The 236,940-nt window shown below is 39.5% G+C and overlaps 10 protein-coding genes across 20 annotated transcripts; 5 read left to right on the top strand and 5 right to left on the bottom strand.

The window, feature by feature from the left end:
• Nucleotides 1-7,393: 7,393 nt before the first annotated feature.
• Nucleotides 7,394-50,764, bottom strand: LOC148373862 (phosphatidylinositol 4-phosphate 5-kinase type-1 alpha-like). 4 transcript variants are annotated; one of them, XM_088329690.1, is made up of 18 exons: nucleotides 50,377-50,762; nucleotides 32,509-32,534; nucleotides 32,322-32,411; nucleotides 32,000-32,130; nucleotides 31,789-31,906; nucleotides 29,426-29,578; nucleotides 28,863-29,162; nucleotides 28,582-28,790; nucleotides 28,434-28,517; nucleotides 23,466-23,514; nucleotides 23,234-23,318; nucleotides 22,974-23,147; nucleotides 19,669-19,825; nucleotides 17,932-17,991; nucleotides 14,508-14,943; nucleotides 11,025-11,099; nucleotides 9,378-9,451; nucleotides 7,394-9,289 (listed from the first exon to the last, which is right to left on the bottom strand). In XM_088329690.1, exons 1-17 carry the CDS (start codon nucleotides 50,462-50,464, stop codon nucleotides 9,392-9,394), a joined length of 2,295 nt encoding a protein of 764 aa, XP_088185816.1. In that variant the 5' UTR covers nucleotides 50,465-50,762; the 3' UTR covers nucleotides 7,394-9,289; nucleotides 9,378-9,391. The 4 variants fall into 4 exon arrangements, with proteins under 4 accessions (XP_088185816.1, XP_088185838.1, XP_088185823.1 ...); XM_088329712.1 differs by lacking the exon at nucleotides 50,377-50,762 and adding an exon at nucleotides 34,224-34,431; XM_088329697.1 differs by lacking the exon at nucleotides 11,025-11,099 and having other exon boundaries at nucleotides 50,377-50,761.
• A 2,724-nt stretch (nucleotides 50,765-53,488) lies between these two features.
• On the bottom strand, nucleotides 53,489-60,030 carry LOC148373861 (phospholipid hydroperoxide glutathione peroxidase-like). 3 transcript variants are annotated; one of them, XM_088329676.1, is made up of 7 exons: nucleotides 59,911-60,030; nucleotides 59,171-59,265; nucleotides 58,519-58,663; nucleotides 56,999-57,150; nucleotides 56,709-56,733; nucleotides 56,556-56,615; nucleotides 53,489-56,476 (listed from the first exon to the last, which is right to left on the bottom strand). In XM_088329676.1, exons 1-7 carry the CDS (start codon nucleotides 59,977-59,979, stop codon nucleotides 56,444-56,446), a joined length of 579 nt encoding a protein of 192 aa, XP_088185802.1. In that variant the 5' UTR covers nucleotides 59,980-60,030; the 3' UTR covers nucleotides 53,489-56,443. The 3 variants fall into 3 exon arrangements, with proteins under 3 accessions (XP_088185802.1, XP_088185796.1, XP_088185807.1); XM_088329670.1 differs by lacking the exon at nucleotides 59,911-60,030 and adding an exon at nucleotides 59,728-59,860; XM_088329681.1 differs by lacking the exon at nucleotides 59,911-60,030 and adding an exon at nucleotides 59,500-59,687.
• Nucleotides 60,031-61,836: 1,806 nt separating this feature from the next.
• Nucleotides 61,837-77,076, top strand: cdc7 (cell division cycle 7 homolog (S. cerevisiae)). 2 transcript variants are annotated; one of them, XM_088329659.1, is made up of 12 exons: nucleotides 61,837-62,299; nucleotides 62,661-62,736; nucleotides 69,903-69,989; nucleotides 70,079-70,214; nucleotides 70,291-70,384; nucleotides 70,471-70,613; nucleotides 71,848-72,142; nucleotides 72,348-72,446; nucleotides 72,549-72,712; nucleotides 75,745-75,827; nucleotides 75,939-76,088; nucleotides 76,163-77,076. In XM_088329659.1, exons 2-12 carry the CDS (start codon nucleotides 62,661-62,663, stop codon nucleotides 76,492-76,494), a joined length of 1,659 nt encoding a protein of 552 aa, XP_088185785.1. In that variant the 5' UTR covers nucleotides 61,837-62,299; the 3' UTR covers nucleotides 76,495-77,076. The 2 variants fall into 2 exon arrangements, with proteins under 2 accessions (XP_088185785.1, XP_088185789.1); XM_088329663.1 differs by having other exon boundaries at nucleotides 61,838-62,299; nucleotides 71,848-71,911.
• On the bottom strand, nucleotides 77,032-97,257 carry glmna (glomulin, FKBP associated protein a). Of its 2 annotated transcripts, none has more exons than XM_088329637.1 (19): nucleotides 97,109-97,257; nucleotides 96,887-96,949; nucleotides 96,551-96,676; nucleotides 92,493-92,606; nucleotides 92,309-92,417; nucleotides 91,495-91,786; nucleotides 91,331-91,430; nucleotides 88,014-88,195; nucleotides 86,376-86,429; nucleotides 85,244-85,274; nucleotides 85,067-85,156; nucleotides 84,926-84,967; nucleotides 83,857-83,930; nucleotides 82,417-82,501; nucleotides 82,225-82,334; nucleotides 81,080-81,143; nucleotides 80,861-80,993; nucleotides 80,723-80,793; nucleotides 77,032-77,340 (listed from the first exon to the last, which is right to left on the bottom strand). In XM_088329637.1, the coding sequence occupies exons 2-19, from the start codon at nucleotides 96,923-96,925 to the stop codon at nucleotides 77,251-77,253; spliced, it is 1,806 nt and encodes a 601-aa protein (XP_088185763.1). In that variant the 5' UTR covers nucleotides 96,926-96,949; nucleotides 97,109-97,257; the 3' UTR covers nucleotides 77,032-77,250. The 2 variants fall into 2 exon arrangements, with proteins under 2 accessions (XP_088185763.1, XP_088185770.1); XM_088329644.1 differs by having other exon boundaries at nucleotides 97,103-97,200.
• Nucleotides 97,258-97,263: 6 nt separating this feature from the next.
• On the top strand, nucleotides 97,264-112,050 carry rpap2 (RNA polymerase II associated protein 2). Its single transcript, XM_088329652.1, has 12 exons — nucleotides 97,264-97,337; nucleotides 97,412-97,457; nucleotides 98,590-98,704; nucleotides 98,843-98,941; nucleotides 99,019-99,084; nucleotides 99,179-99,267; nucleotides 99,417-99,452; nucleotides 101,774-102,659; nucleotides 104,019-104,116; nucleotides 104,251-104,331; nucleotides 105,475-105,543; nucleotides 111,774-112,050. The coding sequence occupies exons 1-12, from the start codon at nucleotides 97,292-97,294 to the stop codon at nucleotides 111,916-111,918; spliced, it is 1,776 nt and encodes a 591-aa protein (XP_088185778.1). The 5' UTR covers nucleotides 97,264-97,291; the 3' UTR covers nucleotides 111,919-112,050.
• Nucleotides 112,051-119,688: 7,638 nt separating this feature from the next.
• Nucleotides 119,689-132,177, bottom strand: gfi1aa (growth factor independent 1A transcription repressor a). The gene is made up of 6 exons (XM_088353983.1): nucleotides 132,066-132,177; nucleotides 131,794-131,946; nucleotides 128,068-128,423; nucleotides 124,398-124,535; nucleotides 121,339-121,504; nucleotides 119,689-119,867 (listed from the first exon to the last, which is right to left on the bottom strand). The coding sequence occupies exons 1-6, from the start codon at nucleotides 132,175-132,177 to the stop codon at nucleotides 119,689-119,691; spliced, it is 1,104 nt and encodes a 367-aa protein (XP_088210109.1).
• An 11,572-nt stretch (nucleotides 132,178-143,749) lies between these two features.
• On the top strand, nucleotides 143,750-150,776 carry rpl5a (ribosomal protein L5a). The gene is made up of 8 exons (XM_088329623.1): nucleotides 143,750-143,903; nucleotides 144,209-144,278; nucleotides 147,231-147,346; nucleotides 147,415-147,549; nucleotides 149,000-149,202; nucleotides 149,435-149,612; nucleotides 150,380-150,471; nucleotides 150,615-150,776. Exons 1-8 carry the CDS (start codon nucleotides 143,901-143,903, stop codon nucleotides 150,715-150,717), a joined length of 900 nt encoding a protein of 299 aa, XP_088185749.1. The 5' UTR covers nucleotides 143,750-143,900; the 3' UTR covers nucleotides 150,718-150,776.
• dipk1aa (divergent protein kinase domain 1Aa) lies at nucleotides 150,472-173,559 on the bottom strand. Of its 2 annotated transcripts, XM_088329621.1 has the most exons (6): nucleotides 173,229-173,559; nucleotides 168,431-168,565; nucleotides 164,443-164,550; nucleotides 159,005-159,181; nucleotides 158,782-158,916; nucleotides 150,472-157,433 (listed from the first exon to the last, which is right to left on the bottom strand). In XM_088329621.1, the coding sequence occupies exons 1-6, from the start codon at nucleotides 173,280-173,282 to the stop codon at nucleotides 156,753-156,755; spliced, it is 1,290 nt and encodes a 429-aa protein (XP_088185747.1). In that variant the 5' UTR covers nucleotides 173,283-173,559; the 3' UTR covers nucleotides 150,472-156,752. The 2 variants fall into 2 exon arrangements, with proteins under 2 accessions (XP_088185747.1, XP_088185748.1); XM_088329622.1 differs by lacking the exon at nucleotides 168,431-168,565.
• A 4,592-nt stretch (nucleotides 173,560-178,151) lies between these two features.
• On the top strand, nucleotides 178,152-193,801 carry mtf2 (metal response element binding transcription factor 2). The gene is made up of 15 exons (XM_088329628.1): nucleotides 178,152-178,377; nucleotides 180,413-180,599; nucleotides 183,750-183,831; nucleotides 185,618-185,728; nucleotides 185,796-185,896; nucleotides 188,474-188,592; nucleotides 188,678-188,773; nucleotides 189,310-189,378; nucleotides 189,686-189,809; nucleotides 190,283-190,350; nucleotides 190,453-190,614; nucleotides 190,811-190,880; nucleotides 191,011-191,069; nucleotides 191,212-191,313; nucleotides 192,206-193,801. The coding sequence occupies exons 1-15, from the start codon at nucleotides 178,373-178,375 to the stop codon at nucleotides 192,579-192,581; spliced, it is 1,731 nt and encodes a 576-aa protein (XP_088185754.1). The 5' UTR covers nucleotides 178,152-178,372; the 3' UTR covers nucleotides 192,582-193,801.
• A 1,477-nt stretch (nucleotides 193,802-195,278) lies between these two features.
• ccdc18 (coiled-coil domain containing 18) lies at nucleotides 195,279-228,287 on the top strand. Of its 3 annotated transcripts, XM_088329619.1 has the most exons (26): nucleotides 195,279-195,645; nucleotides 197,936-198,094; nucleotides 198,546-198,646; nucleotides 198,819-198,947; nucleotides 199,033-199,129; nucleotides 199,526-199,647; nucleotides 199,735-200,023; nucleotides 200,155-200,242; nucleotides 202,431-202,648; nucleotides 202,790-202,900; nucleotides 203,102-203,233; nucleotides 205,764-205,898; nucleotides 205,976-206,053; nucleotides 207,329-207,445; nucleotides 207,776-207,943; nucleotides 211,123-211,253; nucleotides 211,770-211,933; nucleotides 214,725-214,938; nucleotides 215,736-215,835; nucleotides 215,923-216,054; nucleotides 217,765-217,875; nucleotides 217,955-218,092; nucleotides 221,277-221,687; nucleotides 224,421-224,906; nucleotides 224,973-225,041; nucleotides 228,036-228,287. In XM_088329619.1, the coding sequence occupies exons 2-26, from the start codon at nucleotides 197,963-197,965 to the stop codon at nucleotides 228,054-228,056; spliced, it is 3,894 nt and encodes a 1,297-aa protein (XP_088185745.1). In that variant the 5' UTR covers nucleotides 195,279-195,645; nucleotides 197,936-197,962; the 3' UTR covers nucleotides 228,057-228,287. The 3 variants fall into 3 exon arrangements, with proteins under 3 accessions (XP_088185745.1, XP_088185744.1, XP_088185746.1); XM_088329618.1 differs by having other exon boundaries at nucleotides 224,421-225,041; XM_088329620.1 differs by lacking the exons at nucleotides 224,973-225,041; nucleotides 228,036-228,287 and having other exon boundaries at nucleotides 221,277-221,667; nucleotides 224,421-224,621.
• The last annotated feature ends 8,653 nt before the right edge of the window (nucleotides 228,288-236,940 follow it).

Raw genomic sequence — 236,940 nt, 5'->3', positions numbered from 1 at the left:
AGGGTGCCATTGCTTAAACTAACCGAAACACTACTCGAAAGCTATTGTCTGTGAACATGCTGCCATTTCACTTGTTCTTCCGTCGAATGGTTAAAGGAGGAGAAAAAAATAATTGTAGTTCTACTTTGTAGTTCTATTAAACAGAAAGCAATAGAACCTCACCCCACGTCACTAAATTTAACCATTCCGCAATTGATGCTTGAGTCAAGGTCGATGAAGCCCAGGCCTAATCAATTAGCAGGTCACACAAGGTCCACAACAAATCTGCACATCCACTTAAAATAAATCACATTCAAAAGATGCTTGGGCCGTCTTGGTTCTCAAAACTTTAGATATTTGTTCAGTGATTTTACCCTAGGGGGTGTATTTAGACCCGAGGGTCTACTCAGCCCTGATCACAAAAAAGTGGAATGTCGCTCAATAAAGTTAATACCCTAACAAATATTATATGCATCCAAGCCATAAAAGTACTTTGTTCTTGTATCGTGATCCCTATTGCAGACACAGAGACCCCCTGCTACTTCGCACTTCCGCTATTGCTGGTTCACTCCTTCGTGGATTTTTGTCTTTATCCGCATTGATATCAACACAATAGTGAGGCTGCAGGACTGGCCTACCGCTACGGCTTTGCTAAAAATGCTCACATGCTACCCCTGCGGAGCCTGTATTTCAGCAACGGCATATGCATTAATCATGACATGAATTACCTGTAGCTACAATTTGTGGGAAACCCCTACATTTTAATCTTTGCGGAGACTGGGGTCCAATTCAGGACAACCGATGCTAGCGTTCAGCCGCTCTCCAAATTGCTTTCGTACTCTTAAAGGAGAAGGCCGCCAATTTTGTTTTACTTGTGTATGATGTCTATTAAACTATCCATTCAACTGCAATTATGTATTGTGTGTTATTATTTGTACTATTCTACTCTTCCACAAATTCCCCTAATCTTTTTTTCCTCACCTCTCAATCTGACAACACCTCAAAAGACCCACAATTCATTCACAGCAAGTGACCAGACTCTCCAGCTTTAGAGTTGTACATTTTCATTTGTAAACAAAAGATTTATGATTTGCAAAAGTATCATGTTTCATGTCAGATGATTTATTTCATTGTGTTTCAAAAATGAATTTGTGCCTGTTATTAACAATTATTATAACCAACCAATTGGAGAACTTTATTTTGAAAGGAGTCAACGAGAACTGAAGTGGTCACAGGACACGTCTGCCGTGACTGACATCACCTTTCTCTCTTTTTTTCTTCATACGCGCTTGAACAGTCTACATGTGTGTTACTCTCTACATGTGTGTTACTGTCTACATGTGTGTCTTAGCATAGTGTTTTTTTATTTTCTAGGGCTGAGAGAAACACAATTTCAATTACCTGATTATGCTGCAGAATTGACAATTAAGCTGACTTTGCAGGACAGGCCTCACCGGCCTGTGCCCCCTTGGAACAATGGTGACCAAGAACGCTGAAATCTGCAGCCTTGTCTCCTCAGCCAGGAAATATGGCAAAACCTAGCCATATTTCTTCCTTTTCTGTCCATTAGCTTAAAAAGGCACGATGGATTCTGCAAAAGGGATAGAGAAACTTTTCTCAGGAGGGGGCCTCACCCACCACCTTTGTTTCCCCCCCCATGATGCTTTGTCTGACTCAAAGGTAGGCAAAAAAGGATTTCACAACAAACTGTTTTGGTGCTAGGTATAAATATCACTGTGACACGCTATGAAATAATCCCTGATCATTAACATGAGTTGATTAGTTTAAAACCAGGTTTATTGATCAGTACTGCTAACCTGTCAACTGTCCCCCCCTCCCTCCATCCTTGCTAACACTTGTGTCAACAATGTTATTTATTATTTCGTTTGTTATGTAAATAACACATAGTTTGTTAGAATCAAACCATGTTGATTATTTATTTGTGTGTTTATATCATTTACCTTTTGGACGGATCAATCATCATCCATATCAATGAACTGTAAAAGCAATAATTTAAAGCTCAAAATACAATACTGTATGTTCAGACACATAATGAGGCCATTTCAAATTGATACGTGTGGAAAACCGTGAGCACCTAATGCTGGCTGAATCAGTAGCCACTACATTCTGAACCAAATAAATATAATTTAAACCAATGTTCTCTACAGTATATAGTTGTTATTTTGTCATATTCTCCAAGTCGTTAACGACATCACCTCGAAGTAAGTTTACCCCTTTGAAGATTTTTATGAAGGCGCGACGCTACTTTGTGGATATTCACTTTTCGCAGATGATTCTGGTCCCCATTAAATGCAAAAAATTGAACTATCTCTGTAAATTGGCTCCTCATCAAAGCGCTGACCACGCTGTATCTAAGTTAGCGCCCAAAGCACGGGACGTGAACTCAAACCAATCACAGCGAGGCACAGACCACTGAACGCGAGCTCGCGCCATTATCCACAATTACCTTCTATCTGCACAGTTTCACTGCTGTTGTTTTAGGATCAGGTTGTTGAGAAAACTATCTCGAGATTGCGGCCAATCACCACAGGGGTCAGGGGATAATGGCTCATTGCCGCCACTGCCGCTTGCACCTGAAATTTGAATCCCTTCTTTGTGCATGCATTTACAAATAGTTCATCCGTATCATGGATGTTCAATATTTAAGCAACGCGGCTCAGCTGCGTTTGCGAGAGCTCATCAAAATTGCGTTTTCCACTGTAGTGACAAGAAGAGACAAAACGACGAGCCCCTCGCCCTTGTTTTGGGATCGTCCTTCATCAGCCCCCTTCTCCTTTTTTTCCACTTTCCATCTCATTAATGGATGGATAGATGATCAATAGCAGTGAGCCCGAAGAGGGGATTAGGATTAGAAATCGATGGCATTGTTTTCTTCGCCGTGCTAGAAACAAACAGCGCCTTGAGACACTGAAAGACTTTAGGACATTTCATGCTTACGCATGTGTGTGTGAGAGAGAGGTCACATCTCATGGTAGAACACACACATCTGTTTGCAACTTCGAGGGACGGTTTATCCCCCGGAGTGTTTAAGAAGGGGAAAAAGGGAGGGTGATTGTACACATACTTGCAAGATCACATCACAGGGACCTTGGTTGGGGCCAAGTATAAGTGGTCGGCGGCGCCCTCTGTTGGCTGCGGCTGCATCGGCTCGCTACAACGGGTCAGGTGCAATCGACATTTCGTTCTGTGTACATTGTTACACAGAATGACAATACAAGGAAATTATTATTATTATTATTATTATTTGAGAAGCGCTGAAGATGACTTTGGGGGAGCGATCGTACTTCCAAAAAACGTAATGGGCTGCAAAGCATTGTGGGTAGGAGAGCCTCACTCAAACATATTCTGAATTGTCGCCTTGATCTGAGATCGCTCTCGCCTTTTGTCTCCGCTCCCTCTCGCTCAGAAACACTTGCGAGTGTGTGTGTGGAGTGTGCTCGCACCTCCTTTGAGAGAACAGAGGCGTTTATTTGCAGTTCCTGCGAATCAAAGCTCAGCCTTGCGACAGCCCGTTTTCAAAACAGGTGGGCAAGACTGTAGTTTTTGTTTACCGTCTAAAGTCTTTAAAATCAAAAAATGGAGCTAATCAAAACACGAACACAGTACAAATTCTGTTCATTAACACAACAATCTTTTCACTTTAGCCAGTGACATGGAGTCAGAGGCCACAGCCTCACCTGTCACCATGGAAATGTAAAATAAGTAATACAATAATTGGTTAGGGCATTAAGAATAGTGGGATGTTTAGACGCGTTCTAAGGGATGGGCGGGGCACCCGTATGATGTGGCAGGGGTAAACCAGTGAAAACTGTCCCGTGTGACATGGCCGCTTTCTTGTGTCCCGTTTTATCTGGAGGGATAAAGGCATCACCAACTTGGGTGCTGAGGTGCTTAACTTGTTTGGGTGTTTAGGCATTTGGGTTGGCCATGCTCCAAAGATTTTTGTGTGTGTTTTTTGCTACTTTTCCCTTTTTTCTTTTATATATATATATATATATATATATATATATATATATATATATATATATATATATATATATATATATATATATATATATATATATATATAAATGTATTTATTTTTAAAATTTTGTATGTGTTTGTCTTGCTATCGGTCACCCCTCTCGACGGATATGACCACGGTAGATCGATAGAATAGGTTAGGGCATTCCAAATGTCACCAATCCTAGCACCTTAACTACAAATGGTAATAAGATAAAAGTAGCTCCATTTTCAAGGTCGTTACGTTCAATTTTATGGAAGGCAATTGATTTTTTAATGTCTTTTAGACCAACTGATGGCTGTCACTCAACCAGAAAAGGCGGTTTATGTGTTTAAACTTGCAAAAACTGAATCGGTGACTGTTGTCTAATGTGCAATAGGCAGAAAAATTGGAGAGGACCCACCAGAGAGTAAATCCATGGTGAGATGGGATGCTGAATTCATAAAGGATGTTTATGCCAGGCTTAAAGAACCGGACGCCCCTCAATTTCAGAAGAGGTGATTGAACAAGTTCAAACAGCTTTGCAGCAATGCCCCCATAAATCGATCAGAAGAGCCAGCAGGGAACTTTAGTGTCCTACATACAACTGTTGCAAAGGATTGGTCTATGTGCCCCCTATTGCAAGAGACGTGGATAAACTGAAGGCACGGATAACATAATCTGATGCAACCATTGACAATGCAATGGTGGGACGCGTTCGGCAATAATTTGACTATCGGCTGGATGTGTCTCATGTGGCCAATGGTGCACACATTGAACATCTTTGAACATTCCATGTAAATTTTGGGATTACAAGCTTTCTGAATTTACCAGATGTGCCTTTAATATCCTTAAAGGTTTCCGAGCTATTCAACGTCAAAATGTTCCCAAGACTTTTGAAAAACCCTATTTTTTCAATGTTTTTTTCTTATTTATCTTCCCAATATTATTTTTCAAAATATTCACATTATAATAATCAAGTTATTAATACAATTAGTATTTATCATAATACTGTGATGAACATCTCCAGATGAAGGGTTGCTTCATGGGCGAGGGCAATAGTGAGACCAAGGATGATATGATCTGGCGCACACCTCAGCCCCAAACAATAGAAACAGTAATAGTATCAGCAAGCTAACAGCAAGTCTCGAGAAGTCAATATTTTCTAATTGCATTCAGGTTTTTTTCATAATGCAGGATTACCCATCTATTGATACTTTTATTCTTTTGAGCAATTTAGTAAGACAACAAAATCTCACCGAACGTCACTGAATTTAGTCCTGGCCATTCCGCTACTGATGCTTGAGTTGAGCACAAGCCTAATCAATTGTCAGGCCATACAAGGTCCACAACATATCTAAACATCCACTTACATTAAATCATATTCAAAAGATGTGCAGTCTTTGTTTGCAATATTTTAAATATTCACACAATTATCCTAATTGTGAATGCAACAATATTGTCTACTAGCATTGCCAGGCATAGATCTGATATGTGGCTAGCAGCGCTATTAAGAGCGCTAATGATTGGGGTAATAAGAGCGCTAACCCTCAAAATGAATTGACATATGTATATAATAAGCTGAATGTAAATATAAAATACAATACATAAATCAGGGGCTCGGCTTGCGTATAAAACTAATTTATTACAAGGGGGTAACAGACATAGTCACCCAAGCCACCAAATTGCCACGGCCATGCGGTATCTGCATGCCCCTTCCCCTCGCCTCATCCCTTCTTCCTGTTCAGTGAAACAGTGCTGTCCCAATTGTGTTTGAGGGACCACTTTTGGTTTAGTGTGTTTTATTGCCTTTCTTTCCCAGTACAGTAATAATGGTTTTCAAGAAAGTTAGCGATAAAGGAAAAAAAAGACAACATCAATTGATTAGAAGGAAATGTCTGCAAAAAAACGGAGTTCGAGTGCCTTTTGTCGAAGCTCATCTTAAAGGTACAGTACATGGTTTTTATTTTTAACTTTATTACACGTATATTAGGGCAGCACAGCGGCGCAGTGGTTAGCGCGTGTGCAGGCACAGTTCTAAGGTCTTGGGAACCTCCTGTGTGGGTTCAAATCCAGCTACCGGACTTCCTGTGCGGAGTTTGTATGTTCTCCCCGTGCTTGCGTGGGTTTCCTCCGGGCACTCCGGTTTCCTCCCACATTCCAAAGACATGCATTTCAGGTAGATTGGCCGGTACAAATTGTCCCTAGGTGTGAATGAGCGAGCGAGTTGTCTGTCCCTGTGTGCCCTGCGATTGACAGTTCAGGGTGTCCACTGCCCGATGATTGCTGGGATGGGCTTCAGCACCCCCGTGACCCTACTGAGGATAAGCGGTGCAGTTAATGAGATGAGACACGTATACTAATCATTATTTGATCCTAATGTATTTAATCTTATAGTTTGCGGGGGCATCCTACATGTGAGGTAGGCTTATATGCGTGTTTATACAGTACTTAGCGAGTGATATTTCGAAAATTTTAAGGGGATGAAATACTTTCGACAAGACAAAAGTTGATGACAACATGTCACAGTTGCATGGCACCCATTTGGCCCCGCCCGTGTGGCGCCAGCTGCGGCTCATTGACAGATTGGCTTTCCGTCTCTTTAAGCTCAGTGCTCTCATTTTTCCTTTGTCAGTCCATCAACGAATCTCTGCCCCGCAAGAAGTAAGTTTTGACTCGGTCCTGTTTTCCTGTTGGTATTCCCTGTCCGGTATTGTTCCCGTTTATTTTTGGCCGGTTTAATATCGGTATCTAGTTTCGTTCCCATCTATTTTTGTCGTGTTTATTATTCTCTCCAGTTTTCGTTCCCGTCTAGTTTGTCCTGTTGATTTTCAATATCCTGTTTCATTATCTATCCTGTCTGTCCCGTCCTGTCCGGTATCGACCCCATCAGTCCAATATCAACTCGGGCAATTGGTATCGATCTCGTCAGCCTCTGGCTTCCTATCATTTCACGCCAGACTGCTGCCTAAAGTGCATGACTCCCCATTTCCCGTAAAATAAAAGGCTTGTGTGAGTAAAGTCACGTTTGGGTCCTGATCCTGTTTCGGTTCATGACACAATAACAGTTTTTTTCGGATTTATAGTCCAAATATTTTTCCTTACAATTGTTATACAATACCGTGATATTGGTTACCTGTATTATGTATTTTTGGGCTGTTTAACATATCTGGCCCGGCTACCCTACGTCCTTGGAAAAGTGATTAAAAAAAAATTCTTCAAAAAAACAAGTCATTTTAAGAAACCTCAATACACTGCACAATTAAAAAAAATCATGTCTTCTTTTGCATTTATTTTGGGTCATTTTAAGCAATGTCAGTTTTACCGTTCTTTGAACTTGTTTTTCTGACTAACTGACTTTTGAATGAACCTTTTCAGACTTGTTGCTTTTTACAAAGAGAGTCTTTCAAGTCTATTTACATGCTCTTTATTCTTCAAAACGATTCATCTTTTATCATCAGACACGTCCAGTTTGTCAAAAAGTTGACATACTGCTTTTGTGGCTGACGACATTACAAATGCACAACAGTTTGACAAACAAGCAAGAACAAAGAGTACAGCGCAGCACGTGCACATATAGTCATGAGAACTTTATCATGTTTCTATTTTAATTCAGCTCAGTAATGATGTAGTGCTTGACTAAGTCATACAGTATTTACAAAATTGAGAGGCATGCATGGCCTTCGCACGTTAGAAAACACATTTTTTGTATATTCATTCATTTCCCAAACCGCTTCTCCTGGATAGAGTCGCTCGGACGTTGAGCCCAACCCAACTGACGTCAGGCAGTGGGCAGGGGACACGCTGGACTGATTGCCAGTCAATCGCAGGGCAAACAGAGATGCACAACTGTTCACTCATACAGTACACTCATCCCCAGGGACAATTTTGACAGCCAGTTTATCTGCTGTGCATGTTTTTTCGACATGGGAGGACACCGAAGTGCCCAGAAACAACCCACTCGGGGACAGGGAGAATGTGCAAACTCCACACAGGGAGACCTGTAGTTCGAATTGAACCCAGGACCTCAGGACTGTGAAGCAGATGAGCTAACCAATCACCCTAAGATTGAAAATTTCAGCAATTTTAGTGCAATGATTAACCAAAAGATAAGCATCACTGACATATATTGCAAAACATTCAATGGAACGGAAATCAAACCTGAGTATTGGCAGCGAGAGTGCTGACCCTTTACCACTAGACCACCAGTGTTGCAGATGACATACAAGGAATTAGAGCTTATCTCATTATCACACTATTCTTATGGTGCCAGGAACATCGATTAGCATAGTGCATTCTGATAGGATGAACAGTCTCTTCACTTCTTCACCAATGACTGTGAATGGAGAAAACGGAATCTCTTTCAACAAAATACTACCGTATATAAGCTCTTACGTATGAATACGCATTGAACCGAGATGTTATTAACGCACAGGTGAAGAAGTGGAGAGAATATTTAACACTATGCAAATCAGTGTTGCTGGCACCGAGTAAAAATCGTGTGATCATCGGATAAGCTCTGTTGCCATTTCGCATGTCACCCATACAACCGGTGTTCTAGTGGTAAATGTCGGCGCTCTCACCGCCACTACTCGGGTTCGATTAATATTGTATTAATTATTTTGCGATTTTGGTCCATGACACTTGCCGATAAATCAATCATTGCAATGATATAGAGTCAAATGGTTATACACAAATAAATACAGTAGTACTTACTGTAATCTCAAACTCATGCACTTTATAAATCGGTACACCTTAAAAATATGACAAAAGACCAATTTGGGGGGATATTATCTGGTGCACCCTGTGGTACAGAAAATACGGTACTTTTTTTTCTTTCAGTCAATAGGTCATGTTAAACCATGGAATGCTAAACAGTAGACATGACATAAATTCAAAAACAACATATTGAGACTTAAAATATTACTTTTCTTAAAAAAAGTGCATTCATAAAGTGCAATTAATATCTGTTACATCCTGGATGTCCAAATTGCGTCATGCCATTCAAACTTAGAAATGGTCCAACCTATCTGACCATTCTTTTCTTATTTGAATCTTCTTTCCTAGGCTTTCTGTAGATAATTATACATTTTTGCCTCTATGGACAAATATAGCTTGGACTACCTCAATGCTTGTAAAGTGAGCTTATTCTGTCAATCGGCCTCACAGTTGCACAAGTCAATGTTAACATCAGCATCAAAGGAGAGTCCTGTCATCATTGAATCGACATTCGGCCTTGGCGGTTTAATAGACCCACACGGCTTTCCTTCCACGGATGTGTTTTCTTGCTTTCTTTATTCTGAGCCACTGAAAGACAAATGAGATACAGCAAGCCATAAATGAGAAATAACAAGAGAGGTCTAAAAATGGGATACAATACAAATAAAATGCTCACTGTCATCCTGTTCCTCACGAGTGATCCTCAAAACCGGAGTGAGGAGATGGCACGCAGCTTTGATCTTCCTGAGTCTGCCGTTGCCAAGATTAGCCAACAGTGGGCAGCGAAAGGAAAGCGATATAGGAAACGAAAAGAGGAAGAAAATCCATTAAAAACAAAGAAAAAGCTATCAGGCTTACATCTCTAAATAAGCTAAACTAGTCATGACCTATGCAGAAGACAGCTCAAGTTAATGAGTGCATGCTGGCCTTTCAGAAGAACTTTAAAACTTTACAAAGATTTACATTTCAAGAATGGTACCTGTAAATGATGAGCGATACCCTTTCAGAGCATATGATTTAAGATTGAAATGCACGGAACTCAGTTAAAGCAACAGTGTATTATTCAGGGAGTAGAACAGTGAATGGCGAGATATTGTTTGCCAAAGATTATTTGTTATACTGTATAGTCCTCTGTAATCCTGCTTTTTATACCATCAGAATAGATAGAGCATTTTCAGATCAGAAAAAAATCCTAGTAGCATTTATGAGCGCTATATTACTTTGAAAGTAATTCTTAGGCAATGTTATCACTTGACTGCAGAAAACCGAGTAGCGACCATTAATAACTGTAATGTACATATTTGGTATAAATACAACTGTATACTTTTGCTACAGTCAACAGGTTTAGTGGTTACGATGTAAATAGTGATGGACAACTGGTTTCATAAAGCACATGGAATATTGATTAATTCCGTTAGACAGCACTCTTTGTCTAAAGATGCACTGGAAATGTATTGAACTAGCCATTATGTTTAAATCAATAACGAGCTATTGAGAAAAATAAACACTGCTTAATCTATTCTTATTTTTAATTTTGCCATATTGAGCAATGAATGATCAGTCGACAAGTATCGCTGGCCTTATTTGCTCAGCATTGGCTACAACGGGAATGTAAACCCAGATTGCAGTGGTGAGAGTGTCGAATCCTGACCACTAGGCCATTATGATTGTAGAAGACATAGGAAAAGGTGTTTGAATTTATCTCATCATCACACTATTTTTACGCTGCCATGTTGTACAACTTTGTGTTGTGGGAAAGAGTCCAGACAAAAAAACGTTGTAAAACATGGTAACGTGAGTAAGAAATAGTGTGATGATGATATAAAATCAGATGTCCGTTCCTCTGTCATCATTCACATATTTTGCTTTATTTTTATTACAGTGTCTATTTTATGGAGCATTATTTAAATGCTTTTTATTCTACATGTTATTTTAGGTATTTTTGTATTCTATATCTCTTATTTTATTTTTGACATGAGGATGCTGCTGGAAATGTGATCTATCTATCTATCTATCTAGATCCCCAGTGGTCTAGTGACAGTGGACTTGGGCTTATTATTGTTATTAGTACTAATCTTATTATTAGGCAGAACCACGACAATATAGTCGGACATTAAAACGGTTCGTGGTACAGAAAAAGTTACCTAAAAGACTCTTGACTGCAACTTTAGCGTCACTCAATCACAAACACTTTCTGGTACAGTATATTTTATAAGAGCACTTCTGAAGAGCCAAAGGTCAAAGTGAGCCTATAGGAATGTACTGGGTACATATGAATAGTTCAGGAAGTCACATGACTTAAACTGCTATGCTGGTGACTTACAGTGTAACTTGAGCTAGAATTTAGCTTACGACGGCCAAGAACAGGAGAGTACACCCAATATCGCCCATCTGCATACTGACGGTTGGATGGTCGGACAAATAGATGGATGAAGACACGCACATACACACGACACAAAAAAACACACACACAAAAATGAGATGATCAAGGAAAAAAATACATCAACTGAAAACAAATGTATGATAGTGACCGGGAATGCAGGTTAAAAGATTGAAACATCATGCAGCGACGTTTTTTTTTTTGTTTTTTTTTGCTGATGCATTCAAGATGACAAGCACTGTCAGCCTTATGGTTGAGAAACTCCTCCGAGTGCGTGCGTGCATGCCCTCCTTCTCACCATCATAACTCTATCACGCTGTCCTGACTAGGCCACTGCAAGGAGACCCAGCAGAGCAAAGAAAAACAAAGACGGAGTTTCACTCACTTGCTGCAGTAAATGAGCAACTCCAAGTAACAAAACCAGCCAAAAGAATTTTCAAGACCAGCAGTCTCCATTCACAGGATTTCGTTTTTCGCTACTGTAAACCTGCTATAGTGACACGAGCTAGCAAAAAATAGGGGAAAATAAAATTTACGTATTTGGGAATAAAGGATCTAATGATTCGTCGAAAGAAGAAGACCCAACGAGGGTAACGTATCAGTGGACACGTGTTTGTCACTGCAGGTGCTTCTTAATCTTAAGGCTCTCGTGCCAAACGATACAAATGAGTCAAAATAAAGCCTTCAAAACTGCTTTGGCGGACCGGCATTAAAAGATAAGACAGGATTACAATCAAGGCTGAAATTTTTAAGCAGGGGGCAACAGCCTCTTCCCCAATGACAGCTGTTCTTTACCGATTTTGCAAAGGACACGCAAAATCGGTAAAAACAAAATAAAAGAGCAGGTTTGTGGCTAACTCTGGGCGAGGGTAAGTACTCGTACTATGTACCGGTATCAAAACCAGCCATTTTCTAAGGTATTTGTACTCGCAAAAGTTATGGATACCGGCTAACTTCTAAAATAAAAATTATGAATTACCATTGGAAAGATGCAATATTAAGGGAAATTGTTAAGTATTTGTCAGAACCCGAACAGACGTTGGACCCAGACGCTTAACTTTTCACACAAGCTTCATTTTACGGTAATAAGGGAGTCATGCGTGTGAACACAAACGCCAGTGATTCGGTGATCGCTGGGCGGAAAAGTGAGACAGTGAAGTCAGGCACGGGAAAACAGGAAGCCAGAGGCAGACGAGATCGAAACCAGTCAGGACAGACGGGATCAATACTGGATACAGCAGCAAGATACCAGACAGGACGGGATTGATACTAGATACAGGAGCAGGTTACCGGACAGAACAGACGGGATTGATACCGGATACTGGAACAAGATACCGGACAGGACGAGACAGATGGGATCGATATCGAATACTGGAGACTGGAGCAAGATACCGGACAGGACAAGACAGACGGGATTGATACCGGATACTGGAACAAGATACTGGACATAACGAAACAGAGGGAACGATACCGGATACACAAGCAGGATACCGGACAGAGTCAAAATACACGTCTTGCAAGCGCAGAGGTTTGTTGACGGACTGACAGGGAGTGAATGAAAGCACAGAGTTCAAATAGGAGTGAAGCCAACTAGGCAACGAGCAGCAGCTGGCGCCAAACGGGCGGGCCCACGTGAGGGCAATGGGCAACCGTGACAGTATTTCTGTAAAAATATCATTCATTTTACAGAGGAAAGGTTTTCTACTAATTGTATCGGTATCAAAGGCTACTCTAGATTTGAAAATAGAATCAGTCTGAGAAAATGTGGAATCAAACATCCTAAAGGGAAAACCATCTATAACTCTTTGACCCTGATTACAACCAAACAAAACCATATTGTTAAAAAAAGTCTACCCATCTAGATTATTTGAGGCAAACATGCAAGGTTAGATAAAAGAAAGTTATGACACTAATGACCGTTGCCAATTTGACAACCTTAGAGCTTGTGAGTGCCGCAAAAAATACTGCCTTTAGGAAGCAAGATTTTCCACTGGCAATAGATATTGCAATTGGTGCATCTTTTTAAATGACGGAAACAATTAATAAAAGAAAGACAAGCATTTTGCTTTGAATATTCTAAAATTAACTTATCGATAAAACAATAAAATGGTTGAGAACTGCTGATCAAGAAGGTTTCTTCGGTTTCGTGTCTGAGATTAAAAAAAAAACTTTATGAACATGATGTCTTAGGTGCCTGATAAATTTATTCTGTTTTTAACATTGGACACCTGCAAAGGAGACTGCATTGGATGCCTAATTGTTGTTTTGACTATTATTGCGCATTGTTGTTTGTTTGTTTTTTGACAATTATAATCTGTCTACATCATTATCACTATCAGCCTTTCATGTTGCTTTTTTATGTCCACACTCTTGAGTGTGTATCTGCTTTTGTAACCTATAAGGTTTAATAAAAAGAAAGGGCTTAGGAGACGGAACAGGCCTGATGAAAGTAAGATAAAAGCAATGGAAAATAAAGCATAAGGGCTCTTTGAACTTAGTTCGCCATTGTTAACACATGCTTAATAGAGAAAATATTCCACTTTAAACTTTTTAAGGAGACCTCAAACTACACACCCCACTTTTAATGCTCTCTATCATTAATTTGAGTGTAGCTTTGAACGTATCACTGCCCCTGCTAGTACAGTGGTATATATTTTATACGAGCAACTCTAAACACAACAATTATGATGTACAAATTTTATTTGCAACAAAACTCTTGCCGGCTATATAATAGGAAATTCAGGTCACGAGCAGTGTCAGAGGCTACCATAGCAAACTTCCATTATGCTAACTTTGTGGTAAGTGCTCATAATAAACTCCCATTTTAGTTCAATCATATCATCTTATTTATCTTATTACCGTATTGTTTTAGGTATGGTTAATATTTGAATGAGATTTTAATGATTAGGAAGATGTGATTTATACTTCACTTTTTTGGGGAGGACAGGAATGGACTAATCGTTTTAATCTATTTCATGTCGGGAAAATTAATTCGTTACACAAGCAATTCAAACTATAAGCATGATCCTGGAATGAATTAGGCGCAAATGAAGAGCAACTACTGAATTGTACTTATCATTGTGCGTTAAAGAAAGATAAAGCAGAACAATCAACCACTTTTGAACCATCTCCAATGGTGGCCATTTTGTCACAAGAAAGTGACATGACAGATTCTTGACCAAACCCAATGTGTAGTCGAGTCATGATTGGTCATTGCACTCTGATGTCATATTGCAGCAGCATAAGCAAAATGGCTGCCTCAGCCCAATTTTAAAGGCGGAATTTTTGGGGGGACAAACAATACTGCTGCTTTTAGAATATTGGGTGTACACATATGAAATGACTTGAATCCCCTTTTAATGGTATTACAGAATATTTTCGTAACATGAAAAACAAGGGAAGAAAAAAGTAAGGATGAGTACTTACGAAGTAGATATCAGAAACCTGCACTTCCCCGTCTAGTGAGTCGTGGCTGCTAGAGACGGAAAGCGGGTTGCACGCATCCCGCTGCGTCAAGTTGCTCATCGGCTCGCCAGCGGGGAGATTAGTAAAGGAGCCTCGCACATGGGAGGCGGGACGGATGGGGGTGAATGCTGAAGACGGGTGATGTTCAGTAGCGCTTGATGCCAGGGGGTGAGGGAGAGCGCAAGTTCGGGTAGAGGGCGGAAAGGCCAGGGATGAGGAGAGTGTGGAGGAGGACTGGCGAGCTGATTGAGTGTCGGTGGAGGAGGACATGAAGGTGGGAGGAAGAGTAGACGAGTGATGTACAGATGAAGTGGACGGAGGAAGGATCTTGGGCTGATTGTCAGCTGGCGAGGTTGCTTCTGTTCTCTGCGTGAGCTCCGTGCTGGATGGAATTTTACTGGAGGGAACAAGACAAGATACAGTGGCTTGCGAAACTATTTGGCCCCCTTGAACTTTGTAACCTTTTGCCACATTTCAGACTTCAAACATCAAGATATAAAACAGTAATTTCTTGTTAAACATCAACAATAAGTGGGACACAATCATGAAGAGGAACACACTTTATTGGATATTTTAAACTTTTTTAACAAATGAAAAACGAAAAAGTGGGTGTGCAAAATTATTCAGCCCCTTTACTTTCAGTACCGCAAACTCTGTCCAGAAGTTCCGTGAGGATCTCTGAATGATTCAATGTTGATCTAAATGACTAACGATGATAAATGGAATCCACCTGTGTGTAATCAAGTCTCTGTATAGATGCCCCTGCACTGTGATAGTCTCAGAGGTCTGTTTAAAGCACAGAGAGCATTATAAAGAACGAGGAACACACTAGGCAGGTCCGAGATACTGTTGTGGAGAAGTCTAAAGCTGGATTTGGATACAAAAAGATTTCCCAAGCTTTAAACATCCCAAGGAGCACTGTGCAAGTAATAATATTGAAACAGAAGGAGTATCAGACCACTGCAAATCTACCAAGATCGAGCTGTCCCCCTAAACTTTCAGCTCATACAAGGAGAAAACTGATCAGAGATGTAGCCAAGAGGCCCATGATCACTCTGGATGAACTGCAGCGGTCTACAGCTGAGGTGGGAGAATCGGTCCTTTGGACAACAATCAGTCGTCCATCCATCCATCCATCATCTGTACCGCTTATCCTCAGTAGAGTCGCGGGGGTGCTGGAGCCCATACCAGCAATCATCGTGCAGTGGGCAGGGGACACCCTGAACTGGTTGCCAGCCAATCGCAGGGGACACAGGGACAGACAACTCGCTCGCTCATTCACACCTAGGGACAATTTGGACCGGCCAATTCACCTGAAATGCAATGTGAGAGGAAACCGGAGTGCCCGGAGGAAACCCACGCAAGCACGGGGAGAACATACAAACTCCGCACAGGAAGTCCGGTAGCTGGATATGAACCCACGCAGGAGGTTCGATATATGACCTCAGAACTGTGCCGCACACGCACTAACCACGGCGCCGCCGCGCTGCCACAATCAGTCGTATACTGCACAAATATGGCCTTTATGGAAGAGTGGCAAGAAGGAAGCCATTTCTTAAAGATATCCATCTAAAGTATCATTTAAAGTTCGCCACAAGCCACTTGTGAGACCCACCAAACATGTGGAAGAAAGTCCTCTGGTCAGATGAGACCAAAATCGAACTTTTTGGCAACAATGCGAGACGTTATGTTTGGCGTAAAAGCAGCACAGCTCATCACCCTCAACACGCCATCCCCACAGTCAAATATGGTGGTGGCAGCATCATGGTTTGGGCCTGCTTTTTTTCAGCAGGGACAGGGAAGATGGTTAAAATTGATGGGAAGATCGATGGAGTCAAATTCAGGACCATTCTGGAAGAAAACCTGATGGAGTCCGCAAAAGACCTGAGATTGGGACGGAGATTTGTCTTTCAACAAGACAATGATCCAAAACATAAAGCAGAAGCTACAATGGGATGGTTCACCAAAAAAACATATCAAGGTGTTAAAATGCCCAAGTCAAAGTCTAGACCTCAATCCAATTGAGAATCTGTGGAAAGAACTGAAAACTGCTGTTCACAAACGCTTTCCATCCAAACTCACTGAGCGCGAGCTGTTTTGCAAGGAGGAATGGGCTAAAATATCAGTTTCTCAATGTGCAAAACTGATAGAGACATACCCCAAGCGACTTGCAGCTGTAATTGCAGCAAAAGGTGCCACTACAAAGTATTAACTCAATGGGGCTGGATAATTTTGCACACCCACTTTTTTATTTTTTATTTGTTAAAAAAGTTTAAAATATCCAATAAAATGTGTTCCACTTCATGATTGTGTCCCGCTTATTGTTGATGCTTCACAAGAAATTACAGTTTTATATCTTGATGTTTGAAGTCTGAAATGTGGCAAAAGGTCACAAAGTTCAAGGGGGACAAATAGTTTCGAAAGCCACAGTATATATTTTGAATTGTTGTTGCCATAATTTTCTGACTGTAAGGCGCATCTGTAAGGTCGAATACGGTCAATATGGTCATACGTAAAGTAATTATAGGTACAGTATGTGTCATTATCATACGAGATTTTAGGGTTTACTTCCGTATTGGTGCAACGTTTGTGCAATGATTGCTCAATCCCAAAGTATTGTATGCAACAGAATTCGAGCCCGAGTAGTGGCGGTTAGAGTGCCAACACTTTTTCTGCTAGAACAATTTGCAAAGTCATTGCCAGTGGTACACACAACTTTCGAAAAGGCATTAAAGTTTATGTCATTATCAAACAACTTTCTACAGTGCTAGGAACACATATTCGCATAATGCATTCTCATTCTTAACTGTTAAACGGTCCCTTCAATTCTTCACAAACGAATGTTAAAAGAATGGAGAAAAGAGAAAGTCTTTCAAAAAATACTATAAAAGCTCTTTTACATACGTATACATATTAAACCAAATCGGTATTGACGTGCAGGTAAAGAAGTGGAAAGACTGTTTAACCTATGAGAATACAGAACAAAATGCATTATTCAAATCCGTGTTTCGGGCACTACGGTTAAAGATAGTGTGACAATTAAATCATCTCTAATGCCTTTTCGTAAGTTATTTGTATATTTTTTGGTCTAGTGATAAAGTGTCGGCACTCTCACTGATACTGCTTGGGTTCGATCCCTGTTATGTACAATGCTTTGCAATTTCGGTCAGCAACACTTATCGACGAATCATTTTTTGCAATAATATACACACGACTACACACAATAACTATTACTGTAGTCCTAATGTCATGTGTTTTACAGTCTGGTGCACTTTCTGTATGAAAATATATGACAAAAGGCTATTTTTGGAGTGTGGGCCTTATATTCCGGTGCGCCTTACGGTGTAGAAAATATGGTAATAGTTTTCATGTTAAAGGATGCTACCTGAGCTCTACTTCTACTGTTATGGTCTCCTGCTTCTTATCAGCGACTTCTTTGTAAGACCTGAAATGATGCAACGTGGTAAGAACATTTTAAACATTAAAAACTAAAACTAAATAAATCAGGGGTGTCCAAACGTTTTGCAAATAGGGTTAGATGTTGCCATTTTTGTGAGGGGCCAATGATTCAGGTTACAGTACTCTGAATTTCAGATGTTTGGGAAGTTTTTTGAGGAGGATCAAAAACCTTTATTATTACCCCTAAACTAAAACTTTGAGATTTATTTACATAAAATCAATATAACAATTAATTTTGACAGATTTGGATTGAGACGATTATTGTTTAAATATCTCTTTCACTTACCATAGAGGGACGGTAGAAATCATGAACAAACAAGAGTGAATTTTGGCTTCAGATGACAGCCCTAACCCTAACCCTAACTGAATGAGATAGTTGAAAACTGTTTACATTATATTTGATTTCAAATGACTAAGTCACCTGATATTAATAGAGACTTGTGAAACTCAGAAAAACAAGTTATGGGTGTTCAGAAAATTCCTAATTAAACTCTGTACTGAAGTGTACAGAGCTCGCTGCGCCAAGAAAGTTCTAAAAATTGTGAAGGATGAGGATAATTTAAGGGATGGTTCAGTTCTTTGTTTATTTATCATATTTTAAATTATATATTTTTATACTTTTAACTTATTACTTTAAACTCTGGTATTTTATCTTGTAGATAGGATGGCAATTTTTAATTTCGTTGGGCATTTCACTTGTTACTTAACAAAAAAATCTATTCTATTCACTCTCCTCTTGTGTTAGGGTTGCCACTGACCTGTTTAGGATTTTTAATGCATACTAAAAAGCTTATACATTTGTTTATTGAATCTTATTCTTCTTGACTTTGTTAGAAATGTCCATTTCCACAAAATAAAGAGAAAAAAATCATAAATGCATTATAAAATGCTGTAATTTGAATTGTTACGTTTGTATCATTGGGTTCGCGTTTGGAAAAAAAAAAGGATTTTAAACACTAGCTACTGGCAAAACTGAAATCATTCATGGACTAAACATTCTGCAAGGGATATCTATGCAAAAAGACACTAAATTGTTACTTTTTGTGCCATACATGCAACTCAACACATACACATGCAAGTTATTCCACAGAGAGACGTTTACTCTAATTTTATTTGATAGTTCAGGATCAAGTCATCTATCTTGATCATTCTTGGCTGTTTGGTCTTGCAAACTTATATTTCTGTTTTGACCTGTTGTGCTTTTCATTTGTATTGAAGTTCTATTGCTGGGGAAAAAAGGATATTTAACCTTATTCTTGGAGAAAATATTATTATTTAAAGTTCATGTCCTATATATTTATATAGGTTTTATAGTTTTACAATTTTGTTAAAATGAAAATATTTGTTTTTTAATTAAGCAAACGTTTTGTAATACCCCTGTAATGTAATTATTTAGCTGATTTAAGACAGGGGTTGCTAACATGAAGTTATAAGTGAAAGCTAACACACGAGGAGGGTTAAAGGAGTGCTGCTTCTCTCTTGTGGGTAAATGTGAAATTGCATTTAGTGTGTTTGCAATACAACGCTCATCTGGATATTCTTATATTTATGACATGAGATATGGGCAAGATTCTGTTTTATCTTGAGCTATAGATTGGACACCCGTTTTTTTTTTAAGTGTTTTCTTTTTTTTTTTTTTTATTATATTTTTGTTGCTCCTTACTTTGCCACATGGGGTGAGAGCATTAGTTTCCTGGAGCGGGGGTGCTCGGGTGTATCGAAGGGGGTAGTGGGAAGGGAATTGTTGGAAGAGAGCGTGGTGGCAATGGATGCTGTGGTGGCGTCTTCAAAGGAAGGAGGCGTGCAAGGAGGTTCTTGCCCTAATTGGCAAAAAGGAAAAAAACAGAAGCGTTATAATAGGGAGAAGATATGATATCGAACAGCTCTTTCATGCTACTGCTCAGGAGCTTTTGAAAATTACATGATAGCTACTCGATCAAAATATGACGACAGTTTCGCAAAATGAGACAATAGAGGTGCTTTTTTTTCTTTTCTTTATATTTTCCATTTCTTCCCCAGATTGTTAAGAGTGATTGCAGTGTTGCTAAAGACAGCTCATGAGTTCAAGGGAATGTATGCAGACCGGGTGGAACCTCGAAAGGATGCAATGTCCTAATGTGCCAGCCGAGAAAATATTCAGAACTGCAAACTGAGAAGATTGGATTCATCAACCTTTTTACGGTTAGAAACTACACATTGGCTATGTAAAAAGCTAGACCTTGCATATACGTGGAGAACATAACTAATAAGGACACAAGAAAAGGCTAAAGAATGTGCTTCTTGTTTGGGAAAGTTTTGCTCTTACTTTAATTTGCTGGCTTCTGCTGCTGAGCTTTTCTAAAAGAAGATCAATAAGGGTTCGTGTCATCCCATTTAAAAAGAAAATGGAACGCTCAAGTGGAGACGATTTAAGTTAATAGTGTGCCAAAGTTCATGAAGGAACAATGCAAACACAAAACTACAGATGGCTTGATCCAACTATTTTCTATCTGATACTGATACTATGGCCGTGTGGATGTGAATCTCATCAGAATTAGAACGATCAAGAATTATAGTGAATGTGAGGATATATGCCCACCTTTTTTATGGCCAAATTCAAGTACTTTTTAAGGACTTTTACACCCAATTGTCTGATTTCTCCAGTACCATTAAAAGAAGAACTACATTGCGACTCATATATTTTGGAGAGCTACAAGTATATCTTTGATTGACATGAGTGATTTCTAATCTTGCTTGTGTATTTATCAAGACATATGATTTTGTAAACTTAAGTAAATTGTGAATATTTTTCTTTTTGAGACAAATCCCCCCCATGCAGGAAGTTCTTTCCACAACGTTTTACCACTGGGAATTCTTTATAATCAATTAATCATTTAGAAAAGTTTCAGATTACAATTTCTTTAACCCTCTGGCTTTGAGCCTTTTAATAAACATTTACCGATTTTTTTTTTTTCAAGATTGGCCTTCATGATAGAGGACCAATTGGCTTTGCTGAATCAAAACCATGTATTTTGCTGTTATAGGCACCTATCAACCTACAAAATTCTTAAATAGTGGTATGGGTTTTGTTTTTGCAAATTATAGAGTTATTGAGGTCTCTTTAACACATTATTTTGGAGGTAGATTGATTAGCACTTGCTTCTACATGGGAACATTTCTGACATTTATTTTACAATTTTTTTCAACGGTACAGGTCAATTGTTTCATGAATTATTTTACTAACAGTTTTGTAGAATGGTATACTCACCAAATTTGCCATCTTAGAATACAGTAATCCCTTGCTGTATCACCATTTACATATTGCGGTTTCGCTTCTTCGTAGATTTTCATCGTCCATTGTGCTCTGCATAAACAGTTGCCCCACCCATTTCTGCTTGTCTGCCTATGAGTCAATAACGTTGCAGTCTGAGTTGTACACAAAGATAAAACAGCTTGACAAACCTACATTATGTATGCGCAAATCTTTTTCATTTTAAACTTTCTCTAAAAGCAATCATCTCAACTAAGCGCTGGACCCACAAAAATCAGAAGAAGATGCTTTCTATTGCCAAGAAAGTTAGACTTATCGACTGGCTAAACTTGTTTTGGAGCCACATGCGAGTCTGTAGTGCTACCTACTGGCTCCCTGGTGCCTTTTTAAAAATGTTTCATAATGGAAAAGTATATGGTTTTTGTAGGACAAAACAAAAGTTTTCCAATAAATATAAATAGATACGTCATCTGTTTCCTTCCTTATAAGTCTTATATAAGGCTTTTAATTTTTTGCGGCTTCCGACATGTACTTGGGGGTCCAATATGGCTTTTTTTTGGGGGGTCTAATATTGTTTGGGTTGTCGACCGGATGGTAAAGTCAAGTCAGGTAACATTTATTTGTATAGCCCTGTATTACAAAATGTCTAAAAGGTTACAATACACCATTCCCTGATCTTAAACCAACATAAGGGCAAGGAAAAACAAAAAATCTCAAAATGGTAAATGTCATGATTACTGATGCGAGGCACCTGAATCTGCTCCATTGGGGCCAACGGCCTCGGACGCTGATTGGCTGCTCATCTCTTTTCAAACGCCCGTCTTCCTGTCAACGAATGTCAGCCCGTCTGGGAACCTCAGCCTCACGCTAAGCAAGCCCTTTTCGACCCTAACTCAATCCTGTCCTGATTCCCGGCGCCGACCCCTTTTCTGAACTCGATTACGTTTCTGCCCCACCATCCCGGCCATTGACCTGTTCTTCCCCCTGCTCTCAACACTACCTTCGCTCGCCACGGAAGTGCCACTTCCGCGTTCCAAGCGATCTGCTACCCATGACCGACGATCACCAGATCGTGGGTGCAAGTCTTCTCCTCCCTCCAAATAAAGCTGAGTAAAAACGAACGCAAGTGGGTCCTGTCTCTGTTTCTGGTCCCTGACAGGTAAATGCAAGATAAGCAGAGTTTTCCCTGACGTCGACATGATGGCGTTAAATTATCATGTAAAGTGGATCATATCTTTAATACAGTTGTGTAATCAAACACGAAGATTATTTGAAAAAAATAAATTTGACAGTCCAGAAGTTATTTGTAAAAAGAAATGAGTTTATAGATTACTGTACTTTTATTTGTTAAGCAAATACTTTAACCTGTAAATTGGTTTTGCTTTATAGTATTTATTGAATAAGTAAATGTTTCTACTTTGCGGGTTTTGACTATTGTGGCACGTTTTTGGAACGCATCCCCTGTGAAAAACGAGGTGTTACTGTACATCGGTTAAAAATAAAACAACTTTGGGTCTATTTGACTGGTAAAATAGTAATTTGTTGCAGCCTTAATACCAATCCTGTGGATATGATCGGGCCATCCCTATACAAAACAAAAATAACGAAAAAAAGAAAATCCATTTATTGTTTCAGTGATTGTCAAAATTCTCAGGGGTTCCCATTGGATGACCTTCAGATCTATGATGGATTTAAGGCGGTTTTGAATAAATCCCTACCATTGTCCTCCAGTACGAGGAGGCTGTGAGGTCCTCGCAGGCTCTTCAGATTGTCCAGATCATCTTGCTTTTCATCATTTTCCTCAGAATATCGTGCCAGCCCACTTCCACTAACGCCGGATTTCGACATTGAAAGAGTTCCCCGACCTCTTTTGGAAGGCGACGGCCTCAATGCTGTGGAAGCAAAAAGTGTACAGGACTTATACTGCGCTAAGAAATCAAGTTGATAGCTGATTTACGTTTGTGTTTCCAAAACTCACAGCAGCTCTTCCTGAAGACAACGCCGCTGCAAAATTTGTAGAAGCGCTCGGCGTAAAAACCTGGCCTGTGGACGGACACCGTGTCCTGAGAGTCGTTAGGAATATAAATGAGTGACATCAGTGCAGTGGTTTATGTCCACCGCATAAAAAGATGTAGTAAAATAAACGAGGCTGTCGCAGTTTTATCAGCTTGATTTGTTTGAGTGCTACGTGCTAGGAGAAGTGGACTCACCCCATCGTGGATGAGAGATTTCCAGGAGTGCTCCAATTTCTTAATCAAGCTGTAAGATAATTGCAATTTTAAGCTTAACCACTTGACTTATCATTAACCTTGTGAGAACCAATGGATTTATAAGTGCTAAAAAAAGAGTTACCACAGGTCATATAAAACTGGTATAAATCTAGATAGCAGTATAAGTAACATCTTGTGGCATGTCCATTTCATGAAAAACTCAAAGACCAGAAAACCTTTCGGTACCTTCCACTAACAACCTAAGCTAAACATGTGCTTCCTGATTGAATTATTTATAAGCGGTGCAATACATTAAAAAAAAGCATTTTGAAACATTTTTTGCATCTTAAAACTTCACAGAAAACACACAAAAAAGAATAAAATAAACAAATCTTCTAACGTTAACTTAGACCCAGACTAACCGTAAAAAGAAATATTAGCGGCAATATTTTTACTGCACCCTGTTCTAGGCATTGCTTTGGCACTATCGTGCGGCATTTGAAAGCAAAGCAGATTACAAGTTATAAATTAGATCTAAGAACTTAAACCCAAGCCAGAGTCTAAGCCTGATCTGACCAGACTTTTGACCCGAGTCGGGTCTAAAATATCTATCATTACATTCAGGCTGTGCTTCTCTTTCGCTGTATTTTTTGTAATTAACCACTTGTAACTGTTCTTCTTTGTCTGACGGCCTCTCTTTAAAAGTGCTGTGCTAGATTATTAAAGACGTACTGTTGCTGTGGTTTATGGCCCAATTTTCAACCCGTCAAAATTCAAATCAAGTCCTTTTACTCTGACCCCTCTCCAGTCTCCTCAGGTGTGCCCCAAGGCTCTGTCCTGGGCCCTTTACTGCTCACCTTGCACAATATTTGACCATTTCCTTTTTCTGCACTATGATGTCTATGTTTGCACCAATGCATATGCTGACTATTTTTTTGCACCATGATGACTTTGCACCAAATGCAATATTGCACAACCTTTACGATACCAACGGTATCACGATAACACTGTATGTAACATCCCACATGCCGACATTTCTTGTGTAAATACCATGTAAATTATAACTATAGCCTTATCCCCTTTGTTTTATAACCTTATCTTCTCTGTTCCTTTATCTTCTTGGCTCATACCTCACTGTGAATGTGTAAAACTGGAGTGTCATGCCCAATTTCGTTGTCACAATATGTTAACCCATTTTGTAACAATGACAATAAAGGCATATTCTATTCTATTCTATTCCTCTTTATTACCCACCTACTCCCCCTAGGCCATATCCTCCGGAAATTCAATATTTCCTTACACTGCTTTGCGGATAACACCCAAGTTTACCTTTCTTGCAAACCCAACTTGATCCTCACACCACGCAACCTCAACTCTTGCCTTTCTGAAATAAAATCATGGTTCACCGTCAACTTCCTGAAACTAAACATCAATACAAGTCAACTACTATTGATTTGCATCAAATCCACCCTCTCTAAAGTTGACTCCTTCTCTCTTTCCGTTGACAATTCCTCAGTTATTCCCTCCCTTCTGGTCAATAGTCTGGGTGTCATCCTCGAAAGCACACTCTCCTTTAACTCTCATAAAAAAATAATATCACCCAGTCAGCTAACTTTCACCTGCGCTCCATCAACCCTTCCTCTCCCCCAACACCACTGCCATCCTCGTCCATAGCCTTGTCACCTTACGCCTCGAATACTGCAATTCCATCCTCTACGGTTTACCTCAAAAGTCCCTCCATAAACTTCAGCTGGTCCATAACTCTGCAGCACGCATCATCACCAAAAAACCCTCTCGCCATTACATCACCCCTGTCCTTCAGCAACTCCACTGGATCCCAATCAGCCATAGAATAAACTACAAAATCCTCCTCTACACCTAATGGCCATTCATTACCTTGCCCCTTCCTACCTCTCCGACATCCTTCACATTACCACGCCATCCAGCACGCCCAGATCATCCTACTCCCTCTATCTCACTATGCCTGCTGCCCGTCCCAGCTTCATGGGGAGCAGAGCTTTCAGCCGCTCTGCCCCCCAGCTCTGGAACTCATTGCCGCCTGACCTCTGGAATTCTACCACGGTGTCCACCTTCAAATCCGGACTCAGAACTCACCTTTTCAGACTTGCGTTTTCATGATCATCTGCCTCACATACCGCCCCCTTTTAACTCTACTGTGTTTTTATTTGCCATTTATTATTTGCTTGTTTTATTCTTTCCTTATTGTTGTTTGTTACTATATGTACCAGCGACCTTGGAATTCCTGAAAGGCGTTTTGGAGTACAATGTATTATTATTAATAATAATGATAATAATAATAATAATTATAATAATAATAATGATCATAATAATAATAACAAGAAAAAGAAGAAGAAGAAGAAGAAGAATATTGTTATTATTATTAAAATGACCGTCAACTCCTAAAAAAAATCAGTCAATGATGGAAAATTGTCGGTTAATGTAACCTGTGCAGACGCAGAAATAAAATATACGAAAATATTTATACAGTCTTGTTTAACTTAGATTTCATTACAATACGCAGGCTTTAATTTGTTTGCTTTGGGCTTGATCCCCCATGTCAAGTTAATTGGTCGGGCTCAGGCCCTGTCGGTCTTTAATACTAGCGCACCTGTGTTTATCGGACTGGAATTATTTTAGGCCCTTTCTTACCTCTATTATAAATAACCTCTTCAGGTAAAAGTAAATATTATTCAGTTGACAGAAACATATACTTCTTTTAAATGTTATGTTTCTCATTTATGATTAGACATAACAATGGTTTCAGTATAGTATATAACTATATTATACAATTACTTCACAATTGTATCTGACATTTTTTGTGTATAAAGAAAAGTAATACTTAAAGGAACTATACCCGAACTTGGAACTTTTTTTTGCTCGCGGCTGCCATCTCCTGGCTTATGTCATCATTGCGGCCTCTGTCAAGGTCCTCTTGCAAGTAATGCATTTCTTAGACACACTCTAATAAGATCCTTTTTCATCTTTCTTGGGGTTTACGTTGACGTTTGGACTGTACTTGACAGAGGCTTTTCTTTACTTTCACCATTTTTCATGCTACACCAACAATTAGAAACAAAAGACAACCGCGGAGACATACATAAAGGGCCCGCTGCACCAAGGTCGAGTGAGCAGGCTGATCCAGGGAGGGTGCTCTGGAGACCGCGAAGCAAGCGAGGGAAAAGGACAGGGTTCCATGCCCGGCTAGAGTCTGTGCTAGCCGACCACTACTACCCAGCCTCCTACTCGTTAACCTGCGCTCACTGGAAAATAAGCTAGATGAGGTGAGAACCAGGATTTCATCCCAGAGGGAAATAAGAGAATGGATGGCTTCTACTCCACTGCTGACTGTAGGCAGATGTGCAGAGGCTTGCAGCACATCACAAACTACAAGACCACCAGCACAATCAACTCTGCAGACAGCCTGCAAGACGACCTCAATGCATACGACACCTGCTTTGAGGCCACAAACAAACAAACAAACAAACAGTGACACGGGGACACGCACACACACACACACTTGGACCACTAGACCCTCTCACCACCACCAAAAGTCCTGAAGAAAATCAACCCCGATATGGCAGCAGAACCAGACATTCACATCACTGAAGACCTCACATGGACCCTCAACACCACACAGCTAGTCAGGAAAGCTCAACAACTTCCTGAGGAGGAGGAGGAAGTTTCGAATGTCAAGCAAGATCCTCAGTGACTTCTACAGCTGCATCGTGAAGAGCATCCTGACTAGCTGCATCACTGTATGGTACGGCAGAATCACAGCCATGCACGCCTGCAGAGAGTCGTTAAAAACTCTCAGAGGATCACCAGGACTTCAGTGACCTCTCTGCAGAGCATATACTGTACCACCGCAGAGTCCTGTTAGCCTTATTGCCATATGAGAATGTTATTTGACATTGACAAATATATTTACATAATCTGTATATGCCATATTTCGATTCCCATAATGGCTACACATGAACAATACAGTAGTTTATACTTAAATATCAACTAATTCATAGCAAAGCATTACTTAACTCACCAGCAGAAGATTTTTACTTTTAAGGCTTGATATTCCCAAACAGAAAAGCAAATCAGTTCAATAACAGACAAAAAGGAATCCCTCCCGAAGAATGCTGCTCGGGAGGGTGGGATGGCAGAGCTATGCCCTTGCACAATAGTATTGCCCTTTACACGCTGGTTAACTACTGTTAAAAGAAAATAACTCTGAAATTGTTTAATTGATGTTGAAAATGTCAGGAAAAAATGTTAAAACGTCATATCGTCACGTCATATTGTCAGATATAAAAAAATTGTGAATATGCTTGATGGCTGTTGAGATTGTCGTGTTTGTTTTGCTGCTGTTGGTGTCGGTGGATTTGTTCAGACCGAGGACAATCGACTTTGGCCTGGACGGATCTATTGACACTAACAAAGATGTTATATAATGAAATTGTGAATATGCTTGATTGCTAATAAGATTTTCGAGAAGGGTTGTTCAAACCTCACTTTGTGTTTGCTGTTAAAAACGTCATATTGGAATATAATATTGTGAATGTGCTTAATTGCTGTTGAGATTGTCATGATTGTTTTTTGTTATTAGTGTCAATAAATTTGTTCAAACCAAAAATTTTTATCTTTTAAATATTCGTAATATTCTTTTATGTATACATGTATAGTATATTGATACTGAGTTTCCGTTTTTTTATGCGGGGAACTGTGAGTACAGCAAAGTAAGAATTTAATTGTGTGGGAATTGTGGTTCTTCACTTTGCATACAACAATAAACACTTTAAATCTTGTATCTTGTGGAACTTTAGGTTATAAAAGAAAGAGCACAGAAACATTCATTCGAGTAAGTAGCTGATCATTTTGTAATATAATAAATTTTCAACCATGAATCAGTGGTTGTTAACTGTATTCCAAATATGAGAAAACAATACTTTTACTGACCGATAGGACTGCAAAATGTCGATGATACCAATGAACAACAGGAGATGGTCTCCTTTTGCTCCCACAGCTGGAATGCCCCCCATACTGCAAAAAAGGGCAACAGTTACCTTTGTTTTTGTATTCAGATCATCTTCCTTTCAAGACATACGTGTCGTCATGATCCAGGGTTTCTCTGCAGGTAGATCCCCCTTGTATGGACTCAATTGCAGTGGAGTAGAGGGCTTTCTGTGCAGCAGGCCGCAATTCATCTACGCTTCCTGCTGGCGAATCCTGGGACTGACGCTCCCTCTGCGCTTGTGTCTTGTTATGGACCCCAAGGAGCAAACTGTAGTCCATAATCTTGAAACTCTCCAGTACCTGACATGAATCAAACACTCAGAACCATACTATTGGCCTATCCTATGATTTTAAACAGATCTATTCTTTTACCAGACAATCTCTTTGCAGGGTTTTGACAAGAGCATTGAAGGTGTCCTGATCTAGACTGAGACCCTCAGGAACATCACTCAGGAAGTCCAGATCTTTAAAAGTGGGCCTGGTTTTCTCCCGCTCCTTTTTAGAAGCACGTCTCTTGTAAGTGGAGCCCTTCAAGTCAAATTTGAGGTGCATGCGTACAGAACGGGGGAGGATATTGTTCATCACGACCACTCGAATGTTTTTACCACCGCACTGGACACAATAGAGGCCAAAGAACTTTGGCAGCAATGTCCGAGGGTTCTGGTTCAAGTTCTGGGAAAGGACAAGGTAGAGAATAAGAATTTTATGATTTAATTTTGTAAGTACAAAAACAGAAAATTGCAAATTTATAGCTGATTTTTTTCTGCATCTGTTTGACAGCGTAAATAACCCATAAAGACCGAGCTCATACGGTTGAGCGTAAAGCCTGTTAGAAAGTATTTATCTAGGTCTAACAACTTTGCCCTTTCCTTGTTGAAATAGAGGTACAGTAGGCTTATCAGCGGCTAAATTTGGTTGTTTGGATTGGGACTTACCATGTAATAGCCAGGAAGAAGTTTTTGGAGAAACTCGGCCTCCTTATGTTGGACAGTTTTGATGATGAACTCATCATCACGGGTGACATAGAAAATGGAGCCGCTTGCTCCTGGATTGGTCAACTCAATCAATGGCTCGTTACAGACAGAATACTGAAAAACAGCAAGCAGGAGCATGCATGCCATAAAACATAGAAAGCAGATGCTCCTTTTTTTAACAAAAAAATTTGGGGCACTAACAAGCAAAACGCGAGTATTATCGCAGTCTAAAGACTAATGGGTCAAAAACGTTTTGGTGTGGCACTTCACGAGAAACATGTAGTAAATATTTTAAAGAGGAAAATAAGATTATTTTCTCTTTCTTTTGTAAACAATTTGATTAATTAAAAATACATTGTGAAATTTTATGGTAAATACCAGACATGGGGACTTGAGACTTAGTGACTTGGACTCGAGTCGACTCGAGTCGCTGTTTTTATGACTTGTGACTTGACTTGGACTTGGCAATCTAAGACTCGGGACTTGACTTGTGACTTGACTTGCCCAAGAAAAAAATACTTGGGACTTACTTGGGACTTGAAGGTGAAGACTTGAGACTTACTTGAGACTTGCACATGTGTGACTTGGTCCCATGTCTGGTAAATACACTACTGTCTGTATATGTTCATATATATATATATATATATATATATATATATATATATATATATATTTATTTATTTATTTTTTCCAACTCTGTGTATGTAATTTAGTCTGGAACTAAGGTAGGTTATTTTTTGTTTTCATTTTTAATCTCATGATTTAGGTTGGTTATATTGACTGCCAATTGCTTTTGAGCATGTTCTGTTTTCCTTTGTTTTTCTTTATTTTCTTTTTTTCCAGAAACTCTACTTTCCCGCAATACCTGGCTATTCCATCGAAATTGATGTGCCGCATAACTTAATTTATTTTCTGGATTTAACGCTCAAGAATCCAATACATTTTCGTAACGTCTACACTGAAACTAACCGGAAAATGCACATGAAAGATGTTGTGCACTCGCTGTCTGCTAAAAACAGAAGCTTTGTCTGCTAATCTTCCTGTGGCGCAAGAAGCCAGCAGGAGCTTAAACACTGCAGCCAAATGCAACGCGTGTGTGTGAATGTATGCAAAGGCTCGTCCTCCAGTAAATGTGACACTGCACGTGAAAATGCTCTCTCTGCCCGTGCCACTGGAGAAATGTGCATTTAAATTGTGCATGGTTAGGAGTGTTTTATTTGATAACTCAAAAATTATGAGAGGGAATTTCACATAAAGCTTCTCCATTGACCCTTTCCACGTGACGTTACGTTGCCTTCCCTGGCAGAATGAGAGCCATGACGGACAGCAAGAAGTACTTGTGCACACGGCAGTTGAATAGGCACTGGAGTTGAAACAAATACCAATAAACTTGACAGAAGAATAGAACCACCACTTTTTATGATTTATTTCCTTGATTTATTTCCTTTATTTTTGCAGTTTTCAAAGAAAATGCCTACAGTGGCTCTTCAACATATGAGCTACTTCAGTTACAAGAAATTCGAGATATGAAATGTCTTTCGAGCATCATTTTACCCAGCAAACGAGAGAAAATTCAAGTTAAGAAAGTTTGTAGATGCTACCACTAGGGGGCCGAGTGCTTAAAACGGACTGGTATGCTCTCTGTGGTATGGTATGTGGAAGCAGAAAATGCAGTTATTTCTTATGGGGAATATTCATTCGAGATAAGAGAAATTCTAGATACGAAGTTGGTACGGGAACTGATTAATATTGTGTGTAGTGGGGCCGCTGATTTTCCTAATAAGCTATGAACTGGCCTAGCAAACTATGGAAGATTTGTAGTATTTGGTAGCACTGTTGATAGCAGTAGATATTAAAAATCAAGTTTAACTTGGCTAGCTGGATATAAGTAGGTTTTGCTGTTCATGTCCAATCAAGTACATGATAAACTACAAGGGATACTAGTCAAGTGGCAAACTAAAAATAATAAAAACTTTAAAGCCCATTAAGATTGCGAAAATGAATGGGAATAAGAAGTGAAAGCAATTAAAAGCTACCTCTGGTTCGAAGTTCTGTCAAAGTGGGGAAGGACTTCAGACAAAATATTGCTGCAAATTCTGTTCTGCTGTTTTAAAACAAATTCAAAGTTTGGAGTACAAGCTTGGCATATGGATTGTTTTAATAGACACTTGTGTTAAAGCCAATATTTCAATTGGTCTGTGTTTTAATTTGAGACTATAATTAGATAAATAAATTGATAATACTGACTCACTAGGATTCTTGTTTATTTGCAATAAAAAGAGAAAGTTTTAGAAAGTAATTTTAATTTCACGTAAAAACATTACCAGGTAGTCGTCCGGTCGTATTCCGAAGAGTTCCCTGAAGTAGCGGAATGCCACAGGGGCGTAGGTTTTAAACCTGAAATCGGGAAAGTGGTGGGCTGGTGTGAGGTTGCTGCCTTCGCTGTCACCACAAGATAGAGAAAAAGAGAGATGATTAGATGCCGCACATGCTAACATGTTTCCTGCCCATGCACAGACGTTCATGAAGAGATACCTTGGGAAGAAGATACTTTCCACCACATAGAAGTCCTGCATGAGCACATCTCTTTCTGGCTTGGAGCTGAGATTGCCAACAGTATATCCAATGCCAAGTTGGATGGCCCCCTTTAAGGCAGAGGAAGAGGTCTGTGGGAGGAAGATCAAAGAAGAGAGTCACATGATGTGGGAAGCAGAGGGCAGCTGATGAAATCTTGAAGCTAAGCTTGCATTCTGTTACATAAGAATCATGAAAAGAAAAAACAACAGCAAATGTAACACATTTTTTCGCTGAGGCAAAATTACTTAATGCATAATCACAATGATGAGAAAAAGCAGACCTTCTTATATGTTGTTTCTCCTGAGGCATCCACTCTCCTGTGACCGATTTTCTTTTCGTGAGCTTGGCTTGCTCCAAATGGGGATGGCATCTGTATAAAAAGATTAAAATTTTTATATACTGGTAAATATCACTTATTAATACCAACACAGACTTTAGCCCAAATAGAGATGAACGTGAACACTCGCCTCAACTTGACCTTTTTTTGCTGGATCTGCACACAAAGAAGATCAGATTCAAATGAGCAATTTTGCAACAATATATGAAGATCTAATAGGTTCATGCAGCAACCTTTCAATTTAATATTTATGCACCTGATTCACACCTCATTTTTATGTTTTTCAACTCAATCAGGCAATTTATCATAATGAAATTATTTATGAGGCTTGATATTTACTTATTAGCTGTGCCAAATCCTTTAAAAAAGTTTTAAAAAACAAAACAAGAAAAACGTATTAAACGGTATGACATAAATGGGTTAAGTAAAATACATTTTGGTGACAAAAAAGAAATACAGTTGCATGAATAAGTTTGGGCACCCCAGATAATTTTCAAGATATCCTTTATAAATGATTGCTTGTTCGGATCACCAATTTCAGTCTTTCATCTCATTAGCTGCACCGCTTGTCCTCAGTAGGGTCGCGGGGGTGCTGGAGCCCATCCCAGCAATCATCGGGCAGTGGGCAGGGGACACCCTGAACTGGTTGCCAGCCAATCGCAGGGCACACAGAGACAGACAACTCGCTCGCTCATTCACACCTAGGGACAATTTGGACCGGCCAATCCACCTGAAATGCATGTCTTTGGAATGTGGGAGGAAACCGGAGTGCCCGGGGGAAACCCACGCAAGCACGGGGAGAACATACAAACTCCGCACAGGAAGTCCGGTAGCTGGATTTGAACCCACACAGGAGGTTCCCAAGACCTTAGAACTGTGCCGCACACGCGCTAACCACTGCGCCGCCGTGCTGCCCAGCAGTGATATTTGATAAGTGAAATAAAGTTTATAGGATTGACAGAAAGTGTGAAGAAATTACTTTCGTAAAAGTAGGCAGGTGCATACATTTGGGGATTTGTTGAAAATCTGCGGCGTGATCTTAAGCAGGCTGTCCATTCTTAGAAGCCATCACACCTGACTACCGAATTGGGGAATTGTCAAAAATACCTTCAACCGGAATCCAGACCCACATTGGAAGCTATAGGATGCATTTAGAGCAGGTGTGTCAAATGAATTTCAGTTTAGTGTCACCTAGTACAAAAAGGACTCTCATGGGGGTTGAACTAGTAAATTAGTGATACAGTAAAAAATGCATTAGCTGCAGGTCTGAGAATCTTTTGGAGGCTCATAATTATAATAAGGATTCAGGGGAGTAAGTATCTATTAAACATTGATGTAATTTTTTTGTTGGCGTGATCAAAATATGCACCTGCTTTACTTTGTTTAAGTAATAAATGCACACTTTCTGTAAATCCTATTAAATTTGTTCCACTTGTTATAAAGTACTGTGTATGTCTGCTATATAACATATTTAAATGAAATTCCTGATTCGAACAACCAATAATTTTATAAAAGAAAAACTCCAAAATTACCAGGGGTGTCCAAATGTTTTAATCACAGTACAGAAGCTATTTGAAATTCAACTGTGTCAAACAACTTAATAATTGTGGATCCTGGAATTGCACCAATAGAAAACCACTTGGCCTTTTTAACCGGTGTGTTTTTTATTTTATTTTGTCATGACACATATGAGAATGTTATTTGACATTGACAAATATATTTACATAATCTGTATATGCCAATATACTATGCCATATTTCGATTCCCATAATGGCTACACATGAACAATACAGTAGTTTATACTTAAATATCAACTAATTCATAGCAAAGCATTACTTAACTCACCGGCAGAAGATTTTTACTTTTAAGGCTTGATATTCCCAAACAGAAAAGCAAATCAGTTCAATAACAGACAAAAAGGAATCCGAACAGAGCATTTAACACATCTGAGATTTCTATTCCTGCAATGCTAAGGGGTTAAAACTCAATTGGATTGACTTCCTCCTTAATCTGAGTCTCGCCATTGGCTGGAGTCTAGAGAGCACATTGAAACCAAACACATACGCGGATTAGGGGATGACTGTCCAGGCAACAGGAAGCTTGTTAAATTGTTTGCCTTGCATGGCAAGAGAAAGCAAGTGAGCAGCAATAGAAGTCTAAGGCAAACCTAACAGTTTAATTTACTTCCTAAATAAACAAACAGCTTGATTTCCAAGGCAATGCCAACTTATTTAGAATCATTGCCAGGCAGAAGATTAAGTACAAAGTCGGGATAATGAAGTTTTAAGCCATGTTAATGCAAAGCGTTTGCAGCAGATATTGCTTCGTTGTTGAGGTTCGAGAGCAGCTCGACTAAATAATACGATAGAATTCAGACTGGTGTTAGATGTCCACAGATTGCATTTTTTGGGGGGTTGGGGGGCAATCACCATATCAACCTTTCTTGATCTTTTAAAAAGTCAGACCTGCTGATTTTGATTTCTGTCATTCACAATTTTTGAATTAACGTACAACTTGCCTCCTTCACTTTTTCAATCCTGCTTTAAGCGTAAAAACAGTCACAATATCTGTAAAGATATCGAATGATTGCTAAGTTGGTTCACAAAGTAGAAAGTTTTTGAGCTTCTCAGTACGGTTGGGCAATACTGGGATTCTTGTTAGTGATCCGATCTAAGTAAATGGTAGGAAGTCTCAATTGTTAACGATGATACTTTTTGCTTGGAAATCTCATGTTCATTGAATAATTGAACTCCTCACTCCTTGAGTAACTTTATAATTACCATTTTAAAATAGCTTGAAAATGGTGTATTTTATTAAGTAACTAAAAGGCCAAATTAAAAGGTACCGTAGTTAAAAATTTCAAAAATATTTTTATTACAACAGTTTCAGAACAAAAGTCAAGAGAGTCAAACCAAAAAAGCAGCAACATAACCAAAATACGCATGTAACAAAGTCCATCCATTATCTGCACCCCTTATCCTCAGTAGGGTCGCGGGGTGCTGGAGCCCATCCCAGCTCGGGCAGTGGGCAGGGGACACCCTGAAATGGTTGCCAGCCAGTGGCAGGGCACACAGAGACTGACAACTCACTCGCTCATTCACACCTAGGGACAATTTGGACCGGCCAATTAACCTGACGTGCATGTTTTTTGGGAATGTGTGAGGAAACTGGAGTGCCTGGAGCAAACCCGCGCAAGCCACGGAAAGAACATGCAAACTCCACGCAGGAAGGTTCGATCTCATGACCTCAGAACTGTGCCGCACACTCGCTAACCACTGCGCTGCTGTGCTGGTGTAACAAAGTCAACATGACAAATACAATACTTACTATTGCACAATATTTTGAGAACTAAGTCAAAGCGCAAAGAGTGTAAACTGATGTAAAAACCTTTAAAACCACAACAATTGAAATACTTTAACGACAAAAACTGAAACAAAAGTGAAGAGATGTAACAAAAACACAAATACTGTATAACAAAGTCAACTACATAACTAAAATGCCGTACTTTGCGGACAATAGGGCGCCCCCCTAAGAAAACAAATTTGCCAGGGATTCAAAAGTGCGCATTTATAGAGCCGGAAATATTGTAAATAAATTCGACAATGCATAATTATAATGAAATGCTTCTGCATACAGTAACCATGCATGAATGAATCAAATAATTTCAGTTGTGAAACCCATCATTATCTCATCTCATTAGCTGCACCGCTTATCCTCAGTAGGGTCGCGGGGGTGCTGGAGCCCATCCCAGCAATCATCGGGCAGTGGGCAGGGGACACCCTGAATTGGTTGCCAGCCAATCACAGGGCACACAGGGACAGACAACTCGCTCGCCCATTCACGCTCGCCCATTCACACCTAGGGACAATTTGGACCGGCCAATCCACCTGAAATGCATGTCTTTGGAATGTGGGAGGAAACCGGAGTGCCTGGAGGAAACCCACACAAGCACGGGGAGAACAAACAAACTCCGCACAGGAAGTCCGGTAGCTGGATTTAAACCCACACAGGAGGTTCCCAAGACCTTAGAACTGTGCCGCACACGCGCTAACCACTGCGCCGCCGTGCTGCCCGGTTGTGAAACCCGATTCCCTGAAATTCATATCCTATGAAATACAGTACATTTTTATCTCCTGTTTTAATCTCATGCGCCTTATAATTTGATGCCCCATATATATATACATATATTTATTTATATATATATATATATATATATATATATATATATATATATATATATATATATATATATATATATATATATATTTCCACCCCAGTCACCACCTCTTTGACCTGTTGCTCCCTGGTAGGGGCTAGAGGTCCTTCAAATGGCCATCACCACCCTAAACGAATCACAATAAAATTGTTCCAAAAAAAAAAATTTGCAACTTTTTCCTTTTCTCTTTTGTTGTTGTTGCTAAACTAAACTGTGAAATTACATACAGTACTATTGCACGAAACAGTTTTTTTTAATTGTTGCTTCTAAATGCTTTTGCATTTCTTTTCATTGCACTGTTGTTACAATGCATTATTCTCTTTTATTACATTATTATAATTAATATAAATTAATCCACTTTCCTAAGCACTACGTTGTAATAGTTTTAGATCAGGGGGTGGTGTCATAAACGTCTGTGGTTTGCAATAATCTGTGGTCTGTGCAGCCCTTTGAGACTTTTTGTGATTAAGGGCTATACAAATAAACATGACTTGACTTGACTTGTTTTACCCTGGAGTGCCATGTCTAATCTCCTTGCATACAATGATTGACAACATTGATATCAATCACAATGAAGATAATTCAAATAAATATCCAGGTGCACCTTAAAGCCTAAACCTTAAGACAACAATGTTTACCAGATCCAAATACTCGCTCACTCAGTATCGATAATATTCATATTCGGATCGATCTGCCTACCTTTACTTTTCAGACATTTGGGGCCTATAAACCAGTGGACCACTCGTAGTTGAGAAAATATTTGCGGTAGAGGTGGTTCTCTGACCTTATGTTGGAATACTTCAAGTTATAATTACCGGTAATCAATTTCCCTGACCTTGTATACAATTATTCTGATGTCTACAGTACCTGTCAATCAGTCCATTCTAAAATGAAACAACCTAGGAAAGCTTTAGTCAATCTTTTTCTGAACACGTCACTAACTATAAGTGTAACGGGTGTAATAATAACTTTTATTTTATTGAAATTCCTGCTAAAATATGTGTATAGTTTTTGGTAAATGTCCTGCAATGCTGAGTCCAACAGTGCCATCTGCTGGTATGTGGTGGGGTTTGGTTTTGGCTTCTAACATGTGACCAGGAGGCGGGGTTTTGTCAGTTTAACCAGAGTAGTCAAGTCAAGTCAAGTCATTTTTATTTGTATAGCCCTTAATCACAAAGAGTCTCAAAGGGCTTCACAGGTTATTACACGTAAGCAGTTTAGGTTATTCATATGCTATAGAGTAGAAGTGAGTTTTAAGCTTAGATTTAAACATTTCCACTGAGGTTGCAGATCGGATCTCAGGGGAAGAGCATTCCACAATATGAATGTAAACAGTCTTGTATAGAAAGTTTAAGAAAAGTGGTAAAAAAATATGGATTTAAGAGACCTGGCGTAAAGACAATAATAATAGAGAGTAGAACCAAAATAATAATACAAATAGAAATTGCATATTAAAAAGATATCCAAAAAAGTTTTTTTAACATGTAACTAAAGCTAGCATAATTCTCCTTGGGCTGGTTCAGATGTCTTGGATCAACGTGGTACATAATCTCAAAACTACCGTGAATTCCGGACTATAAGCCGCTACTTTTTTCCCAAACTTTAAACCCTGCGGCTTATTCAGTACTACAAAGGTAAGACATATCTTTTGGTGCTCCACAAAATAAGTTAATTTTAAACATTATAACCCCAGCTGACAAATCTCTCACCATGCATAGTAATGTGATTGATATTGTCAAGCTGTTTTGATTTATTTTCGTTTTGTTTCTGTTTTACTAAATATTAATTCCCCTTGTAGAGATCAAAGAGATCAAACCCAGCAGAAAAAGCTAATGTTGTGACTCATCCATTTGCAGGTAAATTGTACCCATTTTTATACTCATTATTGTTTTTATTCCTATTTTTTCATATACATTAAAAAAGGATGATGTTGGTTAAAATTCAGAGTAAAGAAAAACATGTTGAATTCATTGTAAACGTTAAAAATCCACTATACGATCTCTTGTTAAAAGTATCTTGTTAAAATGCAAAGATTTATAAATGTATTGTGATATTCTAAAATGTATTTTCTGTAAAGTGAAAAGACAGCTCTTTGATATGCTTTGTTGTCAGTTTAACCAGAGTACTACAAAGAGATCAAAGAGATCAGACCCAGCAGAAAAAGCTAATGTTGTGACTCATCCATTTGCAGAAACTGTAATAATAAAAACCTCATCATCCAGTCCAGCGTGAATGTGGATCTTTGGTGGGACACGTACAACGCGGTTACATTGGTGCCGTGACCCGTGACGTCTATCAAACTCGCCGAACCGAGGACTGTCCTACCTGCCACATGAGCTCACAGTATTTGAAATTTTAGTTACATGAGCGATATTGTTTAGCTCATTACAGTGCAGTGTCACAGTGATACGAAGGCTGCTGATTTATTTTGTGATTTTGACTTATTTACATTTTTTTCTGTTAATCTTTGAAACATGTTTAATCAGAGCAATGTGTTAGCTCCACAATTTGACACACCTATTCACTTTGGCAGGGGCAGGGGCATGTTTACCCCCATCCCCTCTGATAATAGTTCTACCCCAGGTGGTGCGACACATAGAGTAGAGGCAAGTTCCAGTGTGAGCACCCATAATGCAGCTGACCAACATGCTAGCCTACCTTCACCTCAGGTCAGACCCACATCTACGCCAAATTCCGCGAGTGAAATTTCTGAGGGTTTAGCTGATCACATGACAAATATTATTCAGGAGATAGGACATAAATTGGCTGATAGCATATTCTCAAATATACAGTCACATAATATAGTAGCTCCTAACGCTGCTGCCACACAAGATGAAGCAAACAGATTGAGTCAGGTGGTAACGCAGAGAAAGGTTAAGGAACCGCCGTCATTTATTGGGGATGGCTCAGACTCAATAACAATACATGAGTGGGAAGATCTAATGAGGACATTTATAAAAAGGAGTGATGTGAAACTTGAAGAGCAAGCAGAGGAAATCCTTATACATTTGAGAGGAAAAGCTAAAGATGTAGTTAGGTTTAGCATTAGAAACAGTAATATAGACGTCTATACCCGCCCTGACATGATTTATAGTCTTCTCAGGAAATACTTTAGCTGTACCAAGTACTCTGCTGTCCCTTTAGCTGACTTTTATTCAACTTTGCCCAAAGACCAGGAAGACCCCTATGACTACTGGCTGAGACTAAACAGAGCAGCTGACCTTGCCTCTGAGTGCTTGAGAGAGCAGGGCAAAACATTTGACAACCCTGAAATAGAGGTTACTCGCATATTTATTAGGAACTGCCCATGCAAGGAACTGGCACTCACTTACAGATCAAAAACCATCGAAAAGTGGTCAGCATGTGAGGTACTAGAGGTGCTGAATGAATACCACGCTGAGAAGAGCTACAAAGCAGATTCCCTACAACAACCTGCGAATAGAGCGGAAATTGCCGTACACAAAGCTGAGGTGAACCATGGTCCAACCCTCGTGCACGAGCCACCTCAGACTTCGAGCCCACAGTATGTCTCTCTAACGGACGTTATTAGTATGTTGGAGAAAGTTCTGATACGTGTTACCTCGAACCAGTTTCAAGAGAGAGGGGGAGCTCCAACCAGGCGACCTGGAGCCAGAATAAATGGTTTCACTGCCAAGCCATGTATCATTTGCAAAGAAGTCGAACACAGTGCTCTCTCTCATTGCCGAGACAAAAAACCTTTGCTTTCACTGCCATGCCCCAGGGCATTCTCGACGTGATTGTCCAGTGACGAAAGTTGTCCCGCTGCCTCAGGGAAACTAACTGATCTGCGCTTAGGGGAGAACAGTGCAGATCAACTGAGTATACCTCCCACCACTAATGTGAAGCCTGACATGCAAGACAATAAATCAATTTATGAGTTGTATAGCAACAAGATACCTCCATCGAAGAAGCTGATCTTTTAGGGGTTTCAGAGAATAGCGGAGACTGACGAACTGTTTTACACACCTGTACTTGTGCAAGAAGGCCCCACTTTCAGAGCGCTGTTGGACAGCGGGTCGATGGCTTGTACAGTAAGTGAGGACACAGCTAAGTACCTCCTGCAGCAATTCCCTGATATGATGAGTTACACGGCCGATGATTATGTCATTGTAGGCTGCGGTGGACACCAAGTTTCTCCCAGAGATATGTACGACATTCACGTCACAGTTTACGGGTGCCAAATGATAATACCAGTAATGGTGGTGCCAGGCCAGACAGAACAGATGATCCTTGGCAGCAATGCCATCAAATATATTTTGACTCAATTGAAAAGTACTGATGGCTATTGGAGATTAGTTTCCACTCCTGACAACGGTCTGTCCGATAACCACAGTCAATTCCTGTCAATGCTTTCCAACACAGAGAGATGGAGAGGTGATTGCATTCCAGACAAGGTAGGGACAGTAAAGATCAAGAGTTGCGTGACGCTGAATCCACGGACCGAGTACGTTATTTGGGGCAAGTTACCTGAGTTGGCCGGGGCATCAGCGGGCAGCACAGTGGTCGTTGAGCCAACCCAATCTAAGGCTGCGCCCAGACAAGTCCTTGTCGGACGAGTTGTTACTCCACTCTGGGGAGATGGATGGGTGCCTGTTAAAGTCTTTAATCCCACGGACAGAGTTGTGGTGCTGAGAAGAAACAGGAAAATTGCAGATGTGTCTCCTTGTATCGCAGCGGAAGACCTGCCCAATGCAGAGGAGGTCAAGTGCAACGTGCAGAGTGTACAGAGCAAAGAGGTCCGACCCAGGTCAGAAGAGGACATGATGCGTGCATTGGAAGCTCTGGGACTGCAAGACATTGACCTGAAGTCATGTGAGGTTTCGCTGCAGTGTAAAGACAAGCTCCTTCATATCATCGAACAATTCGAGTCAATCTTTTCTCGCCATAAGATGGACTGTGGAGAGGCCAAAGAGTTTGTACATCGTATCCACCTTGTTGATGATAAGCCGTTCCGTCTACCCTACAGACGTATACCACCAAGTCAGTATGAAAAACTGAGGACGACTCTGAACGAGATGGAAGAGAAAGGAATTATTCAGAAGTCGACTAGCGACTATGCATCTGCGCTTGTTCTCATATGGAAGCGGAATGGAGAACTAAGGGTATGTACTGATTTCAGAAGGCTTAATGCAAGAACCATAAAGGATGCCTACCCACTACCGCATCAAGCTGATGCTTTGGCCGCACTTGGGGGAAATGCCTTTTTCTCCACAATGGATCTGACGTCAGGCTACTACAATGTCCCCTTGCACCCTGACGACAAAAAGTACACGGCATTCTCCTCACCATTCGGCCTTCACGAGTACAACCGGCTCCCTCAGGGACTTTGCAACAGCCCAGCAACATTTATGAGGATGATGATGTCAATATTTGGTGATCAGAATTTCATGAGCCTATTATGTTACCTCGACGATCTGATGGTGTTTGCCCCCACAGAGGAAGTTGCACTCCAACGCCTGCAGATGGTGTTTACTCGCCTTAAGGAACACAACCTCAAGCTCGCACCCAAAAAGTGTTTTTTCCTCAGACGGACTGTGAAATTTCTTGGGCATGTCATCAGTGAGGATGGAATTCGGACTGACCCCGAGAAAGTGAGAGCGATAAATGACGTACAAGTCACTGATCTAATGGAGTCGGATGGCAAGACGCCATGCCCTAGTAAAATCAGATCTTTTCTAGGCATGGTGATGTATTTCCAAAGCTTCATTGAAGCATGTTCTGCGAAGGCAAAACCTCTGTTCAGGCTCACATCTGAATCTGGTGACAAGCATAAGCGCAAGAGAGCCCGCAAGAAAGGTCAAGTGAAGCTGACGCCTGCAGATTGGTCCGATGCATGCCAGAACGCCTTTGAAACACTGAAGCACGACCTCGTGACAGGTGTCACTCTGGCCCACCCAGATTTTGATGCGCCGTTTATTCTGGCTGTCGACGCATCCTTTGATGGGATTGGAGCAGTCCTGTCACAGCTGCCACCTGGTGGAAAAGTAGCCAGACCAGTCGCCTTTGCAAGTAAGACGCTCTCTCGCTCCCAGCTCAACTACCCTGCACACAGGCTCGAATTTCTTGCCTTGAAATGGGCGGTATGTGATAAATTCAGCCATTGGTTGAAAGGAAGACACTTTACCACGTGGACCGACAATAACCCACTTACATACATTTTGACCAAACCAAGACTTGATGCGTGTGAACAGCGGTGGGTAGCGAAGCTAGCTGCATACAATTTTGACCTGAAGTACATTCCCGGACCAAAGAACATCGTAGCCGACGCTCTGAGCCGTGAGCCATTTGTACGGTCATGTGTGGGTCATCGCCTTGTTACCGAGTCCTATACTTCGCTCTTGGACCAAGTCAACAGGGTGAACAACAGTACTGTGCAAGAGGTGTTCAGAGTATCCAACAATTGTCACGCTGTTGTAGACGAGAGTGCTGGGACATCAGACGAGTCAGTAAAAAGGGCAATTCCATCAGGCTCCAATGGTTCTGTGACATCAGAAGAGGTTGCTGCTGTCTTCAGTGCTCAGTCCACTGGTGGCGTGGGTCAAGTGATGGGAACAGACGCCAACTTCAATCTTCTGCAGAAGGGAGATCAGTCAACGGCACTCCCACAGAGTCAGCTTGTTGGTTTACAAGAACAGGACAACACAATAAGCAGGACCATGTACTTTGTGCATAGACACAAGAGACCTACCAGGCGTGAGAGAGCTGTCGAGTCGCCTAGTGTGATGAAACTACTGAAGCATTGGAGCAGACTCACCATACAGAATGGCATGCTCTACAAAATAAGGAAAGATCCTCACATGGCCAAGAAAATCTTCCAGTTTGTGGTGCCTGATTCATTGAAACAGAAAGTCCTTCAAGGTTTACATGACTCAGCAGGTCACCAAGGCCAGAACCGTACTTTGTCTCTGGTGAGGCAACGATTCTTCTGGAATGGCATGGAACGTGATGTTGTGAATTATGTCAAATCCTGTCAGCGCTGTGTAGTAGGGAAAACACCGGAACCACACAACCGTGCACCACTCAAGAACATAGTCACCTCTGAGCCTATGGAGTTGGTCTGTATAGACTTTTGGACTGCTGAGCAAGAGAACAAGTCTGTAGATGTCCTGGTCGTAACTGATCATTTCTCCAAGATGGCGCACGCCTTCCCTTGCAGAAATCAAACCGCCAAACAAGTTGCTCGCCGTCTGTGGCAGGATTTCTTCCTTGTCTATGGTTTCCCACGGCGTATCCACTCTGATCAGGGAGCTAATTTTGAGAGCAAACTGATCAAAGAGCTTCTAGAGATGGCAGGGGTGCAGAAATCCCATACCACTCCGTACCACCCCATGGGAAATGGCATCGCAGAACGATTCAACCGAACATTGGGAGATATGATCAGAACCCTTCCCCCTCAGCCCAAAGCAAAGTGGCCACAAATGCTGCAGCAGCTCACATTCTGCTATAACTGCACAGAGCATGAGACAACAGGGTTTGCACCGTTTTACCTAGTGTTTGGTAGGATCCCTCGTCTCCCTGTCGATGTCATGTTTCAACATGCTAATACCAATGATGCTGTTGTCAGCTACTCTGACTTTGTACGCCATCTGAAGAAAGATCTACATGAAGCTGCTCAAATTGTACAGAGGAATACTCTCAGAGAACAGACTCGTCATGCCAAGCTGTACAACCGTAGGGCCAAAGGATCACCTCTCGTCGTGGGAGACCGGGTGTTGATCGCCAACAGAGGTGTCCCGGGGAAACGCAAAGTTGCAGATAAGTGGGAGTCAACCCCGTATGAAGTCATATCAGTCAAGCCTGATCTCAATGTCTACAGAGTCAAGGATTGTCTGACGGGCAAAGAAAAGGTAGTTCACAGGAATTTGCTGCTCTCTGTTAGCTTCTTGCCCTTAGAGGATGATCTGGCCAGCGAATCTGAACACTCAGAGTCTGACGCTGCTATGCATGGAAGTGATGTATGCCCTGATTTACCTGACGCGGTTGAAGACACTGATGTCCGTACAGTAAACTGGGTGATACAGGCAGGTGAAGAGCAAGTTCATCCAGAGGTAGAGGATAACTCACTAGACAGCAGATCTGATGCCCAGTCCGACTCTCGCAGTGTTGATACATCCAGCCGAGGAAGTCAGCACATCCCCGAACAAGATGTTGACCATACTTCAAGTGACAATACGGAAAGCCCATCACAGTGCTCTGAAAACATGATCCCTTTGGGTATGGGTCTCCCAGACGAGACCCCATTGAACCCTGACCATCCGGACGCAGACTCCCCTGATACTGACTGTTTAGACTTGACTGTCCCAGACCTTCAAGCTCAGGTTAATTGTGCTCAACCTGACCGTTATGGTCTTAGGGTCCGCCAGTCCATCAGGCCTCCTAGTCGTCTAATTTGTCAGATGAATGACCAGTTGGTAGGTGACAATCCTCTGTCTGCAATATCTGCTAGTTCCTAATTTAAGTTCAGTAGAGATACACTTTCAGTTTAAGTAACAAAGCTTGAGTAAGAAACAAGAATTGTGCCTATGTGAGCACTTACAACTACAGGAACAATGTTTGATATTTCAGAGATGTAACAGGCATCTTTGAGTCTGTGCTTAGTTAGGAGTTTGATCGCCTCCTTTCTTTTCACACTCCTTTTTGGGAGAGTTTTAGAACTGACATGCACTTCAGTTTGTTCCTTGTAATACTGTACCAGTTTTCGGGTCCTCTTTTTCATCAGTATATGCCTTTTTGGCATGTGATTTTTTTTCTGTTTAGTGTAGCACTCCCATATTTAGCAGAATTTCAGGGGGGTGTATGTAACGGGTGTAATAATAACTTTTATTTTATTGAAATTCCTGCTAAAATATGTGTATAGTTTTTGGTAAATGTCCTGCAATGCTGAGTCCAACAGTGCCATCTGCTGGTATGTGGTGGGGTTTGGTTTTGGCTTCTAACATGTGACCAGGAGGCGGGGTTTTGTCAGTTTAACCAGAGTACTACAAAGGTAAGACATATCTTTTGGTGCTCCACAAAATAAGTTAATTTTAAACATTATAACCCCAGCTGACAAATCTCTCACCATGCATAGTAATGTGATTGATATTGTCAAGCTGTTTTGATTTATTTTCGTTTTGTTTCTGTTTTACTAAATATTAATTCCCCTTGTAGAGATCAAAGAGATCAAACCCAGCAGAAAAAGCTAATGTTGTGACTCATCCATTTGCAGGTAAATTGTACCCATTTTTATACTCATTATTGTTTTTATTCCTATTTTTTCATATACATTAAAAAAGGATGATGTTGGTTAAAATTCAGAGTAAAGAAAAACATGTTGAATTCATTGTAAACGTTAAAAATCCACTATACGATCTCTTGTTAAAAGTATCTTGTTAAAATGCAAAGATTTATAAATGTATTGTGATATTCTAAAATGTATTTTCTGTAAAGTGAAAAGACAGCTCTTTGATATGCTTTGTTGTCAGTTTAACCAGAGTACTACAAAGAGATCAAAGAGATCAGACCCAGCAGAAAAAGCTAATGTTGTGACTCATCCATTTGCAGAAACTGTAATAATAAAAACCTCATCATCCAGTCCAGCGTGAATGTGGATCTTTGGTGGGACACGTACACCGCGGTTACATAAGAATAATTGTACTTCTTGAAAAGTGTTTGTGTTTTAAGCAAAATTACTTGTAAAGTGAAGCATATTTAGAGATCCAAACTTGCAGATTAATCCTGGTAAACATCTTGTCAAGCATAACAATGAGGATTAAGATTAGGTAATGGCACGCATGGAAGATTAGGGTCAACAAAGAATAGTATTGAAGAGTAACTCGTTTTAAGGGGGCTATTTTGACCCTTAAATTTTAGTCGCCCCTGTCTCTGTAGTTTTTGGATTAAAGTTGGTGGTCTTCGCAAGAAGCATAATCTCGTATATGTGTACTAACTTTATACATCATATAAATACTGCAAATAATATACACTGATGTAACTCTTAATTCATGTTTGCACAAACATCATTATGCTGCCACGAATAGTGTGTCATGCTATGATTTTTGCTTCAATTTCTGCAATGCTTCTTGAAACTGAAACCAACAGGGGATTAGCATGTGTGCTTCACGCTATAATTCCATGTCGCATTACGTAAGGCACTTATCAGATGTGGCATGGAGGATGAAAAAAGACACACGAAGATGAGGCGATTTGTAGAAATTATATCCCGTTGGGTGGTGTCAAGAACAGGTTTTATGTTCGTGTACACAAATGCATTTACTCTGTCTGCATGTTTTACTCTTCGGTGTTTTTTTCTGAGCTTTCGAGTCTTCGGTGACGGCAACCAATAGGGAGAAGCCATTTTGCAACAGAACACCAGCTGAGACTGAACTTATGATACGAGTTTATCTAACAATTGAATATTTTATTTATTCCAACTGCTTCAGTATCTCCAATTGGCATTTTCTCATACACACCTGACATATTAGAAAAATCCACACAGAATTTTAAAATAAACATTTAGAAAGACTATCGGGAACTGTTCACATATTCCTTTCACCCCAATCACAGATCTTACCAAAATGTGGTGAGTCATTTACAGTTTGATATTTGCAGAAAAAAAGGCTCTAATACACTACTGTTAATGATGGTCACATAAGTTAAAAAGCTATTCTGACATAACAGTATAAGTGTGTAAATTTATTGATACAATTTTTCAAATATGATTTTGTATTCTATCTTGGGCATGTCAAACACGCTGATCTGCTAACTAGTTTATAAGATAGAAGCCTGAATGACATTATAGATCATTTTTGCATGGTTATACCATCCACGATACGTTATTTGCACCGCGGCTGGGTGGTTAGCGTGCAGCCCCACAGTGCAGAGGTTCAGGGTTCATGTCCAGCTACCGCAGCCTCCCCGTGTGGAGTTTGCAAGTTCTCCCCGTGTCTGTGTGGGTTTCCTCTGGGCACGCCGGTTCCCTCCCACATTCCAAAAACATGCATGTCAGGAGAATTGGCCGGTCCAAATTGTCCCTAGGTGTAAATGAGTAAGTGAGTTGTCTGTCCCCGTGTGCCCTGTGACTAACTGGCAACCCGAAGATAGCTGGGATGGGCTCCAGCACCCCGCGACCCTACTGAGGATAAGCGGCGCAGAAAATGGATGGATGGATACCTTATTTCAGTGATTTTCAACCACATGTCACTGCAGTCCGTAGTGGAACCACAAATGAGTGCTGCAAAGCACAAGGAAGACTAGGGAGACTCAAAGTGACCAAATTGCACCATTTTTGTTCGCATTCTTTCTCCCAGTCTTTCACAATATTTTTTTGTTTTGGCCTTTTGGGGGTACCCTTAGCAGCAAGAAAATCATGTCAGCTCGCTCTAGGTGAGCCTCACGTTTGCTAAATAATACAGTGAGAGATCGTCAGGTGTGCCGTGAGAAATTATCCAATGTCAATTTTTAAAATTCAAAATTATATAGAACATTTATGAATCATGTTCTGCAAATATTATGTCATTGTCGAGTGTCTGTGCTGTAAAAACTGGGGGTATTATAAATTATACTCAAATTAAATATACTGTTCAGTGTAATTTTATAACATTTTTGGTTAGTGGTGTGCCGCAAAATTTTTCCAATATAAAAAACGTGCCCTGGCTCAAAAAAGATTGGAAAACACTGCCTTATTTGATCAATTGACCAAATGTATATTCAGTTTCCAGGATCAAATAAAAAAATACTTTGTTTTCTCATGCAATATGTGGTTTCTTCCAAGACTTGAAACATTTTTCATGTGTTTAAAATGTCACCTCAGCAATAAAATCAGCGTCTGATCTTAGAGATAGTATTCATGGGTCAGCTTCATATACAGTATTTGCATTCAAAAAGTGCTGAAATCAGCATTCATATCCATGATAACCATTCCAGATTCGTTAAATTCTCCTTTTTGAGGTTTAATGAATGTAACCCAAATCTATGGAAAATAGATCACATTTCATTTTCTCTTTCCAACTGGTACGGTCTATTGTTCTCTTTCAATAGTATCACTTAATCACATATATTCCCAAATGTAATTTAAAAAAAAATAAATAACACCATTTATCATTCTCGCTGATGACATACTGAACTGATGCTGGTACTGGGCAGTTCACAAGGTTGAAATATACCCAGGTATTTACTGGAAGAAAAAATGCACACCACTAATTGAAAACTTGAGCAAATGTCCGAATGTAGTACAGATACTAATAAAATTACAAGAAAAAATGGAAATGGAATTTACTTAATTTTTCATACAAACAAATATAGGATACAACTTACAGGAGTAACATACATAAAAATGTTTCACATTAACAGTGAGGTTAGTTTTAATTTTAAAGAGACACAGAATAATATTTGACAACTACATGTCACTGCAGTCGTTAGTGGAAACACAAATGAGTGCTGCAAAGCACAAGGAAGTATACAAACTAGGGAGACTCAAAGTGCATCATTTTTCTTCACATTCTTTCTCACAGTCTTTCACAATAAATTTTGGTTTTGGCCTTTTGGGGGTACCCTTAAGCAGCAAGAGGGCAGAAAACCATGTCAGCTCGCTCTAGGTGAGCCTCACATTTGCTAAATAATGCAAAATTTCCCTTTTAGTACAATAGCCCTAAAGACATTATACGACACTCAAAAATCCATATGCACATTTTAATAACTAATTTTTAAAAGAGAAACAAAGCCTAAAAGAGCTGTACAGAATTGGAAACTTTTTTTACTCTCTGCCGCCATTTCCATGGTTGTGTCATTGCAGCCTCAGCTCGTTCATCATTTGCATTCAAGTGCGTGCATTTCTTCAACATGCACAAATAAACACGTTATTTTCATTTTTCTTGGAGTTTGGGTTGGTGAAGCAGGCCTTTTCTTACTTTCACCATTTTCATACAACATGAACAAATACAAAGAAAATCACGTCACTATCAAACAACAGCTGTGCTAAAAGTAAAATCAAAGCAAATAGGCGGATGAGGGAAACAAAAAAAAAAGCATAAAGGTTCTTATGTCTCAGTTTGGTATTGTTAAAAGGACATTGTGTCATATTTAGTGCCTCCTTGAGGTAAAAAATAATAATTCTGTAAGAAATAAAACAAAACATTGATTTGAATATTAAGCAAAAGTACATGAACTATCATACCAATGTTAATTTATATAAAATAAATCATAGGTCGAGAAATTTGAATTTTCTCACACAGTAGAATCCCTAATGAGGTCGCTGCCATGTTTGTCCGGCATACTGGCGCCACGCTGTGCTCTGTGACACTGGCCCTCGCTTGCACTAGAAAGCACAGTGTCATCTAGTGGTCCACTGTTACACACTTGGGCTTTAACACATACTTCATTGAGAAAATAAAATGTAACTTTCATGGACAATCCCCAACTCTAATATGGCACTAGAAAACACAGTGCCATCTAGTGGTCCACTGTTACACACTTGGGCTTTAACACATACTTCATCGAGAAAATAAAATGTAACTTTCATGGACAATCCCCAACTCTAACATTGCACTTTTTACAGTGAGCAAACATGCTACTCGGTGTAAAAAAAAGTTTGAGAAAGGGGTTTATTATTGAATGTTGCGATAATAGAAATGCCTACAATCACTTTCATCTCATCAATTCGTGGATTTTTTTTTTCACACCATAACTGGCAACCCGTAAAAAAATCAATACTTTTAAATCGTCCCATGAAATTGGCGAGCACGACGTTTCCAAACACAAGAAACGTTCCATTTCATTTCCCACCTGTGTCGGCAAGTTCCAGATGCAGACCGAGGTCGTCTTCTTCGTCATTTCTGCATCCAGGTTCCGCAGTCACTCGGGCCACTTCCATGACGTCAGACGAGCCCGGAAAAAAAGCGTCTGTCACATCGCCGCAGCCGACACAACTGAGCTAGCTTTTGAAAAGCAGCTCAAAAAATGGGGAGAGTGAGACACAGGAAGAAATGGCGAGCTCACTCATCGATGCCAGCGCGCGTCTCTTCTCTCCACTCGCACCCGTCATGCGTCGTTCCGGACTCAGTTTGGGACGAGTAGAATTGTGACGACATCGTTTCGCACTGACACGACTAACTGCTTCCAAGCCCACCCCGCAAATATAAAGTGATTCGAACAGCTTGGATCTTCTTAAAATAATATGGCGTCCTTTTAGGGAAGGGGTTTCATTTGATTTAAGGGCTGCCGGAGCTGAGGTCTGGGTGAGGTTGGACCAAATTGGGTTTTACACCTAAAGAAAACCCACTGTTCACAATTACCGGTATATGTTTGAAAAAAAAAATGGTGCACAAAATAAGATCTATAAATAACAAAATATCAAGAAATAACGTCACAATAAATAAATCAGTATGAAATGTATCCAGAATTTGTGTATGCTGCACTTTCATCAAAGGCACAGTGTGTGTCATTTGACCACTAAATGTTATTTTTTTTGTGCTGTGCAATTAAAAACATGCGGATTTAATCATGCATGTTTATTTAATAGTTCATATATTTTTGCATGTTTTAAAAGTTATTTATATTTTTCCTAATAATACATATTGACCCTTTGGACTGGAATCTTAAAGCCAGGGCCTCAAACTATCTCCCCGCGGGCCGCAATTGACCCACGGACTGTGAGCTTGAGGCTTCGTACACCTTTTTCATGGCCAAATGCAAGCACTTTTAAGACTTTCAAAGCCACTTTTCATATGTCTCCTGTACCATTAAAATAAATCCAGTGTGAATCGTGCATTTTTTATGCATGTAATTTTTAGTCATGCGTGTGCATTCATCTACTCATGTGATTTTTAAATGTTAAGAAAATCGTGTATATGTTCTTGGATCTGTAACATGAGCGTAACCAGCCTGTAGTCATGCTTATTTGTAAAGCCCTTAATCGCAAAGAGTGTCAAAGGGCTGCACAGACCACCAATCATTACATAGGGCAAGGAAACACTCAAAAACCTTAACATGAGGAAAATGACGAAACCTTGAGAAGGGACCACACATGAGGTAATCCCCCTTCCAGGATGACCAGGCTGCAACGGATGTTGCAATAACAATACTAGTTTGATCACATTACCCCGGTTTTAGCTAACTTGCATTGGCTTCCTGTTAGCTTAAGATGTGATTTTAAGATTCTGTTGGTAGTACAGGTATACAAAATCATGCATGGAGTTGCTCCCTCATATAATTCAGATTTAATTTCCCCCTATGTTCCAGTCCGGAGCCTTCGCTCTGAAAATGCTTGTCTACTAGTGATCCCAAGAGCCAAGAAGAGATCCGCAGGTTCGAGCGCATTCTCCATTCAGGCCCCGGTGCTGTGAAATGCTCTTCCCCCTGAGATTTGATCTGCAACCTCAGTGGAAATGTTTAAATCCAAGCTTAAAACACACACACATTTATTCTATAGCATATGAATAACCTATATTTTATGTTGACAATATATACGGCGGCGCAGTGGTTAGCGCTTGTGCGGCACAGTTCATGTCATGGGAACCAGTCGTGGGTTCAAATCCAGCTCCAGACTTCCTGCACAGTTCTGAGGTCGTGAGATCAAACCTCCTGTGTGGAGTTTTTATGTTCTCCCCGTGCTTGCGTGGGTTTCCTCCGGGCACTCCGGTTTCCTCCCACGTTCCAAAAACATGCATTTCAGGTGAATTGGCCGGTCCAAATTGTCCATAGGTGTGAATGAGTTGTCTGTCCCTGTGTGCCCTGCGATTGGCTGGCAACCAGTTCAGGGTGTCCCCTGCCCACTGCCCGGAGATGGCTGGGATGGGCTCCAGCCCCCCCGCGACCCTAATGAGGATAAGCGGTACGGCTAATGAGATGGGAATATCTGTGTATTATTTGCCCTCATGGAGGTTTTAGATCAGGGAATGGTGTCATAATAGTCTGTGTTTTGCAATAATCTGTTGTCTGTGCAGCCCTTTGAGACTCTTTGTGATTAAGGGCTACACATATAAACATGACTTGGCTTGACTAGTTCCCTTAATAATGGACAGGATTATTGTATTGATATAAAAGACTAGATAAAATATTTTAAAGAGTAACAAAACAAGAATGTGAACAACGCAAAAAATATTATATTTATCGGTCAGAGATCAAGAAAGTCAAAGAAAATGAAAATTAATTTCCGTACTGTTGTTAGTTTATTTATTATCCGGTTATAAGCTCTATCACCCAGATAAGAGGGATGTTTGGGATTAAAGATTGTCACTTGTAAACAAAATTGAAGACACTTTCAAGACCTTTTTTTGCATTTATCAAATTAAGACTCGAGTTCTTAAGACCCAACATGAACCTTGTATCTGAAATCAAAGTTCAACGCCTTCAATGTTGAGCTGTAGTAGTGAAATAGGGCACTGTTGCCCTCCGCTCCAAGTTTGACCCGTCTAACACAGTGGTATCCAAGTTTGTGTCCGCAGGCACCAGGTAGCCCCCTGGAAGCACCTGAGTAGCCTGCGGACTGGTTGTGAAAATAGCTCACCAGTGATTTTCTAGGAAATTTGATTTTTAACTAGCATGACAAATCATTGTCATGATCAGTGTCTTTAAAAGACAATATTTTAGTGCTTATTTTAACCTGCTTACTTCTAAAAATTGGTATCCCTTTGTGCTAATGATTAACTAATGACTGGTCACGTTGATAAAAAAAGGCTACAAATCCCTGGTCTAGCGTATGTAACAGAATCAAAAAAAGGAATCGATTTTTGCAATAAAATTTGCAATCTACTATATAAAACAAGAAATTGAAAAATTCAAATTCAAACAAGCAATTCCAAATGGCCAGCACATTTTGACATAACTTAAAAAATAAATGTCACTGGTCATTGTTACTACTTTTGAAATGCTTGAGACAAATAATAAATGTGCAGACTGTGAGAAAACAAGTACATTTATTCACATTTAATTATCCACCAACTACAATAATGAAGAAAAGCGTCTAGTTTACTTGCACGGACAGATTAATGTAAATACGAATGACGAAGACCCCAAAATTTCCAAAAGCATGTTGATGCAAAGCTGTAGCTCAGTTTACTGTCGTCCTTCTGAGCTATCATGGGCAGATTTGAGGATGGAGACGGTCAGTGGAGTTCAACATCGTTGCTTTTGACAAGCATAGAAAGTGAAGGTGATTAAATGGAAGGAATGGCTGTTTCAGTTACCGTATTTTCCGGACTATTAAATCGCACTTGACTAGGGGGGGGAAAAAAAAAAAACTATTTGGTAGCAGAGAAAAATCAAAATAAAGTACTTGGGATAATTTTACGAGTAAACAGTTTTACATATATATATATATATATACATATACATGCACACATATGGTTTACATTCTCCACAACTGGTCCTTTGGAAGTGTATTTAACCCTTATTTTTGCTGGTTAACTTTACTAAGTGCTTGACCAAAAGTAGATACACTTTCACAAAATTCTAGTTATATTAGTTTAAAGAATGAAAAGTACCAGGTTGAATAGAATACAAATGAAAGCAAATAATGCTACTCAGCACGAAGGAAGTGTTAAATTTAATTAATTTTGATATCTTACGTTTTAGTTCGAATTCAGCCATACATGTTTGCTTTTATGAAATAACATCAATCCCATTCAGCTGTTTTTCAAGCTTTTTTTTTAATGAACAACAAGTTTATTCAAATTGGAAGCAATTTTGTCCATCGAGTTTAACAAAAAACAGCATTTTAGTGAGATTAACCACTGTAGTCTTTGCGGTTACTTGTAAGCTAAATGAACATTTCCATCAGAGAATAATCAAGTTCACAAAACATTATCACCTTTTTGAGAGAGAAAATACAGAAATTGGCAGTATTTTTGTAATGGATGAGAGGATTTTAACAAAATCATACATTTTTTTATGAATTAAAATGTTTATAGATTTGAGTCCAGTCTTGTAAGGAACTACATTTCCATTTTTCATGAGTTCACAACAATGCACTCAGATTGTGGTCGTACTTTGTGTTTATTAGTAGGATTAAGTCTAGTTTTCATAATTTGAAGTGCGGCAAATATATATAATGGTTGACTAAATAAACACCACTTCACAAAGTTAACATTTTGGAAAAGGGACAACTATCAACTAAAACAAGTCTACTCTTACTCAAATACCCATATTTCCCGCTACATAACTAAGTCCAGTACATTATTCTTTCCTCTGAGGCACTTCTACAAAACTGAAAAAAAACTAAAGAGGAATATCAAGGGGGGGTTCCTTTTTGATAAGGCAGTCTATAGCCGCAGAATAATCCGTTTCAGTTCCAATTAGTCCTGCCTTTCTAAATCCTAACAAAATGTTCTCAGTTGTCACCGAATCCCAAGCTATTTTGATCCATTCAAGTATTTTTGGAATAGAAGCATGATGCCGCTTTCCAGTTTCTGTGTTTCTATGTTCATCGCCCATAATCCACTGCACCCACAGGCGGTGCAACGTTACCTTAAAGATTGGGTTCACAGAGAGGTCCAGTGGCTGGAGAGCATTGGTTAAGCCTCCGGGTACAATTACGGGTATGGAATTGTAATCTTCCAGTTTTGCTTTCACCAGGTGTGCCATGTGCACTAGCTTTTTGTCCATCACTAGCAAAGATTTGCGCATTGTAAAGAAGCCATCAGGGCGCATCGGGAAGCAACTTGTGAGCCAAACGTTCATCATTTCCTGATCCATCCACCCCTTCTCATTCACAGCCACCATGATGCCGGATGGGGGTGGGATTTCTGGTGCAGATTTCTCTGCAAAAATTACCAACGGTGGCAATTTTGAGCCGTCGCCGCAACATGCAAGCACCACGGTGAAACGGGATTTATCATAGCCTGGTTTCATTGCATTGGAATTCTTTTCGCCTTTCTCTGTCGCACCCTTACCCGCGGGAATGTAAAAATTTAGGCGGATTTCATCCATGTTGATGATGTGATCCGGCGTCACGCTATGCTCCACTACTTGCTTTTTAACAAAATCAAGAAATTGATCAATCTTCAGTTGGTAATCAGCTGGCGGTTTGGGGGCTGCCCCGGACCGCTGTCTGATTGAGAGCTGATTACGCTGTAAGAAGCGGAAGCACCAAGAAGGTCCTCCTGAAAAGTCAGTGATATTCAACGCATTGGCGATGTCCCGGGCGTGTAGATGTAATTTCACTTTCGACAAGACTCTCCCTGCTGCGCGTTGTTCAAGCACCCATTGGCGAAGTTGCTCCTCCAGCTGTGGCCATTTGGCTTTAAGCCCCCGATTAGCTTTTTTTGTTTTCTTCATCATAGCCAGAGTAGCTTCGGCTTTACGCCAATCCCTAACAAGTTTCTCATTTACTCCAAAGTGTCTCTCTGCAACCCGATTCCCGTTTTCCACTGCATATTTCACAACTTGCAGCTTGTACTCCGCAGAGTAAGATTTTCTTTTGGGAGGCATTGTTGTTCAGTTCCTCTCAGCTGACTTAATAAGACAATATTTACAGTTTAAATTGTTGCTACAATAGTTTATCAAGCCCACTTGTGGGTTAAATTATATATTTCTTATTTATAACTTGCTCTGGAGTATACGTCCCAGGAACAGCAAACTAGTGAAAAAGGCGATTTATAGTCCATAAAATACGGTAATCACGTTAACAAGTCTGTTCTTGCATTAGATCACTGAAGAATCACTTCTCATACGGTCTTATAAAAGGTAGTGTAGCGGGAAGTCTAGAGATTAGTTGCACGCTGAGTCATCAGACCTGTCCACCCCTAATCATAGGGTTAACAGACAGGACGTCATTGATCTAGAGACCCGCACACCAATAACCTTAAGTCCTTATGGGAGATCCACATGTGATCATACACGAAAAACAGTCGCCTTACAGGTAAGATGGCAGATCCTTCTCGACCACCTGCAAGGAAAATACATATAGTTTCACCTTTATTTAAATGCAAAACTGAATTTATAAAGAAAAAGTAAATGTCGCTTACGGAGGGGTCGTCTGTTGGGCCGTAGCGCTTTACCACCTGTCCCTCTTTATTTATTAGAAACTGTCCGGAAAAAGATCATTTTATTCTCAAAGCGGGATAAAAAAAAATTGCAGGACCGAAACAGTACCATTACAGGCATAATAAGCAAGTTACCTTTGTGAAGTTCCATTTGATGTTACTGAAAAAAAAACATGAAACATTTTGTTACTTTTTAAATTCATTTCCAACAATGTCATAAAAGGGTTAAAAAAACAAAAACAAAACAACAATTAGTACTTTGGACATGTTCGGATGAGTGACTCACTACTTTTAAAGAGAAGATTGTTAAAACAGAAAGGTTCGAGACGCAGCTAGTCATCTGTTAGCACTAGAGGAATTCCCAGCAAAAAGAGTTGTAGATTGCACGGATCCAAGTGTTTCTTATGAATTATTGGTAAACGTACTTTCCAAGGAATCCTTTTCCGTTAGGCTGAGCTTTCATCCACTTCCAAAGAGGATGAGCGTTGTTTCCATTCACATCAATTTTACTGAAGAGGTCAAAGTCTGCATTGTAACCTTTGGCGAACTCTTTAATCTCTGCTTCAGATCCAGGCTCCTAGACCAACACCAAACAATTTCAGAGCATGTGTGCCAAGTGATGTAAAAATACTAGTGTGTGTGTGTGTGTGTCACTACAAACACTGAGACTTAAACCAGATATTTTTAAACTGAATTTATCAGAATTTGATCCATTGGTTACACTCCCCCCCACAAATAATTCAGGGGTTTTCTTATTACATATATATAAGGAGGTTTATTCCTGAATATCAAGGACACAATAAAAGTCCCAAATAGTTACTAAGAAGAAGTAACTTTTTTAATTAATGCTTTACAATAGCATATTACAATGAAAAAAACTTTCATAATCAAGTAACACATAGATTCTAATATCATAAAAATCTCTTAATTGCCATGAAATGCAACCAATCAGATTTATTAATCATGAATTTGTTTTTATTTAAAAAGAAACAAATCAAAGCATTTTAAAAGATATTTCATCTTTAGCTAAAAGGAAAAAAAAAACAACCGAGTCATGTGTTCACTACTCAGCTAAAAAAAATTGATTCAGCATTGATTAAAAAAAAATCTTGACCCAGTCCTATTTATACTGCAAAAAATGCAAAAAATATCAATATCTATTAAAAAAAATGCTATTTTTTAGATTTCACACCAATAATATATACCGGAGCCATATCCCTTAGTGGGAGATGGCTAGAGTCAAGAACACATTCTGACTCTTTCTGGGAAATTGATACAGAGGAGGGGATTCCCAACCCCCTCGCTCAACCCAACTGATGTGTTGGGAGTCATTAGGTGACCAAACCTCCCAAATCCAACACCTAATGCCAAGCAGGGAGGCAATGAGTACCAATGTTATAGGTCTTAGGTATGACCCGGCCGAGGCTTGAACCAGCAACCTCCCAGTCTCTAGGCGGGCGCCCTACCTCCAACGCTACCAAGCTTTTAGATTTCACACCAATAAGCGAACAACAATTTGATGGATGAAAAAAGGGCATTGACACATCAAATTTTCTTTAGTAAACCACAAAAAAAGAAGACATTTTTATTTTTGAACGTTATCTGGCACCCAAGTTTGACCCTGGTGCTTTAACATATTAGTGCAAAGTATCTGGCATTTTTTTAAGAAAACGTTAGTGTCAACATAGATGATTGCCGAAATAGAGATTAAATTTGCATATTTACTACATCAGATATTTATAGCCATGCTCCATGGCCCAACTACTCAGTGGTGCTGGGGCCTTAATGTTTGGTGTTAGGTTGGGTAAAGCTAAGGTGAATGGATGTGAAATTGTTCTCGACTCTAGCCACCTCCCCATTAGGGGGATATCGCTTTGGTAGATAGGTAGGTGCTGATAACCCAATGGCAATTTAAATAGAGAAAACCACTACCAGACAAACTTACCTGTCCTCCAAACTGGTTACAGGGAAATCCTAAGATACGTAAACCCTTCTCAGCGAGCGAAACGTGCATTTCCGCAAGCTGAGTATAGTTTACAGCGGTCTTTCCTCATTTGGAAGCCACATTTACAATGATGCACACGTAACCCCTGTTTTATAAACACAAAACATTGTACAAATCTGTTAAGACTTCAGAAGAGCAGTGGATAGTAGTGTCAGTAAGCCAGGTCGCCCATTTACAGTATTAGAGTTAGAGTCATAATATATTAAGTCCCACTGCATTGGAGAATATGACACTGGTTTGTGAAGATATATGAATGCATTTATGGATAAACAAAAATATTGATTCTTCGGGACTTCAAAGCGAAAATATTAATTACAGAGGCAATACTGCTTGACTGCCACTAGTATCAAAAGAGACAATGAGAACGAGACCTCGAATAGTAAATCTTGTAAAAATACAAATTTCTCGACTTATGATATTTTATAAAATTTAACATTGGTATAATAGTTTAGTGATTTTGGCCCAGTATTCAAATCAATTTATTAACTTAAAGGTTTTTGTGCCACTAGGAGGCTTCAATTCGCCATCACTACTAGATAGTACTCCAAGAATGGCACGACGGCTACGTGTGCCATGCAAAATGTCACTTTACCTGTATTTTTCCAGTGACACCTCATTGCCGTCGATATCTTTTGCAGAGAACTCGTAGATGGACTTGGCGCTTTGCCAATCCTTCATTTGCGCACACTGAAAAAGAAAAAAAAATCAGTTAGCACTAAAACATAAACGAGTCGATACCTGCACCAGTTAATGTGCTGATGGGTATTGGAACACATCCCGATCCCACGCCTACACTATCACTTCTGGTTAGCATAACCTTTACTCCCGTCGTGTCACAGAACCACACAATTCCTGTTTGCTAATGTAGCAACCTAAAATAGTTTCGCAATTTAAAAAGTAAGGCTGTTTCAAAATGCATACTCTTTATAACACAAGCTTGATCATATTAATTGCTGTAACTGCCTCGGTTTCTTTCGACGTCTAAGAACGGACTTAAGCTAAGTAAACTGATTTTGCACCACTACCGTTGATAGCATACAACGTTAACAGCGGGAGTTGTGGCGTAAGCATTTCATAACCAGGAGACTTAAGTCAATGTCGTCGCAATTCGGAAGAAAATGCGAATCACGGGAATTGAAAACACCTAACCCGGCCATTGTGGTCCGTCGATTCAAAATATGTAAACCGCACCAACGTCGGACCCGTTTCGCTGTTACACCGCGTATTAAAAATAGTCATTGAAAATGACGTTGCAGGTGGTAGCCAAATGAAACCAATCAATATAATAACTACAAAGTTGGGTAACAGTATCGATAGGATTAAATGTCCTACCATCGTTCTTGTCACACCTCTGCTCCCGATCACTCCTAATAACACGGAAGACGTTCGCAGTAACCACATGGCACCAAGCAATAGCGCCAGCGAACGTTGTTACGTCATGTGTTAAGCACAACCCACCCAATATTTCACGTTTGAATAACGCCCATGTTTAGTAACAAAATAATGAAATTATCAACCGAATGCACTTTGACTTTTTGGGTAAAAATGAAAATCACGTTACATGAAAAAAGTCACATGGTTAAAGAAATGAACGAGACTGGCCTGAATGCAATATATTTTGACAGCTTTATAAATGGTAAATGATCTGCATTTATATAGCGCTTTTCAAGTCAATGTAGACCTCCCAAAGCGCTTTACAGTGTGCTTAACACTTACACATTCGCACACACACTCACACACCAATAGGGAGTCAGTCATGCAAGGCACCTACCTGCTTAATGGGGGCATTGGGGATCCAGTGTATTGCCCAAGGACACTTCGATAAATAACACGGAGGAGCTGGAAATCGAATCTGCGACCTATTGATCCCAAGATGACCGCTCTACCTCCTAATGCCGCCTTATGGGTGTGAAAATACGTTTTTTGTGTACAGCACTTTATCTTCGGCTGGTGCTGTAATAAAGGGCTTTCTAAATGAAATGGAGTTGAGTTGAAACTTTCATAATTTTGTTAAAAAAAACAACTATGTATTCACAGTGATACATTTTATGGCTATTTAATATTTGTTTTTATGTTGATTTTTCTTCAAAAAACAAATGTTTTGGGTGGCATTTGGTCTGAAATGTGTGAAAACCTGGCAAAATTCAACTACCTATCTTCATGTGTCAGGGTTTTAGATCTGGGGATGGTGTAATTTGCAATATTTTGAGGTCTGTGTCGCCTTTTGAGACTCCTTGTGATTAAGGGCTATACAAATAAACATGACTCGAGACTGTCTCCTTTGCACAAACAAATTCTACTTTGCAGAAAATCACTCTGTGTGCATAACTATTCTAATAACAACTACGATTTACATCGGAAAAAATCATATATTTTTTAAGCTTGGTTTGAGAGGAACATATGGTCATTTTTACACCTGACGGATGATAATGGTGGAATATCTATGCATCTATCTACCCTGGTCATATGCCTCGGGACACAAGAAAGCGGCCATGTCACTCGGTTCAGGTTGACAGCTTTCACTGGTTCACCCCTGCCGCATCATACAGGTGCCCTGCCCATCCCTTAGAATGCGTCCAAACATCCCACTATCCTTTCACAGCACCTCTCCACTCATTCCGATCACCAACAAGAGCTCTAACTTCCACTATATTTAGACCTATTTCCTGCAGTGCACTCATAAAACTATCCAACCACGTCAATCGCGGCCTTGGTGGAATATAAAGTTGTGAAAACTTTGCAAATGGGACTTCTACCCAATCAAGACACATTTTAACAAATTGGTGAATGCCGTTCCAAAGCAATTTGTTTCTTAACAGCTGAGATTTTGAAATATTAACATATAAACTCCTACATATCTACCACTCATTTACAGGGAATATCAATTCTGGACACCAAATGTAAAAAAAAACTTCATAAGACAATCATTAATCAAGATCACATTTCCTGAGAAATAAAACAAAAAATGAAATTCATAAAACATTTCATGACACTTTGATAAATAGATTGAGAACCACGTATTAAAAATTACCTACACCCCTCAAAGTGGGGTTTGTAGTTTGTGGCGTGGTGTCCTTAAAAAGTTTAAAGTATAATATTTTCTCTAATGCCCAACTGAATACAAAGACCCCTTCTGCTTTGTTTCCATTGCACCTATCTGCTTTAATCAAGCCTGTTCAGGACTGAACAACACACTTAAGAGATAGAAAAAAAGAAGTCTATTCGAGCGCGTCAATGAAATGCGCATGTGTTAGTTACTCTGCCGATATCTACTTGCTTAAAGTCATGGTTGCAGCCTTAATTTTTCAAATCTCGCCCCCCACCTATAAATAGTTTCATTTGACTTTGCTAAGCCTCGGACAATCTTTCGGAGCGATCAGTTCAAACGTGTCTGTACACAATACTGTATTAAATATTGATTATCCTTTTTTTGTTAAAAAGTAAAATTAGATCAAACTTAACGGATACCGGCGTTTACCTCTCGTTTTCGCGGTGTGTCTGCGTATCGCGAGATTTCGTGGACATGACATCATTTTAGCGGGTAGTTCGTTGGCGGAAAAAGCTTCAGTCTGTCGTCGAAAGTGTAACAGTCTCTCTTTTAAACTGTTCCGCTGGTAACAACCTAAAAACAAAAACCTTACAGTAGGTGTTAATATTTAAAGACCTTTGAATATTCAAGTGGGTATCGTCGTTGGAAACGCTGCACTTCATAACACATGAGGTAATTTCTCTTACCGTTTTGTTAGATTTGTGTGTAAGTAGTGCACCTGTGCTTTAAAATGTAGGGACAATTTTGTTTCAATTCAAATACATTGTAACAATGCTTTCGCCTTATTTATTCAATTAGCCTCAATTCATCACATTGTGTTACTTGCTTTGTTGTACACGTTTTTTTTGTGTGCGCTCTTCATTCATGTATAATATTCACCATGCTAACAGTTAACAACAATACAAAATTAGTGTGACAGCAAATGCTGTTTTAAAAAAATAAAACTCCACTAAAAGTTCACTTGTATGGGTGTGTTGGTCTGTACAAAATTAAAAAACATCAGTTGTTTTCCCTCTGGCTCTCTGAATTTCAGATGGATTCTTCAGTCAGCACTAAAAACGCCCTAACAGACCGCTGTGCCAAGTTCAGAAACAAGAAAAACATATCAAGTAAGTTAATTTTGGTTTTATTTCAACTCGTTGATTCTTAAATGACCTTTATGTTCTCTACAGCAGGCATGCAAAACATAGTCATGCTTATTTGTATGGTTTAAGATCAGGTAATTGTGTCATTGTAATCCTGTGCAGTCCTTTGAGACATTTTTGTGATTAAGGGCTATATAAATAAATTTGACTTGACTTGACTATAGCCCTTAATCACAAAGAGTCTCAAAGGGCTGCACAGACCACAGGTCATTACAAACCACAGACTATTACAACACCATCCCCTGATCTAAAACCTACATGAGGGCAAGGAAAAACTCAACCTTGAGAAGGGACCGCACATGAGGTAATCCCCCTTCCAGGATGACACGGCTGCAATGGAATAATAATGTTGCAATAATAAATAATACACCACTATTGTCAACATAAAATATAGGTTATTCATACGCTATAGAGTAGAAGTGTGCTTTAAGCCTACATTTAAACAGTTCCACTGAGGTTGCAGATTGAATATCAGGACGAAGAGCATTCCACAACATTGAGGCCCAAATGGAGAACGCTCTCGAACCTGCGGATCTCTTCGCTCTTGGGATCACTAGTAGACCAGCATTTTCAGAGCGAAGGCTACGGACCAGAACATAGGGGGGAATTAAATCTGAAAGATATGAGGAAGCAAGTCCATGCATGATTTTGTATTACCAACAGAACCTTAAAAATACATCTTAAGATAACAGGGAGCCATTCAGGTTAGCTAAAATCAGGGTAATGTGATCAAACTTGTTATTGCAACATCCATTGCAGCCTGGTCATCCTGGAAACGGGATTACCACACGTGTGGTCCCTTCTCAAGGTTTCTTAATTTTCCTCATGTTGAGGTTTTTGAGTTTTTCCTTGCCCTCATGTACGTTTTGTCTCAGGGGATGGTCTAATGATAGTCTGTTGTTTGGTTTGAACAAATTTATTGACACTAATAACAGAAAACAATCAATTAAGCACATTCACAATATTATATTTCAATATGACGTTTAACAGCAAACACAATGTGAGGTTTGAACAACCCTTCTCGAAAATCTTAATAGCAATCAAGCATATTCACAATTTCATTATATAACATCTTTGTTAGCGTCGATAGATCCGTCCAGGCCAAAGTTGATTGTTTTTGGTCTGAACAAATCCACCGACACCAACAGCAGCAAAACAAACACGACAATCTCAACAGCCATCAAGCATAGTCACAATTTTGTTATATTGACAATATTACGTGATGATATGACGTTTTAACATTTTTTCCTGACATTTTCAACATCAATTAAACAATTTCAGAGTTAGTATCTTTTAACAGTAGTTAACCAACCTGTAAAGGGCAATACTATTGTGCAAGGGCATAGCTCTGCCATCCCACCCTCCCAAGCAGCATCCTTCCAGTCCTCTGTGTGGGTCCTCTCCCTTCTTTCTTCTACTTTCCACAACCCAGGCCGTTGCTGCCGGGACCCCCACAGTGTAGCTCTGGTTTCCCCCTCAGGGTGGGTGCAGACGATTCTTCTTTATGGCTGCGTCCTAGGCCCGCCGCTCGCAGATTGTATGGTATCTGCAGCCATTTGGAGCGCAGCCACGGGAGGGGATCTGCCTGCACCTCCATACCAGCAGGTTTCTGGAGGTCCAGATGGCGTCCTTGATGGTGGTGAGAGTGAGCCAGTCCCTGGCAAAGTCGTTCCGAGACCTCCTCGACCGACTCACCCCGTAAAGCACGTACTGTGCATCAGGGACCTTCCCTGCTGGCAAGTCCGGGAACTTTCCTAGTTGGTCGGCCATTGTCCACAAGTCCTCTGCAGCGTTGCACTCACAAAAAAAGGTGCCTCACCGACTCCTGGGCGCCACAGCCAGGTCGAGGGCATGTCGAAGTCGCTGACATTCCTCGGTGGTGCATTACGGCTCTGACTGGGAGAACCTCATGAGCCACCATCCATGACAAGTCTCGTAGTCTGTTTGGGAGGGCAGGATGATTCACGTTGCTCCAAACCGTTGTAGGTTCGCCAAACGCAAGCCCCCGCACAGGACTTACTGTTGCTCGCCCTTGCACAATAGCAATAAGGGCCCTGTGGTTTTGTAAAGTGTGACATTCTTGTGTTTCCAAATCAAACTTCTTGAAAAAATCCCGAATAAAGAGATGTGTTGGTGGCAAGTTAAATGAAACTGGAATCAAACGATTGTTTGGTTCAAGCTTTAGCTTCCGCAAATATGAGCCCATCCAAAACCGGGTCATCGCTTGACTTTTCGGGTTGTTGGGTGGGCCCACAGCGTTTTGGAAGTGGAGAGAGACATATTTGCTTCCCAGGAAAAGCTGGAGGTCAGGCACTCCTTTCCCCCCTTTTTCCTTTTTTCTTTTCATTGTATCTCTTTTTATCCTTTCCCACTTTGAGCCCCAGACAAAGTGAAAGATGGCTCGGTCCAGTTGTAACAGCACGTTTCTTTTGGGCATAAAAACTAAACTGATTGACAAAAGCAGTGGGTGGATGATCGCTTTGATGATTAGGACCTTCCCCTCTATTGTCAGTTTTCTTAGTGACCAAAAAACAAGTCTTTGCTTAACTTTCCTTGTCACGTCATCCCAGTTGGTCTCGCCTCCTCCATCCACATTTAATTTTATCCCTAGGATTTTCTGGTCTGTCTTTAACACCGTCAGTGGGAGTCCTGCCTTTTCTGTCTCTTTCCACGGTCCATAAAACTTCAGTTGTGATTTTTCTCTATTTAGCCTTGACCCAGACGCCCTCCCAAACAGGTCAGTCAAGTCAAGGGCTCTTCCAACAGATGCGCGGTCAGTACATGAAATATTAAAATCATCCATGTACAAAACACACTTGGTAATTTGTCCCCCACTTCCTGGGATATTGATCCCTTCGACAAATCTATCTTTTCTTAACATTTGTGCCAAAGGTTCAATGCAAAGAACATAGAGAAGGGGAGACATAGGGCAACCTTGACGTACACCGCAGTTGATCTCGATTGCTTCCGATAAATTCCCGTTAATCATGAATTTGCTGTAGATGTCTCGGTATAGCAGTCCCACCCACTTGATGTATTTTTGGGGAAAACCACATTTTTGCAATACCCTGAAGAGGTATTGGTGCGAGACTCGATCAAAGGCTATCTCAAAGTCTAGGTTTAGGACCGCTAGTCGCATGTTTCTGTCTCTCGCATAACAAATGGTGTCCCGGATCAGCATGAGACTGTCGCTGATCTTCCTTCCCACGATGGCACAGGTTTGGTCCGGATCAACCAAGTCTCCCAAGACTACAGACATTCGTGTTGCTAGAAGCTTGCTGAAAATTTTACAGTCCACGTTTAAAAGCGTTATGGGTCGCCAGTTTTTTAAGTCAGTTTTGTCTCCTTTTTTTTTGCAATAGAGTAACTATCCCTATTCTGAAACTGTCTGGCATGTTGTCTCGACTGGAAAATTCGTTAAAAACAGTAATCAGATCTGGTGCTAAAATATCCCAAAAAGTCCGGTAAAATTCGAGGTTGAGCCCGTCCTCTCTGGGTGATTTGCCTTTTTTCATAGTCTTTATGCAATCATTCAGTTGGTCTTGGGTAAAGTCAGATGTTAAAAAGGGGTCTTGACGCACTGATCTTGAAATATGATCTAATACATGCCCCATTTCATTCTCATGTGTTTCCTTTTTTTCATATAATTTTTTGTAGTAGTCTTCGACTAATTTGGGTATTTCACTACTTTCCTTTGTTATTTGCCCGTTTTCGTTTTGAAGTTTAAAAAGCCCCTTATTTTTGCTCATAATTTTTTTTTAAAAAGTAGCGTTTACATTTTTGCCAAGGCTGAGCCACCTAACGGTGCAGTGATAGCTTATGTCACCATGTTCAGCCTCATTTTCCTCCAACAAACTGTCTGTGATTTAAAGCTCTCGCTCTGATGAAGTTAACTATTTTAGTGACAGAATCAACAACATGTTTCATTTTTAACACTGTCTTACGCAACACTTCCTGATGTATAATACAATGCAAAAATGTCAATTTCTGATCAGGGTTCATTTCTGTCACCATATCCTGCATTCTCTTTAAAAGTCCAACATTTTTCCCGGCCAGATTTGGACAACCATCTGTTGTCACAACTGCAAGCTTGTTCCATTTCAGTCCTAACATGTCCATACATGCGTTTACCTCTCTGAACAAGTCATTACCTGTGGTTGTCCCTTTTATTGACTGCATGGCTGCCAACTTCTCCGTGATTTGAAAGTCTGCGGTTATCCCACGTAAGAAGATGAGCAGCTGGGCGGTGTCACGTACATTGCAGCTCTCATCCAAAGCCAGAGAAAAAAAAGTCAAAGTCGGCCGCTCTTTTCTTCAGCTGAAGCTCTAAATTTCCCGCGATGTCCTCAATCCGCCTCGTTACAGTGCGTCGGGAGAGTGAAACGTTCTCAAACGCGCCCTTTTTTTCTGGGCACATCAGCTCAGCAGAGTCCAATAAACACTCCTTAATAAACTCTCTGTCGGAAAATGCCTTACTTTTTCTGGCAATTTTATGAGAAATTACATAACTTGTCCTGACGGCTGCATCTCTGGAAGTGTGAAGTTTAGTGAAAAATCCTTGTTGGGTTTGTAGTTTTGCAAGCAATGCATCAGACTCCCTTGCACGCTCTTCACCAGACAGGTTTCTGTATTTATCTTCATGCTTGGTCGTGTAGTGGCAATTCAAATTATATTCTTTAAACACAGCAACCTGTGTACCACAGACTAAGCACACTGCTTTACCTTTAATTTCTGTAAAGAAATATTTGGCAGTCCATGTCTTGTTGAAAATACGGCATTCGTTATCAACTTTTCTTTTCTTGGGGTGTGCCGACATCTTGAGGGTACCCTGGCGAACAGTATCACCTTCACTCACTCAGGTGTATACGCGCGTGAAGGCGCTAAGTCTACGACGTGTATATGTAGTCAAAATAAAATTTCAAAATAAAAGTTTAAAAAAACTGTTTAATTTATGGTGTTTATGATTGGTCTTACGCGGGCCGGACAGGGACGTACAAAGGGCCGGATGTGGCCCGCGGGCCGTAATTTGCCCAAGTCTGTGTTAGGATGAAATAGCGTTGGAGTCTTCTTTGTAGTCCCGACATGCATTTCATCTCTTTAAGTTTCTTGTTTTTCCCTGCATTTTTAAAAAAAGGTCTGTGTTTGCAATAATCTGTGGTCTGTGCAGCCCTTTAATACTCTTTGTGATTAAGGGCTTTACAAAAAAACATGACTACAGGCTGGTTACGCTCATGTTACAGATCCAAGAATATATACACTATTCACTCAACATTTAAAAATCTTATGTGTAGATGAATGTACACGCAAAAAATGCATGATTCACACTGGATTCATTTTAATGGTACAGGAGACATATGAAAAGTGGCTTTGAAAGTCCTTAAAAGTGCTTTGCATTTGGCCATGAAAAACGTGTACGAACCCTCAAGCTCACAGTCCGTGGGTCAATTGCGGCCCGCGGGGAGATAGTTTGAGGCCCTGGCTTTAAGATTCCAGTCCAAAGGGTCAATATGTATTATTAGGAAAAATATAAATAACTTTTAAAACATGCAAAAATATATGAACTATTAAATAAACATGCATGATTAAATCCGCATGCCGTGAATTTGCGAGTTTGTCAAAAACAAAAGCAAGTCTCTTGATAATTTACTTTAAAAGTTATGATTTAATTTATAATACAAACCAATATGCTCCTTCCAATATGAGGACAGTAAAAGTGAAAAAGAACTGAGGTCCAGCAAAGGTTCTATCCATGTTTGGGGCTACTTATCTGCTTAAATAGGTTTTTTTCTGTGACGAGCAATAATACAAAAAAAGGCAACGCTCAAGGTTAACTAACAATATTTAAATTACATTGTGAAGTGTGCTGCTACTCAGAATTTGACGTCTAATATTGATGCACTTGTGAATGCCAAGATATGTCAAGTTTCAGGAGCCCGCAGCAAATAGAACTCAGGAGTGCAGGAATAAAGGTGACATAGAACGACATTTGTCTGGATGCATCTTAAAAATGAGATTTATCTGATTTCATGTTGAAGACAATATTGTGCAGTATTTTCTAAGCTTCAGCAAGCTCAACCTGGTAGTTGTACTTGATGTTGTTGCCCGTTCACTGCTAAAACTCTCATTTTGTATTTCTTTATTTATCTTAAAGCAGTATGACAAGTAAGGCAAGCATATTTTTATTCATAGCTCCCACTTGAGTTTGTTTTACTGTGGTGAGTTGGTTCAAATGTAAAACCCCATTTTTTCCCCCACTTTTAATATAAACAATTTGTTAACACATTCAATGCCAAACAGGAAAGTCATGTTTTCCATTGTTTGTAAAGAAATCTGTTGTGCTTAGAAAATATCCCTTTTCATCCGTGATTGTAATTTGTAGCGTAGGGTATATATGTAGATAGCAGTGAAAAAGAGCTAAATATTTGGCATTGACATTTTTTGATTGACCCGGCCCGAGTGAAACTGAGTCTTGTTCGTCTTTGTTTCATGGAAAGTGAAGAACAGTAGAGAACATTCATTCTTCAAGAAAACGTTTCATAACATATGGTTGTATCTTATGATTGAAAATATTTAGAGAACTTTGAATGAAAGAAACCTTTATTTGGAACATTGTAAAATAAAAACAGGACAATAACTCAACTACAAAAATAATGTTAACATGTTCAAAAAGGGGTAGTAAGAAGCAGACACTTATTTTCCCTACCCCCTCATCTTCCTTTTTAATTAAATTTTACAGATAGATCCTCTTTTGTGTCTTAATATAACAAAATCCCACGGATATCCATATTACATAGGTCGGATATCAATAAATATAATAATAATAGCCACATACGTGATACACTAACCATCGTTGTACTTTCTTTTGGGTAGCTAAGTGAATTCGAGAAAAATATGACTGAAATGCATCAGTCTTCCTGGGTTTATTTCCACCTCTCAATCTATGTGGTATTTGGGTGTTCCCCCTGATTGGTGAAGAAAAAAACATCACTCTATGGTCTTAATTTGGTAATCATAGTCTCTCTTTGGTAAAATCATTTGTCTCACAGTCAAGGGGGCCCTTAGTGCTGAAGTTTGACACAGGAACAACAAGACACAGAGTTGGTAATTTTTATTTTGTGTTTTATCTCTAGGGAATGTGGAGTCGGATACCGAATCCCTCTACAAGGCTGTTCCTCAGCTTGCTAAAACGTTTCGCATCCTAGAGAAAATTGGAGAAGGTGCCTTTTTTTGATCATTTGTGTCATGCATGCTGTATTTTTCTTTGCACACTATTGCAGTTTGAGCTGTTTTTTAACTTTTACATTAGGGACATTCAGCTCAGTCTACCTTGGTGAGGCTCAGATGCGGGATGGGAGCAGAACGATGTTTGCTCTTAAACATCTCATTCCAACCAGCCATCCGACTCGTATTGCTGCAGAACTCCAATGTCTCTGTGTTGCAGGGTTTGTTTATTAGTCACCTACTTTTTATTTGGTCCTCTTATTTACACAATGCTTAAATTAAAAATAAATCTTGCAGGGGCAGGGAAAATGTAATAGGTGTTGAATACTGCTTCAGGAAGGAGAATAATGTCGTGATTGTCATGCCTTATATAGAACATCAGGCAATAGTGGTAAGATATATACTAGATGCACTGCCCCTCATATGTTTGACATGTCCTTTTTAATTGATCTAATAAAGGAAAAATGTCACCACTAGGACATCATCAGCTCACTGAGATTTGAAGAGGTCCGTTTGTACATCTATCACTTGCTGAAAGCACTCAAACACATCCATCAGTTTGGCATCATCCATCGGGACATCAAACCTAACAACTTCCTCTACAACAGGAAGGCTAAGACGTGAGTAGAAACCACACAAAACATTTTCTCTACTCAACATTGTTTTATAATTTAACTTTACTACAGTGTATTTATTGTCATAAAACTCAAGCATTTTTCATTTTGAACTTGTCCAGTGCTATGAATCACATGGACTGAACCATTTTGAGGCAGTGGAGTATTTGACGCTACCTTGTTTACATTTTAATTTTGTTCTACTTTTTATGGTTTAATCTAGTGTTTTTCATCATATTTAAACATATCCTGTCCTTTTATTAAGGAAAAGTTTTTTGAATGCTATAATTGTTGGGGATGTTTGGGTTTAATTTGGGGGTGCTTGAGCAAAGAAAGCCACAAGCGAGAACACCAACACGTTTGCTCTATTGTATAGCACTGCTCTAGTAAGCCAAACACTCCTTTTCATAAAATAACAAACTAGAAATCCTTTCAAAAATTGCAAATTGAAGCAAGTGGTAGAGAACGTAAAGAATGGCCTATCAAATGATTAAAAAGGCCACAATCGAAATCCATCAAATTCCCAAATGTCAGCGCAAATAATCGGCCCACATGATAATAGGTCGACCTCTAGTACAGACATGTATTTATCTGGATCTGGCTTATAGTCAGATGTGACTTGTGTATGTACAAAATGTTTTTCTTTAAAAATGTACTAGGTGCGGCTTATAATCACGTGCGCTCTATAGTCCAAAATTTTACGCTATGTTAGTCAGGCACCGGCGTCAGGCTTAACACTTAAGTAGCGATGCCTCACTATGTTGGAAAAATGTGTTTGACGACTATAGACTACAATACAATTACAATTCATTATCGACTATCTCTATTATTGATTTGTTTCAAAAATGCCGATTAATCGTTGGTGCCCTTATTACAATATACTTTGTTTACGGACAATTATTGTCCAAAACAACAACAAAAGAGGATTTGCAATGAGCGTTCGAAAGTTGGCGTCTGAGCTGCTGTCGAGGATTTCTCTCTTGTTTCATTTTAGCAACAACAAATAACATATTGACCACAAGAGGGCACTCAAGGACCACTGCATTTTTCAATGGCAGAACATATACCTTATGCAGAATTATTTAATTTTAACTGCTTTTCCAATTTCATTCAGAAATTTGATTGTATTGAATTTATATACATGTCTGTCCGTGTATATACATATACATATACATCGTATGTAGTGTGTATATATATATATATATATATATATATATGTATAAATGGATGGTGTGCACAGGTTTGCCCTGGTGGACTTCGGCCTGGCTCAGGGAACAGCGGACACTCGGATCGAGCTGCTCAAGGTGGTCAAACAGAAACCTTCACCAGCTAATGCCGGTTGCACCAAGACGAGACCATATAAAGTTCCGCCTAGACCACTCACCACCGCAGCAGCCCCTCCCTCACTGCTGTCCACAATTCACCCACCTTCTTCCTCCATCACTGCCGCAGCCATACGGAAAGTGCTTAGTAAAAAAACACGTTCTGTCACTACCACTGACGGCGCCTCTACTGCTCGCACAAAGCCCATCAAGGTGTCTGCTCTAATTCCTGGTGATTTGGGGTGGGCTGTTTTTACACTCTATAATATGCCGTATAGTTCACTATCTTGTTGTGAAATTAATGTGTGTCTTTTAAATGGATTTGAAGTGAATAGGTAGGGATACATGCTGCCTTTTTTGAAGGTTCTGTGAACTTTTTGTTCCCTTGCATTTAACTAATGAGTTGTTTTTTTGTTAGGAATTGGTATGTGTACGCAAAGCGCAGAGGCCAGTGTTTAGTGAGAAGAACCTTAACAGCTGCGTTTCTTTCTCCACAACAAAACAAACAAGAACACAGGTAAGCTTTTTGTCCTCATCTGTTCAGCCTTTTTCAATTGTGTGAAACTTGGGTTTAACTTGGATGTCTATTGCATTGTAATTTATAACTTCGATCTAATAGTTGGGAAAAGCTACTAAAGTTAGGGAACTCTCAAGTCAAAGGTTCCCCTCCACCCGAGGGGGAACAGCACCTACCCGGACTCCGAGAGCTCTACGAGGCGTTCATCAACCCATCACATGTAACTGTTTCCAGACAGACAGGATCTGCAACGTCTGCCTGTCACGGTAAAGTGCCTGACATTTGCTCTGTTCGTGAACTTTCTCTGTGCCTGTGCATAGGGTACAGTAATCCCTGCATTTCAAAAACGTCTCACAATAGTCAAAACCAGCAAAAATAAACTTTTTTTAAATTTGTTTATTAAATAATCTATTATACATCAAAACCAAAGAACGAACCCGATTTACAGGCTCAAGCAATTGTTCATTGAATATAAATACTGTATTTTATAAACTTTAAAAAAATATATTAGTATTAAATACTTCTGTCATGTCATTATAATTAAAAAAAAATACTTTGCTGCATGTATTGAAATGCTTTTTAGGACACTCCGGTTTTACTACACTCAATACTTTTTCGTCGCCATGTCGACGCTACAGAAAACTCAATTTACCTTCCTTTAACGCAGGGATTGGAACGCATGGTTTGCGAGCCATTTATGGTTTTTCATGCGTACATCTAGCTTAAGACTAAAAAAAGGTGTGATCATAGTAATCTTCTCTCTGACTTTAAAATTCAGTGTATGTGAAGCTAAAGCAACATTTTAGTAACATTTGGGCCAAAAATGTCTATGTTTGTATGTATGTATGTATGTATATATATATATATATATATACTGGACTGTCTCAGAAAATTAGAATATTGTGATAAAGTTCTTTATTTTCTGTAATGCAATTAAAAAAAACAAAAATGTCATACATTCTGGATTCATTACACATCAACTGAACTATTTCAAGCCTTTTATTATTTGAATATTGCTGATTTTGTCTTACAGCTGAAAAAAACTCAAAAATCCTATCTCAAAATATTAGAATACTTCCTCAGACCAAGTAAAAAAAATAATTTTATAACAGCAAAACTAAATCAAACATTTGAAAATGTCCATTGATGCACTCAGTACTTGGTTGGGAATCCTTTTGCACGGATTACTGCATCAATCCGGCGTGGCATGGAGGCAATCAGCCTGTGGCATTGCTGAGGTGTTATTGATGCCCAGGATGCTTCGATAGCGGCCTTCAGCTCATTTGCATTTGTAGGTCTGGTGTCTTTCATCTTCTTCTTAACTATACCCCACAAATTCTCGATGGGGTTCAGGTCAGGGGAATTAGAAGGCCAATCAAGGACAGTGATGCCATGGTCAGTGCACCAGTTACTGGTGGTTTTGGCACTGTGGGCAGGTGCCAGATCATGCTGGAAAATGAAATCCTCATCTCCATAGAGCTTTTCAGCAGATGGAAGCATGTAGTGCTCTAAAATCTCTTGGTACACAGTTGCATTTACTCTGGACTTGATGAAACACAGTGGACCAACACCAGCAGCTGACATGGCTCCCCAAACCATTGCTGACTGTGGGAACTTCACACTGGATTTCAAGCAACTTGGATTTTGCTCCTCTCCAGCCTTTCTCCAGACTCTGGCGCCTTGACTTCCAAATGAAATGCAAAACTTGCTTTCGTCTGAAAAGAGGACTTTGGACCACTCTGCAACTGTCCAGTGCTTCTTCTCCATAGCCCAAGTCAGACGCTTCTTCCGTTGTCTTGAGTTCAGAAGTGGCTAGACCATGGGAATACAGCTATTGTAGCCCATTTCCCGGACACGTCTGTGAACTGTGGCTTTTGATACCTGGACTCCAGCTTCAGCCCACTGTCTTTGAAGCTCCCCCAAATTCTGGAAGCGGCTCTTCTACACAATTTTGTTAAGGCTGCGGTCACCTCTCTTGGTTGTGCAGCGTTTCCGGCCCCTTTTTATCCTTCCAACAGACTTTTTGTGGATATGCTTTGAAACTGCACTCTGTGAACAGCCTGCTCTTTGAGAAATTTCTTTTTGTGTCTTACCCTCCTGATGGAGGGTATCAATGATGGTCCTCTGGACAGCAGTCAGATCAGCAGTGATTTAGTTTACTGAACCAAGCTGAGTGTTTTTAAGGCTCAGGAAACCCTCGCAAGGTGTTTCGAGTTAATTAGATGATTCAGGTGATTAGTTGAATAGCCTACTTGTATACTTTTTCATGATATTCTAATATTTTGAGATAGGATTTTTGAGTTTTCTTAAGCTGTAAGCCAAATTCAGCAATATTAAAATAATAAAAGGCTTGAAATAGTTCAGTTGATGTGTAATGAATCCAGAATGTATGACATTTTTGTTTTTTTAATTGCATTACAGAAAATAAAGAACTTTATCACAATATTCTAATTTTCTGAGACAGTCCAGTATATATATCCATTATCTATACCGCTTATCTTTAGTAGGGTCACGAGGGTGCTGAAGCCCATCCCAGGTATCTTCAGGCAGTGGGCAGGGAACACCCTAAAATGGTTGCCACCCAGTCGCAGGGCACACAGGGACGGACAATTTGCTCGCTCATTCACACCTAGGCACAATTAGGACCAGCCAATTTACCTGACATGCACGTTTTTGAAATGTGGGAAGAAACCGGAGTGCCCCAAGGAAACCCACGCAAGCACTGGGAGAACATGCAAACTCAACACAGGAGGTTCGATCTCCTGACCTGAGAACTATGCCGTGATGGTCACTCGTTCCACCCCCTGTGGCTTGAGTTGCATTTAAAAATATGTGTGTGTATATATATATATATATACACTTCTGGGAAGTGGATTTGTGGTTTTGTTGAATTCTGTCCTAAAATCTATGGTGTGGACCTTTGCCTTCAAAGGTTCCCTACCCCTGCTTTACCGGGTCAAGAAGTCAACTTTGTTGTTGATAGAAGGCATCTCCCTGTGCCTTTTGGCCCCGGTCGCCTGTGTGTTTGGCTATCTGGAGTGTTTAGTTGACATGATGGCTTTATAGCAAATTGAAAAAGATTTACCCGTATGTAATGTAGGTTCGTCGAGCCGTTTTACTTATGGGTACAACTCAGACCGCAATGTTTTTGACGCACATGCAGAAAAGGGGCGGGGTGACTAATCACAATGCAGAACACCACGTACAATGAAAATCTATTAAGTAGCGAAACTGCGATAAGTAAACCATGATACAGGAAGGTATTACTGTACATTACCTGGAGTTCTTTCATCCAAAGGAAGCAGCAGGTGGCCCCCAGAGCAGGGACTCCAGGTTTCCGCGCACCAGAGGTTCTTACCAAGTGTCCGAAACAAGGGACAGGTGGGTCTCATTTATCTTTTACAACAATTAATGATGAAAAGCATAAACCCTAAAATAACTTTAAAGTCATATAACTTTATAATTCAAAATTAGTTTTCTTTAAATGCTCAGCCATAGACTTATGGTCAGCCGGAGTCATCTTCCTCTCCCTGCTGAGTGGACGTTACCCATTCTTCAAAGCCAGTGATGACCTGGTGGCTCTGGCGCAGATCATGACCGTCCGGGGTTCCAGAGAGACCATAAAAGCTGCGAAGACGTTCGGTGAGTCCGCGCATTTGTGAAATGTAATCAGAGGTCTACACACAGCCTCCGTAACGGTCACTCGTTCCATCCAGGCAAGTCGGTGCTCTGTAGTCGTGAGCTTCCCAAGCTCGACCTCAAGGTCCTCTGTGAAACGCTCAGGGGATGCAGAGCAGAAGGAGTCAAGCTTGCCGGTGAAACTCTAGATGAAGTAACTGAAAAGATAGCTTTTGAAAAAGAGACGGAGTTTCCCAAAAGGCAAGATGAAACCCCAAAACCGTCCTCACACTGGGACTATAAAGACTTTGGGTGGGACTCAGTGCCCGACGAGGCTTACGACTTACTAGATCACTTACTGGATCTCAATCCAAGCAGCAGAATCACTGCAGCGCAGGCTCTGGAACACCCACTCTTTAATTTTTTTTGAAAAGAAACACGCGAACGTCAAATACATTATTTGTAAAAGTAGACTTTCAGAATTTAAATGAGGCTCATGAATTAACTAAAAAAAACTTTTAAATGTCTAATTCTTATTACTGAACATGTTATAAATTATCAATTCCATTTGTTGCATTTAGACTGCCGCTTAAATTCTGACATTTTTAGTCATGCATTTATCTTAAAAATTGGTAACAGAACTGCTGTAGCAGTAGAAATTCAAATGACAATGTTTATTAAATACTTCTAACATAATTATGATGCCCCGCCTGAAATTGGGTAAATGTTCCTTTTTGGCATTAATCATAAAAAAAAGTGTTCTATTTGCTGCTAATACAAAATAGGAAAAAACAAAAAAAGGCTTAATAGCTTAAAAAAACCGCATCAACTTTTACAATTGTTTTTGGTTTTTTATTTTTGGAAACTCACATACCTTATAGCCTTTTTTTGGTTCTTTCTATATCTAATTTACTTTATTTTGCATTTTTAAGGAGATTGTTATTTATTTTCTTAAACAAAACCAACCTTTTTGCCTTGGACTTTTAATAAAATGGAAGGTCATCAAACTGTATGGTCTGTTTACTATTTTTCCCCCATTCTAAACCATTTGCATACAATTGCTATTAAAAATGATTCAAATGGCCACAATTAAATACTTAAGAACATCAAAATGAAAAAAATGCATATTGACCTGTTGTATACATGTTTATACAAAATATTGATCAAGTGATGGTGTTGCTGAAGATTAGACGGGGTTTTTCATTTCAGTCAGCTCCTCTGTTCGTACAAGAACGCTCTCCATCATGTCAAAGGTGTGCAGGGCTGAATGAAGGGCCTGGTGGGAGAGCAAAACCATTCATAATTAGTTGTTCACTAAGTCGACAGTCTAGGGTCATCCGGGGAAAAAACCCTGTCATCGAATTAGACTAAAAATTGCTGGTATTGTACTGGTACTATTTTAAGATATCGGGAACAGACCAAATCACCAATATATGCTATATACTTAATTAAATGACATAGTCGTATTAGTGATTTGTTAAATATCAAGTGCTTTTGTGATTGCTGCTATGACTCTATGCCAGTTCTTCAATGGTTTACAGCTCATTGCAGACATGTCCACCTCAGCCAATTTGCTCCCTTTTTAAACCCTTGCCGTGCCCTTCAAATCAGCCTCAAATACCAATCCAAGACGTACCCAAAGTAAATTGAATGATGCTCTTGAATCATAAGAAGAGTATCAACGGTTTTGGGTCTCCTTTGAAAGGTCCAACTCTGAGGTTTTGTCTCAAAGTGAACTGTGAGAGCTACTTACATTGAGTAATCTGATGGAACACACATAAATAGAAGGTTTTTAATTCTTGCCTGATAATGTTTTTTTTTTTTGCCTGCAAAAGAGTGTAGCATGGGCATCTTAGCTGGAAAACAGGTGAGACAATAGGTTGAAGCTTTACCTACTAACTTATCAAATTTGATCGCAATCTGAAAAACAAAACATCGTATTTTACACACTTTTCTAATGATAGGTCTAGGAATTTCCAAAAGTGGCCATTTGGAGACCAATTCACAGCCCTTAAAACTTATATATGTGTATTTTAATATGGCCAGGTGTTTCATATTGTGAAAGTTTAATGTTTGACTTCTCTTTCTAAATGCGTATCCAAGATAGTGCACATTTATGTGTAAAAATGAATTTCAATTGGCTTTGCGCACATTTACCTTCTGCTCTGATTTGAATACACGCGTAATGTGTACATATTTATGTTGGCAATTCTTAGGCAAACCAATGTATCAATTCACATTTGACTCAGTCATTATTGTCTGAAGCCAAATTGGTCATGACTTTGCTTTTTTTTCTCCTTTTTTAAAAACAGGCCCTCGTAGGTTGTTACAGGCTAATGACCGTAAAAATAAGATAGATACTTTATTCATCCCCGCAGAGAAATTCACACACAAAAAATAATCTTGTAATTTGCCAAAGGAGTTGGAAATCACAAGATCACGGGCTTATGGAAATATTGAAAACAACCTGACGAGTCTGTTCGTTTTCAAAGAAGTAATAAAGCTAAACAGACTGATACAATGAAGCTCGTCAAACATAGCAGGAAGGCTTTTCGGTTGATTTCTTTTTTTTTTAACAATTTTACAGTTGCATTTACTGGACTTTCGTGAACATAACACTCAGGGATCAGAATTTTCCGCGGATCCGCAGATTTCCGCTGTTTTTGAACCCCAAAGGTCATTTCCGTAAATTGTCTAAATTCGATGAGAAAATATTTTGGGGGGTGAGGTATGATACGTGACTGTTTCATCACACAACGTGGTTTAGCTAACAAATAGATCGACTCCTACCATTGGTCGCTGATAACCAATCAGCGGAGCTTTTGTTCAGAGCATTGGCTTTCTCAAACATGGCGCTCCTTCCGGTCTTTTCAAACGGTGAAATGAGTGTTTGAAAAAGTAAATATGAAAATACTAAGAAAAGAAGACGAGGCTTTTGTCTCAGAGATTGATAAAGGAAACAAGAATAAAATTAAGTGGTCATGGCTGGAGAAGACTGTCACAGTAAACGTTAAAATCGGCGTAAAGATCGAGGAAGTTACAGAAACTTTGAGCCAGTTCATCGCAAAGTGTGATGTTCCAGGGAAATCAAAGTACCTATACTGTGTCAATCTGATCAATTATGGTACGCAAGGTTGTGTGGCACTGATCGATCATGCTAAAATGAACAAGCACAGAAAAAAATAGCTTGCCGGCGATCAAATTGTGCACTCGGATCCGCATTTAAAATCGGCAGTGAAACTAACAGTAACACCACCGGTTCAACATTATTGGCCATTCCAAATCCTTCCACTTCAAATACTAGCAGCAGTCAACCACTGGTTCCCCTGTGTGACAGAAAATCCCAATCTGAGGTATTTATAAATCTATTTATTTATGAAATGATTTTATCTTTTGTGTTTATACAATATTTAGAACAGGATAAACAACATTTAAAATTTGTTATAAACATGATTAAAATAAATTATTGTGTATCATCATGATCATGTTCAATATTACAAATGCTCTTAATGTCAATACATTATTATTTTTTTAATTTATATATATATATATATATATATATATATATATATATATATATATATAAAATACATGGTTTCTGTTTTGTTGGATTTAATTCATTCTAGTGCAATTTTCACATAGCAAATAAGATAAATGCTGTTGGCTTCAGGGGGGCTTTGCCTCCCTGAGCCCCCCACCGGGCTCGGCCCTGGACCTGGCTGGGCATGCGGCCCCTGGACCCTGGCTATTTCAGCTGAAAATGAAAATCTCCATTCTGATCCCTGAACACTGTATTTGCGGGAAATCCTGTCAAGTGTAGAAGTTTTCAGCGCTTTTAGGTAAGCTATCCCGTTTTTCAGGTATCTGGTTTCAGACTGGGATGTTTCTGTGATGAGTATATTTAGTATTCCAAGAGTTTAAGCTTTCCAAAGATATGTGGCATGACGTATTAGTGATTGGTGACATCATGAAAACACTCCCATCGGAACATTAAGGGGTTAAGTATAGCAATTCCTCCTATTAAACAATAATAAACCTTACAACTCTGCACCTACAATATTTCCATCCATCATCTACACCGCTTATCCTCAGCAGGGTCGCGGGGGTGCAGGAGCCCATCCCAGCTGTCTTCGGGCAGTGGGCAGGAGACACCCTGAACTGGTTGCCAGCCAGTCGCAGGGCACACAGGGACAGACAACTCACTCACTCACACCTAGGGTCAATTTGAACCGGCCAATTAACCTGACAAGCATGTTTTTGGAATGTGGGAGAAAACCCACGCAAGCCCAGGGAGAAGATGCAAACTCCACACGGGGAGGTTGCGGTAGCTGGACTTGAACCTCTGCACCGTGGGGCTGCGCGCTAACCACTCACCCGCCTACCAACCTTCAGTATGTACTCACTCCAAAACAGACCAGTAGAACGAAAAATGATTTAAGTAACCAATACGCTTGAAAAATAAATGCTTCGAGGATGCAATTTTCTAGCGTGATACAGTACACAGAACCTCTGAAAAACAAGCCAAAAAAAGTAAAATGTGTTAAACAAAAAGAAAAGTATAATTTGCCCCAACTGAAAATTGGTATTTAGGAACACAGTACCAAAGCTTTGAGGGACTGATTCAAGGTTCTCCAAATCTCCCAAAATTAGTCGCTCACCTGAATCTGAGACTCCAAAGTCATGTTTGGCAGCTGTTCGTCGTTCACAGACACAGAAATCACGGACGTCTCTGAGAAGGAGCATATGTTATATTTTATGATAATTCCAGTAATTAGTGGATATGTTGTTTGTCTGACCTTTAAAATTTTTCTTGTTTTCTTTGGTGTTGCTGAGCTCCCTCTCATAGTGGGCTTTGGACATATTAATCCCAAAACGCAGGGGCTTCAAGAACACATCCTCTATTTTATGAAGTTCTGTCCAGATTCCCGTCTATGACACCAAGACAGAGAGAGATATCTATAAGCATACAAAGTGAAATATACAAGTCCCAAAATGTTAAAGAAAACGAAGTGCACCTTGTTCTCTGTAACTTTGTCTCTTATGACAAGGTAGCGCAGTAGGTTTAGTGCTTCCATGATTCTGGTCGGAAGAAACCGCAGGGTCAAAACATTTGAATATGAAGCCGCAATTTAGTCTATCGTAAACAGAGATCCAGACATGAAAATAAAAAAATTTCATCGAGCCACGGATAAAAAGCACTCTTGAGGTACTTAAAATAACAGTTCCTTGTTATTTTTACTGGTAAATTACCTTATTTTCAGGACGATAAGCCGCAACTCAAAACCCCAATTTGAAAGTGCACCTTATTACTCAGTGCACCTTAAATACACCTCGGAATGCTGATATTGTTGCACAACTTTATTTGTGCAACAATCAATCAAACATTGCTGACCGAATTCGCACAACGTTGTATGCAACCGTACCCTAACCAAAGTGGTAGCGGTGAGAGCGCCGACACACAACAATTAGACATCCGGTGGTACCGCTAACATCTGATGAGGCATTATAACTTCTCATCATCATACAGATTTTACTTACGGTGCCAGAAATACTGATTTGAATAATGAATTCAGATAGGGTAAACTGCATTTCAACCACTTCTTCACCAATGAATGTTCGAAAAGAGTCAACAAAATACAAGTTTTTTTTTAGATGTACGTATACATATTAAACCCAATGATATGGACACACGGACGAAAGAGTGGGACTGCTCAACCTACTAGAATGCACTGCGAGTTAAAACTGTTGTGATAATGATATTGGTATGTCATCTGTACCACAGGTTGGTCTAGCGGTAAAGTGTCTTTGCGCACACTGCCACTGCTTGGATACAATTTCCATTGCATACAATATTTTGCGATTTCAGCGACGGTAACGGATCAATCTTAGCATTTATATATAAATATATTTATATAATAAATATAAACTGAATAAAATGCCCAATGGGTAGCTTTTACTGTAGTCTCAATTTCCTGCACCTTATGTAAAATATATGACAAAAGACTATCTTTGGGGGGTGATTTATTATCCACTGTGTCTTATAGTGCGGAAAATACGGTACATTACATTCAAAGCTTTTACTCAGTAACAGTATTGGTGCGTCCCTTTGGTTTACGTGTGCGTTATTCTACGACTGAGGTAGCAACATTCATTCTAGTACCTGTCTAGGTACTGCAATAGGTCCGTTTCGGGGCCATCTGGGAGTGTGAAAACCAATCGCAGCAGAGGGAGCAAGTGAAATCCCTCAAACCAAATGTTGCTGTTGCCAGGCTGCATAAAAGCGCACGGTATAAAAGTGTATCAGAGACAACACCACATGGCTCTTGAGTCAAAGTTCAACAAGCCGCCTCACCCGCATGGCCATGTCAATCTGTCTTTTGATGTTTTTAATGATGTAGCCTTCGACTCCGGAGTGATTACTTGAGTTCAGCATGAACCTAAAATGAGCATATAAGACAAAATGTTGGATGGCACTTGGTATGCCCTGCAAAACTCATAGTCACAATTGACAAAATGTATCTTTTTCTGGCTGTGGTCTAAAATGTAGCAGATTTGTTTGTTTTTGATATCCAAGCCCTAATGCACTGTTATACAGTAAAGTCAGTTTATTTCACAGGAAACCAGTTTATTTTCACAGGCAAACAAAATCATGTCATTGTATTTAAAACAAGCACGTAGAACTGCATGAGATGACCTGCTCAGACACTTAATAAGACCAATGCAAAATGCCATTAAAGCACAAGAACAGAGGTAGACAGTAACTACAGTACAATACTCATAGGCAACTACAAATAATGCTATTTTGGCTTACTGAGATGTTTGAAGATTGCCATGCAGAGTATAGGACCGTTTGAGAAATTATGCACATTGTGATAAAGTTCTTTAATTTATGAATTGCAATTAAAAAGGTAATACATTCTGGATTCATCACAAAAAGAAATATTGCAAGTCTATCTTGTTTTAATATTAATGATTGACGTGAAAACTCATATCCCATCTCATATTAAAATATCATGAAAAAAGATACAAGTAATCTAATTGTTGGATTAGTCATTTCATTTTTTGATTACGTGCGCATTGTATACTTATGTGAATGGCAGTTTCCCTCCTGGATATTTTTATTCAGCAAAGCACCGTGGACTAGTATGTAAAGAAATGACACACGCAAACTACAGCGCACACACTAAAAATAACTCATGTGCATTGGTTTATTTCCTGCTGCCAGGAGGAAAATACACTTTTACCCATCCATTTACAGTATAGCTAGCATAAGTCCATGTTTCTGGCTATCCATGTATTAGCACAAATTGTACGCGCCTGTGTCGCAGAAACACCTTTAAGTGAGAGAACAAGCATGCTACTTGATTAATTCTGGTGAATGACATGAACAAACTCGTCCTCCAAAGCGGAAACGATGTCTATTTGCCTAATGTCACTCGCTCTTCAAGATTCAAAGTGTTTATTGTCATATGCACTATAAAGAACCACGATTCCCTGCACAATGAACTTTGCTGTCCACACAGTTGTCAATGTAATAAATCTAAAAAACTATATACATGTATTGTATACATAAAGGAATATTACGAATATTCAAAAGATAAAAAATACAAGATTAGCCCAAGATGACTTAAGGCAATAAACTTTGCTAATCAAATCACTCCCAAATGCAACGTATACAGGGTTGTTTGTAACTTGTCATGTTAAGAATTATTTCTGATTAGTCCAAAAATCCAGATTCTGTTCCCAGTCGGACTACTACCTGCATGTAGATGTAGTGAAAGGTGAAACCTACATGAAAAAATTGTACTTTGCTTCAAGGTTGAACTTGTCAATGCAAAGCTGGAAAACCCTCAAGCCTTCACGTCTCTGTGAATGAACAGAATTGAATGTTACTGCACATGAGCCACTAAATGGCAACATGAAAATGACACGCAAAATAGTCCTTTCAATTGAGTTGTACTGATTAGATGGTAAAAGTGTAAAATACTTACCAGTATCTTTGCTTTTTGGTAATACAGACGCTCCCCTACTTATGAACGTACAACTGTAAGTTGAATTTGTTCGCAAGTTGCTTCAGTTTTTTCTATGGAATGTATGTTTAAGGTTTATATAAGTAACCTGTATTGTTTTGTACTAAAAAAATAAACATTTAATGAAATAATATGCTCTATAAGGATAAAAAAGTGAGGTTTAACATACTTGTGGAAGATGGGCTTCAAGAGTTAGGCTACTTCCTCCTGCGAGGTAGAAAGTGGCCGAAAAAAAGCAATCCAACCATCTTCTCGACCGCATCAAGCTTTCTTATTCCACTTTAATTTCAAATAAAACGGCTCGCCTCTTCTTTACACTTTTAACCAACCATATTGAATGGATGCACGTGATATTTAACAGTTAAAATGTCAAAGTTCTTAGCGCGCTGGAGATACAATACAGTATGTTTACACAAGAACTAGGGCTGTGAAAGGAAGAGGAAGCCAGTGGATGCTGTGTGAGCTCTCATAGCGCCACACGCCGTTAGCGGAGGAAAGAAGCACGACAGTACTGTCCTGTACTCGGAAAAAAAGTGCACACAATACAAAATCTAACTTACAGCAACATCCGGGTATTTTTCGACATCCCAAAAAAAAGGTTTGTATCTAACGTTTTTTTGTAGCTCCAATGTTCGTAAGTAAGGGAGCACCTGGACCTTCAAATATTAGACCCTCTGTAATCAACTGTGCACTGCATACAACATTTTACTCATGTCTAATTTAGTATTTGCATTTTTCATCAAAATGTGATACTTCTCATGTACTCTCTTCAATTGCAGTTGCAAGTGAATTTCTTATGGATGTTTATCATGCAAATTAAAAAGAACTTACCAAATCATGTCTTGGACATAGGATCATGACCTTGGTTAACGTCTAAGAAATATATAAAAAGATACTTTCATTGTACTTTAACCAGAAAAAGTCTCTGTTGCAGATGAAAAAGTACAAAAGTAATGTCTTGAGAAAGTATACCTGAGGCACTGTGAGAAATGTATTAATTTGTAGTAATTCTGGAGGCAGACTGTTATCTTCTACACGCACAAGACTCTCTTCATAAAGCTCCTGTGGTACACAATTACATCAATCCTTTCTTAAAGTGGCTGTATTCCTTTTATTGTGTTTCATAAAAGATTAAGTAAAAATACTAACCAGTCCTTTTTGAATCATGAATTCTTCACTTCTGGAAAAAAGACATTGGAAAGTTGTTTATTACAGAAAATAGCCTCATATTTATACCAATAAAAGCAGATAACTGATTATTTGTTTTGTTTGACTCTCGACTTTTGCTCCGTTACCTATGTTGTACAAATATTTTATTTTTATAGTGTAAAAGGTTTTTAGGTTGTAGTGTTTATACAATTTGCTTTTTATATTTGATTTAGTCACAAAGCGGCCTTATTTTATTTTATTTTACTCTCTTGGCTTTTGTTGTGAAACAGTTGTAAAAGGAATATTTCTGAGATTGTATACGGTAAAAATTGAATTGTAGTTATTGAATAAAAAATGTGCTGTGTTTATCGTAAATATAAACTTACTCAAGGGGGTAAGGTTACCATTAATCAATGATTATGACAGTTTGAAGCAAATATTATCAGTATCGATCGATAATACCATGTATTTATTTGGATTTGATTAATACCAAAATTCCCATTATTGCCTGTCCCTAGCGGACACTTTTACTTGTGCGCCCACCCAGCTATTTGACTGACAGCACACACCAGCCTATCACAGTCGTGCAAACAAACAGCCACACCCACCCAACACACACATGCACACAGAGCCCTCCACGACCAGCCTTTGTGATAGCATTTGCTGCGTGTTGTCTGCTGCACAATATAATGCAGAATGAAAATTCATGAAGTATCACCACAGTTGAAAGTAAACCACAATTCAGCGAGGGATTACTATAATATCAAGGAAATTATCCGCTATCAATTTCTTTTAGTGCTTAAATTTTAGGTGACGTGCTTATAGATCCTTGAGATTGTTTCATGTTTCTTAAATTAGGAGTTGGGATAAGTTTAGGAGCGAGGGGTTGGGCTTTAAAAAGGGTTTTAAACTAGTTTTACAGTTCCAAAACAGGATTGTGGCTAAGGTTAGAAACTAAGGTTTAGGCTACTTATTAGGGTATTGAATTGAATTTAGAGTTCTGAAATAGGGTTGGCATTAGGGTAACACTTAGCATTAGGTGTAATCTAAGGGTTAGGAACAAGTCCAAATTATTTAATTCAAGAGTCTCTGGTTTCTATTGTAAGCAAGTATGGGGTATGTTTTTTTTCACCTGGACAGCAGGACGCTGACATGGTCCATATTACACTGAAGACAGAACACAGGACTGCAAGACAGAGCCACAAGTAATTAATGGATTATACTTAAGTGATGCATAAGAACTCCTTTCTCTTTTTCTACAAGTCAAGACAAATGTATTTGTGTATCCCTTAATCACAAGATGTCTCAAAGGACTGCACAGGATAAATATACACCATCCCTTTATCTTAAACCAACATGTGTTTGGAGCCAAGTTTTGGGTGAGGTTGAGCCAAAACAGGTTTTTCATAGAAAAGGTTTTGAGAAAAACAATGCACTTTTTTTCAAGTACCATTTCTTTTATTCTCTACACAAAATAAGATCTAAAAATTAACCCATTAAGAATTCCTACAAAAAGAAACCCATCAGTAATAAAGTAATTCATAATAAGCTTGGGCTGCACTTAAGAGAACAGTCTCTGTATCTCCTAGTGTTAAAAATGCCATTTAAAAAAATGTTGAGTTAAATAATTAGCAAAAAATACATGAACTGTCATAAAGATGTGCCTTGTCTAAATACTTGTAGGTAGAGAAATGTTATTTTACATAACATGATCCTCAACTAGAGGAAAATGACAATCGGTCGTCTTTGTGCTGCTACAGGTAAATAATGGTGCTGTATGGCCACTTTGAGTCGCCTAAATTGTCATTCTTGTTATTTTTAACATTCGTTTTTACTTGCAGGACAGAATACTAAAACATATTGTGGTCAAATTATACACAGTTTGGGTTGTTTGGGTCTTTAACTTTTGTATTAAGATGGGGCCTCAAACTAAACGTAAGATGCTCGAGTCCAACCCGAATTTTGGACTGGGCTGGGCTTAAAATGTCAATCATTAGGTATAAAGTATACATTAATAAAAATAAAAAAATAAAATTTAAAAGATTTGTGTGTGTATGTGTGTGTGTTTATAAAATGTATAATAAAACAATATGGATACTAAACTAAAAAAGGCCTTTATTGAAAAAATATATTCTAAAAAAGAGAATTTCTTCCAGTCTATATTTACCCCTCATGATTGTTCTTCGTTGTCTCGGTCTATCTCTCTTTCATAAAGTTCCGTGCAAGAGTCTTAAGGACGTACTGCTGCTGTGGTTTATGGCCCAATGTTCAACCTGTAATTGGTAGATGGCCGTAAAATGTTTCTGTTCGGTCTCAAAAAAAAAGCTGTCAATGATGGGAAATTCTAAGTTAATGTAACATCTGCAGATACAGAAATATAAAATATGTAAATGTTTATGCGGTCTTGTTTAACAGATTTCTGAATAAAAGACAGTCTTTAATTTGTTATCATGAATCACCTCTCCTCCGACTGAGTACTCACAAACAAAGTGTGACATTTTTGTTTTGCTTGGGGCTCGGTTCAGCAAATCAAGTCAATTGGTCGGGTTTGGACTGGTTCGAGTTTTAATATTTGCGGGCCTAGTATAGGTTGTGCTGGATTTTTTTTTAGGCCTGATATTACATCTACATCAAACGGTCATCCTAAACGGCCACAAATGGCCCTTGGGCCGCAAGCCTGAGACCCTTGCTTTAACTAGTTCGGTCGAAGATTCCATAATTGGTGTTTCTGCATTCGGAGTAAAAAACCCCGCCAATCTGGTAATCTCACCAAAAGACAGAAGGGAAGGTATCAGCGGCGAGGTGAAGAACAAAGACCAGGTGGGTCAAGCTAGCCAGGGACTCTTTGGGATAGCGCACTTCTTCTTCTAAAAAACCGGACGCCTTTTTCTTCTTGGATAAAGGCTGAAACATGAGCCCTGGTATAGACTCCCCAATAGCATTGAGGCTGTTCTGCAAGAAAATCAAGCAAAGCTGGCTGAAAATGTTATTTGGCCGTTTCTGAAAGCGCTCAGACTTATTTAAGGTATTTCCTACCAGTTTTTCTTCTCAATTAGGTACATGTTGCAAAAATATTTCACGCACCAGGGGATTTGGGAAATTCAATCTTATTTGACCCATTTGGCCTGTTTGCTGTAAAACTGTGACGCCATGGAAGGAACACAACACTTTGTAAATGGTGAATTCCATTAACACAACATGTGAGAAGAGCTCCAAAACAGCGATTGTAGTAAAAAAGGTTTCTCTGGCTCAAATGTTATGGCGAATTAAAACGAAAAAATGTCCCTGACAGATACGTGTAGAGAAAAAAAGTTATAGTACCCGCCTATTTAAGTGCCCTGTAAAAGTAGAATTTAAACCAAGTAAACATTCCGTTATTCATTAAAATAGTGATAAGTAGTTTTTGAGATGAAGCGTTTGAGGAGTATGTTAGTAGTGACAAGATTGGATAGATTGAGAAATGAAATTGTGAGACAGAACTGGAGTAGTAGTGGAACTGAGCAAGCGTGTGGATAAGAGAGTTCTCGGATGGTTTGGACACATGGAGTGGATGGATGAGGAGTGAATGTTGAAGAGGGTCTACAGAGCAGAAGTCAATGGAAGGAGACCAAGAGAAAGGCCGCGATTGACGTGGATGGATGGAGTTATGAGTGCACTGCAGGAAAGAGGTCTGAATATAGTGGAAGCTAGAGCTCTTGTTGGTGATAGGAATGAGTGGAGAGGTGTTGTGAAAGGATAGAGGGATGTTTGGACGCGTTCTAAGGGATGGGCAGGGCACCTGTATGATGCGGCAGGGGTAAACAAGTGAAAGCTGTCGGGCCCTGCTGTTGAACAAAAGAATATGTTGTGTCACCCTGCATGGCCGCTTTCTTGTGTCCTGTTTCATCTGGAGGGACGAAAGCATGACCAACTTGGGTGCCAAGGTGCTTAACTTGTTTGGGTGTTTGGGCATTTGGGTTGGTCATGGTCCAAATTTTTTTGTTACATTTTCCCTTTTTTCATTTTCTTTGTTTTTGTCTGTGTTTGTATTGCTGTCGGTCACCCCTCTTGAGGGATATGACCAGGGTAGATGGATAGAAATATCCATCCATCCATTATCTGTACTGCTTATCCTCAGTAGGGTCGCGGGGGTGCTGGAGGCCATCCCAGCTATCTTCGGGCAGTGGGCAGGGGACACACTTAACTGGTTGCCAGTCAGTCGCAGGGCACACAGGGACAGACAATTCTCTCGCTCATCCACACCTAGGGACAATTTGGACCGGCCAATTAACCTGACATGCATGTTTTTGGAATGTGGGAGGAAACCGGAGTGCCCGGAAGAAACCAACACAAGCACGGGGAGAACATGCAAACTCCACACAGGAGGTTTGATCTCACGACCTCAGAACTGTGCTGCACACGCGCTAACCACTGCGCCGCCATGCTGCCCCAGATAGAAATATAATAAATAAAAATGATAAATAAATATGTTTTCTTTTCACAATTGTGCCTCACGTGTTGTTGATTCTTAGAGAATATTTTCTGTTTTCTAGCCCTAAGTAGAAGAAGAATGTGCCAATTGTCAAAAGGTTCTTGGAGAGCCAATACTTTCCCAGGAGTTTGCAGACATCCAGCTGCATCAATTCAAATGAGTTGTTGAGGCGAGTGATGAGGTAAAACTTGAAATTTGCGACAAAGAGGAGAATAGGAGTGATTGTTTCCTTAACACAGATTGGTAGGTTTTGTTCAAGAGCCTTCATCTGAGGTAGTGTTCGATCTAATCACCAGTTTCTATCCTTTTTCCATAGCGGAAATTTTCCAATTCTTTGTTGAGAAGCACAGTTCTTGTTCATTCCTGAACACTGTTGGAAACGGGTTATATAAAACCGACGATGATTATGTTTAGTATTGTTAAATCTAAATGTTGCACTGCAAATATCAAATAAAACCTGTCTGGTTGTATAGTGTATTCCCTTTTGAACTGCATTCTTCAGTTTTTTGGGTACTTGCGATTAACTTTAGCACAAAACTCTGTTTAGTGACGTAGAGGTGTCGAGTTTTGAAACTGCTAGTGACATCACCCAGTATTGTCACGAGAAGTTTGATTTTCAGTCATTCTGGACAGGAAATGGACGAAAATTGGTGAATAAGGTTCAGCAGGATATTAAAATCAAATCTAGGCACATTTTATGTATACTTGCTTTGCAACATGTTGCTGGTGGTCCACCTGCCTTTAGTATCCCGCCGGGACAACATTTTCGTTTTCTGGCCAGCGAAAAAGAATAACCACTGTGAGGCGTACCATTACTGCATCACCTGTTAGACAACGCCGAAGTGTTCTCCAAAAAAAATTACTGATGAGTGCAAACTTGACATTTTAAACTTTGCTTAACCTCTTCGCCTAAATTACACATAAAACATTACGGCGACTGGCTTGCAAGTGTGCAGGTGTTCCTTCGATGATGTCACAGCTCAGGATGACAAAAACAAGACAGGCTGTCTTCAATATAATTGAAATATAACCAATGATATACGTACATATAGGCATGTCAAATATACTCAGGCTGGATCCAATTTGATCATGTAACCCGACTTGCTTTAAATTTCTGAGTATGTAAAAGAAAGGAGCGAGTCTATAGGTCATTTCTATCAAGGTTTTGATCTTTAAAATAAATGCAAACCAAATGCTTTCCAGCCGCTAGAGGGCAGTTTTGAGTTTGTATAGCAGACCGAGTGGTTCAGGTGTAAAACTGCATTCACTCAACAGTTGAAATAAATCAGTCAACACATTCAATGCCAAACATGAAAATCTTTTCCCCCAATGTTTGCGAGTAAATGTCTTTAGAGAAAATCCCTTCTCATTTGTGATCATAATGTGTAGGGTAGGGTAATGACTAAAAAAATTAAGCTACAAATTTGGAGTTCACATCCTTTTACCGATCCAGGCGGCCTCAAAACCAAATGTCTGGTTTCGGCCCCAGAGTCAAAAGGAGTTTGACATCCCTGATATTGAGACTTAATCATGCAAAAATCGTGTACTATTTCCTTACATTTTGCATATCTAAAAATTTGGGATTAGCTGGAAAATAAGGATAGAGATTGCTTTACCAAAATCTCTGCGGCAAAATCCCTCAGAGGAGACAACTCCAGATCATCTGGGCCATTGAATTGCACCTCTAGAATGGGACGTCTCAAAGAACTCATACAGCTGTGAGACAGAAAAAACAAATAAACTTAAAAGACAAATGGAAAACCTCTATATTGTCACTCACAACTTCAGCAGTTCTGTCGTCATCTCATCTTGTTCTACTGAGGCTCTATCAAGCTTTGCTGTCAAAGAACTTTCGCCTGGCTTAGTGTCTCCCATACAGCGCCTTTGTTTGGCCTCTTGGATGAATGGAGCCACAAAGGCGGTCAGATCAGAGACGCAACGACAGAGTAGGAACATGTCGTCTCCTTTCTGTTCCTTGTTGTTAGGGACAGGCAGTTTGGCAACCTGCTCCAGGGCTGAAGACAAGACCATGCCCAAAGAAGAGGCCTTTCGGCTGTCTAGACGCAGCAGAACTGACAGCATACAGATAAGTGTTAGTAAAAATAATTCAAAATTCACGTGGTTGGTCAGAATATAATTGATTAATCATATATTATAAATCGTTTTTCTTAGAGGGACTAAGGGATAAAGGTAAACAACAATTTGATTTAAAAACTAAACAAAAATAGAAGAAAAAGTAAATACATAAAAAATTCGGCATATAAACGTGCATTTGTAAGTCAAGAAATTTGCATTTATTTTACATAACATGAGATTCACCCAGACCAGGCGTACAACTTGGTTATTTAGACATAGCTTGAGTGCCATCTAGTGACATTTTACATTATTGGAACAGAAAATGCGTCTACGTGAGGTTTTCACAAATCAGGAGCAGACATTTGTAAATGCTTTTGTCAATGTATAGTACTTTTCGACATTTTGTTTCGTGGCGTGCCAAAATAATTTACCAATCTATAAAATCTACCTTGCTGGCCTAAAGTTTGGAAACCCTAAATTTAACCAATAATAACATATGACTGATGACAATGCCTAACCTTCCTGCAAAGGCTTCAACAGCAAATGGAGGCTCTCTGCTATAATGACCGGTTCATCCTGTTCTAAATGCTCCAACAGCCCAATCAGCAACTCTTTAGGTCTGCACGTCTGAAATTATACAAATAGAAAATTAAAAAAACCTGTTCTAAAGCAAAGACACAAAATACTGTTGACAATATTAACCTTGAGTAGGTGATTGAAAATAGCTTCACAGTGAGAAAGGTTCTTATCCTCCTTCTTCAACAGAACCTCAATTAGAGGAGACAGCAGGCTCCATCCCATACATCGGACCATGTCCTGGACAGAAGTAGAAACTGATATAACATTTGGTCTAATAAATTGGAGCACCTCCCAAGTCAGCACTACTTTTGTATGTTTGCAAGCAATTGTGGTCATAGTTTTTTTTTAAAAATTGCACCCAAACTAGTTGCAGTTAGATAGAGAGTATGCCACAACATACTGGGAAGTCTACTGGAACACATGCAGTAAAGTAAAGGAGGAAAAAGAAGGGAAGTCAAGTCATATCATATTTATTTGTGTATCCCTTTTTCATTCTCAAAGGGTTGCACAGAGCACAACAACAACAACAACAAAATACAAAAGTATCTTATCTTTCTATCTAACTACCCTCGTCATATCCCTCGAGAGGGGTGACCGACAGCAAGACAAAGACATACAAAAACAAAGAAAATAAAAAAGGGAAAAAGAAGAAAAAAAACACACACATTTTTTGGATCCTAGCCAACCCAAATGCCCAAACACCCAAACAAGTTAAGCACCTCGGCACCCAAGTTGGTCATGCTTTCGTCCCTCCAGATGAAACGGGACAGAAGAAAGAGGCCATGTCACTCGGGTCTGGGTGACACAACACACTCTTCTGTTCAACAGCAGAGCCCGACAACTTTCACTGGTTTACCCCTGCCGCATCATACGGGTGCCCTGCCCATCCCTTAGAACACGTCTAAACATCCCTCTATCCTGAGAGACTGCTTTGGACGTACGGACTGGGATGTCCTGCTAGGGTCTAGCAGTGGGGACATTGAGGAGATGGCAAACTGCACTACTGACTATATTAACTTCTGCATGGACAATGTTGTTCCTATAAAGACTGTACGCTGCCATGCCAACAACAAGCCCTGGATCACGAGCGACATCAAGTGCCTTCTGAACTAAAAGAAGAGGGCCTTTAAAAATGGTGATCAGCAGGAGCTAAAACGAGTACAGAAGGAGCTCAAAGTCCAGCTCCGGAAAGGGAAGGAGCAGTACAGGAGGAAGTTGGAGAAAAAGCTCATCCTCATCCCTGAGTACTGCAGCTGTCCTTCCCCCTCCCCCTCTGGACACTAGCATTGAAGACATCCCCCCACTAAAAATAACTGCAGCCCAGGTGTGTGGAGAGCTGAGAAGGCTGCGAACCAGCAAGGCAGCTGGTCCAGATGGAGTATCCCCCCGACTGCTGAAAGCCTGTGCGTCTGAGCTGGGAGACCCTCTACAGCACATCTTCAACCTGAGCCTTGAACAGGGGAGGGTCCCTCAGCTGTGGAAAACATCCTGCATCATCCCAGTCCCAAAGAAATCAAGACCTGAGGAACTCAACGACTTCAGGCCGGTCGCCCTGACATCACATGTGATGAAAACCATGGAGCAGTTGCTGCTGCACCACCTGAGGCTACAGGTCCGTCAGGCCATCGACCCACTGCAATTTGCTTACCAGGATAAGGTGGGAGTGGAGGATGCTATAGTATACATGTTACACCGATCCCTCTCTCACCTGGATAGGGCTAAGGGGGCTGTGAGGATTACATTTTTGGACTTCTCCAGTGCCTTCAATACCATACAGCCTCTGCTACTGAGTAGGAAACTGACAGAGATGGGAGTTAGCTCACACCTTATAGAATGGATTACTGACTACCTGACAGGCAGACCCCAGTATGTGTAACAGGGGGGCTGTACATCGGACACTGTGGTTAGCAGCACAGGATCTCCGCAGGGGACCGTGCTCTCTCCGTTCCTATTCACTCTATATATGTAGGACTGTAAGTACAACTCTGAGTCCTGCCATGTGCAAAAGTATGCTGATGACACTACGATCGTGGGATGTATCAGAAATGGGCAGGAGGAGGAGTACAGGAAATTAATTTAGGACTTTGTCCGATGGAGCGACGCAAACCACCTGCACCTGAACATCACCAAGACCAGGGAGATGGTGGTGGACTTCAGGAGAACCAGAACTCATCCGGTTCCTGTAATCATCAAAGGAGAATGTAGAATTTTTCTAGACCTACAAATTCCTGGGTGTGCAGCTGGACAACAAACTGGACTGGACAGAAGCTCTATGTAGGAAAGGGCAAAGCCGACTTTACTTCCTCAGAAGGCTGGCCTCCTTCAAAAACTGCAAAAAGCTCCTGAAAATATTCTATGAGACAGTAGTGGAAAGCGCCCTCTTCTATGCGACAGCGTGTTGGGGAGGCAGCGTCAAGAAGAAGGATGCCTCACATCTCAATAAACTGGCTAGGAAAGCGAGCTCTGTTGTGGGCAAAGAGCTGGACAGCCTAACAACAGTAGCTGAGAGACGGGCACTGGAAAAGCTGCGGTCAATCATGGACAATCCATCGCATCCACTACACAGCATTATCTCCAGACAGAAGAGCAGTTTCAGCGACAGACTGCTGTCACCGTCTTGTACTACGGACAGACTGAAGAGATCTTTTCTTCCTCATGCCATGAGGCTCTTTAACTCTACCCGGCAGAGTAAAATCCCACAGCAAACCACACCACCTACATTGCATATTACCGAATCTTATTGCAATATGTGTTCTGTGTAGCACTATTTAGTTATTCTATATAACACGCTACAGTGGGCATTTGCACGTCACACTGGGTATTTGAATATTGTATTCTTTTTGCTTTATTATTGTATTGTTCTCAGCTCAGGGATGCTGCTGGAAATGTGAATTTCCCTTCGGGGATGAATAAAGTATCTATCTATCTAACACTATCCATCCACGTCAATCGCGGCCTTCATCTTGGTCTCCTTCCATTTACTTTTGCTCTGTAAATCCTCTTCAACATTCGCTGCTCATCCATCCTCTCCATGTGTCCAAACCATCCGAGTACTCTCTTATCCACACGCTTGCTCAGTTCCACTACTACTCCAGTTTCGTCTCTCACCATTTCATTTCTCAATCTATCCAATTTTGTCACTCCTAACATACTCTTCAAACACTTCATCTCAAAAACATTTAATTTCTTTCTCAAATCAAAATCAAATACAAAACTACATGGTTTAATTATTTTGATCGTAGGATAGGCACATAACATCACGATTCACGGATCCCTTAACCGTCAGGGCTGTCGGTGCACCACTGAAAAAGCAAGCCTAGACAGCTTTCTCCGCTGCTGACAATTCCTGGCCTGTTTTTTAGGTCGAGGCAAAGTGGGCACCAGTCCATTCCTTGATGTGGTCAGCCCATTTCTTTTTCAGTCTCTCCTCCTGCCCCCTTGGACTGTGCCCTGGAGAATAATCTTGGCCAGTCCTGATGATCTTGTGATGTGACCATACGACTAAAGTTTTGTCCACGCACAGTTGACAAGTGTTCTTGTGGGGTCCAATGTGCCTTCTGATGGTGTTGTGCACTGTATTGTCACATGGGCTATCTAGCTGATGCCTAGAAGTTTCCTGTGGCATCGCATCTCCCTGGCCTGGAATTTTCTTTCCAGCTTTGCTGTACCTGTCTCCAAGCGTAGAGGGAGATGGAAGTAACCAGCACTTGTATGAGTCTGATTATTGATTTCACTGCTATGCTCTTGTCCCTCCAGATGGTTTTCAGTCTAACAAGTGCGGCTGTGGTTTGAGCTATTCTGGTCATGATTTCTGGTTCTGACCCCTCTTGTGGTTTGAGAGTTCCAATCCATTTATATTTAATGACAGGGTCAAGTTCCAGTTGTTTGATGGTGATGTTTGCAGTGATCATTACTTTTTTTTCTCCTTGCTGATTTCCATCCTATACTCGGTTGATGTTTTTCCAGGTGATTGACCAAATCTCTGAGTTCCTGTTCTTCTCCTGCCAGTGGGGCAATATCTTTAGCAAAACGGAGGTTATTGACGTCGTGTCCCCCAGTGCTGACTGTACCTTTATGGTGGTCCAGGGCCTCAGTCATGATCCTCTCCAGGAAGATGTTAAATGAAGTTGGAAAGAGAACACAGCCCTATATAAGAACACTAAATTGCATGAGTTTTATACCTGATTTGATTCATCCAGGACTAGACTGAGAACTTGGGCACTGTTCCCTTCCTCAATACATGACCGACCAGCTGTCAAAAAGACATCATGATTTTCTGCGGTGTAGCTGTCCACTTGAAGGGCTTGCTAAATGAGAAACACAAGGGAATGGAAAATACCCCACATCAACAATTATTTCATGTTTCCATTTCATATTTTACGTTTAATTATTCATCTATTAAAATCACTGTATATCTGTTGCTCATTTTATGACAGTCTTTCATAGCAATTAACTTGTGCATCGCATTTTGTGTGTCTTCATATGTTGTAACAATAATGTGGGATTTTAGGACTCACACATTTCTGCACCACATCACTGAAGATATCCAGATTCATTCCTTTTATCTACACGCAGCTCACCTGAAGGAAATAACATAATGAACATATTGGAAGGTTTGTTGATTGTTTACGGAGTAATGTCAAAAACAGCCTCGATGCTAGCTTCCATACATGTAAATTAGCTTACTGAGTTGATTTTAAAAAAACATATTTTCTGAGTTAACACACACTTACAATTACCTATTTACGAAACTTTTCTTCAAAGCTGCAGATTTTCCGTTATAATATTAAACTTGGACTTCACAGCATTCAAAAAATAACACTGGGTGGCATGTCTTGTTTGATTTAAGTTTGTCCCTTTTGCCTTACCGTTTCTCTATGACGTCACGGGTCAGAGTTGAACCCTCACCAAACAAGAACAACATGGAGCCAGAGAGGGAAAGAAGTGTTTGGAAAACAGCTAAAAAAGGTGATTTCAATGTATTTTTTTAACATACAAAAGACGTGACTATCAAACCACATTCTATTTATTTCTCACACTAGGTGGAAAACACGCCAAGCTCCTGAGTGTGGAAGAAGAAGCTAAGAGGTTTTTATAGAGCTATATTTGTTTATTTCTTAAACATTTTTGAAGTTATTGTTATTGGCATGTACTTAAAACTACATTTCAAACAGAATATATTTTTTTGCTGCTATTTGTGTAAACTGTCCATAATTAAGTAAATACAATCGAGTCAAGTCATGTTTAATTGTATAGCCCTTAATCACAAGGATTCTCAACGGGCTGCACAGACTATTTCAAACTACAGAGTATTCCATCCCCTGATCTAAAAACTACAAAACAATCTCAATTTAAATAATAAGCACAAATGCATAAACTGTCATACAAACGTACATTTGTCATGTTTGTGTGCGTCGTTTGAGGTGAGTAGAATATTTTCTCAATTAAATACGTGTTAACAATGTCCAACTGAGTTCAAAGAGTCCTTCTAAAAAAGTTTCCACTCCCCTTATCTGCTTTTATCTTTTTACAGAACATGTTAGGTAGGAAAGGAAGGTCGTAGAGTAAATGTAGTTTTTTTGTTTGTGTAGCACGACAATGGTAAAAAAAGGCCCTTTTCAAGTACTATGAAAGAGCTAATATAAACCCCTAAAAAGATTACAAAAGGAGAGATTACTCAAGAGTGATTTAAAAAAAAAATGCACGTACTTGCACGAAAAAAAAATGCACGTACTTGCACGTGCAACATAAGGAGCTTGACAGAGGCTGCAATGATACAATCCCTCCCTAATTACAAGTTACGACCAAAATCAGGGGGGGGATTCCACTTTTAGACTGTATTGAATGGAAAGATTGCACCGTTTAAACAACACATGTTTACATTTTTTTTTTCAAACAAAATGACCAGCAAAACCAAAATGACTTTAACTAATAATTTTCCTTTTAAACCGGCAGTGTGTATCATTCATTGACTCCTAGATGAAAAAAACCTAATTTATTGAAAAAAGAATATTTTAAATAAAAAGCAAAAATACAAGTAATACATATAATACTGCATTCTTGAAAATACGACTGGTAGGTTGGGAATTTTGCATTTATTTGATCTAACATGAGTCTCACATTAATTAATTAACTGTGCATCCATATTTTTTTTATTTATTAAATATTGTCATTATTACTACTATTATTAGATGATAATTATTGTTAATGCAATTGTCAGAAGAGAAACCATCCGGGAAATGCTGAGAGAAAGATTGGAATTGGAGAAAAAAGCCCTGCAAGTAGTGGAGCGTCTCCTGGAGGACAGTGTGTCTGATGACTTTTTACTCGACTGTGTGAGTTTAGTGTCTTTTTTTTTTTTTTTTTTCCTTCGCTATTCCATACATTTTTAAATGTTTTTTCTGTAGCAAATTTACCAAACTTTGAAAAATATTTAGAATCGCTCTGTGTTTCAATTGTATTTCCTCATATAGGCCAAGCTTATCACCACTGCTAATTACAAAGATGCTGTGGAGGAAAGATTCATCACCAAATTGTGCGGTTATCCTTTATGTTCGAATAAACTGGAAAAGGTATATGCAGCCTGTCATTATAGTTTTGTTTCAAATGCACCGTAAAGGTTTCATGCCTGAATTCGTTTACTTAACAGATCCCAAAGCAACGCTACAAAATCTCAACTAAGACCAATAAAGTGTATGACATAACAGAACGCAAGGTGAGTGCTGCTACAAGTGGCAAAATAGAATAATCTTGGAGGTATAAAGTTATAAATAGAGCTCTAATTTTTTTAAATGTACCCTTCTTTGTAGTGTTTTTGCAGTAACTTTTGCTATAAGGCATCCAAAGAATTTGAGCTGCAGATATCAAAAACCCCACTTTGGCTACGGAAGGATGAGAAGTATGTGTGCATTCACGCTAATTTGCAATACTTCCTGACTATATCGTCACCCTTTGAAACGCATTTTTATTATTTTAGAGACCATAATATATCCAGTGTACAATAAATTTGCATAATTGTGACATAAAAATACTTTAATTTTCTTGCAGACCTCCAGAAATCAAGCTAAAGAAGAAAGGAGACACGTACGTGTTTTTTTCTTCAGTGAGAGCTTTCCTTCAAAATGAATCTTGAATTTTATTATTCTTTATTTGTATTTTTTTTTATCATTTTGTTTTTTATTTCTCTTTATCTGAACTTTGGTCACCAGCGATACAAACACAAAAGTATTTCAGTTTGTTCAATAATATTACAGCATTCAAACTGACAATATAAAATAAAAACAAATCAACCTCTAACATTTTTTTGTAAATAATTGTTACTTTTCTAAATAAATTACTGTTTTTGGATTGTTGAGTATACTGTACACCCACTCCAAAAAAGGCTTGTTGGCAGTGCTAATTAGAAATATTTTTTTACAATTTTTCTGCATCTTTTTGAAAAGCTGTAGTAATTGCGGAAAAGCATAATGGAAAAAATATAAATATATATTAAAGGGACTGTATTATTTAACGCCTCTTAGTGGTAAAAAAAACATTATTCATTAAAAAAAAACAATATTGATTTAAATATTAAAGCTCAAGTGTTTGATATTTGACCACTAAAGGGCAGTGTTGTCTAATGCTATGGCGGTGACTTCTAGGTATGCATTCCACTATGTAAAAGAAATACTAATTTCTCGACTTGTGAATTTTTATAAACATTACCATTGGTATGATAGTTTAGGTATTTTTACCCTAGTATTCAAGTCATCGTTTTTATTTACTGAATGAAAGTAAATATTGAAGTATATGATTAGATAAGTACATTAAAAAATACATGAAATTCGCAAAATTATCTGCATCAGAGCAAGAACAAATTGCTTGCTTATTTTGTTGTATATTTTTTTTTATGTTCTGCCTTTTTTAGTGACACAACTGCAGCTATTTATTCATCAATTGCTGACAAAAGTCAGCTTATCCTTATATAGAACAAGTCAAATTTTGAAGCCCTGAGCATTTTTGTTTTCTTTTCAAGACTATAAGGCAAGGGTCAGCAAACTACGGCCCAGGGGCCTGATCAGGCTTGCCACCTGATGGAAATCGGCCTGCAAGACAATGCTGAGACGAGCATTAGAAACAAAAAATGAGCCGTTTCTCGCAAAACAACCACTTGCAGTTTCAAACACGTCCACTGGATGTAGCTCTCCTTTGTAGCATTTTCATTTGACTTACAGCTTCCTGTTGCTCCAACTTTTCACAGTGTTCGTTTTCCGTGAACTTTTTGTAGTCAGCGTTGTTTCATCCGACAGCGCCTCTTGATAATATATGCTTTGAAAACAGCTACAGTCTCTTGGCAAATTAAGCAGAAGTAGTTGGTTTGGATTTTGGTGAAAAATGACTCCACTTTCACAATAAACTTTCTTTTTATTTATTTACAGTTGACATGTTGGAAATGGGGTGGGCTAAAATCCTCACAGAGTGCCAAAGGCAAGCTGGCCAAAGGGCTACTGCTTATTATCTGGGGAAATTGTGATTTATTTATTTATTTAATTTTTTTGGTACGGACTTGTTTTATACTGTAGTCAACATTACTGGCGGGCCACATATTATAAATTCTATGACAGAGGCCGCGAGCCAGTAAAAATGTGATCAAGGACCATAACTGCCCGGGCTGGACTCTCTTTATTAACCAGAAAACATGGGAGGAAACTCCCATCTGGTTGTTGTTGTTTTTTTTAAATACAAGTTGCTGTCTAAAAAAATATGATTGCACTCACTGGATTTCCTTGCCTGTGTTTCTTTGTTTACCCCATGAAAATTATATTTTTCATTGCGCTCTTGTCCAACATTCAAATACAGTAGCTGGCTACATTTTTCTGGACTTGCTTTTTTTTAAATGAATTTTATTTATCGCACCGTTAAATTTCTTGCAATAAAACGTTACTAAAGAATCCCTATTTCATTGACTTTTATCAGGGCTAATCATCAAGTATGTGCTTAAAAAAGGGAGTTATTACTATGATAATACTTTTAAAGTTTTTATATGTACTGCTAAATGAAAATATTTATTTTTGTATTTTGAGTGTTTCAAAACCAATTGGATGAAGTGCTCTCTTTTATAAACAAATGGATAATGAACTGTAAATTGTGCAGGTAATTGCAAACTATAAAAAATATATCCTATATGTATGTCATGTTGTGGTATGTTGAAGTGTTTTTTATTATTATTACTGCAGAGAAATCAGATTTAAGACTATTGGCATATCCAAAAATTAAATACATAAGACATTTTGTTTAACCCAATGCGGCCCAAGACTCTAAATGATTAGCCATCCCTATTATAAAGTTTGAAAAAAAACAGCAAAAGGCTGTCTTTAAAACAAAATTAAGGTATTTAACAATGAATGTCATGAACTGTGTTTTAGGGGGAGTTCTGGTGAGGAGGTGTGTCTAGCGGCGAAGTGCCTCCAAGAGGAGGACATTGAAGAACCTCTAGAAAATGAGGAGTGTCACTTCCACAGCGACAGTAGTGATGAGGAACAGGAGCCAGAGTTTGTTTCTAGCTTGATTTCTCGGGAACAAAAAACCCGGGTCCATTGGGCAGAGCGGTCCAAGCGAAAAGACGAAAGAATTGGGAGGATGAAGAGAGAGAGGAAAGTCTTGAGCAGTCTGCGTCAACAAAAGCAAAAAACAGAAAAGGACAGAAAAATAAAACAGAATGACTCCTCTGCATCTGAGGCAAGTCATGAAGAAATGCGTAAGGAAGTTGAAGAGGTGATCGACCATTTCAATTCATGTAACTTACACACTGTAACGCCTCCAATTGCTTCCAAATCTGAATCAATTCTCTCTGGAGAAAGCACTTCACAAGACGGTCAGCCGAGCCTCAACATCATTCAGCTGGGAATGAGCAAGCAAGGGGCGACAGGGTTATGGGATTTCCTCAAGAATCACACCCCTGAAGCACAAAACAATCTGATTAGACAGAATCTCCTCCGATCTGTAAGCACGACACTCAAGGAATGGCTCACCGATGAGAGCTTAAAATTCCTATACGGCTCTGACTGTCTACTCCACTCTCCATCCACGTATATGAGAGAAGATGAAGAGGAGGAACTGGATGAAGACGATCTTGAAGATGATGATCTAACTGAGGTGATAGAAGAAGAGGAGCCGAGGAGAGCCACAATGGCGGTTCCAGACTATGAGTCACTCAAAAGGGAAACCCAGCAAATGGTGCTTAAAGTCAGAGAATTTTATAAAGGCACCTGGATTGTGCCCGAAGATGCAGAGAAGACGAATGGAAACGAGGTGAGAAACATGAGAGAGCAGAAAGTGACCGCAGGGAGGCGCTGGATAACTACATTGGGTAGAGACGAAATCTGCAACAGAAGATATAATAATAATACATCGTATTTCGAAGGGCCTTTCGTGACACCCAAGGTTGCTGTATATATATACATATATATATATATATATATATATAGTAACAAAAAACAATGAAGCAATAATAAATGAAGCTGGTAATAAATAGCAAATAAAATACTGAAGTTAAAAAAAGGGGGGGGGGGGGGGGCAGTATGTGAGGCAGATTATCAAGAAAAGGCAAGTCTGAAGAGGTATATTTTGAGTCCAGATTTTAATACGTCTCTAAACTCCGTGACAGAAATCAAACAAGTTGTGTCGTTCAATCCCTCTCCATTATAATATTTAAAAGCATCAAGCCACTCATTTTTAGGCCACGAGTGAAAGCTCCTTCTGTCTTTTCACTTATTAGTGACAAAACAAATGTTTTGTATATTTTATCATAGGGATAATAAAAAGCACCTAAAACACAAAACTAAAAACCCCGATACCAGTTGTTCCCTTTTATGAAACCTACAACATGTTCCATACATTTGGCTATAACGTAGAAAAATATGTTTGTTTATTTTTTGTTGTTTTTTTTTCCAACTGATGGCCCAATATAACATTGCACTCATTTGCTTGTTACCTATTTTAAAACAGTCACAAAATGTAATGATACATTCAAACTGGTATTGTACTGTCTTTTTATTTTTAATTATGTCTAAACTAAGAAGTGATCTTTGCGCTCGTGTCTGTTGATTTCTAGTTACTGGTAGTTACATGTAGTGATTGCTGTGTGTTCGTTGATTGCAAACCTTTTAATTTCCATTATTTTGTTTTCACAATTTTTCCACCACACAGAACAAACATTAGAACAAATCAAAACCATTGTAACATTATAGTGAAATGCGGATGTTTTAAAAGTAAGCATGTAGCTTGGAGGAGGCCAACCCGGTCCTCGAGGGCTGCTTGTCTTAGCTTTTGTGATTGCAATTACCAAGATTGCTAACAAGCTCCTGCTAGCTTGCTTACATGCTGATTATTAGTATTAAATGAAGAAGAGAAGCCTTCAAAAACTTGCAAGACACTTGGCCCTTGAGGACCGGGTTGCCCAACTCTGATGTAGCTTGTATTTAAAGTGAATTTCAGGAATACATAAAGATTTTGTATAAATGTATTCCAATTAGGTAACTTCAATCTGATCAAAGTCAGATGAGTTTTCTACTTGAAAGGTTTCTCCTCTATGTCTTACTTCATCTACTCCCCTGTACTTTCATTAGCAACACCTCTTTCCATGGTAGTGTGTATTGTGTCTTTGTTCAGAACCAAAGCCCAAGTGAGTCTCCAGCTCTGCCGTTGGTTGACTCCAAAGCTCAGCACCTCATTCAGAAGAGAATCACTGTCGAGAAGCTTGCCAGTTGGTGAGTGTTGACATATTTTTGTTGCAATTCAACAGCCAATCTGAATATGCTTTTTAATCTTTTGAAACATGATTTATATCACACTTTACGATCCTGTAGCTGTATGACGACATTTTCTCCTTTTTGATATACAGTCTCAGAAACATTGTGGGCTCTATGAGTCTTGCGCTGAGTGACATCACAAGTGACCTCAACAATCTGGTCAGGACATTCAGGTCAGTTACATACACGTACAACACCCGTCCTTCTCTGTAACACAGTTTACCTTTCACGGTTTCGCTACTTTACGGATTTGCATTGTGCGTTGTGTTCAGCATTCTGATAAACCTTTTTTCAATCTGAGAGCTATTTTTGTTACCAATTAGCGCAAACGGCACCCGGTTTGCTATGCATTTTTAAAATAACATGTTATTACGTTGTTATTAATAGGTTAATTTTTGGAAGCAGGGTTAAATAGATGTAGCCAACCCCTAAAAATTAATTTTACTAGAAAATCACAACGACCAAGCACTGGTGAGCTTTTTTCAGAAAAGGTCCTCTGCCATGTGAGCTGTCCTTAGGGGGCACCACATTGGAGACCTCTGGGCTGAATAGCCTCCCCGCTTATTATTTTTTGACGGCACAGTAGTTATCTATGGAATAAATAAATAAACCATACTGACAATTTATTTGTTATGAAAATGTTTGAAAAGGGGTTGTTGTTTGGTTTCATTGTATAATACTTTATTTAAATTGTGTAATAATTATAAAATAAGAAAGCTTTTGCCTATCATGGGTTCTTTTTGGTAATTAACCCTGGTGAAAAACAGGGAATTACTGTACTCATTTTTCACAACCGCAACTGATGTCAACATATTACTCACATTACAAAACGATCTTAAAAATTCAAGGGATTCACATATGATTTTGGATGAATAAGATTCTAAAACAAATCAGTCACTGAATACGTTCTTACTAACAACCCAACAAGAGAGTAGTCCACCTCTCATTCAATCATGTTGGAGAAGCCATTGAGTAAAGATGCTGTGGAAAACACATGGATGTGGTTATAGCTCATGTGTGGGAATTAAAGAAATAAAATCAGCCTGTTAAAACAGGTTACCCAATAAATCACTGTGTCCGTGATTTAAAAGGAATCGGGCTTCCAGGAATTCTTTTTGTCTTGACCTGAGAGGCCCTGCTTGACACTCTTGAACAAAAACTAAAGGATATGCTGTCGCTGCTAGGGAGGCATTCATCATGCCACCTTGTATAGCAAATATGCATGTATGCCACTTGCTCTGACAGTTTTATTTTAAATTCATCTCTCACTATCACATTCACTCCCGCTTACTTTCTTTATTTTCATTCTATTTCAGATTTACCAACACCAACATTGTTCACAAACCTCCAGAGTGGACCCTCATCGCCATTGTGCTTCTTCATCTGTAAGTGTGGCTTGTCCTAAAAATGAAAAGCGCAAATTTCGGACACTAGCTTTAGCTTTGGTCTTGCAAAAATACAGTCGTTTCTAATATATTTTGGTACCATTAGCGACCTGCACTGCAATTAAAGAAACACACCAAACCAAATAGTTATTAAACATTAAAAGCTTTGATATCAAATCGCCACAAAAGTTTACATTCAAAGATGTAGTAATATGCTTTGTATTTTTTGACGTATACCTCACAATTTTTACCTTAAAAAAAATTCAAGCTAGGGTGCGCGTTGCACAACTGGTTTCTACAATAGTATATTACCGTATTTGTGCAATGATTGATCAGTGGAAAAATACCCATTCCCACAGTTGCAGTACATTGGATGTGACAGGAATTGAACTTTCATTGCCACGATAAGAGTGCTAAACCCTAACCACCAGACTTCCAGTGTCATAGATGACATACAAAAACGCGTTTGATTTTATCTCAGTATCACCTCTATATTTATTCACAGTACCAGAGATGAATTTTAGAGAATGGAGAAAACAAAAAGTCGTCCTGAAAGATATAAATAAACCCAATGAATTACGACGAGGGAAACAATTATTTGGTGTACCTGATGATGAATAGGACTTGACATAGACATGAAATAAATATGTTTTATTGTTGTTTTATATAGTTTATGTTGTCAATAAATAATTTTTATCGTGGCCGCACTAATTCAACAATGTTATTCACTTACAATTCTCAGTTTAAGCTGAGAAATTTTTAAATAAAATATGATACACATTACTGTTTCAATCAAAAATTAGGGTTGTGCATTATACACAAGTGTGCGTTACTGAAAAAAGGTAATTTGTTACAGTTACTAGTTCCTTCATTTAAAAAGTAATTCAGTGAACCACTAGATTACTGACATCAAAAGTAGAGTGTTACTCTGAAAGTAGTTATAAATTATCGTGTATATACTCTCATAGAGGCAAACCCCCTAAAACAACTTTAAATTAGACTCATAATAAAATAGAAGAAAAAAATTGTACACCAACCGTGGAAGCAGTGAAGCCTTCATGTTACTTGGCTTGGGCAATCTTGAGAGCTTGTAAAAGAACACTTAGTTGAGACACTCCATATCCATTTTCACTCTAAAATCTTCTCCATTTGTGAGTACTGTTTATATCCCATTTTCGCACGTGTGGCCTTAGGTGTAATTTAGATTGATATCTACTTTTTCCATTGTCTAACATTTTCATCAAAACCAGTTTTACTTGCTGCTTCCAGGTTGCTTGCATTTTCAGTTGTTTTTATCACTTCTAGTTTGAAGTCAGCCATATAGGACAGATGTTTTCCTTTTTCTCCTGGCATGGTGTATTGCAAAAATAATTACAATAAAATACCAAAATTCAGCAATCTGTTACCATAAATTCTCCGCTCACATTTGGTTTCTCATTGGTTTATTGTTTTTGTATATTACACGCCTCCCTCAACCAAGCATTCGCTACATATGTCACAAAACCAAGAATGTGCTTGTAAGCTGACACCCTGATTTCAGTATTTTAGTTTATAGTTGTAGATTTGTCTTAAGTGCAAGTATATACATTAGAGAGAATATCTCCATGGGGAAAAACTCAGTGCTTGAGACGATGCAGCCAAACCATTTTAGTTAAGTTGTACTCTGGTTAAATATAAACATGCCCGCCCCACTGTGCAAATGGTTTGTGGATTAAGGACTGAATGAGAGAACATGAGTGATGCAAAGTAGTCAGCAATCAGGGGACATTCTAATTCATTATTTGCATAGCATAAATGGCTAAAATACGGCTGTAAAAAACTATCTGCAAATAGTTATACAGTGTTTTACAAAATTTGATTATACTTTAGAAGCGTGTGTTAAAACGTTAAAAAACATTGTTTTTGTTTTGTTTTTATAAAAAAATATACAGTATTTTCACGACTATAAGGCGCACCCCCCCCAAAAAATATTTTTTATCATATATTTTCTATACACAAGACGCACTGGTCTATAAGGATCTACAGTGGGAACGTCCAGAAAACAGTCAGATAGTTCAGTCAAACTTTTTAACCCATTAACATTCCGATGGCTCGCAAAGAAGCAAATACGTGTCTCAGACACATACGGCCAGGTGTCTGTACGATGTCACCAATCACTTAAATGCATCATTCCATACATCATTAGGAAGGTTAAAGAAATGCCAACCATTTCTTAGTTTCTATTTTCTTTTTAGCTGGCAACTGTGAGGACAGAAAAGTATGATTTTCATTGTGCAGGGAAACGTGGTTCTTCACTATGCATATGACAATAAACACTTTGAATTGAATTGAATTTAAAAATAGACTCATCACAGAAACATTAAAAGCAGCCTGAAACAAGATACTGGGAAAATATAAAACCGGAGTACCTCACCAAAGTCGTCTTGCAGTTCAATAATAATACGCAACCATGGTCCTCCTACATCCATGAGTTTAGTAAATTCAATTGTGTAAAATATTTACATACTCCAAAACTTGCAAAAATGCTGAAAAAAAAAAAAAAATTGCCGAGATCCATCTGCATCGATGAACATTGCTTGTTGCTAGCTGTCTGTTTAGCCCCATGATTCCTGTTTACAAATACAGACTAGTAAGAAATGTTTTCTTCATGCCGTAGAGCAACCTAACGTTTCATTCACATTCATCTTTTTCGGCCAATTGCAGGCTTTGTTGTGCCCCGCTTTAGCCTATACGAGCCTGTAAATGCTAAAAAAAAAAAAAACACGACTCCTTTACCCATGAACAATGGCAGATTCAAATGATGATTGACACATTGGTTAGAAATTGAAACACCGGTGTATATCCCAGCATTCAGCGCGGACTACTTCGCCTTAGGGAGAAAATGTAGTCGGCGTCTGCTTGCCTTAGTTGCGAGACCTTGCAACTCAATATTTTACCAAATATAAGGTGCACTGCATTATAAGGCGCAGGGTCAGCTTTTGAAAAAAATTACAGGTTTTTTAGTCGTGAAAATACGATATATGTTATAACTGGTTTGCCAAGCTCATCAGTCAGTATCAAGTCTCTTGGAATGATTGCAGTATGAAAATCACCATTAGATGGCATGAGTGGCTTTGATCAGATCTTAGTCCACACATTTAAGAAGCCCCCACTTCCTTGTTTTGCATCCTGTACACTGCGATAGAGAGTCCGTAGGTGCAGAGAGGAATGAAAATTTTGTGCACGTTTGCAGGAATGCGATCCTCATGGTGAGCGAAATCATGTGATCATGTCACTGGAAACTAATGAAAGATGAAGGTTGAAACTTTCTATAGGTACGTCTTTTGCCTGTATGGCTGCAGAGTGAAATTTTCTGTAGGCTTTCAAAAATGACTTCATGGAAAAAATTGGAAGGCAACGCCTCCTCTTACTTGAGAGAATTCTTGACATAGAACGAGTTAATATCACCTAACATTATTCGTTATCAAAAAAGTAATTTTCTTTGTAACGCATTAATCCCATCACTGCTTTTATTGTTTTGTTTTTTTATTTGTTGATGTTCTGCAATTTTTTTTGCAACTATAATACAGAAAAGAAAAAAAAACAACCAAACGCTCACTAAAATCGGCCGAATGGTTACAGCCTACCTATGCAATACGTAAGGACGTGTGATATGGTTTCATCGGGCCATATGGCGTGCGAGGGTGCTCTTGCATGTTGTCATTGCGGCGGCAGTTCACGGACAATTCCGTGCTCCTCCCATTTGAGTACACACTCGCGCTTGGCGGCCTTATCTCACCCAGATTGTCTAACTTCACATCCGTGATACTGGATGGAAACCACACAAGCACCCCTTTTCGCCTCTTGTTAAACACACCCACGTTGACATACGCATTCGCGTTAAAGAGGCACTTGGGAAAAGGTTCACCTGATTTCAAGTGACTCTGATTTTATGAGTAACTTTCGTCGACATCATGCCGACCTACTTAGATACCTTCAGTTATTTCAACTGTTGAAAAATATCTGTCTTTGTAAACTATGTCATATCTAGGTATAGCTGTGCCTTGACTTGGAAGTATTATACTTGTTATGTGGCGTTGCAAAGAGTTCAAAACACTCGAATTTTATATATTATTATTTTTTTAGATGATTAAAGTTAAATACAATTACCGTGATCGCATATACACACACACACACACATATACATTTTTGGATGTTCGATAGAATTTTTTGGATCAAACAATGCCAATACCTTTACTTACGGATTCTATTAACTGGTATCAGGACTTGCCTGCTCCTACTCAAAACATGGAAACTATACACAATGCAACGTACCTTAAGAATTACATGCCCAACAGTAGGAAGATAATTTGATTGAATGTACATTTTTGTTCAGTCACAACCTCTCAAGGTTTAGCATTGATAATGACCTACTTTTTTTTAGTTTATTTTCAAGTAGCTTTTTTTCGCTTTGTATTAAATATAGTCGGCAATAAGACACACAAACTTCCATCCATTCTCCGTCTTCCGCTTATCCGGGGTCAGGTCGAGGGGAGCAGCAAACTCCCCATCCCCAACCACTAAGTACAGCTTATCCGAGGGGATCCCTAGTTGTTCCCAGACCTAGAGAGGTCCTCTCTCCAACTTGTTCTGGGTCATCCTTGAGGTTTACTGCTGAGGGAGGTGTCCAATTGGAATCCTTACTAGATGCCCAGGCCGCCTCAACTCACTCATTTCAATGCAGAGGAGAAGCAACTCTGTCAATTTAACTCTATCTCCCTTGCATATGGCCGAGCTTCTCACCCTATCTATAAGTATACTTTACCCCATACTCCCGAAGCACCACCCATAGTGCTCCCCAAAGTACACAGTCAAAATCTTTCTCCAAGTTCACAGCACTCTTTATACGGAACCCCTTACGCCCCTCCCATGGGTGGTAGGCCCATGGGAAGGGGGACCCACAGAGTCCTTTTGGACTGAGGCCAGCCAGACCCTTTGGGGGTAGGCCTAACAACCAGCCTCTGGCATCCGGAAAGAATTTACAGCGCTTCACTTTTTTTACATTTTGTTATGTTACAGCCTCATTCCAAATTGTATTAATTTAATCTCTTATCTCAAAATTCTACACAAAATACTCCATTATGACAATGTGAAAAAGTTTTTTTTTACTTTTTTTGAATTTATTAAAAATAGAAAACTAAGAAATCACATTTACATAAGTATTCACAGCCTTTGCCATGAAGCTCAAAATTGAGCTCAGGTGCATCTTTTTTCCACTGGACCCTACCTCCAGTTATTGCTCCAGAGGGGGCTTTGTTTTTTCTTTCCCCTCACTTAGGACCTGTCTGTCATGGCTAAACCTAAGAGGGTCATAGCTCCTAGGATCATTGGTACATGCAAACCCCTTCACCCAATCGGCTGACAGCTCACCTAGCTTCCGTAATTTACAATAGACCAACTATTTTCAGTCTTTGTTCTCAGCCTGAAGTAATAAATGAATTGCTTTGACTACCTATTGTACTTTGATTATTCCAAGGCATGATTTAGATGTTGAGCTTTATTTATACCAAAGCAATGCTCTGCCATAATGATGCATGTAGTTGCCAATGAACTTGGTTAAGGTTAGTTGCGGAGCTTTCTTTAGACTACAGTACAATTTTCCCTGCCATCTTGTGGAATTATTTAGAATTGCAGGGAACCTTAGTTGCTAGGACACAAAATATCTGTTTAGCAAATGGCAACTCCTGTATATCAAAGTATCTTCATTTCACTCTTGTGGACTCCTCATTGTTGATGCACTGCTGTCTTTTCTTTCATTTTCCATATGATAGCCCATATGTAGTAACCAGTGCCAGTAGTACCACTTGATTTCATCAGTCCCCATTCAAATCCAAGCTTCTATTTCTCCGCCATGAATAATTTGGCGCGTTACGGTTATCTATCTGCTGCCCAGCAGCTGTGGAGCTCGACTGGCCTCCATTGTTCAAGTCGGTTTCAATAATGGATACCCTTGCTTTGCCACACGGGAACATGAGGAGAACTGCAGATAAAGTGAACCCCACTGAAGAGGACAGGTTGTGTGTATTTGTAGATGTGTTATGCAAAAATGTTGTATTCTCTCTAATTAGCAGCATTGAAATTTAATATAAAAGAGGCCATAAAATGGTGGGTTGTTTTGGTGCTTGTAGTGGTGTAGCATTACATGCAATGAATAAGTTGTTGTAAACTAATTCCAAATTTCCCCCATCCAGATTGTCCAATGTTTCTCCTGTCGTTGCCGAAGCTTTAAAGACACCTTCATCGCTCACATACTTAAGCACCCTGATGAAGGGACTGGGCCTTCAGCAGCAAGACCTTCTCCACCTCCTTCAGTTGTTTACAGTTTTACCCGATTGACATACACACCATTCATTCCCCAGTGAAGTATTCTGTTAAGTATTTGTATCAATAAATCTATTATTTTTTTCAGTTTCTTCAAGTCTTTTGTTTTGTTTTGCAACAAAATCTTGCATATTAATATTTCACCTTTCATTTCTGGGGTAACCTCCCTGCCTGAAAATATATATTTTTAAACAAAACAAAAATGCTGAGTCACTTTTTTTGGAGATCTCACATCCGAGGTAACATACCTGACTGCCTGTAAAAGATAGTTTTGATATTCCATGTTGTTGTGACCTAGGAAAGTGCAATGTCTTTCTGGGGAAAAATGCAAATTCAACAAAACCAAAATCGCCGAGTCTGTTTTTTTCAGTATTTTTCTGGCTGTGAAATAAGGATGGTCATATCCTTGCATGGCTGCATGGCCGCTATTGGTGTGTGAGTGTGTGTGTGAATTTACCATTTACCATAACTCCTTTTTTTAATGATCACACACACACATATATTGTACTGTGTATTCTTGGATCCCAAACGTAAACCTTATCACCACCCTCACTCTGCTCACGAGTGATAATCTATTATACACTGAAACAAAAAAATAAACCGAAGGATTTGTTTAACAAATAAAATTCATGTATGTGTATATATATATATATATATATATATACAGTGCATCCGGAAAGTATTCACAGCGCTTCACTTTTTCTACATTTTGCTATGTTACAGCCTCATTCCAAATTGTATTAATTTAATCTCTTATCTCAAAATTCTACACAAAATACTCCATTATGACAATGTGAAAAAGGTTTTTTTTTTTAACTTTTTTTGAATTTATTAAAAATACAAAACTAAGAAATCACATTTACATAAGTATTCACAGCCTTTGCCATGAAGCTCAAAATTGAGCTCAGGTGCATCTTTTTTCCACTGATCATCCTTGCGATCTTTCTACAGCTTAATTGGAGTCCACCTGCAGTAAATTCAGTTGATTGGATATGATTTGGAAATGCACACACCTGTCTATATAAGGTCCCACAGTTGAGTGTGCATGTCAGAGCACAAACACCAAGCATGAAGTCAAAAGAACTGTCTGTAGACCTGCGAAATAGGATTGTCTTGAGGCACAAATCTGTGGAAGGATACAGAACAATTTCTGCTGCTTTGAAGGTCCCAATGAGCACAGTGGCCTCCATTATTTGTAAATGAAAGACATTTGGACCACCAGGACTCTTCCTAGAGCTGGCCGGCCTTCTAAACTGAGCGATCGGGAAAGAAGGGCCTTAGTCAGGGAGGTGACCAAGAACCCGATGGTCACTCTTTCAGAGCTCCAGCGTTCCTCTGTGGAGAGAGGAGAGCCGTCCAGAAGGACAACCATCTCTGCAGCAATCCACCAATCAGGCCTGTATGGTAGAGTGGCCAGACGAAAGCCACTCCTTAGTAAAAGGAACATGGAAGCCCGTCTGGAATTTGCCAAAAAGCACCTGAATGACTCTCAGACCATGAGAAACAAAATTCTCTGGTCTGATGAGACAAAGTTTGAACTCTTTGGTGTGAATGCCAGGCGCCATGTTTGGAGGAAACCAGGCACCGCTCATCACCAGGCCAATACCATCCCTACAGTGAAGCATGGTGGTGGCAGCATCATGCTGTAGGGATGTTTTTCAGCACCAGGAACTGGCAGACTAGTCAGGATGGAAGGAAAAATGAATGCAGCAATATATAGAGATATCCTGGATGAAAACCTGCTCCAGAGTGCTCTTGACCTCAGGCTGGGGTGAAGGTTCATTTTTCAGCAGGACAACGACCGAAAGCACACAGCCAAGATCTCAAAAGATTGGCTTCAGAACCACTCCGTGAATGTCCTGGAGTGGCCCAGCCAGAGTCCAGACTTGAATCCGATCGAACATCTCTGGAGAGATCTGCAAAAGGCTGTGCACAAACGTCTCCCATCCAACCTGATTGAGCTTGAGACTTATTGCAAAGAAGAATGGGCAAAACTGCCTAAAGATAGGTGTGCTAAACTTGTGGGATCATATTCAAAAAGACTTGAGGCTGTATTTGCTCCCAAAGGTGGATCAACAAAGTATTAAGCAAAGGCTGTGAATACTTATGTAAATGTGATTTCTTAGTTTTCTATTTTTAATAAATTCAAAAAAAGTAAAACGAAAACTTTTTCACATTGTCATAGTGGAGTTTTGTGTGTAGAAATTATCCAGCTTGTTGCACCCTATTTAAAAAAAAACTGTTACTGTTATACGCCAAGGGCCTTTGAAATGAGTAGTTAATGTTTATGTAAAGTAAACTAGTAATACATGTTTTATTGATTAATATATATTTTTTTACTTCGTCCTCACGCACAGAGTGCTGGATCTCATGGACACTGTTTGAGCGTCACAAAATAAAAGGTCAGTGTCCCCCGTATAAAGAACCTTTTGTTAATCTGCATTTCTCCTAGATATAATATGTATCAATAGTATTTCTGTAGATGATCTTCAGAATCAAAATTAATTGTAGGATGTGTGCAAATCACTTTTTAGAGCCTGTGAGATTCCCCAGAAAAACATACGGGACACTGTGGACATGCCGCTTATTGATATTTGGCATTGTCATAAAAGGGACAAATGTCTTTACCTTCACAAGCTGCTTTATGGCACTTGGATTGCATTTCATATATAGGGATAGTATTTGATTTTCACCAGACGGCACTCGCAGCATTTTTTTGTTCTTCAGTAGAAGTAATACAACTTTATTAAGGAGATAGGGGATGTGATTGATAACTTGCATATGTTAACCCAGCGAAGTCTAAAAATCAAATGTTTTATTGCATTTAAAAGCCGGAAATCTGGCAGTTAGAACAACAAGAGCTCTACTTCTGAGTTCTTCTATAGACACAGTTTTTGTCGATCCCTGATAGGGACGATGAGAAGAATTGACTTCTAACAGTGGTGGGCCATCAGGGCCTACAAGGCCTTCTCTTCTGACCTAAGAATATCTGAATCATGTGATGTACTGTAATTATATTTTATCCATGAAATCTTATAAAATAATTCCAAATTTACTTCACCCCTGGTTGTGCTGCTTCCGGATGTTTGCTTTCATATTAAAGCATTTAACCAATTACCAATTAAATCCCATTAGTCAGTAGCTTGTTGCCAGGCTCAGAAATCTGCCCAAGGGTCTGCACAAGCAGATATGCAGGCACTCTTGAAGCATAACAAGGACAATGAAACTATTGAATTTGCCTATCAGATTTAACTTTTTGCAACTTTGAAGCCGTTTTGCAGGCTTAAGGGAACATCAGTTAGAGGCCAGTAATGCACCAAAGTCTAAAATCTATTATTTTACTAAGTTATAGCATTTTTCCCCTCTACAGTGAATTTTTAACTCATTTTAACATTTTTTATACTAAGCAACTCAGATGTCAACTCAGAGTATCTAAAAAGACACAACAAAATGTTGTTTAAAAATATTGTCTTTACAGCACCACAAAGATTAAAACTATGAAATACAAAAATTCATTATGTAAAACACATTCCTGAAAAACACAGGAAACTTATTTGCAGATGTGCAAGAAAGATAAAATACAAAACAATTTAAACCTTATTATATTAAACAAATTTAAAGTCAACAACATAGAATCCCTGGAAAGAAACATGCATATTGACCAATGTTCTTTGTTCCTTTATTTCTTTGTTTCCTTATCCTCACTGTAAATGTGGGACTGGAGTCGTCCAATTCCGTTGTCACAATATATCCCATGTTGTAACAATGACAATAAAGGCATATTCTATTCTATTCTATAACAAGAGAAAAATTCTTCTCCAAGGTTGATTGGTGGAAAGCCATTTCTTGTCGTTCACTTCCAAGAGCCAGTTCATAGAGCCCAGTTTGCTCTGAACGACGCCTAGGTGTAAAATGCACGGTACACCACTGTGTTGTAAGTAGCCAAATCGACAAGCTCTCCTCCGGCAGGTAAGTATTTAGGTGACTTTGAAGGCCTTTTTCTACTTTTCCAGGTCCCGTCAAAAACGTTGTCTGTTAGCTTGTTTCGCCTTTAGCTTGTATAGCTAAATTTTTGTTGACTTGGAAATAAGGATTTTGTTGAGAAAAAAATATATACCATTGCTTTAATAATGGTCGCTTATTCTTTAGGATAAAATAGGCTTGAAACTGAAGTTTAGAAGTATATGTGACTCTAACCCAATGAAGATGAAAGGTAAAGTCTGTACTTTTTGTTCTTCAGTTCAAGTAACTTTTCATGTTGAAAAAATGTTGGGACTAGCGCGTTCCAGAGTAACGAGTACTGTAATGTGTTTTTCAAAAAAATCTTATAACTTAACAGTTGTTTGCTTGTTAGAGAAAATGGCGTCCCCTAATGAATAGAATAGAATAGAATAGAATATGCCTTTATTGTCATTGTTACAACATGGGATATGCTGTGACAACGAAATGGCTAAAAAAAAAGAGTAAAAGGCTCGAAGGTTTAAAAGAAAACTGGGACAATGAGAGAAGGGAAGGAAAAGCAGGGAAAAAAAGATACAAAAGAAGCTTCTATGCTTTAAAATGTGTGAAAATTAGGCTAAGAAGATCACTGTCTCAGGAAATTTTGGAGACCAGCATGCTGATGTTTAGTAAAATTCTCATGTCCCTAGACAATGACATTGTCTTCAACAAAGTTGCAGAGATCAGTGCTTTGCTTAGAACAATTAAAATGTGTGTCGTGAAGCTTTTGGGGAGGCAAATGCAATTTTTATTTCAAATCACTGTACATAGCCTAAACTGTTTTCATTACTATACGGATTTTTATATCATTTTTCTTTTAAAATAAAATGGTTAAGTATCTATTTAAGTAAATCAACATGCATGTGAATTTTTTCCCTATAAAAATGCATCATAAGACCTCGCTGCTGTTCATTCAAATTCCTCCTCCATAGCTATGTGGGCCGGCTTTAGGTAGAAAACTCCTGGCCTGAAAAAGGGGCCCACTCCTGCCCTGCTCGCATCTAAGCCGCGTATCTCCTATAGCGAATGGTAGCGCACAGGGCGAGGCTTATATAGGAACAGCAAAAACAATGGGGTACACTTGAGGACAGACTTTATGGTCAAAGTGTACTTTATTATCTCTTATCATTTTACTGTTTATTTTTGCAATGCACCATGCCTTGAGAAAAAAAACACGGTGTAAAAATATATGTAAAAAAAAAATGACTTCAGTGATAATCTTGGTCATGATCAAATCTTGAAACACCAAAATACACATTAGAAAATTAGCATCAGTAGTTATGGTGATAATAACATTTGTTGGAGTATGATCTGTTTCAGTACTAGCTGTTTCATGTCAGGGATCAAACCCCCCCTAAAAAATGGCCCTAGAGGGATGTACTTGCCCAAGACAAACTACATGAACTGGTACCCCGACGACACAAATTAAAACTGGGTTTTCATGAACGCCTCTCTGTTAATTAGGAGTGTGGGCACATCACATCTCATCTCATCTCATTAGCTGCACCGCTTATCCTCAGTAGGGTCGCGGGGGGTGCTGGAGCCCATCCCAGCAATCATCGGGCAGGGGACTCCCTGAACTGGTTGCCAGCCAATCGCAGGGCACACGGGGACAGACAACTCGCTCGCTCATTCACACCTAGGGACAATTTGGACCGGCCAATCCACCTGAAATGCATGTCTTTGGAATGTGGGAGGAAACCGGAGTGCCTGGAGGAAACCCACGCAAGCACGGGGAGAACATACAAAGTCCGCACAGTAAGTCTGGTAGCTGGATTTGAACCCACACAGGAGGTTCCCAGGACCTTAGAACTGTGCCGCACACGCGCTAACCACTGCGCCGCCGTGCTGCTTGACCAGAGATTCTGATTTTTTTTTTGTAATCTGACCAGAGATTCTGATTTTGTACAAACCTCAGTTCTAAACAATACAATTATATTATTTACAAGTTAACAGCAAGTCAAGCAAGCCAGTAACTATTTTTCTTGCTGCATGTATTTTTTTTTCAAAATAGGAGACTACAGACTTACGGATGCTTTTATTCAAAAGTATCAGTAAATGGATTTCATGTATAAGTAAGGAAATACAATAAAACATTTCTGTCTATGCTACAGTTTATATATTGCGGTCTTGTTTTGTCAATCAATTGAATAAGATGTGGGTTAATTTATCTGTAAATCTGACATGTACCTTACCGCCCATCACTGTTTGGTCTAATTAATACTTTGACGCTGTTTTTCAAGTCATCCTGTTTTTTTTTCGTTCATTCACACCTAGGGACAATTTGGACCGGCCAATCCACCTGAAATGCATGTCTTTGGAATGTGGGAGGAAACCGGAGTGCCCGGAGGAAACCCACGCAAGCACGGGGAGAACATACAAACTCCGCACAGTAAGTCCGGTAGCTGGATTTGAACCCACACAGGAGGTTCCCAAGACCTTAGAACTGTGCCGCACACGCGCTAACCACTACGCCGCCGTGCTGTGTGGGCACATTAGGGAAACAATTTGACCATGACAACGAATCGTTTCTCCGGCGCCGTCACGAATGGCAGCCACTCCAGCAGCTCCCGTGTTATTTTCGATTGTTCTGTTATTTTCGATTGTTCTCAGCTTAGGGATGCTGCTGGAAAAGTGAATTTCCCTTCGGGGATGAATAAAGTATCTATCTATCTATCTATCTATCTATCTATAGAGCACCTATGTCAAAGTCGCGGCGTGTGGGACATATTTGGCCCTGAAAATATTTTCTTTGATCCCTGAGAGGATCTTGATTTATTATTGCATCACACACCTGGGATTATTGAGTATTTGTTTTCACGGTACATTACTTCTCCTTGCAACTTTTTATATTGGAGTTTACTGAATGATTAAAAATTGCAGTTATTTTTTGAAAGTGATTTTAGCTGGCTTTTGCTAAAATGTAAAACATGGGCTACTTATGGGGCCTGAATATTACCGGCCTTTTTCATTTAATCTTCATTGAATGAGGATTTTTATCTATCTATATACCAAAGCCATATTCCTGTAGTGGAACGTAGCTGGAGTCAAGAACACACACAGTCACTAAACATTCATTCCACTTAGCTCTTCCCAACCTGACACCGAACATTAAGCCGACAGCACAACACTGGGAGAGTTGCTGTGATATGTAACCCTTCATTAGCAGACCCCTCCACATCATATAGTTTGATCCCACCTCTGAGGAGGCCACACAGGAGCCCAGGTTAGCCAGTTCAAGCTGTGTCGATACCAGTCCTTTCTAACCTGCCTTTGCCATTCACATCTATCCCTAACACACGCTCTAGCATCCATTAAATTAACCGCCCTCATTTTCAGGGTATATTTCACACCATCGTTTTTAAAATTTTCCTCATTTACATTGTAGCCTAGTTTTTTTACCTGGGCTTCTTTGACACCCCTGATGTAAGGCATTTGGTTGGCGTAGCTGCATTAGAGTGCCCCGTCACATGCCATGAGTGCAAAAAAGCAACTATGAGCAAATGTTTGGCAATTTAATATTTGATGTACTTGTTCACAAAACAAAGTACTTTCTAGTATAACTGGGGGATAAAAATACAGAAACCATGAATTAGCAAAAATTAAACTCGATAATTTATTTAGGGCACACAAGCATAACAATCCTCATCAAGAATAATAGTACCCAATGCTTTCATGCTCAAGCTCAACAATAATAACAATAATATTAATAAATAATCCACAAAACAATGGTGTTATGTGTATGTCGAGGAATAACATCATAGAAAAAATTGCAATGAGGCTTGGTTATTTGAGTCCATGCTGGGTCTCCTTATGCCTCCTTAGGTCCACTTTCCTCTGGAATCCTTTTCCGCAGCGGTCACAGGCGAAGGGTTTGAATCCTGTGTGCTTTCGGCTGTGCGTGATCAGGTTAGAGCTCTGGCTGAAGGCTTTGCCGCACACTTGGCACTTGTGGGGCTTCTCGCCTGCGCCAAAAAACAGAAACGGGTTGTTCGCACGTCTGTTTCTTGTGCATCCGCTCAATTTGCAGTGTTTTATCCCCCTCGATGTTTATGTTAAAGTCTTGCACTTGCAGCCTTAGAGTTTCTTGACATTCTAAAAACTGTTCTTAAAAAGTATCACCAAGGTAAAATCCCAGTAGTCAGTTACTTTCTAAAAAAAAAAAAAAAAAAACTTTGGGATTTTGGGATTTATTTTTCATATTTATTACTTTTTTCAAACCTAGTTTCTTGTTAAAAAACTATTTTTTTAGGTAAATTTGTATCTATTTTAATCCCTAAAACCGGGGTGTCCAACTCATTTCAGCTCAGGCGTCACATGGTAGAAAAGTCAATTCTGACATAGGATAAACCAGAAAATTAATGGCATAAAAAAAAAAATCTGCCTTAGCTGGAGGGTTGGTGGTCTTTTCGGAGGCTCACAGTTAAATTATGATTCAGGAATGTATTATTTCATTCTAAAACGAATACTAAGGGATTTTTTGGTCATTTACCAAAAAAAAGAAAAAACGGCAATGGAATTAATTTCGACTAGTTTATTTAACTTGGGGAAAAACTCGGGCAGAGTAAAAAGTGATGGACTTGAACCCTGAACATCTGAACCGTGGCGCTGTGTGCTAACCGCCCACCTGTGCCGCCCTTGTGAAGAATCCAAAGAGGGTTATTTGGTTATTATTTAGTTCATCAATAGCATTATTCATTTTCAGATTTTGTTTTGTGAAGAAGTTATTTGATAGTGGCTTTCTGGAAAACAATACATCTTTAGATTTAGGCACTCCAGCAATTGACACACTTTTTAAGTTACAAGCTCCTTTATATGGACGTTCATTGAACAATCTATGTTAACTTTATGATGTAAAGCCATAGAACCAACTTTAACCCAAAACAAAAGTTTTACTCAAAATCTCTAGCAAAGCACCTAGAGCGGTAGGAATGGGCTGAGCTATACACAGGGCACGCACACTCTTTCTTCTCGCCCAGCGTCGTCTGCACTGAAGATAAATACCTATATATCCTCATTTGCAGTATTTTGTAACATTTTTACAAAAGAACTCTACTTGCACCTTGTTTTGAAACCATTATTTAGGACAAAAATGGCAGTTAAAATGAGCCTCCACACTATTAAGTAAATGCAGGAGGGAGACGAATTTTAGGTGGTGTATTTATATTTATATTGGACACAGGCTTTGGCATTATCCTTATTTCATAGATTTTATCTACTCATCAAACATCACACGCTGAAACAAAACATGCTGAAGAATTAGCTTTTGTCTGGAGAGCGGGTTTTATTGAAATTTTGTTTTAAATATATGGTCTGGCTATCTCAAGAAAAAAATCTAAATATTTTTGGTTTTATGGCTTTCTTGGTCAAAAAGGTTCCCGACCCCTGCTGTAGGGGAATATGGAGTTAGTGATTTTGGTAAAGCTCCTTTCTCACCTGTGTGAATAAAGGTGTGCTTCTTCATGTCCGACTTCTGATGGAACCTCTTCCCGCAGTACTGACACGGATACGGTCGCGTGTCTGAGTGGATGAGAAGGTGAGTAGACAGAGTGGACGATCGCTTGAAGCTTTTCCCGCAAATTTTGCAGCTGAAGCTCCTTTCCTGTAACCCAAAAACCTTTTTTTTTCTTCATGGACAGTAGAAAAAGAGCAATGTCGGTGTGTTGTTTCCTAGCTTTTGAGCTACTCCACATATTTACGTAAGAAAAGAAACAATGCACAAATTAAAAAAGTCCACAAACACCCCAGTTTAAATTTGTAATACTTTTCGCGGTTTTGACACTGCAGATTTTTACATTGTGAACTGCAACAGACAACACACAGCAAGTGCTTTTACAGGAGCAGGTTGTGGAAGGATGCTTGGGTGTTGGGTAAGCCTGGTTGTCCATGTGCGCAACGGTGATAGGGTGCTTTATGAGCCAATCAAACAGCTGGGCAGGCATTCAAGTCCTTGGGTCAACCACAAACAAACTGCAAAACCCTACGGCAGGTAGCATTTTTGAGGCTCTTAATAATGAAAATAAATTAATCAATCAAATCAGACTCTGAGGAAAGTCAGAAGAGCGCAAAGAAATGCGGATCACCACCAGGTGCTCTGTGGATTGTTATTGGGTTGGGGAATAGACAGAGGCAGGGTCACAAATCCGACCTACTAATGCTGCTCCATGACAACCGACACAAGCCACCCCTGCCGAGCCTGTATCTCACCAACACCAGATCCGTTACCCATGAAAAGGGTGACCTGGAGCTACAACTCATGGGAAACAGTTACACTCCTGACGGTCGTATTTTGATCATCACACCTGACTCAATCCAAGGATCTCCAATGCTAGCGGGCAGCTAGCCGGCCGCTCACTTTCTTACACTTAAAGGAGAAGCCCTCCAATTTCGTACTACTGTACAATGACAATGAAGACGATTCATTCAATTGCAATTCTGTATTCTGTGTTTTGATTAGTAGATCAATATTTGTTACTTTGTCACAGTCATATATACAGTATATTATATTTTACAGATATCTAATAAAAAAATACATGTTTCTACTTCGTGGGTTTTGACTATCGTGGGATATTTTTCGAACGCAAACCGAGTGATACTGTATATTGTAAAAGAATGTGTTATATCAATACAAATGCTGGTGTTTACAAAAATAAAAATATTGACTCTATGTGATAATAAACAATAATGCACTGACAGAATCCATCCATCCATCCATTATCTGCACCGCTTATCCTCAGTAAGGTCGCGGGGGTGCTGGAGCCCATCCCAGCCATCTCCGGGCAGGGGACATCCTGAACTGGTTGCTAGCCAGTCGCAAGGCACACTGGGACAGACAACTCACTCGCTCACTCACACCTAGGGACAATTTGAACCGGCCAATTAACCTCACTTGCATGTTTTTGGAATGTGGGAGGAGACTGGAGTGTCCGAAGGAAACCCACCCAGGCACGGGGACAACATGCAAACTCCGGATTTGAACCCATGACCTCAGAACTGTGCCACGCATGCGCTAACCACGGTTCCGCCGAGCCGCCCCTGACAATACATATCATTTAATATTGTGTTGGTTTTTTTTAATGAATAAAGTTTTTTTTTCACCACTCGGAGGTGATAAATAATGCACAATGTCCCCGAAAGTTTTAATTATTGTGTTGACTAAATTTGCAGAATATAGTGTTTTTTATCGTTTGTGGTCACCATGGCTCAGGAGTTCTCATCTCATCTCATCTCATCGCATCAGCTGCACCGCTTATCCTCAGTAGGGTCGCGGGGGTGCTGGAGCCCATCCCAGCAATCATCGGGCAGTGGGCAGGGGACACCCTGAACTGGTAGCCAGCCAATCGCAGGGCACACGGGAACAGACAACTCACTTGCTCATTCACACCTAGGGAAAATTTGGACCGGCCAATTCTCCTGAGATGCATGTTTTTGGAATGTGGGAGGAAACCGGAGTGCCCGGAGGAAACCCACGCAAGCACGGGGAGAACATACAAACTCCGCACAGGAAGTCTGGAGCTGGATTTGAACCCACGCAGGAGGTACCCATGACTTGAACTGTGCTGCACATGGGCTAACCACTGCGCCGCCGTGCTGCCCGGCTCAGGAGTTAATACAAGTTATTCATTTTATTTAATGATTTAGCCGTAATATTAGATTTTACAAACTGTTTAAGATTTAGCTTTATTTCTAAATCTTGTTTTATGTTAAAAAAATGGACAAAAACTCATAACAGTGGAAACATTTTTCTGACTACGTTGTAATTTTCCCCTATTAAATGTATTTTTTTTAATTTTTAGCATTTTTAGTAAAATAAGAAATCAGCAAGACTTTGACTTGATTTGACTTGTTTTATTATTTTTTACAATGCGTTCTTAAACAAAACAAGCAAAAAATAAGTTATTAAATATACTATGGTACCTCATGAGCAGTTAATTAGTATTAAAAAAAAGAGTAGTAATCTGTTTCTAATGATATGGATGAATGTTACCGATCACTGACATCAGGACTGGCCCAAGCCTTCATGGGGCCGTAAGCAAAATTTGATAGAGGGCCCCTATTACTTGATAATTTGAATACCTGCAAGAACTCATTTCATGTTCTACTCCAGGGGTGGACAACTTTTTGGAGTCACATGTAACATCACATACTTCTATTTAAAAGGATGGGTTTCATCAAATTATTTAGAGCGAAATTGTACATTAGGTCCCTGTTTTAAGCACTTCATTTGTTATTTAGTTTGGAAGTATTACTGTAGTATTTTTTTTTTAGTAATTCTACATTTTTTTGATTTTGCAATGAAAGCAAAATAATGTGGTTGCGGGCCCCCTAAGCAGCTTCTTAGCTCGCTTATGCCTCTGACTCAGATAAAACCAAGATACAGCACCATAGCTTTTTTTTTTTTTTTTTTGCAAAGATAAAATTGGGCAATTTCTTGCGGCACACTAGACAAGGTCCCATGTTGGCACAATTGTGAAAAACTCAGCTCCAGTTCTTACCTGCGAGTGTACGGCTCTGTGTTGGTCCAGGCTGACGGCGTGGCCGAAAGTTTTGCCGCAAATCCCGCATTCGAAGGGACGCGTGCCGCAGTGTGAACGCCTGACGTGGACTTCCAGACCATGTGGGGTGGTAAACACCTTTTGAGATCGAGACACTCATTTTAGAAAAATGTCGCAAAAACAGCTTGTTGGCATCGGTCATCATCCACGGGACATGTAGTAAGAGTGGGCAGATTGATACCAACGTCGTTATTGTCATTACCGAGCAAGTACTTTGATCGGGTTGATATTATTGTCTTAAAATCGATACTTTCTCTCCATTTTAACTACCACTATAACAATGTTGTTAGTGTGTTGTAAGATAATACATACATTATAACTTTCAAATTCCGTTCAATTGTGATTACACTACTGATTTTTTTTTTTTTTTTCAAAATATTGTAATGCCCTTGCGTATGGTCAAGGCATACCTGTCAACCTGTACATTTTTGCCGTACAAAGTACGTTTATTATGCATTTACAAGAAAATCTGTACGGAAAAACGCAAATTTGTCAATTATGGGTACCATCAGGTAAACACCGACTATCACGAAACGGCAAATCAAAGTCAAACGAGTTCGCCGCGGAAGCCTCTATCTCGGTATCGTTTTTTTTCGTTGCAAAGGAAGCGAGCGGTTTGATGCTACTGTGGCATGCGTCTGCTGCCTGGGGATTTCCCATCATGCATCATTCCGAAAAAAAGATATGGTGTACGATTATTTTGTACGGGAAAATACGACAGTTTTTACGGGCATGGAGCTGTGGAGGTTTACAGGTATGTCAAGGACACACGACGTCGTTGCTGGAGCCTAATTGCCAATTTAATGAACAATATAACAAACACATTAAATACATTCAAACAGTAGGCACTGTTAGCTGTCATTTATGCTCAGAAAAAGACTAATTCACAGAGAAGAATCTCCACCCCAGTCGCCTCACCCCTCCCTGACGTTACGTCTCCCATAAAGGGTCCAAATGCAAACATAAACACAAGTAACAAAAGTAACAAACATTAAAATATTGTGCAAATAAAAGGTACCGTATATTACGCACTATAAAAGGCGCCTCATTATAAGACACGGCTTCTAAGACGCACCTGATTATAGGACGCACCTTCAATATACCCCCTTGTGAAAGATTTTTTTTTTTTCATTTATAAGGGGTATCGAAGGATAAGGCACATTGGCTGAAAGCAGAGAATAAAAGAATATTTCATAGAACATAGATATGAAATAAATAGATTGATTCATAAATGGTGACTGCATGTAGAAGCATTTTATTATATTTTTATCAGTTTGACTTTGTTATATTTGTATTTTCGTTACATTGCTGTTTTTTGTTTTGTTTGATCATCTCGACTTTTGTTCTGAAACCGTTGTTATGGAAATATCTATATTTAGTTTTTATACCTTTAAAGTTTGCGTTGTTTTTCTTTAATTTAAAAAAATGTATATTTTAAGGCGGGTTTTGTCACAATTATAAACTAGTTTAAACAGGGAATGGGTTTTAATGATTCAATAATCGGATGAGATTTCCGGGAAAAAAGTATCCATATCGGATCGTTATCAGTCCATATTACTTGGATTGGATTGATACCAAAAATCCACGATGAAAATTGACAATGTTTTTTTCTAATGACTTAAAAGCTTATATTCAAAAATAACAGAGACCTCATTTTCTTTCTAAAAAATTGTCAAGGAAGCCTTTTTTTTTAAATCTCCTTGATTTGAAATTGTTTTTGACTTTTATAATACGGTAATTTTTCTGTAGATGATGGGCGCACGGCATTAAATGGTTTCAAACAAAGTGTGCGAGAGCTCACTTCATTAGAGGGACAGTGTGTATTATCTAGAGCCTCTCAGTGGTCAAAAAGACTTAATTCATTAACAAAAATATAGAATTAAGGAGTGAGAAAAATACTTGAACTGTCATATAAACGTGCATTTTTTTAAAATACTTGTGGGTTGAGGATTTTAAATGAATTTTTCACAACATGAGCATTACTGTATTGAGAGAGAGCTGTGCGCCATATTGTAACGTGTGAAATGCTGGGCAAAAAATTGTGCATATTGGTTACTTTAAGTCTCTCTAGCTTGTATTCCTCCTTATGCCTTTTTACACTCAGTTTTGAGTTTTTCTATGTAATACCGCAACATCTAGTTGTCAAATGATACACAGTGTCCCTTTAAAGGTCAAAGTATCATCAAATTAACTTCAGAGCTATTGTTTCAAGTACTCTTCTTACTCACTGTTGATAGTTACAATAAGCAGAACTCCAGACGATGTTGTAATTGGAAAAAATGGTAATTAGTGTTAAAGGTAAAAAGAAACTGATAAAGTCTACTAGCTAACTACATGTTGCAGTTAGCTAGGTGTGCTAGATAGGTAGCAAGTTGACTGGGGAGCTCAAAAGACAGATAGCTGATGGACAGACAGATGTTTGTAGTCACTATTTGCAGTGCAGTGATGTGAAATCAGGGGAGGCAGGTGAGTCTGTGCCTCAGCTGTCATCATGGAAAAATAATATTGGAAATATACAAAGTGGTATTTATTAAGTGTTAAAGCCAGTTCTCATTTAACTTTACAATTTGGGGATTTTATCTTTCGCTGAATCGCTTATTTTTCACATTGTATGATTAATATTATTAATAATTAGTATGAAACATTTTACTGTGCTGAGAGTCTGCAGATAAAAAGTGAGGCATGCAATTCTCTTGCTTCATGGGAGAGTGCGATAGTGAGACAAAGGATTCTGATTTGCGCTACACCTCAGTTCCAAACAATAGAATAAGTGACAGTATTAGATAGCTAACAAGCAAGACAAGTAATCCAATAACATTTTTTCTTTACATGGACGTTTTTAATAAAGAAAGATTATCTATGCTTTTATTGATAAAAGAGCAGCCCATTGACTTTAATTATAAGTTGAGGTGAGACAATCAAACAGACAAAGTTTTATTTTCCTGATCTACAATTGATATATTGCTTTCTTGCTCTGCCAATCAAATTATGAATCAATTTTTCTATATATTTAATTGTGCTTAACCAGACACAAAACCTCATCGCATGTCACCGATGCAATATCCTCAAAATCTAGTCTTAGTTAATTAATCAATCTCATTTTGGATACATCATGGGCATCATGGACAGATTACACAAGTATAAACAAATAAAGCTCAATTTTTCCTATGATCAGTGCGAAACTAACATCACCTGTGTTTTGTGATTAATTCACGTTTAACGCAGGAGTTTCCAACATGGTGCCCACGGGTACCAGCATGTCCCCTGAAGACAGCTGAGGTGCCTGCGGACCTGTTTTCGAAATAGCTCACCAAAGCTGGGTAAATGTGATTTTTACTTTAGTAAAATGCTTTCTTTTAGTGGTAATAACATAGTAACAACATAGTAATAACATATGTTGTTATTACAGAAAGGCCTATTAAACTGGGTGCGGTTTGTGCTAAAACAAAAAGTTGCTCTCAGCCTGAAAGGTCGGAGACTCCTGGTTTAAAGTGAACACAAAGGTGTATAGTTGACTTTAAGACTCTTTGTGATTAAGGGCTATACAAATAAAAATGACTTGACCTGACTTAACGAATGAAAAAATTAACCCTTAATGAGTTAATGTTACCTTGTAACACTTGATGCACTTATAGGATCCATCAGAGTCAATCTGGTTGACACAAATAAACTCTTCTTCACTTTTCATGATTTGCTTTTCGTTCAGGTCCCCAAACATGTCAGCGGTCCTCAATCCGCACAGCCGTTGAATTTGGATGGATGCCGAGGAGGCTGAGTAGCATCCTTTGGTGCAAGCGTCTGCACGACTTTGCTGCAGGTCCAACGTGTGAAGCCGTCGATGGTAAGCATTTGGCACGGCGTGCCTCAGGTCCGGCGTGCCATAAGAAGACCAACTGTAAGCGGGGAAGAGGGACATGTTGAAGCGGTGGCCGTCCTCCGCTGTGGGGGTGGGACATTCCTCTGAATCTGGATTGTAAGAAATGGCATTCAGACAATTAATTCAACTTTTCTTTATGAGCAGAGATAAAAAATACCAAATTTGTATGGTTGCACTGTATGGTTATATTGTCACTAGTTTTCATGCCTGTCAACTTATACGTTGTTCCAGGATTTTATACTTTAAGATGCTTTTTAAAGGCAGAGTGCATTGTTTGAGGTCTCCTTAAAAAGTTCAAAGTAGAATATTTTATGTGTTAGCAATGCCCAACTAGGTTCAAAAAGCCCTAATAGTATTTTTCCACTGCAACTATCTGCTTTTATCTTACTGTTAGCAAAGCTGTTCAGTGGGAAACCAATTAGGTAGCCGGAATAAGGGCGGGTGATTGGCAAGGGACTCCATGCTTGTCCCTTGTGTTTTATTTTGTTTATATTTGTTAGTCTATTTGTCAGAACCAGAACAAATGGTAGACCCAAACGTGTAACGTTTCACACCGAAGTTTATTGGGATATCAAGGAAACAAATGCCAGCGATCCGGTGCTCGCTGGACAGGTGGAGCAAGCAGCTCACGGGATCGGAGCGTGATCGGAATGCGGAAGTGGATTTGCCGGAGTGGGAGATCGGAGCTTGGTCAAATGGACGAAACGGGTTGATAGCCGGAGCAAGAGATCAGAGCGTGGTTGAAGGCAAAAACGGGTCAATAGCCGGAGACAAACGGGAAATCCGGAACAGACAAGTGGGAAACGGATGAAGACTGGAACAGACGGGAGCCAGAGTCAAAGTGCTAGCCTTGCATATGCGGAGGGTTGCTGACGGACTGACAAGGAGTGACTGGAGTACTGGGTATAAATAGGGGGGGATCAATCAGGCAACTAGCAGCAGCTGGCGCCAAACAAGCGGGCACAGGTGAGTGCAATGAGTAATCACGATACTATCATGAATAAAGTAGACATGACCTGTTTCAAGTACGGTCCAAACTCTAACCCAACCCCAAGAAAGATGAAAAGAAAAGTGTAAATGTGGGCACAACTAGGAAATGCACCTACTTGCACGCACACCATAAGGAGCTTGACAGAGGCTGCAATGATGATACAAGACAGGAGTTAGCAGCATCGATAAAAAAGCTCCAAATTCCATACAGCTCCTTCAGTATTTTTTGCATTTCTGGAAGGATGCGTATACCTAAATAAACCTACTCAGTCTTGGTGTGAAATAGTATGTGAACTGCTTTTGATGTATTCTAAAATATATGTCAAACACACAATAGATGATTTGGTACGATAATTTAATCTGACCCGCTATTAATTAGTAGGTATGTCAAAAAAATAACTAGTCTCTTGGTCATTTCTATCATAAGTTATGATTTTTATACATAAATGCAAACCTAATGCTCTCTCTTGTGGCTAGAGAGCAGTGTGGAGTTTGTATAGGGTGATGAGTTGGTTGAGGTATTAACACACTGTTAAAATAAACACCTCCAATGTGAAACATCAAAATAAATTTTCCCTATTGTTTGTGAATAAATGTGTTGTGTTTTGAAAAGTCGTCCGTGATTATATCGTGTGGGGTAGGTTACTAATCTCGGCTGAATGATAAAGCGTAATACTGAAAACAAAGCTAAAAATTTGGTAACGACATTATTTTACTGATCCTACCTGTCTCAGAGCAGAAAGTCTGGGCATAGCCCCAGAGCCAAACTGAGTTTGACATCCCTTTCCTGTACCATAAACAAGAACTATTGACATTTTAAAAACTAAACGAATATATATGTCATGGTTGCCATGGCGCCCAATTGTCCCCGCCCGTGTGGCGCCAGCTGCAGCTTGTTGACAGATTGTCTCTCTGTCAGTATCTAAACTTGGTCCTGTCAGTCCCTTTTGTCAGTCCGTCTGCAAATCTCTGTTTTTACACGGCAAGCCTTTTTTTGCCCTGTTTTTTGCTCCTGTTTGTCTCCCGGTACGACCTGTTCTGATCTCGACCACGTCTGTTCTCCCATCCTGAATAACGATCCGTTTTTGATCTCGACCACATCTACTCTCCTCTCCTGGCTTTCAACTTGTTTCCAATCCCGACCACGTTTTTGTTCTCTTTTACTGGCTATTGACCTGTTTTTTCCGCTCCCGACACTGCCATCGCTTGCCACGTAAGTGCCACTTCCGCATTTAGAGCGACCTGCTTCCCGCGACCAGCGATCACTGGATTGTGTGTGCAATCCTTTCCCTTCTTCCCAATAAAACTGTGAGAAACGTTATGCGAGTGGGTCCCATTTCCGTTCTGGTCTTGACAATATAATAAATAATATGATGCTTACAGTATGTTTACTTAAATTGAGTTTGAACACTCAAATTTAAACTTAACCTAGCATTAAAGACACAGCTATTCATTTATTTTACATAAAATTAATTCAGGTCCTATAATTTTGATAAAGTTGAATATAAAGTAAAGCTTTCTATTATGTAATATTTTCACTGTTTTAACCATAGCTTTATTTATTTTTTTTAATAACACTTTTTACCATTGAATAACAATCATTACTGTTGTTATTATTTTACTTAGTATACATCTTATTTATTTTTTGAATATTTGAATATTTAATTCTTGTCATGACATAATTCAAATCTAAATCTTCAATATTCTCTAAGTGATGACAGTAACTACGGTATGCCAGAATGAGTTGCTGAAAATGGCTCACCAGTACTGGGTCTTTGTGATTTTCTGGTAAAGTTACTTGTTTTGTGGTTGACTGAGTCTATTTAACCCTTGGGTCAGCAAACTTTTAAGTCACGGGCCGCCGCGGTTTGAAAAATTTGCACAAGGGTCCGGTGAGAGAAAAAGAAATTGCTCATTGATATTTTTTATTTTAGATAGAGAGTCTTACATCCGATTCTTTGGCAATACATGAGGAAATTAAATAATAAAAGCTAATCCATTTTTTATCTTGTTTGCATTCACTTGCACAAGATGTGTTTAATTTTCCATTTTCTATGAAGGGACCATTTCATCCAATTGGTTTTAAAACACGGAAAATATACAAATCGTCATATATTAATTTACAAAAATACTTTAATAAAGAGTAATAGCAGTTTTAAGCACTAATTTGATCATTTGTATTGAGAAAAAAAACATGTGACAGGGCTACTTCGGAAGTGTCTTATTGCAGTGGACATATGAAAATTGCAGGTCGTTGTTTGACTAATTTAATCTGTTAATAACATAGTCATAACATTTTTGTTGTTTCTATTGAAATGCAGATCAAACTTGGTGCCCTTTGTGCTAGTTACAAAGAAAAAGTCACTCTCGTTTTGAAAAAGGTTGGAGAAGCCTGAACTGTGCCAAGTTGCTTGACAGTCCCTGAGAAACTTAAATCAAATTTATAAAATCCCACAAGTGTAGTGTAACCTGGAGAGTAGGACGGGGAGGGAGGACGCCACAGATCACAATCCGAGGCTCCGTAGCTGAGCGGGGAGTTGGACGCCACTGAACCAGGGGACAGCACCAAGGGGCCCGGGGACAATCTGTCTGTGGTTGCAGTACCCACGTAACATTTTGTCTCTAAAGCAGCAACAGGGGACACCAATAATAAATCTTTTCACGTGACATTGTTTAAAAGAAAAAAGTCAATTTGCCTAACGTTTTGGTATTTGATGAGTGCGTAATTACGCATGACCAACCTGCGCTTATGTGAGCCAGAAGCGTGTCCAGGCCGACGTGCACATGATCCAGTTCTCGGGGCTCGTGGTAGCTGTGGGCGCGCTTGCTTTTCACCAGAAAAGATCTCGGCATGTTGCAAATATTGCGAGCAAACTTTTTGTGGACCTAAGTTGACAATCCCTCTCACTTGACTGCTGCGCTTCTTGAGCCATTTGAGTTTGGCATCCTACCTCCCCCCACTCCCCACCTCAGATTATTACGCTTGCGCAGAGTGACTGCAGTGCTTGCCAGGTGTTATGTGGCAGGTGGACAAATCTGCCCCCTCAAAAGAAAGCGTACCTATCAACCTCAGTCACTTCGTCCTCTTATTTATAATTCCAATTTCCCTTATTAACCGATAATAAACATTACAAACACAAAGTCGCAGTGCAACAGACAGACTATGAATAGAATGAAATACAATTTTAAAAAAAACACAGATAATTTGTTTCTTCGGCTTTTTATTCAGTCAAATTCCCCCCAAAAAACATCAATCATTAATAATCAATAAGCAGGTAGGCGCCTTGCATGGCTGACTCCCGATTGGTGTGTGAGTGTGTGTGTGAATGGGTAAGTGTGAAGCACATTGTAAAGCACTGGGAGGTCTTCATTGACTTGAAAAGCGCTATATAAATGCAGACAATTTACCATTAACCATTAATGAACAAAATAAAAAACTAACTTTTTGCACAGAAACAGCAATACAATACAATTATGAAATACATAAACATGTGCCCAAGGAGCAGGCTGGAGCTTTTAAGTACCTGCCTTTATTCCATTTTTCTTTGCAGGGAAGACTTAATCAAAATGAAAACAAGACAACAGCACCATAACACACAAAGGAAAAAAAAAAAAAAAGTATTAAATTTATATTGGAATCACTATTAACTTCTATAACATACGGTATAATGCCCAAATAAACTCAATATATTAATCTTCTTTAGTATATTTATGGAAAATATTTCTATTATATGATTTTTTTTGTATGATGTCAATCAAGTCATTATGTAATTGTTCCATAAATAAATACATTTTCGGGTGGCACAATGGCTTTTTAACAGTTGCGGTCTGTGCATTTCACACCAAGGCCTTAAGTCATGGCCTTTGGTGATGTGTCATTAGTGAATAAACCGGCTCTATGAGCCGACTCTTGGAAGTGCATGTCAGGAGCCAGCTCCCCGCCAATCAAGTCAAGTCAAGTCATGTTTATTTGTAAAGCCCAAATCACAAGGAGTCTCAACGGGCTCCATAGACCACAGACTATTGCAAACTACAGACTGTTGTCACACCATCCCCTGATCTAAAACTTACATGAGGGCAAGGAAAAACTCAAAAACCTCAGCATGAGGAAAATGAAAAAAAAAACTTGAAAAGGGACCACACATGAGGTAATCCCCCTTCCAGGATGACCAGGCTGCAACAAATGTTGCAATAGCAAATAATACACAGATATTGTCAACGTGAAATATAGGTCATTCATAAGCTATGGAATATAAGTGTGTTTTAAGCCTAGTTCCACTGAATTTGCAGATCAAAGTAGGCAGAGCATTCCACAGCACCGGGATCCAAATGGAGAATGCTCTCGAACCTGTGGATCTGTACTAGTAGACCAGCATTTTCAGAGCAAAGGCCCTGGACCGGAACATAGGGTGAAATTAAATCTGAAAGATATGAAGTCCATGCATGATTTTGTGCAATATCAACAGAACGTTAAAATTACATCTTAAGCTGACAGGGAACCAATGCAGGTTAGCCAAAATCGGGGTAATGTGATCAAACTTTCTTTGTCTTACGTAAAAGCCTCGCTGCAGCATTTTGTACCAATCAAGAGCTGGTTACTTTCTAGATGCTTTTTTTCCTCTTAGGATTGATCACTGTGCATGTGTGTTTTTGTGTTTGTACACCTGAAAATATTGAAATGTATGTTTCTTGTGTTCTTCATGGATAACATTTTTTGGACAATAAATGTAAAGTGTATTCTTGTATTTCATAGTTTTTGCAACGTCAGGCGCTGTCAAGCTCCTTGTGTGGCGTGAGCAAATTTGTGCATTTCTTATTCATGCATGAACAAACTCTTTGTTTTTCATCTTTTTGGGGGTTTAGGTTAGCATTTGGACTTTATTTTAAATAGGCATTTTCTTACTTTCACCATAATCATCCTACACTAACAAAAAAACGCAGGACAAGCATGATGTCATTTTCCATTTGCCGCCTCCTCGCCCCCCCCCTTTCCTGCCTTCTAATGTGTTGCGCGTTCTGAACTGCGATGCTAAAAGTATGGTGAAAGCAGATAGGCACGGTTGAAAAAAAGTATAAAGACTCTTTGAACTGAGTCGGACATTGTAAACACATACTTACTAGAGAAATTATTCTACTTTCAACTTTTTAAGGACACCTTAAATGACTCGCCCCACTTCTAAAATGGATGTCCTCATAAGTTAAAAAAACAAAAAGGTTTCTGGCCTTAATGTTTTTTCAAATCTGTAACAATTTTGAACGGATATTTGTATATTTGTATGTATTGCTTAGAAGTCTAAGATAAGCAAATGTCCCTTTCCAGTTTTAAATGGTGAACAAATGCTCACCTGGTTTGTATGGTTTTATTCGACAGTCATGAATAAAATATATTAGGAATAGGGTTCTTTCAATAACAGAGTCCATTTAAAACCACAATCATATAACAAATCTAGTCATGTTAATTTTATTAATTTATTTGCATAGCCCGTAATCACAAAGAGTCTCAAAGAGCTGCACAGACCACAGATTATTGCAAACCACAGACGATTATGACAACATCTCCCGATCTAAAACCTACACGAGGGCAAGGAAAAACTCAAAAACCTCAACATGAGTAAAATGAAGAAACCTTGAGAAGGGACTGCACATGAGGTAATCCCCCTTCCAGAATGACCAGGCTGCATTGGATGTTGTAATAACAAATAATACACAGATATTATCAACATAAAATATAGGTTATTCATATGCTATATAGTAGAAGTGTTTTTAAGCTTAGATTTAAACATTTCCAATTAGGTTGCAGATAAAATCTCAGGGGGAAGAGCATTCCACAGCACCGGGGCCCGAATGGAGAATGCACTCGAACCTGCGGATCTCTTCTTGGCTCTTGGGATCACTAGTAGACCAGCATTTTCAGGGCAAAGGCTCCGGACAGGAACATAGGGGGAAATTAAATCTGAAAGATATGAGGGAGCAACTCCATGCATGATTTTGTATACTACCAACAGAACCTTAAAATCACATCTTAAGCTGACAGGGAAGCAATGCAGGTTAGCTAAAATCAGGGTAATGTGATCAAACTTTGTTGTCTAAATCTTCTCATGTTATGTCTGGTGAGTGCAAAATCGAAAATAAAAAAGTTAAAATTAAAAAAATGTTTTCTGAAAAAATAAAAGCTGACTCGTGTACAAATGAAAAGCGACATCGGTATCAGTCAAACCCAAAATGATCTTGTGCGTGTATTGTGGATGACTGACACAGGTTGCTGGATAGAAGCCTTTTTGTTTGTCTGCTTGTAAACTGATCTAGTTAACGAGCCGGCCGGCAGGCTCGCGCGACAGCCTGCAAGTGGAGAGCTTGAGGTGTAACTTTACAGTTACTGTTCTTCAGTTTGCCATTACGGACTTCAGCCCGATTGTTTTTCACCATTAACCCCTGTCTCCCCTCCTGGCTGCATGTGATTAATAAGCCTTACCGTTTGCAGTGGGATACACATATGAAAGTCAAGTCAAGTCATTTTTATTTGTATAGCCCTTAATCACAAAGAGTCTCAAAGGGATAAAACTGCAAAATCAAATCAGTCTGTTTCAAATATTATCAGAGATTTGGGCCGCAACATCCGAGGTCAAAGTGGTGAGATTTGAATTCCGTGTGGGAACTGAGGTTGTTTGGTGCAGCTGAAGGGATCCTGATATAGGCAGCATGTGGCCCACAACCCACAGCACACTGATACTACAGGAGACTCACAGTCCTCACCTGTCCACATACCAACGTTAAATTTTGCTGTTGAAGGCTTCTTGATTGGTTGCTATAACACAGAAAAATAGTTTGATGCAGTGACGTGGAGTCAGGAAATGCAGGTGAGGCTGTACCTCACATGTAATCATGAAAATATAAAATTCAAAATACCCTATATTAAATGGTTGTACTGTATTTATTCAGTATTAAAGTTTTTTCTCAATTCTCACTGTTTTTGGATATATTTTTCAAAATTGCTCAATTTTCACATTATATTATGGATACTAATACAGCTCCAATGTGACATATACGTCTACAGATGCAGAATGAGGTATGCAGTTCTTTTGCCTCATGGCTGACGGCAATAATGAGGCTAGGGATTCTGATTTAGCGCACACCTCAGCCACAAACAATAGAATTTGTGATACTGTTAGCAAGCTAATAGAAAATTCAACCATCCAGTCATGAATTTTCCCATTGCATTGACTTTTTACCTAATGGAGGATTACTTATGTGTCGATGTTATTCATGCTATTATTCAAATAGAGCAACTCCTGGACTTCATTTGTAAATTAAAGGTGAGATGCATTGTTGAGGTGTTGTTAATTAAGTATGAATTCTCTATTAAGTATGTGTTAACAATGACCATATATATTTTTCCTCATTGTGCCTATCTGCTTTTATCTTACTTTTAACAAAGCTGTTCGGGGCAGAGCACATTAGGAGGAGTGGGGACGGCAAGGAGTGGGGACGGCAAGGAGTGGTACGTCATGCTCGTCCCCACGTTTCATTTTGTTTATGTTAGTGTAGCATAAAAAATGTGAAATTAATAAGTTGCGCCAATTCTAACCCCAAGAAAGTTGAAAAAATGAAAACTTTCTTAAAAACACACATACTTGCACACACATAAAGAAGGAGGTTATTAAAAGGAAACATGCTATTGTGTTCTGTTTGACAATCTAAAAGGTCCCTTTACTGTTATGTGAAACTGATTTTGTAAACACACTCACAATTTATGACCTAAAAGTCTAAACTGTCAAACGTGTTCCCCTTAGTGTTAGTCTGAGTCAGTTTGGGCTGCATCTCAATGCAAACCACAAATCGCTATCTCATCCCCCCACAGGTTCCTTCCATTCCATCAGCTTAACCGCGGAGCGACAACCGCTCCCTCCTCCCCAAACCTACCCTTTGTAAACTATCGCTGCATGATGCCCCATTTTGATTTGAGGCCTTTTCCTGTATTCGTGACACAATCAGCATTCATTTTTTGTCTAGAAACTACCAATACAACACAAAATACACATACAACATACAACATTATACTGTATATTCATCCACTAACACAGTAGTTCTAAACTGGTCTGAATTCAGGAGTCATCATCTCACCCTAATTACAAGTCGCAACCCAGATCAAGAAAAACGAGAATGGCTTTGCGCCATTAGAGCGTCACTTGCGTTGAGACGCAAAAACATTATTGGGTGGCATTTCTCTTTTTGGCTGGGTCGTTTACCATTTGGCTGACCTACCTGATTGCTTGTGGAAGATTGTGACCCTGGCCAAACTTGGGATAATAGAATGTCTTTCTGGGAAAGCTCCTGAGTCAGCACAAACCAAAAAGCCATTTCAGCTTTTTTCATTTTTCACACACGGGGTACGTAATCAACTTGACTGCCTGTAAACGAGTGCCTTGATATTCAACGTCATTCTGGCTTGGGAGAGTGAAATGTCTTATTAGAAGAAATGCTGAGTCAACTAAACCAAAACTGCGGAGTCAGCTTTTTTTTAATATATTTTACATAGTGTGTAACATATATTTTATTTATATATATATATATATATATATATATATATACAGTGGCTCGCGAAACTATTTGGCTCCCTTGAACTTTGTGACCTAGGGCCACATTTCAGACTTCAAACATAAAGATATAAAACTGTAATTTATTGTGAAGCATCAACAATACGTGGGACACAATCATGAAGCGGAACACACTTTATTGGATATTTTAAACTTTTTAACAAATAGAAAACGAAAAAGTGGGGGTGCAAAATTATTCAGCCCCATTGAGTTAATACTTTGTAGCCAGCTTTTGCTGCAATTACAGCTGCCAGTCGCTCAGGGTATGTCTCTATCAGTTTTGCACATCGAGAAACTGATTTTTGCCCATTATTCCTTGCAAAACAGCTGGAGCTCAGTGAGGTTGCATGGACAGTGTTTGTGAACAGCAGTTTTCAGTTCTTTCCACAGATTCTCAATTGAATTGAGGTCTGGACTTTGACTTGACCATTCTAACACCTTGATAAGTTTTTGGTGAACCATTCCATCGTAGATTTTGCTTTATGCTCTGGATCATTGTCTTGTTGGAAGACAAATCTCCATCCCAGTCTCAGGTCTTTTGCAGACTCCGTCAGGTTTTCTTACAGACTGGTGAGAATTCTCCCACCGTGGTCCGCTGCGTGTCGTAAGAGGCGACTAAAGTGGAGGGACGTGATCCTCTCCTCTCTATCTCTACTCCCTAGGAGACAGCAAGGCAAAGAAAGGGTTGGAACCGAAAGGTCTCGCAAACCCTAATGCTAAGGTCACTAAATGTGAGAGGATGTGGAAGTAAAGCGACTGAGTGGAAGAAAGAGGAGATCGGAAGGATGTGGGATGTACCAAGTATTAAATGAGTATCCCTACCTTTAGGATTGTATTAGACAAACATGCATATTAATAAGCAATGATTTGAATCATTCTCTGCAGAGGGTGAAGATTGTATGACATTCAGTAGTATTGTATTGTAAAACAGCTTGCTGTGTAAAAGAATACTCTGCATACCTGTCAAACTAAAATAATTAAAATGTACAAAATTCCAGCAAATACATATTTTGGGGAGGGAGAAGACACATTTTCTTGATTTTTTTGTATTTTTGTATTGTATGATTGTAAAAAGTTGATTTGCATCTTTGCATTGTTGAAAAAATCTTCACATTGAGTATACAATACTTTTTGTGATATAATTTGCTTGAAGAATTATTGCGAATGAGTTTTGCCACCTCTGCCTTGGGTTTATGTAACACAGCGACACTAAAACTAATGTCAGATCCTTAAAAGTGTGAACAAGGGAAGAAAACACTCAGCACCAAACTGGATTGCTAGATTTATGATTCAAAGAGTCCACAAATCACTAAACCCCCCCTTCCCCGTTCCTCCATCACTGTGATCAACAATTCTCCTTGTTTCCAAGGCGCCCGTTTCTGGTTGTAAATCAAATCTGGCTTCAGAACTCATCCAGGGAACATTGGAGTGTGGATGTGAAGAAAGCCGCGTTCTATTTCCTGCTCATTGTGTATCTTGTTGGGGTATTTGGGAGTTCACAGGTCACGTCTGTGGGTTACTAGAATGTCTATACAGGTGTTTGTTTTCACTTGACTTTCAATTTCTTTCAAATATTTTTTTTTATGTTTTTTTTTAATCATTGCATCCCTATTTGAAATGTTTTTTGCTACTGATTAACTGCTATTCACACTCCAATCAAGCTATTCAAATTGGCTTTTCATGATGGTTTTGGTGATTTGTTTTTCTGTGGTTGATTCAAGGATGATTTTTTGGTTGTTGTTTTTTTAACACGCTAAATAGTATCGAGTTTTACATTGGTTTTATCAGAGGTCGGGAACATATGGCTTACGAGTCAGATATGGTTCTTTTCAAGAGTTCATGTGGCTCCAAAATAAAATAAAATTCAAAACGTGCAAACTGATTCCAAAGGATTCCAATTCTGATCATGACAGAGTCAAGTTTGAGGTGTGCATATGAAAGTAAGACCAGTAACCAAAGTGGTTCAGTCTAGCATATAAAGGGAACAATCCCAACTACAGTTAGCGGTCAAAGTTTCACACCAATAGACCCATTATTGGTTGTACGTAACTAAGGAAGCCTTTATATAGAAGCCCATTAAACAATCTAAATCTATTGAGACACTTTATGTCAAGATTGCCCATTGCCCACCCTCACCTGTGCCCGCTCGCTTGGCTCCAGCTGCTGCTTGTTTTCTGATTGGTTCCCCTCCTATAAAAACCCAAAGCTTCCATTTACTCCATGTCAGTGAACCTCCGCACTTGCAATAAAGTTTGTTGTGAAATGTTACGCGTTTGGGTCTACCGTCTTTTCTGGGTCTGAAACTTTATGATGAAAACCCACAGAAAGAACTTTACAGACCCCAAAACAACAGCCAAGCACACAGAGCAATTTGATTGGGTGAGCAGTAGGGCTGGGCGGAGCTATGCACACAGTTCACATACTTCCTTCTGCCCAGTGTGCACTGAATGTAACTACATTGGTTTGCAGTATTTCTGATATTTTTATAAAAGCACTGTGCTTGCACATTGTTTTGAAACCATCATTTATTTAAAAAATGAAGGTCAAAATGAACCTTAATAATCTTAAGTAGATGTGAGAAGGAGACAAGGGTGAGCAGAGCTATGCATACAGTTCACGTACTTCCCTCTGCACAGTCTGCACTGAATATAATCACGTTGGTTTGCAGAATTTCTGACATTTTTACAAAAGCACTCTGCTTGCACCTTGTTTTGAAACCATAATTTATTAAAAAAACGAAGGTCAAAATGAACCTCAATAATCTTAAGTATCCGTGGGAAGGGAACAAGGGCGGGCGGAGCTATGCACACAGTTCACGTGTTTCCCTCTGCCCAGTCTGCACTGAATACAATTACGTTGGTTTGCAGTATTTCTGACATTTTTACAATAGCACTCTGCTTGCACCTTGTTTTGAAACCATCATTAAAAAACCGAAGGTCAAAATGAACCTCAATAATCTTAAGTAACGGTGGGAAGGAGACAAGTTTCAAGTGGTATACAGTACACTATTTGTTGATATGTGACAACAGCTCTGGCATTAGCCTTATTTTATAATTTTGTTTCAATTTGTCCAACATCACACAGTAAAATCAAATACGCTGATAAAAAGAGTTTGTTTGGAGAGCTGGTTTGGGGCTTTTGCTGAATTTTGTCTTAATATATAGGTTTTGGCTCTTTCCAAAATAAACCCAAAATATTTTGGCTTTTATGGCTCTTTGGGCCAAAATGTTTCCCAAACCCTTGGTTAGCTCAAAGCTTTTTGGAATACTACTGCCTTTTTGTTATATATATATATATAAGCTCAAAGCTTTTTGGAATACTACTGCATTTTTGTTGTATATATATATATATATATATATATATATATATATATATATATATATATATATATATATATATATATATATATATATATATATATATATATATATATATATATATATATATATATATATATATATATATATATATATATATATATATATGCAGTAGTATTCCAAAAAGCTTTGAGGGTTTGGGAAACATTTTGGCCCAAAGAGCCATAAAAGCCCAAATATTTTGGGTTTATTTTGGAAAGAGCCAAAACCTATATATTAAGACAAAATTCAGTAAATTTGTTACATTTATTGAAGGCATATTACGAAGGATTTCGGACCACAGCTTCGACCGTAACCAAGAGTTCAGTTCTGCAGGGTCATGAAAATGGCGTCCTGTATGAGTGACTTTGATTTTTCTTATCGCTCTGAGAGACACCATAGAGTGACGCTAAAATATTTTATCTGCTTGGAAGGTTTTGCTTGTGCTTTTGAGATTGATTTTGGTCAAGTCATTGTTCACAGCTTATCATTCGATTATGAAAAGATTGTTTTACAAGGCAGAGGTTGTTTATAACTTTTTGCTGTTCGATTGGTTTTTACATTTGACCTGGCTCTCTATGTGATTAAACAGTTGCTTGGGTAGAGCTCTTTCTGTCATAGAAAAGTCAGTCTACACACTAGAGTTGAGGTGAGAGCTGTGCCTGACACCCCAACAGTTTGAGCGTGATCATCACTTTAGGTCAGGAGTGGGCAAACTACAACCCGCGGTCCACATACAGCCTGTCAAGCTTTTTAATCTGGCCCCCTCAACAAAAATAGTAAAGGTCTAATGACAATGTTCACAAATCCCTTGACTGCCAGGGTATTTTGGGTAGGAGTCTGCTCCCCCAGATTAAACAGATATAACTAATTTCTATGGTTACCAGTAGCAGGAAGAGCCCCTGACTCAGATACAGCTCCGTCATCATCTGGTCACTCTTTCGGTGTAAAGCGTCATCCCGCTCTTTAGAGATGAGCCATACCTTGGCATTGACAGGCAACTGCATTTGATAATACTGAGACTAGATCCTAAATCATTGGGGAGGGAATATATGATGGTTAAAAAGTACTACGAATTAATAATTGTTATTTTAGTGCCACTCTTGTCTCTTGTTTTTTTCTATTTTTGTGTTTTGTAATAATTTTATTTATCAAGCTATCAATCAAATTGCGTGGAAAAAAACTCAAACATTTGCCTTTCAAGTTTGTTTAATGCTGTCAGAACCTGAACAGACGGTGGACCCAAACGCAAACGTTTTCACACCAAGCGTTATTTTACGGAAACTGGGCAGTCATGCGGGGGGAGCACAAACGCCAGCGATTCGGCGATCGGTGGGCAGAAGAAGTGTGACAGAGAAGTCAGGCGCGGGAAACCAGGAAGCCAGGGGCAGACGAGATCGAAATCGGACAGGACAGACGGGATCGATACCAGATACAGGATATACGAGCAGATACCGGACAGGACGGGACAGACCGGATCGATACCGGATACAGGAGTCACGATCAAGATACCGGGTAGGAAGGGACAGATGGGACCAATACAGGATGCACGAGCAAGAGGGGTCAAAATGCTTGCCAAGCAAGTGCAGAGGTTTGTTGACGGACTGACCAGGAGTGAATGAGAGCACTGAGTTTAAATAGGAGGGGAGCCAACAAGGCAAGGAGCAGCAGCTGGCGCCAAACGAGCGGGCACAGGTGAGGGCAATGGGCAATTGTGACAAATGCATATCATCAAATTTTGTTTGAAACAGGGTTATAATAAATCAGTTTTCTTTTAATACCAATTGTATGAAATGAATCGATTTCTTAAAAAAATACCAAATGAAATATAACACTAACATTTAGATGTCTGCTTGTTTAGATGTTTATTAATGCAAATGAGAACTAGTGCATATGCCCACATTGTCATTTTCCCTCATGTATCCTTGAGGTATCAGATTTGGGACTGAGTATCAGGGGATGAAAAGCAATCTAAACATCCATCCATTATCTGCACTGCTTATCTTCAGTAGGGTCGTGGGGGTGGTGGAGCCCATCCCAGCCATCTTCGGGCAATGGGCAGGGGACACCCTGAACTTTTTGCCAGACAGTCGTAGGGAAAAATTGCAAAGACGAGCTAAAAGTCACTCTCCAACCTCCCCGCTGGCCCTCTTTTCCTTCTCCTTATTGTGTTGCAGCGTTGAGTAAAACTAGATAAAAACAGATAGGTGCGTTAGCAAAAAAAATACATAACGTCTAACTCTCAACTTTTCAAATAACCCCAAATAAAGCACCTCGCCTTAAATTGAGGTAGAAAAGACTTTTTTTTCTTGAAAATAAAACATACAAATTCAATATGTCAATCTTTTGACTTTTTCTCTCACTACTCTCGATTTTTGAATGTCTTTATGGGACAATTAATTCGCGATTCTCGCTTGTTAAACGTCCATCAACTTTTATTTTCTGTTGAGATGAGCGAAGTCTATAACCAAAACTCTGCTGCCCTCTGTTGTTGTTTTTGTCTCTCCTCCAATACTGCAGGGGGCGCTAAACCGCTGATACTTACCAAACGACCCTGATTTCCAACTGTCGAGTCCTACCAGTATTTTTGAATCGTGTCGCCTAAAGTGAAATCAAACCCTTTAAAATGGTAAGGGAGCTTTAACATTTAGACGGGTTTGATTCCTTGGATGTGTTTTCCTCAAGTTTTTCGATTTTAAAAGAACGTTTACAGTCTTTTAGTGGTTAGATGGCTTCTGATACATTACCGCGGTGCCCTTCCAGCGTGGTGTTTTTCGCATAAGTACAACTTCTCAAGCTATACTAAAACATGTTGTCGATGTCATGTTTGTTTGTATTCGTGTACATATAAATGCGATATATTTATATATATAAATGACTCGCAGTGTAACTTCGGGGGTGGTTGTAACATTGAATCTCTTGGTTCCTTTTTAGGGCTTTGTGAAAGTGGTGAAGAACAAGTCCTACTTCAAGAGATATCAAGTCAAATTCAGGCGGAGGAGAGGTAAGGACTTATGTAGAAATATACAACATGTGTTTCCTAAAGTGCCCATATAAATAAACCTTTTACAACCTACTGAATTTACCAATGTCGGTAAACCTCATTTGGTTCACTCACAGCTATAGAGTGCTTCGAGGTCCTAAGATTACCCACAATGCATTGCTGGCGGCCATTTTGGAAGTCCACTAAGCTTTTCACTTCATTGTTATTGTTCAGCGAACCAGTTAGATTCTACATTGTAATGCCGAATACGTGCGTTATTGTTGGCTGTTGCCGAGGGGAAAAGGGTGGGAAGGGCTTCTTTAGACTTCCGAAGTGTGTTTACAATCAGGGGATTGAAGCTCAGGAGAAAAGTGAACGGCGAAGACGAATGTGGCTGGCAGCTATCAACCGGTCGAATTTGCCAAAGCTTGACTGTGTTCGTGTTTGTTCTGACCACTTTCTGACAGGTAAATTGAATTATTTATGATGTAGAAATAAATTTTAAAAAGGTTATGGGACATGTGTACTTCATGTACATCTGTCGACACCAATCAAGTATGGCTAGGTTAAATACTGTAGGTGTTGCTTCTTGAGTAACATCTTTGAAAAAATATTCTTAAAAGATCTAGATGTTGAACAAATATATACCAAGAATACATAGTAAATGTGCATTTCATCCACTTTGATGAGATATTTCTTCTCTCTCAGTGGATAATATTATTAAATAACTACTTCACCATACACATGTATCAAACAAACATGAAGTATGCGCTGTTTGCAATTGTATTTATTTTCAATCTTTGTTTAGATGAAAGGCTCATAATTAACACCTTTAATTTACAATGGCTGAGGGGGGCGGGATAGCGTTTTGAGTTTCATTGTAGTATCATCCAATGTTAGCATGTTTTCGCCACATCACAAACCTTGACAAACACAGTAAGAGGATTCCTCAACAAATCTGTCGTAGGCTTCCATACTTAGTTTCAGGAGCGAGCAGCAGCAAGTCAACTGCAGGAGAGAGAGTGGGAAAGGTGAGAGGAGAGAGAGTGGGAAAGGTGAGATGGCACAACATTCATTTGGACAGGTAACTTAAAATTAGTTTTACCTGGTTATATCAGTATCAGAAATTATTTTCCCCCCATTTTATTAACACTCCACTTATTGAAACATGAATATTTTGTTTGTTTGTTTGTTTGTACATGATTCAAATTGAATCTTTTCTTCCGGCGCCGTCACGAATGGCAGCCACTCCAGCAGCTCCCGTGTTATTTTCGATTGTTCTCGATTGTTCTCGATTGTTCTCAGCTCAGGGATGCTGCTGGAAATGTGAATTTCCCTTCGGGGATGAACAAAGTATCTATCTATCTATCTATCTTTTGTAATTTTGAAAATCCTTCAGTTCACAAAAGGGACTTGGGTGGAAAATAAGATAGTTAACAAGTTCGATGTAAGTCACACACGGCAACAAATCGGGACCAGACTTCCAGTCCTTGTTTTTAATTTTGTAGGGATCCAATTTTCCAATAAAATGCAACTTCGCAGCGTACCGCTCGCGTGCTTGCTTGTCTAAACTCTCCACGTAGTTTTCCATAGTGTTGATGGACAAAATCCGTACACAAACGAAGCTAGTTGAGTAAATAGACAAACTGAGTAAATATTTGCTCCTCTCGCTATCACCGCTTGTAATCGACAGACTTCCAAGATGCCGGCACGAAGCCGTGTTACTGTTTTTAGCACAAAGCGTGGAGCCCTCTATATGGAAAAATAAATACTATGAACTATTCATAACACTATTGTGACGACTCGACTGACACATGCAAGGACAACAACGAACAACAAATTGTCTATAGTTAAATTTAACGTGGGGTGTGGGAATTTAAAATTTAAGTCTGCTATAATGAATTAAAGCCAGGAGATGGAAACAAAATGCATGTGAATTTCTTAGTGGCGTTCGAATAAACGATTTTTCATCAAAAGACATCTCAATGTTTAAGTATTTTCTATCATTGTAAGGTTTCCATTCATGTAAAAAAATATTTCCAGCCTTAGTACTGGTGCTTAAAATCCTTTAATGTTTTTATTTAAATGATTTTTTATCAAGGATTAAAAAGAGCATGAACTTTGGGTGAAGCGTTAATAAATGTTTGAAATTGATGCCATGTTTCTCAAGTCTGCTTAAAAATGATGCTGACACTGCACTTTGCCGTCTTCACTTTGCCATTGCATTTTTCCTTCTTGATTAACGGTAGCTGATATAGTCTGTATGGCATTGTCTTATTCAGTGTCATCGCTCCCTACTGGTAGCGCCCAAGGACAGGCATGCTATACCTACAAATATTTTTGCAGAATACTATCCATCCATCCATTATCTGCACCGCTTATCCTCTGTAGAGTCGCTTGGTGATGGAGCTCCTCCCAGCCGTCTTTGGGCAGGGACACCCTGAACTGGTTGCCAGCCAGTCGCAGGGCACACAGAGACAACCCACCAGCTCAATTATACCTAGGGACGATTTGGACCGGTCAATTAACCTGAAATGCATGATTTGAGAATGAGGGTCGAAACTGGAGTGCCCGTAAGAAGCGGACACAAGCACGGGGAGAACATGCAAATGCCACACAGGAAAGCTGGTAGCTGGATTTGATTCCATGACAACAGAACTGTGCCGCAGACGCGCTAACCACTGAGCTGCTGCGCTGCCTGCAAATTCCAAAATATCTAAAATTCATGTATTGATAAATGCACATCATGATTAGAAGGTGCAAATATCGATCGTAGATATATTCGTAGATCTGCAACATACACGATTCACACCGGATTTTCTTTTAATTGTACTGAAGAAATTCAAAAATTGGCTTTGAAAGTCATTAGAAGTACTTAAATTTGGCCATGAAGAAAGTGTGTGAACCCTGTTGATGACTACCTAGCTAATGTAAATATATCTATCATTTAGTTGTGTTCATTTGGTTTTTCAGAGGGAAAAACAGACTTCTTTGCCCGCAAGCGCTTGGTTGTACAGGACAAGAATAAGTACAACACACCCAAATACCGACTGATTGTCCGCTTGTCCAACAGGGATATCTGCTGCCAGGTAAGCTGTGGGAATATTTCAGCGGATCAATTTCAATAATTAAGCTTTTATTTAATGTAATTTGACAGATTGCCTATGCAAAGATTGAGGGGGACCATATTGTGTGTGCCGCTTACTCCCACGAGCTGCTGAAATATGGAATCCCTGTTGGTCTCACAAACTATGCTGCTGCTTACTGTACTGGGCTGCTGCTTGCTCGTCGGGTAAGATCTTAAACAATCGCGTGTATCAATTATCACCCGTAGCATTACCGTATTTTCTGCGCTAAAAGGTGCACCTAAAAACGCCAGATTGGCTTGAAATTTGTAAGTGTGCTTTATAACTCGATGCGCCTTATACACTGCTGAAAACTGGGAATGTTAAAAAAAAAAATAGTATTTACAGGTATTTATGACTACACAAGGTCCTACGGTACACTACTGTATTTAAGCAAAGATCGATCAACAGACGATCATGGCTGACCCAGCTTACAATATATTGTATGCAACAGGATTTGAATCTGGGCTGTGGCAATGAGGGCGCCGACACGTTACCAACCCTTCACTAGTAGTACAAATGATACGAAAAGGGTTAAGAGATTATCTCATTTTGACTATTTTTACTCACAATGCCAAAAACAATGCCTTTCATAGTGCATTTTGTTCTGAAATCTGGTTTAACATACTCTCCATTTCATCTGTGTGTCAAAACATTGCAAAAGACAGGAACAGAAACCTTGTCTTTCAACAAAATACTACTTGACTCTTTTACTTACTATACAGCTTTTTTATGAACGTATACATATTAACCTGCAACGTTATTGATGTACCAATGAAAAAGTGGGGAGCTTTTTAACTTATCAGAATACAGAACAAAATGCACTATACAAATCTGTGTTTCTGGCACTGTAAGTAAAAAGGTTTGATAATGATTGTTATCACCTGTAGTTCTGTACCACGAATGGTCTAGTAGAAAAGTCTGCACCCTTTCCGCCGTGACTAGCAGAACCATTGACACACACTGCTCACTCGATATAGAGTCTCTAGCAGTATCGTGCAGACCCTTCTATGTACCGGGAGAGTTAACTGTGGTCTTTGTGTTTGCTGTTTACTTTCCACCGCTAACCGTTTCACCGGATGCTAACGTTAGCATAGCGCTAAATCTCCTGCCCACTGCTATCAATAAACAGCAGCTTGCACACCCCAACGGAGCTTTATCGTTGAATCGGGCATGTTTATGGACTATACTCCCAAATCCATTCAATTGTGGACTGAGAAATTTGGAAAAACACCGGACTATGTGTAATGTAAGATCAAACTTTTTTTTTTTTTTTTGGGGTCGACTTGGTCTTAAATTTGATTCCATAAAGCATTAAAAAGTTTTTGTAAGTGTTGAATTTAACATTCTCTAGGCTTTAGGAACCTTGACTATTATATGCCTAACCATATGGCTATACACGTTAGCGCTTACTTCAGTCTCAATTTCATGCGCCTTATAGTCCGGTGTACCTTGTGCATGAAAAATGTATGCCAAAAACTATTCTTAGGGGGTGTGCATTATAATCCGTTGCACCTTTTTAATGACGAAAATTCGGTAATTTTAAACATTAAAATTCCTGATTCGTTATTCGGAACCTAGTTTAAAGTTCTGCTAAGGGATGTTTCTTTCGCCTAGCTTTTGCACAAGTTCGGCATGGATCAGGTTTATGAGGGTCAGGTGGAAGTGACGGGCGGCGAGTTCAACGTGGAGAGCGTTGACGGTCAGCCGGGGGCTTTCACCTGCTACCTCGATGCGGGCCTGGCCAGAACCACTACTGGGAACAAAATCTTCGGGGCGCTGAAGGGAGCAGTTGACGGAGGGATAGCCATTCCACACAGGTCAGTTGAGGGTAATTTCTGGACGTCTTTCTAATTGAACGATTCTTTAGGTGGTATACCTGGTTCTCTCAATGATGATCCTGAGGAGCCTGAGCAAAACTTACTTGGTCCTTCGTTTGCACTGTTAGATGTTTTTTCCTTCAAGACGGGTCTGAGAGAAGCTGCAGAACCAGACTACTTCAATGGATGATAATGATTGCCTACTTATGAGCTCGAGTTCTCATGTTTACAGCCTGAAACGCTTCCCCGGTTACGACATGGAGAGCAAAGAATTTAATGCGGAGTTGCATCGGAAGCACATCATGGGTATGAATGTGGCCAGCTACATGTCTTACCTTATGGATGAGGATCAGGATGCTTACAAGAAACAGTTTTCACGCTTCATCAAGAACGGAGTCACACCGGGCAAGGTACGGCTGAGGCGCAACTCGCTCAATTGTGGCTTGTCTGCTGCAACTTACAGTTTGGTCGTCAACATAAATTATTTCTAGGGAACCACATGAGAAACAATATATAGTGGAGGGCCTGACCAAATCACTGACCTCCACTGTGCATTATAATAACTGTTTATTTATAAAAAGCAGCATTGATTTGACAAGCCTGGTAAGAGTAAACTGTTGGTTTAACAGGCATGAAAACATCTCACCTGTAGGAGAAATGTACAGTTTTGGAGTAAAAAAAAAGGTATTCTACGTGAATTGTAAAGATCCGAGGAAAAATCTTTTGAGATGGGGAGTGGCATCCCGTGAGATTTCTCAGGGTGAATTGAGCATTTGTCGTATTTGCACATTGGAATTAAAACCAGTGAAGTTCGTGCAGGCAGGAGTACTTCTAATTTTTTTAACTCATATTATTGATCTTATTCAGTCACTTTGTTGTGCAAAAAATATTAAAGACATGGATTCCGAAGCCTGGCGGGCTGCACGTGCCCTCCGGGCCATAGTTTTCTCAACTCCTCATTGAAATTATTATTTTTTTTTCTTACACGAGCTAATAGTGCTTCTCTGTAATGTTTCAAAACACGCTGAGCAAAACGTTGTTGGTCCTTCGTTTTCTCTCTCTGATTTTTATTGTTCTTTCAAGACGGGACTGAGAGAAGCACAAATACTGCACTGTGAATCTAAGCTATAACATAATGGCAAAAACTCGCCATATTCATTAAATTTTAACCCCACAGGTTGAAGAAATGTACAAAAAGGCGCATACTGCCATCAGAGAAAACCCCGTTCACGAAAAGAAACCCAAGAAAGAGATCACAAACAAGAAAAGGTGAGTGTTTTTGTTTTATTTCCCAAGTACAGGTACTCAAGTGAAAGAAAGACATGCTTCACTAAATTTTGTGACGTTAATGTATCTCCCCAAAAATCTTACTTTCATTTTGACTTTTGGCACTTTTGCTTCTCTTTGGGCAGATGGAACCGCCCCAAGCTGTCCCTGGCACAAAGAAAGGACCGCGTGGCCCAGAAAAAGGCTAGCTTCTTACGAGCGCAACAGCGAGAGGATAGTGACGGTTAGACGTCACGCTCCCACGCATCTGCGTGTCTCATCAACAAATAAATGTTTCCCCAAATTGACTTTGTTGTTGGTCTCCTGATTTTTGTGCAATGATGGCTTCTGATAGGCTAGCAGGATATGGCATGTTTCACTTTGTTGCCATCATATATGGAAACATTATTTTTTAAGTTAAGAGTATTAGGCTTTGATCAAAAAATGCTCTTCAAGGTTTTGTTAGTATCAAGTTAGTTATTGTCATAGTTTTGGATTAAAACTTGTCTGCAAGTACTGAAAATGTGGTTAAAAACAGTCATCACTTGTTGCACCGATACCATTTAACCTGCAAATGTGTCCTGACAGTTATAACAAGTGTGTTAAATGTGTTAGTTTTGCTGTACGATTTGTCTTATGCAGGCAAAATTGACATTAAATTAGCAAATACCTCTGGGATTTGCTTTTTATCATATGAAACTACGCATCCATCCATTATCTGCATCGCTTATCCTCAATAGGGTCACGGGGGTGCTTCCCATATGAAACTAGTACAGTAAAAAAAAATGCTGCACCAATGGCAGTTGGTGTCAAGCAGGGATGTCAAATTCAACTTGGCTTTGGGGCCAGATCCAGACTTTGATCTCAGGCAGGTCGGATTAGTTAAAGACTGTAAACTCAAATTTCCTGTAGTGTTTTATCATCATGGTTTTTCGGTCAGGTTACTTTAGTTGCCTGCCCTCCATATTATAATCATTGATGACAAGAAAACAATATTTTTGTGTTTGGCATTGAATGCGCTTACTGGTCCAGCAGTTGGGTGAATGTAGGTAGACACCTCAACCAACTCACCATGTTAAACAAACTCAAGTGGGAGCAAAAAAAAAATATATATATATGTTTCCCTTAAGTCATACTGGTTTTGAAATCAACACACAAGTTTCTGCAGTGCATGGGCAAAAATATTAGCTTAAATATGATCAAACTACTAGACTAGGCCTTCTAAAACAGTACATTCTGACCTCTAGCAGCCAGAGGGAGCATTTGGTTAGCATTTAAAAAAAAAAACCCGATATGTTCATGGTGGGCTGGGTTAAATCATCCATTGGGCAGGTTCTAACCCGTGGGCTGTATGCTTGACATACCTGGTGTAGAGAAATTCAAATGCATTTTAGTGTTATCCTGAAGTCATACTTGAATAACTATTCTAATGAAGAATCATTCTTGCTCTCCCTTAGTGAGATTAAAAAAAAAAACACTAAATGACAAAAATAAACAAAGCATATGGTAAAAGACAGCAAAATGTGTACTATTCTCTGTGCAAAATGCATGCATTTTCTTGTTCTACATCTTAATCCACACAGCAGCATCGTACACTCCTTCAGCATGACCATTTTTAAAAGGTATCTTCATATTGAGCTTTCAGACCTACTGTATAACCTTCATTTGACATTCATAAAACCATTTCAGCATGGGTTTTGTGGCACTGTAATAGGTGAAACCAAAATAGATGCAGCATAATTGGTCCCTTTTCCCAGAGAAAAAACATGTGGCTAACATTCTTATCTGACTGATGATTAATGATTGACTTCCAAGTAATGCACAACACACACACACACAAATCAAGAGGAAAAACTAGGTAACGCTTGTGCTTTTTTTTTTTCATCCAAGCTTGAGCACTCAGTTGCTTAGCAATGTCAAGATGTTCCACTGAGTCCTCAGGACTTTGTAAATGTGACATCGCATTTCTGCATTCCAAATTTGAACAAAACCTATTAGAAACTCTGCTGCATTCCAGAAAATTGTAAAGTTGGACTAAACTGCTCAGATGGTACCAGATAAAACCATAAAGTGTTACAAGAAAGGTGGGAAGTCACGGTTTTCCGACCAGGAAAATATCATTTGAATGACACTCGAGGTAGGAGGTCCCATCCCTTCTCCTGCTTGGTGGATGGAAAACTAAACTTCCCATTTTTTTTGGAATGCAGCATTAGTGTTTTCATGGTTTATGACGATGCTAAGAATACTGAGTGTCATTTAACAAATGATCACATTTTAACATAAGTATACAACATGTTAAGAACACTCAGCATGCAAATAATCACATTAAATAGGGACCTTCGGTTATTACAAAATATAAACTTAAACTGATCATTCTTAGAAATATCGCACAAAAATGTCATCTTCACTGAGTGGTCAAGTAAATATTCCACATGGAATTAAGTAAATATATTTCTCTTCCGGATTCCCCAGCCCAGGAATTTCTGCAGTATGGGTAAAAGTATTCAGACACAGTACCATTAAACTATTTAGAACATTAAAAAAATATACGCTATTTAAAAACTTAAATGTACACAGCCCCATGGTAATATCAAGGTTGAAGATTCCGCTGGAACTTTAAAGGCTTTGATTAATTAGTGATGCTTTTTATCCGTCTCATGTAGTGTATCATCCAAAGTGTATGAAAGCTATTTTTCTGTTAATAATTAGGGTTGATACTACTATGTTGTTGCAATGTTACTATTATGTTATTACCAGGGTTCCTATAATATGAAGTAGGGTTAGCCTCAGTTAACCACTGAAGTTGGATTGAGAAACAGTTACATTTTCATGGTGCTGTTGAACAACCTTAGTTGTTGAATTTGCCTGTCCTTTAAGTCCTTTAAGAAGACAGGTTGATTAGGTTGTGCAATGGTACTGAAAGGGGCTGAAGAGGCAACCATTTTTTTGGGGGTCGAAATTACATAATACAGTGGGACCTCGCTACTTCGCGGTTCGACGTTCGCGGCTTCAGAGCTTCGCGGTCTGTAATGGTCGGCGGGGGTCACTCCCGGGCCGCGCGACGGAGCGAGTTCGGCGGACGCGGCGTCATACGGCGCGACGCGAGAAAAGACGGCAGGCGTGATCGGGCTAACCCCATACCTGGGGGGAGCCCGCTCGTCCGACGACCCCAGTAGCGCGGCACGACGACAGGCAGCCGTCCGCGCGCGGCGGGGGACGTGCGCGGGACCCCTGGAACTGTGTCGGTGTCGAGCGTATCGCACCCAAAAGTACCCACGCCGCGGGTTAGGGGCTCGCTCGCGGGAGCGACCGAACGGCACCCGCGGTAAAAACCCTGTCGTAAATTTGTCCCCGATCGTCCCGGGCAGACGTAAAATTGCCCAGCTGTACGACTCTTAGCGGTGGATCACTCGGTTCGTGCGTCGATGAAGAACGCAGCTAGCTGCGAGAACTAATGTGATTTGCAACTGCGATTGGCTGGCAACCAGTTCAGGGTGTCCCCTGCCCACTGCCCGGAAATGGCTGGGATGGGCTCCAGCCCCCCAGCAACCCTAATAAGGATAAGCGGTGCAGATAATGAGATGAGATTTATTTATTTATTTTTGAAGTGGCGTCGCTACTTCGCAGATTTTCACTTTTAGCGGGTGGTTTTGCTTCCCATTAACCGTGTCTAAAAAAAATAATAATTAAAAAATATATATATGTATATATATATATATAAATATTTTTTTTTCTTTTTTCTTTTGGAGGTGCGCCGCTACTTCGCGGATTTTCACTTATCACGGGTGGTTTTGGTCCTCATTAACCGCGATAACCAAGGTCTTACTGTAGATGAAATTTCCTTCAAAAGGTTCATTGCAAATCCCCAAATGATAAATCTGAAAGACTGCAATGCAGCATAATTGAGAACAAATGGTGTTGTAAAAAAGTGACCGAAAGTCAATTGAAATAAATTGCATCTAAGGCTTAAATCCAAATACTTTCTCTTTCACCTATCTTCATTGTCTTAGTTATCCTCTCTGCCTTCAATTTATTTAATAGGTGAAAGGGAACTTCCTGTTTCCCACGTCATCACTTTGTTTGAGCTGTGTTTGTTCAGACATATGTTTTCTTTTTTTTGTTCGTTCTTTACTTTCATTCACCTCTTAACAGTTTACACCATTATTTGTTTAACTTGCAGAAGGAGTAATTGTGCCACCTTCACCTGAAAGTAATGGGAATGAGCCTACATTATTCTGTTCTATGCCTGTCCGTTAGTTTAACCATGGCAACCTGATTATAATTCTGTTTATGGAATAAAACTAGACCATCACAATCCACCTTTCTTACCCATTTTATAACGTATCTGTTTAGATACCTGCTGTCTAGTTAAAATTACACAATAATTGCTCAGGCCTGACCAATCACAGCACTGCTTCAGAAACCGTGAGAGATCAATACCTGAGCATTTTAGATATGGGTATAAATAAGGTAGATGTTGCTTCTTAACTCGTTCTACAAAACAAAATATTGTTGGGAGTGTGCTTTAAAAGGTAAATTCATCCTTCATGTTCAAACTAAAGGTCCAAAACTCTTAAGATTTTAAGTGTGTTGTGTTTTGCAACAAATTACCGTAATTTCCGTGCTGCATGCGCAGCCCAATAATAGTCATTTGCCTTTTTTTTCCATACATAAGATGCACCGGACTATGAGACGCATGGTGTTAAAATAACAGTGAGGGTTAGGGGTGGTACAAAAAATAAATAAGTACTGTATTTAGATTGATCAGTCGAAATAAATTGCTGATCACAATTGCAAATTATTGGATGCAATGGGATTCAAACCCAGATTGCGACGGGGGGGTTTGGGGTTTTTAAGGGTTATTGTTCTATCTTCGTTATTCATTATCCATTATCCGTTATCGGTCAGTTCATAATACGCTACAAAGCCTAGGAGCCGGGACACTTACTCTCAGCCAAAAGGCCAAGCTAAGGTCCTAGCCCTAAAACCTTGCTGTGATCATTGCGAATGCACCGTTCCCGGAGGTACTGCAATACCGGGACTCCCATGATTTTATCTGCTAGCACCATATCCTATCCACTTGATCACTAGGGATCTATAGACATGAGAAAATGCTATAGGCCTTATCGCATCATCACACCGTATGTAGTCAAGGTGATTGGCAAAAAGGCCCGAACGCAAACGTAATGATTGACATTTTAAGGCCTACCCGATCCGAATTTTGGGCCTGGCTGGAACTTAAAATCTTACCCCTGGTGTGAGCAGAGGAAAAAAAAGAAAATAAATGATGCAGATTTTAAATCACTTTTTTTTTTTCTCCATTCTCCAACATTTTTAATCTGGCACGTGACTAAAAATAGTGTTTGAATGAGATAAAACCTAATGACTTTTCATACACCATCTACTACATGTCCCTAGTGTCCTAGCGCTTTCACCTAGAAGACTCGTCTGTACCCACCCGGAGGGGGGAGCCGGAGCTACACTGTGGGAGTCCCGGCAGCAACGGCCTGGGTTGTGGAACCCAGAAGGGAGAGGACCCACGCAGAATGGAAAGGACCCACACAGAGGACTGGAAGAATGCTGCTTGGGAGGGTGGGATGGCAGAGCTATGCCCTTGCACAATAGTATTGCCTTTTACACGCTGGTTAACTACTGGTAAAAGAAAATAACTCTGAAATTGTTTAATTGATGTTGAAAATGTCAGGAAAAAATGTTAAAACGTCATATCGTCACGTCATATTGTCAAATATAAAAAAAATGTGAATATGCTTGATGGCTGCTTTTTGCTGCTGTTGGTGTCGGTGGATTTGCTCAGACCGAGGACAATCGACTTTGGCCTGGACGGATCTATTGACACTAACAAAGATGTTATATAATGAAATTGTGAATATGTTTGATTTTCGAGAAGGTTTGTTCAAACCTCACTTTGTGTTTGCTGTTAAAAACGTAATATTGGAATATAATATTGTGAATGTGCTTAATTGCTGTTGAGATTGTCATGATTGTTTTCTGTTTTTAGTGTCAATAAATTTGTTCAAACCCCATCGGAGTTTAATCCCTGTTGCAGCCATGATCATGCAATCATGGTCAGCAATATTTTTCGACTGATCAATAATTGCACATTGCAATTGGTAATCATAAGTGTGCATTTCCTTTATCTAGATTATAAAAGCACAGACTCAAATTTCTGGCCAATTTGCGGCCTTACACCCCAGAAATTACGGTAGATGTGCTCTTGTTGAGAATCTTGTACCACAGCAATAGCAGATTTGACGTTCTACCAGTCACGAATCCTTGGTGTGCGAGATCTGTCTCCACAGTAGAGCCTTCAAATTGTTGAGGAGCAGCGAGTGTTCCATGTTCAGCTGGCTAACGTCGCCCCTAAGGGCCATGCAGGCGTACAGGTGTCTCTCCAATTCCTCACGTAAGGTGGACGGGGCCCCATGAAGCAGGTAATCTTTCAGTGTACTGCACGCTTTGGCCAAATTGGGCAGGACGGGTCCGTCCCTGCAGCGTTTCTCAGTGGCGTCACACGACGTCTGGCAGTCTGTGCCGTAAACGCAGTCGGCGTCTGTTTGGCAGTACCGCGCCCGCATTCCTCGCCGGAACTGGCTCTCCGGCACCACCGCCCGAGCATCAGTGAGCCGCAGCTCGTGGCCGTCGGTGTAGCCGAAGCGAGCCGCTGCCAGGTCGCAGATAAGAAAGCTGCCGTAAGTGCCGTGAAAGACGTCCTCGACCAATTCCAGCAGGCCCATGGAAATCTTGGCTTTACGGGGCCACGAAGGGGCAAACCATTGGTCCATCGTGCGCTGCAGGCCTCTGGGAACCCAGGAAATGAGAGGCCACGGCACGGACAATCCATACAGAGGCCCATGGGGGACCCGCTCGGTCATGTAGAGGTCGCCGCAGTAGCCGAGGAGGCGAGGGGTGTGCCCTCGGTCCTGAAGCAGGAGGCTCACGAGAACCTGTGACAGGAGCAGGTCACAAATGTATTTTCAATTTCGCAAACAGTTTGTTGGATTATTCAAGTAAACTGAACTTTTATCCACAGCGTTCATAAGCATAATGATCTGTACTACTGGCACTGTGAATATACACACACATTTATTATATATCATAAAGGGAGCTATACGGAATTAGGAACTTTGTTACTCTCTGCCTCCATCTTCTGGCCTGTGTAATAATTACAGCCTCAGCTCATTCTAGATACGTGTGCAAGTATGTGCATTTCTTAGACACATTTGAATAAACTTCTTTTTTCATCTTTCTAGGGTTTGGGTTGGCGTTGGACTCTACTTGAATCAGGCCTTTTCTTACTTCCTTAATTTTATTGCTACACTAACAAAAAAAAAGACCTGCAAGGATGGGCATGACGTCACTCTCCAGCAGTCCACCCACTCCTCACTCCTCATACCTAATGTGTTCCGGACATATTAGAAGAAATTTATGTTTATTTTACATAGCATTAGAGGGAGCTGACATCTTTGCCCGCCAACTCGCTGTTATGTCTGCCAACTTGCTGTTACAGTTCACCAAGAACCGAAAAAGTGTGCAAACAAATGAGAAAATAAATTGTGCCATTTGGTCACATTGAGTTTCCGTAGTTAGAATGAATGAGGGCAGCACGGCGGGGCAGCCGTTAGCGCATGTGCGGCACAGTTCTGAGGTCATGAGATAGAACCTCCTGTGTGGTGTTTGCATGTTCTCCCTGTGCTTGCGTAGGTTCCCTTCGGGCACTCTGGTTTCCTCCCACATTCCAAAAAACATGCAAGTCAGGTTAATTGGCTGTCCGAATTGTTCCTAGGAGTGATTGAGCGAGTGAATTGTCTCTGTGTGCCCTGCGGCTGACCGGCAGCCGGTTTAGGATGTCCCCTGCCCATTGCCCGAAGATAGCTGGGATGGGCTCCAGCATCCCCGTGACCCTACTGAGGATAAGCGGTGCAGATAATGGATGGATGAATGGATAAATGAATGAATGAATGAAAATGTTATTTCAAACATGATAAAATAAAAACAGGACAAAAACAATGTTAACTTAAAATGTTTGAAAAGGTAGTTTCCGTAGTTTATATTCTTCCATGTACTGTTTTTAGTTACACTACACAATGCATCAGCATATACGCTCAAATATTATGCAGTGTCTTTTCAAATCTTTGGACGTCTACTACTTGTATGATACTATTTTTTGTGAGTTCTAATATGGAAAAAAAGTCAAATCTAGTCAAAACTATTGCCAAAGCAGTGGCAGTGTACCGACTCACAACACTGCTGTACCCCACCCAATGGAAAAATGAAAACAGGCTATTATTTGACCTCATCAATTTGCAGGAGGGCCCACGTGGAGCGGGCTTCTGGCAGTGACACTTTTCCGTCTTTGTTCCCATCTGCTACAGACAAAATCATGCTCACGAGGCTGCCCAGGTTGGTCTGCTGATCTCCAAGCTTGGACTGCAAACGTACCAAGGCAGAGAATTTCTCCCGGCTGTCCAACATGATATGCAACTTACTTTACCCTTTTCAGATTCTTTCTATTTACCTTAAGGTGATTGAGGACCATCTCTCGGAACTTCTCCACGGACGTGCCGCTGGTGGGAGTATCAAATGCAGGCGTGTCCCTGTGAGGCTCCAGCTCCATGCCCATCTCGTACTGCGTCACTTTGCCCAGATGACAGCGAATGATCCCTTCGTGATCGCCCCAATTTCCTGTGTACACCTCAAAAAAACAGGATGACTTGAAAAACAGCGTCAAAGTATTAATTAGACCAAACAGTAATGGGCGGTAAGGTACATGTCAGATTTACAGATAAATTAACCCACATCTTATTCAATTGATTGACAAAACAAGACCGCAATATATAAACTGTAGCATAGACAGAAATGTTTTATTGTATTTCCTTACTTATACATGAAATCCATTCACTGATACTTTTGAATAAAAGCCGTAAGTCTGTAGTCTCCTATTTTGAAAAAAAAAAATACATGCAGCAAGAAAAAAAGTTACAGGCTTGCTTGACTTGCTGTTAACTTGTAAATATTATAATTGTATTGTTTAGAACTGAGGTTTGTACAAAATCAGAATCTCTGTTCAGATTACAAAAAAAAAATCTGAATCTCTGGTCAGGCAGCACGGCGGCGCAGTGGTTAGTGCGTGTGCGGCACAGTTCTAAGGTCCTGGGAACCTCCTGTGTGGGTTCAAATCCAGCTACCAGACTTAATGTGCGGAGTTTGTATGTTCTCCCCGTGCTTGCGTGGGTTTCCTCCGGGCACTCCGGTTTCCTCCCACATTCCAAAGACATGCATTTCAGGTGGATTGGCCGGTCCAAATTGTCCCTAGGTGTGAATGAGCGAGCGATTGGCTGGCAACCAGTTCAGGGTGTCCCCTGCCCACTGCCTGATGATTTCTGGGATGGGCTCCAGCACCCCCGCGACCCTACTGAGGATAAAGTGGTGCAGCTAATGAGAATCTCTGGTCACGCTATCGCCCTCTGCAAGACAAATGTGTACCTCACTCCTCATCTGCAGGTACTCAGCACAGTAATAGGTTGCATAAAAATAATATGTAAAAATCCTGCAATTTTGAAAATACGATCCCAAAATTGTAAAGTTAAATGAGAAAGAGTGTTTAGGCCATATTTTTGTTGTTGTTGCTGCTAAATGTCATTGCACTTCTTTTCATTACACTATTGTCACAATGCACTGTTCTTTATCCATCCATCCATCCATTGTCTTCCGCTTATCCGAGGTCGGGTCGCGGGGGCAGCAGCGTTAAAAGGGAAGCCCAGACGTCCCTATCCCCAGCCACTTCCTCCAGCTCATCCGACGGGACCCCGAGGCGTTCCCAAGCCAGCCGAGAGACATAGTCTCTCCAACGTGTCCTGGGTCGCCCCCGGGGCCTCCTGCCGGTGGGACATGCCCGGAACACCTCCCGAGGGAGGCGTCCAGGAGGCATCCTTATTAGATGCCCGAGCCACCTCAACTGGCTCCTCTCAACGCGGAGGAGCAGTGGCTCTACTCCGAGTCCCTCCCGGATGACTGAGCTTCTCACCCTATCTCTAAGGGAGAACCCAGCCACCCTGCGGAGGAAACTCATTTCGGCCGCTTGTATCCGGGATCGAGTTCTTTCGGTCATGACCCAAAGTTCATGACCATAGGTGAGGGTAGGAACGTAGATGGACTGGTAGATCGAGAGCTTTGCCTTTCGGCTCAGCTCCCTCTTCACCACGACAGACCGGTACAGGGTCCGAATGACGGCAGATGCTGCACCGACCCGTCTGTCGATCTCCCGTTCCATCCTACCCTCACTCGTGAACAAGACCCCAAGATACTTGAACTCCTCCACTTGGGGCAAGACCTCCTCCCCGACACGGAGGGAGCATACCACCCTTTTCCGACTGAGAACCATGGCCTCGGACTTGGAGGTGCTGATCCCCATCCCGGCCGCTTCACACTCGGTTGCGAATCGCTCCAGCGAGAGCTGAAGATCACGGGCTGAGGAAGCCAACAGCACCACGTCATCTGCAAAAAGCAGTGACGCAATGCTGAGGCCCCCAAACCGGACTCCATCCCCGCCAAGGCTGCGCCTAGAAATTCTGTCCATAAAAGTTATGAACAGAATCGGTGACAAAGGGCAGCCCTGGCGGAGCCCAACCCTCACCGGGAACGAATCCGACTTATTGCCGGCAATGCGGACCAGACTCTGGCACCGGGCATACAGGGACCGCACAGCCCGGATAAGACTGTGCGGTACCCCATACTCCCGAAGCACCCCCCACAGGGCCTCCCGAGGAACACGGTCGAATGCCTTCTCCAAGTCCACAAAACACATGTAGACCGGACAGGCAAATTCCCATGCACCCTCAAAGACCCTGAAGAGTGTATAGAGCTGGTCCAGTGTTCCACGGCCAGGACGAAAACCACACTGTTCCTCCTGAATCCGAGATTCGACTTCCTGGCGGACCCTCCTCTCCAGTACCCCTGAATAGACCTTACCAGGGAGGCTGAGAAGTGTGATTCCCCTGTAGTTGGAACACACTCTCCGGTCCCCCTTCTTAAAGACGGGAACCACCACCCCAGTCTGCCAGTCCAGAGGCACTGTCCCCGATGTCCACGCGATGTTGCAGAGGCGCGTCAACCATGACACGCCCACAACATCCAGAGCCTTAATGAAGTCTGGGCGGATCTCATCGACCCCTGGGGCCCTGCCACCGAGGAGTTTTTTGACAACCTCGGTGACTTCAACCCCAGTGATACGAGAGCCCAACCCAGAGTCCTCAGGCTCTGCTTCCCCAGAGGAAGACGTGCCGGTGGAATTGAGGAGGTCTTCGAAGTACTCCGCCCACCGATTCACAACGTCCCGGGTCGAGGTCAGCAGCGCCCCATCGGCACTATACACAGTGTCGATGGCACACCGCTTCCTCCCCCTAAGACGTCGGATGGTGGACCAGAATTTCCTCGAAGCCGTTCGGAACTCGGCTTCCATGGCCTCGCCAAACTCCTCCCATGCCCGAGTTTTTGCCTCGGCAACCGCCAAAGCCGCATTCCGCTTGGCCAGCCGATACCTGCCAGCTTCTTCCAGAGTCCCACAGGCCAGGAAGGCCCGATAAGACTCCTTCTTCAGCTTGACGGCATCCCTCACCGCCGGTGACCACCAACGGGTCTGAGGGTTGCCACCGCGGCAGGCACCGACTACCTTGCGGCCACAGCTCCGATCAGCCGCCTCGACAATGGAGGCGCGGAACATGGTCCACTCGGACTCAATGTCCCCCGCCTCCCTCGGGACATGGGCGAAGTTCTGCCGGAGGTGTGAATTGAAACTTCTTCTGACAGGAGATTCTGCCAGCCGTTCCCAACAGACCCTCACAACACGCTTGGGTCTGCCGGGTCGGGCCGGCATCTTCCCCCACCATCGAAGCCAACTCACCACCAGGTGGTGATCAGTTGACAGCTCCGCCCCTCTCTTCACCCGAGTGTCCAGAACATGCGGCCGCAGGTCCGACGAAACGATGACAAAGTCGATCATCGAACTACGGCCTAGGGTGTCCTGGTGCCAAGTGCACATATGGACACCCTTATGTCTGAAAATGGTGTTCATTATGGACAGACCATGACGAGCACAGAAGTCCAATAACGAAACACCACTCGGGTTCAGGTCAGGGGGGCCGTTCTTCCCAATCACGCCCTTCCAGGTCTCACTGTCATTGCCCACGTGAGCGTTGAAGTCTCCCAGCAGTACGAGGGAGTCCCCAGGGGGCGCGCTCTCAAGCACACCCTCTAAGGACCCCAAGAAGGTTGGGTACTCCGAACTGCTATTTGGTGCATAAGCACAAACAACAGTCAGGACCCGTCCCCCCACCCGAAGGCGGAGGGAGGCTACCCTCTCGTCTACCGGGGTGAACCCCAACGTACAGGCGCCGAGCCGTGGAGCAATTAATATGCCCACACCGGCTCTGCGCCTCTCACCACGGGCAACTCCAGAGTGGAAGAGAGTCCAACCCCTCTCGAGAGGACTGGTACCAGAGCCCAAGCCGTGCGTAGAGGTGAGTCCGACTATATCTAGTCGGAATTTCTCAACCTCACGCACCAACTCGGGCTCCTTCCCTGCCAGAGAGGTAACGTTCCATGTCCCAAAAGCCAGTTTCTGTAGCCGGGGATCGTCGCGCCAAGGACCCCTCCCTTGGCTGCTACCCAGCTCTCTGCGCACCCGACCCCTTTGGCCCCTCCTACAGGTGGTGAGCCCATGGGAAGAGGGTCCCACGTCGTCCCTTCGGGCTGTGCCCGGCCGGCCCCCGTGGGTAAGGGTCCGGCCACCAGGCGCTCGCCAGCGGACCCCACCTCTTTAGTGTTTCTTAAAACAGGAAGATCCTGAGGGTTCAATTGTTCCCACCAGAATCTCATGAATTTGTATTATTAAAATATAGGATATTATCTTCAGGCCAACCGTAGTGAACGGTGTATACCGCGCACCACAGTTGTTTTCTTAAAAATCGGTTTGAAATTTTGTCTCTCTATTTCTCAGCTAAAACCTTGCTGCTGGGTGTAAAGGGATCAAACTCTGTGGTGAGAGCACACAATCCTAACCACTGAAACGCCAGTGGTAAAGATAACATATGAAAAAAGGCAGTTCATTTTATCTCATCACGCTATTGTTAGTAGCAGTACCAAAGACTAACTTTAATTTTGTTGTGCATTTTGCTTGGTTGGTTGATTGGATCCCTTAATCACTACGGTTATAGAGGCACCATTTTCTGTTGTGTGTCTTGGGCAAGTACAGCCTGGTAGCGCCCATCCCTCTCCATCCCATCATATGTTTCCACCCAGTCTTGATGGAACAATGACAAAAGAATAGAATACAGGAAAAGAAAGGCACACACTTATCATAGATCGAGCTTCTTAATTTCTTCTCATTTCTTCTAAAAAGGCGTCGGATAAATGAGTTTGAAGTTAAAATGTAAAAAAAACAAATATTCCAGGGGTGGGAGGGAAGGCATGCCCCAGGGTTCCTATAGACCACCAAGGACTCACAAAATTCCATGGAAAACACTGTTCTTTTTCATTCACCAGCATTGCACTTTTATTATAATTTAGGCCAGCCTCTAAGCACTATGTTGTGAATATTGTTTCTGCCTTTTATCCTAATTATCTTTTTTTTCTCGTTAAAGTCTTCATTACATGTTTACCCCGGAGGTGCCATGTTAAAACTTGTTGCATACAATATTGATATCAATGACAATAAAGCTAATTTAATACTAGTTGATCTTTTTGACCGCCTGTGAAATAAAGGACCACCGCGACACACGGGCCAAACTTCTAAACGGTCAAATAAGTCCAACATCCACAGACACCAAATGATATTGCAAAATAACTGGTGGAAATAATTGCACGCAGGCTCCTGAAACAAATGTTTAAATTCGAATTTCAGTTGGAGTACCCTCAGTACAGTATTTGGATAGGGTAAGGTTTCTAATAGGTCCCTACCTGGTTGCTTGGGAGTGTTGACAGACATCGGCTCATGTATAAAGTCTCTTTTTCACACAGGCTGCTGCAGGCCGAACCGTCAATGATTCCTCTTCTGTATTTGTCACACTGTAATGGAAAAACGATATATGCGTCTGTCACCATATTTATTCACCAAGAGTTTCCAATCACCACTGAGAGCTCGAGTTGCATTCTGTGGTTCAAAGCTAGAACGTGAAAGGAGACGACTGCTTCTGCAAAAAATAAACGTTTGAATGAGCGTCCTTTATTTTGTCATTGCTTCCTCTCTGGGCCTGAAAAAACTATCATAGAGGTATTTTATTTTAATTATTACATCAGTGAATGGATTGTCATTATTATTATTATTGTTGTTACAAAAAAGCGGTCTTCTTATAGAATAAAGAAATATTTTCTGTTTTTGTTTGTTTTTTTTTTCCCCCCCCAATTTTTTTTTCTTCAGCATTATATGTGCAATTTGAGAAAAAAAAAGGCATATTTAAAAAAGGCGGATTTTGTTGTCCCTTCCTGGCCAACGATATTGTACAGCGCTTCACTTTTTCCACATTTTGTTATGTTACAGCCTCATTCCAAATTGTATTAATTTAATCTCTTATCTCAAAATTCTACACAAAATACTCCATTATGACAATGTGAAAACGTTTTTTTTTATTACTTTTTTTGAATTTATTAAAAATAGAAAACTAAGAAATCACATTTACATAAGTATCCACAGCCTTTGCTTAATACTTTGTTGATCCACCTTTGGCAGCAAATACAGCCTCGAGTCTTTTTGAATATGATCCCACAAGTTTAGCACACCTATCTTTAGGCAGTTTTGCCCATTCTTCTTTGCAATAACTCTCAAGCTTAATCAGGTTGGATGGGAGACGTTTGTGCACAGCCATTTTCAGATCTCTCCAGAGATGTTCGATCGGATTCAAGTCTGGACTCTGGCTGGGCCACTCCAGGACATTCACGGAGTGGTTCTGAAGCCAATCTTTTGAGATCTTGGCTGTGTGCTTTGGGTCGTTGTCCTGCTAAAAAAATGAACCTTCGCCCCAGCCTGAGGTCAAGAGCGCTCTGGAGCAGGTTTTCATCCAGGATATCTCTATATATTGCTGCATTCATTTTTCCTTCCATCCTGACTAATCTGCCAGTTCCTGCTGCTGAAAAACATCCCCACAGCATGATGCTGCCACCACCATGCTTCACTGTAGGGATGGTATTGGCCTGGTGATGAGCGGTGCCTGGTTTCCTCCAAACATGGCGCCTGGCATTCACACCAAAGAGTTCAATCTTTGTCTCATCAGACCAGAGAATTTTGTTTCTCATGGTGTGAGAGTCATTCAGGTGCTTTTTGGCAAATTCCAGACGGGCTTCCATGTTCCTTTTACTAAGGAGTGGCTTTCGTCTGGCCACTCTACCATTCAGGCCTGATTGGTGGATTGCAGAGATGGTTGTCCTTCTGGAAGGCTCTCCTCTCTCCACAGAGGAACGCTGGAGCTCTGACAGAGTGACCATCGGGTTCTTGGTCACCTCCCTGACTAAAGCCCTTCTTCCCCGATCGCTCAGTTTAGAAGGCCGGCCAGCTCTAGGAAGAGTCCTGGTGGTTCCAAATGTCTTCCATTTACGAATAATGGAGGCCAGTTTGCTCATTGGGACCTTCAAAGCAGCAGAAATTGTTCTGTATCCTTCCCCAGATTTGTGCCTCAAGACAATCCTATTTCGCAGGTCTACACACAGTTCTTTTGACTTCGTGCTTGGTGTTTGTGCTCTGACATGCACACTCAACTGTGGGACCTTATATAGACAGGTGTGTGCCTTTCCAAATCATGTCCAATCAACTGAATTTACTGCAGGTGGACTCCAATTAAGCTGTAGAAAGATCGCAAGGATAATCAGTGGAAAAAAGATGCACCTGAGCTCAATTTTGAGCTTCATGGCAAAGGCTGTGAATACTTATATAAATTTGATTTCTTAGTTTTCTATTTTTAATAAATTCAAAAAAGTAAAAAAAAAACTTTTTCACATTGTCATAATGGAGTATTTTGTTTAATTGATTAAATTAATACAATTTGGAATGAGGCTGTAACATAACAAAATGTGGAAAAAGTGAAGCGCTGTGAATACTTTCCCGATGCACTGTATGTCTAAGACATTTTCTCTGTTAAGGCTTTGTTAGTGGAACACACCACAAATAGAATGACCACATTTTTTTAATGGCTGATTTGTGTGCACTTTTTAACTGCAGCGAGACTTTTAACTAAGACAAGAAAGTTTGATCACATTACCCTGATTTTAGCTAACCTGCATTGGCTCCCTGTTAGCTTAAGATGTGATTTTAAGGGTCTGTTGGTAGTATACAAAAATCATGCATGAACTTGCTCCCTCATATCTTTCAGATTCAATTTTCCCCTATGTTCCGGTCTGGAGCCTTCGCTCTGAAAATGCTGGTCTACTAGTGATCCCAAGAGCCAAGAAGTGAACCGCAGGTTCAAAAGCGTTCTCCATTCGGGCCCCGGTGCTGTGGAATACTCTTTCCCCTGAGGTTTGATCTGCAACCTCAGTGGAAGTGTTTAAATCTGAGCTTAAAACACACTTCTATTGTATAGCATATGAATAACCTATATTTTATGTTGACAATATCTGTGTATTTTTTGCCCTCATGTAGGTTAATCAGGTGGTGGTGTCATAATAGTCTGTGGTTTGCAATAATCTGTGGTCTGTGCAGCCCTTCGAGACTCTTTGTGATTAAGGGCTATACAAATAAACATGACTTGATTGACAAACCATTTAATACAATTAAAAAAATCCTTACATGTGCATCAGGCATATGATGTGCTTTGTGAACCTTGACCAGCAGCTGGAAGCTAAAGGGACACTGTGTAATGTTTGACTATATGGTGTCGTGCAACCAAAAACGAGTGCAAAAAAAACACTAAGAAGAATTCAAATTAAGAAAACTGAGTGACCAAACAGCACAATTGTTCTTCTTATTTATTGCCCAGTTCTACAGGGTTTAGAGTTTTTGGGGGTACCCGTAAAAGCAAAAGGCCAGACAGTCATGCGGCCCATTGGATAATTTTGTGCAAACCGAGGTAAATTTCTGTGTATGCAAAAAAGCAAGTCTCCAGCTAATTTTAATCAAAAGTTATGATTTTTTTTAGTTAATACATACCAAATGCTCCTTTCTGCCGCCAGTGGGCAGTTGAGGCATAAAATAAATGATGTCCAGTCTGATTTCAAGTCAACTACAATATTTTGCAGTATTTTCTCAGCTTCAGTTGGCTGGGTCACTGCTAAAACTCTTATTTTGTATTTCTTTTTTATTTGTTTTTCTATTTCAAAGCCGTATGACAATTGCTGGTAGCTTTTTTTAAATTGATAACTTCCACTTGAGTTTGTTTGTCTGTAATGTTTGTGCCCAGTTGGTTTAAATGTAAAGATGCATTCACTCAATCATTAAAATAAACACATTGTAAACATTGAATTTTGTTTTTCCAAAGGTTTGAAAAAAAATGTGTGCACTTAGAAAATATCTCTTTTCATCCATGATTATAATTTGTAGAGTGGGCTACCTGAGAACATAAAGTCTGAATCCAGCCCATAAGCCAAACTGAGTTTGACATGCCTGCTCTAGGTAAGCCACATAAATACAAATTTCCTTGGCGTAGGGGTTCTGAGAAAAATACATTTTCATATGATAGTACATGTATTTTTGCAAATAATTCAAATATTTGATTTTAACAAATGAAGTTTCTTTACCCCTAGGAGGCGCTAAATATTACACAATGTCCCTTTAATACATGACTTAGAGTACAATTACAATTACTACAGAAGGGCAGCACAAAATAGGTGGAACACCAATAAAACAACACAGACCCATACAATCAGCCCACATATAATTCGACAAGCTTTATTAACATTGTGGCATGGTAAAAAAACATCAATGTGGTCCCAACAAGCACAAGCCGATCGCTAAACTTACAATGACATTTTTGCACTGGTGTCCCCTGCACAGCTCCGTGTAGGCTGAATACTGCACGTAGAGAACCCAGCTGCCTACCAGAACCGTCAGCCAGGTGAGGAATAAGTACTTTACCCTCACGAAGGAGATACGTGCCTGGAGAGGGGGACAGTTCAATTCAAATCACTAAATATACAGTCAACATGCCAGTGAAAATTAACTGCAATTTTGTGCCCAAAACTGCTCACATGACGCCCCCCATCACGCGTGAACGGTTGGGTGCAACAGTGGGGGCCCTTCTCCGATTGTTTTGTCAGCCATGCTTGCGGTGTAGTGATACAGTGAGCATTTATCAAGAAAAACCTCTATTTAAAAGCTTAACTCTAAGGAACTACTAACCGTATTTTCCGAGTGTAAGGCGCACCCCCCAAAATAGCATTTTGTCATGTAAAATAAATACAAATTCTTTGACCAATGGATATCTTTAAAACTAATGTTTGTGTAATAGGTCATGTATTTTTGCTTATTATTCAAATCAATATTATATTTTAAAGAATGAAGAGACACAAAATAATACATAATGTATTTTTAAATGACACACTGACTGATTATAATTTGTATCTTCTTTCGCCATAAACCAATTGTTTCAAAAAGTAGGTTTTAATTAAATGTTGTTTGCTATTTATGCTGTTTCTAACATTGCTTTGAAGTAATTTTGTTTGTTTATTTTGTGTACCTTTTATATTGCGGCCAGGGGACTAGCCTAGGAGAAATACCCATCTGCCAAATCTTTTTAACAATGTTTCATTTGTTTTGTCAAAGTTAGGTTGAGTAGCCTGCGATTGGCTGGCAACCAGTTCAGGGTGTCCCCTGCCCACTGCCCGAAGATGGCTGGGATGGGCTCCAGCACCCCGCGACCCTACTGAGGATAGGCGGTGCAGATAATGGATGGATGGAGGTTGAGTAGCTTGAGGTCTCCTTAAAACGTTGATTAACTTTTTCTCGGTGCATTCGCAATGATCGCAGCAAGGCTTTAGGGCTAGGACCTTAGCTTGGCCTTTTGGCTGAGAGTAAGTGTCCCGGCTCCTAGGCTTTGTAGCGTATTATGAACTGACCGATAACGGATAATGGATAATGAATAACGAAGATAGATCAATAACCCTTAAAAACCCCAAAACCCCTAAGTATGTGTTAACAATGCCCAACTGAGTTCAAAGAGACCCTATGCTTTATTATCCATTGGGCCTATCTGTCATTATCTTACTTTTATCAAACCTGTTCGGGGCGGACCAAACCCCCACAAAGATGAAAAAGAAGAGTTTATTCGAGCACCTCTAAAAATTGCACGCAATTTATATGTTAATCTGCCACCAACCTCTGGCTTAAAGTCCTGATTGCAGAATGTTGAAGAAATCAATAAATCAATTCAATATCGTTCCATATGCTTACTTGCATGATGCAATTAAATGTTCAAGATGCTCTTGGGAAATTACTAGGTCATTTCTTAAATGAAATATTCAAAGGCAACACGCTTCTCATCAAGGATGTAGATTTTTGAAGGAAGTGTCTGCCGCTGTGATAAGAAGGCCATTGCTGTGGCCTTGTAAGGACTAATATCGACTATTATTGATGACTAATGTTTTTACAGACGTTTTTTAAATTACAAGTTACCTGTCAACCTCCACAGCTCCATGCCCGTACAAACTGTCGTATTTTCCCTTACAAAATACAAAATAATCTTACACCATATGTTTTTTTTTTTCGGAATGATGCATGATGGGAAATCCCCAGGCGGCAGACGCATGCGCACAGTAGCATCAAACCGCTCGATTCGTTTGTAACGGAAAAAAACGATACCGAGATAGAGGCTTCTGCGGCAAACTCGTTAGACTTGATTGATTTGCCGTTTTGTGATAGTCGGTGTTTACCGGATGGTACCCATAATTGACAAATTTGCGTTTTTCCGTACAGATTTTCTTGTACGTCGTACATGTCTTAAAATGCATAATAAACGTACTTTGTACGGCAAAAATGTACAGGTTGACAGGTATGAGTTTAATCAACTCATTGTTAAATATGGGGTGCGTCATTTGAAAACTTAAGCCTGAAATCATGACTTTAAGCCAGGAGATAGCAGCAGAGTAACACATGTTTTGCCTTTACTGCATTTCTTAGACACACTCAAATAAACTCATCTTTTTTCGTGGGGTTTTAAAGGACACTTTAAATTATGCACCTAAAACTAAAGATCCTGGACAGAATAAATGGGTGTGCAAAGTGACGCTTTAATATAAATCTACATTTTTAAAAAGCAATGTCCACTAACATACAAGAAGCAGTGTAGCCTGGAGAAAGGGAAATATGCTCAATTTGGAGAATTTTGCTTATAAAGTGTAGATCAGTGCTTGACACCAGCAGTCTGGTGAGCACTTGTGCATACTACATAGAAAAAACAAGAGAGTACTGGTCAAACTTGTTGCACCAGCAACTGTTTGTGGCTACCTTGAGAGACAAAATTTGGTTGGAATTGAATTGTTTGAAGGATAATATTCATTAAGTAGTGGACACGTTTTTTGAGGGACTGGGAGCATTCCACTGTAGCCTGGGTGAGATAATACTTCCTCTGAGTACCAATTTTGATCTTTGACTTTAAAAAAGCACTAGCAAACTGTCACTGTTACAACTTAAATCTAGCCCACACAAATTCACGTCTCAATAGATTAGAGGCACATGCCCTGTATTATCCACTTGACCAATATATGTAGGTTTCGTAGAACACTTGCGCGGCATTTCAAAACAACTGAAGCGTAAATGATGACCATGTGATCTGAAGAAAAGCTTGAGAGAAGGAAAGGTTCATGACGATTACAGCTAACCTCTTTTCCTTCCAATACTGAGTTAAGTAGAACCATTTCTTCAATCTAATGCATACAACAAAATGGTTTATCTAAATACACATGAAAAATAATTCTGTATTTAGTAACCAGCCATGCTAACGAAAAAACCTTCGGTATGTTAAAATGTTGCAGAGCGACCTGTTGAGAAAATGTATAGAATATGCATGATCATCATTTGTCAGTCTCCTCTATCTATCTATCTATCTATCTATCTACCTTGGTCATATCCCTCAAGAGGGGTGACCGACAGCAAGACAACACATACAATAACAAAGAAAATAAAAGGGGGGAAAAATTGCAAAAAAAAACACACACACACATTTTTGGATCATTGCCAACCCAATTGCCCTAACACCCAAACAAGTTAGGCACCTCGGCACCCATGCTTCCGTACCTCCAGATCCCTCAAACCAATAAAATAATAAACATCGTGCAGCATGATGTTGTTTCTTTGACTCTCTGTCTCATCTTGACCCCAGATGCTTAACTATTACTGGAAAAAAAAATCAATAATGGTTTTTAGAAGGCTGCAACTGGCCATGCTATTCCCCTATGAGCTTTAAGACCAGTATTGTAGCAAAAGACAAAAAGCTGAAAATGTTCACATGTTGCTGGGCAACAGGTTGCTCATAGAATTGAGGAGCTTAATAGATGTCCACGAATACCATTCTTTAGTATCCTTTCACTGAAAAAATCCGGTATGTGCAGAAAGATGCTACTCCTGTGCGTTTTTGTCTGATCTTGACTCCATATCAAGTCAAGTCAAGTCACATTTATTTGTATAGCCCTTAATCAAAGGACTGCACAGGATTACAATAACACCATTACCCGATTTTAAACCAACATGCGGGCAAGGAAAAACTCAAAACCTCAGCATGAGGAAAAAAAGAAACCTTGAGAAGGGGGCTCACAAGTGGTAATCCCCCTTCCAGGATGACCAGGGTGGAATAGATCTTAACTTTGATAAAAAATAAATTGAAAAGATTAAGTCAATGAAGGTTTATTGGAAAGCGTAACTTGTATTTTTTTTGTGCAAGGACAACCACATTACGGAATAAATGTATGCACTCAAGCCTTAAAGAGTGCTTCTGAAATTATTGACATTTGACCATGTGGCAAAAGTTACTGTGACACAGAGTGGTATAAAATAAAATTGTAAATCTCAGTAAAAATGCATAGACTCATCTTTTTTCATCTTGTGCAGGGCGTTTATCATGCTGGTCAGCTTTTGAGGCTATATTATCTATAATATAATTTATTTGGTTGCAATAGTCACACTCGCTTGCTGAAATGTAATGTTCTATGCTTATTTAACTTTGACATTAACATCACACATTCACTTGGTAAATACAAGGTCATCTTACGAAATATAAGATTGTTTCCGAGTCAATATAAATTTTTCATAAATGCATATATTTTCTCTAAAAAGATTACATTTAAAAAGCAACATTTTGACATAAACATAACCTGACATCCGCATTAGGAGAGAGCATGGAAATATTTCTTCCATGCAACTAGTCCCTTGAAAGTAGAATTTTAGGATTGCTAACAAAAACTAAAAAAAGAGTGTAAAGCTCATTTTTACCCTGGATAAATTATGACAGCTACAAATTGATACACCTTTATCTGACACAATGTGACCACTGTTAGAGAATAAAAGGTTTTCACACTGAGCATTATGACACAACATACATTCAGAAGCTTAACTCAACACCACACCAGCAGACATTGCAACTAAATACACAATTAATTAGTTTTATGTGCTCATTTTAGTTTGTGCCTTGAGAACAGTTTTCACCGGCATTCTTTAGGTATTTTAATGCTTGGAAAGACGCGTTTCCTGACAGCTGTCAGCCCGATGTGACAAACTACCCATGCTCATCGTTTGAAAACAGATGAAAATATAGAGCAAGCCATCTTACCTGGAAATAAAACGACTTCTTCACCCAAGCTCGTGGAAACAACCCCTTCGCCATCACTAAAATTGATCATTGCAAAACTGGAGAACATCAGTCACGATCAGCCGCCACAAGACCAAACCATTCGCGGTGAATGTACATCGAATAGAAATCAATGTACGATATTTCAGTCATCATTTGCGGGGCAAGTGCTCTGCACATTCGCAGTCTTGCACTGGCAGCTGGTTTTTCCACACGAATAGGCAAGTTTCCCAAGCAAACCCTCTCGACCAAAAAGCAAAAAACAGCAGCACAGGCTTCAATGCGCAGGCGCGGTATGTAGAAGCGGTATCTAAAAAAATATTAAAAGGACATGGGATCAGAGTCTTTGTTAAAGACTCTCTAAACGTGTAGGAAAAGATACACATGATAGTGGAACATGTTTTATAAAATATTATAAGAAAAAAAAATTGCTAGTTGTATGTGTGCAGGGATTCGCTTCCGTCATCTTTCACAATAAAAGAAATGCTTCTGGAACATTTACGCTTGACAATAGTTCAAGACCAAGTGGAAACATATGTTGGCCTGGAGAAAGACGAACATTAGGGATCCAACCAACCACCCTTAGTCAAATGCGTTATTTTTCAGGTACAGTAAATACAGTAAAAAGCGAAAATCCTACAACTATAATCACCCTTAAGTGAATTTCTTCACTGCAAAATTGCAAAAGCAGGAAACATCCATCCATTATCTGCAACGCTTATCCTCAGTAGTGCCGTGGGTGTGCTTGAGCCCATCCCAGCTATCTTCAGTGGGCAAGGGGGACACCCTTAACTGGTTGCCATCCAGTCGCAGGGCACACAGGGGCGCTCGCTCATTCACACCTAGGGACAATTTGGACCAGCCAGTTTTGGAATGTGGGAGGAAACCAGAGTGCCCAGAGGAAACCCATGCAAGCACAGGGAGAACACGCAAACTCCACACAGGTTTGATCTCATGACCTCAGAATTGTGTTGCACACGCGCTAACCACTGCGCTGACATGCTACCTGCAGAAAAACATGTTTATAGATCAAGGATTGGGATCCAAGATTACCTTTAAAGAACCATGTTGGTCTTTCTGCAGTGGCGCTAGTTCCTTCTCTTGAGGGATTCATGTCTTAATACAGGGGTGTCCAAACTTTTCAGAAACCGGAAAAGATTTTGTAAGCTGAAAATGTGTGAGAACCGACTATTGACCCTGGCATTCTTTTTAACAGTCCTTCATGTGAATTCATCCTCCGTGAAAGGTTTGCAATGCTTGGCGATCAGTGTTGCGACTTTGTAGCTCATCTTTGTAGCATTTTTATTTGGCATAGTCATTATGTTTTCTCTGGCAGCACCTCTTGATATTATAATCTTTGTAAACAGCCAATGTATTTTGCCGAATTAGGAGGACACAGTTGTTTTGGATTTTGGTGAAAAAAATACTCAAATTTTCACTTGTCCTGAAAGTCGCGGCCCTCAGTCAACTTTACTTTTTTTATTTACAGTCGCCGTGTCACAAATGGAGTGGGCTAAAATTCTCACAGAAAGCCAATGGAAACGAGGCCAAAAGGGCAACTGTCATCAACTGGTGAAATTTAGAATTTTTTGGGGGGTACATATGTATTTGAAACTGCAGTTAGCAATACTGGTGGACCACATATTATCAATTTAATGACAGAGGCCCGGGGCCATTAAAAATTTGACTACGGGCCGTAACTGGCCCCAGGGACGGACTTTGGAAGTGCCTGTTGTAAGACATCGTTTCTAGCGCGTTCGTTTCGTCACCGGGCAAAAAGAACGAGAGACACATGTTTCACTTGAATAAGGAAACCGCACGAACAAATAGCACAGTGTACTTTACATCACGTTATGTGAACGGCAACATCACATTCAACACCCCCACTTGACAATGACACTCACATTTCTGTAATCGGTTGTGATTCTGTTATCTTCTTTAAATCCTCTATTTTCGCTTTGTGTTAATACATCTGCAATCATATTTTTTGTTGTACAATACACAAAGGCGACCTTTTTCTGCAAAATATTTTCTCGAACTAAGTAAGATTTTATATACGCATGTTTGCTTCTTTGCCGGTTAGCAGGATTATTCGCAAGACACATTGTGCCCCGATTATCTTAAAACACTGTTGTTTGCTCAATATTGTGGCCCGTGTCTTTTAATAATTGATTCAAGTAAAACGCCTCCTGTTTTGTTGCTGCTAGCGCACATGTTGATAGTGCAACAGTCTGCTGATTTTTTTTTCATTTCCATGAAAACAATAACTCGTAGTCTTCTTTTTGTCACTGTGTGCTTCTACTTTGTTCAAACTGACCTTACAGACAAATTTTGCATTGATTAGGTGTCCAAAGTTTGTCTTGTATTTTAATACCGTCAATGACAAATTCAAGTTTCATCATCATCCACATTACATTGACCCAGAATCTCTTGCCAAGGTTGTGTTGCAGGAGTTCTAACTGCTTGCACCTTTCTCACCAACAATTTCCAAGTAGTAAACGTTTCCCTTTATTTTGATCTGGAAGATTGTCACATCTCGAAGAATGATTTAAATATCATTCATCACAGAGTTGAACCGAACTCCTTTCGATGTAGCTGCCTATACAGAAATTGTGTTCTTTGCGCACTCAAGGATTAGAAGTGCAGCATTGGGTTTGACACTCACCACCTTCCTGTTGGAGTGAATCAGTTGCACCTTTCCCTGTGCAAACTGACGCTGATCCTCATCCCGCCAGAGAGCTGCAAGAATGTGCACTCAAAGCTTCTAAGTCTTGCCTTCAACTCATTGAAGGTTATGACTTCTCTTGTTGGAGTAACATGCAAAAAATGGTTGTATTCATCTGTGAGTCCTTTAGCACCATTGCCACTAACATTGAATCGGTGAGGGCTTCCCTCGCTCTGCTTAATGCGGCCAATATTTGCTGCACACATGCTAGATAGTCTGTGAGTGCCTTCCCATGAGCAATTTGGACATTAGTCAACTGTGTGTACAAAGCGACGAATCGCAGCTTTACTCCAGACTCAAAATTGCGCTTTTAAATTATTACTTTTCTTTCCATCCTACGGTGGTTCATACAGGATTAACAATGGCATTTTGTCATCCAAACAACCATACATTTCTGCTTACTGATCTCTGCCGCTTCAAGCTTGTCAGCCACTCCTTTCAACGCGTTTCCAAGGATTGCGTCCTTGAGGCTGACAGTTTTTAGGTGGGCAAGAAATCTTGCTCACCAGATGTAGAGGCGTGCTTCATCCCTGTCAAACCACGGCAGTCCTCTTCCATGCATGTGGAAATTGACCTGGGGCCATAACCTGTCGGCCTTTTTTCAGCGGCATCAGTTTCTTCTCTTGAGGGAATAATGTCCTAAGACATCTTATCTAGCGTGTTTGTTCTGTCACCTGGTAAAAACAACACGATAACTGTATTTGAATAAGGAAACAGACAGTACAGTCGACTTACCATTTATTCATGTGTATGATAACATCACATTCAACAAGCCGTACTCTATAATGTTCTTCCCTAAACTTTTGCTCATTGAAAAGTTCATTATGGTATATTAAATATGCTGGCTTGAATGCCTTTTCCATATCTGCTTCATTTTAATATGACATTAGGTGAATTGTCCCTAGGTGTAAATGAGCGGGTGAGTTGTCTGTCCCCGTGTGCCCTGCAATTGGCTGGCAACCAGTTCAGGGTGTCCCCTGCCCACTGCCCGATGATTGCTGGGATGCTCCAGCACCCCCACGACCCTACTGAGGATAAGCGGTGTAGCTAATAAGATGAGATTATGTGACAGGGGACATAACATGGAAAAGTGTGACTACAAAACACAAATACTATTTAAACAAAATACTTAAAGAGATAAATACTGCACAAATAGCATAGCATGTCTGAAATAGAAGTGCTATATGTGCAAAACACGTCTGGATTGCGAGCAGAATGTAAAGAAATACAAATGTTAGTGTGCATGTATGTAACCGGCCTCCGTGCATGGAGTGGGCATATTTCTCCCCACGCCTGAGTGGGTTTCCTCCAGGCTCTTTGGGTTTCCTCCTACATTCCCAAAAATTGCACATCAGGTTGATTGGTGACTCCAAATTGTCTCTAGATGCGAAAGAGCGTGTGAATGATTGTACGTCTCTGTGTGCTCTGCAACTGGCTCGCAACTAGTTCAGGGTGTCCTCGGCCCAATGCCCAAAGATGGCTGAGAAGAGCTCCAGCACCCCTGTGATCCTAATGAGGATAAGAGGCGCAGAAAATTGATTGATGGATAGATGGGTGTGCGTGCATGCATGCGTACATATGCTGTATTATGAGTAAATAGGTGCCACGTTGTGTTTGTAAGATTTATTTAGATCTTTTCTTCCTCATGCCATGAGGCTCTTTAACTCCACCCGGCAGAGTAAAGGCCCACATTAAACCACACCACCTATATTGGATATTACCGAATCTTACTGCAATATGTATTCTGTGTAGCACTATTTAGTTACTCTATATAACACGCTACAGTGGGCATTTGCACGTCACACTGGGTATTTGTATATTGTATTCTTTTGGCTTTATTATTGTACTGTTCTCAGGGATGCTGCTGGAAATGTGAATTTCCCTTAGGGGATGAATAAAGTATCTATCTATCTATCTATCTATCTATCTATCTATCTATCTATCTATTATCGCTTAATAAGGGGAATTACAATTGCCAATAAGGGGAACAATTGGCTCAGGTTGACAGGAATGACGTATGCATTTATCTATTATAATTCTCACTTACTTAAAGTAATAAAAAAAATTCACACTTAGTTACTCAATTATTGAAATTGAATTTGCCCTTCTTGGTTAACGCAATAACGCGTTCCGTAGTTGTATCGAATGAGGAAGCGAATCGGCGGTAGAATAGCTTATCTTCCCATAATGCACTCGCCGACCGTCAGCGGGAAACCAAAATGGCGAACATGCTAGGGATAAATGAACCGTTTGTTATTTTCTGAGTAAGGCGCAAAGTCGTTGCGTTTTGGCCCCTCTCGTTTGCAGTGAAAACATAACGGGAAAGGAGCGGAGGCAAGAGAGTCACACGCGAATATAGAATTTGTTTGCTGCCGTGAGCTGTAGAAGCAGAGTTGCCCGAATGAGGTATTGTTGTCATGTTTTTCTGTGATGTGGAGGTGTGGGTCCGACTGGTCTAGTGACCTTGTTAAAAGATCCCTAGCGGATAAATTAGTAAACTATGACAGGAATCCCGAAACAATACACTTTTTGCCTCATTAATGTCACCCTTATATGGAGAGTTATCCCATTCAACACGAGTTTTGAGCACAATCGTTTAAACAAAGGAACAACCCGAAAATACGTCAAACAAAAATCATATCTTTCAAAAGAGCGTTTGAAACGTACTTTATAGGAAACCGTAACGTTTAAAGTAAAATTCATGGTCACAACCCTTTAATGAACACAAACATGTTTACTTAGTCTTGACATTAATTTAAAAGCTTCTGCTGTCACATAATATTTAACGAAGTCAGCGTTCCCTCCAAAGCTTTATAAGGCCTGCCCGTAGCGATATTCTCATCGGCTCGAATCCCTGAAGCTTGTACCTAGTATTTTAGAAGAGGGGTTCATTAACAGCGAGTCGAAGTGTGTGTTGATGAGCGGTTGCGTTTGAAGCCCCGCGAAGTGGGTGTACCACGTGACTGATTCCGTAAATGATTCGCTACCTTTGAGTGTGGCTCAACATAAATGCGGGAGAGAAACGGACCCAGAGTTGTATGCCCCCTTCAGTACTGGGAATTACAGAAATATGCAACTCCATTCATTTACAAACTTGCTATCACTCATCTATGCACCCCTGCTTCACCTGTACAATGTGAAATAGTTTTTTTTTTTAACAAAAGCAGGTGAAATCCTCTGCAATAAAAAAAAAACGCTTCGACCCAAAAACTTTTAAATAAGACCCAAAAACTTTTAAATAAGGTATTGTTTAAAAAAGCACTTTATTTTACCTTTCCCTTTTTCAAGTGTGCATAAGCACAGAGTAACACAGAACAATTAATGATACACTATAACTCTGATACTCTCTTAATGCACTCTTCAAATATATTATTGTTTTCAGAGCATATTTTACACACCGCAGTTTGATCGCACGGACCAAGCAGTTTGGAAATTTTTCTATCCACATGATGGCGTAGTCAAGGAAATGAATCATCTTGACTTTACTTGAAACCCTTACTTGTGTGTGAAGCATTTCCCTGCAGGACTTTACTGCTTTATGGGCTTCATTTTTCCATCACTAGAATTGTCGTTTATTATTTCACAACCACACTCCACATCCTGTTGACTATTCTTTGCCCGTTTTGAATAACCTTTTTTAACCTGTCCCAATCCTGAGCCTCAGGCCTAGCTAATTTTCTGAGGAGAACCCCTGAAGCCTGTTTGACAAAGTTGACCCCCCCCAAAAAACTGTGTTAAAGTCTTACTCATTTGTCCTTGTTTTTTCCCAACCCTACTCAATGACGGCAGCGCATGATCGCTTCATCCAACATCAAGCTTGTTAACCTTCATTGCTGCAATTATGAGCCGCATAGTGTCTCACTGGAGTCTTGCTTATTAGTGATGAATCGATTGAAGTCACTTATGTACAATATTTATATCAAAGGAACTTTAAAATTCCTTAATTGTTTTATCTTTTAATTGTCAAATTTAGAGGGTATTGGATGTCAATTTTCTTTCGTTTTTCATTTTTAAAACTTTTGCGTTACAGACATCTGAGTAATGTATAACATACCATAATATTTAAATGGAAAATTAAATGAAAATTTCCCAATCTTGACCTCGCAAATGCTGTCGTGAAACAAGAGGTTGCCATCTCAACAAGTATAGTTCAACTACGAGACACATCAATTATAGTCAAGTCAAGTCATGTTTATTTCTAAGGCCCTTAATCACAAAGAGTCTCAAAGGGCTGCACAGACCACAGATAATCGCAAACCACAGACTATTATGACACCATCACCTGATCTAAAACCTACGTTCCGATACAAAGTACCATAAGCATTTATTATTCAACCTTTATCTAAGATTTTATGTGACAAAACCTTTCACACATTCACACTCAAAGTTTTTCTAGCCAATGTTTAATTTTTGGATCCTACATCTTTCTTGTATCTCCCAGAGACTCAGGGGTTTTGAGTCACCTGTCTGTCCGTCAGAGATCCAACTCTTCGCGACATCATGCTGTCTCCTTGTCCCCAAAAAGCCGAACGAGGGTGCCCTATGGAGAAGAGGACAGGTTTGCCGAAGGACAGGACGTATTGGCTCGGTGGTCAGACGGCCTGATATACTTGGGGACAATTGCAAAGGTTTGTGCTCAGAAATGGTGAATGTCTGCATTTATATTACACTTTTCAAGTCACACACCGATAGCAACATCAGCCATGCAATTACCTGCTTATCGAGGGGGTTATTAGGGGTTCAGCGTCTTGCCTAGGCACGCGTCGCCATTTAACTCGGAAGAGCTGGGAATCAAACCTGCGGCCTCTCAGTCCCAAGATGGGCAAGCCACCTTCTAAGCTACTGCCTTTCAGTGGCATGTTGACTAAATATGCTAGAGCCGGTGATTTTTTTTTTTTGGGCTGGATCGATGATAAATATTTTTTTCTTCTGACAGTCTTTAAAATCCTGCTTGTAGTAACTGATAGATTTTTTTTATGTACTATATCTATTAAGACGATAGTTATGTCGTATTTTATCGTTATTGGTTCAAAAACCATCTGCATTTAAAGATTATAAATTCTTATGTACTTTTTATACTTTATAATTCATTTGATTGGTTTCGTAATTAGTTGAGTTTATGATTCTGGTAAAACATTTGTTGTAATTCCTATAATATTTGTAATATATACACCTTATTTTCACGACTATGAGGTGCACCTAAAAGCCTTCATTTTTTTTCAATGGCTGACCATGCGCTTTATAATACAGTGCACCTTATATATGGATCAATATTGAGTCGCAAGGTCTCGCAACTATGGCAAGCAGCCGCCGACTAGATTTTCCTCTGTAGGCGAAGTAGTCCGTGGTGTATGCTAGGATACATATACTGGTGTTTCATTTCCTGACCAATATGTCAAACATCATTTGAATCAGTCACTATAGGCTAAAGCTATTCAGAGGAATTATGGGGCTAAACAGACCGCAAGCAACAAGCAACGTCGATCGATGCAGATGCTTCTCTGCGGATTTTTTCTTTTGTTTGTCAACATTATTGCGGTCACTTTTCGTCACTATTAGCTAAAGTTATTCTGAGGTAAAGGAAGCGGGTCCTGTTTAGCATTTAGAGCAGGGATGGCCAACCCGCGGCTCGCGAGCATCATGCGGCTCTTAAACTGGTTTAATGCGGCTCTTTAGGAGCTGTAACATGTCATGCATCGAAAATGTTTAGCCGGCGGTGTCATTTGCCTTCCCTACAGCTAGATGGCAGACAAACAATGTAAGCCTGTTTGAGTGACGTCAAACGAGCGCCGAGAAAATATTTGCTCGACAAAACGTCTTGTAGTCAATATACGTGAAATTATCTCTTGAAATGGCAGGTGAAAAAAAGCACTGCCAAACGAAAATATGATGAAGAACACGGGACGTCTTTGCCAGAGTGGGAGTTTATATTTTTTTAATTGAACCTATTGGCAAGCCGATCTGCCTTATATGTGACGCAGCATTAGCACATTTCAACGCTTCAAATCTTCAGCGTCACTTAAGCTCACTCCACCCTAACATCGAACAAGATTTTCCAAGAGGGACTGAACTTCGTAAGAAAAAGTTGTTTACTATGAAAAGCAAGGCAGAAAAACCAGGTGACGTGCCGCTGCACTGCACTGTGAGGTGTCTGTCAAAAAGCCGGGTAATCTTTCGCTTCTTTTAGCTTTTGGATGCAGTGAAACTGTTCATGGAAGAGAAGGACAAGGACTATCCTGAGCTCTCAAGTAGATTATGGATCTGGCATTTTTAGTCAACATCGTATGCCACCTGAACAGACTGAACCTTATCCTGCACGGGAAGTTAAAAATGCTGCCTGACCTGATGCAAAGTGTGTTTGCATTTGTTAATAAACTAAAGCTCTTTGAGGGGAATATTGAAGAGGGAGATTTAACACATTTTCAAACTTTTCTAAAAGCCAGTGAGCAAGTCACCAGTGGTGCCCTAAATAAAAAAAGAGACAGATACGCAACACTGATTGAAAACCTGAAAGTGTAGCAACTAGGTTCTGTGACCCGGTTAACTGTTGAAAATGATTGATATTATCATGTTGGTGTGGTTATTTTCATCAGAGATCCGAGTAGAGATCCGAGTAGAGATCTGTGTATGCGTTTATACATGATTAAAATATTATGTTTATGTGTACCCATGTGTATAATGTGGCTTTTTAGTAACAAAGAAAAAAACAAAAAATCGCCCCCAATAATGTGGCTCTTTGTAGTAACACAGACGAACAATTGGCTCTTAGTCGCTGAATGGTTGGCCACCCTTGATTTAGAGGCTCGCCGAGGCTAAAGCGAAAAAGATAAATGTGAAACACACGTTAGGTTTATCTACGGCATGGAGAAAACATTTTTTACTAGTCTGTATTTGTAAACAGGAATTATGGGGCTAAACAGACAGCAACAAGCAACGTCCATCGATGCAGATGCCTCTTGGCGGATTTTTTCATTTATTTGTCGCATTATTGCGTGTTTTGGAGTGTGTAAATATTTTACACGGTTGGATATACTACACTCACGGATCTAAGAGGACCATGGTTGTGCATTATTATTGAACGAGACGACTTTGGTGAGCTACCCCGGCTTTATATTTTCCCAGTTTGCTGTCCACACAGTTGCCAGCGAAAAAGAAAATAAAAACTAAGAAGTGTTTGGCATTTCTTGAATCCCAAGAGTTTAACCTTCCTAATGATATGTGGAATAACGTATTTGAGAGATTGGTGACATTGTACAGACACCATGTCCGTACGTGTCTGAGACACGTATCTGCTTCTTTGCAATCCGTCGGAATGTTAAGGGGTTAATAAGTTTGACTGAACTATTTGTTTTGTTGACGTTCCCACTGTAGCGCCTTATAGTCGAAAAATATATGACAAAAACTATTTTCGGGGGGGTACGCCTTATAATCCGTTGCGCCTTGTACACACACGCACACACACACAAAACCTGCCCCCGTGAGAGCATTTGCAGGGTGCTGTCTGCAGCAGAACACAATGCTCGGTATGTTGATATCAATGACAACAAAAACAATTTAATTCAAAATTTGGGGATTGAAACAGAGGTACAGTGAAAAATTACAGTATAGGAACTGATATCGGTATGACAATTTACAAGTATATGATGGCAGTGTGAGCAGTAAACTTCTCTTTCACCCTTGATTACAGTAATTTAGTTATTTCCATAGAATTTTGTTTGAATTCTTCCATAGTCATAAAAGCTTTAGCTAATTGATTTCTTTGTTCTTGACCCTCGCAGATAGATCCGGAAAAGCAGCGATGTTTTGTGGTGTTTGAGGATCGGTCCAAATCTTGGGTTCTCTGGAAAGATATCCAGACAGGTAAACTGGAGACAATCATTTCCATACTTTGAAATGAACATCAATAGTTTCTGCAGCCTTATGAGACTCCTTGTGATTAAGGGCTATACAAATAAACATGACTTGATTTGTTCTACACATCTAAGATGGGTAGCAGCATAACCTGCATCTAAAATTAACACTACAATTATTTTGACTATCCACCTCTCCTGTCGTTCTCAAAGGCTTATCTCTCTGCTGAGGTTAACCGGTAACCATGAGTCTCGCAACACAACAGAATATGGTTAGCTTGTTTTTCCTAGGTTGCAGTCGATACTGACTTGTACTTGTTTTGGCATTAACCCTGGGTGGGTTGAGCCAGCTCCAGAGCGTTCTCTATATGCGACCCTGGCAAGCTCCAGGCATTCGCGATTTCAGCGTCGGATGCCGTTGACTTGGAGTCTGGAGGCGCGCTGCATATTTGCTTTCAAAGTCTTTACAGCGTTTATTGGTGTATTTGTTTGGCCACATTGTCGATTTGTCTCGGACCTGAATGGCGGTGAACTAGGACCAGAGGACTGCCACATCGTTAGCAAAATCCAAGTCTGTGATGCGGGTGTCGAAATTCGTTTGCCCTCCCTCAAACTCATCAAGGCTGTTCTCGAAGATCCAGTCGATTATGGATTTGAAAAGGGCTGGAGAGAGCGCACGACCTTGACAAGGGCAGGTATAGACGTGGAAGAAGTCTGACTCCTCGCCGTAGCAATGGATTGTTGTTTGTGTTAGGGCCTAGTAGGCTTTGCTTAGGTTAAGTAGTTTAAGCAGCAGCCAATGGTGGCTTATGATCTTCCTGAGGCTGCCCCAATCGATTGAGTCGAATACTTCTGTGAAGTCGATAAAGCAGATGACAGATGGCTGTTGGTGCGCCCGGTGATGTTTAAAGATTTGGCGGAGCGTGAAGATTTAGTCTGTACATCCTCTACTTCATCGGAAAAACGCTTGATTGAAGTGGGTTCGACGATCCCTTTGGGCTTCGGACGTATTCTCAAAGTTGCTCAGCAGCGCTGGGTCATTGTGATTTTCTAGTAAAAGGATTTTTTTGTGGTTGAGTGAGTCTATTCGACCCTTCCTCCAATAAATAAACTGGTTGTAATACAGTAACAAGATGATTAGTTGTAATTTTTTGAAATGCATATGGAATGGATATTCCCTCTGTGCAAATTAGTTACAAAAAATAGCTCAGCTACAAAAAAGGTTGGAGTCCACTGCTATAAATACACTAACATCCCAAGATAAAGCGACCCCACCTTACCTTTTCACTTTACAGAGTCTAATAAGATGTTTCTTTGGCCCCTCTTTAAAACAATATTGCCATTATACCTCAACAACAAAAATAATTTGTGTACCTAGAAACGAAAACAATTCAAACTCCTCTAAGAAATTCCTTGCTAAGTTGCATGGCCGTGACTAATCAGGCTTCAGGACTATTATTAAAAATCTTCCAAAGACAGGACAATCTTCGCAAGTGGGAGTTTTAAAATCACTTGCATTTTTAATTTGTCGTCCCTCCTCTCCTATATACAGCTCCTAATCCACTTGAGTACCACACAAGTCACATCACACTTAAGGTACTCTATTTTCATGACTACATGGCGCAGTCATAATAATTACATTTTCAAAGTGTGTGGCGCGCCCGCCATATGTATTTTACTTATAAACTACTCTGAACAGGTAGAACAACCATCCACCTATCTGATCTCTCGCCTTTTCATCCATATATGATATTTGATAATAATTTTTGCGTTCGAATCTCTGTGGTCAATTTTAGGAGACGAAGATGAAGTCGATGATGAGCTTGATGATATTGTGTGCTCCATATGCCAGGACGAAACATCTGAGGAACCCAATGAGATTGTCATCTGTGACAAGTGCGGGCAGGGTATGCCTTTTGCTGGAATTAGATTGTTTCTTTTTTATTGTTTTAACTGGAATGTGCTTGTCATCAGGATATCATCAGCTGTGCCACACCCCAATTATCGATGCTTCTGTTATTGACTCTGAAGACAAATGGCTTTGTTCTGAATGTCAGCTTGCTTCTTTCCCAAAGGTGCAAATACTTTTGAATATAAGGAAAGTTAATCACATTTACAATTGGAGCTATCGTTAGATCCTTCACTGTAATGCATTGATTGAAAATCCTCAATTAGATTTTTAAAAAACAAGTTGAAAAAACGTGTGGGAGTTAAACTTTAAAACAATCTAAACGGTGAAAATGTGTCATATATATATATATATATATATATATATATATATATATATATATATATATATATATAGATTGATAATATACATAATACAGAGATCCCTTGGTTTTTGCACTTAATGGAGACCAGAACTACCCGCAAAAATTAAAATCCGCAAAGTAGTGCAATAGAGTAGAGTAACAGAAAGAATAAACTGAAACCCAGTCCTTATTTTTATATATTTGATGGCGTGCAATCGAGAGAAGAAATGGTTTGGCAGGTGCATCGCTTCGGCGGCATGACGAAGGAGGAAGATACAAACTCTTGGCGAGAGGCAGGAGGAACTCAGAGCAGGTGTCTGGTCACAATACAGTACGAAAGACGCTATGATATGTATTCACCAATCGGCATTGTAGAGCGCAAGTCAAGAGGTCAAACGTTGTAATTCTTGGCCATAGATTTTATATAAATATATATATATATATATGTAAATATTTATTCATTATGTATATGTCGATATGTAAATATAATGTATATATAGATATCATGTAAATATAATGTATATATAGACATCATGTAAATAGTGATGGAGATTGCATAGCTGTCAACTTGTATGGTTTCCCTGTACTTAACGTTTTTTGGATCATCTCAAATGCTGTATGCCGTATAACAATTTTTGTACGGGAAATAAAAAAAAATTGGGTTTCATGGGTTAGACGATCTCGTTTTACCCATTTAGGCTGTTATCTGTATCATCTCTGTCACTTGTAGCAGGCGACAACATCATCGTAGATTGCTAATATTGTCGCAGTATTCTACATTCACGGTGTTCTAGATAGTCTGTCTTGCTGTGAGTAAAAAGTTCTGCTTTGTGTTTAAGTTTATTATCACTTAATAAAGGGAAATGTAATTGTTAGTAGTGAGAGCAATTTGCTTATGTTGACAGGTATGAGATTGAGAGAGTGTTCATGATATGTAAGCATTTACTGTACACTTAAAATAAAGTTACCGTATTTTCACGACTACAAGGCGCACCGGATTATAAGGCGTACCCCCTGAAAATATTTTTTGCCCATAAGGTGCTACAGTGGGAATGTCAACAAAACAGATAGTTCAGTCAAACTTTTTAACCCCTTAACATTCCGACGGATCGCAAAGAAGCAAATACGTGTCTCAGACACGTACGGACATGGTGTCTGTACGATGTCACCAATCTCTCAAATGCGTTATTCCACATATCATTAGGAAGGTTAAACTCTTGGGATTCAAGAAATGCAAATCATTTCTTAGTTTCTATTTTCTGTTTCGCTGGCAACTGTGTGGACGAAACTGGAAAAATATGAAGCCGGGCTAGCTCACCAAAGTCGTCTCGTTCAATAATAATGCACAACCATGGTCCTCTTAGATCTGTGAGTGTAGTAGATCCAACCGTGTAAAATATTTATACACTCCAAAACACGCAATAATGCGACAAATAAATGAAAATAATCCGCTGAGAGGCATCTGTATCGATGGACGTTGTGTGTTGCTAGCTGTCTGTTTAGCCCTATAATTCCTGTTTACAAATACAGACCAATAAAAAATCTTTTCTCCAGGACGCACAGCAACCGAACTGATTCACATTCATCTTTTTTGGCCAATTGCAGGCTTTGTTTTGCCCTGCTCTAGCCTATACGAGCCTCTAAATGCTAAACAGGACCCGCTTCCTTTACCTAAGAATAACTTTAGCTAATAGTGACGAAAAGTGACCGCAATAATGTTGACAAATAAAACAAAAAATCTGCCTGTAAATGCTAATGCTTTTGCCTCAGAAAAACTTCAGCCAATAGTGACTGATTCAAATGATGATTGACACATTGGTTAGGAAATGAAACACCAGTATATGTGTATCAGCATACACCACGGACTACTTCGCCTACATAGGAAAATCTAGTCGGTGGCTGCTTGCCTTAGTTGCGAGACCTTGCGACTCAATATTGATCCATATACTGGATAAGGCTCCTTGTATTATAAGGTGCATGGTAAGCTTTTTTTTTTTTTTTTTAAAAAGGCTTTTAGGTGCGCCTTGTAGTCGTGAAAAGTCGGTACTGTAACTTTTAACTGAACGTGCACACAAAATGTCTTAAAACATTTTTTGCTTGTAGTAGTTTGCGTGCGCAAAATGGCACCAGCCGATGCTGGCGGTGAGCCGTTTTGAGTGGTGAGCGTTCTCCAGGGGGTAGCCTCTGGGATTGTTGTTGACCTGGATTTTCTTTCCATGGATGAGCAAGATTTTTCGTTCAAATAAAACTTAGTGTTTAGAGGTGCTCATATAAAGATGTACCACGGTATAGGGGAATAAAATAAAATATATATATATATATATATATATTAAAGAAAGAAAGAGAGAGAAAGCATACATATCTAAAGCCAAATAACTCATTTGTTGTTGTTTTTCATAGCAAGAGCACTCTGAACCTATGGAGAAGTCCTTTGCATATTCCCCAGGGGAACTGGTGTGGGATGAAGACCATCGGACCAACATGCAACAGTGCTACTGCTACTGTGGAGGGCCAGGAAAGTGAGTGATTTAAACTAACCTAGAATGCTTTAAACTATAATGGTCCCTAACAGTAATATTCTCCTGTTATCTTATGTGTATGTAGCTGGTACCTCAAAATGCTACAGTGCAATCATTGTGAACAGTGGTTTCATGAAGCCTGCCTGGGTTGCTTGCGAATGCCTATGCTCCATGGAGACCGGTGAGACAGGTTTCAAACAGAATCAAATGAAGTTTATTAGGCCACATGATACTTTTGTTATCTGGTTAAGTTGAACACGATTTTGGATACTCTTTCTGTCTTTTTTTTTTTCTGACCCTGCAATTTTTTAAAGTTTTTACACTGAGGGTAGATTGCCTTAATGATTAGTAATGGCTTTAAATATATTAAGATAAGATTGAATTAAGTTGAAACCCCTGGTAACACAATGTATCAAGTTTTTTTGTAGTACTATGGCCACTTCACTTGGATTTGGGATTTCCGGATGTATAATTTTATCTTTGCATTGAGGTCCTGTGAAAATGAATGGTCTACATTACATTGTTTAGTTTCCTTTTTTATAAAGTAGCCAATATCAGTATGTTTTGTTCAAATGACTTTTATTCATCAGTAATCTGCAGTAGGCCTATGGCATTTGACTAGTTCCATAAATACAATGATGTAATAGGAAAATATGTTTTGAGTGCCATAATTTTATAGCTTTATGTGTTAACTGTTTTGTTATCTTTTGATTTCAGATTTTATCTTTTTATTTGCTCTGTTTGCAACGGCGGATCAGAGTATCTAAACCGACTGCCTCTCACATGGTAAACTGCTGCTTTATGGCTATAGAAGCATCCTGACGCTTCCATTCAATATTTTGAAACTGTTTCATTTTGGCTTTTACACTAAAAAATCCAATTTAAATCTGCTATATTGCTGTCTGCTGGATGTAAATGAATAAATGCAAACGTGAATCACAAATTTTAAAAATCATGCTTGGGTGCATGTATTTCAATATAATGGGATACCATTTTTGTTTTCTGAATTTGAAGTTTTACTAATTATATATATATATATATATATATATATATATATATATATATATAAAGCTGAATAATAACAATGTTGCAGGGGGGATGTGACACATTTGAGCCTGTACAACCTGACAATGAACCACAATAAGAAGTACTTTGATTCAGAGTCTGACCTAATGGCCTACATCAACAACAACTGGGAACTGCTTCAGCTTGGGGAGGTAAAGATAAAACCTGATCTATTGTGAGTGACCCTAAAGTGTCCCTAATCTGATCTATCAGTGAACACCTTTATTGATTGATAGGTTCATTATTGTTTGTTATTTTCTATTTTAAAAATTGGACTAATTGAGTAAAATGTTTTGTGATTAAATTGCATTATACCTGATGTGTATGAGATGAATATACAGAATGTTATCCCAATCCGTAGCAATGATATTTTTTTCCATAGTGAGAAAATCCAAATGAACCAAACAACAAATGTTTTCTCAAACAATTGTCCCCAGTAATGCAAATTCATAAACAAAATCACAAGTGGCAGTCTTGATAAAAAAAATCTGAGAATGCTTTCCTACTTGTATACCTGTCATATTTTTCACAACGCTGTTTTTCACAAGCCTTCAAAAGTTCATTTTTTATTTAGTTATCTTTAGTTTCATGCCTTTTCTAATCTTGATTATGTTTGTTCAAACAGCTCACCAGTACTCCAGCATCAATGCGATTTGAATGCGTTCTTGAGGCATTAAAAAGCAACACAGACAAGTATGTTCTTCGTGTAGCATGTTTTTTGTTTTAAATTTGACACCTATATTTTATGTAATGAAAAAAAGCTATTAAATGAATATTGCATTTTTGTCTCTGCAGGTTCATTTCAGGAAAAGAGGTCAAGAAGAAGAAGCATTGGTATGGGCTGAGGGTTCGATTCCCTCCCACTCCCCCTAGGGGAGAGCGTCCAATTAACACACTAATGGAGAGCCCTTGTCATGGTATCACTGTCAGATCAAACAAAGTCCCATCTGAGTTAAGGTAAAATTAAAAGTTTTTCAAAGTTGTTAAAACAATTGGGGATCAAGTTTAACAGTACGCTGATGCCCCCAAATGTCATACCAATTCACACCACCTGTTTCCCTTGAATTTCTGGGCACCTTCTTGTGTCAAATTGTCAAAGACTCACTGAATGGTGAACTCAATTGTTATTGTTTGGGTAACCTAAACCCAACAGGGCACAGAAGAAGGCCAAAAGAAAAAAGCAACCGGCGAAACGCAGAAGTACCTGTGAACTCCTGTCCCAGGTGTGCATGTTTGTATTCTTAATTGGGCTGGGACTGGGTGTGCACATAGTTCTGCAAAGGTATTTCTTCAGTGTCTAATAAGAAGTTCTTACAGAAACTGACATGACATCTTATATTTACCATTTGGCAGGAACTAAAAAAACGTACACCACTAGAATCCCACTCACTGGATCGCTTCTCTTCTGTCAAGTAAGGAAACATTCTGTGAATTAAAATGAAAGGCTTTGAAGTACAGTACAGGGTGCAGTTGCCTCACGTATTGAATGTTATAAACATAAGTGTCCTAGTTGTCTTTGTTTTGCAAGTCTATCTCTACTGTGTTTTAAACCAGGAAGGAACAGTCTTCACTTTCACACCGTAATTCTGATGTGGAGTCTATTGGTACTCTGAGCACCTCAGAAACTACCTCAACTAGTTTATCAAGGCTTTCCAGGTAGGCTCACCTGCCTCAAGTTGACATCATCATCACGTTTTCCATTCCCTAGTGCATTTATCTAGCAACATTGGGCCACCTTGCCTTTGACATTTGGGAACTGTAAGTCTTAACTCCAGGTTACATGCTGCAGCAGCAGGGTCATTACTTTCTGGATTGTAATATTTTTACATCATAATCGTTCCATGAATGCAAAAAAATAAACACCAATGCTAGTTCATGCCATACAAGACGACGACTAGGTTTGGTGGATGCTTGAAGCACAACATAGTACGACACTCGTTAATATAAATTACTATTTTCTTTTCCATATAGTCATCATGTTAGGTACAAGAAAAAAGGGGATGCATATTTTTAAGTTAAAAGTTACACATTTCTATTTTGAACTCTAATTAATCATTTTTGGCTTTGTCTCACTTTTATTAATTCTATCTTTAAATTTATAAAGATATCCAAATGGCTAATGCTAGGATCAGCAACAAGTGGCTCTTTGGTGAACCCTAGTTGCTCCCTGGGGCTTTTTCAAAAATGTTTAATATTGGAAAATTGTATGATTTCTCTCGGAGGACAAATATGACACACACATTGTTCACATTTTCCAATGAATATAGATATACCGTGGGACCTTGCTACTTCGCGGTTCGACGTACGCGGCTTCAGAGCTTCGTGGTCTGTAATAGTTAAAAAAAACAAAACAGGCAGCCGTCCGCGCGCGGCGGACGTGCGCGGGACCCCCGTAACTGGGGAATCCCCCTCGGCCGACGACCCTAGCACGGTGCGCCGTTTTCGTTTCCCGGCTCGCGGTTTCTGTGCGGCTTCCGCTTCATCCAACAACAACAGGGATTCAAAAAATCAAACTAACCTTTTGTTATCATATCTAACTACTCTACAGCCTGGGTAGCTCCAGCAAGACCCGGTCGACTACTTCCACCCTGCGTCTTTCCTCTCAACCCTTGAAAAGGAAACGTGGCCGTCCTCCACAGGCAGCGAAGACCCCCAAATCTGAAATGCTCCCCCACAAGCCAGCGGACCAAGACTCTTCTGGAGTAGATGCTGCCACCCCGCTCCCAGGACTGCATTCTGCAGACATTGTTCATGGCATGGACCCCAACAGCCAGCTCACCCACCTCAAGAGTTCAATCAGCACATATTTTGGAGCAGCGGGAAGAATGGCTTGTGGGGAGAAGTACAAAGTTCTGGCCCGGAGAGTCACCTTGGATGGCAAGGTGCAGTACCTGGTGCAGTGGGAAGGTGTCACTGCCTCATAAATTTGTATTGAGGACCAAGGGTGCAGACATTTAAAAACAAAGTTTTCGAACATTTTCATTAGTTTATTTATGTCACTATTTATTTCAATAACAATTCATTTCGACATATATTTCAATATTTCTTAAGCTAGTATTGTGATGATTAATTCAACATTTATTTTTTGGGGAATAGAGAAATAAATGTGGATTGAAATGAATAATATTGAAAACCAATGATGATTATCTACATTAGTATTGATAAATTTAGAAATACTCTGACTCCTATCTGAGTAATTGGTTTTAATTTGATTTTGGCACTCTCGGTCCTCAATATATGCCTCGACTGTCCACCTGGCTTGTAGGCAGATCATTATATTGTCATTAGTCTTATAGCATTGTTGTCATAAGTCATTTTTTTGAGAAAATGAAACCTCTACAGTTAAATCACCAAGAAGTGTCCAGCTAAAGGAATTCCGGGAGACTTTGAATGTACACATATTTTTGTATTTTTTTTTTCACTTTAGCATATTGACCCTTTTTTTCTTGGACAGTAAAAAATGACCCATCCAATTATGCTATAATGCCAATGTACCTTTTTGATTTAGCCTAAATGTTATGAAGCTTTCTGTAAAGCCCACTGGTCCAGTGCAGTTCACTGTGAATATAGTGCATACAAGCATATCATTACATGTTTAAGTATATATGAAGCTTTGGCATATTTGTATCAATTTCCTCTAGCTCTTATTTGTGTTTTGTTCTGCGGAATATTTTTATTGTTATGCATTTGGAAAAAAATAAAATAAACCTTCAATGCACTGATCGGTAGGCTTTCAAATACATGGTGTTGTTTGAGTATCAGTAAATATGCTTTTCAATTTCAAACCAGCTAAGCGCATAACAAAATTTTCCCCACAGAATGTAGCATGTTGCCATTCTTGGCCAAAATGAGAGGGGTAACCTTTGTTCTGCCACTTATGTTGCACCAGAATTTTATTCACGTCATTTATTTTTGTATAGTTTTACAGAGTTTTTGCGTTTCTGTACTTGTATTCTCGAAACAAACACACAAAACAAGTAGTGTATTGCCCAGCAGACCTTTTGTAAGTATTAAGGGCAGACCATACTCAAAGACGGTCACCTCAAGCTCTTTCTGACAACTAAATGCATATTTTAAGTGATTAAAAAGGACCTATGTTTTTTTTCTGGTTTTATAATCAAAAAATAAAGTGCTGTGCCAGTTATTGTCTCTTTCTGATGTTTCTTGTAGTATTTTTGTTTTTTACCCAATGATTCTTAGTGATTGTGAGTATTTCTATCCAGGCTTTCATATTTTGCTGGGGGAATCTTAGAATAAGCAGTCAGGCTATAATTATTTTAAAAAATAAGGCAGTTGTGGTACAGATCTTATGTATTCGTTGGTTTAAATTAAGTGTGTGTGTTTTTGTTTTTTTAAACTCCGTTCTGTTAACCTTGATTTAAGAAAAAAAAATAGAATGGACCTGTTAAATCACTGTTTTTCACCTGATGGGTCAGGACATCAATCATGGACGCGGACCCGTTTTCAGTGGGTCGCGGGCCTTTGCCTTTTCAAATTAATGCTATTCATTTACATTCTTTGCCTGTAGACGGCAATAATGACCTGCTTATTTTATTTTTTCCTGTTCAACCTATCGCCGCCATCCCAATTCCCAAACGGTTACCGGTACTTATAAGGTGAAGGAAACGTGGAAAGGGGTGACAGCAACGTCAGAGGAAGAAAATATTGCTGTATACGAAAATGGTGTTCAAGTGTCTGCCATTGAAGCACCACTGGAAGGCTATTGTAAATGGTTTAAAATTGTTGTCCTTTTGACTTTTAAGTATTTTAATTTTTATCATTTACATAATGAAATCATTTTCGATGTTGGGGTTCCTGTTTTAAAGCGATTTAAGGGTGTTGCTTCAATGCGATGCAGGCTTGTATGCTAATATATGCAGGACTTGAAATCTTATGTCTCGCTGGTCATTTTATTTTTTGAAAAAAAAAATCTACTTTAAACTTCATCTCATCAGCCGTACCGCTTATCCTCATTAGGGTCGCGGGGGGGGAACTTGTTTTTGTCAATTTAATAGCGCTCTTATTCACGGTTTTACGGTAAGACGTTTTCCATTTTGTGACGTAATTACGCACGCACCGATTTTGGTTTTGCTATTTGTAGAATGAATGAAGCCGTGTTCTTGTCCGCTTCTGTTGAGGAACAAATATGCTGAAACACAATTTCCTGCCTTTGTCCGTATAAGAGAGACCGCACACTCTTTCATGCTCTTAACAAAACTGCACAATTATTTAATTCGATACATTTAAGAAGCGAGTTTTTTTTCTTGACTTGAGTCGCAACTTGTCATTTAAGGTGGAAAGGTGGTTCCTGAAGTCAGACCAGTTGCGAGCCACTATGTTGAATCAAATATTTTTGGACACCGTTTATTAACATGAAGACGCATATGGGTTGTTTGCTTGTTTTTCCCCACTGTACGTGAAGGCTAAAATAAAAAGTGACAACCGCAACTTCATTACACTTAGTTTTGGTTGCATACGGTTGCTATGCCATCCATCCGCCATTGTTCGCGGCTCTTGATGATCAACAGAGGTTTCAACCAATCATTGTGCATTGTTGCTTGAATCTGTCCAATCACGACTGAATTAAAAAATAATGGGCGGGGACAATTTCAAGTTTTTTTTGTGGCTAATGCTAAGATAGCAAATCATGTACTGTATATTGCCGCGTTAAGGAAAGTGTTTTTTGGACAGCTAAATTAATATTATTAAGTTAGCAGCTGAATACACAGCTTAACTCGGCTGGTTTTAGTAGCTGTTTTTAGCTTTGTTATCTCTCGGCTTGCCACCTGTTGTCAAACAGCCACCGTTGTTTACATCTAATTTGCTAACATGTTAAGTTGACAGACATACATCTGGTTTTAAATGTTACAAGAGTACTACTCTAAAGAAGCTATCTGTCTAAGAGATGTTTCGTCTATTCCTTTTTTAAGGCAACGACAAAAGTTTAATCCATTCTTGTGTCGGCCTAACGCAAGACAAAATACTTGGGTGAGTCAACTACTATGACATACTATTTTATTAGACCTTCATTTAGTCTGAAACTTGCTAGAGCTGATGGCGCTGTTTTGATATATTTTTAGGAGCTCTGCTTTTCGTACCTGCCAAAGGCACTTTTAAATTATTCTGATCCACATGTTTACTGTATAATGTGTTTTCCTACCTTTACTGTGCAAAGAAGAACATAATGTATTCTAAAGTAATTTGATATAAACGTATTTTCACAGCATCCATAGTATTCTTTGAAAATAAAACCCTTTCTGTTGGCATTAAATTACCCGTCTTCCATCTAGTGAATAAAAACTAGATCCGAATATCCATTTACGTATCCATCTGTCCATGCACCCCAGTTTTTCTATGGCTTCTTGAAATTCTTTAAAATGTTTGAATTTTGAATGTTCTGTTTTAAATAGTGCTTGAATTTCGGGTGAAGTGCTGTACATGTTTGAAATTCTTACCATGTCTGCTTAAAAATAATTGCCAACACGGTTCTCCAGAGGCTTTGATTAACCATTGCATTTCTTCTTCCCCTGTTCTTCATTTGTTGATAATACCCTTTGGCATTATTTTGTATTGCATTGTCCTATGAAGTGCCATCGTCCCCTACTTGTCGTGCCCAAGATGACAGGTGCATGCTACACCTAAACAGGGCACTATAAAATGTTTATTAGTGCCAGGATTATGTATCTATTATGGACGTTACAAGAATGTAAGGTCCCCAGTGATAAATTTGGATGGAAATAACTTCCTGCAACCGTAAATGAAAGCATAGTCATTTGTACCCAACACCAATATGGGGAGAGAATTGTATAGGGAGAAATGTATCTGAAAATATTCACAATCTTAAAATCACGTGTTTGGATACATGCAAGATTAAAAATCACATGTAACAATAGATATATATTTGTGGTTCTACAAAACACATGATTCACACCTGATTTTTCATTAAATGGTACTGCAGCTATTGGAAATTTGGCTTTCAAAGTCCTTAAAAAAGTACGGTACTTTAATTTGTCCACGCAAATGTTTTGCAAACCCTGCTTTACATTTTCTTTCACTAATACAGGGTCACGAAATGAAGGCAGCAGCCTCAGCAAAGGAAGCTTAACTACCTTCGTAAAGCACGCTACCTTTTAATAAAAGTTTCCATACATTATTCAAATGTATTTTAAGGTGGAGCCTACCAGTTGTATGGGGTTTACAACATCATTAAATAGTTTCCACCTAATCGCAATTCATTGTTGACGGTGAACAAAACGGATTATATCTAATAAATCAATGACATGAAATGATTCTGCTTTCACCCGTGCTCCCCTCTTGCGACTCTTCTAGATGATTCATAAACTGCAGAGACCCCTCGCTACTTCGCGCTTTGATTATCGCTGGTTCACTCTTTCGTGGGGAAAAAAATATTCAATTAAAAAAAAAAAAGATAATCTTTGCATCTTGGTGAGAAGAGTTTGTCTGGCGCGCTTCATCATGCCACCTCAACGATCTCTGCCATTTGGTGCTTCCGCCTAACTATTTGCTCTCTCTTTATCATTGGGTAAGGCTTTAATCATTTAGAATATTTACTGTCTACCATTAAAATCTAACCGTTTTCTATTTATTTTTCTTTCTCTGTAAGTCGGCTTTAATAAAGGTGCACCCAAAAAAGATACTGCTTACTTAAAATACTGCTTACTTTTCAAATCTAAGCTTTTTCTATTTTCTTTCTCTATCTCTCTTTTTGTCGGCTTTATTGAATGTGCAACCCCCCAAAATTAAATACATTGTTTAAAACAAAGGGTGCAACACTTCTTGGTGGATTTTTACTTTTTGCTTGTGGTTCTGGTTCCCATTAACTGCGAAAACTGAGGGAGATCTACATTTAAAGGGATTGTGTGTATGTAGTGCTTCATAGTGGTAAAAACGTCATTAGAAAACAATATTGATTTAAATAATTAACAAAAACATTATTATCGTGTTATTATTTTTTTAATACCCGTAGGTAAAAAAATTAGGTATTTTACGTAACACGAGAGTCTCACCTCAAGGGAGCTGACATAATTCTGCGCTATCTAGCTGCTTTGGATACCTCAAAGCGCTGGTCAAAAAAGTGAAAAGGAAAACTGTGTTTCGGTCAATTTGATTCTCAGTAGTTTTCATTCTCCTTGTGTAACAAATAATCCAGTCTGAAAATGCCATCTGTGTTGAGGTAAAATATTAACTTTCAACTTTTCAAGGACACCTCAATTACATACCCCACCTTCAATTCATACTTGTGTCTATCATTCTCCAGTGTGGATAAACTTGTGCTGCTCCTGAGATGGAGCCAATTTCTGTGAAGCAAAAAATGGGTTACATACGCCAAGAAAATGCCTGTCTTGCCGTGCCAGATATGCAACTCATCGGTGACCTGGGTGCCACACCATATGAACTACTGTCCTCTAGCTCTCAGGTGAAACAACCGCTGCGAGCCATTTTAAGGCAATATCAAATTTTTTTTATCAAGTATTTTTGTATTTGTCAGTTTCTAATGAAAGAAAAAAACAGAAATACGATGCTTAAATCTCATGAATTGAGACAATATTACTAAATAAATACTAAATTAACTTCGAGGCAAATCCTCGAGAGTTGTCTTGGTGACGAAAAGAAAAATCTACCTCTGATCGGACGACATACTTAGCTATCTAAGTTATCGTTATGTTAATCTGTTAATGTTTTTATTGCATTGATTACTTTACTGTATTAATTACTTGTCCGTAAACAGCCTTCCTAAACCCCGCTTCCTCCAAAAAAAAAAATCAAAAATTGTTTTCAACAATTGATCTTTTATCTGACTACTTGATGATATACATTATTAGTCTATCCCAAAAACCCTTGTTGTAGTAATGGCATTTTCTTTCCAGGACCATCTGCGACTCTCAAGTAAATTGTCTGTTAACACTGTCATGAATAATCAAATGATGCAACTTGAAACAGAGGTGGAGACCAAGGGCAAACAATTGAAGTAAGTATTGGCCTACAGTAGTAATGTCCTCGATGACACAGTTTATTTCATGATACTTTACGTGGCCAGAGATTGTGATTTTAGCGTTATTTTCTTGGTTTGTATTTACTTTCTATAGTACACTACTACTACTTTTGAATATTCTCAAAGCTAGTCTGTCCTTTTTTTTAAGAGCGGCAGAGCTAAGGGCAGAGCGTTGCCAGGAGGAAGCTGCTCACAACGACATTATGATAACAACTTTGTCAAAGAAACTGTGCGCTGTCAGAGAAGAGCTGGCTAACAAGATCATTCTGGCCAAAAGGTATCAATACCTTTTACCAAAGGTTATTCTGAACATTTTTAAAATATATTCTTACCATATTCCATGTTTATCCCATCTTTGACAGGGCTGAGCAGCAACGAAACCAAGCACTTGAAAATGCAGAGAAACTCAAAGAAGCTTTTAAAGAGTACAAGAATAGTGTTGACATAAAATTTCAAAAGGTATTTTTTTTTTAGATCTAAACCATTGAAATTGTCCCTGTGAATGTGTTCAAGAATAAAGAGGCTGCTAAACAAAACCTATATTAACTGTAAAGTATAATTTAAAAAAAAAGCTTTTATCTCCCGAAATTTGCAAAAACAAAAATCCAAATAAGACTTACAAAAGTCTAAAAAAGGCTAAACAAGGCATTTTTTTCAAGCATTACTGTGGCTTTTTTGTAGTTAATGGTATGTTGTGTTGTTTGAGCTATGTCTGCTATTTTGTTTTTTATTTTTATGTTTTGGGATTTGTGAAAGTAGCTCTTGCTGTGATCGCCATGTAAAATAAAACATAGCACAAAACCAAAAACTAGCATTCCATGATTAAACTAAACAGTATTTTTGTGTTCATCCTAGATGATGGAAACTGAATTACAGTTAAAAGAGAGCTTGATTCAGTTTGATCGAGAGAAAGAAGAGTTGGAACTGAAGTGCTCAGCACTTGAGAGAGAAAAGGCAGATCATAGTTACACAATCAGGTTTGCATGTACAGTGCGCTAGTTTGTTTCCTGTCATTATTGTTTTGGTAATTCATTACTATGATTTGTTTTTACTGGAACACACAGCCTGCTACAGGAGGACGTTAGGCAGGCAAAGATATCTGTTGCTGAATTTTCAGACCTCCGGCCCCAGCTGGACGATGCCAGGCGGCAAGCCTCAGATCTTCAGAGGCATCTGAAAGAGCGCACCGCCGAATGCAGAGACCTGGTTTCTCTTCGCAAGGAATTAGAAAGCCTGCGTACACTGACCAAAAACCAGGAACTGTGCCTGACACAGAGCCATCAAGCAACTCAACAAAGTCATGCGGAGGCTACAAGCCTGGAGGCCATACTATCCCTGCTGCATCTCCGAGAGGTGGCTATATTTTTGTTTTATGCCTCACATGATTTTCTTTAAGTGTTTCATAACCTGTTTATGTAATATGACTGAGGTTTTGTTGGCTTCAAATGATGCAGATGTAATAACATGTTTATTGTTTTTATCAGGATGCTGTTGGATCATTGTGTGTTAAGCCCTGCATGTTGCCCCCAGTGAACTATTCAACAACGGCACAAATGTTGAAGCTAAAACCTGGTAAAGAAGACCTATGGACATATTATTCCTTTCTGTTTTTTTTTTTTACTACATTGATATTTTTTAAGTTTAGTAGACATTCAAAATAAGGAGAGTAGGTATCATGAATTTAGAATTTTCAAAGAGAACAGTGGAGCGAAACCAAACTTCAAATAAGAAATTCCAACTTGTTTTAAAAGCTTTCCCCTAAACCCTTTCCTTTTATTTTAAAACTCCTAGGTTACAAAAGCAGATCCACTCTAAAGGTGGGATGCGTAGTTTGAGGCGTCCGTAATAAATTGAAAGTTAAATACAACAATGCTCAACTGAGTTCAAAGAGCCCTTATGGTTCATTATCCTATCCACCTATCTGCTTTTATCGTACTTTTTTCAGGCCTGTTTGGGGCTGAAACAAACCTTAACCCCCAAAAAGTTGAAAAAAAAGCGTTTATTCTTGCGCGTCTAAGAAATGCATGAAAATCATGCGTTACTCTGCCACCGCCTCCATGATTGCAGCCTTAAGTTTTTAAATGCCGCACCTCACCTTTTAAAAGGTGTGGTAATCAAAGAACAGAAACTTAATTGGCCGATAGTGACAGATAATGTGAGCAGTTAATAATGATCAAAACATTGACCAAAAACGTGCAATAAAAGTCAAAATGAAGAACTGGCTACCTAGGCAATTTTGTTGCAGGTGTCCAAAATTAAAAACAGAATATGCTTATCACACACACACACTTGATATTATGACGCGGGCTTTCTACAGTACTTTTTGTATCAGCGCGCACAATCTTCATCTTTGTGTCCGCTACTAGGTACCCCTCACAACCCCCACCACAACAACACACACAAGCAGACATGGGACCAAGTCACACATGTGCAAGTCTCAAGTAAGTCTCAAGTCTTCACCTTCAAGTCCCAAGTAAGTCCCAAGTATTTTTTTCTTGGGCAAGTCAAGTCACAAGTCAAGTCCCGAGTCTTAGATTGCCAAGTCCAAGTCAAGTCACAAGTCATAAAAACAGCGACTCGAGTCGACTCGAGTCCAAGTCACTAAGTCTCAAGTCCCCATGTCTGCACACAAGCATACAAAGGTGCAAACTTAAAAATGCAGTGGGAGCAAAACTGAGTTTGGCAGGGCTTTAACTATTTAAGAAAAACTCCTAACATGTTTTTCTAATTATCGATAGGTTTGTGCATGGTCAAACACATAGTCAAAACAAGCGCAAAAATTGAGCAGCTGCAAAATATTTTTTTTACTGGATATCTCTGTTTCCAAATTGAACAGCTGCGCCAAATTTCCATCAAATGTGCTAGCTTCACTTTCAGAGTCAAATTACGTGCTGTGCAGCTCCTCATTTTGCAAAAGCTCAACTGTGCAAGCAGGCACGTTACCCCAATTATCTTTCATCTGCCTGGAATCTGATCAAGCTCAGAATAATTTTGCCTCACTTTTCTTTCACATTGGCTGTGAAGCCCCCTTGTTTAACAGGCACCATAAGCGAGATGCCATTGAGAAATCAGTGCTATTTGCAGATGGTGCTGGCGTTTTTGTGTTTTCTCACAGCATTGTTAAAAAGACCAATATTCGGAAAAGTAATGCATTCCAAGAGAAGCAAGCATGCTGATTAAAAAGATACAGTGGAAAATTACTGTTGCAATTGCAACATCAGTGCATAGTCTTTAAAGGCAAACTGACGATCATCAGTGGTGAAAAGTTGCAGATGGTAATGCTTGGAATCAACTTATTCCACAACGCTCTGCATGATGAACATACCCGTTATTTCACATAATTACAGGCATTGCCCACACTTCCCCCTTTAATTTTCTCATGGTGTGCTCTATCTCTTACACCTTACAACAACACACACACAGGGCGCACAGCACTATGGGGCACACCACACATTTGAAGAATATCTACTATTATTTGTGCTAAATAGTCACAATTTTTTCCCCCACGCAATAATAGTTTAATTCAGTAAGATGTATTTTATGTATTATCACTATCAATGAATTTACTAATATAATGTACCGGGTACATTTTTGAATTCATTGGATTTACAAAACATGAGCTGATCAATAAAAAACATGTAACATCACATTTTATTAAACTGACTAATGTAAATTTCAATTTTAAATTAACCTCCAGTAAATAACCCAGCAATGTAAAATTAACATAATCTGCATTCATTTTACTTTTCTATCTTCTCAGGTGAAGGTTATCAGCGTCTACTACAAGTTCTTCAAGTGAAGGAGTCTGAGCAGGCGAAACTAAGCAGTCTGCTTGAGAGGCTTCAAGACCGCATGAGTAGAGCCCAGGAAGAAATTGCATCCCTGCAGACTTCATTGGCCAAAAAAGCTTCCCAGCACCAGATCCTCCAGGGGGAGCTGCAGGACAAAACCAACAAAATCACAACCGCAGAAAAAGAAGTAACATGTTTCTAATATTCCATTACTGATTATATTGGTCGTACAGGCAGTGTGCCATTCGAACACTTAACTTTGAAACATTACTTTGGTTTCAGTTATGTTCAAAAGATGATTAAAGTTTTCTTTGTCGATGTGTGTTAGCTGAAGAGGAAAAGCGCTCGAGTTTCTGCTCTCGAAAAACAATTGCAAGAAAAATGTTCTGCCTACAGCCAGGCTGCGTTGAAAAATACAGACCTGAATAACAAGCTGCAGGTATAAGAAAAAATTAAGATTTTGTACTTAGTTCACAATGCAGTGATACTCTGATGCTTCCCACATATTTTTGAAAAGTTTTGAAAGGCATTAAATTCAGTATTTTAAATGGCATTTAAAAGACTCAAATTCCATTTTCGAAAGTCTTAAGAATGTGTACGCATTCATCTTCATTTCCTTTTACTGGGTTTTTAAATGCAGGAGAAGACCAGTGCTCTTCAACAACACCAAACACTGCTGGACAAAAAGCAAAGAGAGTACCAGCATTCTTTGGAAAAGACTAAACAATCACAAAGTCAGCAAAGCATTGAGCAGCAGCATAGAATGGATATGGTGAGTTCAATTGACATTTGTGGGGGGTTTTTCAGCCCAAGTATTTCACAAGTTCCAATTTTGTTTTCCTGATTCATTCTTTACCCTCAAAGTCCTTATTTACATCACCATAAACAGAGGGTCAGCAACATGTAGCTTTTTTCCATTATCCATTTTCTGTGTTGCTTATCCTCAGTAGGGTCACGGGGGTGCTGGAGCCCGTCCCAGCTGTCCTCGGGCAGTGCCCAGGGGACACCCTGAACTAGTTGCCAGCCAGTCGCAGGGCACACAGAGACAGACAACTCACTCGCTCTTCACACCTAGGGACAAATCAAACCGGCAATCTAACCTCACTTGCATGTACAGTGGAACCTCGGTTTTCGAACGTCTCTGTTCGCACAAATCAGTGCTCGACCAAAAATTTCGAGAAATTCTTGCTTCGCTGTTCGGTCAAAAAATTGCTCTTCGAACGCCGGTAATGTGTGAGTGCATACGCTACGGTGCGATGCTGAGCGGCGCACGGTTGTAGATGGCCCCCACCCCTCATGACCAACTTTTATCACGTGTGTTACAATGTATGTGTTTCACCCGATGCGGTTAGAAGGGGGCACCGACTGTCAATGTAAACACTGAAGTTTCTGGTAAAGCTGAGTGACATACTTCAGTGTTTACATTGACAGTTGGTGCCCCCTTCTAACCGCATCGGGTGAAACACATACATTGTAACAACCTGCACACGTGCCTCTTTTTTTTGCTTTTGTTATCGAGGAACAGGGTAAGAAATCCTATTCATAATTCTTTTCTTTATCCTTTTTTTATTTTTACACGTTCATGTTAGCGTAATCTTTCGTACGGAAGATTACGATAATGCGAACGTATGATTAGCCTGGGTTATCTTTATGATTCGAGGTAAACATTCAGGGTGTTGGAACTGAGCCCAAAATTCAGGGTGTTTGAACAGAGCCCCCTTTCCAAAGAAGCGCTAGCCACTTGTGGTGCTAAATGACTTGTAAACGACCTGATTTTTTATTTTTACACGTTCATGTTAGCGTAATCTTTCGTACGGAAGATTGCGATAACGCGAACGTACGATTAGCATGTGTTAGCTTTATGATTACGTTGATCATTCATGCTAAACATTCAGGGTGTTGGAACGGATTAAAACGATTTTACATTATTTTCAATGGGAAAATTGATCTTCGGTGATCGACCAAATCGGTTTTCGACCAGGCTTCTGGAACGGATTATGGTCGAGAACCGAGGTTCCACTGTATTTGGAATGCGGGAGGAAACCTACACAGGCACGAGAACAACATGCAAACTCCACACGGGGAGGCTGCGGTAGCTGGAAACGAACCCTGGACCTCAGTACTGTTGCCTCATTCTTTACCCTCAAATTCCTTAATTGTATCACCATAGACAGAGGGTCAGGCTCTTTAATGCTGCCCTCGTGCCTCCCTGGATCTTTTTCAGAATTGGTTGAAAATGAAAAAAAGATGGGATTTTATATGTATTTTTTGCCATTTTGTGCCTTTCTATAAGAGGACATACAAGAATAGGGTTATAAAAGGCTTTAACTTTTTGCGACTCCAGACATATTTGCTTCGATTTTCTTTGGCTCAACATTTTGGTAGCTGGCCCCTGTCGTAGAGCAATAGTTCCAGTTTTTTGTTTGTTGTGTTTTTCACATATTATTGACCATGAAAAAAAAAAAGACTAATGGGCACTCGCCTGCAGTGGTTGGCTCAACTGTGGCAGTTTGAAATCGTGGACAACCAGCATCTGCATTAAAAGGTCTTTGTTGACATTTAATGATGTGAATGTGAGTTTTCTATATCTAATGTACCAAAGATGAGCACAATTTTTGTTTCCAACCTTTTTTTTTGACAAAATGAAAAATCTTCAGGCACACTGCCTGTAGAATATGTTGAATATTTAAAATTCCGGCTGCAGTTGCATTTATTGGGAGAGAGTCCTGATAATTTTGGTACTTAATTCTACTTGAAGTGGACTTTGGAGCTTACAAAGCAAAATATAAAGGTAAAACATAGAAAACATAGTAAAATAAAATAATTTCACGCTGCCCAGTAATTGTTTTAGTCAAATTTGAAAAATAATTCTTAGAACGGATACAAAATATCTGCCAGAGCGACATGATTGTTATTGTTTTGCGATGCAATCCTGTTAGATTTTGACCTCTACAAATACTTTGGCATTAGTCTGGGTAAGAAATTCTTCCCCAGTTGTAGTTAAAAATTGGCCCTATCTCCAAAAGTATGATACAAATTGAAAGCAGCTCCCGAAACAATGTTATTTCTAATCTTAAAATAGCTGAATAACAGCAAAAATAATCAAACAGTACACCTTTTTTGTCAATCATTATTAATTTTTTGTCACCAATTGGAATAAATTTGAAAAACACTGCTCTAGTAGACAGAAAAGGAGTATTATACTGATTTTAGTCAGAAAACTTGATAATAAATAGACTTTCATCAATAATTATTAGACTGTTTACAAATAAAAACAAAGCAGCTGTGTCTTCACTTTTCAGTTGCAACTGTCTATGGAGAAGACTCATTCTCAGCTGTTAGTGATGGAGCAGGAGCTGAGTTCTCTCAAGAGAGAAAGGGATGAGGCGCTGGCTACGTCGTTACAACTGCAGACCTGTGTAGAAAAGCTCACACATGTAAGAATTCTTATGCCTCTAACTGCATGTAATCCAATTTGAGTATGTAGCATAAGAGCGTTTACATGTTGTTTTAGGAGAAACGGGTTGAATCAAGGCACAGTGAGGAGTTGCTCCACAGTTTAAAAGAACAGGCAGCTGAGTCTGCCACCAAGGTCAGTGGAACAACACTCAGCATTGTGACTTTAATACAGAGGTGGACAAACTACGACCCACGGGTCGGATCATGTCCGCCAACAGGTTTGCTCTGACCCCTGAAACAAAGCTAAGAGAAGCAGAACAGAAAAGTAAGCTGCAATCCGTCAAACATTGACCTTCAGTTTTAAATATGTCCACCGGGGGCTGCTAAAGCTAAGCGGCACTTTCCAAATAAACCATGCACTAACTGTATTTGCTGACCACCATTTATCAACAAAAGAACGTTATAGGAAACTAACCATCCCAATGTTATTGAGCAGAAAATTCAAGTCACCGGCAATATGATTGCTCTCACCTGGATTTCCTAGCCTGTGTCCCTTGGCTACCCCCATTAAAACAATAGTTTTGAATTTGATCTTGGCCAACATTCATATAGCTGGCTACATTTTTCTGGTCTTGACTTTATAAATCAATTAGATCTATCAAGATGTTAAATTTCATACCTCTAAAGTAGTAACGTAATGTTTAAATTTCTATTTATTGAAATAATAAATTTCAAATTGTGAATACAAGATCCAGACAGCCCAACTAACGTGTGTGTACTTTAAAATAATGATGACACCTTTTTTAACATTATCTTGATTTACAAGTAACATGCAGTATACTGTAGGATATATATATATATATATATATATATATATATATATCTTGCTCTCGCTCTCTCATCTATCACATGTTTGATCATCTTATTCTCAGATTGATCATCTTATTCTCAGTTTTATGAGGCATTTTTTCATGGTTGAAATGGTAAGGACAATTATTGCGATTGCATCAAGGGCAGACTTACCAAATGCAAATGGATTATTTGCCTTAGCACAAATTTTGTATTTGTAGCTACTCTTTTTATTCCAAAGTACAACAGCTTGGTCTTGCTTGCTGACATGGTTTGAATGGATAATCACAGAGTAAGATGGTTGTTTGAGGTCAGCCTTTAGTGCTTTTTAGGCACATGATAAATAAAGATGTTTTAGATGATTGTAACGGGAAATCCAACGAAAATAGCTCACTCTAGTACTTCTAATGGTTCACTGAGTCTATTTAACTCTACTTCCAATAATTAACCTGGTAATAACACACTAATAACAATTTGTTGTTATATTAGAAATGCATATCAAACTGTGCTAATTAGTAACAAAAAGTAGCCCTAGGTTTGAAAAAGGTTGGAGACCTGTTCTAACCTGTCTCATTTTAAAAAGTTGCGAACTCTGCATCATAATGTATTCATGTGCCAGGTATGTGAGCTGCACTCATCTCTGTCAGCCTGCCGAGAGGAACTGGCCTGGCATCTTCAGCAGAAGGAGGAGATGAAAAATAAATTTGATTCTGAGCTGCAGAAATCCAAAGACCAGGTAAAAATTCACCATTAGAATTTTATTTGTCATTTAATGCTGTGATTATTTTTTCATTGTCCTTTTTGAAGGATTGTCCAATGATCAATAGAAACAACAGTGGATTTGTTTATTACAAATACAAATACATTTTGTCTTTAAGGTGAGTCTTAGTATTGAAAAAAGTTAATCTTGTTGAATTACTTATGAATACTGTCTTGCATATACTACAAGAGAAAGTTTGTCTAAATAGGCATTATCTTGGCGTGATCAAAATTGACCAAGTAAGGCAATCTCTGATAATTTGGTTTTATAAAATCACTAATCACATCCAGTTTTGTTGTCATTCAGGTGTGGTCACAGCAGGAACAGCTTCAGAGTCTCACCCGCGTAGCTCAGAGTTCCAGTGAACAAAACCTGCAGCTTCAGCTTTCTTTGCAGCAGAGGCAGACGATGCTGAATGAGAGCACGGCCCGCATTGCTGAATTGGAGGAGAGCCAAAGTCAGTTGCAGCAACAGGTAAGTACAAACTTGCTGATTTTGTAACCGTTTACCATATTTTCATGAGCTTAATGTGCATCGTAATAAAAGGCATGGGAGGTCTCAGTTACATGTGCCATTGCTGTATTTAACACACACACTAAGGTACATCCGGATAATAGGGTGCGGGCTTTTTATGCCATCCATGTGCCCACACTTTACCTTTTAATGTTCTCATGGTGTCCACTACAAAACACACAAAGGGAGCACCAAACTATAGGGTGCACCGCACCTTTTTGAATAAATCTGATCATTTTAAGTGCGGCTCATAGTCTTGTTTTTTTGGTAAGGGCTATGTATACAGTTACCTTTCCTCTTAGTTTTTTACTCCCTACTTGAATGCTTTAATAGCATACAGTATGCTTACCATTTTAATTCTGCAGAGGATTCATCTTTCTGTTCAGCAATTTGCAAAAGATAAATTCCTCTATTGTTACATATAAATATAATGACATACTAAGGGCTGGTCAGATTTGCCCTAAAAGAAAATCCAACTTTTGTTTTTACAGAAAATGGATTGTGAAATTTCACTCCTCACAACCTTTTATAGACAATGTTCTGTGAAAATCAATTGAGAAAAAATGTAACACTTTTGATTTATTTAATTAGCTATTCAACAACAATAACTTTTTTTCCATCTGAAATAAAAATATTTTATTAAATTGTTTATATTGGGTCTCATATTATTCTTTAAAGCTGCAGCTGTCCAATATTTTGTCATCAAATCAACACATTAGAGTCAGCCTGATGTGTGTATTGGTCCATTTATGTCCTTGGCATAAAGTTAGTAGTGAGCGCTAATGTTGCGTATAACTGCCAACTTAAGTCTTCTCCAGCTCTGTGGCCTTTTGGTATGGGACCCAACACAGAACTGGGAGGACACGAGTTTGATCCCTACCCGGTTCATACTAAGACTTACACCAATGGGACCCATATCTTTCCTGCTTGGCTTTTGGCATTAGAGGTTGAAATTGGGAGGTTGATCACCTAATGAATAGTGCCCAAGTTCAGAGGTACCCTGGCATCGCCTGCTGCGGTGTCGACTGTTGAATATCTGTGCCCCCAGCAGGCCTTGGTTCTTCACCCTCGAGCCGCTATCTACAGCGACTGCAGTTCTGTTGTGTGAGGTGGATAAGTGGCTTGATTCATGTATGTAACAAAAAAAAGAAGCCGATTAAGTTTATATGGTGACCTGCTAGGTTTATAAAGCTCTGGGCAAAACGCAACAATACTCTCTTCTTACCCCACACATTGAAAAACTTCAGCCTGAAATTCATATAAAAATGTGCTTCGCCTTTTAATTGAGGGGTCAGAAACCTTTTTTACTCAAAGGGCCATGAAAGAAAAATACACACATATATATATGTGTGTGTGTGTGTGTATTTTTTTTTTGAGAGCCACACCATATATTTTAAGACAGAATTTATCAATACCTTAATTTTCAGTACATTTTATTTCACTGTGCCGTTTGATGATTTGATAAAATCTATGGAATAATAATACCAGAGCCTTTGTCCCATATCAACAAATACACCACCCTAAATTTGTCCATCTACTGCTGTTACTCACTGTGGCCCAATTTCATGTCCAGGCCAGATGTACTCATGTGAGCAATACGTTCCCAACCCCTGTTTTAACTGTTTTCTGGTTTCACTGCCTATGCCTTTTGAAAATCTGAGCAGTTAGCTCTCTGTAAGATTTCTACAGCTCCTGTGGTAGCGTATTCAGGAAGGAATGCATATAAGGGGGGACTTAGACGAGGGCCATTTCTTCCGTACCATGCTGAAGCCACAAACAACCCCTCTCCCCTTCCTCCTGAACCTTCGGCCCGCACTCTCGTTACATTGCCCCTAAAATATACGGCTTCACATTGATTCATACAAGAATATAAAGATTACATTATCAGCGAGTAGATGTCTAGTCATCTCAATTGCTCCATGGAGAGCAAATCCACAACACGTTGGATTTTTTTTCTAGTTGTGGTGGCTTGCACTCCATGTACGTACTGGACTTCATGGTTGCATTGAGTGTGGCAACTACCCCTTTGCCTGTGAGCAAATGTGTAAAATTATACGGTACTCAGGCCCACCTTCCACAAGCGTGCCCATCTGGGGATCCATTCCGTGCTCTGGCGCAGATGAATTGCGCTCACGCTACCTATAAAATCCGTCCCAGTGCGTGCACACAGTACGATGGTCCTGGTGTGAGTGAGCCCCTTAATTGGATAGTTTGGTTGATGTTCCCATCCCCTTTTTTTTTGGTCTGGTGGAGTTTTTGGCATGTCCTACTCGATCAGTACTTCTAACTTCTTAAAACCATTTGTGTCCCAGAACTTGATTTTAAATTACTTTGAAACTCCACTTATGTAAAGCTAAAGAATTTCCATTTCATAACAATTTCTCATAAACATGCTATTAAACTGATCAGTCTGTAAGCATTGCTTGCAGGGGCTAAAAAGATGAATCTTGTGATCACAAACAACGAAGAAGTCACACTTTGTGTCTCACCGCTCCAGACAATGTTGCCCATTCAGTGTGGTGAGCTTCATTTATTTGAGGATATAGTTCTAATCAAAATAAATAGCAAAATTGGCACTTTGTCTGTGATTCTGTTTGCTTCATTTGACCATGTTCGAAACATTTTAACAAAAAAGTGCTCAGATCTCCCAAACACCTACTCCGATGGACCTCAAATTTCAGAAATTCTGTTGCCCACTCGTTATCAACAAGCACACTAATTTACTCGAAATTAAAATGGACTCAGTGCAGTTGCCAGTCAATGCCGAGGTCTGGCTCATCTTTGAAGAAAGCTTAACACCAACAACAACGAAAGAGAAGGGTGGAGTGCCGCCAGGCTGTAATTGCCGAAAACTCACCGCAGGAAGTGGTGCTCTGACGACCCAGGCTGTTAAAAGGTCCGTGAACCTCGAACGATGAGATGATTAGACTTTATTTATTTCACAATATAATATTCCCATATTTTTGAAATTTTTTATAAAAATTCACAATTCAAAGCTGGTTACACAATACTGAAGGTTCAAAACTTTGAGGTGCATCGAAATGACCCCACTGGTCAGAATTTACCCCTATCTTTAGTGGTGTTGTAACTTGTACGACTGCAGTAGCATATGACAACATGTGTTGGTGCCTTGTATGTAGGTGTCCACTTTGGAGCGAGCTCGGGCGGCTCTCCATGACGAGGTGAAGAACAGATGTGAAGACAACTTGGAGAAAGACAAGGGCCTACATGACATTAAGGAAAAGAACACTGAACTGTCTGAGCTGCTCAAGTAAGAAAAGCTGTGATTCTTCATAAGGATTAGAGAATACCTATCTTAGTTTTTCTCCGCCGTAAGCTCAAATACTAAATAAGCTTTTCCTTAAGTCATATGTTTTTTCGATAATCAATTATTACACTGTGTCAGTCTTTGTGTCTTGTGATTGCACCAAGATGATCTGTAGGCGTGACACAGCCCCTCTCGCGTTGCATCTTGCATTCATTAATATGTGTGGGTATATAGGTCGGGATCCACTTTGCTCTAAAGCCATTTTGCGTTAAAGCCATTTTGCTTTTCACTCAGACTTTATATTTTATTTTATTTTTTATTTTTTTACTCCTTGCATCAAGTACTTTTGTTCCAGTGCAGAGGCTTATTTTTGAGCTGAAAAATGGGTGCCGTGCTTATGATAAGGTCAGGCCACTGAATGTGTTTAATCCAATGCCTTTTTATTTTCATTTTTTCTGTCGCTTAATGTCTCATGTAAAAAAAAATCTAATATTATGGTTGTTTTTCTGATTTTCAAAGCCAAGCGTCAACAGATGCGAAACACTCTCAAGTCGAGCTCATGTCTAAAGAGTCGGAGCTGCACAATCTGCGCAACGATGTCACCGTCAAAACATCTCAGCTCAGCTTGATGGACAAGAAATTGCAAGAAACGAGGAGCCTGCTTGAAAACCAGAATGACTTGGGTAAGGAACATGTTGTAGATGTGAAAATATGCCAAACAGAAAACGATATACATAGAAAAACAAATGCTCACCCCATTGGCAGATAATCATACTAATTAACTTAATTTTAAAAAAATGTTTGTAAACCTTTTTGAACTTAAAAAGCAAAATGCTGTTATTTGTGTATGACGCACACCCTTAATTTTCTATTATAAAATTTTGTTTTCGACTTTTTCTTATCTCAATTAACTTAGCATGTTAATTGACAAATGTTGAGTACATGCGGCCATGATTAAAATTATGTATTGACCACATAAACTATGAACACAATACCAACATTAAGTGTAGAATGTATTTAATATCCTTCAAAATCCTTTTCTTCATCAGATTCCCCAAATATTTTTTTCCCGCATTGGGCTTTTTGCGTTTATTTAATAGACATTCTCTTTCCTCTATTCTCTAGCATTTATCTCTGGTACTGTGAATACAAATAGTGTGATAACGAGATAAAACGTATGCCTCTTCTCTTGTCATCTGAATCATTGTTGGGCTTGTGCAGGGGTTTGGCAACCTAACATGTTGAAATGTACTTTCTGCACTTTTAGTGTTTGGTTTAGGTCTGGGGTAGGCAAGCCAAAATGTTAAGAGATATATTGGACCCAAGTAAAAAAAGAAAATATGTGTCTGGAGCCACAAAAAAATAAAAGTCTTCTATAATCATTTCAATTGAATTCAATTGTCTTTATTGTCATTGATTACAACGCTGTGAAACATTGTATGCAACGGGGTTATGCATGGCACTCCAGGGTAAATGAGACTTTGATGATAAAAATAAGTAAGAAATACAATTCTAACATAGGGCTTCGGAAACTGGCCTCAGTTATCAATAATGCAATGAAAAAGGAAAAGTGCCTTGAAAAAAGTGCAATTACATTTAGCAGACACACAAGGCATTTATTTTCAGTTTCATTTAGCAACAACAAAAAGGAAAAATTCCAAAATAAGTCACAAGGTGTGTTTTCTCATTTTTATATTATTTCACAATAATAAAAGCATCAGATGATAAGCTATATTAGACCACTATCAAAATGCTAAAGTTGGATGCGGCGCACATGGGCCTGAGCAACAAAACCCAAGAATGCTTTAATAAAAATCCTTAAAAGTGTGTCATGTTTTTCCATACTATATTCCCTTCCCAATCTTTAAATTTTTGGAAAAGCGCCAGAGAGCCACTAAAGAGCAGCATGTGGCTCCTGGGCCGCGGTTTGCTGACCCCCTTGCTCGTGGTGAGGATTCGCCGCGCTCACGTCACAAGTTTGATCATGTTACATTCAATGTTTTGCGATTATGGTCATCCATATTTTGTGATTGATCAATCATTGCACAAATAGAGTAATATATATGTATATCTATGTATATATCTATGTACCGTATTTTCCTCACTATAAGGCGCACTTAAAAGTCTTAATTTTTTTCAAAAGCTGACCATGCGCCTTATAATACAGTGCGTCTTATATATGGCTCAACATTAAATCGCAAGGTCTCGCAACTTACGCAACAGCCGCCGACTCGATTTTCCCCCGAACGTGGAGTAGTCCGCGGTGTATGCTGGGATTTATATACCGGCGTTTCATTGGCTAACCAATGTGTCAATCATCATTTGAATCGATCACTATTGGATAAAGTTATTCGGAGCCTCGGATTGGCTAGAGGGCCAAAACAAACCCTGCAATTGGCCGAAAAAGATGTGTCAATCATCCATTAAATCGATCGCTATTGGCTGAAGTTATTCGGAGCCTCGGATTGGCTAGATGGCCAAAACAAACCCTGCAATTGGCCAAGTTTAGCAATGGCGTAGCAAGCTTAGCAAGCTTGCTAAAGTACGCCATAAAGAAACTTGTTTCATTAGTCTGTATTTGAAAATATTTTCCTCTCCTGGATTTACTACACTCACGGTTGTAAGAAGACCATGATTGCGTATCATTATTGAACGTGAGAACTTAGGTGAGCTATGCGGCTTTATATTTTCCCGGTATCTTGTTTTAGAACGATCTTTATGTTGCTGTGATGAGTTGAGTGAATTAAACTCAATTCCAAGTGTTTATCTTTATATGCACAGTAAAGTTGCGAGCGAAAGAGAAAATAGAAACTAAGAAATGTTTGGCATTTCTTGAATCCCAAGACTTTAACTTTCCGAATGATATTTGAAACAATGCATTTGAGTGACATCCGCACGTGTCTACGACACGTATTTGCTTCTTTGCAAGCTTTGGGAATGTTAAGGGGGTAATAAGTTGGACTCAACTATCTGACTGTTTTGTCCACGTTCCCATTGTAGCGCCTTATAATCCGGTGCGCCTTATCTATGGAAGATATAGGACCATAAACTATTTTTTGGGGGTGCGCCCTATAACACGGTGCGCCCTATAGTGCGGAAAATACGGTGTATATATATATATATATATATATACATACATACATTTTTTTAATATCATATAAAACCTCTTGTATAAAATGTGAGTTACCCACGATAAATATGATACTTGAAGTGAGCAAATTTTTTACAAATTAAAAATTGTAATCAAATATTGCTAATTTTAAGTATTTCTCTAGTTTAAATTAGACAAATTAAAAATATATATTTTTTTAAACTTACAAAAAAATTGACCTAGCTTGACCTAGTTTTGCAGTGTTTACTGCCAATTTAGTTTTCAATTGAAAAACAAAATCAAGCCCATCTGTTAAAGAACCAGACAAAAACTGAAATGGTCTCAAAACATTTGCCAGATAAAGCAGATATTTTTTTCTTTAGTGGTGGATCTAGAGGAGAAGCTTCACCGCTGCGAGGCAGACAAGTACAACTGCTCCGAGAAGGTCCAGCTCCTCGAGAATCAACTGCAGACAGTGCAGCAAGAGCTGGCAGAGACGCTGACACAGCTCCAGTTCCTTAAGGACATCCTGCTGAGGACACAAACTATCGCTGACGAGCGACAAGTGGAGGTTGAAAAACTGAGCATTCGTCTTAGGTGAGGTTTGCTCATGAACTCGTCTCCAGCTGTGACAAGGCCATGCTGAGATCTTAAGAATCACATTATTTTCTTACACCCTGATCATTTTATACTTTGGTACTGTGTTCATATGATGATGACAGTTTTCTGTGTTAGTAATCTTTGTCATTTAAGATGAATTATGTGTTGTGATTCTGTGTGATAAATATGTAAATTTTAAGGAATTATAAATTTGTTTTGCTGATGTAATTATTTTATATTACAAGGTGGAACATACAGTACTATACCACAAAGCTGTTATGTAACCTACTGCCTCCAGCTACTGTACTGTACACGAAGCACTTAAGGGAACACATGCTTGCATTATAAAGATTTTGCCTGCCTAAAACAAGTTTCAGTTAATTGGTTTCCACACACGTTATCAAAGACAAGCAGACACCCCTTCCCTAGACACCTCTCCCGCCACAATAAATAAATGAAAACATGTTCCTTACCCCAAAAATGTTAAAAGGTTTTATAGTGTAGCTCGCATATGACACAAAAAAACCTGCGCTAGTATTACAACTTCTAGCCAAGGTTCAAGATTATCCTTTTAACATAAAATGCTAATAAGACTTACTTTGCAACCCCAGTGCACAATATTTATACAAGGTTTAAAACCGGATACAATTAAATAAGTGTATACAGGAAACTAGTATGTACACAAGTACTGTGTTGCATGAAAATGCATGAAAATTGAAATAATTGTTATAATACTGACGTGTGTGTGTGTGCGCGTGTGTGTTTTTTTTTTTTTTGCGTGCGCGTGTTTGCAGTGAGACTCAGAAGGAGTTGGAAGAGAGAACTCATGAGGTTTTAGACATGGACATTGCACTAAAGGAAAGACAGGGTGAACTCCAGCAAAGAGCAACACTGGTATTGAAAAAACTAAACGTGTGCACCATCAGTTGTATTTAGTAAACAATACATTCATATGATTCCATCTGGACTTCTGTTTCTCAGTTAGGCCAGCTCGATGTGGCCATCAGGGAGCACAAGCAAGAAATGGAGATTAAGATGAAGGTACTGCAGCAAAGTCTGGAGGCCAAAGAGAAAGAGTTGAGAGACACGGAGAGAGACTTAGGGGAAACGAAGGTGATCAAAAATGGCTCAAAGTTTGTTTTGTTACAAGAAAAGCATCAAGGACCAATTCTTCTATTTTTATACATCTTGTGGTTATGGATTTAAAAATAATAATTATATATATATATATATATATATATATATATATATACATATATATATAATGTGGCCACCAGTAACATAAAAATCTATACAAGTCTAAGTTTTATTGGACAAATTACACCCCTAGATTTTATAATCCATACATTTGTGTTTGGCTATGTGGTCAAGGTCAGGAAAAACTAATTAGTATTGGGTCACAATGTGCCATGTCCTATTATCTTGTAAGGAAATGTCCTAGTCGAAATTAAAGTACAACACATGTGACAGCTTTAGAAAAAACACAGAACATAAGGAGCAGTTGTGTTGTAGATAAATTTACCAAGTGGTCCAATTACAGTTAGTGGCATTGCAGCTCTTTAGATGACTTATTTTGTGGGTCTTTTTTGGACTGAGTGATTGCAGACAAAAGAAAATCCCAATTATTTTAAACATATATTGCAATCACTCTTCAAGAAGACAATAACCCTTTGGTACTAATCCGAGTGGGCGGGTAGGTGTTTTGATCCTTTAACCACTAGAGTCGTTGGGGTACAATTTCCTGTTGTGTGTCTTGGGTGAGTACAGCCTGGTGGCGTCCATCCCTCTCCAGGCAAACAAATGTTTCCACCAGGTCTCGAACCGTGGACCTTTCGCATGTTAGGCAAATGTGCTAACACTGCACTATGGAACGCTACTAACCAGAGTACCCCAAAAAAAAAACGTGCATGTAACTAAAATTTCAAGTAATATTAAATCAAGAGCAATTTAAAGGACACTGTAATTTTTTACCATTAAATGTTCATGTATTGTGTAGTGAAACTGAAAATAAGTTACAAAACACAAGGAAGATTACAAGCTATGGAGACTCAGTGACCAACCTGCACCATTTTCTTTCTCATTTTCACGAGGTTATTGGTTTTTGATGGCAGTCAATCATGGCAGCGCCCTCTAGATGGGGCTCGTGTTATGTAAAATTTATACAAATGTATTAACTTCCCTATATCTAAAAAAAAGCATTTTTACATGACAGCTCTTGCATTTTTGCCACTTGGAGGTGCCAATTAATACACAATGCCGCCAGAAATAAATATACTTTTCTTGTATCAAACAATTTTTGGCCCGCTGAGCAGACTCCCTGCTCTTAAACATGCTGTGCTTCAAAGAGACAACTTGATGATGACCTTGCAGTTTCTTCAGACATACGTTTTTTTAACTGTCCAGTCTTGTATAAGTCATTACATGAATGCCACAGCATGTTTCAGACTCTCCGTTTTAACTCATTTGTTGTGCTGTAGTTACGGTGTAGTTCATGCTTATTATTCAAATCCATATTGTTTTCTTTATTTAATAAAGTGTTTTTTACTACTAGGACACACTGAATAAGACACCATGTCACAAACTTTTTACACAATAAGCTGATAGCTTTAAAACAAAAATGCAAACTGCAATTGAGACTGTTAATGTAATTTTTTTTTCTATCTTCAAAACAAAGGTAATGTTCGGCCATTAGATGTTCTTATATTTTTAGTGTCTGTGTTAAAATGTTTTTTTTGATTTACATCACAGTATACCTTATTTGATGGAAGATCATTCCAATGATTAAAATCTAATTTGATGTTACTCCATGGTGGTGTGTTAAAGGAATCCCATCAGCAGAGACTTGACACATTACTGGAGGAACTTGAGAAAGCCCGGTGTCACTGTAAAGTGCTTTCATCACAACTGGACAACATCAGGTTGCAAGAGGAGTTGGTAAGCGCTCTTTTCATGCGCTGTATCTTGTCACATGACAGCAAGTGGTACCCTCCCTAATGTGTGCGTACGTTCATAGGAAAAGAGGCTGCACCAAAACGACGAGGAACTGTCCCAGAAGAAGATGCAGTGGCAGCAGTCGGAAGCCAGGTTAAAGAATGAGCTTGCTTCTTTAGAGCGGCAGCTGAATCTGGAGCGGGAGCAACACAACAAGGAGGTACAACCCATTAGAATCTTTTTGATACATTTTGCAAATCAAGCGTTTTCTGTTGTTCCAAATTTGACAGTCTTGTAATTAGCCACATATTTGTCATTTACTGGTCGCATTAGTAGTTGATGTGACGCCCAGTGTTAGGCGCCTTATTGAAAAAAAAAAAAAAGTAATTACCGGTAGTTACAGTTATTAGTTACTTAATTTAGAAAGTAATTGTGTTACCCTCCAGATTATTAACACGTGAAAGTAGCACGTTACTCTTAAAGAAACTATTACCGTGACTACTCAAATTGAAGCCATCTCCCTAAAACTGCATTTAAAAAACACGTAACAAAAGAAATGGAAGACATATGCACCAACCTGTGGAAGAAGTGAACCCTTCATATTTCTTGGCTTGTGCAATCTTGGCAGCTTGCAAACGAACACAGCCAAGACACTCCATATCCATTTTGTCTTTGTCTTCACACCACTTGAAGATTTCCTTCTCTGTTTATGTCCAAGATGTGTTTTTTTTCTCCATCCAGTGTATTGCAAAAATAATTTTTACAAACAAAAAAGGCCAAAATACAGCACTCTTTGACCATTTGGTCCATTGATTTTGTTGTTCCTGTATAAGCCACGCCCCCTCCCCACGCGCTTTCTACCATTCGCTGCTGGTGTCACACAACCAAATACGTGCATATAAACTGACCCCTTGAATTTGCAATTTTGTTTTATAGTTGCAAATACGGCTTAGATGTGAGTATATACCGTAGGGAGAAATTAAGAGTACTTGTACTCTTTGCTTGAGACGGTGCTACTGAAACTATTCATTTATTTTCCCCCCATTTTATTAACACTCCACTTATTGAAACATGAATATTTTGTTTGTTTGTTTGTTTGTACATGATTCAATTGTTTGTTTGTTTGTACATGATTCAAATTGAATCTTTTCTTCCGGCGCCGTCACGAATGGCAGCCACTCCAGCAGCTCCCGTGTTATTTTCGATTGTTCTCAGCTCAGGGATGCTGCTGGAAATGTGAATTTCTCTTCGGGGATGAACAAAGTATCTATCTATCTATCTATCTATTTGTATTTTGTAGCCAGACATATTTACAGTGGTGGAATGAGGATTGCGTAATACCTAGTAAGTGAAGTAGCTTAAAAAGTAGCAGACAATGCACCATAATGTATCACAGTTGAGTTACAGAATTTTCTTATCAAGAACACATTCTTTGGTAACACATTACTTCCGACATTGGTGATGCCAAAATAAGATTTGGTAACAATGAAGTGCGCATCACAAACATTTTAGGCCTGTTACCCTAGAAAATACGAGGTTTGTCGAGTAGCACCAAAATTACCTAAATTGTAACACTTACACTGGCATACGCAGAAGTTTATTGAAAAACTGAGATGTTGATTGCTATTAACATGAAGTCTATTCACATATTTATAAAATGGAAAATATTATTGTACACCTCTATTACATTGGACAGTTTTGAATGTTACCAATGCACCAATTATATGGAAAATACAATGATGATTCCCCAAGGCAATTTGATGAATGTTGAGTGTATTTTAAGCACAAAATCTACGTTAATTCCCTAGAAGAAAACGAAAAAAAGAATACAATTATTATTGAACTCTATTGTAATTAAATAATAAATGTAACGCTTGAACAGGCAGAAGTCACATACTCCGATCTTCATGTTTCAGATGGTTTCCTCCTCCTGTAAAGCAACAAGCTTAGTAGAGGCAAGATGAAATGTCTGATCTTTTTGAATCAGGTGTCAAAGAGGAGGAAAGCGTACGATATTTGCTGTTGAATTTGTGACTCCTGAATTATTTTGGTACCAATCTCTGCTTTAAATCATTTGTAAATGTCAGGAACCAGGAACGGAGACGGGAACCCAATTGCGTTACTTTCTTAGTTTTATTTGAAAAGAGACGTAAGCTGGCACCCACGATCCAGTGATCGTTGATTGTGGGGAGCAGGTCGCGATAGCGGTGTCGAAGAAGGAAAAGCCGGTCGGGTCACCGGGGCGCAGGAGCAGAGACGTGATCAAACGGAAACAGGTCGAAGCCGGGAAATGTATGGGAGTCAAAAACAGGTAGTCAGGTTCGGAAGGCTTGCCTAAGCGAGAGCTGAAGGTTCGCAACGATCGGATGCCGGTAACAGGGAGTCGGGGGGTTTAAAAAGTGGCAAGGAGCCAATCAGCGACCAGGGCTGTTGGAGACACCGGGGCAGCCGCAGGTGCCCCGAATCAGTAATCATGACAGTAAACCTCTGATCTTTATACGTCATGTTTTAGGAATGCTCGAACCCACTGTTCGGAGGGAGATAATTATTCCACTTGGATATACAATTATCTTCACGATTCAAAAAATGGCTGATCATTTTATTCTGTCCTTAATATTGGACACCTGCAAAGGAGATCTCATAGGATGCAGTTTTTAATTTTGACTATAATACCTCACTGATTTTTGTTGTTTTGACTATTATGCATTACCTTACATCATTGTCATGTTGCTATTCTTGATTTCCACACCCTTCGGGGTGGATCTGCTTTTTTAACCTAGGAGAATTAATAAAAAGGGGAAGGCTTTTCAATACAGGTTGGAATTTCTTATCTGAAGTTGAGGCTCTCTCCAGTTCTTGCTAATTCAAAATCCATTGACGTCTTCTCTCCTTATTTGGAGTGTATACTAAACTATAAACGTGATACTGATTCTATAAAGAAGTTTCTGTTTTCTTAAATGGGCAATGGTGGTATTGCTTTACTATCAAATGAGTTTGAAATTATAATCTGTTAGTTCACCAGTTATAACGAATAACAGGATTTATTTTGCCTGTTTCTGTTTCACTTTTTTAATTGAAAAAAGATGTTCCTTGTTTTGCTTAATTTATTGTATTCTCACATTCATTACATGTCCAAATGTCATGTACAGCCACAGTAATGTCATCTAAAAACCAATTGTTTTTAAACATGAAAAAATATTTAGCATTGTTAAATTAACATGCAACTGTACTTGGGATATCTTTTAATTATTTATGACATCACTAGAGAGAGCCCAACTTTGGTGCAGGCAGTATCACATTTGGAGAATTACTTAGATAGAATGTTCTTCTTTTAGTGTTTTTTGGCAGGGTGGCCTTGTTTCAAATTCCACTATTGGCTAATTTGTGCTATTTTATCTGGTTAGTTGGAGTCTCTGCAACAGAACCGAGGTCATCTCCTCAACGTGTCCTCACACATGTCTTCCTCACAAGATAAGCTCACCTCTAAATTCAGGCAGCAAGAAATCCTGTTGGACCAAGCCAGAAACCAGCTGGACAACACAAAGATGGAGTTGGAACGCACCAAAACCCAAGTCACTCATCTCCAGACTGAGTTAGAGCAGAGCCAAAATAGGCTTATGCAGACCAAGACTCAGATGGAGAACAGCCAGAATTTATATGAAAAATTCAAGGCCCAAAACAAACTGCTCCAAATACAACTTGAGCAGTTTAGTGCTCAATCCAAAGAGGCCAGAGATCGAGTTGTTCATCTACAGACTCAGCTTGACTCTGCTCAAAGGTCCATGGAGACCTCAAGTGAGTCCCTGCTCATCAAGGTAACACACGGCTGGGATATAATTCCCATTTCCCATGACACAACAGTGTTTGAATGTATAATTATTGTTCCCACCTATGAAAATAGCAGATAATCACTTCTACAGTATTTAGATAGATAGATAGATAGATAGATACTGCATGTTTATATATACACAAGTCTTTATGGTTGGGCGATATGGCAAAAATGTATTCTCACAATCAGTGTTCCACTTTAAGCTGTGCGCGTGCGCAATTGCGCACTGCTCGTACGCAATTGCGCACTGCTCGTACATTCTCAGCGCACAATAAAATCTAGCCAGCGCACAAAAATGAGGGCTCGAAATTGCTAATTAAGAAGGGAATTAAGTCAAAGTCACAGTGCATGAAGGTAAAAATACACGCGTTCCCCTGACGCTGTGTTCTAAATGCGGTATTTTGAAGTCGAGTCGAAGTAGAACGAAGTTGAGTAAAGTTAGTAGAGTTTATTGAGAACTGGCTTCTTCGGCTCGGCTCACTAAAAGGATCCGGATCCTAAATGGCTCTTCAGGTTGTTTTTGCTTCTTTCATCCTTATATGACCAAATATTATGTAAAACTATGCACAAAATGACTTAAAGAAAGGTGAAATGGAACAAAAAAAGAAAAAAATACCAAAATGAAAAAGTAGTGAAAAGCTGAGAAAAAAAGAAACAAAAGGAAAAAAGGAGGCAAAATTCTGGAAAAAAAGCCAGAAAAAAAGAAATGTAGGAAAAAAGTAAATAGAGAACAAAAAGAAAAAAGTAACAGCTTGGAAAAAATAAAGACAATGAGATTTTTTTTTAAAGGAATTTTAAAAAAAAAGTAGAAAAAAACATGGAAAAAAGAAGAAAAAGTTTGTGTTGCATTCAAATAATTTCTAATTATATCAAGTGAATCTTGTTGCCAACATTGTTCTTCCACTAAAAATGTGATTAAGTACAGTTGTGTATCTTACAACCGACTAAATAAGCCCCCCAAAATGTTAATATTATGCGACAAAATATGTCAGGAAATAAAAAGAAATGGATATCTTGTGAACGAATTGTAAAAACAAACGACGTTTGTAGGCCGTACAACCTTTGCAATAGTACATCAGTCAATTCATTCAAAAGAGAAAAATAATTTTGCATTGCCGGAAACTCAGAAAAATGTCAAGTTTTTTGACATGTTTAATAATTAATTATCTTGCCACACTTGGGATTATGGTTGCTCACAGGGGATTATGTTTCACTGTTGTTTGAAGCGTTGCTCACCGACTTTGTGTGAATGCTCAGACCCGTGGAAAATTACAGGGAACATTGCTCACAATATATCTCATAATGTTACTGCACGGTTATGATTATTCTAAGTCAACCACTAAAGCATCATGTCAGTTAGAAGTCAGACTTACTAGAAAATTGCAAGAACTAATTACAGTGAGCTATTTTTCGAACCTGTCCACGGATTGCTGAAGTGTTCTCAGGGCAGAGGTGTCCAAACCCATCAGAAAGCAGGCCAGGGTTGGGTAGCTGAAAATGTATGAGGGCCTCCTATTCAGCTTGGCATTTTTTGAACAGACTTCAATAAATTTGCCTTCCGTGAAAGGTTTGCAGTGTTTGGCGATCAGCTTTGCGACCTCATAAATTGCCTTTGTAGCATTTTTTTCATTTGACTGGAAGGGTCAAATGCACTGCTGTGCCGTTAAAACAGCTTCAAGCTAATTCACCTTTTCACAGCGTTCTTTTCCAGTTAGATTTTCTTCTGTCAGTGCCTGTTGATAACAAATTGTTTGATAACCGCCACTGTCTCTTGGGAAATTAGGCAGACGCAATTGTTTCGGATTTCAGTGAAAATATACTCCAATTTTCACTTGTCCTAGAATCGGTGGCCTTCAGAATCACCTTTTTTTATTTACAGTCGCCATGTCGGAAATGGGGTGGGCTAAAGTTCTCACAAAAAGCCAAGGGCAAGGTGGTCAAAGCGCTATTGCCATCATCTGGTGAAATGGTGAATTTTTTTGTTACAATTTTATACTGCAGTCAACATTACTGGCGTGCGACATAATATTAAATTTATGACACAGCCCGCAGGCCTGTAAAAATGTGTTCAAGGACCGTAACTGGTGTTCAGGCCAGACTTTGGACATGCCAGTCTTAGGGGGGAACCTGGTCCTGGCGTAATCCACGTTAGAGACTCATGCTCTTTTTTGACAGCAACATCATACATTTTAAGAAAAAAAACTAACAAAACCACCAAAGCTGCTTTCCAGACAAAATCTAACTCTTCAGCACATTTCTTTTAGCTCTGTGACGTGAGATTTGATAAAATGTATGAAATAATAATAATCTTAGAGCCTGTGTCCAATACCAAGAAATATACCACCTAAACTCGTTGAGGTCCATTTATGTCGTAAATAATCATTTCAAAACAAGGTGTTCTTTTGTTAAAAAAACAAGAATGATATGCATGTATTTAGGTGAGGGACCTATGTGTGCAGAGATCTGCCTACTTATATCACTAACCCATGATGTACTCATGAAAAAAAAGCCATATCTGGCTCTTGAGCCATGTATTCCCGACCCATGCTCTAGTGTTAGCTGGTGAAATTCTAGCATTTCCAGCTTCCATCAATGATGGAATAGATGGGACTAAATAAAAATCTTTTAGATCAAAATAACATTAAGGTCCCTTATGATCTCATATTGTAACCACCACTACTTCTCTAATTACTCTGGTGCATTGTTATCCCACCACCAGGAGTCGAAGGTGACTCGTCTCCAAGCCAAGATCTCCAGCATGGAACGAGCTGCTGAACGTCAGAATACAGCTGCATACAATCCAGTCAGCTGCCTGTCGTCAGTCCGTCCACCCAAATTCCTGAAAGAGAATTCTTCATCCTCTCCCAACACGCCCCCCAAACACACACCCCCTCCTTCACTCACTCGCAGTGAAAACGGATCGTCACCTCCAGCTGTTGCGGGTCTTGATCCAATGCTCCAGAGCTGCAGTGACGACTTGTCCCTAGATCTTCCTCCAAGCCTGCAGGCTACACTGAGAGAGGCGCTAGGCCAGCACCCTTGGGTGTCGTCCTACCCTAACTCCGTAGATCGCAGCCTGCCGGAACTCACCAGCACTGACCCAACATTGTGTTGCGAGCTCTCCTTCGACCCTCTTACATACATGGCGGGAGACAGCAGCTCCAGCTCCACGTGTATTGTCACAGAAGAAGAAGATGGCGAGCGGGTTGGTTCGCTTCTTTCAGATCAACACGTGAGCTCATTGAAAGACGTGATGCGTTTTGTCAATCAGACTTTGGCCAATCAGGAGAATCTGTCTTCTTGTTCCTCTTCGGGAGCATTGCTGAGTGAACGAAGTCAGGTAACAAAGATAAAATGTTTACTAATGTGAGCCCTCTATTGAGTCGTGTGAGCTTGTCATTTCGTGATTTATTATCCTTAAATGGGGTCGGCAACCCAAAATGTTGAAAAAGCTACGATGGTCGAAAGAAAGCAAAAGCAAGTCTGAACCCGATAAAAGCCTTTTAGAACCTTATTTTACATCAAATCCAAAAGGGGACCCATACACAAAAGTTAATCATTTCGTAGCCATTGGAAAACGTTAAGAATGTCCCTATTTTGTCCGCTTACAGAAAACCACAAAATCACGATATATAAAATGATTTATATACAAACGGGTTACCCCTCAACTGCATGAGTCGTTAGGGCGCCAATAAGGACGTAACTCTCGACAGTCTTCTCCCCTGTTGACAGTTTCTGGCCTGTTTTTCGGTCGTGGCAAAGTTGGCACCAGTTCATTCTTTGATGTTGTCAGCCCAGTGCTTCTCTCTTCTTCTCCGCCTCCCCCCTTGGACTGGACTCTGGGGAAATATCTTAATCAGTCCTGATGATCTTGTGACGTGACCATACAAATGAAGTTTTCCTCTGCGCACTGTTGGCAACTGTTCTTCATAAGGTTCAATGTGCCCTCTGATGGTTTTGCGCACTGTTTCATTTGTCACGCGGTCTTAGTTGCTGATCACATCTTTTTCAAGTGTCAACCATTTCTGAAAAAGCTCCAGGGAGCCACTAAAGCAGTGCACCGCAGGTTCCTTAGCCCCATCCTAAATCAATGCTTTGTAAAATTTGCACATAAATTACCACATTTAAAGGGCTTAGGGTTAGAATTAGCAATCGTCAGAAAATTCAGAGCCTCAGCTACTGACATACAAATCAAAGAGGAGGATGTATTACACAATTGGTAGACCACACTAAACTTAAGTGGGTTTTTCTTGCTAGTAAGGGGGATAATCAAATTTCTTTTTTTCAAACTTTTTAAAACACCACCAATATTCAAAGTAACTATTTGAGAATCTTACACTTTATTGTCCCCAAAGAAGAAGTCTTTTTTTTAAATGTAGGCCCTTGCACATGATGCAAGTAGAACATTAACCTTTCATGAATCAGAAAAAAATAAATAAAGATGAGCACGAAAGGTGGGTGTGTACTTGATCAAGATCATTAGTGACAGAAATATTAAATATTCATTTTTAAATGTTTACTTTGTTAGAGCAGCATGAAATGATTTAGCCCTTCATTTCAGAAGGAAAAAACAGAATTCCTAATGAAAGTTTTTCCAGAACATTGATTTCTTTAAAATATGTCAATATTATGCAAGTTTACTTTTGGGGGATCGTTAATATTAGAAAATGTTTTTTTCTAATATTAAATATTTCACATGTTTTTGTTTCTGAAGTGGGGAAATGGGAAGTGTAATAGATGAATGGATGTAATATTATCTAAGTTAAATAATATATTATTGAATATGGGGCGGCAGTAGCTCAGGAGGTAGAGCGATCGTTTTAGGATTAAGGGATCCCAGTTTGAATCCCGGCTTGTCCGTGTTACATGCCGAAGTGTCCTTGGGTAAGACACTGAACCCCCAATACCCCCAATAAGCAGGTTAGCGCCTTACATGGCTGCACAGATCACGGCCGCTATTGGGAAATGTGAAGCACAATGTAAAGCGCTTTGGGAAGTCATTGACTTGAAAAGCGCTATATAAATGCAGATCATTTCATTTCACATGAATAAACCCCCCAAAAAAGTTTTTACCATGTACAAAAATATTATTTTTCTGAACATGAAATAGGTAAAATTCATGAAATAGTGCAGTTTTATTTCTTAAATTATTGAAAGACTACTCACCAATACATTGAAATCAAAGACAAAACATTTTCGCACATCGAAGTATTTAACCGATAACAGTACTGTATGCTGTGCTCTTATATTTTTCTAATTATATCTCACAAAGACGTTTAGCCAATCAGAATGCAGAACACCATGGGGACAATCCCAAATGTTGAAGCACGAGACAGTAAAAGGTAAACTCCATTATAGCCAACGATTATTGTTAACACATTTTTTTGGACTTCCCCCTCAACAAATTTAACATGATGGCTTTTTTCTAATGTGAACCCCGTTGTATTAACCAATGATTTCCAAATCTCAGGTGGTTTTGGTTAAAAAAAAACACATCTATGACATTTGCCATATCCCCATAATTTCATGTATTGTATTGTTGGCTCACACAATATTGTAATATTTGCAAGATTTGAGTCAATTTCCTTTCGCCAAATCTTGGACCCAACTCAAAAGGTTTGCCCACCCCTGTGATAGAAACTTCTGCTTCGACCCTGGAAGACAGTCTCTTAGTTCAAGGAGATGTGTTTAAGCACATTCACCTAACATGCGAAAGGTCCCCGGTTTGAGACCGGGTGAAAACCTACTGTATGTTGGCATAGAGGGGCATGGCCGCCACCAGGCTGTACTTGCCCAAGACACACCCCAGGAAATGGTGCTCCTACGACCCCAGTTGTTAAAGGTTCCAACCAAACATCTCAAGGCACTATAGTGCACAAAGTACGATTCACAAAGGGCTGCTTTCATTCGTCTGGAGTGCAAGAATTTGAGCACCCTGGCCTCAAAGCAAGTTATAGGAGCCTGATGAAAGGGCAATATGTAAACAATGTTGTTTATGTGCTATAAAAACTTAAATTTGTGGAGGAATTATGTGCTTACAAAGTGTTTGAGGCCCCATTCTTTCAGAAACTATGTAAATTAAACCCTCAAACTGAACTAAAAACACCGTTAAAGGTTTTACCCTGCTTTACTCTTCAATTCAAAATCAGCAATGACAAAAGAATCCGAGCTGGCTGAAATTGTTGCTCCATTCTAAAAAAATCCAGGCTAACACATTCTATGCTGAAATAATTTACATTTGTGCAACGCAGAAAGTGTGGTAAATAACTAAATAGGCAGAGGAAAAAAAAAACTGAGTATTTTGTGTAACTGACACCTTCATGTTTTTCCTCAGATGGGAGCTAAGAAGTCCTGATGCACATTGGAGAAGAGAAGTCCTGTTTACATCATCATTGTCAAATTGTATTTCTGTTACTTTAAATTATTAAAATCAAAGCACTCTACTGTGGTTCCTGGAAATGACCACAGATGTGTTTGTTTGTTTTTTTTACTTTTAAAACACTTAATCTGTATGAAAAATATCTGAAGTCAGTGATACTTTTTATTTTTTTAATACTTTAATAAACATTATTTTTTTACTACTGTAGTTCTCCAGAAATGTTATAGTCTGTTATTGTTTTGCTCCTGGTGACCGAGGCATTTATTATCTTAGCAAGTATTGGTTTCCAATCCAAGCAGGGAATTTTTGCTCAGTATCGATCTAAGGTGTAATTTTTGACCATGATTTGCTGCATTGTGTAGTGCAACCAAAAACGAGTGCTAAAACCGTAGAAGAGAGAATACAAACTACGGAGATAAAGTGACCAAAATTGCACCATTCGTTCTCTTTATTTTGCCCAGCCTTTCACCAGATTTTTGGTCTTTGGGGGTACTTGTAACAACAAGATGGCGGACAATCATGTCAGCTCTGTCTATGTGAGCCTCGTTATCAAAGTCAGTCTTTTTTTATGTCAATTCTGCAGCAAAAACAGAGAATTCAAATTGCGTTTCTCTGAAAATTAGAAACAAAAAACACTATGCTAGGACACACTACACTAAGACAGTACGACAGATATAGACAGTGCACACGTAAGTCAAAGAGCATAGTGGTTAAATAAATACAAATTTCTTGACCTACAAGTATTTTAACAAATGCCCATTATTATTATACCTCATGTACTGTTTCATACCATTTAATTCAATATTGGGTTTATTTTCCCAATGAAGTTTGTTTTTACCACGAGAAGGCGCTACATTATACACAGTGTCTCTTTAAAATGAAAGTTGAACATGCCTCGAATGTGTTTGGGATGAAGCTGTGTGGCTGAGATAAGTGTTTACCATTCTATTTTCATTAATGTACCATTTCTGTGAATGGGTTTTTTCTCTAAGTAACCCCCTAACCGATGATTCACTTCAAATGGCCATGTCAGACATACAACTCACAGACCGGATCGAGTCTTATGGATTTTGGATTTCTGGGTATGTCAAAAAAAGGGTCTTTAGGTCATTTATTTATATATATATATATATATATATATATATAATGTTGTTTTTTTCTAATAGATGCAAACCAAATACTCTCTCTGGACGCTAGAGAGCAGTTTTGAGTTAGTATATGTGGCTGAGTTAATTCAGTTGTAGAACTGCATTCACTCAACAATTAAAAAAACAGTTAACACATTCAAGCCAACATGGAAATCTTTTCCATCCATTGTTTGTGAATAAATGGGCTTAGAAAAGATCCATTGTCATTATAATTAGTGGGGTATGTTACGTATGTAGGCTGGATGATAAAGAATAATACTGAAAAACAGCTAAAAATTCGGAGTTGACATTATTTACCGTTTCTGCCACCTAAGAACCGAAAGTCTGGATCCTGCACAGAACCGAACTGAGTTTGACATCCCTGGTTTAGGATATTTAAAATTGTACGCGGAAAAAAAAGTCTTATCCAAACACAAAATACTTTTTCTTAATTTAAAGATTTTTTTAAAAATACTTATTTGAATATATTTCTAAACTTTTTTCATTTTTCTTTTTTAAAATATTTTATCTTCTTTACATAGTACAATAAAATACAAATTTTTAATATTACTATTTAATTTTACCTTAGTTATTTGCAAACTGCAGACTTATTACACCATTTCCCTGATCTAAAACCTACATGAGGGCAAGGAAAAACTCAAAACTCAACATGAGGTAAATGAAGAAACTTGAGAAGGGACAGCACATGAGGTAATCCCCCTTCCAGGATGACCAGGCTGCAATGGATGTTGTCATAACAAATAATACACAGATATTGTCAACATGAAATATAGGTCATTCATATATTATAGAATAGAAGTGTGATATAAGCTTAGATTTAAACAGTTCCACTGAGGTTGCAGATCGAATTCCAGGGGGAAGAGCATTCCGCAGCACCGAGGTCCGAATGGAGTACGCTGTGAAGCCCTTTGAGACTCCTTGTGATTAAGGGCTATACAAATAAACATGACTTGACCATAATTTTAAATGACGTACCTGTTGTAAATTGGGCGGTATACTACTTAAATTCACTCATTTGTCCAACTTATTGTAACAAGGGTGGACGGTTTGTCCTTCGGGCAATGGGCAGAGGACACACTGGACTAGTTGCCAGCCAATCACGGCGCACAAAGAGATGGACAATCAGGTAGCACTTGTTAAATGTAAATGCTCTGCATTTATATCGCGCTTTTCAAGTCAATGAACACCTCCCAAAGCTGTTTACAATGTTCTTCACACTTTTCCCTTTTACACACTAACTAACCGATAGCAGCGTCAGCCATGCAAGGTAACTACCTGCTCTCGGGGGCATTAGGGATTCCCAAGGGACAATTTGAACCCAACCCAATGGATCTGCCATGGATGTTTTGGAAATGTGGATGAAAACTAGAGTTAAAGGGACATTGAGTATTATTTAGCGCCTTTGAGTGTTAAAAAAATAAAATAAAAACAATATTAATTTGAATAAGAAGTAAAAATACATATTATACATCTATCATATAAATATGCTTTTAAAAAGAATATACAACGATAAGTCAAAACATTGGTATTTATTTTACATAATATGGGGATCGCCTAGAGAGAGATGACATCGTCAGCCATCTTTCTGCTACGGGTATCCAAAAACTTCAAAAAGGCTGGGCATAAAAAGGGAAGTAAAATAGTTCATTTTGGTCACTTGAATTCTCTATAGTTTATATTGTTCCTTATGCTTTGTAGAAAATTGTTTTTAGTTGCATTATACAATAGAAATGTATTTTTTTAGAATATCAGTGACATTATGTAACTCATCAGTATCATACCACAGGGTCACAAAGTAGGAAGCCCACCAATGCATGAGGCCCTCAGGGTCTCTGACTTTCTAAAGCCTCTGCTTAAAATTGCAATGTAAGCCAATTCCACTAGCTCAGTAAAGGCTAAAGCGGCCTCTCGGAAAAATAACAGTAAATAAGCCACCATAACTCTGTGTTTCCAACCCTTTTAAACCAAGGAACATTCTTACATAAGAAAAATCTCGCAACACAACACCAAACAAAAATTCTACAAAACATGACATTGAAGTCAATTTGCGAAAAAAAAAAGTTTGTGATAAAATGTAGTGGGAAAAACTCTAATTTGGTGTCTGTGATAATTGTCTTTGATGCCAGAAAGCAAAAAAGAATGACAAGTCTTGTCCTACAAGAACTTTTCTATCTGACTATGTCCTGGACTCATAGAACAACAAATGGTGGAGAGCACGTTTATCTGCTGATTGGGCTGCTCATTGGAGAGACACTCGTCGGCGTGGAAACGTGGACTCTGTTGGGACATCTTAGGAAAATGGGCATGTGGTCTCACTTGGTCTCATCAGGACCTCGTAACTTAATTCTTTTGGTCCATGAGATAATGCCTATTTGTCTCTTTTTTACTCATTGTATTGTTAGAATATAGTTTCCCAAATTTTTTTTTTCAGAGTGAGCCACACTCTATATTTGAAAAAAAATCAAACTGAAAAAACTGCTAAAACTGCTCTCCAGACAAAATATTTTTTTCCAGCGCATTTTATTTCACTGTGTAATAATTTGATGAAGCTTATAAAATAAGAAAAATATCATGGCCTGTGTCCCAAATCAAGTAATACACCACTTTAGACTGGTTTACCTCCCACAGTTACCTGAGATTATTAAGGCTCATTTCAACCCTATTTCTTGTAAATAATGGTTTCAAAACAAAGTCCAAGCACAAGGTGTCACAAAAAAACTGCAAACTAAAAGTTCACCAATGTATTTCCTTTCAGTGCTCTGGGTGCGTGCGAGAGAGAGGGATGCGTGCTGTGTGTGCAGAGATCAGCTCACCCTTATTGCTTACCCAATCCAATTGCTTTTGTCTGCTTGGGTGTTTACAGTTTGTTCTGTGGGTTCATATCCGGCTCGTAAGCCATTGGTTCCCGAACCCGTCCCTAGTGGCTCCCTGGCGCTTTTTCAAAAATGTTTGATAATAGAAAATGATATGGTCTCTGTAGGAGGAAGAACATTAACATTTTTAATACTTTCCAATGAATATAAACATATAAAGTATTTATATATACATTATGTGTGGCCTTCCTTAAAAGGCTTTTATACTGTAAAGATTTTAGTTCTTTGCGGCACCAAACATATGTTGCATCTTTTTGGTCGATTGTGGCTCTTTCAACATTTTGGTTGGCCAACCCTAACTTGAGTAATCAGATGTTTGAAGAACGGCTTCATTTTCAGGCCTGGCTTTTGCATATTAACAACTTTGAAAACTGTGGATGTGGTTGATGATGTGGTTTGCTGCAAAGTCGTCACTCAGTTCTGCTTTTTTCCTTCAACTTCCCTCCTGTCATTTTTGAACACGATGTTGCGTTTTCACATAATACTTTCTGTCACAGTCACCAGTTTGCCAATGCTTATTTCATACAAATAAAGCACTTTTTAAATGGCAATCAATATAACTAGTTTAGTTATAATTTAGTCCAAGTATGTGGCAAACGTATCCTATTGCTTACTGTTTTCAATGTGAAGGTTGATCCTCTGCTATCACTCTTGAAATACTTTGCAAATGGCCACCTCAACAATGTCTTGTTATTTTCATTCTACACCGGAGAAACGAGACTGACGAGTATCACAGCTGAGCATGTTAAAACAAAAAAGACAGTCAAGCCTTCTAGGCTTGATCTTCCCACATGTCTGGCAATACTATTTATGGACTGATACAGTGCAGTCATAGACACACAAAGCACGACTCTACCTGTATTGATTTACTTCAACTAAACATGAAGCCTGCACACACAGAGCTACTACATTGTGTTGTAATTCGTCGTACTCAAAAGATGTCATGTACAAAAATGTTTTGCTACTCTCTGGGTTTGCGTTCCAAAAACGTCCCGCAATAGTCAAAACATTTATTTATTTCTTATATATCAGTCTAATAAATACGACTCTAACAAAGTAAAAACTGCAGATCTACAAATAAAAACACAGAACACATTTTTTTGTTGAATAAATGGTCTTCATTGTCATTATACAAAAGTACAACGAAATCGAAGGTCTCCTCCTTTCAGTGTAATAAAGCGATGTAGAGAGCTTCGGGGATTCTCTGATTGAGCTAGGTCTCAGTGATGATTGAAATACAAGAGTCAGGAGTAGTAGTTTCCCACGCGTTGTATCTCATGGTCATCAGTTTCATGGGCAATGGATCTAGCATTGGTGAGATACATGTTTTACAGGGGTGGTTTGTGTGAGTTGTTACATAGCCGCAATTGTAGGCTGCACTCACAGCCCTGCTATTGCTTCATCTTCTGACGCCCCCTATGTATCTTCCTGGACCCGATAACAATCAACAAAAGTATTTCTTTGTGCTCTTCTGACTTTCCTCAGAGTCTGTTTTAATTGATGAATTTATTTTAATGTAACTAGGCCACTAAAATACTAGCTGCGGCCGTGCTGTTTGTTTTGGGTGAACACATTGACTTGTGTGCCTAACCGGCTGTTTGACTAACCGCATACACCAACTTTACGCAGTCACGCACACAGTCACGCCCACCCAACACACACACACATACTTACAGGCTACCACATGAAAAATTGTAGACAGAGGGCCTAGAATATTATTTAATGTAGGTTACCGTTTCAGAACGTAGGGCCCGCGGGACTCCATCCGGGATTGACAGCCAATGGTGCATTTTAACATTGTTTTATTCAACAAAGTGGTAAGAAAACAATAACGTGGTCATACTTGTGCTGGTTACAGCTTTACCTAATAGGGTGCTACAAACAGAGTTCGTATACCTTTTTCATTGCCAAATTCCAAGGACTTTCAAAGCCCATTTTCCAATTAACCAGTACCATTAAAAGAAGAAATCCGGTGTAAATCATGTATTTCGCAGAGCCACAAATATATCTTCCACATATGTGATTTTTAATCTTGCAAGACATGATTTTTACATCTTGAGTGAACTACCTGTATATTTGTTTTTGAGACAGATTCTTCCAATGCAGGAAGTTTTTCTTATTAGAATTCACCACTGGGAAACGCTACAGTAGTTTTTTCTGCATGGCCAATTATGAATGTCCCTAATCAATACATACTTGCACTAATACACATTTGATGGCGCCCTGTTGCGGTGTACCCTGTACCTGTCATGTATGTTTTTGTACTGTAAGTGAAACTGCAGTGCTTGTAATGTAAAACGATGTTAAGAAAGACAATTACAATGCATTCCATTCCACAATATTTTGAAAATAAAGTCAGTAGTGCAAATAAACTGCAAAGACAATTGGATCAAATTTGAAAATTATAATGTATGCCTAACCTTACGACCCACTAACAGCATTATCATTGTAAGAGTTGTAATGGGAACACAGTATCGATCCAGAGACAATATTATTGATTCGATCCAGGTGCAAGCTCATTATCGATAATATCGATATTTGGATCGATCTGCCCACCTTTGTTGGTCTCAATTCTCCCTGATGTTGTTTTTCTCTTTTGTGTCTGAGCCAGATGATTCTGACGTGCTAACATTGTAATTCACAGTGGCTGAGGAAATGCACCATCAGCTGTGTACATCTGATTATTGTTCTCTCTTGTTTTCTGTTTACACAGACATGTAGGTGGATCCACAATTTACATTAAACCTTTTTTGTAAGTCCCGTTTTTTTCCGTTTGCACAATATGAACATGTCCTTGTGTCGATTTTGCAAACAAAACCCACACACGGAGGGTTTGTCTGCTTACATTCAAGACTGACTTTCCAGTAAATGTCGTTTGGACTAGTGTTTCTCAAATAGTGGGTTGGGACTCAAGAGTGGGTCAGGGACCTGTTTTCTGTGGGCCGTACGCCTTTGCCTTGGCAAAATAATGCCAAGAAGAAGAAAATACAGAGAGTCAGTTTCACTCCTTGACTGTAGATGACAATTTTTCCTGTGCACTCATTCGGCGTCATCCCAATTGTATTTGAGAGGGACCACAACTCATTCTATCCTGATTTTGTTACTTTTGTTTGCTCTTTCTGCCTGAAATAATGGGTCCCAAGAAGTTTAGTGATAAGGGGAAGAAAAAGTGAAAAACAGTAACAACACTGAAGTCAGGTTGCAAAATACGAAAAAGGTGTTCGAGTGTCTGCCATTGAAGCGCTACTGCGAGGGTACTATAAACGTTTTTAAAATTTTGTCGTTTTGACTTTTTTACCAATATATCAATCTTTATTATCGACATAATATGATCATTATCGATGTGTACAAATTTCTCGTACTATGTAGCTGTTTTAGTGGGTCGTTAAATGGGCTGTAGGCTTAGTACCAGTATACGTGGTACTTGTTTTGGTTTTGCTGATCTTTTTTTTCTAAATAAATATGAATATATTCTTCTATCTCTGCTTTAAACTTCACAATCATTTCATTCGACACATTTTAGAAGATTTTGATTTGACTTGCAGCTTGTCGATAGGGTGGATTGCTGGGTCCTGACGTAAGACCAGTTGTGGTCCACTGGTTTGGACAGTAGATGCTTCTTAACATGTGTTTGAAAGGTCAGATTGGGGACAAATGTGACACCAACATTTTTGAACGAGTCACTCTGTGTGATATTACGTTTGTCAATGTTCAGAGCAGTTTTAGAGAACAAGTCACGGCATTTAAATGGACCAATAACTAACATTTCGGTCTTTTCAGACTTAAGGTGCAAGAAGTTGAGTGACATCCATTATTTTATCTCAGTGAGGCAGGCCTCCAGGTTTCCACAGTTTAGTGTGGCAGATTCCTCCATCGGAAGATATAGTTGAGTGTCATCTGCGTGGATTTGGAAACTGATACTTGCGAATAATACCACCTACTGGAAGCATGTAATTGCTGAAGAGAAGGGGGGCGAGTACTGATCCCTGCAGAACACCAATAGTCGTGCTTTTTTTACTGTTAACATTATGCTATCATTTATAAAGTTGTTGTTTGGCAGGGCAGATTGAAAACCTGTATTTTGCACCGGGTTGTAGTTTTTACACCCCTGCTCACGAACATACTTTGCTAGTCAAATTGGTGGCCGACACAGTCGACCCCCACATGTGTGTCTGTTCAATTTCTTTAAACAAAAGAGCATAATCCATTATACGAGCCTTGCAATAAATTCCAAGCTGCTTTTACCAAGGTTTGTTATTAGCCTGTATTAGTATGGTTTTACCCTTAAAAGCAAGGATGTCAAAATCAGTTTGACTCCTGGGCTGGATTCAAACATTCTGTTCCGAAAAGAATGTCAGCTCCAATATTTTAGCTTTGTTTTTCTGTCTTATTCTTTATCATTCAGTTTACATGAGTAACCTACCCTTCATATTATACTCACGGATGACTAGGGATCTTTTTAAAACACCACATTTACATACTTGCCAACACTACATGTCGTCCTACTGCTATTCTTTAGAAAAATGTACCGCTTTTTTTAAACAACACAAATATTTTGATTCAAGACTAATATTTTATTCTGAGGCTGTTTTTTCCCGAAACCTTTTATGAAGGTTTGGGTGGCTATTATGTCAAGTCAAGTCATGTTTATTCAAATTATCTTTAATCACAATAAGTCTCAACGGGCTGTACAGACCAGAGACAATTATTACACCTCCTGATATAAACCTACATGCGGGGCAAAACTCAAAACCTTAGAATGAAGAATTAATAAATCTTGAGGTGATCACGGATGACCAGGCTGCAATGGATGTTGCAAAGGCATAGCCGCTGTACCCA

This window comes from Urocampus carinirostris, chromosome 1 (genome assembly GCF_059441175.1).
Source record: "Urocampus carinirostris isolate Australia breed hairy pipefish chromosome 1, RoL_Ucar_1.0, whole genome shotgun sequence".
Taxonomy (NCBI): Eukaryota; Metazoa; Chordata; class Actinopteri; order Syngnathiformes; family Syngnathidae; genus Urocampus; species Urocampus carinirostris.
This window is presented reverse-complemented; position numbering and strand designations above follow the sequence as displayed.

What these genes read in the sequence shown, in the direction of transcription:
- gfi1aa (XM_088353983.1), bottom strand. Translation starts at nt 132,177, where the DNA reads ATGCCGAGATCTTTTCTGGTGAAAAGCAAGCGCGCCCACAGCTACCAC. An exon ending in TCTGGCTCACATAAGCGCAG is followed by an intron (nt 131,947 to 132,065) that starts GTTGGTCATGCG and finishes TTGCTGCTTTAG; the next exon opens with AGACAAAATGTTACGTGGGT. An exon ending in GCACACCTTTATTCACACAG is followed by an intron (nt 119,868 to 121,338) that starts GTGAGAAAGGAG and finishes TTTTTGGCGCAG; the next exon opens with GCGAGAAGCCCCACAAGTGC.
- LOC148373862 (XM_088329690.1), bottom strand. Translation starts at nt 50,464, where the DNA reads ATGGAAGTGGCCCGAGTGACTGCGGAACCTGGATGCAGAAATGACGAA. An exon ending in TCTGGAACTTGCCGACACAG is followed by an intron (nt 32,535 to 50,376) that starts GTGGGAAATGAA and finishes CTTTGTGTGCAG; the next exon opens with ATCCAGCAAAAAAAGGTCAA. An exon ending in AGGTTTCTGATATCTACTTC is followed by an intron (nt 11,100 to 14,507) that starts GTAAGTACTCAT and finishes TCCAACCGTCAG; the next exon opens with TATGCAGATGGGCGATATTG.
- ccdc18 (XM_088329618.1), top strand. Translation starts at nt 197,963, where the DNA reads ATGGAGCCAATTTCTGTGAAGCAAAAAATGGGTTACATACGCCAAGAA. An exon ending in GAACTGTCTGAGCTGCTCAA is followed by an intron (nt 211,254 to 211,769) that starts GTAAGAAAAGCT and finishes TGATTTTCAAAG; the next exon opens with CCAAGCGTCAACAGATGCGA. An exon ending in AAACTGAGCATTCGTCTTAG is followed by an intron (nt 214,939 to 215,735) that starts GTGAGGTTTGCT and finishes GCGTGTTTGCAG; the next exon opens with TGAGACTCAGAAGGAGTTGG.
- cdc7 (XM_088329659.1), top strand. Translation starts at nt 62,661, where the DNA reads ATGGATTCTTCAGTCAGCACTAAAAACGCCCTAACAGACCGCTGTGCC. An exon ending in CAAAACAAACAAGAACACAG is followed by an intron (nt 72,447 to 72,548) that starts GTAAGCTTTTTG and finishes TCGATCTAATAG; the next exon opens with TTGGGAAAAGCTACTAAAGT. An exon ending in TGCAACGTCTGCCTGTCACG is followed by an intron (nt 72,713 to 75,744) that starts GTAAAGTGCCTG and finishes TTTCATCCAAAG; the next exon opens with GAAGCAGCAGGTGGCCCCCA.
- rpl5a (XM_088329623.1), top strand. An exon ending in ACAGGGATATCTGCTGCCAG is followed by an intron (nt 147,347 to 147,414) that starts GTAAGCTGTGGG and finishes GTAATTTGACAG; the next exon opens with ATTGCCTATGCAAAGATTGA. An exon ending in GAGATCACAAACAAGAAAAG is followed by an intron (nt 150,472 to 150,614) that starts GTGAGTGTTTTT and finishes CTCTTTGGGCAG; the next exon opens with ATGGAACCGCCCCAAGCTGT.
- dipk1aa (XM_088329621.1), bottom strand. Translation starts at nt 173,282, where the DNA reads ATGGCGAAGGGGTTGTTTCCACGAGCTTGGGTGAAGAAGTCGTTTTAT. An exon ending in ACCAGTGCAAAAATGTCATT is followed by an intron (nt 164,551 to 168,430) that starts GTAAGTTTAGCG and finishes TTTCCATTACAG; the next exon opens with TGTGACAAATACAGAAGAGG. An exon ending in CCCTCCTGCAAATTGATGAG is followed by an intron (nt 157,434 to 158,781) that starts GTCAAATAATAG and finishes CTCCTGTCACAG; the next exon opens with GTTCTCGTGAGCCTCCTGCT.
- rpap2 (XM_088329652.1), top strand. Translation starts at nt 97,292, where the DNA reads ATGGAGCCAGAGAGGGAAAGAAGTGTTTGGAAAACAGCTAAAAAAG. An exon ending in GTGGAAGAAGAAGCTAAGAG is followed by an intron (nt 97,458 to 98,589) that starts GTTTTTATAGAG and finishes TGCAATTGTCAG; the next exon opens with AAGAGAAACCATCCGGGAAA. An exon ending in AATCTGGTCAGGACATTCAG is followed by an intron (nt 104,332 to 105,474) that starts GTCAGTTACATA and finishes ATTCTATTTCAG; the next exon opens with ATTTACCAACACCAACATTG.
- mtf2 (XM_088329628.1), top strand. An exon ending in CTGTGACAAGTGCGGGCAGG is followed by an intron (nt 185,729 to 185,795) that starts GTATGCCTTTTG and finishes GCTTGTCATCAG; the next exon opens with GATATCATCAGCTGTGCCAC. An exon ending in GATCGCTTCTCTTCTGTCAA is followed by an intron (nt 191,070 to 191,211) that starts GTAAGGAAACAT and finishes GTTTTAAACCAG; the next exon opens with GAAGGAACAGTCTTCACTTT.
- glmna (XM_088329637.1), bottom strand. Translation starts at nt 96,925, where the DNA reads ATGAATCTGGATATCTTCAGTGATGTGGTGCAGAAATGT. An exon ending in TCCTGGATGAATCAAATCAG is followed by an intron (nt 92,607 to 96,550) that starts GTATAAAACTCA and finishes ACTTCTGTCCAG; the next exon opens with GACATGGTCCGATGTATGGG. An exon ending in GCAAAGTACAATTTTTTCAT is followed by an intron (nt 82,502 to 83,856) that starts GTAGGTTTCACC and finishes TGCTCATTTTAG; the next exon opens with GTTCATGCTGAACTCAAGTA.